Source organism: Astatotilapia calliptera, chromosome 7 (genome assembly GCF_964374335.1).
Source record: "Astatotilapia calliptera chromosome 7, fAstCal68.1, whole genome shotgun sequence".
In the NCBI taxonomy this organism is placed as follows: Eukaryota; Metazoa; Chordata; class Actinopteri; order Cichliformes; family Cichlidae; genus Astatotilapia; species Astatotilapia calliptera.
The window spans coordinates 34,330,412-34,558,112 of record NC_137428.1 but is presented as its reverse complement, the minus strand read 5'-3'; the positions used below and the strand labels follow the sequence as shown (position 1 = coordinate 34,558,112).

General features: G+C 39.8%; 11 protein-coding genes and 4 long non-coding RNA genes across 29 annotated transcripts; 1 reads left to right on the top strand and 14 right to left on the bottom strand.

The window, feature by feature from the left end:
- Window positions 1–2,205: 2,205 nt before the first annotated feature.
- On the bottom strand, window positions 2,206–10,304 carry LOC113026010 (glutamine synthetase-like). The gene is made up of 7 exons (XM_080304461.1): window positions 9,991–10,304; window positions 8,852–9,026; window positions 7,439–7,600; window positions 7,211–7,357; window positions 4,920–5,047; window positions 3,488–3,687; window positions 2,206–2,798 (listed from the first exon to the last, which is right to left on the bottom strand). The coding sequence occupies exons 2-7, from the start codon at window positions 9,018–9,020 to the stop codon at window positions 2,495–2,497; spliced, it is 1,110 nt and encodes a 369-aa protein (XP_080160587.1). The 5' UTR covers window positions 9,021–9,026; window positions 9,991–10,304; the 3' UTR covers window positions 2,206–2,494.
- A 16,622-nt stretch (window positions 10,305–26,926) lies between these two features.
- On the bottom strand, window positions 26,927–28,354 carry LOC145430083 (uncharacterized). Its single transcript, XR_013910491.1, has 2 exons — window positions 27,901–28,354; window positions 26,927–27,244 (listed from the first exon to the last, which is right to left on the bottom strand). It is a non-coding gene; the product is annotated as an uncharacterized LOC145430083 (long non-coding RNA).
- Window positions 28,355–33,039: 4,685 nt separating this feature from the next.
- Window positions 33,040–51,112, bottom strand: mamdc4 (MAM domain containing 4). 3 transcript variants are annotated; one of them, XM_026174367.2, is made up of 29 exons: window positions 48,892–51,112; window positions 47,756–47,848; window positions 46,949–47,110; window positions 46,689–46,814; window positions 46,250–46,483; window positions 45,998–46,123; window positions 44,624–44,779; window positions 44,372–44,475; window positions 43,677–43,832; window positions 42,379–42,469; window positions 42,150–42,263; window positions 41,653–41,745; window positions 41,421–41,558; window positions 41,191–41,330; window positions 40,520–40,628; window positions 40,301–40,405; window positions 39,714–39,848; window positions 39,470–39,597; window positions 38,562–38,778; window positions 38,330–38,467; window positions 38,133–38,260; window positions 36,466–36,556; window positions 35,724–35,882; window positions 35,497–35,622; window positions 35,287–35,408; window positions 35,068–35,173; window positions 34,573–34,742; window positions 34,366–34,441; window positions 33,040–33,936 (listed from the first exon to the last, which is right to left on the bottom strand). In XM_026174367.2, exons 1-28 carry the CDS (start codon window positions 48,941–48,943, stop codon window positions 34,373–34,375), a joined length of 3,588 nt encoding a protein of 1,195 aa, XP_026030152.2. In that variant the 5' UTR covers window positions 48,944–51,112; the 3' UTR covers window positions 33,040–33,936; window positions 34,366–34,372. The 3 variants fall into 3 exon arrangements, with proteins under 3 accessions (XP_026030152.2, XP_080160585.1, XP_080160586.1); XM_080304459.1 differs by having other exon boundaries at window positions 34,366–34,429; XM_080304460.1 differs by lacking the exon at window positions 34,366–34,441.
- Window positions 51,113–51,367: 255 nt separating this feature from the next.
- Window positions 51,368–55,560, bottom strand: phpt1 (phosphohistidine phosphatase 1). Its single transcript, XM_026174369.2, has 3 exons — window positions 55,159–55,560; window positions 51,839–51,966; window positions 51,368–51,707 (listed from the first exon to the last, which is right to left on the bottom strand). The coding sequence occupies exons 1-3, from the start codon at window positions 55,322–55,324 to the stop codon at window positions 51,615–51,617; spliced, it is 387 nt and encodes a 128-aa protein (XP_026030154.2). The 5' UTR covers window positions 55,325–55,560; the 3' UTR covers window positions 51,368–51,614.
- A 1,711-nt stretch (window positions 55,561–57,271) lies between these two features.
- entpd2b (ectonucleoside triphosphate diphosphohydrolase 2b) lies at window positions 57,272–68,345 on the bottom strand. Its single transcript, XM_026174366.2, has 9 exons — window positions 67,900–68,345; window positions 65,083–65,200; window positions 63,659–63,809; window positions 61,419–61,578; window positions 60,938–61,165; window positions 59,895–60,164; window positions 58,379–58,498; window positions 58,160–58,294; window positions 57,272–58,051 (listed from the first exon to the last, which is right to left on the bottom strand). The coding sequence occupies exons 1-9, from the start codon at window positions 68,011–68,013 to the stop codon at window positions 57,833–57,835; spliced, it is 1,515 nt and encodes a 504-aa protein (XP_026030151.2). The 5' UTR covers window positions 68,014–68,345; the 3' UTR covers window positions 57,272–57,832.
- A 10,346-nt stretch (window positions 68,346–78,691) lies between these two features.
- Window positions 78,692–116,718, bottom strand: grin1a (glutamate receptor, ionotropic, N-methyl D-aspartate 1a). 12 transcript variants are annotated; one of them, XM_080304451.1, is made up of 22 exons: window positions 115,521–116,718; window positions 110,032–110,166; window positions 108,736–108,912; window positions 103,813–103,875; window positions 102,957–103,054; window positions 101,744–101,865; window positions 100,578–100,752; window positions 99,544–99,688; window positions 97,973–98,059; window positions 97,479–97,623; window positions 97,024–97,154; window positions 94,592–94,756; window positions 93,050–93,168; window positions 92,592–92,704; window positions 91,073–91,221; window positions 90,786–90,943; window positions 90,072–90,233; window positions 89,636–89,745; window positions 89,123–89,268; window positions 84,736–84,762; window positions 83,866–83,976; window positions 78,692–80,574 (listed from the first exon to the last, which is right to left on the bottom strand). In XM_080304451.1, exons 1-22 carry the CDS (start codon window positions 115,767–115,769, stop codon window positions 80,506–80,508), a joined length of 2,856 nt encoding a protein of 951 aa, XP_080160577.1. In that variant the 5' UTR covers window positions 115,770–116,718; the 3' UTR covers window positions 78,692–80,505. The 12 variants fall into 12 exon arrangements, 11 of the variants coding, with proteins under 11 accessions (XP_080160577.1, XP_026030146.1, XP_080160578.1 ...); XM_026174361.2 differs by having other exon boundaries at window positions 97,024–97,151; window positions 97,488–97,623; XM_080304452.1 differs by lacking the exon at window positions 84,736–84,762.
- Window positions 116,719–123,522: 6,804 nt separating this feature from the next.
- Window positions 123,523–127,235, bottom strand: LOC113027427 (uncharacterized). Its single transcript, XR_003273051.2, has 6 exons — window positions 127,166–127,235; window positions 126,705–126,764; window positions 126,428–126,490; window positions 124,286–124,356; window positions 124,021–124,167; window positions 123,523–123,935 (listed from the first exon to the last, which is right to left on the bottom strand). It is a non-coding gene; the product is annotated as an uncharacterized LOC113027427 (long non-coding RNA).
- A 7,676-nt stretch (window positions 127,236–134,911) lies between these two features.
- LOC113026005 (cholesterol 7-desaturase nvd) lies at window positions 134,912–152,411 on the bottom strand. Of its 2 annotated transcripts, XM_026174355.2 has the most exons (7): window positions 151,367–152,411; window positions 146,306–146,494; window positions 142,994–143,172; window positions 140,609–140,734; window positions 140,372–140,491; window positions 139,417–139,593; window positions 134,912–137,489 (listed from the first exon to the last, which is right to left on the bottom strand). In XM_026174355.2, exons 1-7 carry the CDS (start codon window positions 151,770–151,772, stop codon window positions 137,328–137,330), a joined length of 1,359 nt encoding a protein of 452 aa, XP_026030140.2. In that variant the 5' UTR covers window positions 151,773–152,411; the 3' UTR covers window positions 134,912–137,327. The 2 variants fall into 2 exon arrangements, with proteins under 2 accessions (XP_026030140.2, XP_026030141.2); XM_026174356.2 differs by lacking the exons at window positions 134,912–137,489; window positions 139,417–139,593 and adding an exon at window positions 139,607–139,960.
- A 14,058-nt stretch (window positions 152,412–166,469) lies between these two features.
- On the top strand, window positions 166,470–169,209 carry LOC113037393 (uncharacterized). Its single transcript, XR_013910490.1, has 6 exons — window positions 166,470–166,886; window positions 167,701–167,939; window positions 168,037–168,148; window positions 168,464–168,552; window positions 168,667–168,827; window positions 168,991–169,209. It is a non-coding gene; the product is annotated as an uncharacterized LOC113037393 (long non-coding RNA).
- Window positions 169,210–171,854: 2,645 nt separating this feature from the next.
- On the bottom strand, window positions 171,855–179,439 carry LOC145430080 (endogenous retrovirus group K member 18 Pol protein). Its single transcript, XM_080304448.1, has one exon. It carries the CDS (start codon window positions 179,417–179,419, stop codon window positions 175,319–175,321), a length of 4,101 nt encoding a protein of 1,366 aa, XP_080160574.1. The 5' UTR covers window positions 179,420–179,439; the 3' UTR covers window positions 171,855–175,318.
- A 23-nt stretch (window positions 179,440–179,462) lies between these two features.
- LOC145430081 (uncharacterized) lies at window positions 179,463–183,298 on the bottom strand. The gene is made up of 2 exons (XM_080304449.1): window positions 182,866–183,298; window positions 179,463–182,735 (listed from the first exon to the last, which is right to left on the bottom strand). Exon 2 carries the CDS (start codon window positions 181,679–181,681, stop codon window positions 179,468–179,470), a length of 2,214 nt encoding a protein of 737 aa, XP_080160575.1. The 5' UTR covers window positions 181,682–182,735; window positions 182,866–183,298; the 3' UTR covers window positions 179,463–179,467.
- A 7,075-nt stretch (window positions 183,299–190,373) lies between these two features.
- Window positions 190,374–203,896, bottom strand: LOC113026004 (bile salt-activated lipase-like). The gene is made up of 11 exons (XM_026174354.2): window positions 203,756–203,896; window positions 203,483–203,630; window positions 203,136–203,255; window positions 200,730–200,927; window positions 200,489–200,619; window positions 192,190–192,297; window positions 191,958–192,072; window positions 191,573–191,759; window positions 191,246–191,449; window positions 190,766–190,975; window positions 190,374–190,642 (listed from the first exon to the last, which is right to left on the bottom strand). Exons 1-11 carry the CDS (start codon window positions 203,819–203,821, stop codon window positions 190,459–190,461), a joined length of 1,671 nt encoding a protein of 556 aa, XP_026030139.1. The 5' UTR covers window positions 203,822–203,896; the 3' UTR covers window positions 190,374–190,458.
- A 2,402-nt stretch (window positions 203,897–206,298) lies between these two features.
- LOC113026003 (bile salt-activated lipase-like) lies at window positions 206,299–209,598 on the bottom strand. The gene is made up of 11 exons (XM_026174353.1): window positions 209,440–209,598; window positions 209,023–209,170; window positions 208,667–208,786; window positions 208,401–208,598; window positions 208,161–208,291; window positions 207,954–208,061; window positions 207,716–207,830; window positions 207,388–207,574; window positions 207,041–207,244; window positions 206,696–206,905; window positions 206,299–206,582 (listed from the first exon to the last, which is right to left on the bottom strand). The coding sequence occupies exons 1-11, from the start codon at window positions 209,503–209,505 to the stop codon at window positions 206,399–206,401; spliced, it is 1,671 nt and encodes a 556-aa protein (XP_026030138.1). The 5' UTR covers window positions 209,506–209,598; the 3' UTR covers window positions 206,299–206,398.
- A 1,923-nt stretch (window positions 209,599–211,521) lies between these two features.
- On the bottom strand, window positions 211,522–220,417 carry gtf3c5 (general transcription factor IIIC, polypeptide 5). The gene is made up of 11 exons (XM_026174352.2): window positions 220,068–220,417; window positions 217,266–217,464; window positions 216,364–216,559; window positions 216,073–216,256; window positions 215,637–215,741; window positions 214,940–215,054; window positions 214,695–214,775; window positions 214,392–214,480; window positions 213,171–213,253; window positions 212,591–212,733; window positions 211,522–211,817 (listed from the first exon to the last, which is right to left on the bottom strand). Exons 1-11 carry the CDS (start codon window positions 220,263–220,265, stop codon window positions 211,627–211,629), a joined length of 1,584 nt encoding a protein of 527 aa, XP_026030137.2. The 5' UTR covers window positions 220,266–220,417; the 3' UTR covers window positions 211,522–211,626.
- Window positions 220,418–223,564: 3,147 nt separating this feature from the next.
- Window positions 223,565–224,509, bottom strand: LOC145430082 (uncharacterized). The gene is made up of 2 exons (XR_013910489.1): window positions 224,371–224,509; window positions 223,565–223,911 (listed from the first exon to the last, which is right to left on the bottom strand). It is a non-coding gene; the product is annotated as an uncharacterized LOC145430082 (long non-coding RNA).
- Window positions 224,510–227,701: the final 3,192 nt, after the last annotated feature.

Here is a 227,701-nt window from a genome sequence, read left to right as displayed (position 1 = left end):
CAAGAGGCTTAATGTGTTGCATTTACCACAACAGAAAAAATATCGTTCCTCTTCCTCTACAGTCATGCTTGTTGGGTTAATTGGTGAACTTAAATTGGTCAGAAGTGTGGATGTGAGAGTTCGTGGTTGTCTGTCTCTCTGTGTGAGTCTTGTGATAGATCTGTCGCCGCTATATCAAGCCTGTTACCTAACCTGACCTTACAGTTAATACACTTTTAAGAATGAAAATTAGGTTGAGCTTGTTGCTAGTTGGTCATTTAATGCCAGATTCATGCCTCAAATACCTCGAGAAATATACATATTTTCTAAATGAAATTATTTGCTGAGTTATTCACTTATGTATTTATTTATTTATATTTTTAAATTTGGCTGTTTTAATCCTCCATACACACAGGCTGGTTTTATGCTCAGTAAAAGAAAAGTGTTCCCATGACAACAGACAAAACACCATAGTTGCCAAGTTACTGCCTGTATCCATGGAAATCTGTTATGTGGTGGCATCTAATATAGTTCAAAGAATCTCATTGTTTCTTCTTCTTGTTCTCAGTTTCACCTTGTTTGTTTACTCATGTTGCAAAAACAGCTTGGATCGTGAATCATTTTGACGGTGCCAGGCCGCAAATGAGGCGATTGCATGTCTGTAAGTAACATGATAGGATGTTAACACCATATGTTAGGTACGCCCAGCATCACCTGAGATGGATCCATGTGGGTGTAACTCACCATGTGCCTGCAAAGATCGTGGTTCCCCCTATTTTGTGGTTAAATCCTTAAATATTTTAAAAACCACACCACTCTTATCCCTTTATAAAGAGCCAGCTAACAAGTCTCCGTAACACGTTGACCTCTGACTGGGTAAATTACAGGTTTTGATTTGCTGAATAAGATGCGGGTAATGAAAATTACTCCAATAGCTCCATCTGGTGGACAAGTGCAAAAAGCTTCAACATCTGGTTTATTATTTTAAGATTACTATTTTTCTGTGATTCTGCTAACACAGATCAGACTTATTGCCTTAACTATAGTGCTGTGCAAAGGTCTTGAAGGATCCCTCATTACTTTATATTTTGCTTGGAAAATTGGAGATATATCTTTCCTATAGGAGCAGTGATTTGTTCAATCATATGCAAACATAAATGGAAATACAACTCTCTTAGGCAAGATTTCTTGTAATTTCTTAAACCAGTCTTCAGGAATAGCTCTCCAGGCTTCTTGAAGCACTTTCTAAAGCTGTTTGTTGGAATATGGCTGCATTGTGTTTCATTTTCTGTTGAGATGATCCCACAGTGTATCAATAATGTTTAGGCCCAGGCTCTGGGGTGGCAGTTTTTTGCTTCAATTTTCATAAATCAAAATTTCACAGTACTGGCAGTAAAGTTTTATTTAGTGTTTACTTTGGGAAGTGTTTAATTGGCTATTGTAGTAAACAGAGGACGAGTGTCCCTGCATCTTTTTGCCTTTGTTAACTTGCTTGGTCTGATCCTGAAGCATGTCAGCTCCCCCACTGGAGATATGCTTGGCCTGTGATTTCACATGCAGCCAGGCAGTGTATATGCTTTGTCAGTTCCACTCGTCAGTGGAATGACAGAGGCTGTGCTCAACAAACCCGTCTTTATAGCAACCGGTCCCTTTCGCAGTAGCTTATCTACATGAAAACCACATAACACAACACATCGAGCAAAACTATCAAAGGCTTCTGGGTCCCACACCACTTATTTGTGGAGAGATCAGGTTGGCAGAATGTACTTTGGCTAGTTTGTAAGTGTTTGGAAGGAGGAACTGCTATTTCAGATTTGTATGGTTACCAAGATGGTTGCCCCAAGCCACCTTAAGTAGAGAGAAATCAGATGTCTTACCAGTGGTAAAGCAAGATAGGGCAAGCTTGGAGATCCCATATGAGCCCAAAAGTAGCAGCTGCATCACGTTGATACTTGAAATAGGTATGCTATCAGGATGAAGGAGTGGTATCTCTGGCAGTAAGTGGGTAAAGTGGCAGTACAGCCAGCCTGTTCCACTGGAGGCAAAACTGGATAAGAGTAAGGCAAAGCCAGACTGGATGATACATATGATGCCAGCTGAGGTTTAGGCACTCAGCAAGAGTGCTAACAACAAATTCACTAATATGTAAGGACATTTCTACAACAGTCATACCAATGACAAGTGAAGTATATGGAGACTTTCTGACATAAATAGATAAGAAGGCAATCATAGCACCATTATCTTTATTTCATTCCTCAGCGGTTACAGATGGAGCACAAGTTTAAAGTAGCAGTTATTAATAGTTTAGGGAGCATAGTGAGCAGTAATCGTTTGCAGCAGTATAGAGGCTCAGAGGAAAAACATACATCTACTTCCAGGCTTCTTCATCTTGTAGTGAATCCTTTTACTCCAGTTCAAGTTAACTCACAGACAGGTCTGTGTTGCTTTATACATTTTATATATATTAGCTATATTATACAAATTATATAATTTTAAAAAAGGCAGCACTTTTCTACTACTTGGCTCCTTTTTCTTCTTCCAATAGGCAGGTTATGGCGATGGCCTTCGTCACTGCATACGGGTCACAGTTTGCTGCGGGACGGCGGTCCTCAAAGTACCCTTTCTTCTCTTGCCCCACCTGCCGTGGGATGCGGATGCTGGCACCTCGATTGGCCACTCCAGCAGAGAAGTCGTGGATGCTGGAGGTTTCGTGGAGACCTGTGAGGCGCCTGATGTTGTCCTTGCCTTCATGAGGGTCGTACACACGAATGTGCTCAGGGTGCTTTTTCCCCAGCTTATCGATAGCCTTCTCAATGTACCTGCCATCAAAGAAACATGTATTTTTACTGAAGTTTCCATTTATTACTATGTTTGAGAAGGCAGTATGTTGAGCATCAGTGAACAGTTGTTTAAGCATGATTAGTAAAGATTAAGACAGCATCACTCTTTTCTTCATATTTGCTTCTAAGAGGACATTATTGTAATTTTTAAATACAGGTCTTGAGCAACAGTTTTCCAGGTTTTCTGAAGGTCTTTCAAAGTTTTGCTCTGGATATTGACTGCTTTTTAAAACCATTTTATAGTCAAGTCCTTGTATTTGATCGTTTTCAGAGAATGTTTTTTTTTGTTTTTTTGTTAAGCCACTGAAGACTTTTATCTATGAATCTCACTTAAGGGAATAACTTATTTACACTACAACTTAGGAAAGAACCAATTTAAAATTGTATCTTTGGGTAATTTGTTACTAGCAGTCAGTCACTTAAAAACACACATAATTTCTTCCCGTTTCTTGAATCAAATTTATTGCATACATAGAGTATCCAATAAAGTATCTGGTGAGGGGATATAGTGCTGCATTTTATTTAATTTAAAGAAATACTTAAAATAAAAAATAATAAGAAAATACAAGCTGTTTTTAAGCTTTTCAAATGTGCCACTGGTCCTCCTTTTTGTAGTACAATGAAGAGCTTTTGTATGTGTATCTTTTGAAAGTCTGGAGTTTACTTACTGCAGTCCTCCTTCTTCCCTCATCTCCTTGGTGCTGACATTTGTGTGGCAACCAGTCCCGTTCCAGTTGCCCTTCATGGGTTTGGGGTCCAGAGTTGCTACAACCCCGAAATCTTCACAGACACGGTGCAAAAGGAAACGTGAGACCCACAAATGGTCCCCCATCTCGATGCCCTCACAGGGGCCCACCTGGTATTCCCACTGAAGCCAGAGAAAAAGAAAGATGCAGAGACAAGAGGGAAATGTTCGAGGTGAAAACATTAACACTGTTAATAAATGATACGTTTAGCTAACTGCAATTTGATAGTTTTTTTTGACTGTTAGAAAACAAAGAAATTATAATGAGTAACATTTGCTAATGGCCTAGTATTTGCTTGGAAATCACTTGTGAATTATATTTATGTTTCATATTTATCTGTGTATTAAATTTCAGTTTTTTGAGCTCAGTGTTTTCTGCGTCATTGAGCTCATTTTCCTCTGAAGAATTTTGTTTTGTAATGTTGTTTTTTATATTTTTTTAGGTAGGTTGTTTTGAATGTTTTGGCTGCTGTACCAGAGTATTTCCCCAGGTTCTGGGATAAATAGCTTGTCTCATAAATATGTCATATGTTTGTAATATATAACAATATTTAGTCATCGTATTGTATCAAATTAACATTGTCTGAATTAACTGTAAAGTCATAACTAATGTTTGTATGTGGTCATTAAATACTGTTGAGCCATCCACTTTATTTGGACAGCTAATAAATTGTAAATAAAGTTGTAGCTGACTTTATAGTCACTATAACCTATACTTGTTTTAAATTGCATTTCAGTAGGGAGGTTGTGCTGTTTTGCCTTTTGTTACTTTCTCTTTTGCTATCATTTTATTTTCTGTTTTAAACTAGCTGGTTAAGTTCAGGAATTGTGGTTCAAGTTTGGGGTGAGACTGTTTTCTTTATTGTGTGGCATCACTGGACTGTAGCAGCGTGAGTATTTCATAGAAAGCCATGTTATGCGTGGTATGTTGGGGAGGTGTACCCATCTACCCATCTCAATGTCACAAAACTTATCTCGTCGACGCAAAAAGAAAAATGCAATGGAAACAAAAGAAATGTGATGCAACCTTTTCTGGGTGTTATAAAAACGAAACAAGAAGCTAAAAATCCAACTGGCAGAAATCCAAAGCAGGAGAACTAGAAGATAAGAATAGTTTTTAATTATTTCATGTTTTTCTGACTAAAACAACTCCGTGATGCCCTATAATGAAAAGGCTCATTGAGTAGTAATAAAAGATTTATTACTAACCAAAACTCAAGATCGCAGAAAAGTTAATGGCATAAAGAAACACAAAATACATTGTAACCAGTGATTAATAAATATTACATACATTTAATTAGCTATGTTTATTATAAAGTGCTACTGCCATGTATTGGAGTAGTACTTTCACTTACCTGAGATGGCATAACTTCAGCATTAGTACCGCAGATTTTGATCCCAGCATAGAGGCAGGCCTTGTAGTGGCACTCCACAATGTCCCTTCCATAAGCACTGTTGGCCCCCACCCCACAGTAGTAAGGACCTGAGGACACATGATGACACAAATGAAAAACCACAATATCAAGATACACTGTATGAAAACTGTACGACGGCTATAAACATTTAGGTTCTGAGCCTATAAAAAGTGCATTTGTGATGCTTGTTTTCAGACAAAAATTACAAACATTTACAATATGAAGTGTCTGAGAAATGATTTGTCTACTTCTTTTCTAACTTTACAGAAATCCTTTGTATAGCACTGACCACTGTGCTAACTTGAATAAAATAATGATAACATGTGGGAAAGAGAAGTGTGGTGCTCAGAGAATCTGAATGGATTTACAAGCTCCTTAAGAATGTGAAAGCCTTTGTTAAAGTTTAGAAACGTATCAGCTGTGCTAGTCTACTTTTGGTTTTGTTCCTTTTGTCTGATTTCATACCCTGTCATTCTTGGAAAGTGTCTGTTTTGTTTCTGAGAAATTCTGTCATTGATTGATTGATTGATTGATTGATTGATTGAATCTTTATTTTGAACATGTTGAAAAAGTATAAAAAAAAAAAATAGAATTAAAAGAGACAAATGAACAAAGCAAACAAAAGGAAAACGAGCAACCACAACTCCGAATAACGTCCATGTTCAAAAAGGAGCAGGAAGAAGCATAAGCTTATTTAATCCCACCCCTTTTCCACTATCTAGTATCAATAGACTACAGAAATACCTCCTTGTAATTACATTATATGTTATGTGTAATTTTTTTTTTTTTTTGTGCTGTGAGAAAATGAACCAGATCTGTGAATTTTAGAATTTTTGATTTTAAGAATAGTGGATTTGTATGATCTCTGTAACCAGTTTTATGGATTATCCTTATGGCCCTTTTTTGTAATATAAAGATTGATGATAGCGAACATTTGTAAGTATTGCCCCAAACCTCTGCACAGTAATTCAAATACGGTGCAATCAGGGAACAATAGAGAATGTGGAGTGATTTGTGGTCCAGAATGTGTTTTACTTTACTCAAGATTGAGACACTTCTTGAAATTTTGTTATGTATATGATTTATATGAGACTTCCAGTTTAATTTATCATCTATAATCACACCAAGAAACTTATGTTCAAGTACTCTTTCAATTTCCACACCATCTACATGAATCTGCACTTGTGCATTTCTAAGGGAATTCCCAAATAAGATAATTTTAGTTTTACTTAGATTTAGCGATAGTTTGTTCCTGTTAAACCATTTTTTAATTTTGCACATTTCTGAAGTAATTGTATCCAGCAGCTCCTTTAGATTCCCCCCAGAACAAAAAATATTTGTGTCATCTGCAAATAATACTAATTTTAATATATCAGATGCCTTACAAATATCATTTATATAAATAATAAATAATTTTGGACCCAGTACAGAGCCTTGTGGAACACCACAAGCAATGTCCAAGCATGATGAGGAATGGACACCCAGCTTCACAAATTGTTTCCGGTCACTTAAATAATTTTTCACCCATTGCAGTACAACCCCCCTAATCCCATACCGTTCCAGTTTATTAATTAATATGTCATGATTGATTGTGTCGAATGCTTTCTTGAGATCCAGAAATACTCCAGCTGCATACTGTTTCTGATCTATAGCATTCGTAATCTCCTCAATTGATTCGATTAATGCCAGAGATGTTGATCTTTTTGATCTGAATCCATATTGACTGTCAGAGAGTAATTTATATTTATCTAAGAATTTGTCTAATCGTTTATTAAACAGGTTTTCTAGGATTTTGGAGAATTGTGGTAGTAAAGAAACAGGCCTGTAATTTGTGAAGTGGCGTCTATCCCCGGTTTTATACAGCGGCACAACTTTAGCTATTTTCATTTTGTTTGGCACTTTTCCCGTCTGAAATGATAAGTTGCAAATATATGTTAGAGGTCCTACAATTCCTTCAATGACCTTCTTGACGATTTTCATGTCAATATCATTACAATCAGTGGATGTTTTATATTTACACATGTGTACAATGTCAATTGTACACATGTCCTCTGTCATTACCTCTGCTTCTCTGACTTTAAATGTAAATGTGTATCATTTTGTGGGATATTGCTTCACTCCACACTCTCCGTGACCCAGATAATAGCACAAGGATTTACCACAAGCTGGCAATGGGGTTGTCACTGCAGTATTTGTATAAAAAACAGTAAAAAAAATGACAGCTCGGTTACCTTGGGGTGCTGGGAATCCATTTGGAGGCCAGCTAAATGGATGTCCATCTGTTCCCAGAAGTGTGTACTCCTGTTCCATACCGAACCAAATATGGTGCTCTTTGACCTTTTCCATCACTTTGTTGCAACTTGCTCTGTGGTTAGTTTCTAAAATAAAAGTCAGAGCAGTCTATTATTATGATCTTAGACGATGTTAAGGGTAAAAAGCATGGACTGAAAAAAATGTACCAGCAGGTAAACGGTTGTACTTCAGGACCTCACAGAGAACCAGTTTATTGGGGTCAAGGTTGAATGGATCCCTGAACATGCAGACCGGGATGAGGTACATGTCACTGTTGGAGCCTTCGGCCTGGTAGGTGCTTGAGCCATCAAAGTTCCACTCAGGTATTTCTAAAAATAGAGACTTCTTATTACTCCTCTGATTAGGCGTCAGTGTTCACATTCTTTTTTAAAGTGAAACCTGATTAACTTGATAACTACGTTAATAGAGATGTCATGGAAAATTCCCATTCATACTATCTGCTTGGTGAGATCTGGCCCTGTTACTAAAAGTAGACACAAATAAATGTAACAGGACAATGGGGGAAAAAGACAAACATAAAAGAGCACAATTACAGTAAAATGTGCCAAAGTTCTCTGGTAGCGAAGACAAATTAAGAAAAGACAGCGAGCACACTAACTTCTCAAGCTTAGACACACCTGGAATATTCTATTTAATAATAAATCAGTTAGATTTCAGTGAGTTTCCACAGTGGATTTACTTCTTTCAGTTTATTTTTTTCATTTGAAAATGTTTAGCTTTTATTTAGTTCTTTTAAGTTTCTGTCATGGCTGTGTGAAGGCAGGAAGGAATCCCAAAAGCAGGACTCACAGAGGCAGACGTAAACTCAAAACACTCAGCTTTATTGCTGGATAACAACAGAACAGAAAACTAACTAAACTGAGAATACAAAACAAACTAAACAGGCAGGCGAGCTAGCAAAAGGAACACACAGTGTAAATTTAGCAGGGGAAGACGCAGATACTAAACAGGACTGAGAGGAAACAGCTGGGAGACATGGCTGACACTGATTACACAGACAAGACAGGGAGAGCACAAAACTGAACGCACTGACATAAGACATAGACCTTCAAAGTAAAACAGGAAGTACATGACAGACACAGAGATCCAGACTAGACAGTGAGCTTAACACACTCATGAGCAGACATAATAACATCAAGGACAGACGGAACACAGATACGTGGGACCAGGGCAGGCACAGAACAGAAACCTAACAAATGGCAAATCATAATGAAAGACATAACCAGAATAAACAAGAACATAACATATTATGAAGAAACAAAACACTGAGTCCTCAGACATGACAGTTTTAGTGTTACTTTCAGTTTTTTTAATTAATATTGTATGAATGGGCATGTGCCAGGTGCACCCCCATAATGTTTTGAAAGCAGTTGGCTCACAGTCTTGTAGACATTCAGAGTCTCAATAAACACGTCAATCAAAGCCTCATCGGGCAGGTTGTAATAACAAATTGAAAGGGTAGAAAAGCTGCCCTTCACTATAAAGCTAATTAAACATTAAGTTTTAGACTAAGTGCCTCTCACCCCAAAAGGTTAGAGCTTATTAAAAATGCCATTCACCTTCTATGCTTTGTGGTTCTGTGTCTAGAGTTCTCGTCTTGTTCCGAAGTGTCTCTCCAGTGCCATCAATCCAGATGTAGGTGACCTGGCATTTCTGTCCTTGAGGCAGGCTCATGTACTGCTGCCGCACAGTTTTGTTGAGATGAGAGCTGGATGACACTGATGCCATTTTCACCTTCAATTGCAAAAGTGGATAATTACAGTAACAGATGGCATTTTTTGACTTTATGGCACCTTCAATTTTCATGTTGTGCTTTTTTTTCTTCCCATAACAAACCTACAACTATAAGGTTTTTTCAAAGTTATTAAAATGAACCAGCGGCATTACTTCACTTGTCAAGTCTCACAAGATTAATTTTCCACATCTAGTTATAGTTCCACATGAGTTTGACACTCCTGATTTCTAGCAATCAGTTTCAGAATGTAAATATAGTGCTATAAGGTATTTAACCAGACACCAAGAAGATAAACATCCAGGGCTTGAAACACATTCACAGACAACCTCTGAGAAATAAAAGAAAACTTAAAGCATTTGAAAATAATATAACGTAATCAGTGATGCACATAAGCATATGGTATCTAACCCTAAACAGGAAATTGGACATTATTTCACTTATATGCTACTCATAAGTAGGTCAAACACATTTGAACTTTATCTAATGTATTACAGTTATAATTTGACTAAACTGACTTTTATATATATTTTTTAGGTTCTGTCAGTGCTGCATTCGTCAACAGATAAAGTTGTTGATGTAGAGTGAGTAGTCTTAACAATTTCATATACAAGTAGCTGCTTTGTTTTAATTTACCTTCATTCCTTTTGTTTCCCTACATTTATTTGTATGATGTTAATTACATTTATTGATGTTTTATTACATTCTTGTCTTGTAACTTTTAATCAAATATGTCTTAATAAAGTTTTTAGTAACTATTTGTGATAAAAAAAATGTTTCATTGTTATACTTTCAGATACTAACAGGGCAACTTTAAACATGAAGATTAAGAAAAAAGTAAGATCAATCTCTTCCCTTTTTTAGTTATATCTTAATATCTTAATAACTGGAAAACAGTGGCATACCATTCTCAAATTTAAATGAAGCAAATTAAACAAACAAAAACAAAGAATTATTTGAACTTACTCTTTTACAGTCGGTTCTTCAGGTGAAGAAGTGTCTAGCTTCCGAGTCAAGTTTGAGAATGAGGTGCCTAAACCTGTTTGTGGTATTTAGCCAGAACGCAAGCTAGGCTGCTGATGTCACCTGTTACGTCCTGACGTAATATGGCATTTAAATACTTTGTGTGGGGTTGTCCATGTAAGCAGCAAACACATACAAGAAAAAAAAACATACACTATAATGTTTTGATCAGTCCACAACAAATCCTGCAAGACTGTAAGCGCCTTCAGTACAATCTTTGACAGTATTCCTGCTTCTCTTCTATGGAGAAACAAACCAAATGGTAAACATATTACATTTATACTGTACACACCTCATGTACAAAGCACTGACCTATAAGATCCAAGTATGTGCCCCTATCCAGCCAAACGAAAACAGTGCACAGGTATAGCTCAGGGTATCACAAACTCCCATGGAAAACAGTAACAAACACCCACCTGATGAAAGGCCATCTGCTGATAGTGACTGACTGCTGTTTGCTGAGCTGAGGGTCTTGCAGCTCACTGAACACAATTAGAGACCAGAAGCTGCTGCTGGCTTCAGTTTCCGTCAGGTTGGCTGTTCTGAGATCAGGCAGAGGGGCAGAAATTCAGCAACTCTAACAGAAAAAGAATTAGTCACATGGGATCCATTGAGGATGTATTGAAGTGTGTGAGATGTAGATGCAGAACAGGCCAAGAGCATAAATAAGAAAAGAGATTGTAGGGCTCACCAGCCACAAGCAAGCAAATTGCTCAGTTGGCATTATTGTAAGACAACGTTTACTTTACTTGATATTGGGTCTGAAAAAGTAGCACTTGTCTCTGATATTTGATGACTACAGCAACCTATTGCTCTGATATTCTTCCTTGTATAGAGAAGACCACTTGTTACTGAAATACAAACAAAACCACATTTTAGAAAACAAAATACTGGTGGACACCAGTAGATGCACCTGTGGTATAAATATGAAAATCCTAGGTGATTTTCAGAAATTGACCTTAACCTTGAGGTTGAGGTTACAAAGTAAGTCTAAAGGAAATGCATTTTATAGATATGTCTTTTCAGTCAAATTAAAAACAAGTTTAAGGAGGGATTACCACATTGCCTTAATGAGACGATCTCATTACTGTGAGCCATCTGCCTTCACTGTGTTGTGTTTGTGTTGTAATATGTAGTGTGAACTGAAAAACATCATTAATACAACATTAATATCACCATATTAATGTAGCACAATAATTCTGATATAAACAAAACTAACCCCTCCCAAAACAAACAAACAAACAAAAACAAACAACTAGATTGCTAAATGGACTACTATGGATGGATTACTACAAGCCTCATTTGTTACGTCTGGCGCGGCAGACGTGTGGAGTTCGAGAGTAGGACCCAAGATGCAACTTTTGACGAGAGTGAGCTTTATTTTATAAGGTGGGTGAAAACAAACAGCAAGGCGAGAATAAAACCTAAACCAGAAAAACTAACAAAATAAACCTGAAACCAAAAACAGACATGCAGGGATACACAGAGCAAAAACATAAGCCGGCGAGCGATCACGCAGACAAACCAGCAAAGCGCACACAAAAACACAGGGCTTTAATACACACAGGGCAATCAGAGAATGGGAAACAGGAGGGGGACACGGCTGGCATTAATTGAACATAACAAGACAAGGGGAAGCGAAACTAGAAACACTGACAAAAGAAACAGACCTTCAAAATAAAACAGGAACTCACACATGCAAAGACACAGACTAAGAAACACGGACTTTACACAGAGGAATACACAGGCAGAAATGACTAAACACTAAACTGAGGAAGAACAGAACCGAAAACCAAAGAGCAAGAAAACCAGAACCAAAATACATCACAATAATAGAAAACACAAAACGCTGGGTCAAAAGACCCGAGATCATGACATCATTGCCTTCAAGCCTGTTTAACCTAATAGTCACACAGAAGCATCAGGGGTAACTCAGGGTTCAGTTTCTTGCACTAGTATGCTGCAAAGATTAGCTCTATCTCTCAAGCCACAGGAGAAGCATACCTACTAATCAATGAAACTTTATTGTTTAATGGGCATGTTGTTTATTTCTTGTCTAATAAGTTGAACCTATAACAAAGTGCTACAATATGTATTTTTTAAAACAAACTTATTGAGCTACTCAGTCCACCTTTAACGTATCTGTTTTGCCCTGTTGTGGCATGAGGAAACAAGTTCTCAATAACTGGAAATGAGTTCACGACAGTGCTGATATCTGTCACCGTCAACAATTTTTATTTCAGCACTCACTGACGAGGACTCTGTGCTAAACTGATATCCTCTCCATTCACAAGACGAATTCAGATCACCGCACTGTTCTCAAAAATGGCCATTTTCAGAAAAGCAATGCTGTCTTCAGCCCCTCAAGCAACTTATTACCTTTGCCAATAGGGTTACACCATCTTCTCAGTTTATCTGTTTGATTACTTAGAAGAGTTTCATTAAAATTTTAAAAGAGATTTTGTTTTACAAGTCTGCAATGATTGTGAGAAAGAAAGGTTTAGTCATAAGTGATTTTTTCTCTTTGCTTGTTACTGTATCTAACAAATAATAATAATAAATAAAACAGCTTAAGCAAAAATTATTTTTGATTTGTTTTTAAGCCAATTCAAACCATATTCTGTATTTGCTAATTTTGCTTCCTATTTGTATTGCCTTACTTTATTTATAAATATTTCTGTCATGCCAGAGATGGAGCTCTGGGGACGGCAGCATTAGTCTGTGAGTCAGTAGTGAAATACAGCATAAAATCTTAGATTAGTTACTCTTAATGTCTGTATGGTATACTCCTGGTACTCAGAGGATGAGTACTGCAGTGCCAGAGTCAGTTCAAAATATCTTGACAGACGTGAAAAACAAAAAACATTCCCATCAGCTTTCTCTATGTAAATGTCAGCATGTTTGAGATTGCTGCGAAGGTTGCAGCAGGTTTCTGTTTGTCTTCACCTTAAGACTCAAGTTCAGCCTGAGAGTCATGCACAAAAGGAAAGTAATAATCGCTACCTCGGTCAAATATGATAATCCCCAAAACGGGACATACAGGTTAGACATCTAGCTAGATACAAAATGTGACGCCACCTTAAAATAGACATGTTTTTTGGGTGAGTAATTTAGGCGTGTGCTCAAAACTCATCAGGCTGAGTGGATGTACACTTCACTGGTAACTGAACCACTGGAAATAATTGTTTATGATTAATGGATATAATCATGAATACGTCCACCAATCATTAAAGTTGAAGTTTACATCAGTCACAAGGGCGTATTTGGCATGGACGGAAGGGACACGCCCCCACCAATATCCAGCGATTATTGAATTGTCCCCACCAATAATTTGATCTATTCAAGTAAAGAAAATCAAACCCGATAGAAAGGGGAAAAAAACGATCTGTCAACGTCTCATTCACTCAGCGGTGCAGAAAGAGTTAAATTACGTCCTCTACTGGAGTCCTACCTCATGTGACAAATATGGCCAATGTGATTGGCTGTGCCTTTCAGGGAGCTGTGTTTAGTTTTAGCAGCGGCAAGCCTGCGCTGCAAGGAGGAGAGGAGGATGGCAGCAAAAAGGAAGATCCTGGATATAAGTATTTTTCAAAGAAACCTACAAGTCACTTAAAGCCAAATTAACTCATAAAATGTGTCCGTCACAATAACGTTACAGGCTATGCTAGGCTTTGGCCCACATCAGTCTAAAATCGTATGTAACCACGATTAACGTGTTTTGGAAATTAACTGCACAACAGGCAGCACTATTAGTTATCTCAGTCTCAGAGTAGCATTTCTAATTTTGATTGAAACTGTCAGAGAAAACGGCAGCTTTGAGCAAGTCAGGATATTAGTTTACAGAGGCTGTTAAAATTATATGTCTAACATTAAAATGTTGGTGACACAATAATTTAATCCTAATGGCACTGACATATTCATAGGTTAATTTTTGAGACAAAATGTCATGAGGTAGTCATGATTTTGCAAATATCCACCTTGTAGTGCAGTTTGCACAAATTGTTTTAAAAATGCACTCACCCTACAAACATTACTGATGAGTCAAGATCTGCACAAATTGACAGAAACACTGAAGCAGCTTATTGTCATGTATGTCCTATTTGTCAGGTGACAGAGGCAGCTCTGCCATGTTGTAGCTCAGACAGAGGTGAAGAGGCGAGGTCACAGGTGACTGACTGATGATTTAGTGCTATAGATTAACTAGTATTTATTATCATGACAGTTGTTAGGCTGCTGATGTAAATTGATTCATTAGTGTATATTTGACAAAGAATCTGAATTCCCATGTCTCACTTTTTATATGGCACGAATCAATGTGTTATTTTATCAGGTGGCAATATGTCCTAGTGCAGTCAGAGGGGAAGAGCCAGGGCCAAAGGTGAGGCACATCAAGCACAGAATAATAATTGTAATCTGAGGATAAAATGCATGTACTGAGGCTGAAAGAAGCTTCAGTGCTCTCAGAAGACTAAAAACATGGCTAAGGTCAACAATGACTCAAATGAGATTAAACAATGCTGCTGTATGTCCACCAGGAGAGACTGGACAGTATAGATGTAAAACAAATATGCCAGCAGTTTATCTCAGTTAACGAGAGGAGCAGGCATGTGTTTGGCTCCTTCACATAGTGGACATTGAGTTGTTGTGTGGGACACCAGTAGTCCATGTCTGTTGCTGTAACAGTAGTTCATGTTGAGAATAGAAAGTCTCAGCTCACTGATTTGATCGGGGCAATAGTGCCTAAACTGTTGCATAATTTTGCTGAGAGATCTTTTACTTTGTGGTCATCTTAGATGAGCAGTTTTATGGACAAAAACCAGCAGGTCATTCAGTGTTCCCTTAGTGCTAATGTATCAGAGATGTTGGTGTACTATAACTGAAGTAATGATGTTAAGTCCTTAAAGTCATATTCTTTTATTGTCATGACTGTATGTGAAGCTATTTTTATTTTTGTATGATACCTGATTTATATGGAATATGGCTGAAGTAAACTAAAGCCTAAAATACTTAGTCAGTCATTTGTTTAATAGTAACTTAACATTATATAATTCACATATAAAACTATGAATTGTGATTTTAAATTGTTTATAAGCACGTAGAATAGGATATGTAGGCAAGTATATTTCTCCTCTTTTTATTAAGAAGCAAAAACAAAAAGGAAAAAAAAAAGAAACCGGGCAGGGTTCGGTGGTTGAATCATCCGTCCCCACCAATGCCAAAACCAAATCTACGCCCTTGATCAGTCACCAATCAGACTTGCAGGAAAACTATCAGCTTTCAGGTTGTCACTTCACAATTATCGAAAAAATTAATGTTTACAATATTATTATGGAGATATTGAAAATTGTACAATTAATCTATAACTTAGTCTGAAACAATAAATGCACAGCAATATTGATATTTCACAAAAATCACAATTCTCATTGACATGCAGTTATTGTGACAACGATAAGGGAAGCGGCCTAATGTGTACATAGAAAATATTAAACTTAGGACCAGTGGCATGTCTAGAAAATTTTTGTTGGGGGGGCCACGTAGGGGCACAGATTTGGAGAAGGGTGGCAGATGTAATTGGCAGATAATGTTAAAAACAATTCTACCAACCGTTAACCATAATTCAATAACCCTATAAACCTAATAACCGAATGCGCTTTTAACTCTTATTAGAATGAGATTTTAACCACTACGGTGCAAAGTTTTTAGATACTGTGATGATAAAGAACAAGAGATACAATCAGTCAGTGTTTATTCAGCAGTCAAGGACATCAATATTTGCATAGTATTTTACTGACATGTAGTGCACATATGTTTTGGGCAAAAACATTTTTGTATATTAAAATACAAACATTTTTATCATACAATTAGCAAATTAGCCAATGCCAATGCAAAACCAATGCCTATTTAAAAAAAAGAAGATACTCTTCTCACAAACTGGTGTTTGATTTTGAAACAGGAAAAAAGTGGGGAAACAAATGAAAAGACTAACATTTGAATAAAACCTGAAAGCAAGTAAATACTTTCTATGCTGCCTTATGGTAAACTTTGGTAATATTGATGTATAAAGAACAACACTGGCTGATGATGAAATACAGTCAGCTGGCATGGTGACACTGCCAGTATTAACCTGCAGGGCTGGACTGGGACAGAAAATCAGGCATTTTCACTACAGACCGGCCCACCAGGTATTAAAGCCATAAAGCCTTTGAATGAAAACAAATGCTGTTGTGACAGTGATGTACACTGTCTTGTTGGTATATGTATGATTTCTATACATTTTACGTCAGATAAAAACTTTGTTCGCAAGATTCAGATAAGTATTTAATAAAAGCTAGATATTTTAAATGAGAATAAGAAAGAAAAGTATTTCTTTGTGCCCCCCTCTCCCTGTTAATGCCCTACCTGGCCCCCTGGCAAAACTTTGCTAGATCCGCCCCTGCACAGCTATCAGCTGTCAGCTACTTAAGGCAAGGCAAGGCAAGGCAAGTTTATTTGTATAGCACAATTCAACAACAAGGTGATTCAAAGTGCTTTACAGAGACATTAGAAACAAGAACAAATAAAAAGCATGATTTAAAATTGATTAAAACAAGCAAATAACCTAACTAACTAATTAACAAACAAACAAACAAACAAACAAAACAGTATATAAAATCAAAACAGATAAAATCAGAACAGTAGATAAAATCAGTAGTTAAATGTAAGTTTTGAAATTTAAGCTTAAAGTGTGGATTTGGTGCTTTATTCAAATGCAGCTGAGAACAGGTGAGTCTTCAACCTGGATTTAAATAAACTGAGTGTTTCAGCTGATCTGAGGCTTTCTGGGAGTTTGTTCCAGATATAAGGAGCATAAAAGCTGAATGCAGCTTCTCCGTGTCTGGTTCTGACTCTGGGAACTGATAAAAGACCGGATCCAGATGACCTGAGGGATCTGGATGGTTCATACTGGGTCAGGAGGTCATTGATGTATTTTGGTCCTAAACCATTCAGAGCTTTATAGGCCAGCATCAGAACTTTAAAGTCTATCCTCTGACGGATAGGCAGCCAGTGTAAGAACCTCAGAGCTGGACTGATGTGGTCCACTTTTTTGGTCTTAGTGAGGACTCGAGCAGCAGAGTTCTGAATGAGCTGTAGTTGTCTGACTGATTTTTTAGGTAGACCTGTAAAGATGCTGTTACAGTAATCAAGCCTACTAAAGATGAATGCATGGACTAGTTTTTCCAGGTCCTGTTGAGACATCAGATCTTTTATCCTTGATATATTCTTGAGGTGATAGTAAGCTGACTTTGTTATTGTCTTAATGTGTTTTTCTAAGTTTAGGTCTGCATCCATCACTACACCCAAATTTCTCGCCTGGTTTGTGGTTTTTAGATGTATAGATTGAAGTTCTCTGGTGACCTGTAATCGTTTTTCTTTGGCGCCAAAGACTATTACCTCAGTTTTGTTTTTGTTTAGCTGGAGAAAATTGTGGCACAACCAGTCATTGATTTCCTCAATGCATTTACCAAGAGCCTGTACAGGGCCTCGGTCTCCTGGTGACATTGTGATATATATTTGTGTGTCATCTGCATAGCTGTGATAGTTTATTTTGTTGTTGTTTATAATCTGTGCCAGTGGGAGCATGTAGATGTTAAACAGAAGGGGTCCCAAGATGGAACCTTGGGGAACTCCACATGTGATACTTGTCTGCTCAGATGTGAAGTTACCTATTGATACAAAGTATTTCCTGTTTTCTACGTATGTTTTGAACCAGTTTAGTACAGTTCCTGAAAGACCTGTCCAGTTCTCCAGTCGTTTGAGTAATATGTTGTGGTCAACTGTATCAAATGCTGCACTGAGATCCAGTAAAACTAGGACTGACATTTTTCCACTGTCTGTATTCAGACATATGTCATTAAACACTTTGGTCAGAGCGGTTTCAGTGCTGTGGTTCTGTCTAAAACCTGACTGGAAGGCATCGTAGCAATTATTCTGTTTTAAGAAGTAACCGAGCTGTTGAGAAACTGCTTTTTCAATGATCTTACTTAAAAACGGGAGATTTGAGATCGGCCTGTAATTGTTCATTTGTGTCTTGTCAAGATTGTCCTTTTTCAGTATAGGTTTGGTTACAGCAGTTTTTAGTGATTCTGGAAACACACCTGATAATAAAGAAAAGTTGACGATCTGTAACAGGTCTGACTCTAAAGTCTTTGAGACCTTTTTGAAAAAACTTGTTGGCAGGACATCTAAACAGCAGGAGGAGTTGTTCAGTTTACCTAAGATGTCCTCCAGGTCTTTGCTGTTAATAGGTTGAAACTGTTTCATGGTGTTTAAACAGTTTTTTGGTGGACACAGTACATATCCTGGATCTGCTGTTGATGTACCAATTGCTTGTCTAATTTTTTGGATTTTTTCAGTGAAGAATTTGGCAAAGTCATTGCAGGCCATGGTCGAATGAAGTTCAGCTGCCACTGACACAGGAGGGTTTGTTAGCCTGTCAACTGTAGAAAATAAGACCCGAGCATTATGGCTGTTTTTAGTGATGATGTCAGAGAAGTAGGACCTCCTTGCACTCCTCAGTTGTAAATTATAATTGTGAAGTTTCTCTTTATAAATGTCATAATGAACCTGGAGGTTTGTTTTTCTCCATCTGCGCTCAGCTTTCCTACACTCTCTTTTTTCTTTTTTCACCAGTGTGGAGTTTCTCCATGGAGACTTTTTCCTTCCAGAGATAACCTTCACCTTAATGGGAGCAATAGTGTCCATTACATTTAACATGTTAGCATTGAAGCTATTGACGAGCTCATTGACTGAACCTTTGGACAGGTCAGGTGTTAATGGGAAGACCTGGTTAAAAATTGCACTACTGTGTTCAGTTATACACCGTTTTGTGATCACTGTTGTTGATATATTTGTGTGGGCTGAGATTTTACTTTCAAAGAAAACACAGTAATGATCAGACAGGCCCACATCAGACACAGTAACCTTTGAAATGCTCAGGCCTTTGGAGATCAGTAGGTCAAGAGTGTGTCCTCTATTATGTGTGGCCTCTGTTACATGCTGAGTCAGCCCAAAGTTGCCCAGAGTGTTACTCAGGTCTTTAGTCCCTTTGTCCTGAGGGTTGTCCACATGAATGTTAAAATCCCCAGCAATAATTACACAGTCAAAATCAACACAGATCACAGACAGCAGTTCACTGAGGTCATTAAAAAAGTCTGTGCAGTATTTGGGAGGCCTGTAAACATTAAGAAACACAACTTTGGATGGGGCCTTCAGCTGTAAAGCCACATATTCAAAAGACTGAAAACTTCCAGGAGATAGCTGCTTACATTGAAATGATTCATTAAATAAGACAGCAACCCCTCCTCCTCTCCTGCTCGCCCTGACCTCACTGATAAAACTGTAGTTAGGAGGGGTCGTCTCGATGAGAACAGCTCCACTGTTACTTTGGTCCAACCAAGTTTCAGTTAAAAACATAAAATCAAGGCTGTGCTCAGTGATTAAATCATTAATTAAAAATGTTTTCCCAGCTAGAGATCTAATGTTTAATAAAGCCAACTTAAGTGTTTTAGAGGTATTACTTGTCCCCTCGTGTTTGGGAGCAGTCTGTGGCACACAAGGTATGTTTACTATATTTAAAGATCTTTTAGAGTGCAGCTCTCTGTGTTTTGACCAGGCCACATGTCTCCTGTCACCTAAAAGTACAGAAATTTTAAAACCTTCTAGTAAACAGGGTCCCATCTTCTCCTGGGAAAAGTCATCACTGCCATAATCCTCACAGCCCGGACCCTTCACACATCACGCATCAGACTGCGGAGACAGGGCATGAAGAGGAACTAAGGGGGGCGAGGCTGGGCAATGTGACTTCGATTGCTCTGTTGAGGGTGGGGCTCGATGGCGAACCTTTGGCCGCTCTGGTGGGGGGTTTATGGGGGACAAAAAGGGATTGGAACGGGGGGTAGATCTGAGCCCAGCATTGACCCGCTCCATCATCTCCTCAGTGAATTTCAGGTGTGGGGAGGAGGGAGAAAGGGAGGGGGAGGAGGGTGATGGCCTGTCAGGGGTTTGGGGGACTGGGGAAGGTCGTGGTCCCTTGTCCTGGTCGTTGGTGTTGTTGAGAGAGTTGGAGGCAAATAGGGACCCCTCTTCTTGCCTTAGATGTCTCTCCTTTCTGAGGCTCTTCCTCAGATGCCATGGATGTCTCTCCTTTCTGAGGCTCTTCCCGGGTGGGGGCAAATGGAGCTCCTCCTCAAGGTTTCTGCTGGGCTTTGTCTGTTCTTGGAGTACTGTTTGTTCCTCTTTATGAGATAACTCCTCGTTTATCTCAGCCTTGGCACCAAGCACGGATGGATGACGTATGGAATAAAACAAGTTGGAGGTGAACAGTTTCACCCCTGACTTGTTAAAATTAAATCCATTTGCTTTGAACAGATGCCTGCGTTCCCAAAAAATATTAAAGTTGTCGATAAAGTGCACTGAGTGGTCAGCACATGCTGATATAAGCCATTTATTCAGTGTAAACAACCTGCTGAATCTCTCGTCTCCTCCTCTGACCGGCGGTACAGGTCCACTGATGAATACAGCTGCATTCAGAGAGTTTACAGTATTTAATAATCCAGTAAAGTCCCGTTTCAGAACCTCCAACTGTTGTTTGGACACATCGTTTGACCCTGTATGCAGAACAATGTTTGTCACAGTTGGATATTCATCTGCAATTTGAAGAATTCTCTCCTTCAGGTTGTTGACCATATCGTTAGGAAAGCAGAGGACTTTAGTGTTCTTACCGCACATCCTTTGTACATCCTTTACGGCAGAGTCACCCACAATCAGAGTTTCAGGCCTAGCCTTTAGCTTTCCCTGTGGCCTTTCACTTTTCAACAGATTTTCAGACCTTATTTCGCTGCTTTTAGATGGATGGTTGTCCGATATAGATCCAGGGTCCTTTGATAGTGGAGCAAATCTGTTCTGCAGTTTCACATTCAGTTGTTTTGGAGGTTTGTTGTTAACCTTCCTATTCACGGTTGTCCAGTCCTGTTTCCTCCCGTATATAGGGGTAGAAGAGCTTCTCTGTCTCGTAGGAAGTGAAAGCCAGTCGGTTTCAGAGATTTCAGCTCGCTGTGCCCTGCCTGTGATACGTCCTCCCCCTTCCAGGAGACATGATTTATGTCTTGGTTTTGCACCAAGACAGTCTAAGGGGGGATTATCACTTGAGGATTTATAATAATGCACAGAGTCTACTTTCTTGGTCATGTTATCTGTGCTCCTTAGCTGTGTACTAGCTTGCTCATCGCCATTGTTTTGAATCAAAGGCAAGGTTGTTTCATTTCCACACAGTCCATTTACCTCCACGTTTACTTCTAAGCGATGAATTTTTGTCTCCAGTACTGCAATCTTCTGCAGGAGGCTGTGGTAGTCATCTGTGGAGAGGGAAGGCATCTTGTTGCTAGTTAGCCTAGCGGTTAGCACCTTTCCAGGCTATTGAGGCTGCTCGGTGCCCAGACGCTGTAATCAGGCTTCAGCTGTGTCTAGGCCACAGACACACAGAGCGCTGAGGACAAGGTAACCATAAAATGTTGCTGTTTCTGTTAAGAACACTCTAGTCCTAATGATCTACAAGTGTCCAGAAGTTATCGCAGGTAAGCTCACACGGAAAAAAGGGAAAAAATCAGCATAAAAATCAATAAAAATCAATATAAGAAGCAAAGCATTCAAGAGCAAAGAGATGAAGCGTCCACACTCACAAAGGGGAGGAGCTTCTTTAAAATGATATTGGTGTTATTTGTCTCTCAGCAACAGTTCATAACTTCCCTTCAACTTATCCATGTCACCTAAAAGGTAAACTTGTTTCTCCATCACCTGTTCAGCTCTGATGATTCAGTAAGGACATCTCCTGGATTCATCCTCATGTTTCCCTCTCACCACATATCCAAACCGATATCATGACCAGCAGCTTTTACAGCTGTGGCTCCAGCAAACATCAGCTGATACTAGAAATTAATATTAAATAAATTCTAACAACAGCTGATCAAGCTTAAATGTGCTGCTGTTGTTTAGCGCGACATCCGCTGGTTTCCTGTTTCTGGCGCAAAGTGGGCGATAAATAAACAAGAGAGAAAAGCCGATCAGCTGATCATTGATCAGTTTCATGATTGAAGTAGAAACAGAAGAGGGAGGGGGGGGGGGGGGGGTGAGAGAAGAGGCAGCTGTGCAGCGTAAAGACAGAATAACTCCAGCTTTGTGTCTTTTTCCATTCTAGCTAAAGTCCGGGTCAAACTGCGTCTCTTCTCAGCTTAATATTTTCTCTGAATGAGGGACCATTCCATTTTTAAGGAGCCGTTGGCAACTCTACTAACTAACCTTATGAATAAAATAAAGTTCACTATCAGTAACATCATAGCAACCGAACAGCTGTATAGAAACTTCGTCATGCTAGCTAGTACGCAGTACGAGTTATTGTAACTGGCTGTAAAAAGTCAGTACAACGAAAATAAACTCTACCTAAACTTGGTTTATATCTGACCCAGATAGACTGCAGGTCATAACTTCTTACCTGAAGTTCAGTTCACCTGACACTCGGACCGGCGGCTGCCTCGGGTCTCTCCTCCTCCTGCCTCCCTATGGGCTCAAAATGTGGTCATAAATATTTTGTACTTGTAAATCGGTTTTGTACTTGTAAAAAAGATTTGTATGTGTAAAAAAAATTTGTGTGTGTAAAAAAGATTTGTGTGTGTGTAAAAAAAATTTGTGTGTGTAAAAAAGATTTGTGTGTGTAAAAAAGATTTGTGCGTGCGTAAAAAAGATTTGTGTGTGTAAAAAAGATTTGTGTGTGTAAAAAAGATTTGTGCGTGTGTAAAAAAGATTTGTGTGTGTGTAAAAAAAGATTTGTGTGTGTGTAAAAAAGATTTGTGCGTGCGTAAAAAAGATTTGTGTGTGTGTAAAAAAAGATTTGTGCGTGCGTAAAAAAGATTTGTGTGTGCGTAAAAAAGATTTGTGCGTGCGTAAAAAAGATTTGTGCGTGTGTAAAAAAGATTTGTGTGTGTAAAAAAGATTTGTGTGTGTAAAAAAGATTTGTGTGTGTAAAAAAGATTTGTGCGTGCGTAAAAAAGATTTGTGTGTGTGTAAAAAAAATTTGTGTGTGTAAAAAAAGATTTGTGCGTGCGTAAAAAAGATTTGTGTGTGCGTAAAAAAAATTTGTGTGTGTGTAAAAAAAATTTGTGTGTGTGTAAAAAAGATTTGTGTGTGTGTAAAAAAAGATTTGTGTGTGTGTAAAAAAGATTTGTGTGTGCGTAAAAAAGATTTGTGTGTGTGTAAAAAAAGATTTGTGCGTGCGTAAAAAAAGATTTGTGCGTGCGTAAAAAAGATTTGTGTGTGCGTAAAAAAGATTTGTGTGTGTAAAAAAGATTTGTGCGTGCGTAAAAAAGATTTGTGTGTGTGTAAAAAAGATTTGTGCGTGCGTAAAAAAGATTTGTGTGTGTAAAAAAGATTTGTGTGTGTAAAAAAGATTTGTGCGTGCGTAAAAAAGATTTGTGTGTGTGTAAAAAAAATTTGTGTGTGTAAAAAAGATTTGCGCGTGCGTAAAAAAGATTTGTGTGTGTGTAAAAAAGATTTCTGCGTGCGTAAAAAAGATTTGTATGCGTAAAAAAGATTTGTGTGTGGACTTAGCAAAAAAAACCCTGCAAGCTGCAAGTACGAATTTTGACCCTATTTTTCTTCCTTTCATCTGATTGGTGAATGTCATGTCAATCACAAATGTAACAATCCAATCAGAGAACAGATGGGTTTGGCTGTCGGAGGGGCGCTTTTTTTGAACTGCAGGTCTTTGAAGGGAATAAATGCCCTTTTACATGCCAACCCAGCGTTTTCCTTCATCACCACGAAGGAAAACAGTCTGTGGTCGTCCGAGTTTGGTGATTTTTGTGTCACAGGACTACGTGTTTAATACAGGGACTTCCACAGCCTTTTCAACAGCGCTGCGGACCGCGGGGTGGGGGCGGGCAGTGTTTTGGAAATGACAGTCTTCATTACAAAGCTTTCTTCGTTATGAATTAGCATACATGTTTTTATTGAACATTTGAAGAACTAGCAAAAAAACCCAAACTCTTGTAGAGGACATAAAGTCAGAGATAGAAAAGACAAGGAGCAGGTGCATCTAGTACAGGTAGAGCTGCTGCAAAAACCCACAGAGCCCAGCAGCCAGCAACAAATTCTGGATCCTTTGGTTTTAGTTAGCAGTTAGCATTAGCAGCACATCCTGTGTCCGATGTGAAGGGACTTTTATGCTGCGCGCTGTGACTCACAGCAATGGTCCCGGGTCAGCCCTGACGTTGTGTTAAACTAATCCTAAAGTAATAATGTTATTTCTAACCACTGATATACCACAACTTTTTCCTTTCAACAGCTGCTGAAAGTTAGGGGACCTACCTGCTATCGGATATTTATATAGAGATTACCCTTCAAGGACCTGCAGTTCAAAAAAGCGCCCCTCCGACAGCCAAACCCATCTGTTCTCTGATTGGATTGTTTAATTTGTGATTGACATGACATTGACCAATCAGCTTAAAGGAAGAAAAATAGGGTCAAAATTCGTATTTGTAACTTGCAGGGTTTTTTTTGATCCACACACAAATCTTTTTTATTGTTTTATTGTTTTAGCCACCCCAGGTGCCACCTGGGGTGGCACCTGGGGTGGCCAGTCTGGTTGGGGGGTGGCCACCCCGCTAGACACGCCACTGCTTAGGACCTTCCTACTTATATTCATCTCTCCTTTTTGTTCCTAACATGTTTGATGTTTGACCTTTTTAGATACAAAACAATACTAAATAATGATTTAATAATTTGGGTAACAGTCTGCTGTGCTGTTGACCTTTGGCCAGTTAAGCCTAAAATCTGAAGAAATTCCCTCAGGATTCCCTGATGACTTATATACAAAAGTATACCATAATGCCTAAAAATACGTATATTTATTTATTTCTATTATTATGATTTCGTTATTCGCAGGCTATTACTTTAATTAACTATTCGTTAGTGTAACTAACTATTATTATTCCAGCATTTACTTTACCTTAAAGAATACAATAACATCATTCTTGAGTTTTTAGATTAGGAGTAAAAATTAGATTAGGAATGAAGTTTGATATTTAAAAAAATCTTTATTTATTGTCGAGTTTCAATATTCAAATATATAATTGAGAATTAAAATTGAACATAATGAAGCTCCGAGCATAAACATTATGATGTTATCTTGTTTTTGTCCAGTATTTGTTGAGCCCCATTAAACATAGACAACCAAAAACATTTTTAAGGCTGAACATGAAGCAAACTGCAGCCAACATGAACCCAAACAAACCAGGTAAACTCGTCAGGCCGTGAAAATGAAGATGAAGCCACCTGTACAGCCAGTCGTTTCCTTTAATGACAACACTCTACTTACAGACAGGTTGAGCTGATACTATTAAACTACACAAAAGAACTTTTGGGCTCAGACTCAAAGAACAAACTTGATGTGCAGCATTCGTTTGCATGGTTTTGTTCTTTGTTGTAGGAAAACTGCAGCTTTACAATTGGAGTACCAACCTTTCAGGAACCAGAGATGATGTGCAAAAGACAAAAACGCTACACCCTGTTTTTAAAAAGTGTCTTTCTATGGCTCAGCCACAGGTCTACAGTATATTAGCCAGATGTCATGTGTCTCGTGGTATTTCAGTGACACCTAACACTTACCAATCCCATCTCATGAATTTTGGCCATATCTCAATCACCAAACATCTGTAAATTATCCATAAGTAGCAACAGTAACAGTAGGCTCAAATGTGCCCACTTTCAGAAAGGTGTGGAGTTAGCTTTTAATGTGACATTATGAGTAAGTCCTTAATAAATAAGGTGTAGCCGCAAAATAATGACATCAATTTCAACAAAGGACACTAACTTAATGCTAAATAGCTGCCTAATAATTAAATTAACAAAAGGAAATAATGGAGCCAATGCTTTCAGGCTGAAATATCTCATTTAGGATTTGAATAAAATAAAATCTATCCTGTCTCCACAGTCAAACTGACATTATAGTTTGAAAGTCAAATCTTGACTTTAAATCAACACTCAGTTTATTCAACACTTTGCCATCTATAGTGCATTTATACTCTTTAACAAGCAGCAGCTTTGAATGCCTCTCAGGTAACACACATTTCATTTTATTTGACACACAGTGCACACAAACCTGAAATGGTTTGTCTTGTTTGAATTAAAATGAAAGTACCTTGACTTCACTGGAAACACTTATTGCACAGGATATGCAAGAACTAGATTTACTGCCTCCAACAACCAATAAAGTTGTTGTTTACATGGAGACTTTCCAGGGTAATAAGTTGTTCCCCAGATTTAAAGGAATAGCCTATAATACAAAATGACAATATTTTCCCTGTTTCTTAGGTGCTACAGCACATGGGTGCTGTATTCACTTTTTATGATATGGGTTAGAGTTTGGGGCTATAGACGAATTAATGTGTAACAGAACATAGAACACGTGGATCTGTGAAAATGATGCAACCAGTTACATCCATTTCTTTTCTGAGTTATATCTAATTACTAAATGATTCTTTGCAAGGTTACATTTACACTTTTACACTAAATCACTTTGTCTAAGGTAAGTTTACTTTTGTGCAGCTTTTAGTATAAAGATCATAGCTTCTTAGCCTTGATTTGGTATTTGACAGTACTGTAGGAGACAATTCATGCTTCAGGAAACTAGGAAAAATACACATTTAAACAGTTAATCTTACACACATAAAAATACAAATATTATAACCAAAACAAACAAACAAACAAAAATGGTATTCAAAGCACCTTGAAAGGCATAGCTCAAGTACAAATGAATGATAGAGGAAACTAATACTGGCAATACCTTAAGTTTGACCTTTAAATCTCTTAGCAGTTGGGACTTTTGCTTCTTGACTTGCATCAGAAAGACGCTGCCAGCTGCTCTTCCAAATGGTAAGACATGGTTGAAATGCCCAGTAAAATTAAAAGTGAGAAGCCCCAGATCAGGCTTGCGGGCCAGGTCACGCTCAGAAGTCCCTACTCTTCAATAAGTGTCCTTATATGTCAAACTTGTCTCTTTTCTTAGGCCTTTCTCACAATGCGGCCGCACTTCCTCAGGTCCCTCATTCCTCTATTTGTCCTGACCGATTGGATGCTTGCCCTCCAGGCTCCCTGACAAACACGAGCACTGAAAGGAAATACAGAGAGTTTGAATGGAAACCTCATTAAACTTAGACAATCCAAGAAAAACGGGTGTTGTGGGGCATCTACAACATGCCGCACAACACTTCAATTCTGTTCAGTTAAATTTTATATATACAACAACAGTTGCTTGAAGGCACTTAATTTTAAAAGATAAATGCTCTAATATTAAAAAGAAACAAAGAAAACCCCAATAATCATATGACCCACATGTGCAAGCATGTGATTGATTTAAGTAACAGATTTAAAAATATCATTAAAAACAAAGGGTTTTTTAATGATCTTGTATGTGTTTTTTTTTTATTGTGATTGATTGTCTATCTATTGCAGGTTCGAAATGGTGACAGAAATGTTCTTTCTGACCCAAAATGACTTTTCATCATTCGTTACAGATATGGTCGACAGATTACAGTCAACCAAGACTGGTGGTTGTGAATGTTTCACCAGCTGCTGTGTGTGTGAACATTTAACACATTATAGCTTTAGTTTGGTAAGTCATTTACAAGTTCTGCAAAACCTTTCTTTTCTCTGATCTCCCCCCGCCCCTCAACAGCCATTTACTAAAAACTATCAGAGGCTGCAGGTGGTTAACACTACTGATTGATTACCGCCATTCATACACTTAAACACACTCACACATACCTGGAACTCAGCAGAGGTCGGTCAGCTCGTTTGCGAGGCTTGGCGCTCTGTCTCCGGTACTGCATCCAGCCGCAGACCAGGTCGTGCGCGATCATCACGTACAGCAGGAAGATGAGCACGGCGGGATCCATTCAGCCGCCGTATGACACGCGGCTGGCGCGAATGAAGCCGGGGTAAACGAGAAGCGGGGACCGCACGAGGCTGCGGGTGTATGATCTTGTGCAGGATGGCAACTGAGAGATGGATGACTAAGATCCAGAAGGGGGCTGGTGCCCAAGTTGCCCTGTGCCCACTTTAGGCACTCAAATCGCAAGACACGAACGGCTACCGCAGTGGTCCCTCGGATTACATCCATGATAGCACAACATCCTCCAGAACCACCCCGAACATCCGAGTGAAGCGGTGGTTTCTGTGCGTCTCACGGGCAACATCTGAAAGCCGCGGTGACAACTGCAAAGAGGGGACCTCGGAGGATGTTGCCGTAGAGACGCGACCGTTGCTAAGGGCATGCTGTCGTCATCCCATCTGAACGAAGCATCTGCACCCAAGAACACATTATTGCTTAGGCTGTTATTTATCCTTTGACACACGGGTCATGCAGCAATTAAGTCTTTTTTTATTTTTATATGTTAGTAGTATATTATTCACCTTATATAAATATTTAAGCCACACAAGTATGTGTAATTTGCTTGCTTTCACTTCAACAGTAAGCAATCTGAATATAGAAACCATAAAATATTTGTTACTTTGAAATTAAATGAATGACGAGTCTCTGAAGTGCCACATTCTGTATCTTGTGCACAAAAAATATTTACCCCGTGAGAAGTTTTTATGTGGTGAGCACATTATAAGAACCCACCAGGTAATTACAGTGTACACAAAGGATTAAAAAAAATTATAAAAATTGGCAACTTGACCTCAGAGTAATTTCTGCAATAATTTTCAGCAAATAGGTTTTTATTTCAAACACCACATTAACAGTTTCATAATCTCCCACATAAAAGGGCTATACACTCCCTGGCCACTTTATTAGGTACACTTTGGGAGTATCATGTTGAACTCCCTTTTGCCTTTGTTCTTTATGGCATAGTTTCAACAAGGTTATGAAAACATTTCTGAGAGATTTGGGCCCATATTGACATTATGGCATCAACGGTTGTTGCAGATTTTTGGGCTGCACATAATGCAAAACCTCCCATTCTCCAACTGCTTTATTAGATTGAGATCTGATGTCTCTGGATACCATTTGAATACAGTAAACTCATTGTCATCTTCAAAAAAACAGAGATATTTTTAATTTTGTGACGTGGTGTGTTGTCCTGTGAATGCAGTCATCAAGTACACTGTGGTCATTAAGGCATGGACATGGTCAACAAGAATACTCAGGTTTTTAAACAATGCTCAGTTGATACTAAACTGCTCAAAGTGTGGAAGAATATATCTCCCACATCATGCTGAACCATTAATACAAGGCAGGTTGGATCCATGCTTTCACATGTTTACACCAAATTCTCACCCTACCATTCCAGTATTTCAGCAGACAGCTGAAGGTGTTCATATTATACAAATATTGATAAATGCACGATAAACTTTCTTGGCTTTCTGTACAAGCTAAATTATACTATGGCTTACTTGTATTTTTAAAGAAAGCAATACTGGTAAACACACCGCACTTTTTTATGCTCAGTTGCAGTATCCAGATGAAATACATAATCATGCTACACGATTCTCAACTAACCACAATTTAGTAACTCCTCGAGTTAAAAGTAACTTTTTGAAAAACTTACTGGAATAAGTTGCCTTGTGCAATTAGAGAATTGGCTTCTATTCATAATTTTAAAAATCACCTAAAAGCCTATTTAGGCAGTTTTTAATTTATTTGTAAATATTGTAAGAGGGTAATGTCACTTGTAATGGAAATTGTGTATTTTGTTTGAGTGTTTTTTATATTTTTTAATATTTACATGCTTATATTTTCAGAATTGTAAAACCTTATTGTGGATGTAAGAGCCAAATTATGTGGATATTTTGCATCCAACTCATTGTGTAACATTTTATTCGGTAGTATTTGACGGTTTGGGCCCCAGGAAGACCAGCAACCACTGTTGTGGAAGCTAATGGGGTTCCTTATAAATAAACAAATAAACAGCAAGACTCATCACTCAGGCAACATTTTTCCAATCTTTTGTTGTTCAATTTTGGTAAGCCCATGTAAACTGTAGCCTCTGTCTCCTGTCTTTAGCTGTCAGATGTGCCACCTGGTGTGATCTCCTGCCGCCGTAGCCCATCTGCCCTAAGGTTTGATGTGTTGTGTGTTCAGAGATGCTTTACTGCATACCTTGGTTGCCTTCCTATTAGCTTGAAGCAGTATGGTTATTTTCCTCTGACCCTTGACATTAACAACAGAATTTCACCAAGAGAATTCCCTTCTCTCTCTCTATGTATATATATATATATACACATATATATACATATACATATATATACGTATATATATATATATATATACTGTATATATATATATATATATATATATATATATATATATACTGTATATATATATATATATATATATATATATATATATATACTGTATATATATATATATATATATATATATATATATATATATACGTATATATATGTATATGTATATATATATATATATACAGTGGGGCAAAAAAGTATTTAGTCAGCCACCGATTGTGCAAGTTCCCCCACTTAAAATGATGACAGAGGTCAGTAATTTGCACCAGAGGTACACTTCAACTGTGAGAGACAGAATGTGAAAAAAAAATCCATGAATCCACATGGTAGGATTTGTAAAGAATTTATTCGTAAATCAGGGTGGAAAATAAGTATTTGGTCACCTCAAACAAGGAAAATCTCTGGCTCTCACAGACCTGTAACGTCTTCTGTAAGAAGCTTTTCTGTCCCCCACTCGTTACCTGTATGAATGGCACCTGTTTGAACTCATCATCTGTATAAAAGACACCTGTCCACAGCCTCAAACAGTCAGACTCCAAACTCCGCCATGGCCAAGACCAAAGAGCTTTCGAAGGACACCAGGAAAAGTATTGTAGACCTGCACCAGACTGGGAAGAGTGAATCTACAATAGGCAAGCAGCTTGGTGTGAAAAAATCAACTGTGGGAGCAATCATCAGAAAATGGAAGACATACAAGACCACTGATAATCTCCCTCGATCTGGGGCTCCACGCAAGATCTCATCCCGTGGGGTCAAAATGATCATGAGAACGGTGAGCAAAGATCCCAGAACCACACGGGGGGACCTGGTGAATGACCTGCAGAGAGCTGGGACCAAAGTAACAAAGGTCACCATCAGTAACACACTACAACGGCAGGGAATCAAATCCCGCAGTGCCAGACGTGTTCCGCTGCTGAAGCCAGTGCATGTCCAGGCCCGTCTGAAGTTTGCCAGAGAGCACATGGATGATACAGCAGAGGATTGGGAGAATGTCATGTGGTCAGATGAAACCAAAGTAGAACTTTTTGGTATAAACTCAACTCGTCGTGTTTGGAGGAAGAAGAATACTGAGTTGCATCCCAAGAACACCATACCTACTGTGAAGCATGGGGGTGGAAACATCATGCTATGGGGCTGTTTTTCTGCCAAGGGAACAGGACGACTGATCCGTGTTAAGGACAGAATGAATGGGGCCATGTATCGTGAGATTTTGAGCCAAAACCTCCTTCCATCAGTGAGAACTTTGAAGATGAAACGAGGCTGGGTCTTCCAACATGACAATGATCCAAAACACACCCCCCGGGCAACAAAGGAGTGGCTCCGTAAGAAGCATTTGAAAGTCCTGGAGTGGCCTAGCCAGTCTCCAGACCTCAACCCCATAGAAAATCTGTGGCGGGAGTTGAAAGTCCGTGTTGCTCGGCGACAGCCCCAAAACATCACTGCTCTCGAGAAGATCTGCATGGAGGAATGGGCCAAAATACCAGCTACTGTGTGTGCAAACCTGGTAAAGACCTATAGTAAACGTTTGACCTCTGTTATTGCCAACAAAGGTTATGTTACAAAGTATTGAGTTGTATTTTTGTTATTAACCAAATACTTATTTTCCACCCTGATTTATGAATAAATTCTTTACAAATCCTACCATGTGGATTCATGGATTTTTTTTTTCACATCCTGTCTCTCACAGTTGAAGTGTACCTCTGGTGCAAATTACTGACCTCTGTCATCATTTTAGGTGGGGGAACTTGCACAATCGGTGGCTGACTAAATACTTTTTTGCCCCACATGTATGTATGTACGTATATATATATATATATATATATATATATATATATATATATATATATATAACCATTATCTCTAAACCACTGAGATGCTTGTGTGGGAAAATCCTAGCAGATCAGCAGGAGGCCCATCTCGTACCAATGACCATGCAACATTCAAAGTCACTTAAATCACCTTTCTTCCTGATTGTGATGCTTGGTCTGGACTTCAGCAGGTTGCCATCTCCATACCTAAATGCCTCAAGTTGGTGCAGCGGCTGGCTGATAAGATTTTTGTGTCAACAAGCAGTTCAACAGGTGTACCAAACAAAGTGTATATCCATGCAGTTTCACTATTAATCAACACTGTTAGCTAACAACTTCACTGCTAGCTACTTTCACCTTTCTATTTCAAGTAATAAATATACTGTTATCAAAAATTGTGTTCATTAAAACTTGTATTTCAACTGTTACTCTGTTCGCTAACAATTCAGCTGCTAATATTTAGCTGCACATATCAAGGTAGACATTTTTGTTTTAGATATGTTTTACTCATAATTTTAGCTAGGTTTCACAGTCTTTTTCAGTTGTTTAGCAAGCTATTTCATTAGCTTCTACATACAACCTGCCAACAACTATTTACCTATACTTTTAGAAGCTAACAATGTTGTCAGTAAGCCGTACTTTTGGCTAGCTATTCAGATGACCGATTTACTCTTTTATATTTTCTACTGCTTATTGATTAATTTATAATTAACAGGTAATTCACTACTCAAATCTTTAAATAAATTATAGGTTTTTTTTTAATATGATTTCAGAAAAAATCTTTAGACCTACTTCCTGCATACACCAGAAGTACTATCTGGGATCAGAGAAAAAAACACTGGTCTTGCAGTAGTCATCATTATTTATTACCAGAGCTCAATCACAGCTTGTTTTAAAACAGAGTAAAATTAACCCTTCAGTACATCTAAAACATTGCATTACTCTAACAATCTTTACAAACACTAGCGCACCTCAGCGTCCACTTAAATGCAACTTTCTCAAGGCTATAACCTGCGTGTTTGCAGTCTTTTCTCTTTTGTCCACAACTTTCCTTCTTTTTGAACAACAAATTAAGAGTTTATGTCCCTAATATGAATTGGACTCCACTTACATATTGCAACTCAAGGGTTCTGATAAACTCTAATAGTTTCAAACTCCAGTGGCCCATTTATTCTGTTATAAACATGTAGTCTCTAGGCTGAAGCTGGGAAAAAAAAACTTATGAACAGACAAAGTTATATTACTTTTCCATATGCTGAGTATTTATTCCCACAACTAGCAAATTATTTTATCTAAAATAGGAGTGCCCATTTTAGAAGATAAAAAGGGGGCTTAAACTACTGAAATCTTTCTGCTGCTTGCACTTAAAATTAACTTATAACTGTTCGAGGTTTCTGAGACACCTAAAAGGATCTACTTACAGCCATTTCTGTCATTCATGGGCTGTGCCCAGTCTTGATTTAGAGAAAGTTCATTTTCATCCAAAACACATTAGACCTCCTTTTGTCTTCTTTCCATCCACAGCCAGAGTCACATCTGATCTGAGGTATCTTCACCAATTAGGCTTAGCTTGGTTGGTCAGTGTGTGAGCTATGCTTGCATATTGTGTGTGTGATGTATGGGTGACATAAGTAGTTCTCCTGCTGTGATATCACCTTTTTTCAACAAACCACCTTTGGGTGGCAGAACCTTTGTACCTTGAGTCTCATTCCACCTCCATTTCTCTGGTGTTACAAGAGACCTGCAAAAACATAAAAAGGTCAGACTGTTGTGAAGTGAAAATGTCAATTTTGGATAAACTGCTACATGAAAGATAACTTCTATTTTCCGTTATTTTGACCATTAATTTCATGATTTATTAACATATTTATGAAATTCAAACATGAAATAAAGAAGCCTATAAAAAAATTTTTTATGTTCATGTACAGCCTCTGAAGCCAAAACCCAGTGAATCAGCACTTTGGTAAGAAAATGTATGAATGAGAGATTTAACAGGTGGCGACAGATAGGACTTCAGCAGGTACCATGTTACTTTGTCTCTGGTGTTTAAGTGCTAGTTTATATGAAGTATTCTGGAGTTTATTTCTACCATCTGGTGGCAGAAAAGTCTATAAAGCTGCCTCTTATAGGGATTGGAAATCAAACAGCAAATGTCATATTAAATACTCACAGAGACATTATTGAAACCAGCTGCCATCTGGGTTTTGGGTCTGCGGAACTGTAACATGGTCCTGCTGAAGTGAACTCTAATTAATTACTAGTGATTAATTAAGACACATTAAGGTAAAAATCAGCATTTTTGATCATATGGGCAATGCTTTTGTGCTTTTGCTTTCTGACAAGTGTTCTTAAGGGTCTGAATGTCAGATTTACTCACTGTGAGGTCTGTGTCATAAGACTCATTAGTGAAACCAGCAACAAATGAGGAAGGTGATGTCTGTCGTGTTCGCAGGTAGAAAACCAGCAGGCCGACCAACGTGCCGATGAGCAGAAGGACCACAATCACAGACGCCGCGATCCCTCCTGCATTGTTTCGGTTTGGGGAGGCTGCAGCACAGATGGGAAACATTTAGTATTTGTCTCATTAATGTAGTGAAGCCAAACTTTACATTGTAGTTAGAAATTCAGTCAAATGGTTGAATGGTTAAAAAAAAGTGCTGAAAAACTGAATATTATTAAAAGCATATTAGTTCTAAATTCACTTTGTCAGTTAGGAAATTTTATTTTATTTAAAAAAAACCATCTTAGCAGTGACTGCTGCTTTTTAAATTTCTCAGCACTGAATCTGAGCATGCACATTGTGCAGAAACATTAAAAACCTCTAATACAGTCTGCAATAGTTTGAATAGAAATCTGGGAGTTCTGCTCATACGTTTTATTGGATCTGTGACTTTGTTAGCACAGTTGATCCCGATGGTGTATTCGATGTCATCCAGAGCTACCACACCTGCTGTACCTTTGACGCCTTCAAAAACAATCTGTTTACAGGAAAAGTAAGATGACAGCAGAGATTGCAGTAGGTCGTACATGCTTACATACAACAGCAAGTCACTAAGTGTATTCAGCCATTTGTTATAAAAGTGAGCCTGACCTGGTATTTCTCAGTAGATGTGATGTCGATGTCAAAACGTTTCCACAGTCCAACAAGTTCGGTCTCAGCCAGCGGGTTGAAACGACCTTCGGAGAGTCTCCATACTTTTAGCTGGCAGTCCGCTGAAGTCATTCATAAAAAAGGTTAAAAATATTTACAGGTAAATGCATTCAAAACTGACATAAATTGAATATGTTTTTTCTTTCTTACATGACTGGCTTTTATAGACCCAGAACTTCAGGCAGGTGCCCTTAGTAGGGGGCAGGTGAGGGCTCAGCAGTAGAGCGTTTTGACTCACTTCTGTCCGATTGCTGCTTGGAAAGAACAGGAAGTGACCTTGCAGAAAAGAAAAGAAGGGTGTTTTGAAAAAGAAGATAAGAAGTGTGACTTTGCAGCATCCGCCAGCTGTCTAGTTGTTTGTTTCTCTCTGGTTTTACCTTTTTCTGTGCCCAAAGTGTGGTCGTCAAGTGGGATTGGGTAGTGACGTTCCATCTCTGCACTCGTCAGCTCCCAGTCCAGTTTGTCTATGGTCATGTTCTGAGTGTTGCTCCAGCTGCACATGCCTCTCTCCATACTACACTTGGAACCTGGGGAATCTAACAAAATAAATATTACGCTATAATTGTGCAATATTGAGTAGGATAAAATATTATAGAGGAGGTAGTCATGTACTCGGAGTAGTTTTTGAAAACTAATATAAGGCCTTTATTTTAGTGGGTTAAAGACATAAAAATACACCAGTGCAAATTGGCTTACACCTTCTCTAGGTGGTACTGTAGGCAATTGTGGTTTCACTCACCGCAGGAGTGCAACACTAAGTGCATTATTTTCTTTGGCCTGTGGCCAGTGGTGAGTAAAAGACTTCTCTAGCCTTTAAGAGCATCATCCAGCCTCAGACTTAAAAAAAACCTGTTCTAACTCAGCATAGTGTAACCACATAGTACAGACACACTGAAGCCACAATTTTAAATATGCAGCACAAAATGGAAGACAAACAAAAATATGTCTAAAGAATGTAATATTTTTAAGTCATTTTTACTGTAGTCTTAAAGTCTTAGCGGGATCCTTGGTTAAAGCCCATGAGGAAAAGTATCTAGATACATAGAGCTGCGTGCTGCTTTTACTGCAGTCTTAAAATCTGTAGTGATTTCAATCTTGATGAGGCATGTCAGTACAAACCTTGATTTTCACAGGGATAATGTGAAAGAAAGATGTCATCGATTGCAATGCAAGTGTCTTTCCCTCCAGCTCCGACAACCTCAAATTCCAACTGCAGAAGAAAATTACCACAAAATAAGCTTTGAACAGCGGGCACAAAGTCCTTAGATCAAAAGCTACTGTGCAAAAGTCTTGAGGCACCACTCATTTCTTTGTTTTTTGCTATGAAAACCTGAAGTAGTTGCATGAAGATTCACTGTACAACACAAAAACACAATTTGTAGAATTCTAATTGAAAGCCATTATTTGATATGACCACCTTTATTCTTCCACACAGACCCTCAGTAATCTCTTTAAGTAGTTTTCAGGGATAGTTCTCCAGGCATCTTGAAGGAAATTAAAAGTTATTTCTTGGCTTTCTTGGATCTGCCTTCGTTTTTCTCCAAATTCTCTGTCAAAATGATCCCACATTGCTTCAGAAATGCTGAGGTCCTGGATTTAGGGAGGTTGAACCACGATTGATAGTGTTCCACTGTGTGTTTTTCTATCCAGATTGTCATTGTCACGGGTCTGTGACCCATCGTTTCTGTGTTTGGACTTTTGATTTTGGTTTATTTAATATTCTGAGGTTAAGATTCTGTTCCTTGTTTTGGTTATTATAGTTGTTAGCCTTCTGTTTAACATTTGTATTCTTAGGTCACCTTAGTTTTCTTATCTAGTCTTTACATTTCTGTTGTCAAGCCTCCCCTCTGTTCCATGCCCCATGTATAGTCATAATTCTGTAGTTATATATTTTCAATGTGTCTCTTGCTCTCTCTCTGTTTAGTCAGTCACGTCTCAGTGTTTGTTCCCCTGTCTTGCCAGTTAGATTATAATCCAGCCGTGTTCCCCAGGTGTTTCCTCTCTGCCCTGATTCCTTCATGTATATATATTGTCTGTGTCTTTTTGTGCTCCTTGTGATGATCTCCCTCTTGCTGTTTGCCCCCTTTGTTCAGTGCCTGCAGTGTATGTTTCTAGGAGAACCGGTCAGTTAAGTTACTTAGATTTAGTTATTTGTATTTTCCAGAAATAAAGCTGTTAAGTTCAGTCCTACATTTGGGTCCTAACCTGCCTGCCACACACAGCGTCATGACACAGATATGCTTTTACTGCATTGACAGTGTGTCTGGGATCATTAGCATGCTGAAAAATGAAGCTGTTGCCAATCAGATAATGATTTTTTTTCCCTATTAATTAAGTTCATAGCTCACAGATACACCTGCTGTAGATACTTATCTGGTTTCCTCAGATTTTTTAAGTGCATAGTGCACACCATGCCAAAGTTTTCAGCTAATGGCATTATGGGAATCACTTTGTTGGTGTAAAATGACTGTTTTATGCCTTTCAAACTGTGTTATGTGTGTTATGTGTTATTCAGCTAAAGAAAGTGGAACAAATGATGTGTCTAGAAATGCAAACTAAAATTGGTTCTTTGCTAATGGGATGACAGTGAGATGGCTCGAAATTTTTGCACAGTATAGAGAGAGCGGAGAGTGTGAGTGACTCAGGCAGACTGCTGAAAATTGAATTCACACATGTTCATATTTTTAGATAAATGAGTTTATTAAATGAGTAGTTTATTTTATGTGAAGGATAAATTAATCACATTAAAAGTGGCTTAAAAAGTCTGTATCTGCCTTCACACTTACCTGCCAGTCCTCAAGGGAGCTCGAAATGTTGCCATAGCCATGACGCCACACATCTCCTTGATTCAGGTTGTTTGTAAATAGCTTGACCCGCTCTCCCTTCACTGGCTTCATATACACTGTAAGAGAACCTATGGGACACACTCCATTAGTTTAACTTTATGTGTGTGTCTGTGTTTTCCTCTGTGAAGCTGGCCCACCTGGATTCACTCCTCCCATGTGATACCAGAAATTTAGACACTCAGTACGGGTAGTTCCTTGGCGAACAGATGAGGTGAGGACTGCAGTGCTACCTGAGGGAAGGATGCTTGCTCCAGTGTTAACAACCATGTAGAAACCTGGATAGAGACCATACAGCGCATGAACACAATTCTCAATTTCTCAGTCTCCTGCATGTATATTCTAATGTTAAACAGCAGGGGTGTTTCTCACCCTGTTCAGTCTCCAGGGTGTGATCAAATTTGGGCCCATTTGATGTGGATGTGTATCCGCTACGGTGGAGCCACTGATCTTTACTAGAGCTGGTGTACCCACACTGTTGGCCTTCAAAGGAACACATCCTTGGGTTGGTACAGGGACCCTCCAAGAATGCCACATCGTCAATGGCAATGAGTCCATCATAGCCAGAGCGAACGGCTTCAAACATCAGCTGTTGATGAATTGGAAGAGAAGGAAGATGTTATTAACTATTCCTATTAAAAAGCCAAGTTAATTAATGTGTACAGGGGATTTTAAAACAACAAATACTGGACAATGTCATTGACAGAAACTTGATATCTATGTTTCAGATGAAACATAAGCATAAATAAGCAGACAGAAGTAAATTAATAAAAACATGCACAAGCAACAAAAAATACAAACATAAGACAGAAAGCTGGCATAAGTGGGCATGGCATCATGGTAAAAATGATAAAGAAAAATTGTGGGTCGTTATACATATTTAAGATCTTTGGAGGTGAAGAGAGGTTCAGCTGTTAAAAAACTGACCAAAATAATTTCTGCACTTCACTTGTACTCAGTGATGAGTTAAAGGGAGATGTGGTCTTTATTCTTCATAAAAGCAAAAAGCGTCAGTGCTGCATTTTAAACCAGCGGCAGGCAGGATAGGTCTACCTGTGAAGGGCATCTACTCCCTTACAGCTGCAATGATGTTTTGTTTTACCACAAGTGGGCAAAGTTTCTCCAAAAACTCAAACCATTTGTTTAAAATCAGTTTCACTTTGTGTCAGCTGGGATAGGCTACAGTACCCATGACCCTCAGTTGGATAAGTGCTGAAGAAAAAAGGATGGATTTCCTTGTTTTAGTAATTTCACTGGTGCTGTGTGCAGTCATTACATACATGAAATTTTGAGATCTGGTGCGGTACTGGGCATTGTGCTTCATGCCAAACATTTCCACGAGCTCCACTGTGGGTCCACAGGACCATCTCAAAACCTTTGTTATCTATTAGCTTCACATTCAGAGTACCTGGAAGAAAATTATCAGAGATTTCTAGTTAAAGGTTTGTTTTTCTTTTTTTACTGAAGAAACAATCTTTCATTCTAAATTTACATATTAAATTCTTTTAGTCAAATTATCATCACCTGCATTTGGCCCATAGACTTTGTAGAAGAAGTAAAGGCAGTAATCTTTAGGACCCGGTGACTGTGGAAAGGAAATTAAGCGTCCAAACAAACCGTGCAGGTATGGACTCCTCATGTCCACGACAAGGCTTCTGCCTGAACATCAACAGACAGACAGGTCGGCATCAGACACTGACACAGTATAATACCAATGACATAATGCTTAGCAAAATTAGTATCTTCACTTTCAAACTTGTATTATATTTATGGCAACTATTCAAAAGAAATTACATTAAATTATTACAAAGTACTTTTACTGTGCTTTCCATCATTTATCGACAGGGACTGAAAGGAGTTTATAGCAAAGAAACATCTCTCAGCTTTGTGACAAGAATAACATCCTAAATGTCAGCTGAAAAAATCAATTAACAAGGACCAATCATTACTGACAGCAGTTAAGAGCATTACACCTGCACCAAACCACACTGAGGGTTTTCTAATAGAGAGAGTGAGTCTGTGGAAAGGATTTAAAAGTATGTACATCTGAGATGCTCCCTGATTAAACGCCTGTATAAAATGCTAGATTAATTTATTTGAAATGAGCTTACCAACACTGATAGTATGGTCCATCCCACTGAGCATTGTCCAGTCAAAGTTGTCGCTGCTGTCCTGATACCATCCACACAGTCCTTCTTCAAAGTTACATGACAATCCTGGGCAAACACACACAAAACTGGTTGGTTTAAGCAAGTGCTAGACAATTTACTGGAAAAACTTTAAACTGAGCATCATAAATTATGTAAATTATAAGTAGATATTAAAGTTACCTGTTGGAGACCATGGATAATAGTCAACATGACAGTCACTAAATTGGACATTTTTCACTTTAATCTTGGAGCACTGACAAAGTTTCTTAGCGTGAGCTTCAAAAGCAAGCTGGTGAAGATAAAACAAAGCGGTCTAATGAGTTAAATAATATTTTAACTGTTTCATTGTTTGATTTTGTGTTACAGAAAAACAAATAGCATAGCATTAGCTTAGTCAAGCCACAAAGTGAAACTCAACATCAATTGTGTCAGATCAGCTGATCTCAAATCCATGAGCAGATGGTTCAGCTTATACTTCCTCTGAATGTGCCATTGGCAGATTTCCTATAAAGTGTGTTGCTTAAACCTCCCAAAACTCTCTTTTCTTTTGACTATAGTTTTCAGACTGAAGTTAAAAATATAATAATATAGCTCATGTCATGTGTACTGTTAGAGCGATGGGCACTCATGTTAAACAAGGTAAATATTTTAAATAATGAGGTCATGTTTAATCTCGGGCTTTGTATGATGACCTCACTGAAAGCTGATATCATCAAAGTGGCACAGAAGCCCCACCCAGCTACTATTCAAATTTTCTGTTTATGAGAGTCAGCCAATGAGAAGAGGAGTTGTATCTCTTTAGTTGAGCAAAATGATAAATACCTGAGCAGCAAGACTAAAGTTAAGCTGACCTGGAATCGATTTTTCCTGAATCCAATGAGTATGTCAGCGTGTTGCCAATTCTCTGCCTCTGGTCCAGTCTTCCCATTAAACTCCCACAATTTAGGCCCCGTGCCCATTGAGCTGTCGATCACTCTGACGGACAGATCACCTGCAGCAGAAAGATGCAACCGGGGTTATTTACAGCATACCAAGTTTGTGTTCTGGAAAGAATAAAAAGATTTGCAGGGCAACAACTTACCAATATAACTGGGTTTCCCAGTTAGTGCATAATCAAAGCTCATGCTACAATTGGGACCAGTGGGGCCTAGGAGGGGGGTCCGTGTTTGGGCTTCAGTCAGCTGCTGGCCTGGAGCTTTGGCTACATACAGAAACTCCTCTGACAGATGAAAATAGACCCATGGGAATAAATTGTACTATGAAATTAGCACTAAACAAATAAATAAATGAATACCAGAAAGAGCTGTCTGTACCCTGGGCTGTGGAATTTTGATATAGTACCCAACCTTGACCCCCAAGACTGGTGTCAGTCCACCCAGAGCTGCCCTGAGAGTAAGAGAAATCACCTGCAGAAGAGGTTTTTGAAGAAACAGCAGTTAACAGCAGTGATTAAAAATGCAACCATAATCAGCAATAACCTTGTATATTACATGTTCCATGCATGAGACATTACTTGTAAAGTTTAGGAGCAACCAAAGCAATAAACACAACCTACTTAATTTATTTTTGAAAATTAGCAATGAAATTGTGTAAAATACAAGTTAATTATTTACCAGCAGACTCTTTTAAGTATATTAACCTTCTTCTTGAAATAAAATAGCTATTATTAATAGAGTTGGGTTAAGTTTAGGAACACCCTGCTGGAATCAGCATCACTTCATTTCATAAAATCAAAAGTCTTATAATAATTTAAAACTTTGCAGACCATTTTAAAAAAGTCAAACCGAATAAGCAGGATGAATACACTCACCACATTTAGCTTCATCCTCTGCTCCTTCACAGTCAATATGAAAATCACACAACTTATCCGGTTCAGCACATGGATTTTTAGGGGGACCAGGGAATGTTTCAACAGAAGTATTATCTATGGAAGAGATAATACTTCCATAGATGAGCAAGAGTCATTCAACGACACAAGATGTTTATACTTATTCCCTGCAGATGTTTTTTCTCAAAGTTAAGACAATTAAGAAGCTTACTGCTTGATAAGCGGCATTCGGGAGACAAAACAATGCTGTCAATCGCGATACCTCCATATGCAAAGTTTCTGATTGCTGCCATAATCAGGATCTATAGGGAGAAAATAATTCAAAAGAGCAGATTAGCTATTTTATATTTCAACTAAAATTCTCATCAGTTACACTATAAAAGAGGTAAAAAAACAAAAAAACAAAGCCCAACAACAACTAAATCGCTTATTTCCAAGCTGCTGGATTTTTGAATTTTGTGAGTACAAAAATACTAAATTACATTTAGTAGTCACGTAAACTCAAATTAAAAGAGATGTTTTCTTTTCTTTTATTCTTCATTTGTCGCATGTAAACTGTTCTTTTCTTTCTATTGAGTATTACATTCAGATCTCAAATGTTTTTTATTTTAAAGTCAGAAACTTTTGATTTTCGATTATTTATGCGCATGTAGAAGCTGTACGCTAGAGCTGAGAAGCTTTGGTTTAATGCGATCTATAAAATGTTGTTGTTTGCTTTTTAGGCGATGTTATATTCATTTTAAATGTTTACATTTAAATGTTATTTTTTAAATATATTATATTATGATATATTTCTTATATATATTAGTAGAACAATAATGAAAAAAAAAAAATATATATATATGGATTTGTGTGCATTAATTACATAGGTACATGGAGACCCAGTATTGCAGGGTCTTTACATTATGATATAAAGCGGCTTTTGGTATATTACATGGAATTGAACTGAACTGAATAATCACCATCATTTCCGTTAAAGTAAATTAAAGTATATGTGAAAAGGTAAAAATATTTTCCCTCATATTTTAATTATTTAAGCTTAAAGTTAAAATTTAACCACTGTTGCCTTCACAACATCAACTTCCCTCTGAACTATTTCATAATGTTCATGTATTAAGAATTTAAAGTTTTCTGTGTGGAAAAGTGTTTGATTAAACGATGACTCCCAGCTATCCTTAATTGGCTCACCAAAACACCAATCTCAGTATTAGCAGTAAACATTACATAGATTACTGTAGTGGCTTGGATGAATCATCTCTTATCAAATCATCGCACCTCCGAGCTACATGAATTTCTGTGGCCAGACTTAACTGATTCTGTAAACTTTACCTACTTACAAAAACCTAATTTTACTGATCTTTACCTTATGTAATAACTTCTTTGCTATTCAGGGTTTGTTTTTTTTAAGATTTGTAGTCGTAACCCATCAATATCCCTATTTTAGAGTTGGAATGGGTGAAGCCCAGCTTCCCTATTACGGTTATTAATTCACCTGTGAGAGGCACTTACCTGGAAAGTGACGTTGGTGACAATCTCCACCTCTGCCTTTACCCAGAGATCACCTAGAGAGCCACCTCTTTCCCACACTGGGTAGATATATTTATCTGCAACCAACACCGTCAAACCCCCCGACCTCGGCCCAAACTGGTGAGTGTACATCACCATCTACAACAGGCAGGTGCAGTAAACTCGTGAAATTAGGAATTGAATTCAAATTATTGTTAACAATTTTAATTTAAAGATGAGGGATGAAAAAATGCTTTTCTCTCCAGGAATTTAAGAAAGAAAGAAAGTGTACTTTATTGATCCCCGTGGGGAAATTACTCTCTGCATTTAACCCATTCACTCAGTGAAGCAGTGGGCAGCCATTGGGTGCCCGAGGAGCAGTGTGTAGGGACGGTACCTTGCTCAGGGGTACCTCAGGGTAGGCGTTCAGTGGATTCAAACCACCGACCTTCCGATCATGGGGCCACGACTCTACCTACTGAGCTATCCCTGCCCTCCTCCCCCCCCCCCCCCCCTTTTTTTTTAAAATAAGAAAGTATACTTTAAAAAAAACAATAACCCTTATGTGACTGTTAATTCAATTTGTGAATAACATTTTCCACATTTTTACCTTTTCAAAGCATTTGAATGTTTCAGACTACTGTGAAACAGTAAAAGTAAAAGCCGCTGAAGAACGAAGGCATCAGTTTTGGACTCACCTTACAAGGATGTGAACTGTTGGTGGGTTCAAGAGAGTGACTTTGGAAGGAGGCCCAGTCCCCTTTGAGACCCTCATCAGGGACCGTAACATAGAGAAAATGACCTGAAATAAAAACAATGACATAGTATTTTTTTAAATCTGCCTTTTATTTCTAATACAAAAGCATTTCAAATACTAGCAGTAAGGAGTAATAGGATAGCTTCAGTATCAAAAATACAAAAGGGTCTTCTGATTTGTCTGAATATCATACCTGATGCTGAGTTACTAGAATGATCTCTGCCTGGTCCTTTCAGAGGATCTGTGTTGGTGATCTGTGTCTGATTTGTCCTTACCCATTTCAATGATGAAATTGACCTTAGGTCCCAAATGCACAGGCCTTCCTCAAAGTCACAGGACTCATATTGAGCTGGGGACGCAACAAACAAAGACGGAACAAATAGTCATCATCATGAAGTGTACTGTCCATAAAAGATGGACATGGTCATCGTGGCAACTTTTTTAAAGCCTTAAACCTGGTTTATAAATATTATTTAAAAATACATACCGATCTTTGCCCAATACCTGTGTTGCCTCTCGATCACAAGCAACCTCCTTCAAGCAAACTCTGTTTTACAAAGTACTGAGTACAAAATCAGGTTTTTTGTTACTGGGAAACATGGCAGCCATTCCAGCCGCAGCACTTTGTTGGGAGTAATTTTGCTTAAAATATTAACATGAAGACAGTTTGGTCCTTACCAATAAAAAGCTCCTTTTGACAAAGATATTTAATGTAAGATGATTCATTCTGATTTCAGCATTTCTTACAAAAGCTAAAAGATGATATTGATATGAGTCGCTTCTACAGGAATGTTTATTCTGAGGCAACTGAGCAAAATACACAAGAACCGCTTTTCCACTGCCTTATATAATAACACATCTTCTTTTTGCAACCCAAGGCACTCATGATTATTTTAAATCGTACTGACAATGGATTTGGATTTGTTGTTCCTTGTCAGTTTTATTATTTTAACCACGTTTTATTATTCCTGTTGACAAAAGTCAGTCTGTCTTCCAATCTGAACTAAACCTGCCACACACTGTTGGAGACTGAGTTTGGAGTTTTAGCTTGATAACAATAAACAAAGAAGTGCCATAGAAAAAACAAATGCATCTTAGCAATATTTTCACACATGCTTGAAATTATAATTGTAATTACGTTTTAATTTGTATTAATTGCACAGGCCTATTACTCTATGTCACTTCTGCTAAAAGGGACAAAGGACCCTGTGCACAGGTGTCCTATTCAAGAGCAAAGAGCCGCGTGTCATTCACTGATGATATGATGATGACATTTTTGGTTAGGTCAGCTGATGGTTAGGACTACAAAAGTGGTTTTAGCACACTGATCAAAATACATGGTGGTGCTACACCACCATGTAAAATACGCTTGTACACACCGGCGCATCGACTGGGACTATAGCTGTGTCTGAACGTACTTCCAGTGACATTTGCAGACATTTTTTTAATTTGATTGAACTTTTGTGAACAATAAGTCTGTTTTCCCCACCAATTTTATTACTTTGTATTGTGACTAAAATATTCCTACATATTTATTATGGGATTCAGGTGAAATTAGATTTCTCACTGCAGTTGAGCTCATCAGATCCATCACCACAGTCATCGCTGCCATCACAGAGATGGCGCTCCTCCACACAGGCCTCGTTGTTACACTTCACCATCCCTGCTGAACAGTTTCCCCCGGGGACTGGTGCTGATGATCAAGAGAAAATAAAAAACTATCACTTATGAATCAGTTTACTGGAATTAATTGATTGTAAAACACTCTGCAAGGACTTGAAAAAAGGCAGGGACAAATGGGATCTTTTGAGGGGCTTACAGGGAAGAGCACAGTCTAGAAACTCCAGCTGGTCTATGGCCACATCTCCTCTTTGTCCCACTGACCGCAGCGAGTGAAGACGGATTTGAAAAGTTGAGGGAATCCGGCCCAGAAAGATGAGAGCTTCCCTCCAGGCACGAACACTGGAGGCCTCAGGACGCCAAACAACAGCCTCTTCACCACCTGGGTAGAGGACAGATGCCCACAAGGGCGTAGATCCCAGACCGGTGTTACCTACAGTAAAAAGTAAACATTAAAGTATTCATTAGCACGACAGCTGCAGGGGAAATACATTTTATCTTTAAAGATTGTTAAAGAAACATTGTACATTTTTAAAGGTAGGGCTTGTTATGACCAAAAACAGGACTAACAGAGAGAGACGGAGAGGAAAAAACCTGGTTATCTAAATATATGACATGCAGTTATTTGCCATCATTACCCGAGTCCCACAGGAAGTATCTGAGGCGAAGGCGACACGTTGTTGAAGACTGATTAATCTCTGGAGAGATTAAAACTGCAGTGTGGAGCAAGTCTTCATTCACTGCACTGATTCCCATGAACCAACCTTTGTAAAAAGACATATTGATTAGAACATTTTAAGATATTACCATTCCAGTTTAATGCAGGATGACTCTCTAAAATACTTGCAATAATACAGCTTTGACTATAAACATGACAATAAAAAAGACTGTACAATACCTATGGCTGTGCCGGTGGTGTAATCGGTGGACGGTCCACTGTCAGGCACTGTTTCCCCTCTCTGATGTCTCTCCCATTTGTATTGTGCACTGGGCGACGTGTCAGCCCATCCACACATTCCTTCATCCTCAAAGTCACACACAAACCCCTTTCCATTGTAGCCTTTCACAGGGGTGACAGAGCATTCAGTTGTTATAATACTGTGTATTACAGGAGAGGTCTTCCACTAAGAAAACTATTTACCCTACCATAATTTGGAGTAAAATTTTCCTGCTGTGTAGGTATAAAATCTAGAAATTGTGACCAAACCTTAGAAACCGCTAAGTTTTCCCGTAGCAAGCAGATGCCACAGATGCAAAATCAGGGTCTTTTAATTTTTATCTTAAATATGATGATTGTTTTATTTGAACATAAGTGACCAGCATCTCAAAATTAGTTAAAATTCCCCTTTCAGAATGTCAATAAAACACAGAAGCTTAATGAGACCATAATGATCATGTAACATGATCACATTGATATAGTCAAGTCAAATCTATGGGTGATGCTAATCATATAATCACATTTTATGCTTAAGGACAACAGATGGAAATTAGCCCTTGGCTATAATCTGGTATGTTTACATTCATGTAATTTTTTTTACATTTATGTTCAATATCATGCACTGTCCTAAATACAATAAATACAATATTCAGCATACTCAGCACTGAAGCATTTTCCAGTTTTTGAGACAAATCTGACAAGAAATGGCAAAAAAATAAAATAAAAATCCGATTATAGATGGGACTAAATTACATTTTTAAAACTTACCACAGCCTTGCTCATCACTCCAGTCTGGACAGTCTTGCACAAAGTTACATTTCCCCCCAGGAGCTTGACACGACTGAGCTGAAGAGCCAGCAGCTGGATAAGAATATGAAACACAAAATTCTTTTTTTTTTCTTTTGTCCTGTGAAATTACACTTGCTGATCAAGGGTGTATGAGATGGTCAAAAATCAGACCAATGATCACTATGGACTGCAAAAAATAACTGTAGCCTTTCCTATTAAAAGACAACAGGTTATTAGTAGAAGCCTTAACCTGTCAGAGCTGATGTAAATATGCAAATATCTTCCAGCCAAAGATTGAAAATACTCAAATATTTTCCATCTTTGCTTCTGGGTGTGTGACTCAGGCCCAAACTCTCTCATGACTCATGACTCAAAGGTTTACAACCCATCTAATGCCAACAGGCTCAAAGACCGCAGAGAGGTAATCAGGGTGACACCATCCACTGAAGGCATCTGTCCAACCAAACGTCTCTGACTAAGACTCAAGACTTTATGATTCAGTAACCTAATAGCTAGAAAATAGACAGGACACCAGACATTTGATTTTTGAGTCTGAATATCCCAGAAGACATCACATCATCATTTTGTTAGAAAATAAATCACACATGAAAGCTCACATTTTTAGTAAGGAGTTATTACCTGACATCAAAAATTACCTGAAATATTGAAGTCTTCTCTGGACTCTTAGAGTTGTGAAATACTCAAAACCCCATTGAGCATTTCTTTATCCTTTATATTTGTGATATTAAATATTAAGGTTAATTATATGTTCTGTCTCAACATGTCTGTTCTGTCTGTGGATCTTTAATTATCAGATGGAAAACAAATGCCAGGTTGCCTAAATTCCCAAAGATAGCAAAAACCTCCATAGCAACAACAGTTGTGCATCTGAGACTGAGATGAAAGAGAAAATCTTTCAACTGCTTGTGGCTTCTTTATCAAATACTAATTTTTTAGTTTTTTACTGACTGTGGCTTGATTAAAAAATCCAAAATCAACTGACTTGTCAAGACATTATTTCAATCTATGTGTAGCAGGGCTGCACAAGTTCAGTTTGGAATAGTTAGCACCATTATTGCTGCACATAATTAAAATCTAATTGAAGGTTTTCTTACCCCACTGCAGAGCCCACAGCAGAATGAGCGCTAAGCTCCTCACATGAAACATCTTCTTTTTCTCCCTTCTTGCACCACATCAACCTGCAGAGACTTTATTGTTGACTCTGACCTCTTCTCTGTGCATGAGAGATAACAGTTGGACTTTAAAATCACCCATCATGCAACAGCAGCCAACAATTATAAAATAATCTCCTACAAACGATGGCGGATGTCCGGACATTGCTCATTTACTTGGCGGATATAGAAATGCAGAGCAAAGCAGATGCAAAGTGCAGTTTACGGAAGCGATTTTAGCTTACCTCAGTCATGCTGCATAGGTATTTAAGACAGAAACATGGGCAGCATCCTGCTTTAAGTCACGCATGCATTACTCCAACATCATTACCTCAGTAGATTCATTTATCTTTGTCTTTATTAATAGGTGCAGTTTATAACACTGCATTCTAGAATCCATTGGTATTCAAAGGCGCTCACGGTTGACTCAGTGACAGGAGAGGTGCCCGGATCCTGTGGCTCTGAAACAAGCCCAAATCATCACCCCTCCACCACCATGCGTGGCAGTTGGTATAAGGCATTTGCCATTAGCCATGTTTGGTTTTCTTCAAATGTGGCACCGCACATTATGACCAAACATCTCTACTTTGGTTGAGTAAGGTCCTGAAGACTTGTGGTGTGTTTACGTGCAATTTTGCAAATATAAGATGTGCTGCCATGTTCTTTTAAGAGACCATGGCACGCCGGGGCAATCCTTCCAAAGAAACCATACATGTTCTTTTTACAGTTGTTACATTTAACATGTTAACTGAGGTCTGTAGAGTCTAAGTTGTAGCTGTTGGGTTTGTTTTATATTTCTCTGAGCGTTGCACGGTCTGACCTTGGGTCGAATTTACTGAGGTGCCCACTCTTGGGAAGAACGTGGCGCTGTGTTAACACTTGAAAGCTCCGACCGGGAAAATGCTAAATCTTCTTGGAAGAGATGCTCACACTTAGTGATGATCAATTAATCAATTGCATCAGATTAGGAGCACCTAGCTGCTACTTACCATGGAAGCCGTAAGGATACTTAGTCCTTCACAGAACTGCATTAGAGCCCTGTGAAAAATGTCTTTTTCTTTTTTTTTACATGACTGTCTATTTTAAATTAAACATTTGAATGCATTTTTAGCCACAGTTATCTTTACTGATTATTAATATGTATTTTCTAACACATGTTATACATTGTGAATTGTGTTTCAGGTACTGTTTGAACATATGTAGAATAAAAAATGTGTTGTCAGGTTTCTGTCCTGGCATAAATATGCTGTGGATCATATGCTGTATAGAAAAGTTATACATAGTTTCCAAATCTGAAAATGGAAGCCAGTGTGGAACAGCATTAAACCAGTATTGTTTGTTATGGCAGCAAGGGGCCACCTTGCTTTAGTTCACCTGCTTTATGAATGCAGTAAACCTATTCCTGATAAGTTTATGGCCTCAGTCACTAGTTTAAGTCTTATTCAGTGTTCATTTTGTAAACATTTTTTCCCCATAAAGCCATAAAGTATGACATGCTTAATTTACAAAACAAACAAACAAACAAACCCTCAATTCTGTTAGGTCATGGATTTAGAGAAATTTGCAGTTGATTGAGAACTGCCAACTGCCTGACCTCCCTACTGAGTCACTGAGCTCATCTCCACTGTGTTTGTGGTGTTGGCCCATTTTGAAGCATTTTAATGGAATAATCTGACTAATAATGTGTCTTTATGTGTGATACAACTTACCCAAGACGTTTGTTCTTCAGTTTTGTTGAGTGAAATTCTAGTATTTTATTAGTCTCTACAAGCACTAATTAGCATATATCTGATAATTAAAAAGCCAACAGATGGCAATAGCCTTGGTTGCAAACACTTCCAGGCTTATGGAAGTCTATGGGAAAATTGGCTTGTTAAATCTGACCTGACCTCACTGAATATGTTCCTGATGAACTTATGATCTCAGTCACTTATTTTCAGTTATATTGCTTAAAAAAATGCAAGTCATTTTGTAAACCTGTCAGAAATCGAGAGAAATACCTGTGCTACGCACACTGGGTAAATATCAGATGATATATCAGAATATTGGATTTTTGGGTATATATTATAAATATTGGATCCTATATGTCAGAATGTCAGAATCATTTCAGAATACTTCAGCACAATGGTAGTAATCAGGAGCATCAAGTTCATTTACTTTTATCTAGCAACTGTGCCCATTTTAATCAACAGTTTACAGCACGCTGGAATCTGGACCATAGCTGCTGTAAAAAGTAAGATAAGCAAAGAGATGGGGTGTTGTCATTTTTCTGCTCTGCAGGAAAGAGGCACATAATATAAGCACACATTTCACAATAAAACCCCACATCAAAACTTGTAAGATTTGCTTTGTAACTTAAATTTCCAAAGAAATTTATGAGGGATCATGACTCTAAAACGAGTCAGTGAAGGAGAGGCGGTAATCTGCAAAGCCAGCGCAGGCAGTCATTTATTTTAAATGTTTCCACATGACAAATTCATTAAATTATTAGCTACACTATGAAAAGCTGTTATGTTTTACACAAGGAAGGAAGGTGAAAACTTAAAGCTGTTGTATTAATAAAAAGAAAAATCCTAAATGTGTTTAGCCTGATAACGAAGGGTTACAAAAAAAATACATCAGTCCAGGGTTACAGGGAATTAAGTAGAAGCTGTTTAAAGTTTATTTCAGTAGCCTTCATTATCCCAGGTCACCTCATAGTCTGGATACCGAACCTTGAGTTTCTCAGTGGTCACTGCATGGTTTGCTCTTCCGAATCCCTGTGATCAAAAAAGACACATCAGTGTTTCATCAGAAAGATGAAATAACATTTGATTTAAACCACTAAAAAAACCCAAAAACCATCATTGTATTCATACTTTCTCAGTATTTACAGATCAGAATCACCCACCATGGAGTATCCGTAGACATGGATCTTCTTGGCCTGGGGGTCATGTTTGATTCTCCCTCCTCCTATACACTCACAGTCCAAGTGCCCGTCCCTTTCCAGCTCCTCTGCTACCTTCTCATAGATGTCAGCTGGGAAAAGGATGGATACAACTCAGAAACAAAGTTTTTGGAATATTTTCTACATCAAAGTATGAATTATTGCCTTAGAAAATATAGCTTGGTGACTTAGAGTTTGTAACTGGAGTTTTATTTATAATTTCAAATGCCTGCTTGGTATGTGGATGTGTCCATACAGTGTTCATTGAGTTTCATGAGGTTGGTCAGCTGTTAAATAAAATTGCATGTACTGTGCTTTCAGTGTTGTCCAGCAGAGAGCAGCACAGACCTGTCATTACTAAATGCAAAGCCATCAGTATTGCATTCATAAAGTCTGCGGTTATCCTGAAGGCTGCCTGTTATTATACAGTGTTTATAATATTTTGTGCCGCTCCATATTGTGTACCAATACTACATAATAAGCACCAACGGATTACATAAACATCCCTTCATTACAAAATTCCAAAGCCAAAATGAGGCAGTCGGTCAATGAGTGCACAGACATGTAAAATATACATTAGATGTAAAACAGTGTCTTTGCTTCCCCTATAGAACCAAGGAGCACAACAAGCTCGTCGTGCAGCTCATAGGGAGGAGAAAAGGTCAAAACTGTGAAAAAGTGAAAAGCTGAGCCTGAGGAGAAAGCGCAGGCACGGTGAGGCCTTAATGTATGGTCTGCACAGAGCTATCAACGACAGGCTGGAGGTGGTGATAATTCCTCCTCCACAATATAAAAGAGACAAAGCGGAGGAAAGGTGGAGGTTGGGTAGGGGATAGGGGCAGAGCCATGCATAAAGTCTACAGATCTTTTGACTGGTTGGGGAAATGTGGATTCTCTAGGCCGCACTTTATCTGTGGCATGAGGGATATTTGAGCATATTGTGGCCGTGTGCTTGAGCCACACAGAGATTCTTTGTTCATTTCTTAGTAATGTTTGCTTAATGTACTTACTAATAACTGGGTAATAGAAACAAAGTCTATACATTTTACTTTTTCCATTTAATATTTATATTATGAATTGTGTTGAATAGAAAGAAATCCATATAAATTATACATATTTATATTAGAATAGCAATTTAGAGTAGTAGTAGATAAGATATTACCCTGACAAAAAAAAGAAGTAAAAATGATGCTGCTGGCCAACAGGCTGACCTTAGAAACTGTGCTGAAACTTTGCCTTGTGTTGGCCAAAGACAAAGGAAAAGGAAAGGGAGAAGGCATGTTAGGAGGCAGCGAGACTGAAGGAAAATTAGGAGTGTGAAGGAGAGAGCAGGGACTTTAAGTGTAGAAACTGTCTGGTAAACAGAGAGCATTTATGAATGGGGGAAGATTAGTAGATATATTGTGTGTGCAGAAAAACAGCTGGAACGGAAGCGAGGCCAGAAGCATTGGAGGTGGATCGAGATAGTTCTACTATGGTGTAGATATGAAGTAAAATAGAGTAGAGGTAATCTTGACAAGAGTATATGAAGAATGTTGTGGAGGTGAAGACTGTCAGACAGGATTATGAGTTTGAAGCTGGAAATTGAAGGCGTGATTCTGACGGAGGGCGTGAGTGGATATTAAAGTAGACTTCAGTGGACATGCAGGAACAGAGGCGATAAGGTGTTAAGGAGAGAAATGTTGAACGATAGATGGTGGTGGATATGCAAAAAGGACTGGGATGGCTGTGGTAGACATTAAGAAGAGGGTGGAACACAGAGTGATGCTTTTTACTTTTTTTTACTACGTACAGCACTTTGGTCAACCTGTGTTGTTTTTAAATGTGCTTATAAATAAATTGATTGATTGATAGGATTGAGTGAAGTAGCAAAAAAAGAAAAAAGAAAAAAACAAAACTTAAAAAAAAAAAATAGGCGAGGCCTAGCTGGAAGCAGCTAAATTGAACATGTTAAGATTATTTTTGGCGTGATCAGGATGGGACAGGGATATAGGGGGTGTCCAAATTCATGGGCTGCATCCTCCTGAGGCCGCATGTGTAGACGGATTACGTCACAGCGATGCACCAAAGGCTGTCCAAATTCGTAGACTCCGAATGCAGCCGACAAATGCGTCCTCCTTTTAGTTTTAATATTACTCTTATTACTTCTACTTACTCGCTTTGGGGTTCTTAGGGAATAGAAAAGCGCTATACAAATACAGGCCATTTACTCTTTCTGGGTCACAAAATAAACTTTTAAGATATTTTCAGGTCCAGTTTGTCTGTTTTTTCCCTTTTAAAATATCTCACCTGTCTCTCTTGCATTTACTATACCCTGTTTTGCACTGACAAAAACTTATCTTTCCTTATGATGGATCAGAGTCATTGCTTCATTCTCTCTCTCTCTCTCACACACACACACTGATTTCAAAGTGAACATAAGTTCAGGGAAGAAATCATGTGCGCACACCTGTGGACACCTAGACACATCCTAATGTTGGTTATATGCGGAGGTAGAACAGGAAACTATGGGGAGGCAGATTCAAATTATTATGAAACTCAAAATAATTAATTTTTTAATGCACCACTTGAGAAATGACATGAAAATCTTTTACTTTAGACCAATCTCTGACCTCATCATCAATGGGCACAATTGTTAGAGTGCGTCTTGTGACAACAGTATAACTGTGTTTATATGAACTTATTTGGGTTCTCTCTTTTGCCAGTCCCATCTAGATGGGGTTAATTAAGCTGGTTATAAGTAATATTATTATTTGCAACATGGTCCCTCCCTTTATCATCTCATTTAGCAGGAGATACACTGGTCACTGTCCTTTCATGAAAGGACAGGGAATAATGCTGTCCTACAATTCAGAGCAATGCACTGTCCAATCATCATTAAAAACAAACAAAATATCTCACAAGTGATGCTGATCAAGCGTGTTAATTAACAGCATGCTATCCATGTTGTGCAATGACCTGCGGCCATGTTTTTAATGACAGGTTGTTAAAGCTTTGGATGAATTCTGACTATGGCCACAACAAAACAGCCACTGGGAGGGCAACTGTTTATGTCCATCGTTTACATACAGTCTGTAGTATGGCGAGGGTAGGAGGACAATCAAGAACAACACGGAGGTGGGAGACAGGTCCTCGAGATGAGTCAGTATTAGGACAGAAGCAAAGCTGGGTCATCTGTTTGTTTGTTTGTTTGATCTCGGGGGTACATCTCTGGTGCGTCCAGGTGCAGATGGAGGTGTATTTTACGCTTAAAACAGAGCGCTCTGAGCGTTGTCCTTACTCACCGTGGTACTCAGCCCAGCCGTATCCTCGGACTATATCCACCTCCGAGTCGTCCCCCTCCTCTCGGCTATGAACACGGATCAAGACGTACTTAAATACTCCGGAAGGGTCGATGTCTGCCTGCGGTATGTTGGCCATGAGAGCAGCCGCCTTCGTCTGTGTGCACATGTCTAAACTTCTCAAGGAGCACACTAGCAAAGCAAGCGTAACGCTCGGATTTTCCAAACAAGCTTCGTGTCTATGCGTAGAAACTAATACGGAAGTAACACATTTATATCTCTATATTGTAATCTGGACGGGAATGCAAAAGCTATAAATCATTGCAAAATAAAAGACATCATCTAGTTTCCTTCTAGCACCGCCATAATACAGCTAGCCGGCAAAATCAAGTTAACTTCCGGTATGACCCTTCGAAATAAATAATACTACGACTTACTATCGCCACCATTAATAATAATAATAAACATACAGATATTCCATACGTCTTATGATGTGTAATCTTTTCATTGTTTTATTTCTTGCTGTTCATGGAAAAGCTATGGAAGAAACTGTGAAAATTCCTTATTAGAAATGTTTTAAAACTTAATTTTATTCTGAAGGCAGTTCAAACATACCGGAAAAAAGAAATGCATTTTGGTATCTGCAGTCCAAATGAATATTTTAAAGGGCAATGACTTTTTTTCTACAGTCATTGATCAGAACAAAAAACATACAAAAATGCAGAGGGTTTAAATTTGGGGTAGAAAACATATCATGTGAAAGATAATGATATTATTTCATAATTCTAGTTATAAACAAATGTTATATCAAATATCAATATATATTTGTGGTCAAATGTTTACATACACTCATGAGCATGAATGTCATGTGATTTGGTGACCATAGAGTTCTTTACACTTCTTTTTTCCAGGGCGCAATGATTGCAAAGCGTATATCCTTAAGGACTTTAAAAAACAAGAATTGGTTGAGCTTATATTGCGATTCGTCGATTTTCTTAACAGGCTGTGGCGTGGCCTGGTCAAGCCAACTGGCACTGTAAAATCTACAGCGGCACTTATTAAAAGATCTGAGCCTATGAATCTATTTGAGTCTGTATACAAGTCCTGTTATGTTTTCATCGTTGCAATCTTGCTGTTCATGTTGGTGCCAAGTAGGGCTGCCACAAACGATTATTTTTGCAATTAGTTGACTAATCAGATTATGCATCCATTGGACGTAAAACGTACAGCTTATTGCACCAGCATGCATCTGCTCTTATATAACTATCATTAGCTTACAGCTTTAAGTGTTTAAGGTGTGTGCTAACTAAAAATAAAACAAGATGATAGTTTCGGTGAAGTTTAATAAACTCAGCCGTCTGCTCCTTGCTATCTAAAACATAACGGGACACCGGAGTATATTCTCGAGCACCTCACACTTCTGATAATCAGTTGTCTGCTTGATGTTTATTCAGCTGTGTAAAAACGATAACTTTAATCTCAGCCAAACCGATTTACTCAGGAACAAATAAAATACAAAAAAAAAAAAAAAAAAGCCAAACAATAACACTTTTAAGTTATCTAAGTGACTTATATATATTGTATATATATATAGTGAAAGACTGTGGTGAGTTTGAAAACTATTTGCCGGGAGTCCGGTGTTCTCACGGGCTCTAGTGAGCCTTGCCCCCGGCTGACTATCGAGCTGGTGGGTAACAGACGTCTCCAAAAACGTTGGAGCGCTTTTGAAAATATGTGGTGTCTTGATAAACTGAGCAGATATTTGAGGTTTATACAGCTACATTCTCGCCTGAAAATCTGTTAAACATTTATTTTGTGACCCAGAAAGAATAATAAGAGTAATATTAAGATGAACTAGCTGTCACCATTGTTGTAAACTAAGCAGGGCCGCATTATGAATTCTGGGACAGAGCTTCTTCTTCTTCTTCGGAGTTTAACGGCAGCTGGCATCCTTGTACATGCAGTGCTGCCATCTTCGGTTTCAGCCCTAGTGCCAAGTGAAGGGTGGATTTGACAGAGAAGCAAAGGACAACTGCTGCCCACCTACAGTAGGTCATTGGATAATATCTGTGGTCAAATGCCTTTCTGAGTCAAATAGCAGCAGATATTCACAAAATGCATTTAATATTTTATTCAGCATGACTTGAAACTTGCATCAAAAACTGGGTTCGCTGAGGTCAGAGTAAAGGAAGCCGAGGGCCATTTTCCAGTAGACTTCCAGTGTTTTTGAGTGAGTTGCCACCTGCTGGCCATTAAAAAAGATGCACTTTTAAGGCACTTTCACGTTGGCATTGTTTTTCAAACTAAAGTCAGAGTACTCACTGTCAGCTTTAAAGTAGTTTACATTCACAGCAAGTTAATGCAGTGGTTTCACTCATTTTATACATACCACTGAATTATAGGTTAAAGCAGCAAACTGTATAAACATGTTAAAGTCAAAACATTTTGTATATGTCATGTTAAAACTTTTGCAGTCAATGAACAAACCACAGTTTACATTTAGCACTAGTTAAAAATAAGTCAATTGGTGTAAAAAAAAATTCAAAAGCAAACTATGGTATTATATAACAGAGAATATGCTTAAATTAAAACTTAAATCTTGCTCCAAATCTTCCTTGTCGGGTCAGTGTTCAGAGCAAAATAAAAAACAAAACAAAAACCTGACATCATTTCTTAGCTAAATTGTGCTTTCACTGCCTCTTTTCTTATTCTGTCCATTATAAACTCTAAATAAGTAGAAGGAAAGCACTGCGGCAAGGAGCATGACAAAAAGAAAGATGAGGGATCCCCACACTCCTGGGGTCAGGGCCTTTCTCAGCTCCAGTTGCTCTGCTGGCAACAAATTGCTTAAACTCAGCATGTAGCCCAGAGCCCAACCCACCATGGTGTCAGCAACCTGCAGGGTCAGCAACATAATGATGTGAATATATTTGGATCAACTCCCATCCATTTGCAATGGAGCATTGACATGTTTTGTTTTTAACTGGAAAGAGATAATAATCACCTTCTTCTGGAAAGAAATGTGTGGGAATGTTGTGTCATTGAAGCCATATCCTCTCAACATGAGAGTATTGAGAAACACAGAGGCAGCACAGTAGTAATGCAAACGGGACTTTTGCTCTGGAGCGAGAAGCATCATCTGGAAAAATACAATAAATATTTTCACATGCTGCCAGAAACAGATGTTCTGGATAAGTAAAGCATGAATAGAAAAGGTGATTACTTGGGTGAAACTCATGCTGCACACTTTTTTGGTCACATCCTGTAGTTCCGAAGGAGAGCTAGCAGTTATGCCAGTGACTTGTTGAAGGAATGAGTGAACATAGAAGAAAGCAGAGAAAGCCTGAAAACAGAAAAGGGAAAAGAAAAAAGCTTGTATGTAAAAAGTGATACAGCTACAGCACAACAATCAAATAAAAGTTAGCCATGTTGAAAGGCAACCGTGTAAAGTTAACTATATTCAGCAACGTCAAGCAACTGCAGAGTTGATTGACCTCTGACACAGTAGGAAACGCAATAGAGGGTTACCCAGGCAACCGGAGCCTGGAATTAATACTAGTGGCCAACCATCAGGGTCATCCTGTGTGGATGGAACTTCAAGATATGTTTTGATTTATATGCACTTACCACCAGTACAGTTAAATGGTAGCTCACCCTGGATAGAATATAAATGCGTTCCACTCAAGATCGCGTTAGTGCGACATGCCTTCTCTTGAATAGAACTATGGGGTATCTAAAAAGGCAAAAGCCAAACACAAATGATGCCTTTGAAAAACTCAGCAGCAATGTCTCTTTGCAAAGATCAAAACCCCTTCAAAATGTGTAAGATTTGTGAGGAGGTCACATAGGAATCATTTTAGAAGACATCTCTACCATGATTGTTCACAAAATAATAAAACATTGTTTAGCAGCTCTAGGTTTGAAGCAAAAAAAAAAAAAAAAAAAAAAGGACCAATATAAATATAATTTTTTTTGTTTTGAAACAAGACTTGACGGCTCACTGGTAGAAGCTGGTCTGCTGGAGATAGTCCACTATTGTTTCCTTGGTTTATGCAGCGTTTCAGTCCAGGTGAGAGCGATAACACCAATCTGAGATTACATACCACCTCTATGTAGGCGGTTTCACCATTCTGATATTAGTCCTGCTATGGTGGCATGATCAGTAAATTTGACAACACACCTCTGTGATGTGCCAGTGTTCAGGATAAGAGCGATCTCCCACCCTGATATTCTGGGATCTGTTACTCACGAAACCTACAGCAGCATTCTTACACTGGAGTTTTCCAGATTTAGTTGTGGAGAGCTATGATGACTGCATCCTCCGTTGACATGTTTGCTTGATATGCAAATTGTTGTAGGTTGATCAGCGGGGAGGCCCGTCTTAATGTGAGAGAGGATGAGACTCAAAACATCTGGTGATGTTCGAGGTTAGAATGACTTGGCATGTAGGGCAGGTGTAATTTGATTACCAAACTACACCTGAGAAAAGGTGTCACTGTTCAGGAGGAAAGCAAATGTTAATATTCAACTACCCTTGATAAACAGACCTGTGCTTATGACAGCATGGACAGGAACAATCTTGAATGTATAGTGTGGTCTGCAATGATGTTACTTTCAGAAACAGTATAGCAGCTTTAAAACATTAAAGTTTTGTGAAAAGAAATCTGGGATTGTGGCGGCACCTTTGACATACAGGCTGAGCTTTAAGTTCAAGAAAGCATTTGTTCTGCTTCTCTTACCATGAAACCTCCGGTGACATTTGGTTGGAAGACTTTGTCAAATGAGCATTGGGAGAAGGGACAGCTGTTGAAGGAGAAGACTTCAGACACGTTACCCAGACAGTATTCATAGTGTCCGCTGCCATGTACTGTCACAGAAGCATGAGGGTCGTAGGAGCTGGGTTTGTACTTTACTGTACATGGAGAGTCGAGTATACTGCTGAGCTTCACCGTCCTGCTGTGGTCTGCAGGATAGCAGGGGTGAGTGACAGACTGAGGGTAACCCTGAGACTGAGGAAGAGGAAACATTGAGTACAATGATCTTATATACATTATACTGGTGATTTTATTGGAGAAGTTGACCTTAAAAATACATCAGTATAGTTAGATATGTTCCTCTCTACATAGCTGCATGTTTCTACCTTAACTTGCAGCTGACATTTACTGAATGGAGTTCCTAGTAACTCATTTTAATGTGCCAGTTTTAAAGCCACATACCTACACTTACGTTATTCTATTATAGGAGTGAACATTTCTGTGTTACAAAGCTAAAGTCTAATACTACGCATCATATTAGACTGAAGCCAGGGAGAACCTGAAGTGGCGATTTCAGAAAAAGAGTTTCAGAATCACTGGGCCTGTCCCCTTCTTCATCATTTATGTATTTGGCCGTCTGTGTTCGCATTATTACCCAAGTGGGTTTTTTTTTTTTTTTTTTTTAACACTGTGGTTAGAAGAATAACTAAGTGACATTCTCTAAATCTCAGCATTTTGCTGATTGGCTCCGCTGCAACATTCCTGGTGCTGCTTAGAAAGTCTGGCTCTGGCAGCAGCAACATCTCAGCTCTATTCTTTGCTCCCTGTAGTCATTCTGTGTTTTTGTGGCAAGATCTAACATTTGGTTAGGCCTAGTGACTGGTTCGGTTTGGGATGAATCTTGTTTTGGATAAATTGATTAGTTCATGTATAAAAGTAATTGATGTAAAATCCTGAAAAACAGTCATTTTGTGGACAGGATTTTTCTTTTGAGCTTTTCTTGTGATTTAAGTGTCACGTTACACTACCTTCATTATATGAGCCAGCAGTGTCATGAGGAACTGGTCCTTCCCATAGCACAGGAAGCTGTGTGTGTACAGAGTATACTCATGACCATAAAGGCGCAGCTTCATCAGATCGTCTTTGTTCTCAATTTTTTCCTGAGTAGAAAATGTTATCTGCGTGGACGCGCCACCCAGATCGAGAGCTCCCACTGTCGGTCTGCTGGGGCTGAACCAGTGCCCCTCAAAGCCATACTGCAAAGGAACAGTCACAAAAACCTGGCTTCATCCAATGTTTGCATCTCTGTTTTGGAAAAGTATTTACAAATTAAACTAATGCCTTACTGAATATATAAAGCCATTTTCAGAAAACTTGCAATACAAACGCTCTCATAATGTTATCAATTTGCTGGTGAAGTTTCACAGTGACAGCAATAACTGACTTCTAGTCTCCTCATAAATAGTATTGCAGATTCCTACTGATTTTCACATTTACACACTTGGATACCTTAATAAAGTTCTCTGAGAGATAGTTAACTGTGACCCATCCATATGCCCCCTCTTCTTTGCCACTCAGTATGGCTGCTCCCCGGTAGTCGAAAGGGTAGGACTGGATTTTTTGTCCCACTTCCTTCAGAATCTGAGTGGACAGCTCTGGACTAGATAAACTGAACAAGGAAAAACAAATAAAAACAAATATAATCAAGATTTTTAGTGATAAGACTTTCAGCAAATCATTAGGAAGAATGATGATCATGATGATAATTATGAACACTTCATTATTAAAAAACAAAAAAACAAAAAACCTTCTGCTGTAAGCTTCAGGCACAAGTTTTAAAACTGCAAATCAGGGGTGTCAAACATAAGGCCAGGGGAGCAGAAATGCCCACCAAAGATTTACATTTACTTAATTGCTTCATAACAGAAAAGGCAAAGAAGAAATTAAATAATAAAGTTACTAGAAGTACTATAGAACATTATGATTTTTTATTTATTTATTTTTAATCTGTTCATTACCTCTGCATGAGACAAATATGCAGACAGGAACTAAAGAACAGATTAAAGTCAAAACTAACATTTAAATTATATGAAATCTTTTCCAGATATTTTCCAAGCTATAAGTCATCCTTATGAGGTCTTTAGATCTCCCAGTAAATTTAAATTAAAGGATGATGATGATTATGATTATTATTATGATTATTATGATTATTATGATTATTATTAGAGTTTAGAATAAGCTGAAGTCAAGATTGTGTGTCACATTAAAGTTTAGTGTCAGTGCTACATGAAAAACATTTTAGTAAACATTCATGCTGATACTCGTCAGTAAAACCCACAAACAAAACAGCTCAAACTATAAAATGAGGTGGTGTATTTGTGTATGGAAATGCATTTGTGACAAAACAGCTTTTAAAACACATTTGCAAGAATCAAATGATTTACGCACGCATGCAAGTTAGACTGAGTGACTGTCCAGCTGTTTTCCGCTGCATATTTGATTGAGTTATGGTACACATACAAGGACAGGAGGCCTTCTTCCAGATGTTTAAATCCATACTTGATAGCTGCCTAAACCCAATCAGGCAGTTTTGCTGGCTGAACTGAAAATAAAAAGATGGATTCCTGTCTGCAGGCAACGTTAAGCCACTAAACCAAATATTTGAATACATTTAAACTCTTCTCGATAATGCTTTGCATTTTCAACACTCATACCTTCAATTTTATCTACATGTCTGAATGCCCCGTCACCATCCCCACTCAATGCTCTTAACTTTATAGACTTTGGTTTGACCCCATTGCTGCATGCCCTCCACCAGGCACAATAGAACTGGTACAAATGTAAAACATATCCTGCTCAGGATACTAGAGATCAACACATAAAACAACTTTACACTGTCCAATCAGTCTTCAGTGTGTGGATATTGAGGGGATCTACAGGTTTTGAGAGACCCTCAGATGTGTTTGTCTTTCCAATAAGAAATGCAGAGGGAGGAGAGGCTTAAGTGCTTGCAGGTGGCTACAAACACTTTTAAGGTAATTTCCTTATTTTAAAATAACATAACACAGCCAAATTATCCTGAAACATGTGACTTCAGCCCTATGAAATTTGCAATCACTGCTTATTCCTCGTGTTTATATTTTTTCATCCTCAGACCATTCAATGCAACAAGGGTTGCCGCTAAAATAATCTGGCTAAAACAGTCTTAAATGAAGGATTACATTTAAGCAGCTCTTTTACAGAAAACACGTTATGATGGTAAGAAATTTGCAAGAGAGAAACTGAATCTAGGGGAGACCATTTTTGGTGGATACCTCATTTTCTGAAGCAGGACCTCTTAGTCTATTATCCAGGAGTCAAACAGGGCTATTCACTGCATGCCAACACAACTGACAACAATTACACATTGTAGGTGGCAATATCATGAAGCTGGTTAGGTTTGTCCAGTGGAGTCATTACAACAAACAGTGCAACAGCTACTCTGAGAACTCTTAAACAACATTTAGCTTTTTTCACTTTTCTCTGATTTCTTCTGCACTGTAGAAACTTGCTATATTTGGCACAGAAATAATTATATTCCCAACACATTCATCTCCATGAGATTCATCTTGTTTAATGAATGTGTAAGCCGGTTAAAAAGGCCAGTATGGATTGCCATTTTAGCATTATTACAAGATTTACTTGGAACAGGATCAAAATTAAGGTGATGCATAACTAAAACACATGGAAACAAAACAGACACGACTTACTGCAGAAGCCTCATGCCGGCTGTGGCTCCCAGGTACACAGGTGTGAGCTGGTGCTTGTCTTTTGGGATGCTCTTCACTGCGTGATCCAGACATGCTTCTAAGCTTTGCCCTGCTGCTCCCGGTTGACCTGCATAACTTGCAATTCCTTCACCTGAGCAAATGATGAACATGTCGAACAAACAAAATCTGTTTGATAACATAATCAACTTGGTGTAATATTCACAAAAATCAGTGTTAGCAATTGTGACCCATATCCTTGTGGTGCTGCAATACAAAAGAATCCAACTACTATCCCAGCTTCCCAGCCAGCTGTATGAAAATCTGCTGAATTGTGTGTGAAATTTTAAAATATTAACGTTATCTAAAGTCACAGAATAAGTAATATTAAAGCAAGTTATCTGCATTAACTCAGAAAAAAAATGATTTGGGAAAAACACTTTATATTTAAATAAGAACGCATATTTCCTCCTCAAGACATCCATCTACAAATCCTTTCTTAGGATCATTTTATTATGAAACATGTCAGCATAAACACCGTGCTCATGAATGACAAGGGGGGAAAAGTTGTTTAACACAGGAATAAAAGCCTTTTACAGGGCAGGAGTGGCAAACCACAAAGCTCAACTCTGACTCGATCCTGACTGTTGCTAGGCAAACATTTGCTTTGACATCAGTGCAGTGATGCAATAAAAATGACTCATTCAGAAAAAACTCCATGCAGACTTTCCCACAACCAACTCATCATTAAGATTTCCACTATTTCTCAATTATCAACCAAGTATATAAATTACTATGTGGTGTAATGAGAGTACTCTTCCATTAGATGAAAGGTAAACTGCATGTATATTGTTATGAAATAATGTGATGAACTACACCTAATAGGTTTAACTTAAGAGTAGTTCACTTATAATGAATGTATAAAGTTATGTTGAAACTGGTTAGTCTTCTTTGTTAGCACAATAAAGGCTACTTCTCATTAGATCACTCAATACCGTGAATGAATCTTAGGCAGACTATTTCCTGCTGTGTGGGAAAGAACAGCTGCGGACAAAAAAAACAAAACAATATCCTGACCTCCTTCTCCCAAGGTTTGTGTGTAAAAATTGCGAAAGAAAGAAAGAAAGAAAGAAAGAAAGAAAGAAAGAAAGAAAGAAAGGGAACCCCCCCCCAAAATGCCTTCAATTTCATTGATGTTTTAATTACCATTCAAACTTTGAGCATCTATTGTCCATATGCTATACAACTTTTGCATATACATAACTTTTCCATTTGTCTAAACGAACTGCACCAACTTCAAATGAACGTATGTGTCAAACAAGTCTGCACGATTTCCTGCAAATATTTGTTGCTGTAAGCACCCTTTGTTTTTCAAGCAAATCTCTACCAATGTTTTTGGTGTGGGAAGTGCTACTTATGATACCTACCCTCAGCATGACATTTGCTATGCTGGGTGACCACGGCTGTGCCATTTTGCTTATTTGCTGGCCACTTGTATATGTATAAAGATGTGTGTGAGGATCCAGCATCCAGGACAATCCCATACTACAGAGAAGGGAAATTCAGGAGAAAAAGCAGTGAAAATACATTTTTTCCACCCTTTACAAAGATTTTTGTGGCAACCGCTTTGAAACAGACCTCAAGTTAATATAGCAGAGTAGCAAAAATGACTTTAAGGATCGTGGCGATGTGACCTTCACCATCTGGCTAGAAATGAGGTCAACTGGCAATCAAAAGAGCCTTATGGATTTTATATTGTACAAGATCACATGTTTGCTTTGAAAACAGTGATTCAACTACTAATCCAGCAGTATAAGATCTTTATAAAATAGGACTTTGATGTCCTAACATGTTTTCGTCTTCTTTTAGCTGCTTCCTTTAGGGGGTTGCCACATCTGCCTCCATCTCACCCCATCTGTAGCACCCTCCCCGGTCACACTAACTCTCTGCATGTCCTTCATCCATGAACTGCCTCTGATTTCTGCATCTGTTTTCCTACCTGGCAGCTCCTTTAAGTATCCTCTCTCTCCCCCTGCACATGTATAAAATATCTCAGTATCCATAATACATTTTTATTTTATTTTAAATCAGTTTTGTGTTTGTCTGTGGAGTCCTCTTAATGGAGTTGTGCAATGCAAATACTACATCAATCCACACTGCTTAAATAATACAAAGTTTTGGCCCTATGAGAAAAAAATGAACAAGTTCAAGGCTAATGAAAATCATTATTTTAAATGAGTCATTTCATCTAAAAATCAACATGGACCATCTGCTTGACCCTCTCCGAACAACAAACCAAAGTTTGGACACAGAATAATTTCTGTAAAAGTTTAGCTTCAGCTCTTAAATACTTTTATATATTAACTTAAAAGGCATCCTGTTGCCCCACTTTCAGGTTGTTTTATTTCACACTGAAATCTGAGGTAATGGTTGAAAATTAATGTCACACATACTATGAAAGATAAACCTGAATTTTAACTGGTTTTTAAATGAATCAGGAGCTGCAATTTGAGCTACACACTTCAACACAAAAACAAGAGTAAAAAACAAACAACAACAACAACAACAACAACAGGCCTGCACACAAAAAACGAGATGAGATAAAATGCTTACGTTTTTGTTTTTAAATACTTTTTTCAGCCAGTTTTTATTCTGGATTTGTATTTTTAGGGAAAATAAGAGATGAACAGAAAAAGTTGTAAAAATTTGCAGATTTCAAATGGAATGACCTGAGTGTAAAATCCATAAATTGAGGAGTAAGACTTTAATAGCATAAAGCATCAACTAAAATACATTTTAATCATTTTCCTTACTTTTAGTTAAATGCACTTCATACACTCCAGTTGTGCTGCCTGCCATATAAACTGCTGTGTTACAATTGTTTTTACTCTACTTGTTTGTGCAAGCCAAACAATTAGTATCTGCAGAAACAGAACTTCAGACATCATCTTATATGCCTGCATGTCACAAGACCAAGACCCATCACGGGTTACTTTAATGAAATGATCTTTGCGACGCATAAATGTTTCACAACTGCATACGTGGTATGACATTTCAATATATGGTTAGAGTGATTTGAAGACAAGCAAACAGCATCCCAGCTTTTTGGAAACGGAGTAATAAGAGGCTTAAGTATGAAATTCTGGAAAAAAAAAAAAAAAAGCCTATAATTTGTAATTCTAAGAAGCCAAAACAATGGAGTCAAATTATATTTGGAATTTTTTTTTTTTTTTTTTTTTTACAGTGTGGGTGCTACAAGTTATCCTGAACTTGTAACATTAACACAGATTCAGCTGTGCTTCATCATAATTTTAGGATCATGCTTTATGCTACAGTATATGCTCACAGCTGTTTGTAAAATGCTTTGTAGTATAGACATTTAAAGGAAAAGTTTATGCAGCCAGACAGATTTCAATTCTGAGCTCAGTTGCAGGTCTGCGTTGTGCTGCTGTGGATCAATAAATATCAAATCATTACATTACATTACAGCTTCAATGCCTTCTGAAAATAAAGGAATCTGGAGAGTGTGCTGAAATCTGCCCACCCGGGAACCCATGTGACCGACAATGCAAAGGGAAGGGACCACACGCGTCTCATATCAGTGCTGCAGGTGAACGGCAACAATGTACAGACATGTTCCTAATCACCCCTAATAATAATTCTTCATTACTGCTGTGCACTCGGCTGTGAGGAATCCCAACACATGGCAAACAAAACACGAGACGCTCTAATTGTCTGTTCAGTCCTTTCAACACACTGTTGCATTTGTCTCCTCGGAAAAAAAGTAGAAGAAAACCTTTGTGCTTGCTTTCTCAGACTGGATTCCCACGTTATTGCTGGGTGGAAGGGGAGCTACATTATAAAAGGGAACCATGGGATATTAAGCTGGTGACACAAAAATGAGGGATCAGCAGTAACAGAATTTGGTGTTGAATGGCTCTGCAGCAAGCCAGTTGCTACTGACACGGCCCTATTGGGCTAGAAAAATTAAGCATAATATAAAATGTAAATTCAAAATATGGGGCCATAATTAAACATAAAACAGAGCTTAATCCGGACAATAAACAAGAGTAGTCACTGGCTGTTACATCCAGGTATCAAGGCTAATGTCCTCGAATTCCCTGGTCCCACATTTAATTTTTTTTTAAATTTATTGAATTTATTTTTTTTTAATTTTTTTTTTAATGTACCACCTGTTTCACACCCTTCGCACAACACACTGACGCGCACCGATCCGACCTTACCCTGAGCTCAGGTTCCTCCTGAACATTCTCGGTGGAAATAGTAAGGAGGAGGATTCCGGCAAGTCCAAACACCAGCAGCGCGATCGGGACAAGGTGAGCAGACCGCTGAGCCATGAAGCGAAAGCGTGAAACGCAACTCCTCTCTGCGCCTGCAGGACACTCAAGCGCCTACCTACTGTAATAGCGTCCAACTGGGAGAAATGGCTGGCTGCCAGATAACCGGAGGAGTAGTTAAAAAACACTACAGAAGTGAGACATCCAGGAGAAAAGGAGTCTTTAGCTACCCAATCCGAACAGTGCATGCTGGATTTGTTTCCAGATCAGGCGGTGTGCCCATGTGTAAATCATTCGAATGATTTACTGATGATTAATTGAGAACACGCAACCCGGTATACGTCACACCAAGAGAGCAACAGCTACAAGTGCAAGCTTATAAGGAAGTATATTACGTAATATGTGAAAAGGTTAGTTATTGAAAAAAGTTATTTATGCGTTTTTTTTCCAATAAGGCATTTTATTCTTATCATAATAATAAAGCTGCAGTGTCAAACCTATGAAGTTTCCAAATGTATGTAAATTTGAAAAATGTTGCTTTTGTCTTAAGTTGCAGTCTGTTTTTAGTTTCGCCTCTCTGTGATTTATCAACATGAATTTGCAACATGAATATGTTTTGGTAAATATATCAGAAAAATAGCATGTCTGTCCAAATATATGTAGATAAAATTCACCTGTCTTAGTGTACAATCAAACATTTCTTCACTGCTGATAGAGCTCCAGATTTGCCTTTCACCAGATGTCAACCCAACTTAAAATCAGTGAGTAGTGCTTCGTACCACCACCAACAAAAGAACAAAAAAAGGAATACTGTGTGGAAGAATATTGGATCAAGAGACTGGGAGCTCGTTATCAAAGGAACGCAAAGTAAAGATATCTTAGTTTTCCCTTTGTCACCTGTATTTAGATCAGTGAATGCAAAACACCTTAGGTATCATGTCAGTCATGTGGATATTTGTCATAATGAAAAATGCAAAGTGGATGAGCCACTAATAAATCGGCAGCAACTGTGTGATACTCTGTCAAATGGTCCCAAATCTCTGAGGAATGTTTCTATGTTTCTACCTATGCAATCTATGAATTCCATTTCTAGAATTAAGCCATTCTGAAGGCAAAAAGGAGCCAACCCAGTACAAGCCAGGTGTACCTAATAAAGTGTCCTGTGAGTGTATATCGTCACAAAGAAGAAGTGGAGTGGAAGTTGTACTGTCTATTTTTATCTGCATTTATCACACTTTTAAACCTTCTCAAACGTCACTACGTCAGCATCTATTATATCCTGTCTCAATCCAAGAATCTGTATAACTCCACGATTTTGCCTCGATAGGTCTCTTATGTCTTTACCACCAGACAGATATCTTGACCGATCATGTTGACTCAAGGTGAGTCTCGCCGCTGCAGCTCAGCCAAAGGTCCACTGTAACGGTGGACCCAAGAAATACCAGCCGGAGCGACTTTTGACAGTGCAGAACTTTTTATTAAGCTCGGGGTTGTAGTGGACACATATACTCCGCGCTCTCTTTCTCTGCTGTCACGTCCGTCTCCGTCTGTCACTGCCAACACATAAAGAGACACAATCACTGTCAGATCCCAGCACACCTGTTCACCCCGCCCCTGCGCCGCCCCGGGAGCTCACTGCGTCACGCCTCCTCTGCAGCTGGCCAAGGACCACACCCACGCCACATCCACCTTACCAAAGCCAGATGTCAACACTTGCGCCTGCTGTAGCTCATATCAAATCTGGCTCAAGACACATATTTACCAGTTCCACAACTGCCATAAATGCCAAAATGAGCCCAGATTAGATGCAAATAAGTCCACTATATTCTTCATCTGCTACATTGCCTTGTGTCCTGTATTGTATTTTACTTGAGAAAGCAAAGTCAGACCTGAATTTAAATGCCAGCCAAGTCCTTTTCAATGTGCCTCTACTGAATGGGAATGGCTCCAAGGCTACTCGAACCATGGAAGGAAAAATGTTTTGCCATGGCCAGAGCTGCAAAGAATGGAGTGGCCTGCTGTTCATTTATATTCAGCAGTTAGCTTGGGTGGAGCTACTGACTAATTGCTGCTCAGGCACTTTATTGTTAATTCAACACAGAAAGGAAAACATATGATTCATAATTATTTAATCATGAATGGAACTGGGTGGTTTAAACTGACAGAAATCCTAGTTTCTGGACTGAAGAGCTGCAGAGCTGGTTGTTTTCAACTAGTATTTGCATTTGAATAGGTGCAGCCTTAAACCCGACTTGCAAATTGTTCTCTGCTGAATGATGTCTTTTCACCAGAGGCCTATACTTTGTTTGTACAAGTGCTTTTTTAAAGTCTATTTTTTGCTGAAATCCTTTTTTTTTTTTGACAAGCTCTAAATTTAGCAGAATACATAATGAGTTATTTTGAAAGAGTTTCTGAATATCATCTCTCCACATTATCACTCATAGCACAAATTGTTATTGCTGCATCATTCACTGTCAATATTCCATATGAGTTTATCTGTCTTCAGGAAGACGTGAGATGTAAATGGCACATGGAATAAATGCAGCACTTTAATGCATATAATGTATCACAAAGCTAAATCATTCCCTCCCTTCTAGTGACTTCACATCAATAGACATGGCACATTTATTGCCATTGTGACAAATAATAAAATACCATTATCTTTCCATTCCTTGCATAGCTGGCGATTTTTTGTTTTTATGGGCCGATGTTGGTTTTTTTTTGTTTTTTTTAGGAAGGGTATATATAATGAAAGGTGTTGGATTGGCCAATTGGTCATGATCGACTCTGGGCTGGACCAATTACAGCCGAGGAGGCTGGCTGCACCCTCCCCCTTCTTTAGCAATCACGTGATTTTCGCGCATTGCATGCCGGGAACTCGTGGCAAAACAATCCAAGTACCGCATCAAATGCAAACATTTGCAGCACCGCAAAACGTTCATTCTCCGGTTCCAATACCTTCTTTTTTTTTCTTTGCCGCACAAAAAAGGAATGTACAAAACAAAAGGAGAATAATGCCGGTCCGTACAAAGACAGACTCGACGAAAAGACAAAGAAAAGATACGAGGAAAAAATCAAAGGAGTGAAAGAGTGGACAAAAGACGTCAGCGTGCTGCCCAACTTTCACCACGCTCAGATTTATAATTATACGCTTCTTGGAGTGAGTGCATACACTCATGAACTTTAGTAACTTCAGGTCACTGCAACAAGCCCAGGTACAGTTTACCGATGGATGGGTACAGGACCTTGAAATGCACCGTGTAGAACGAAAGACTATTGTACATATCATAAGTTTACCAGGCTCACAAATCGTCTTCATAAATACACATTCATTAACAGTTTATTAATAGGACCTTTAAGCTCAACGGTAATTAATTAGTAGTGGAAATAATTTCTGGTAGTGTAACAGTGTTTATGTGGTATTATTCCACTTGCCACAAATATCAGTGTAATGGGGAAACAGCGCCCCCCTCTCAGTGTGGCTGGCTGCAGTAATCGCTGCCAGTCTGCCGTACGAGCCATACGAGAGGTGAGTTGTATTGTTCCGCACACAATATAGCTAAGTAGTACAGACACATAAAACATGCTTGATTAGCTGACGAGCACCGAGTGTAATAAGTGCTTAGTGGACACATGTCCAACACCAGTTTTATGTACTTTTCATTTGTTTATTAATGTGTGAAACTGTATGCTAAAGCTGAATGCTAATGAGATGTTCTGCCGCAGTGTGCTGTGCGGAGTGGTGTGTGGCGAGCCTGTGCACTGATAATACACCGTTGTTTCCATTCAGGTACATCATTTGTTGTTGCTGTTATTTTATTGTATATTAGAAATTGTAATATTGCTGCAGTAATCGCTGCCAGTCTGCCGTAGCCATACGAGAGTGTGCTGTGCGGAGTGGTGTATGGCGAGCCTGTGCACTGATAATACACCGTTGTTTCCATTCAGGAAATAAAGTGGCAACGATCGATCAGAGACTCCTTGTCTTTTTAAAAACACTACACAACGCAGAGTCGAGGAGTCTGTTTGGGCCGAACTGTTGCAGCGGGATGAAGCAGAAACCGGTTACAGTAGCATTACAGAAATGTAGCAGTGACAGTAATATTGTATGCTGTAATCGCAATGGACAATTAGTGATACAAAACAACTGTTTTATCCTGTGAATAAAAGTATATGTTTTTGTCAGTGTACCATGGTTATAACAGAAGTGAAACGCAATATTGTGTCAGAACAATTCACTATTTATGCACAATAAATAAAGGAGCATAGCGCAACAATTTCTGTTCAGCGCCAGACTTGCTTGTAACCTATATCACCAATTATGTTAAGAAAAATGACGTATTAACTACTACAAAACTCTGACCTTTGTGGGAATGCTTGGAACAGACTAACATGTGAGCTGGAGTGTTCTGAGACGTTATATTTGGTATATCCAGACCATCCATCGGCTCTTACTTCGGAAACATGGCTTAAAAAATTTCACTTCAACGACGTAATCCGATAAAAAAAAACGATCTCTTTACCCGTCGACTTCCTGTGGCTGTCATGCGACCGGCTATTGCAGTTAATAATAATACAACAGCTTCTTGCCATTTTTTGGGTTTCTTTTTATCGCTGTGTAACTGAGTTCAATTGAAAGCCTGCGTGCGCTAGTACCTCTTGCCACAAGTTCCCAGAATCCTTTGCGGTTTTATCCCTGAATGACGTCACATTTTCAATCTTTATCCTGGTGGGCCGGTCTCTAGTCAAAATGCCCGGGCCGATTTTTTGTCCCAGTCCAGCCTTGATTCCTTGCTTTCCCAACACATTCACAAATAGAGTGATTAAGCCGCTGGTAATAAATGTATGCCTGTCTAACGTCGATAATGAGCCAAGACCATCGAGGCCTAAATGACAGATATGAGAAAATGAACAGATATTGGTTTTCTTCCCTCAAAGGGTATGTAATCAGTTCTGTCCATTTGTCTCTCTGTCTGTTTGTTAGCAGTCTGGGACTCTGTTAAGTCTAATTGTTGAATCTTGTCATTATGTTATTAAATTTGTCCAGTCTTGGTTCAAGCAGTAGGATCAAGACATTCCTTTGATCCCGAACACCTCTCCAGCCACTCTGTGCTGGGGGAGGTTTTATTGCAGAAACATCCTATCTGAAAGATCTGTTTCTTGTGATGTTTCTTCCTGCTTTTATGACCCTTTTGGTCAGCAGGAGGTCACACACACATACACACACACACACACGTTCTTGCACATGCATATAGGTGCTTACTCATACATACACATACCCCTCTTGGTCTTTGTAATCAAGAGGGGTCTTACGAGGGGAGGTGCTTTTGCTGTGATGTGTATTGTAACAGTTTGTTAATAAATAGCTACGGGGACAGCTGCTCTTTTGAAGGACTTTGGGCTGGAGTCAGGTTAGGAGCGTGAGCTCCAAGAGCTGGTTCTTGAGCAAAGACTTCCCTTGCTAGCAAGTAAAAGATGTTTGTCTTGTTTTTGTCGTTAACGAGAATAAGTTTCTAAACTAGCGGGGCTTGTGGAAACACAGACCCAACAGACTCACAGTTTGTAAAATATTGTTTTCAAATTTTGTGTGTTGGTAGATACCAGTAACATCTCAAACTGATTTAATTTTGGTAGAAATCACGTCAAGGTCACACCAAATGTGCAACTCAGGAAAATTTTTACAATATTATTATTAATATTTTTATGGAATGTCTTCAAACTTCACAGCAATATACTAAACCTCAGGGGACGTGGGTACCTAGGTTGTCTAAGCGTTTGACCTTGACCTTCTTTGTAACCAGCAAAAGTTCGGAGATACTGGGAGAAGTCAGACTAGAGAAGGTAAAAAGAAAACAAAAACAGAAAAAGAGATTCACATGGTAACCTTAACCATGTATCAAGTTCCTGCTGAAGGAGGAGGTGGCAACAAAACGATATGACCAGGACATGTGACAAGTACCATCACCTTGTGTTTTACTATGTTTTTTTTTCTCTATATCACATACAGAGACTCTTTGACCCTCTGTATGTGATATTGGCCTATACAAGGTGGAAAAAGAATTAAAGTGAATAACAATAAGACATTGTGCTTCAAGTGACAGGAAGATACAATTTTTTCTTATTCAGCATTTGGTTACACTAAATGGCACTCTAAGGAGAGGATTTTAGACTTTTCAAAATCCTTTATAGTTCCCATGATATATCTGTTGTCAAAGCTTACCTGGGTCATTTCCAAGATTTCCTTATTTCACAACTCCAGGTTGTAGCATAGGTTGTACGACAAAACGTTATTAACCTCTGGGCCTAAGCATAAATAATCCAGATGGCGTGACTTTCCAGACATCTCCTTCTGGAGCCAGTTCTTTTCACACACATGACAGCAGGCCATAGCATGTTTTGTGCGTATAAGTCATTTCTTTCCAATTTTCTGGAAACTTAGGCTTGTTTTTGCATGCCCTGTTGTCTGTTTGCTTGAATCCTGTTACATACCTTAAGAGTTTTTGTCTCCCATAAACTAAAAGGTTATTGCTGTTCATCTAAACCTTGTGTCACAGGCCTTTTTCACAGCAGTCAGTATAATTTGCTGCAGTCGAAAAAGCACTAGTGTCGCCAATAATGACAACAATGGGTCTGTTCTATTCAGATGTCTCAGTAAAGCAGGGCAGTGTGACAGTGAGCCAGCACGAACAGCATCTGGAAGTCAGCTATCATTATTATTATGTATAACAAAATAATTACTACTTTAAGTACACTGAACAAAAATATAAACGCAACACTTTTGTTTTTGCTCCCATTTTTCATGAGCTGAACTTAAAGATCTGAAACATTTTCTACAAACACAAAGGACCCATTACTATCAAATACTGTTCACAAATCTGTCTAAATCTGTGTTAATGAGAACTTCAGGTTTGCCGAGATAATCCATCCTACCTCACAGGTGTGGCATGTCGAGGTGCTGATTAGACAGCATGAACATTGCACAGGTGTGCCTTAGACTGCCCACAATAAAAGGCCACTCTGAAATATGAGGTTTGATCACACAGCACAATGCTACAGATGTCACAGCTTTTGAGGGAGCATGCAATTGGCATGCTGACTGCAGGAATGTCTACCAGAACAGTTGCCTGTGAAATGAATGTTCATTTCTCTGCCATAAGCCATCTTCAAAGGCGTTTAAGAGAATTTGGCTGTACATCCAACCAGCCTCACAATTGCAGACCACATGTAACCACACCAGCCCAGGACCTCCACATCCAGCATGTTCACCTCCAGGATGGTCGACCAGGTGGAGGCCAGCCACCCAGACAGCTGCAGCAACAATCGGTTTGCATAAAAGAATTTCTGCAAAAACTGTCAGAAACCGTGTCAGGGAAGCTCATCTGCATGCTCGTGGTCCTCATCAGGGTCTAGACCTGACTGCAGTTCATCACTTTAACCAACTTGAGTGGACAAATGCTCACATTCAATGGCATCTGGCACGTTGGAGAAGTGTTCTGTTGACAGATGTTTTTACTGTTCAGGGCAGATGGCAGACAGCTTGTGTTGCGTCATGTGGATGAGCAGTTTGCTGACGTCAATGTTGTGGACTGAGTGGCCCATGGTGCCGGTGGGGTTATGGACAATGAACACGAGTGCATTTTATTGTTGGCATTTTGAATGCACAGAGATACCGTGTTGAGATCCTGAGGACCATGGTTGTGCGTTTTATTCATGACCATAACCTCCTGTTACAGCATGATAATATGGGCCTCCCCCATATTGCAAGGATCTGTACACAATTCCTTGGAAGCTGAAAACATCCCAGTTCTTGCATGGCCAGCATACTCACCAGACATGTCACCCATTGAGCATGTTTGGGACACTCGGCTCGGCGTATATGACAGCGTGTTCCACTTCCTGCCAATATTCAGCAACTTTGCACAAGTATTGAAGAGGAGTGGACCAACATTCCACTGCCCACAATCAACAACCTGATCAACTCTATGCCCATTGCACACCATTTGCCTCACACAGTGCAACACATCTATGTGTTGCACTGTGTGAGGCAAATGGTGGCCACAGCAGATACTGACTGGTTTTGCGGCATCTGTAGCATTGTGCTGTGTGATCAAGCTGCATATTTCAGAGTGGCCTTTTATTGTGGGCAGTCTAAGGCACACCTGTGCAATGTTCATGCTGTCTAATCAGCACCTCGACATGCCACACCTGTGAGGTAGGATGGATTATCTCGGCAAACCTGAAGTTCTCACTAACACAGATTTGTGAACAGTATTTGATAGTAATGGGTCCTTTGTGTTTGTAGAAAATGTTTCAGATCTTTCTTTAAGTTCAGCTCGTGAAAAATGGGAGCAAAAACAAAAGTGTTGCGTTTATATTTTTGTTCAGTGTAGATATATTCATTCCTCCTTCCATCCATCCAAAGACTTAGTTTTAGGGCTATGCAGGCTCTTTTAGATGTTTCTTTTTGGTAAAGTCTAATCTGCCTTCCTGTTCTTTAATGTAACTGTTGGGTTTCACCTTATTATAAATGCTTTTATATTCACATGAGGCATCTTTTGCTTGTAGCCCTTGACAAAAAAACTCCTACCTCCTTGAGTGTGTTCTTGACTTGGTTGATGTTTTGATGGTGTTTTTCTTAACCATCGGAAAAAATCGGTCATCATGCACTTAGGTTGTCTTCTGTGGTCGTTCAGGCCCCTCAGTGTTGCTGACGTGGCCAGTGTATCCAAAGTTTTTAAGAGTATATATATTATATATATATGATTTGGCAGATCTTAAAGGTTTTGGTCTGTCTTACAAGGCTATTTTGCTTTTTCAGCCTCACTTCCACTGACATTAATTTGGACCTTATATTTAAAATTACGCTGAAAAAGTATAAAATACAATTTCAACACTTTGTATGTATGTGTGAAATAATTGACTTACATACCTTTATAAAACTGCATGACTGCACTGCATATTAAAAGCAAACCTGCAAATGTCCTGAGCACAAATCCCAAAACATATTGTGTACATACAGTGGTCTCATCTCAGGACTTGAAATCTGCTTGTTGGTTGATGGCTGAGCATTATAACGACTCTGACAGACTGTCTGCTGTGATTAGGACAGAAAGTCAGTGCACCAAGACAAATATCTCACCTCCTGCTTCTGCAACATTTGCATTAATTAATAGTGACAGCTGAGATATGACCAAAGATGACGCTCATAATTAAATTTCAGATTACACTTAATGTGATTTTGATGTTAGCGCTATGCTTCATCCAAGAAAACAGTGGTATAATTACAGCTGCTGAAATGTCAAATTATTAACCCTTACATTAGGAAAGCTGCTGTGAAATACAAGTTTAAATCAGCTATTTTATATGAGTAACTCTACTGAGAGTTTTAGAGGAAAAGCTAAAAGCTGGTTTCATAACCCTTGTGGATATTTAACAAATTTAACAAATTTCCCACGTGTGGGACTAATAAAGGTTATCTTATCTTATTAACCAAAATAACTAAATATGTCAACTAACAGATGCAACTAAAACAAGTTGGCTAGCAGACTCCTTCTGAACTAATCGATAATGTTACTAATCATGCTAATATACTCACAGCAATACTGCTGTCATGTTGACCTGCGAATGAGATCCATGTTACAATGCAGAAATGTACTATGGTTAATATCTACAAAGATTTTATGGCTGTTTTTTGAGATATTTCAGTTGGGACCAAACTGAGAAGCAGCTGAGGAGAACATGTAAAAAGTACTTCAGACACACCTTTGCTTTGCATTATACTTTTATAACAATGAGTAAAAGCAGCAGACAACTATACAGTCTAAATGTAGACAACAGAAACAAAGCTATGGGGATTCACAAACTTTAACCTATATCACTAGACTTGGCTAGTTGGACAGGTGGCCTCAGGTTTGACTCTAGATCACTGTGGTATACAGAGGAGTTATTAGATTCTTGCAGTCATGTGCAAGAAGCTCAGATGGGTGTGTATGAAAAAGAAGCCCAAATCATCACCCCTCCACCACCGTGCTTGGCATTTAATATGAAGTGTGTGTGCTGATATGCTGTGTTTTGTTTACTGCAAATGTGGTTCTGTGCATTATGGCCAAACATTTCTACTGTAGTCTCATCTGTCTGGAGGACATAGTTCCAGGAATCTTGTGGATAGTTCAGATGGAACTGTGTGAACCTGGGTTATGCTACCATTTTAAAGTTGTTTAGTCTTTTTTCTACCTTTGCACTTGTGAATGTTAACATTTATCATACTAAATGAGACCTGTAGAGTCTGAGATGTAGCTCTTGGATGTTTTGCGGTTTCTCTGAGCATCGCACGGTCAGACCTTGAAGTGAATTTGTTGGGAGGCCCACTCCTGAGAAGACTGTAGTATTGTGTTTACACATCTGGATGCTTAAAACCATCAAATTGCCAAAACATCTGCGTTTATAGAACTGCCAAAATTTTCTGACAATCAGTTAATCAAGTGAATTTGATTAGCAGCATATGTCTCCTACTTTCACTCTTAATTTCTATGGCTGCAGTAATGATACACTAAGTTTTTCACAGACCTGCATGGAGTGGCTGTAGCCCTATTTGTACTTTTTTTGCTTGCCTTGATTATATGACATTGTGTAGATGTCATCAATTAACTGAAAGAATTACTTGACATTGACGAGAGAAATAGTTGTTAGTTGGAGCCCTATATTTAGCATATTAAAGCAAAGGATTCATTAGACATGACAATGTAAGTGTATTTTATTTACAGGTGTATAAACAACATGATTCAATGCAAGATCGTCACTGGAAAAGGTAAGAAAAACAAGTGAACCTTCCCTTAATGTTTGTGTGTGTGTGTGTGTGTGTGTGTGTGTGTGTGTGTGTGTGCGCGTATATGCATGTGTATATGTGTGTGTTGATGCATGCCTGTGTATCACACCTGTTTTGTGTTTGTGTAACTATAGTATAAGACATTCCCAGCTGCAGTCATTGTACGAGCTCATGAACCTCATCTACACAGAGCCAGACTCTATTTACATTTCATTCAACTTTAAGTGCTCCTCACGGCTCAGCTAACTGTACATGGCAACAGCACGCATCCAAACTAAAGCATTAATAATAACACATAAGCATGCACAGGTCTGAATGAGATCAGAAGCAACCTCTTTGCTCAAATTAAAATCATTTAATCCTATAAAGACTTTGTAGATCCTGCTCTGTTTTTTCTCAATAAAGCAAATTAAAAAGGAAACCGGTAAGATACTTTACAGTATGACTGTCGTTCTGTTTTGGGAATCGGTGTTTTGTTTAAATACAGTTTGGGGAGACTCCTCATCATAAAGTGCTATGCAGTGCCATACACCAGAAAGAATGTTACAGTTTTCTTCAGAGCAGTGGTTTCTCATCTCCAGAAATTGGGAAACGGCCTGTTTTTGCATCTAACCAAACCTGCACATGTGCTTGCAAGCTGAGCGAAGCTTTCAAATTCACTCGGCTTCCTTCGTGTAAAAGTTCTCCGGCGCTGCACAGGGGAGGAGGTTTTGCATGAAAGACCGAGTGCTGGTTGGGTGAAAAACCTGGCCCTTTGATGCAACCCCTTGGAGACTGGAAATGAGAAAGACTGCAGTGGCGGCGGCAGGAGAGAGGAAGAGAGAGGGCGTCCCAAAACAGCAGCATGGCTCACAGCCAACTGTCTCAAATATGGCTGAATATGAAAGACACCACTAGTATTTAACTAATTAAGTAGGATGTGATTTCTTATATCACCTGCATATGTCGTGCTATAAATAGTAGTAAAGCTAAATACTTCAAACTTGAATTGTTGTTAAAAATAGAAACACATGCAAATTTTGAGGTTAGTGCAAAATAAAAGTGGGGAAAGGTTCAATTTGTTCATCTCCAGAAGCTGATGTATACCCTTGCCCAAGCACACCCATGCCTTCATCATCTTCTCTGGTTGACATGGTTAGCCAACTGCCTTCTGTAGTGCCATTATTAGTGTGGATAAAAACACAGGTATGTCCTATTAAAAAATACTTGACCTCCATCGGAGCTTACAGACCATTTTGTATTGCAGTATATGTTGTTAAGAAATATTAAATATTGTGACTTCTAGGCCCTAAGTGGAAGTGAAATGTCCAGTACAATACTCGCAGCCAAACTGGTTCGTCCATAAACTTAGCCGAACTAACGTGGCTTGCTAAAAGCTATAAAGCTGCTTGGGAAATTGGAAAACATCAAACATTAAGTAAATGTGTGCAATTAAAGGGACAAAACAACGTTAAATAAGTTAGGTAATAATATACAGAAGGAAAAGATTGTATATGTCGGATGGGTTCTTCTGTGCATGCTCAGGGACCCTACGAACATTAAAGTCATTTCGTCTTTAAAAAAAAAAGATAAAAGAAAAAGAAAGGTGCAAGTTGAGTGTTTTCAGCCAGTTCCTCAGCAAGCAGTTTCCTCAAAAGCTCCGCTGGCAGGCGGTGAAATAAAAGCTTCGGTTTTGGCTTCCTCTCCTCCTCTCCTTGGGGAGTGAACCTCATTGTCGCCCTCTCCGTTTACACCACTGTGCTGACAGACGGGTCAGACAAGTTGAGTTGGCCCGTGACGTCAGTGGGTGGGTACTGCTGCAGAGGTGAAGAAAAACAGGGCGGAGGAAGAGAGACACATAACAGGGTGTCATTTCTTGACAAAATTTAGTGTCCCTTTTGTTGCCGATGTTGTTGTTGTCCTAGCATTGTCTAAATATTAATTTTAATTTAGGGAACAACTGTGTTCTGCAGAAGCTGGATGTTGCTCTAACCCCTCTCAGGCAGACTTTAATTTTGTGTCATTTTCTTTAAAGTCTGAATTTTTGTAGAACAGTTTGTGCCTGGGGTGGGCTAGTTTTGGAGCTGACGTAAGATCCCGAGAGTCTTGACAACAGCAGTCATTTATTTTTTTATTTTATTTTTTGCCTCAGCAACATGACTGGGTGATAACTTCCTGCCATGGATAAAATGGGCAGCTCATTTATCACCCCCACAGTCATCTGTGTGCATGCAGACAGGCAGCTTCTCTATATTTAGCTCAAGAGGAGAACATGAATTTTGGGCTGATTGCACAAGTGCTGCTGTGTCCGACTCTTACGTCCAATCCCTGCATCACTGTGCTTCTTTAAGAGCAGAATATGTTGAATTATAGGCTTCTACAATGCTGAGAGGGGAGGCAAGATCCCATATCCATGCATATGCTTCGTTTGAGTGGGTTGTTTTTAGTGCTTTTGGCAGCAGTAAGCCATTTTTTAAAATGTTATCTTTTACATAGAAACACAGAAATCCTACATTACAGAATCCGCTTTATACATCATAAATCGAGTTTGCAGAACATGTTGTTTTTGTAGAATTGCTTCATGTTTTGAAACACAGTGAGATTGGGTGGAGTAACTGCATTATGTCCTTTATAATTCAGCTAATTTCCAACATGCCAATCAAAATTCTGACTCACAGTGCTGTGTTGCAAAGCATGCAGGAAAGCATCTTTTCTTTTTACATTAAGCACATTACTACTGCACATTAATGACATTCAGAACCAAAACAGGGAAGGTGTACCCGTCTCATTTGTCACTTTTTTTGATTTAAGCACCTCTCGTTTTAAGCCGATAGAGCCGATACATTCAAGCATGTGAGTTTCAGAAGTTGGTATGATGCAACTAACATGCTGACAGATGTGGGGGCATCCAGACTGAATGGGAAAATTGTTGCTTTTTATTTTAAGGTAATAAATAGGAGTCAGAGTGGATGTCCCTCATCTCCTTGACCCGCAAGTTGCATCATCACATAGCTTACAGCCCCCATTTGGGTCTCCACATGTCTTGTACCTTGAGGGCCTGCTAACAGCGCACCCTACTGGGGTCAAGTGGACCAGCAAAAGAGAAACACTTCACTGACATCACAACCACAGTTAAAAGCTACTTATTCAGCACAACTAAGATGACGTTTTTTTGTTGGGGTTTTTTGTCATATATGGAACAGCTACAAAGAGTATTACTACTTCTACGGTTACTACATCTATGACAGTTAAAGTAATTAGCATGCTTGTAGAGGGAGAGAGGAGCAGTGTGGCATGTGGGTGAGGGACACTGACACTCAAGTCCATTGATATCCATTAATAGAAAAGAAGAACATTTATATAAAATCAAAAATAATGGTCAAAGACTGAAGATGGTAGGTCTTTCAGTTGGAGCATCTTTTGTAATTACACTAAATCCTGTTTCATTTTACACTTTGAGACATTTTCTTCCCCCAATAGGGCTCCCAAACCAGCATCCGAAACCTCATACAGACAAAGTGGCAGTGGCGATCCCGCTCTTCTTCTCATAAAATGAAAGAAATTCTATTGGAAAAACGCCGGGGAAGAGTAAAGGTGCTTGGCTTCATTGCTGAAACATCCGTTAAAAAAACAAAACAAAACAAAAAAACAACAACAGATAGTTAACAGAAGAGAAAGAAAGGAGAAACAGAAAATCAAATCGTAACTTTTTTAAAAATGTTGCAAGCTGTTATCTTTGCTGCCATAGGCTACATTTCTCCAGAGAAACACATTCAAAGCATAGTGTTAGTGCAAAAGGCTATGAAGGCTATCTCCACAAATTATTGCCATTCTTTTATAAAGCCCAGATTTGGTTAACAACCAGCTATGCCTGGCAGATCAGCTGGGCACAAATGACCGTGGGTCACCGGTTTTTCAGCGCGATCCAAGCTTGTGTAGTGCAATCTCCAAACCGCAATGAGCAGGGCCTTTCAACCGAACTGTGAAGGAATGCAGAAAACCTGACACTCTCATTGTACTGCAGCAAAGGAGTGATATAAAAAGAATCGGGGGGGGGGGGGGCAGTAGCTTGTATTTATTCTTGCATCACAACACAGTGAGAGTCTAAGGCTTCACAGAGTTTTTAGCACAATAAAAACAATATGTAAAACGTCGACTGTCTTCACGACCTGAAAATATACCCTGCAAAAGGCATGCACAGTTCGGACCACAAGGACACTGGAAATAAAACAAGAATTATGACAAACAAAATATGATAATGCAAAAAAGTAAATTGATTAATAGAAATCCATGAGTGGAATCCTGAAATAGACACACCGAAAAATATGACAACACATTAGTTTTCTTCTCGGGAGGGCTGGACGTCACCTTAAATTTTAAAAAAGGGTTTTGGGAATAAAAAAATGACAGAACACCAGCGCATGCTTTTCAAACCATAAGCAAACCAACAGCGGCTGAAACCCAAACAGAGGAAGTGCAGGATTGGTGCAAAGAAACAATGGATATACGAAGGATCAGGCAGTCAAAACGACAGGACATGAACAGAAACGTATAAACAGACACGCTCGCATACGGTACACTCACGCACACACGTACCACAGTGCCACCACCACCATCACCACCAAATACGGACAGAATCCACGTCCAAACCAGAGGCAGGGAGGAAGAGCAGCCCAAGACAAAACACCACTGGCAGACTGCTTGCTTTTGTCGCGCCCCTTCCTCCAGAAGACACTAATCCCATTAAATCCTTCCCCCCTTTTCCCCCAAATCCTGGACACTTGGGACGCTCCCTTTCCAAATTCAGAGCCCAGCTCCTGGCCTGGCCTGACCTGAGATCCTGCACTGATGCCCTCTATGCTGTAGAGGAACCATAAGAGCTAAATGGTAATGGTTGATCGATGGTGAAGGGACAGACACGTGGCAGAGGCCAGCGGAGCCGTGTGGAAATGAGTGAGTGGAACATGGGACTCTTTTGAGGTCAGATATGGGGATGGGGGCAGAGAGGACAGCGAAAGACAAAGAGATGGAAGCAGAGACAGAGGAGGAGAAGAGGAAAGAGAGGAAAGAATAAACAAGGGAAGGTGTCGCTTCTTCCGTCTCCTTACCGTGTCTTTGGAGGACCTACGTCTCTTGATGCTGGAGGCCAGGGTGGTACTGATGGACCTAAAAGAGGCTTTCTTTTTGGGGTCGGGCTCTGCTCTACCACTTTTCCTATCCTAAAATAAATATATGTAGAAACATTATTCATGTCCTATGGCTGGGGTGATAACCGTGGTTTCAGTCTCACCCGTTTTCTCTCTACCCACCACCACCAAAACCACTGCCACCCCAATAGATTACCTTATGTTTTTAATAGACTAATTACTGGGAGGGTCCTTGTGAAAAACACTACACCATTTGGAAATGTAAAAGAGGGAGAAAGAAGGGGATAAAGCTTGTTAGATGTGAGAGTGAACAAAGTCTGTTCAGCCTGATATGAGGGCATTTGTCTACATTTTATGCAACATAATCACACTTGGACTGCACAAGATGGCACAGTAGTCCTCTAGAAACACACTCAGTTGGCCCTAGAAATGCACTGGAATGAGTGATGACTAGTAAAGATGTCAGTGGGTGTGATACCTAGGTTTTAAACCATCTAAAATAGTCTACCCGTACACTCGCTATTGTGTGAGTGCACACACACTTTAAAGCTGCCACTTCTTTATCTCAGCACATGATTAATCTTCAATCTACTCTTACTCAGTAACACACAGGTAACATCTTCAAATGCGTACCTGTCAAAATAAAATAAAAACATAAAGAAAAAGAAGCACTATTAACCGTATTCTTACAACATGGTGAGCCAATTTGGTGCCCTCGCTCCCTCATACCATCAGAGTGCCCCACAGCTATTCTCAGCACAATTACTGGATGTCTGTGTGCAACAATAAAAAAAGAACTCATATTAAGAACTCATATTAAGGTATTCTTACATCCTGAGTCTCTACAGAGGAAGAGGGCTGCATAGGGGGAGAAAAGAAAAATAAAATAAATGTCCATCCACTTGGATTGTTATTACTTTAAAGAATATCCTTAAGCAAAAGCCAAGGGAACCAAAAATGGCAGATAAAAAAATCCCAAAACTAGCAAAGCAAACATTCACATCCAAAGCCAGGCAGGTATAAAAAGTTAAAAATAATAATAATAATAATAAAAAAGCTACAGTATTGGATGCATAGAAGGAAAACAACAGCGACATAAGTCAGTAATTAAAGCCCATTTAACGTCATTATACCTTTAAGGGGTATAATGGAAATTCACCCCACACACCAGGGAATGGGATGAGATGGAGAGCATAAAGGTAAAAATAAGAAGGAATGGTTGTCTACTAGAGCAACGAAAAAGCCTGTTTTCTACTGAAATTAAAGTGCAAAAACAAAAGTCAGTGTTTAAATGATAAATTCATAATTAACTGAGCAAATGAAAGCTAAAAGATGCTACTTCTAATAAAAAAAAAAGAGTATAGTATAAGTGGAGGATGACAGATTAGTAGCAGCAAGGGAGGCCCTTGGGGTGGGCGGGGCAGTGTGGTGTGAATTTCAACATGCCAAATCGTTTTATGGATGGAGGGAAGGAATAAAAGGGGGAACATAGATTAAGTAACACAAAACAAATAGCACGACAAATCAATCCTGGCCAGCACTGGCCCCGCAGTTCATCCTTTTTCATCAGGTCACATGACTAGGCTCTTTCAGGGCACATTTGTTCCACCATCACCCCGCCAACCAGCACTCTCTCAACCCCCTGATGACATAATATCAGGTGGCGAGCAGGTATTATCTCATGTGCAGGATAGATGAAAGCTGGCAGAAGAGTGATTGGTGCACGGCACCGTTCGATTTTAGTGCAAAAAATATCTTTTTCCTGTTGGAAGATGACATCTCGTGTTAGTAAATGGTTAAAGTCAGCGTGCGTATTGGTCTTGGTTCAGAAAAATCAATGCCCAAGTGACGTCAGGTGTTCGTTTAATCTTTACTTTCCCCTTTTCTTACACATGTTAGACTGCAGGAGTGAAGCCCGGCCATCCAGAGCCCTGATGAGGCGCTGCGTGTGCACAGTCCCGGCCATGCAGGGCATGCTGGACCATCAGATGAAGAGCGGCATGGGACTTGCACCGTGTACATCGGCTGCGTGTTTCCCGTTGGAAACAGATGTGAGCTGTCATAGTCCAGCATCATTATACAACATCACTGTTATCGTCACGCAGCAGACTTTCTGACGCTTTGTTTTCATCCCAAACTATCATCAGGTTCAATCTGGTTCAGACAGTGCACTTCTAAGTAACATCCGTTTGAAAAGACAGATGTAGAAGCCACATGTGTAGTCTCTTAGTAATGGAACACAATGTAACTTTTTTATAATATAAATGTTCACATTGTAGCTACATTGTCCACCTCTAAAAAAGAGAACAGAGAGAGTGGATCAGCAGCAGCCTTTCACTAACCCTAACCCTGCCCCAGTCCTAATGTAACTGACAGCTTTTATTAAAGATGAAGATGAGTTATTACTTACACACCCTACATAAATTATAGCAATCGTTGCACTCGAGTGGTCGCACCCTTAGGCGATTTATTCACAGTCAGCTATGGTAAAGTGACAGATAGATGACTGTGTAACACGTATACTTATTAATTGTGTTTGCTATTTAGGTTATTTCTTTATCGGTTTGGCTTAATTCTTTTCCCCTCCAACCAACATACTTTGAAAGGCACAACTACTTTTACTTTAAAGTCATACTGGTTCTGTTTATACTAAGATTTTCTTTCTATAAATTGAATAATGGAATAAGCGGACACTTCGGCCCATTACTATATATCATGCCTTTATTTAAAAGGGACAGTTAAGCCTTAATATCATTTAGGCACCATCGGCAACCAAATAAAAAGCTCTCACACACAAAAATGCATGTGCATTAGCTAAATTAGGTAAACGTAGGAAATGCCCCAGTAAACTAGCATTTCTCATTATAGAACTCAAAAAACTAAAAATAAATTTTACTCCAAAGACCCTTTACTCACTCATCATGTATGTTGCTACAGCTTTTAAAGTTTTACAATCCTGGGCAACCTACACACATGCACTTTTCTTTCTTAGTAAAAGTCTGCAAAACCAATGCCATGGTGGCGTGACACCTAATGAACTTCTTGTTTGAGAGCTTTTAGCTTTTAAAAATAACTGGGTGCAGAGATAATGCAAAGGTGGCAACTAGTGAGGATTTTACTTTGTGAACAGATTTACTCAGAAGTGCACTTTCTCTGAAGTTAAACCTCTGTTTGAAGGCATTTGGGTGCACAGTCCTGCACATTGCTTTGCATAATACAACCTGAGGCATTTAAAAGCACATAATAACAAAAAACACACATGGAAGCAGTCGAAACGATGCCAGTAATGGGTATCGAGGTTTTAGTGATTGCTGTACTAGAGAAGGAAGAGGCCACATAAACTGTGATCTTAGATTGAGTTTGTACCCTGGAAAACCAAGCTATCATTTTTAATTTCAGAAATTTAGATCACTGTGAGTAATCAAATCAGCGTACCTAAACAGTGTGAATAAGATCCTGAATAATTTTCATGCAAAGCAGATTTGATTAGCCTTACTTCATGGGTCCTCTCAGCGCTTCTTGCGTAAGGCGCCATTGTAATAGCTATAGTTAGAGCAATGTGTGTCTAGCAATTTTAGCTTTTGGGCCCAGAGTGATGGTGAATGAGCAAGATGAGCAAGCATGAGCCATCTTTGTTTAGTGATGCAGAGAAATTGGCATGATCATCACTGACATGGATATAAATTACATTAGTCTGCGGGCAGTTTAGTGTGTCCCTCTCCTTTCTCAGTGACGCCCCCCTGCATGCATTCATCTGCTGTATGCGCCTACATCTATATGTACAGCTATATGAGGACACATACGACAGTTACATACAGCTATCAGTTTGATGGTAGACACTTTTAGAAGGACATTGATTTGCTGACAGGCACTTGTGATAATTATACTGTACCTTCCTCCAGCCCTGCTGTCTCATTTCACTTGGTTCAAGAGAGACACAGCAGACAAACTGCCACAGCCACATCACAGACTCAGGCTGTGATTGGCCATCAAATGTGGAAACCCTGTACCTTCAAAGCAGCACTGATTGCATCAGAGTGCAGGGGAAATCATGTTCTTCACTGGCTGAGCAAAGGAACTTATCGCTTGATTATAGCTCAGATGGTCAGTTCATTCAAAAAAAACAAAAAACAAAAATGTTCATAGTGGTATCTGGCCATGAAAATGACTTTAAACTGCAAAGAAGTTCCATTTATTGTTTTTTTTTAATTACGTGAATGTTTCTGAAAACCCCTGAAAATGAATCTAAGTTAGCTGTATAGTTAGATACCACTAGAGCAGGTATGAAAATAAGGACTTATAAAATTATATTTGAGTGAACTGAGCCTTTAGATTGATGCCTGTTCAGGCAATGTTGCACGAAGCCTTTGCCATGCGAGATTTTAAGTTCTTGCTTGGTGTCTGCATCATGAACACTGCGGTGGATAAGGAGACACACTGTGCGCTGCAGCATTGCACATTTCACTTATGCTGACAATTGTGGAACGGTCACTGCCGTATGATTGTGCCAGGGCATTGATTTGACTCTTTATGCTCTATTTGTCTTATCAGCTTTTGGCTGCTGTTAGTTTTGCTGCCAGAGAGAAGGAAATCAATGGGGTCGCGAGCAAAATGCATCAACCTTAGAGTATTCATTGTCAATAATGTTTTTTCAATGTTTCTGGCAGGGAATTTGTTTTTTCTGCTGGATTTCCATGTACAAATCATATGACCTTATGAAGAATATAGCGCCACAGCAGCAGCTTAGAACTACTGGTTCATGCCATGGACGTGGGTAGTGGAGAGTTTTCATTTGGAGATTTATTGTGTGAGAGAATCTCTAATTATCTTATTGTTACGCCAAGAACGAGAGGTGACATGACGGTGGAAATGGCTCTACTACATACTAAAGAGGGAGTTCCAGCCACCGCTTGACTTCCAGAAGTCTCCTTACTATCCTGCAGGCACACACACAAGAGACACGGGTGCATTTGGCCTCAGGGAACTGTGTAAACCCACAGGGTGGCCACTCAGCATGCCTTACATTATATGTAGGCATCAGAGATCACTGTTTCTTGTATGGTGATCTGCTGGTTTGATCACTACTTAAAAAAACCCCAAAGTTCTCAGATGGGTTGAGAAACAGAAATCAACCCTCATTCGAGGGAGGTTTTTCTGGCTCTCTTCCACCCCAGTTTTGACCCTTCCACCTTCAGTGGATGCAGGGTATCAATCCTACCTGCAAGTTCTTCCTCCAGACATTGACGGCCGCAAAGGCCAGCTGCATCTGCTTCCTGCGGGCGTCTTTATGGCGCTTATAGGCAATTTCAATGAAGATGAGGAAGATCCCTGCTGCTATTCCTCCAGCCACCAGCATGAATACCCCTGTGAAGGAGGGACACATGAACAGAAACAGAGCAGACACAGGGATGCGTGAGTTTCCTGTCTACATCTCCCCCGCTCCCACTAAGCATGAACGCATGGTCTGACTGTCATGCTCAGTGGTCGCCCTCCTTTCTCAACCAGCTCCTACTGACGACGACTGCTGCAAACTACACAATATTAATAGAGAACCACAACCGCACGAAATCACAGGACAAGATACTGTACGGCACACTACCCACAGAGCACCACGCTGACACTAAAACAACGATTTTGTAAAGGTATTGGACAAAAAAGGGCTACAGTACCTTACCACTGCAGTTTTTGTCCAATCACTTTTAACGCTTTCTCTACGCCATAAGGACCATACCTGCCATGTTTTCAAAGGTGAGTGTGGCTGGGGCATTGCTCCTTGAGTCACACTCCTGGTATCTCACCCAGGTTTTATCTAGGTCTTCCATGAAGCCGTTCTCATGAGAACTGCAGGGGGTTGGGGGTAGTGGGGAGAGAGGTAACAGAGTTAATGAATGCCGCAAATGACCGAATGTTTGAGCCGCTTACTCCCAGCTAGCAACACAGATGAAGCACAGACAGCTGTACAGACACGTGTACTGACAAACAGTGATACACTTGACAAGAGACAACCAGACAAACAGGGCAGGAAAGGGGAGATACAAAGATGTGACATAAGGCAATGTATTGGATGGCTATAAAGGGTCAATATGTGACCATGAAATCATATTGATAAGAAAAAAAAAAAGAAAAAAAAAGGTCATACGAGTAATGCAGCTTCGGCTGGGACAGACCTGAGAATGGCCAGGGACACATTCTGTTTCCAGGGGCTGTCCTTGCGCATGCCTATGCCAAAGCCCGAACGGAAAAACAGCTCTCCCGTGGTCACCAGGTCGCACTTCTGCGAGGCTTCAAACTCCAGCACCGCAGAGTCCCAGATGAAAGCATGCAGCTTGCTGTGGGGGCAGGGGGAGGGAGGAGGAGGAGGAAGTGGGGAGGAAGGGGAAGGAGGGGAAGGAGGGGGTTACGGTGCAACAGTACAATGATTTACATACACATTTACGGCTCCCACCCTTCTCTCTCTCTCACACCACATCGTGTGTGTCAGTCAGCGTTTACCAGCAATCTCTACCGCTGCTTATGTCCCAAATGAAATCCAATGCCAGATGGGTGAGGGCGCGTCCCCCATTGGATTCCCCCAATCTCAAAGATGTTCGTCTGGGTACAACCTGAAAAAGGGGGCTCTTCGACTCAATGTTAGCTCAACCTCACACTGTTGTCAGTGCTGTTGACACGTCCACTCCTGCTGCTGTCCCTGGAAACCTGCCTTGGCTGGGCGATGGGCCTGAATCAGGGCGAATGTCGCAGTAAAGCCTACCACTTCCACCTGATCCGGAGGTCCATGTCCCTCCCCTAGAGTTAACTGGAATAGCCCTGGTCTACGTGCTTGATAGGTCGAACAGCCGGCCGACACGTACTCTGGTCGGCCCGGCCTGGCCGAGACTCACTTGTCACGCACGGCCTGGATAGCCTCGGCGGCACTCTCATAGTTGTGCTTCTCCATGTGGCGGTACATGGTGCTAAGCTCCACCTGCCGCCGGAAGTAGATATCCACTGAGCTTTGTTTCACTGTGGCGTAGATGAACTTGTCTGATGGGTTTCTCAGCTGCATAAAGAGACAAGGAAAAGCACAATCTGATGAACAATAAGTAAGAATAAAATCAATCAGTCTATATATTTGTTAATATGATTGAAAAAAGGTAATGTGTAGTAATAAGCTCCTTGTTTCACATACCCGTGGGTCATTGATACCGGTGATGCGCTCCTCAGGCCGGTCCAACACCAGGAAGGCAGCCAGATTGGCAGTATAGGAAGCCACAATGATCATGGCAAAACCAGCCCACACCATGCCCAGGATTCTCGCTGAGAAGCTACGTGGTGCACCTGTGTGGTGAGTCCAAGTTTTGAGTTTTCATCTCAGTAACTGTCAATTTCAGCTTATTTTTTCTGTCATATATACTGGATACTCGTATAGAATATGAAAAAAAAAATTAAATAACGTTTTTACACTATTAGTTCCAGATAGATTTTGTCTGATTTTGGATCTGTGTGATGGCAGTGAAGTGGATATTCCTAATATCAGCCAGAGCACTCTGCATTTTCCCATAATGATCTCACTAGGCGGGTGCGTCTTTGCTACTGTTTTCTGCTACATTTTTGTACACGATATAAACATATTTTAATAATATCCACACTCACCAATAAATCAGGAATTAAAAAAAGGATATGTGTCAATTAAATATTTTGCAGTAGTTTTACAATTTTAGCCCACAATCATCTCAAAAACTCTGGCTGTCATTCTTCTGGAGTGAGTGCTGTCAAATGCTGTAAGAAGCACTCATGTTGACGTGGATGTAAAACTTTGTGAAAGGATTCTCATATAAGTCGATGAGTCTGTGAACATAATTTCTGACTCATGACAGCGATACTGTGTCGAGTGGTTGAAGATATCCTGAACTTTTCAGTCAGTAAGTGCTTCTGATGTCGCTGCTGTTAGCCACTATTAGCCTCTGTTAGCTTTTGTTAGCTAGTGTAACTAAAACTTTCTTTGGAGGGGCTCTAACATTGCTGGACTCAAACACTTAGTGGATAAACTTAAATAACATGTGAGAATTTAATCAAACTGTTTCTTAGAGGGGAAGTGTGATTTTTAAAACACTTGAACCAAACATAAGCTGGCATAATATTAGCCAATAAGCAACAACTATTGTTTAGCTAGCTAAACAATAGTCGGGAGACAACAGGGTTGTGTGTCTAACCTGCTGACAATAAGCAATTAGAACAACATCGGGGACAGTATTTATTTCCACTGTATTCAAGATGGCGCAGCGACATGGTTTCTACAAACTGGCACCCAGTCCTATAGATTTTTAATGGTTTCATTTTAAGTTTATGAGGATAGATCAGTTTGTTTATGAGTACAAAATCTTAAAGAGAGGGCTCTCCTAAAGGGAGCCTTGCAAAAGTAGCTTTTTTATATACATATATAAAACTCATAAAATATCATGAAAAGGAAACACTTGACAGAAAATCAAATAAGATAACAAAACTGTTACAAGCTGTACCAGCTTTTCTTTTTTTTCTTTTTTCTTTGTCGTTTTCAAAGAAAAATATGACAGTAGCAGCTGGATATCTGGAGCCACACAGACACTTGATATCAATCCTTTTACAAATGCAAAACTGTTCAAAGACTAGAAGACATCATCCAGGAGCTCTGTGGGAAAGAGAAAATTCAACAACTGGGTATGACTCACCTTCTCCTATACCAGAGTTCAACAATACTCCCCAGGAGAACCACATGGCAGATGATAAGGTGAGGGCATCTTCTTCTTCTTCTTCACTATTTACTTTAAATCTCCCAAACGGGCTATGGGAAGAAATTGGGAGGGTTGCAGAAGATATAAAATGAGAAATGTCCAACAACTTGCTGAATGTGAAAAACCCAGTGATTCCCCAAAAAAGGGAGGAAAACTGAACATGAGTGGGCGAAGCAAGACAAAGTCCTCAGAAAGAAAACAGGGTGAAGACGGTGGCACAGAGCTGTGGGATGACTGGAACCAATCTTCACCTCTGTCTGCCTTGCTGTCCACATCGAGGGAAGATCTGCAGTGCTCAGGAGTCCATGTACACACACACACAAGCATGTACTTCACACACACAGTCGTTCATACACATATGGATACATGAATACACATACAGGCCCCCCTTGTACCTGAACCGGTCTAGTAGGTAAAGCATCACCGCCACCACATGCACCGAAAGACCCACCAGCAGCCACAGCGTGCTTTGGAACGGCTGCATAAACGAGTCCAGTGTACTGCGAGGAATTTCCTGAAAACAGATACAGGCAGTTGATTATCGATTGATAATGAATTCTTTTAGAATTTTATGGAACCATTGGTCTGGCTCATTGTCAGGTTTTACAGTCTTTTTACTGACAAAGACCCATGACCTTCCATATTGCACTGAAGTAGGATTCTAGCAAGAAAAAACTTATATGCTCATATGTTCTGTAACTGTGTGGTCTGTTAAATGTAAATTTTTTCAAAATGTACTATGGGTAAAAAAAATTTAGGTCTTTTTATGAGTAATGTGCAAAAGTCTTGAGCCATCCCTCATTTCTTTATATTCAGCTAGGAAAATGGGAAACATGTACAGATAAAAACAGAAGCAAAATCAGAAACTGTACAAATATTGTAAACTTCAAGTCAATATTTGCATGACTGCTTTGATAACTTTCTTGTACTTTCTTTAAGTAGTCTTCAGGAATAGTTCTTCAGGGTTATTGAAGGACATTCAACGCTTTTCTTTGGATGTTGGCTGCCTTTTGTTCTATTCTCTGTCAAAATGATCCTACACTGCTTCAGTGGATATGCTTTTGATGCATTGGCAGTGTGTTTGGGAAAATGAAGACACACTTTCGACATGCTAATGCATGATGAGTCAAAACCTGATGGTATTTTTCTGCATTCATAATTCGATTCCATCTTTGGCAAAATCCCCAACACCTCTGACTAAAATGCAGAGTGCAAAATGCAAGATCAAAAATAAAGGGTGTCTTTTACACAACAGTGCAGGTTATTATGCACTCACATACATCAAATAGGTTTAAACCTGGCAAATGAGATAAAATAAGTTTGACTGTTTCCATGCCTTTAACATTTTAACCAGTGTTATTTATATCTGAACACAGTTGTGTCTTTTTTACTGTTTCAGGCTCATTTCTGTGTCTGCGAAAATCTGCAAGGACAGAAAATGAGAACGCATTATCTTAACACTTGTTTGAGATGTGTAATCCATGGCTAATCCTTCCCAGATGGCATTCATTTCTTTCAAAGAAAGATGGTAGAGGCAATGGCTAACTGATACTGCATCACCTCATATTCCCTCTAGGTCTTTGTCCACTTAGAGATTTTAATAACCTATGGAAATTAAAGTTAACGGATCAAATCAATATTTTTCCAAACTGTCAGGGGTGATTTGATCTCCATCCACCACTTTAAATTGCAGCTACGTAGTTCTTTGTCGTGTTGTCATTAACCTGGTATACAAATAATATAGATGGTATCTTGAAACCACCTATACTACCTTTTTCTGCCACAGCTGAGCAAATTGTATTAAAATGTATCTCTCTTGAAGCCATACAATCTCTGTCTCTGCTTCATTATATTTTTACATAAATGAACAGATGCACAAGTAAGCAATAGATGCATCTCCCCTAGTCATAGGTCTAAGTACCAAATATCCTGCTTACCTTTTTAACGAGGATAGTGAGGCCTTGATATTTAAAGGGTTTGGAGAACTCGATGTACTGGGCTCGCTCATTGTTTATAGTCAGCGGAGCTACAATCATGTCAGCCAGGCCTCCCAGGAGCTCGCCCATCATGCCGTTCCACTCCTTCTTGTTACTGTTGTTGACCTGGAGTCCCAAAATGGAAGGAGTTGAGAAAGTTGAGAATCTGAATCAGCTTTAGCCCTGCTGTTGTCTAGACCACAGATTTGCTTCAGGATTTAAGGATTTGGGTTAAACCAAGTAAACGTCAAAAATATAGAACAGCGTGTTCTTGCTTTGCCTAAAGAACAGAGTTTCAGGTTTCAGAAGGTTGCAGGTTTTCAGTTCAGCGTATCTAGTTTCTTCTCTTTTTGCTTTCTTGCAGTTCTTACGGCTTCTGCGACATGTTACAGCCTCACGCTCCCGTTTTGGGAAGGACTCAATTTCAAGAGATCATCCTTGTTTAATATGTGACAAATAAGAATTAATGCTCTAAAAATAAACATGCAATGATACATGAAATCTGCACTGAACATACTAGAATGGTAATAGGAGGTGATTAAATCTGTTTTATGTCCTTTCTAATTCAGGTCACCTATATACAGTGGATTGTGCTCTTGAGATTTTGGGGCTAAAGACCCATTAGAAGGGTGAATATTTTCACAGGGACACCTGAAAATCTTTGCACCAATTTCTTTTGTCACAAAAATAATACGGACAGGCATGAAGGACATAATATGACTTTTGTGTTGGTATAAAATGTGTTGGCCATTTTTAGACTTCTTAATATTAGAGCATAATTTTACAATTCATAGCAATGCATTTCACTACAGTTATTAAAAGCTTAGGAATATGTTGTATGATTGACTATTGCCTTTAAAAACAATGTGCATTACAGTACATACTTAATGAACAAACATATGCTCAGAGAGATGCCTGAAAAAGGCAAGAAACTACTGTTTTACCAAGTGCTATGCACTGTAGTATACATTTATAATTGTTGTGATTCTCAAATGGTTTATTATTGTATATTTTGAGGCTCTGTTCTTCCAAATGATGCATGATTTGACTCAAAATGGTGTGATTCCATTCAAAATGTCCTCAGGCTATAAAGTGTTATTAGCACACTAATTTATTTCCTTGTTGAACTGAAAAAAAAGATTCCTAGATGGAAGTAAAATTGAGCGTCATTTACAAGCATTTAACAGGAACAAAAGAAGATGCCCTTGGGTTATAAAAATGTAATGATTACATTTTCTATTGCACATCAGAATTAATAGACACATAAGTCGCACCTCATGTAGGCCTGTAGTAGCTTCATCTTAAATAAGCCAGTGCAGTTTAATAGTAACGTTGCCGCTATTATTAAATAAGATAGCTTACATTTTTTTATATTATACAATAATATTTGCTGATAGCTCATTGTTAACATATTTCTATAGTATTGTAGTTGATGATTAGCAGATTCCCGGAAAAGTAATGCAATCTGTTGAGAATGTAAACAGAGAAACCAAAGACTGGACTGGTTACAAAGATAAGTCACAGGCTAGTTTCTGTGCACTCATGACGGTGTGCTGCTTGAGCAATACAAGGTTAGGTTATATATAGCTGATCCTAGCAGGGCATGTGTCCTATTTTATCTGCACAAAACCCAACTCTTTCCCAGGAGGGGTTCATAAAAAATGAACAAACCTTGCCAAAACAACAACCACAAAAAAAAATCTTCAGCACACAAGTGGTGGTATGTACAGTTTGTATGTGTTCCATTTTCATGGATCACAGAACAGATTTGGCAGCAGTGCAGTAAAAACACAATCTGGCAACAAGACAGCTACGACTCATATATAAGTGATCTGATCCAAAGATGGCAATCAATAAGAAAAAAAAGCAGCTGGAAAGCTGAAGGATGTGCAGCAGAAGGCTGGATCGCAGTAAAACAGCTGGACTCGAGTCAAAAATAAACATGATTAAATTTAAATGGCACTCTACTCCCTTTGTCTTCTGAATTATTTAGAAGACAGGACAGACAATGTGAGTCAAGTTCTCTGAGCCTGTGAAGTAAGTGTGACTCATAAAAAACGATTAACAAAAGCATTAAACGCCATCCAAAAAGACAAATACTCAAAACCATATTGAACCTGGTGACCTTGGAAGTGCTTGGTGGCTTGCAGGCCACTCTGCAACTGGTAGGCAACTACTCATCGGTAGTTGACAACTGGAAATTTGTATAATTTTGCTGCCTTGAGCTAATGATCTCCTTTTTAGATCTGAGTGATTTTTAAACACATTCATGTGGAACTACAGGAAAGTCCCAAAATAAAGGCATGCCACCAGATTTAAATGACTGCAGATGGAAAATATATTCTTCTTGTGAGCCAAAATACACCAACCATGGATCTTAATGTGAAACTCACCCGCTCCTGAGTTCCAAATTTTCCATCAGCCACCAGATGCACCTCATAGGTGAAGTTCATGGTCATAGCCAGCTTTATCAGGAGGTCAATACAAAATCCATAACAACACTGGGGTACGATTGGGCGTCCTGTAACGAAAACAGCAACATTTGGAAGTTATGCACAACCTGGTGGAAACTGGTTCATTTGTTGTTGGTTTCTTTTTGTTTTTGCTTTTTTGAATCCAAAGGCGGCGCATGTAGACTGCACAGAATGCATGACACACTGATACACTGCAGACAACCTCACACAGCCTCATTGCACACAGACCAGGTGTGTGCCAGCATCCCAACAATCACTCAGTCTGAATGGCTACATGCATACATATATAGATACCTGCTGCATATATATGTATGCATCTCCGGTGGATGTTTGGCGGGTGCGCTAGAAGCACAGTGATAATGTAAACGTCCCTGATGTGTTACCTGGGATGGTCTCATTGGGCCCAGTGCAGATAACCTTTTTAATTAAGACTCCATTTAATGTCATTTCCTCCTTGCAAGTACCGTCAGGCAGAGTGGGTTTCACATACACAAATGGCTCCTGGTGTATTGTCACTATCTACAACAGACGGGACAGAAAGCTGTTTATCACGGAGTTGGAGATGCATCTGCTTTAGGAGAAAAACATACATTACACATCACCAAAACATATAGATGTGCAAGGATGGACAGGTGAAAGTAAAAATAATAAACAAGGATACAGATGAGCTTCTCTCGAGGCCTAAGACAGAAGTGAAGAGATAAAAGTCACAGCAAATATGTCAGTTCTGCTTTAAGAACACAGATTAGCTTCCCTGCAAGAGAGAGATGTTAGCACACTGTCCAACACGAGTATTTCGGCTCAGGTCCGCAGTCTATCCGTGTAGACATGAGTGCCACATTGCAGCAGCAAAGTGAAGGTGTCTTACTTTTAGTCGAGTGGACATCTGGAAGCCCTGTGGTTTCTCAGTCTCTCCTCCGGGCCAGATAATCTTCCGCTGATTGTTCATTACCACCTGTAGCGATGCCACACACACATATACAGTATTATAGGTGAGTGCTGACAGAAGGCCTGCTGCTGCTGAGGCTTCAGCACTGTGGGTGAGCATCACTAATGAGTCAGCTTTACATAACCACAGCTCAGCAGTTTATTTATTGCATCAACCTCTGACTTTTGTATGATACAGGGTTTCATGAAATTATTACTTTTCCACCTGTCGCCAAATAACTGAAGAGCTTAGAAGAGCTGATCCTTGCAGCCTTTATCGGCTGCCTGGCTGAGTTGAATATCCACCATTAGCTAAAATAGAGTGGGATGGAAACAAGGCTTATAAAACAGCTTCCATTTTACAGAAGGGTTGGATTAGCGGTAATGGGAAGTAAGTCACATGCTACACCTTAGTCTACTTGCTACAAACTGCAGGGATTTTCAAAGAACAAGCATTAAAATTAGAATCAGAAACTGAATTTGTTACATTTAGTACACTCTGATTGGGCTTGGATTTGATTAAAACTGCACAACAGCTCTATTCTGGTGATATTAGTGAGGCTGGCACTCTCGCAGATGGATACATCGTTAGTGGACCAGAGCAGGATGGTGGTTTGGTGGTTAGCACCATTGACTCACAGCATGAAGGTCCTGAGCTTGAATGTGCCGCCTAGTGCCTTTCTAAATGGAGATTGTTCTCTATGGGTACTTGGCTTCTTCCTATAGTCCAGAGACATCCATGTTCGGTTAATTGACAACTCTAATATTGCCAAAAATGTGAATGGTTGCCTGTCTCTCTGTGTTAGCCCTGCAATAGACTGGTAACCTGCCTGTTGCCTGTGACAGCTGGTGTAGGCTCCTGCTCACCCGTGAACCCGAACTGGATCAGTGGAAGATTGAAGAGTACATTTAGAGCCAAAACAAGGGCTGTGTTTGTTTAGTTTCCTCACTAAAGTTTAATAAAATGTACTTAAACCTTTATTTTCATGGTGAGTAAATGAGCAGCCAGCGCTAAAAAATGTACTTGGAAGTTTATTGTGTGCTTTGCAAAATGGTAAATGAGTGAAATATTTCCTCTTTATCGGTTTCTGTTGCATACTTGGGGTTCATGATTGGTTGTATTTCCCATTTCATGCAATGCAAGCAGGATTGAAAAAAAGAAAGACTGATTTTATAATCTTGCCACTTTCTCTTCTTGCCCTCATTGCATCCAGGAGTTCTGAATGACATTTGTGCTACATTTACCAATATTGTCATCATATGATGAGTAAAAGAATCTGAAATATCCCTCTAATAGAAAAGAGCATTTGTTGAACTGCCTTTTTTATGCAAAGGCTCACAGATATGCGGAGTAGATGTACATTACCTGGTATGTGGTATAGATAGAAAACTGACTCCCACCCACCCACAATAAATAAAAAACAGATGATTCTGTATGTGGGCAAGACAAAATCCACACATGGTTTGTGAGTATAAAACAGGGAATGGACATCTGTAGGTGCCTTTGTGTACCTGCGTCCCATTGTATATGCCAACTTGGATGAGTCTGGACTTCTGATAGTTCAGTATACTGTAGTGGGCGTATTTTCTATCTCCGTCGTCATTGAACTCCACACGCCCTGTGAGACCCTCGGGATATTTAGATGACATCAGCACCCTGTGGCAAGCACATGAAAACTGTTATCTGTGTGAATCAGTGCAAATGTGCCCATGTAAGGCCATTGTGCGTCATCTCATGTTAGTGTAACAGTGTATTTTATTGTAAATTGCTCAGTGTAGGGCTCTTAATTCAGTGCACGAAGCAAAAAATAAATAAAATTGATTCACCACATCTCTTGTTAACGAAAGGCAGAGCTGTGGTTGCTGAGTGCTGACAATACTTGCTGTTGCATTTGTTTGGAAGCAGCGCTTTATATTTTGTTATGCTGCCTCGAAGCTGCTCTAAGTGGGTCAGCTGAAACTCACTGGCTTCGTTTGGAAATAACAAATACAAGGTTTATGGTACATTCAGGAAAACCTGATAAATCTGATGAATCTGTTAAAACTGTCAACAATGGGGGGGAAATGACTGCAATGCAGCATACAACTTATTTATATTGCAGGCCTGTTTCAGTAATTAAACCTGAGCATGTCTAATATGTTTTTGCCCTTTATCACAATAATGGAAATTCTAACATATCTTAATTTTCCAATTATTTTTAATTGAGACATTTTTTATATGACATTTTCTGTCATATGTCTACACTGTTGTAATAATAGCTGCTCATATTAAAGATTTCTAATGAAGAAGCCACAGTATTTATGATTAAAACCTATTTAGTTTAAAAAAAAGTTTTTTTTTAACTAAATAGGTTTGTATGGTATCCTAAAAGCCCCACCACCTGCTGTTCAAACCTTTTGTTTACAAAGGGAAAGCCAATCAGTTGTAATTTGCTTTAGATGGAAGTGGTAGAGGAGCCGAAACATTTGGGCCATATATTGTATAAGATTAAAAAAAGGATTATTTTAAAACCATGAAACATGCAAAGCTTCTGTGCCAAGCTTACCGTTTAAAAAGGGGTCCTGTTTTCCAAATGTTAGTGTTGCCCACACATCCCCTTGGAGGCTCTGTGATATTCTCCTTCTCAAATAGCTCCTGTATGGACTGAGCTACCACAGCCACTGCGTCATTGATGTGGGCAGACTCATTCTTCCCGTTGATGAGCTGGAGGCCGATTAGACCTGAGAGCATTCCAACAACATAAAGATAATCACCTTCCTGAGCAAGGCACACTCTCTCAGGAGCCTTTTGCAATGCGCAAAGTGGAAAAAAACTTATAGGGCCTCCAGTTTAAACATCCTGAAAAAAGGTCAGACATCAGCTGCTTGATCCAGCTCTGATCCACTGGGAGGGGTAAGTTCAATAAGAGTGTCTCATAAAAGACAGCAGAAATAAGTGGATCATTTTTCTGATGTTGTCACCGATGACCTTTTCGCAGCATGTGCAAGGAGTCCCTTGAAGTTGGATTTATATTTTTCAGCCCTTCTGGCAAAAGTTTGAGGACTCAGCACAGGCACACATATTATTTGTGTTCTCGCTAAACAAAAATACCACCAGGCCTACTTTTAAACCAAGCAACAATCCAACTTCAGCTAAGTTTTCTGATTGCAACCAGGTCCATCAGTCTTGCAGGCTCCTAAAAGAAGCTGCAGTGCAGGTGGAAGAGACTGGACACGGACAGGACAACAAATGCTCTGCGGGGATTGCTTGTGTTTGAGTGCCTGGGGGAGAAACGGTCGACATTTGTGACCAGAAAGTGATAAAATACCGTGACCTGTGAGACATGTGCAAAAATATCCACGAATACATACAAAAAGACTGTTGTGGCTTACCATTCTATCAGTTATCTGTTGCAAAACTCTCCCTTTATAATTCATTAGAGACCAGGATGTTAATATGGCAGATTAGCACAGTGAATTTAGCCTTGGATGAGCCAGGATACACACACATTTAAAGTAAAAACTGAGTGTACACACCACATTTAAACCTTTAAACAAAGAATGCTTAAACGTTTAAATGCTCAACACGAAACAAGCAGTAATACAAATAATCATGTAATAAACCCATCGATAAATGGTTAATCTTTCTAATCCTGTGTGTGTTATGCTCGGCCTCTTAGTAAAGCCGAGGTAAACTGGTGCATTCCCAGTGATCTAAGCTGGATGAACGTACCGTCTGGCGCCTCACTCAGGGCTTTACCCGACATCTCACGCTCGCCCACCAGCCACACGTAGCCGGAGCCCGTCATGTTGAGGAAACGGGCAGCCCTGTACACTGCGGCAGCGTCCTCCTCACTGGAATTTGTTAAAATTAAATCAATAAAAGACAATTGATTGTTTTAACCAGCAGATGATGCTGATCTGATATGCGAGTCTGTCGAGGCTTTCAAGTAACCAAAACAGGAGCAGTGACATGAATCACAAAAAATACTAAACAAAATCCAACCTGACGGCTTTTCCGAGCATTAGAAACAAAGTCAGCCATGATGATATAAAAGATTATTAATTTAAAGTTTTGACACTCATGGATTTTTAATTAAAAACTTTTCATTAAAAATAGATCATCGTGAGTTTATCATTTCAGTTTTTTGTCATTTTCGAGGGGATATTTACGTCTTTATTTGATAGAATAGTGAAGAGTTAGAGAGGAAAATGGTGAAAGCAAAAGACCTGGAGTCACACTTGAAACCATGGTCACCTGTTCAACCACGTGAGCTAAACTGGTATCCCAGATTTTTTCAGAAATCATCATATCATCCCGGGCAGCCAATTATGAAAGCTAAAAAAGGCCCCAAAACACACAACTCTGTACTGCAGAGAATCCTCTGCTTTATATTCTTAAAATCCCCAAAACATAATTTCATATAAGGGAGACACGTTTATCATAAAGTTGCTAAACACACAAGATCTTTACATATTTGTAACTTGATGACAAAAAACCCTAAGGCTGACTTTACCCACATTTTAATTTAAAAGAAAAAACCCACTCATATTTTAGATATTGCATTCACTTTTACAATATTTACTTCAAGCTATATTATTCTTATACTGAGTGAAATGACAAAAACTGATGTCAGGCTTTGGACACATTGATGCCCTGTGTCAGAATCCATCACTATCAATCGTGTATGATTACTTACATCAAAAAGAAATCTAAGTGTATATTCTATTCATAGACACATTTCTATGAAAATACAATACATTTGAATTATTTTCCTCTGAAATGCAGAAATGTAAGTACAAGTAAATACAAAGCTCAATATAGAGCTGCAGGACTTCTACAACTTTCCATATTAGTGCAGCCGAAACCTTTGAAGCACTCTCCAGAAGGTCTATAAATATATGTATGTTATTTATTTTAAAAATAAATAAATAAAACACCTCACCTGGCGGACAGGATGATGACTCGGGCCTCCAGCTCTTTCGCCTCCAGCAGCAGAGCAGTTAAGTTAGTCTCCTGGCTGAACTGGAGGACTTTCTCTGCCTGTGATTGGGGCATAAGGAAGGTCAAGCCAGCTACTTTCCCCTACCTCAGACACCATGCTGCCTCTTTACCTTGTTGGTTTGAGCTTGGCCGATTTTGTTTGAAAACGAGAGACAGAGATATAAAAAGGAAAGCGATCCAGGGGAACCGGCTGAACTAAAAAAATAAAAAAAGCTTGAAGGGAAAAAAAACTTTTGCATTTGTTCGCATGCAAACTGAGGGTTATCAAGGCTCCAAAGAAGGACGTGCATGTGTTAGGTAGGGGGAAAGAAGAAGGTCAATGCAACCAGTAACTAAAAACAGGTGAAGGGGGGTGAGAGGGACGTTTTCCCCCAACAAAAAAACTGCTGAAAACTGGGGAAGTGCTACAGAACAGGAGGAAGTAGCATCTGGGAAACGGTTTTGTCCCACACTACCGGTTCTCCACAAAGGAATGGAGTTGCAAACTTTTTTTGTGTGTGTGAGTGTGTGTGTTCTGAGTACATGCATTCCTTTACTGAAGGAAAAAATGAAAAATGATAAAAGCGAGGCGCTGGCCACTGATTTTTTTTTTTATGTTAAAAAATTATAGATTTTTTTTCACAACAAAATCATTCTTCATTTAAATCATAGGGAAATGTCTCAAAGTAAAAATTAAAGAAAACACGTGCTACCAAGAGAGGGACATTTCTGGGTCGGCTGGTGACTGGTTTGGTCTGGTTTCTAGTTGCTACGTTTGGAAAGTTGGTGGGCGGCGTGCATTGACCATGCAAATATACCTTAGGTCCTCGCTTGTTGTCATAGGACAGTTGGTCGAGGTTTTCATAGTTCCTTTTTTTATTCTGATGAGTAATGTGCACAGAGAAAATATGCAGACACAGAAAAATATTATAAACAGTTGAAAATGGAGGGCAGTAAAGCATTCCAACAAATCTCCACTTTTCTGCTTCAAATTGGGATCTTTAACAGTGGGGCTTGCAAAAACATCAGAGATGACCACTTGCAATCATGCTGAGATTATGTCCTCTTATTAAAAACAGATATTAAGTATATACAGCATTTACATGTACTGTGCATGTGATGCATCAATTATTAGTGATAATCCAGCCGCATAGGCAAACATAAGTGTCAAGGAGAGTGATCAGATTTCCAGCACGCCTTAAAAATCAGCTCTATGTGATCACTTTTTTGGCCTCTTAACAAAAACACAAAGAGCTCATTAAATTTTTCGCAGTATGGCGCACTTGCAAAAGAAACTGCTACTCCACAAAACCATCTGCTCATTCAACATCATCTTCAGAAGCTCGTTCTATACTTAGCATCCTCAGACACAATCATTAAAAGCTTGGCTGCAGTTTGCAAGCAGTAACAGCAGTAATTCAACATCAACTGCTAACACGCAGTCATTTTTTACCCCGTAAAAATCCAGCAAATCCGGAAAACTTCTGTCCCAACTTGGCACTATACAGACTAATTCTCGGCAGTCTTTGAGGGTGACTGTCTAAACTGGGAATGTTAGAAAAATAAAAATATAGCACTCAATAAAAGTGTCTGACTTTGTAGCAAGCTCTTGTTTTCAAAATTTATTGCACAAAGGAAACAAAGGTTTCCCACAGAGCTGAATCAGAGTTAATAAAGTGTGAGTGGTGGTGCTGTAGGGCAGGTCCAGAAAGCTCTTGGTCTACAAATTAAGTAATAAATCTTCACAAAAAACATTCACATTCCATCTGCAGCATTTTGTTTTTTGTGGCATTTTCAGCTTGATTGACACCTAAAGCATGTAGCACAGTACTAACAAAAATAATGTGTTGTGAAAGCGAGACAGAGCAATCCGATAGGGGATTCCTATGCACGTTTAATTACATTCAGGCTATCTAACACTTGAGGTGTCACCATTTCAGACTCTGGTCCTGTTCTGTATCCTGCGAGAGGAGCCACTTGGGAGTCCAGGCTGAGTTTAGAAGCCATTTTGCAGTAAAATAGCAAACTGCGTGTTTCTGCATCACAGGGTTTCTTTCACAGCTGCCTGGATTCAGAGCTCACACCTCAGTGCACTCTGGTCCGCACTCCCCCGTTTGCAAAGTTCAGGCTGACTGTGCATCAATGCACTATTCAGCAAACTGACAACAGATGCTGCCTAGTAAATCTTTTATTCACATAAACAAACAAACAAACAAATGTTAAACACCTCTGTGTGGATGCTGTTGTGTTCCAAAAGAATAAAAAGCCCATAAAAAAATTATCATATATGATATAGATATGAGAACTGTTGGATGCTAATGGGAGAATAAGAACAAAAAACAAAGGAAAAGAATGTTTCTATTTTATAAAAACAACACATAGATGTTTCTCCAGCCACTTCATTGCATAGACCTGTTCAACAGCAAATATTTACCCAGCCAGTCATCAAGAAACTCCATTTAGGCATCTAAACATGGTCAAGATGACCCACTGAAGTTCAAACTGAGCATCAGAACGAGGAAGAAATGAGTGTTTCAGAAACTGCTGACCTACTGAGATTTTACCGCCCAACCATTTCTAACAAAGAGCAAATATCCAGTGAGCAGCAGTTTTCTGGGGGCTTATGCCTTTTTAATGTCTGAGGTCAGAGAGGAATGGCCAGACTGCTTCAAGCTAATAAGAAGGAAACAGTAACTCAAACAATCGCTTATTACAACCAAGCTATACAGACGAGCATCAAGAAAGCGAATCAAATGTGTTGCCTGGTCTGGAGTCTCGATTTCTGCTGCTACATTCAGGTGGTAGGGTCTGAATTTGGCATAAAGAACATGGAAGCATGGATCCATCCTGCCTTGTGTCAAAGGCTCAGACTGACAGTGGTGGTATAATGATTTGGGCATATTTCCAACACCTTGTTGAATCTATGTCATGAAGAATTTAGGCAGTTCTGAAGAACAAAAGGGGTTCAAACCATTACTAGTAAGTTGTTCCTTATAAAAAACTCAAAGGAGCTGCCTGCAACAATCAGCATCAAGGTGAATTGTGGTATTCACTGGCCACTTTGTTAGGTTCTATGTGATAAAGTGGCCAGTGAGTGTATATAAATTGTATTTTTGCAAAAGGATCTTCTACCTAATATTTGGAATATCTGGAATTATCATCAGTGGTGACAGATCACTAAATTTATTTCAAAGTAATGTTTCAAAAGTGTCCCAGAAACCTTACGGTAATGGTGTTTGATCTTCAGCTCCTGGCAGTGGCATTTCTCTCTGTATCCTATCAACTATAAAGGCAAAAATCGAGTTGGAAATTTATCATAAACTGAGAATTTTTTGCATCTAATTCAAGTAGAAACCCTCTCTGAAGCCTTCCAGAAAAAAAGGACTTTGTCTTTATCCCCTGAGTTTTTCTGAGCACTCTATTTTTGTATCTGCAGCCAGGCATTAATATTTCACTTTGTGTTGGCCACATTTGCTCTCTGGCTAAGTCCACTGTGTCCAGCGCCTTTTCACTGGTGGTGACAGCCCCCCTGTGACTGTGTGACCTCGCTAAAGACTTACCACGGAGCTAAAAATACTCCATCTTGCCTGTCACTGAGTTTATGCAGCACAACAAGGTGATTAGCAAGAGCAACATTTCTCAGTTTTAATTAGAGCGTGGTCTACCTGAGACAAAATGAAATCCTTCAGCATCACCTAAAGCATTTGGAGATATGACATCCAGACAAATCTATAAAGAAAAAGCTGGTTTGGTAGTGAAAAAGATTTTTTTATCATGATTATTTTGTTAAGTGACACACGGGATGTCAGAGCCGAGGGGAAAGTGAGCTGAGCAGCTGCTCTCTGACATTTCTTTTCTTGTCATTTAAGAGTATGAAGGTTACACTCCCGGATTTTGTCACACTGCCAAGCGTAAAACCCCAACTGTCCTGTCAGCTGGGGACCAAGTTTTGATTCTTCTTTTGTGACATTTTATGAAAATCATGTTGCATTTTAAGATATTAAGGCTTCTGTTGTTTAATATTTTCTCAGCATAGCCAGAACTACATCAGCGTGCCTTTTAAAGCTTTCCAACTTCTCCACATGCGTGTGGCTCTAAGCCTCTTGCATATTTCTTCCTATTTAATGCTTCATTTAAGAAAGAAAAGCTGCAGTAATTTAGTGGAAGAGCTGGAATCTGTAGTGTTGAGAAAATGTTAGTCCAGATTAACCATTTGTTCACGGCTATTTTCAGCTATGGATTAACAGGCATTACCCAGTAGTGTATAGATGAGTGTATGTTGGACTGACTCAAAACAAACTATAGAGGATTTGCTCGTGGTAATGAAGGATGATGCCAGTGTGACAGCAGGATTCGTTAATTTTTTATGGTTTATCGACAGCAGCTGAGCGCTACGGCACAGCTGAAAGACATACATCAGCCTTTGGATATGGCGAAAACAGTCATTAGCAGTATACAGGACTTGTCTTATGCTGCTCTGCACTGGTTTCAGTGTAATTATCTCTGCATGTTTTTGGAAAGATTCTCAAACAAATCCTTCTCAGGGCCCAGAAACTCTCAAACTGGCACTGCAGTGAGGACTAAATATATTCATAATTACCGGTAGAGGCTCTCATCAGCAGAGAGAGTCGCTGCCACTTCGCTCAGCTTTATGGGACTGAATGAGCTGAATGCACAGATGGGTTCATTCTGAGATCCAAACGAAGACTGCACTTGCACAGGCTTTTAATATACAAATTTATCTTTTCCAGTGCAGGATGTGAGTCACATCTCCACCATCTGACTGTCACTGGTTATGGTTCAAAGTGCGCAGCTGCAGTTTCACAATCGAGAGTGTTTTTTTTCCGATTGGTGTCTGACGCCGATCCCGGTCGCTTCATTTAAGCAGCTTTGCTTTAACCGTAGCTGCCTTCTGCAAAATTGCCTCGGGTGTGTGTCATACCCAGTGTCTCTTCATCTTCTGATTTAATTAAGTCTCCGAATCAGGACTCATTTCACTCTGCCACACAATTACAGCAAAAGAGCCCCAGAGAGGGACAAGCAACGCAGAGTACAAAGAGAAAATGCATCGCAACGTGATTTCATCTTATTAAATGGATGAAATAGATGCAGTTGTTTTGTTTTTTTCTTCATCTTTCTAGCCATCTAACTCTCTTTGCCCCAAAGGGCACACATCATCACAGTCTCAAGTCTGTTTTGGCTCAAAGATCAGCATTTCACTGACCCATATACACAGCCCAGAGCAATACTTAAAATGGAAGCATCAGCGCTAAAAAGAAAAAAATAAATCCTCTTATCTTCCAAACATGAAGTAGCAGGTTGCAATAAAGGAAAGCCCTCTGTGTGCAGTAACAAAGCCTGCAAAGAAACACCTGACTCCAGTGAAACAGTTAAATCTGTGATGGTTTGCAAAGCCCCATGTTAAATTCCACTATTTGGCTCCCAATGTGGAAAGACACTGGATAATTTGGACTATGGAGAAAAGCAAAGTGAAGATGAGCAAATAAACATACAAACTTTTGTAAGATTAGACCACATTAAACGCTGGTAATGTCTCTAGGAATGTTAGCCAATGTTTACACAATGGTGAGAAAGAGATGTGGCCACACAACAGAAAGGAAAACAGTCACATACATAGAAGACCTTTGAGGTTTAAAAGCCTTAAACACTCGCACGCTCATGCTCATACACTCGAGGGGACGGGGGAGGAGGCTAGGAGGCCGGGAGCCAGAGCATCTCACCTTTGTTTCTCTTTCCTCCAAGAGGGTCTCGAGCCTCTTTTGAGCAGCCCGGCCCTCGTGGTCGTCGCTCACTATCAGGATGATGTGGTTCCAGTTGAACTCGCGCATTAGGTCAAACCACACGTGCGCCTGGTGAGAGTAGGGAGGGACTGTCCGCAGAAAGGACAGGTGGATACTCTGAGGAGCATTGAGCAGAAAATAAGGTGATCAGCAAAGATGCATGATTAGTTTTTTAAAATCTGTTTGTTATCAAGTGGAAATAATATTAAATCATATTCTGACAACATGATAATTATCCCGTGTGCACAAGATAAAAAAAAATGTATCATGTAGAACTACATAACAGCTAAATTTCCAATGGTCTCATTGATTGCAACATAAGACTGTAAGTATACACAGTGTACCCAAAAGTAATCCAGTATGCAGTGGACATGCGCTGCATCCCCAAAATTCTCCTCTTTTGAAGAATATCAATAAAGGAAGTAATTAGCCACTTGGGAAAAAGAGGATCTCTGAGACTGAGTGGAGTCTGAAGTTACTACTATGTTCTGGCTGAGAGTCCAGAGTCTGCACCAGGAGTTTTAAACAAATAAATACTTTTTTTTAAAAGTAGGGGCACAAATAAAAGTGAAGAGCCTTAGCCATCAAAATAAAGACTTGAATGCAAAAACAGGATTATTTGAAGATGCTGCAAGTCTCTACATCTGGATAGCTTTAATTGAGTGTCCACATACTTTTGGTGATCTGGGATATGGTTTTGTATGCTGTTCATTTTAGCTGCTCAATCTGTTCTAGACAAATCATGCACCACATATTTAAGATGTTTTGTGGCAGTGAACAAAAGCAAACACAATGGATAAATATCATGTACAACAATATGGAATCCCTTTCCTTGATCTTCCTTCCTCACATCTCCCCCAGGCCTATCTAAATCTCTGAATTGAATGCCTCTCATTTCCCTTATTTTGGGAGATTATGGACTGTGTCACTTTAAACACTCAATTCATGTCTTTGGCATTTATGTGATTGCTTTAGTTTCATTTTGGTTGCTTGTGCTTCTTAAAAACACAAGTCAGGTCGGAGGCATTATTAATGATGCTCTTTCAAATTTCAGCTGGAAACCCATTTAATCACAGCTCCCCTAATGGACACTGATGGGACGTTTAATCTAGGAAGCCTCTGAAGATGCCCCAGGGGAGCTTCTTATTCCTCCACTCTGTGTTCACGCTCTTCCTGTTTTTCCTGTTTCCCTCTTTCTCTCTGTCTCCTTTTACATCTCTCACATCCATCACTCACCTTGTCTGAGTAGATGGACATGCGGGTGGTGAGCCCCACCACAGGGATGCGGTAGAAGCCTGCCGTGTAAGAGACAGGCGTCGGGGTTAGGTGGTCATTGGACTGGGGAGGGTGACTCACCAGGATAGCATAGACCTGCAGAGATACAGAAGAAGGACCCTTTGTCATTTTGACACTGCCATTAAGATAAAATGTTAAGACCACTCATCCTACTCCGATAGATGTTGGGGGCAGCAGTTCCTATCTTTGTTTCTTTCTTTAGAAGCTGTATATTAAAGATGGAAGTAGCTTTCAGGTCCGAAAAGTGAAGACACACCAGGTGTCTTAAATTTCCAATCTTTTAATGGCCAAGAGGGAGTGATGCTTCCTGTTGTACAAAGAAGCCAAGCTAAATATGTCTCAATGAAAAAATTATTTAAAACATGGTTCCAGGTAACCCTTTATGGCTGGTCAGAGTGGACAGCATCCGTTTTGCGCAGCTATTTTTAAAGCCTGGTAGAATTGCAACCTCATAAGCCATAAGCTAGCACAATAATTTTTTTTGCATATAAAACCTTAGGAGTTGTACTTATATCTTATACACTCATCTTGTCCCCGGTCACGGTTTCCTTCCACATATGGCTTTACAAAAATTGCATAAAAAGCACTTGCAGCAATACAAACATTATATTCCAGAAACACACTTTGCCGATCCAATCAGCTGTTTATAGCACTTCCTACGTTGGAATAGAGGTCAGAGCTGTCACAGAACTATCGCATGTCTGCCCGAAACCGGAAGTGACGTAATTTTTGTGGAAAATGTAGTTTTTGTCTTATATGGCATTTACAAAGATATGCTGGTGTTTTTAAAATTCCTGTTTGAGTTTATGCCTTTCTTATAGTTTCTGGGATGCTTAGAACTCAAATTACACTGTTGGAAATAGTATATTTTGATGCAAATGATGTTTGTTTTTTGCAAATTTGCATTACAATATTTATTTTCATTTTTCCTGCAGTATATAAAAATGGGTGTATCTCAAAAATAAAACTATGAAGACACTCAAAATAAATTTCCTGTGGTTGAAAACTATTTTGTGCAACTTTTTTGCATTTACAGTTTTGAGGGATATCCCTCTGAAATGTCTCTAACTAGAAATATGTGTTAAAATTTTTCTTTTATAGTTTATTGCATTTTTTTTTTTTTGCTTTTTTGTGTCGTTGCTATGGACTTAATGCATAAATATTATTAACATTTGGGATATAATGGTTGTATTGATGTATAGTAACTTGAAATACTCCCAAAAATGTCACTAAAGCATGTAAAAATATAAAGATAAGCTCTGGCAGACTTGGTTCTAGGTTAGGTCTTAAAGGGTTTAAAAAACAAGGATAACGTATGATACGTTTTATCATGTGATTGGTAAGTGTCTTTCCTTTTTGCGTGCAGTATCCATCAGCTTCATGATGAACTTCATCTTTTCACTAACAAATGCCAGAAGTCACAATGGTTTTATTCACCTTTTTATACAGTAAAAGTGAATCGGTGCATCTGGGAGAAAAGACTATTTTACAGTTTGTTATAAAAAATATTTTGGTCTTTGCCTTTAGAGATACCAAAATCTTTAGGATAGGGGGTTGAGTCGCAATATTTAATAAGAGACCTGTTCAAATTACATTAAGGCTTAAAGTTACATACTTGTGGCACAAAATACCAATACTTAGGCTTGAAAAAAAAATCAATAGTTGATGTCCAGGTGGCGTCATCCATCTTTGATATACAGTCTATTTTTACAGACCCTTAAAGACACAGTGTCCTCCAAAATCAAACACACACATCTTCTCCCAGGTCTTGTTTAGATGTGAGTTGCCCAGCCTCTGGGTCTGGGTCTGCCTTCTCTTGAGCATAATGGCGCCAACCACCTAAAGAAAGCAGGTGGAAGCCACTGATGACATCAAAAGTGTGAGCCTTTCAGCATGCAAGAGATGCAGTCCTTCTTTTGCATAGTAATGCAGTTGACAGTGTAGTTCAGTGAAAAGAAAAAAGCTCCAACATTCAAACTTTTTTTGAGTAACTGGGTCATAGTTTTTAGAAAGAGGCCAGTTTTCAAATTTAGTTTTTGTCACTTTAAGCAGCTCCACACAAGTGTTTTCAGTTTGTGGCTTTGTGTGTGTGTGTGTGTGTGTGTGTGTGTGTGTGTGTGTGTGTGTGTGTTACTGAATAGGAAAAAGTGTATGTCTCCATCCTTGTGCAATTTGATGTGCAGTTTCCCTTTAAGACTAGATTAAAATGCAGGAATTGTGTTAAAGTCTTTTCATTTCAGTTTTTATTTGGAATTAATCACTGATCACAAACTGATTGCTTCACAGAATCTAGGACATTGGAGGCCAGTGAGCATATATAGCCCTGGGGAAGCTGTCCACTAGACAGAGCCAGCAATTAAGCCTTGGCGGCAACATCAGGGTTTTTATTTATTTATTTTTTTTTTAGTGTTAAGGTTCAAAATTGAGGAGGGAGAGTACAAACCACCCATGGTCCAGAAGCTCTTGGTCCAACAATGATTTTAATGAACACACGTGTGGGAAGACACTCTGTACGCAGACAGCCAGTAGTCCTCGACTTAATCAAAGCATGAACAGATATTTTATAGCATCAGGGTTTGATTTACTGACGCCCCTTCATGCGTCACAGATACATTTTATACATAGATCAGAAGATCATCTTCTATTTTCATGGCTGGTACTTTCCGTTCTTGTCTTAAAGTGAATTGTTCCTCTTTCTTGCCGAGACAACAAGGACGGTTCCTCTTTTACCGAGACATGACTAATCTCTCCTCTAAATAAATCTAACTCATGTGTGTGTGTCACGACCTCACATGCTCTTTCTCAATTCACCTGTTGCACTTCTGACCTTTCACCAGACCAGAGGCTCACTGAGACTATATGTATGTCTTCTACTAAATAAATGTTTTAACCAAGAACTTCTACTAAAACCTTAATATGAAATGACCTGATATAAGTGTTTTGTAAGCATGTATTGCAATTCCTTCTATGGCTCCAAGTCACTTGCACAATAGATTGTCCGGACATCGCGCCGAACAAAGCTTCCAACCCCCAATTAATTGACCGAGCTCCAACTCTTTAATAAGCACAGATATGCATTGTGTATAAAATAGTTATAACTGCATCTGAAATACAAGGTCAACATAATAACTGTATGCATAACATCTTAAGGCCTTTCTTAAAGCTATCTGTTACATTGTTAAAGCCTCGTCTTAGCCTGCTGCTCAAAATAACTTTCACTTCTGCAAAACTCTCCAAGCCTGTTTCCTGTCCTGTTACTTTTAGCCTTTCTGAAAGACACACACTGTTCAACCCCTGAATGCAATATAAACTCCAGATTATATTATTAATGCAATGGTAATAATGATGATTATTTAACAATAGCAGTAAAATAATTTCCCTGCTCCACACTAGCTTGAATGAAACTTCTGTGTGCCTAACATACAATATACTCATTATTCATTCAGTGAACCTTGAATCTAGACATAAATTGTAGCCAGGGGCAACCACATCTATAACAAAAAATAGAGAGAAGCAAAAAAACAAAAAAGAAACTTCTCCTTGAGATGATGCTCACTGTGTGGGCTGGCAGACTAATATTAATTTGTGCTGTCTTATTCCTGCAAAAAGTGAGCCCAAGCTGACCAACTACTCAAGTAAAAGGATGAATTTATGTGAGAATCGATTTGAGAAATGCCCCGGAGATGTGGATGAAGGGGAATAAAGTTGGCATGGCTGTGCGGGAATGGATTATTGGATATGAGGAGTCCGTATGGTTGGGTCAAAAATGAGGTCTATCTTCCAAGGACTGCTCCCAGGCATCTACTCTTCCATCTGCCACAGTCTTCCCTCCTCTGTGACTGCTAGCACCTACTGATCTCATCAGATTACACCTTCGATAGACTTTCTGTCCAATTCAAGTGTGATTTAGTCTCATTCACAAGAGGTGTGTGTGTGTGTGTGTGTGTGTGTGTGTGTGTGTGTGTGTGTGTGTGTGTGTGTGTGTGTGTGTGTGTGTGTGTGTGTGTGTGTGACTATTGCTCTTCATACACATTCACATTGTGAGGATGTGTATGGTGAACAAGTGTGAACCTGAAATTTTTAACATAATGCGGTCTTTTAAGGGGCTAGGCAGGTAGTTAAGGTAAACAATATCCCCAATAAATCACTGTAAATCAGTTTAATGTCCCTTAAGTTCACGGGGGACACAGAGAACATTGTTGGTGTTGTCTTTAGAATCTCGTGTGGGTGGATTGTACACTCTTACTTTGTATGACAGAGACAGAATATGATGGTTTTATTCCTACAAGCCTGTGTCTCTTAGACTCGTTGTATTAAGCAGAGGACCAGGGACATGAAAGCAACACTGAAGCTGTGGGTGTTTTTTTTCTTTTTTTTTTATAAAGCTTAATTATGTGTGTGGGAGAAAGAAGAGTGAGAGCAAGAGGGACTTCACGCCTCAACATGCTGTGACATAATGTTGGCGCTTTTTAAAAGCTGTGTTGAGCATCACCACGAGAGGATGGTCGGTGCATTTGTCAGCATGCTTCAACTCTCAAAGGCACACACTCTCTAATCATGTATTACTTATGACATATGTTTTGCTGGCTACATCTGCAGCACAAATGGCGTGAATCTCCAAGATAATTCACATTTCAGGTCATTCTTAACATGCGCCTCCTCCTAGTATACCTTACAAAGACAGTTTCTCATGCCACCCATGCTTCGGATCACTATCAGAGGAACTGAGGTCATTATCCACCAAACATACTAAACTGTTACCTCAAACCATTCCAGCCTCCTTTTTCCAAAATGTTCACTCATCATGCAACACGCACGGTCAGAGCCAAGCCATTAATCACAAATTACATATTGCACATTTTCACTCCTGACTGGTTCCTTTGCAGTTGAGTTGTTCTGCAGCTGGGTGTCCTATAAAGTACAATTGCCCTCTCATCCGAGTTATTGCCCCAAACCACAGCCTATTTTTGGATTTCTGGAAAACAGATGGAGCTGTAGAGGGATCAGTGTATTATACAAAGTGAACTAAAATGTGAGTTAAAGTGTGGAATAGTGCCAAATGGAACAACAGAAGGCCAGCATAATATGTAGTCTAACTTCCTGCCCCTACATTAACATGTTCCTGCTTGATAGATATTCTGCAGCTGAAGATCTAATAAAATAGTCTGTCTAGGTTTAATTCAGAATTTGAGACTAATAAGCTAGTTATGACAACCAATCCCTTCAACGGTGCAAAGGTGAAAAAACAAAGATGCTTCTGAAATGTAAGCAATTTCACCGAAAGCACAAACTTTCTCTGTTAAGAAGCAGTCCCTCAAAGACACCCGGATGCAACTATCTTTAGGTAGGTGGACTTGGCATTTAGCTCGTGGCAAATATACTAAAAGATATGAATAAGGCAACTAGAGCCCATTGGCAGTAAACTGTACCTGACTGGAGATGAGGTCCTCGCAGACGGAGAGAGCCATCTGGATCGCGTTGGATTTATGCGTTACGGAGATGGCGGTCAGCTTGAATTTGTCCCTGCCATAGACTTGGTTGGCCTGGGTCACGGCATCTTTGAAGACCTGCTCGTATCTCTTCTGGCTCAGGACGGCCCCGATGTTCACGATCTTCGGCTCGCAGCCGGCCCGCGCGCAGGAGCACGAGAAGAGCACCGCCAGCAGAAACAGACGCATCGTGTGGACCACCAAACAGCACAGCGCAGCCCGGTCGCTTTTCTCCCCGGTGGCGGGTCGGCTCGACCAGCTTCTGGACAGCTCAGCCAGTTGAATGCGCGACTGCAGGCACAATCCAGGTGGGCGGTGATAGCGAGGGAGGGAGGCCAAAAAAGGAAGAGGAAGACTTTGTCCAAAAAAAGGTGGTTTGGTTATATGCAATGCGGAGGAATGTGCATGATCATGTTAGAGACAGGCTGTCAACCGGGGACATCTAACCCGCATTGTCCACCTTCTTTGCTCTCCTTTGAGGAGCTGCAAAACCTTCTAGTGGCAGCCACAAAGACTTAAACCATAGCCCACGCTTTTACGGCTTCCTCTCCGGGGCGAGTATCGCTCTCTCCAGCCTCTGTTCCCGTGCGCTTTCTCCGAACTCAGCACCGATGCGTGGCGCGCTGGTTGCTCCGGGCTGAGCGGCTGCTGCTGCTGCTGCTGTCCTTGGTCCTGACAGCTGTGCATGCGCGCCTGTGGTGCGCGCTCCCGCTGTATCGGTTCCCTGCTCCGGAGTTTTGCGCGTTGGCGTGCTGTGCTGCTGCTGCTGCTTCAGCTACTAATGATGCCGGCGAAGAAGCTAATCCTATGAAAAATACATGTAATCACTTGTTAAAAACACACTCGATCATCATGTTTGTCATAACAGGACACGAAAGGCAGGAGCAGTATGAATGGGCTGCAAAAAAAAATTATATTAGCGTTGTGGGCTTTGCTGGTGCATAAAATTTGAAATGGTCAGAAGGGAGGAGGGAAGGCGTTTGTCTTTTTAGTATAACAGTAGTCATGCCCCCCCGGAACTGGAACTGGAAAGAGAGCCTGATTTCTCATACTGCTCTCTCTCGTAAACTGGACCGACCTCCGTGAGCAGCTCATTAATCACACAGGATGTCGGCATCATCAGTCATAGCCCGTCACTCTTCTGCAGAAGATGACTCGCCTGTCTTGTTTCTCTAATTTTTGTACGTGTGTGTGTGTGTGTGAGAGAGAGAGAGAGAGAGAGAGAGAGAGAAGTGTGTTTGTAAAGGATAGTGTGTGTGTGTGTGTGTGTGTGTGTGAGAGAGAGAGAGAGAAGTGTGTTTGTAAAGGATAGAGTGTGTGTGTGTGTGTGTGTGTGCGTGTGTGTGTGTGCAGAGGCGAAGTAAAAGAAACATACTGTAGATATTGTGGATGTTGCATTATATCTGACCCCTCTGTTGATGAAACTGTTTGCTTCCCTGCAGCTGAAGACACGAGCAGAATCAACCTCCTGGTTACCTAGGAAACTGGCTTTTACAACACACACGCACACGCGCTTGCACACAGCGGAGAGCTTCACACAGAGGAAATGTTCTCTCAATTTTTTTTTAATGGAAAGCAGTGAGACAATGAGTTTATTCATCACTGCAGGAAACGTCAAAATATCTTTCTGTAACAAAACGGTCATTAACACCAAAATGAAAAGAAAAAGATTAAAAAGAGGACATTTAATCGGAAGGATTCAAATGGTCAAACATCAGTTTATCATTTTATTTTTAATATCATAATAAGCTGGATACTATTTCAATATTTCCCCTGAGAGTACATGCGTTTATTCCCGGTATTAACAATTCCTACGTAGGAAAAAAAAAAGGTGTTTTGAAATGAGGCCAGTGTTTGAACAGTGCTCCGAATTCTAAATCACTGAAACACTGTGGTGTCTCTCTGCTCGCAGTGAGCTGATAAATTAATCACAAGGCTGAAAGAAATCAACATTCATCAGCTGCAGGCTGTTCTCCTTCCAAAGTGAGCTCCTCTCAAGTATGATCTGACTGTTTTCTTTATAACTTTAACAATGTGCACTGACAAAGGGGATATTAGGCATGACGGTTCAATTTCGCAGGAAACCTGACACATGTTTACCAGTAGTTCTAATAAAAAACGAATGGAGAAAGGTGTTGCATGAATTTAACTTTGTGTAGGTTGTATTACAAACCTACACAAAGTTAATTTAAAAAGAGATTGTGTGTCTCACTACTGCGCTTGTGTGTTGTTCTGTTGGTGTACTTTTAGTCTAACAGTGGGTCTTGTAGGACTCTATTTTCTAAATCTAGATAAATAATTTAGCATTTCTTTTTCAATCGTTGTTTTTAAATCAGGAAATTAGGTTCTGCGTCCTGATCTAGACAGAATCAGGCATTTAACTCAGTTTTATTTTTGTTGTGTCACCGAACTGGACCAAAGGTTTGCCACCCTCTACCAAGAAGGTGACTCTATTGTAACTGGAGCACACTGGATGCCACAACCAAAGTAGACCGAGTGAGCAGTACTGCCTAGCAAGTGAAGCCTGCGACCACAATCTGAAAGAGCAAGTACTGGAGAAAGTGTCCAGATTCCAGCCCGCGCTCCCAGGACAGCCAGCTAATCAACAAATTTAGCATCCAGTTGACTGGGACTTTGCTGCACTAATGAGAAGCCTCTGTCTCCATTGAAGAACACTGGAGGCAATTTAACTAGACCAGGCTCCTCAATGTAACCTGCCACCCCACTGGCTGTCACCCTGGCTCCACAAGAGATGCCACGGTCTTGGTTTCTCCATGGTCTTGTGCACCATCTCACAGTCCATCCACAGCCAGGTCCTTCCATGACACCACAGCTGATCCTCACCTTGATTCTTGCTCCATCCTGCTTCACGGCCGTGGTTATATGAGACCCTGTTGCCTGGAATATCGGGATGAAGATACCTGAGTTCTGGAATTAGACAGCGAAATTCCGGGGACTATATGGGACCACGCTAAGTTGAAGTATGTTGTAGTCCATGTCGGATCAAATGGAGTCTCTGAACTACCGCACTTTCATCTCAGACACAATTCCTACTCTCTACTGCAGGGTGGGTCATTTCAGTTGCTTGCTGAGCTTAGTCAGTCTGTTGCAACTACAAGATGACTTTTATAGCCAACTTTAACTTGTTCTGAGAGCTTGGAGGGCTTATCAGAGTGATGGTCTGCACCCTAATAGAGCAGGTTCTTGTATGTTGTCAGCATATATATGCTGCACCTTTCTCTGGGTGCTCAACCATAACAATCTCTGATCAAGCTTCTCTCACTCGGGATACTGGTCTATTCACAGAACACGCTTATGAAACTAGCAACACAAAGCTCCCTATTTAGATTTGGGAGACAGGTGTCCTCCTTACTTTTCGAATTAGACTTAAAACGTTTCTTTTCTATAAGATTTATGAGATTTAGGAGTGATGGATTTATCAGACCATGCCCCATTGTACCTGGAAGTAGTGCTTGGATACGAAAGAAGAGTTACATCCTGGAGATTAAATACAAGTATTCTAAGCACGATGAAAGAACAAATTAGTCAAGATATAATAGATTATATAGCGGAAAATAATAATGAAGAAGTTTCCCCAAGTATTCTATGGGACGCCCTAAAAGCAGTGATAAGAGGAAAACTCATAGGTTACAGCGCTAATTTAAAAAAGAAGAGAAATGAGCATTTAAGAAAACTCCAGACACAACTACAATATCTTGAAGATGCCCATAAAATAAGCGCAGTTACAAACTTACAAGTAGAAATACAAAAGAAGAAAAATGAAATCGATGAAATTTTTTCAAGTGAAATACAAAAAAATATGGTTTTTTTTAAAACAAAGATACTATGAGGTAGGAGGCAAATCCGCTAAATTACTGGCTTATAAATTAAAAAAACAACAATTAGAAAATACAATATATAAAATAAAGGACCCTCAAACAAATAACATTGTGTATAAACTTGAAGATATACAGTCAGCCTTCCTAAAATTCTACAAAGAACTATATACACAACCTAGAGTGGATATTAAAGGTATGATATCTTTTTTAGATTCATTCGACTTACCAAAGTTGAATGAAAAACAGAATATAACCCTAATCAAGGACATATCTGAATTTGAAATTAAAAAAGCTATTACAAAATTGAAACCGAATAAATGCCCAGGCCCAGATGGATTCCCATCAGACTGGTATAAAGAAATGAAAGAGGTACTGATTCCTTTGATGAGAACATCATTCAACTATATTTTAAAGACGGGAGTAATTCCCCCATCTTGGAATGAGGCTTCTATCTCTATAATAGCTAAAGAAGGAAAGGACAGGCTTGACTGTGGAAATTACCGCCCCATTAGTGTTCTTAACCAGGACTTTAAGATATTTACATACATTCTTGCCAAAAGAATTGAAAATATTCTTGTTCAGATAATTAGTTTGGATCAGACTGGTTTTATTAAGCAGAGACAAACGCAAGATAATGTTCGCCGAACACTACACGTTATTGATTATGTTAGGAAAAATAAAATTCAGATGGTCCTTATGAGCTTAGATGCAGAAAAGGCCTTCGATCGGGTTAATTGGGAATTTTTATACAAAGTCATGGATAAATTCGGATTCCATCAATCGTTTATCAGGATTATACAAGCATTATATAAATCACCAAAGGCAAGAATCAAAGTTAACGGGGCGCTTTCAAATGTTTTTAACCTACAGAGAGGGACACGTCAGGGTTGTCCTCTAAGCCCCTCACTCTTTGCTCTCTTCATAGAGGCCCTGAGTCAAAGTGTAATACAAAGCAATACTATTACTGGAGTCAAGATTAGGGGTCGAGAGCATAAGATTTCCTTGTTTGCTGACGATATTTTGATTTATTTGACAAATCCAAACACTACTTTCCCCAAGCTATTGTCACTTCTGGAGATCTTTAGTTCAATATCAGGTTATAAACTAAATATATCGAAGACTCAGATATTAACTTTTAACTATGAGCCCAATTATGAAATTAAGGCTAAAGCCAATTTGAAATGGGAAACGGAGCAGATGAAGTATCTTGGAGTAAATATTACTAAAGATCTGTCTAAGATATACAATGCAAACTTTAATCCTTTAAGTTATAAAATAAATGAGGATATTAAAAGATGGAATTTATTACCATTTTTAAATTTTGAATCACGTATAGATACAGTTAAAATGAATATCTTGCCCAGGATGCTCTACCTATTCCAAACACTCCCTGTAGAAATAACTGACAAACAATTTCGGGAATGGGACAAAATAATCTCTAGGTTTATATGGCAGGGGAAAAAACCACGGATTAAGTACCAAACTATTCAGTTGGCTAAAGACAAAGGAGGGTTGGGGTTCCCATGTTTGAAAGACTATTATATTTCTGCTCAATTGAGGACATTAGTGTGTTGGTGTAATGTAGATTATCAAGCGAGATGGAAAGAACTAGAAACAGTGACCTTAAAAGATTCTCCAATTCAGGCAATTCTAGGGGATGTGACACTTATTAAAAAACAAATTCATCAAGGAAACCAATGGATTAACCTACCTTTAAAACTCTGGTTACAATTTCTTAATAAGAATGATTGGATTGAAGAGGTTAGGATTTTAAGATGGTGCGCTTTTGACAGTGATTTTTTACCTAATGAATTAGACGTAAGATATAAAAAATGGTCTGGACAAGGTTTAACGGCATATTGTATGTTTTACGATAAGGGAATTCTTAGGGACTTCCAATCAATAAAAGATCAATACCAGTTAAGTAAAACGGACTTTTTTAGGTTCTTACAAATTAGGCATCATCTATATAATTTTATACCTAAGAGAACAGATCTTTTTTCTTTACCTGTTCTGAGTATATTTGTCAAGGCTTATCAGGCTGACACAGGCCTTAAGGTGATTTCAAGATTGTACAAGGGTATACAAGAGGTTAAGAAGTGGAATACTACCTACATCAAAAAAAAATGGGAAAATGAAACAAATATAGCAATATCAGATAACATTTGGTATGAGCAGTGCGCTTTTCAGTGGAGAATTTCTAGTTCTAATACATGGAGATGTTACGGTTGGAAGAGTATCTGTAGGTTTTTTATTACCCCTGCACAAAGTAAACATTATTTTAATCACTCTAATTGCTGGAGAAATTGTGGGGCCCAAGGAGTAAAACATTTTCATCTGTTCTGGTCTTGCCCAAGGATCAACATTTTTTGGGTATTGATCCACTCTGAGTTGCAGATTATTTTTGGTATGCAGCTTCCCTTTAATTGGGACGAACTTTTGTTTGGATATTTATACTCAGTAAATGTAGATAAAATGTCTAAGCAGTTGTATGGTATCCTGAGTTTGGCTGCCCGTAAAATTATTACCAAGAAATGGCTTAGTGTGAAAATTCCATCACTGGGTGATTGGCATGAGACTGTACATGGGATGTTTAAAATGGAAAGAATTACCTTCATTAAAAGACTCCAGTTTGATATATTTAGTGAAATTTGGGGTAAATGGAAACACTACATCCGGTTAAGGAGACCCGATCTTGTTTGAATCTCTGTAACTATATATGCTACATTTCTGAATCGTTATGTGTTTATATGTATATGTTAGTATGTATGAGACTATAAGTGAACACATATGTAAGTAGGTATGTGTATGTATGCTTAAGAATATGGGTGTGTGAGTGAATATGTGTGTGCGAGTACATACACACTAGAGGGTACACCCGTCTGTTTTTCTTATTTTTATTTATTTATTTATTTATTTTTTTTATTATTTACGTCTGTTCTTGATTATATGTTTATTTTGGATTATTTGTGTTTATATAGGTTGTTTAATAAAAAGAGAATAACAAAAAAAAAAAGATTTATAGTAAGGGCTGGATCAGGCAACCCTGAATCATCCTTTAGTTATGCAGCAGTGGACCTTTGAGTGTTGGGGTTTTCTCCAGAACACCATAGGCTATTTGCCTTACTGTAGAAAAGAGCTTAAGGCAACTGTTGTTGTGATTTAGTGCTACATAAAAAAAATCTGAATTGAATTGAAAATGCCCATATACACCAAGAATGTGACCATGCACCATTACATTAAAGCCATTATTAGAGATTTCCCATCATCCTACCTGAACATCCCTGAGGCACGGAGACATATTCATTGGTCCTCTGGGAGTCTGATAATCAATTGTAGGGTAAAAGCCAAGCTGCCAGCCGCTGTCTGTCCCTAGAGTGTGCAGGTGTCCCTGTTTACATGGATTTGTCCTGCATATTTGTCCCTTGCCCATCCCCCATCCCACAAACTGAGGCAGTGTCCCGCATTTTGATTGGTTCAAGTTTGGAAAACTTGCATCTGCTGTAAAGACACTTTACTTTTATCCAATGGCTGCTAAGAAAGCAGAGAAGACTGTCAACATCACTCACATTTAGGTTAGAGTAGAGTATGACCAACGGGGGACATTGTGAGTCACCACAAAGTCAAAGGCTTTGCGCATTTGACAGGAAAATGTTGAAGACTACTACAAAGAAAAGGAAATGCAGCTACAATAAAGAGAGGGAAATACTCCATACAAGGTAAGGCTGTGGAAGGAAGTTCCTAGAGTTTTTGTCTTTATTATCATCATTTTTGCTGTGGCATGGGGAAGAATATTAGACAAGTTCTTTGCATTTATGTGTCCTAGATTTAGTTTTTTGGGATCTGATTGCCCATCCTCGCTTCCAAGCTGCACACAGTGAATGCTAATGTAGATTTTTACCACAAAATTAGACCCAGCACTTGCAATACCACACACTGTGTTGCAGAGTTGAAACAGCTGTGTGCTGTAGCTGCAGGCTTCATGCTGCTAGTGCCATAAGAGAGAATGATTTAGTCTGCTTTAATTAGGGAAGATAAGTGGACAGATATCAGCTGAACAACAGAAGGCAAAGGGCAATAAGTCACAACATCGTCTGCTCTAATTTTCTTTAACTTCTTTAATTCTACTGATGGTTTCGGGTTGTTAAAAAAAACTAGTTTAATGGTTACAGTAGTCGGCTTACATACACTGGCTTACATAAACATTATACGACACAAAATTCTCCACGGTTCTGGCCCAGCAAGGGGTCACTCATGTCATGGTATTGATTGCAGAGGATTCATAACTCCACTGGGCCCTAGAGAGAGTGGTTTACCCTTCAAATGTAATTTGTTTTGTGGACTATGGAGGATGTTGGACTCAAAGTGGGTGACTCAGGTTTATTTACAGCAAGATGAACAGAAACAAAAGGCAAACATGAGGGTTTCCAGTTAGTGACGGTTCAAGTCCTTCACTAACTCTTTACACAACAGATTGTCTCTCTGAAATGCTTTCTCAGGAACATACCAGGATTTTCTGCACAGAGGAAGAAAACAGGCAAGTGTAAGTCACCGTCAAAAACAGAGCAAAAATACGGACATGGGGAACTAACATCACTAACGGTCTTAATCAGTGATCAGGCGACAACTGAATGTCTTCCCTCAGCTTAAGTATCAGCAGCACAATGAGACGATGACAAATGGATGTTCTCATCATCTCCGGGTGAACAGGACCGAAGGATGGAAGGAAGCCAAGAGGAATCCCACCCCTGAAACACAAAAGCGTTGTTAGCTGCTCACTCACTTAAATGCATTCACACAGAGAGTGGAAGAGAGGAAAAGAGCAACAAGAGAAGAGTTTGACAGAAAGATTAGTCTAACCCAGACCTTCCCAAAGTGTGGGGGGCGCAGAACCGTTGCAGGGGGGGCCCGGCATGGACACTGCTAGCACGGGGCGCCTACACAAAGGCAAAGCAGGAGATGAAGCATAGCAGAATATGTTTCCAAACCAACTTCATTCTAAGCCAAAGACTAGAAAATATGGTGGAACAAATCTTCCCTTTGGCTTCACCTGCACAAGTGCCAAGGTAGGTCTCCCCTGCAGAATTGGTTTTCCCTTCGTCAGGAGCATCGCTGGGCTCTTCAAATCACGGACAAACAGTATCCCACATTCTTGATTTTTAGTTCACAAACACTTGTTGTAACGACTAACTACTCCTGACATATTGGAGATGTTAGCTCTTTATACAGTAAAGTTACAGCGGGATACAAATAACATCAGTAATAATTTATTTGCCACGATTTGTTCCCCCTGTCTAAATCACAGACAAACAGTATCCCACAGTTGTTTATGTTTTTACACCCATTTTGCACAGAGAGGCATTTTTTGAAAAATTTCTTGATAGCAATGTTGAATATTATTACACAGGAAAAAACAACTACATGTAAAATAATCACACAGTGACGCCTCTGCCTTTCTAAATGGAGGGACAGTAACTGCGTGTTTATATGTAAGAGTGTAAAACCTGCAGATAGAGACAAAATACTGTTAATCTGACTATCTGTCATTCTGCAATTCATGTCATGTAAACAATAACGTGGCGCACAGCTGACGTGAAAAAGGCACATACCTTTGACGTTGCGTGACGAACTCTGTATTCCTCGTCCACACGTAAAAGCAAAAAAGGAGTTTTAAAAAATCTCAGTTTTCGGTGATTCGAAACGCCGTTTACGTGTGGACGAAACCAGGGGCGATTATAGGATCAGAACTTTGGGGGTGCTGAGCACCCAGAGAGCTGCCCAGCCATGCAAGATAAACCTGTCTCTGTCAGTCCCTGCATCCTTAAAGGTTGTCCCAAGTTCTCTCTGACTGTTTCCTTGGTGCATTTAAACCCCTGTTCCTCCCTGTCCTCATCGTCTGTTGTCTTCATCTCCGTTATCAGTCATCATAATTTTACCATTTCTGTGCAAGTCTGCAAATTTCTTTATTAAATCATAAGATTCTTAAATTCATCAAGTCTCTCTGTGCCTGGGTCCTCATCTTAATACATGACATTACTGTTTTGTACATTTTACACAATTTAATCCCCACATTTGTGAAAGAAAAGCAAAACACTTTTTTGAAAAGTCTGTAACAAAACCATCAAATCTGATCAATGTTATTTAAATGCTGCAAAAGAAGAATGGATTGGAATAGAAAAAATCCTAACCTTAATTACTGGGGGAGAATAATGAATGATGCTCATAGTGAGTAAAAAGTAAACTGAGTGCATTTTTTGGACAGAGATTCACTTTTAATGTGTATGTATAATATAATACAGATACATAAAAATAAACTCCCAAAACAGAATAAATTATTACAAATAAATTATTACAAAATATTAATAAAACTATAAAAATGGAGGCAACTTAGCCTGTGGTAGAATGTATACAATGTATGAAAAAATCTTTATTGTAGATACTAATTTTACTAATTTAATAATAATAATTTTGTGTTGTAAGATTTATGAGTTTTATGCTTTCATAGTGGTACTTAGGAGAGCTTGACATTTTCTCAGGTGGTATCACACTGAAACACTGATAAGGTAAGTGTGTGTGTGCTTTTGGAAAACATTTAAAGCTGCAGTACAGAATCTTTGAAACAAGCTTAAAACATTTTTAGAATATAAACAGAGAACTCTGCTTCTCTTTACAGCTCCTCACGTACGTACTGCGGCAGTCATACAGACAAGTGGACGGTCCAAAAGTTGGCCTACCTATTACTGGCTGAGGTTTTAGTAGAGTTGTGGCTGAACCACATAAAAATATATCATTGATTTTAATCTCCCCAATCAATTATAATGTTATGTTGGAATGTTGTTAAAGAGGGTCAAAAATGTTTCAACCCAGTTTGTTTTGCAGATTCTGTATAGCAGCTTTAATATAGGGAGAACACAACTTCCAGATTGTGTGAGTAAAATCAGGTTTTTTCTCTTTGTCAGTTTAATAGTTTCTGTTGTGCCTGTCACTGTTCCCTGTCTGTTTCCTTACCTGGTTCTTCCTGACCTTGTACTTTGTCCTCACGTTCCCCTCTTTCCTCGCTCCCTCTTTGGACTGACAATCATACACAAATAGATTGTATTCAATTAGATGAAAAATTACATTAATATGAAAAAAATTCTATTAAGATCGCTAACAAAAAGTCCTCTCAGTGTACTTTCAACCAAAAGGCAAATAACCACATGAACATCTAATAAAAGATATAAACATTGAAACACTGATCCAACATTATTCTTGATTGACGGATCATTTGATCTTACACTTTTACCTGAATGTGACTCCTTTTTTTGAAAAAACTTCCTTATATCCATTATGGACCTGGCTGTCTCTACACACAAACACACACACACACACACACACACACACACACACACACACACAACAGGAGTTATAAGGTTAAGGGGCATTCAGTCAGTTAGCTAGTTAGTATCCATTTCAAACAGGACAGTGGTAACCAACAGTAGGCTGCGGACAAGTTTTAGATTTTAAATAGGCTGTATACATTTCAATGGGAGCAACAGGACGGTCAAATGTCGCTGAATTTACTACAGAGCAGGACGGATTGTAGGGTAGCAAACATTGTCGGAAAACATGTTTTCAACACTGCAGGTTACCTGGTGTAATGTTTTTCAGCTAAAAAGAAACATGGTCTGACTCCTACCTAACTATATAAAGAGTAACTGAAGGTTAAATGCAGCTAATATGTCCTGTTTTAAGCCAGGCACTTACACTTCCGCTCTGCTGCGTCTAAGCCACCATCGCTCTGGCAGCAAGAGGCTAGAGCCAGAGTAGGGGAGAGGCGAGCTGGAACAAACCATTTTGGGAGGGGAGGGGGGGGGGTATCTATACTTTTGTTGTTAAAATCTTATGTCTCAAACAAGTACAGTACTGTATGCTTTTTATATTTTTAGTAGTGTGTCACACAAACAGCAAATATTGTCAAAAAAAGTAAGAAATCTTTGGGGGTGCATTGATTAATTTTGGCTGAAGCACCCCCCAAAATGGCTAAAATCGCCCCTGGACTAAACAGCTGCGTTTTCAGAAATACCGGTGTAGGTGCGGACATAGCGTAAAAGAGTTAGTAGTTTATTTTCTTACTACCTGCAGATTACTTGTATTTGCTTAATTGTTTACTAAATGTTTGAGGTGTGAAATGAGCAAAATATGGGTGTGTGTTGTTGGAGGATGAATTTGTGCGTGCGTGTGTGTGCGTACGCGCGCGAGGGGGGGGGGGGGGGGGGCGCGAACATTTTTCTTGTAAAACAAAGGGGGGCCCAGCGAAAAAAGTTTGGGAACCACTGGTCTAACCCTTGGGGGTGTTTTTTGTTTGTTTGTTGATTAGCTAACGTCCCGTGATGTTAAACATCGGCGGCAGGAGGACGGGATCCTTTATAGACTGAGATGGTGTAAGTCAACATTTTGGTCTCTTTGCATTTCTCTAGCCCAGTTTGACTTTAAAATCCTTCTACTGCGCAAAGTCTTGAATGATGAGACCTCATCATGTCTTAGAGTCATCATAGCAAATAGCAGGCAGAGCCTTCAGGTATCATGTCTCCTTCTGTGGAACCAGCATCCAGTTTGGGTTCAGGAGAAAGACCCTCTCTGCTTTTAAGATTAGACTTGAGCTTGTTTATGCTGCTACAGGCTCGGGCTGCTGGGTGACTTTCCATGATACACCGAGCATTTCTTCTCTACTCCCACGTTTTAGTGCGTATGCATTTATCTGCCACTATTGCATGTCATTCAATTCTATCTGCTCTCTCCTGCAGTTTGCATTTTTACCAGTCTGTTGCTCGTGGTCAGCCTGTGTGCTGTCCCTTTTTTTCCTTTTCCTTTTCCCCTCACCCACCAACCACAGCAGATGGCTGCCCCTCCCAGAGCCAGAGGTCTGTGCCTGTGCTTGCTTGTAGAGAATTGACTGATCCTTGGGGTTTTCTCTCTAATATTGTTTGTTGGTTTTTAAAATAAGTTTAAAGGGCGGTATGTATCAAGGTCCATATAAATACCATGACCCAAGGATTCACAGTAGCCTTTTTAATGACATGATTAGTGTTACAATCTTTACCTGTTAGTGGTTTTATTGTTGTGGATGATAGGTGTATGTACACCCACATAAGTCTTTACACTGCTGTACACACAAAGCAGTACTCTGAACGAATTTGAAACATGTTTCTTCATCACACTATTCCCAGTTGCTATTCAGTTCACACAACTTTCATAACAACATTAATCTTTAAAGAACAGGAGCTCAATGTATATATGTTTTATAAAATATAGGATGTTTTTCAAATTAAAATCCTTTGGGTTTCCCAAAATCCAAAAATCTTTAGTTATTACTGAACAGTGACACATTTTTAACAAAAATAGTGGCAAAAAAAAATAATAACCACAAAAAAATGACTGGAGGCAGAGGAAGGAAACATCCCCATAGGTAACAAATCAATACCGTAGCTCCAAAGGGAGAAATCTTTTTGTAGTCATAAACCTTTCAAGAAAAGAGAATTACTATGAATTATTGACAGACTAGTGTGTTAGAGTCCAGGATTTTTGGTACATAGTGTCCCTCTGGAGCTCAGCCTGGACAGATCCATTTTCAGACATCGTTTTCCAAATTGAGGCGAGTAAACAAAAAGCCTGACCGCATACTGCTTTCAGTGTGTCTGCCACATATTTAAGAGCAAATGATCAAAGCACTGACAATTGAAAGAAACAATAACGTTGAACAAAACATCTAATGATTATTCTTCCAGTCTTGGTGTTGCTGCCACAGCCAGTTACTGTTAATCTCACCACTTATTGTACGGCCCTGATGGCATGAAGGCCTCTTATTAGATGAACCCTCCTGTGTCTCTTTTCCAGCCCACTCATCCACAATGCTAACACATCAATAAAGCCGGACAAGTCTGCTCTGCAGCAATTATATAACAAGTTGTTTTGTGTGTTGCTGGAGCAGCTCAACACAGTTTCATAAAGACTCCCCAGCTCAGCGAGGCCATTGCAAGAAGTGCATGCAGCCGAGCACACAAAGAGCATCACAGGCGTTTAAACATAGTATGAAGCTTTCCTCACATATGTGAAAATCCACGTGGAAGTGTACGCACATGTACACACTCCCCGAGTTCACACTTTAAGCCACCCACCCACACAGATGTAACACAGACCCATACAACACCAACACTGTCCTCTGCACTGTGAGGAAAGGATATTTTGTGCGTATATGGGTGTGTGTATGTGTCTGTTTTAAAGCCAGAATGAAACAAAAATGCTTATCATTAAAATCACACGAATACACGAAAGGAGTTACAGGAGGACAACTACTGCTAAATAAATAAATAAATATTTAATTAGATGCAACAAATATAACAGTAAAATAAATTAGGCATCAATTAAAATAAAATGTGACATATGTTGATATCCCTTATTCATTTTTATTTTTCATTAAATGTTCTACTTATTTACCTTCCCACTTCATTTTCATTTATGTATGAGAGTAAAATACAAAGTGAATATGCAAAGTAAAATACTCTGCAAAGGTCTTGAGTCACCTCTTATTTCTGTATATTTTGCAAGTAAAATGGGAAATAGGTGCAGCAGCTTATTGAAACGTGCAAATGTACATGGAAATACAGTTTACAAGGGAAAGACACAGGTTGTACAATTCTAACAAGTTCGAAAATACATTGAAGGACATTCAAAGCTCTTCTCTGGGTATTGGCTGCCTTGTCAGGACACTGCTTCAAAAATGTCGAGCTCCAGCCACTGGGGAGGCCAATCCATGACCAATTCAGTGATCCGAGTTTGGGATCATTGTCATGTTGAAAAATGAAGCTGTTGCCAATCTGACACTTTCTAGATGGTATTTCATGGTGTTGCATTCATATAGTAACTGCATCAATTTGACAAGGTCACCAGCACCGCAGGCTGAACTGCTGCCCCAAAGTGTGACATAGCCTCTTCTATTTTTTATTTTTTACAGATTGCTGCAGATAAAACTATCAGAATAAGCGACATACAGAGAAATAGAGGAAGGAACTGAGGGAAATAAAATTTAATTTAGGGAGCTGAAGCTAAATAAAAGTCAAGAAATTGAAAACTAACACTAGGACAGTAAACAGTCTAAACAAGAATCTACAACTCCATTTAATCAGAACCCTCATTGTACTAGAATAAGAATGAAAACATGAGCCAAAATGCAAGACTACAAAACAAAATCTGGAAAACCATGACATGAAAGGAGAAATGAAAGACTTAACAGCATCACAAGAACTCAACATTTCTACAAAGATAGCAAAATCTGAACCCACAATTCAACCAAGCAAATAGGCTATATGAATCAACACTTAAAATAACAGAAAACCCAGTCAAAATCTCAAACTCAATAATACAACAAAGAACTAAAAATGACACCAAATCCAGGACCATCTTCAGCCACTTACAGCCGCGCTTATGAGAATAAAACCTTTCTTGCTATAGTGTCATCTATACTCGCGTTATATCTTCAAAGTGCTTTTAAATGACAAATCTCTCATTTATGAAACCCATAAAGAGGAAATGAAGCGGAAGACAGAAACCGATGTCGCACTTGAACTCCTACATGCTTTAGCGCATGACTCCGTGTGGCAGTGTTTCACGAGAGCATTTTTCAGAACACATTTGCTCTGACGTGAACATGTCGAAGCTGAATGCTGCGAAGAACCATAAATGAGAAGTGATGGAGCAGCATTTTGCAGAACACAATTGTCTGTAGAAGTTGGACGCTTTTAATATGGCGCCCACATTATCTGATTGAAGCGAGACGTGAAATAGGTCCTGCTCTGATGTTTCTTTGATATAAACAGAGCCAGTGAGGCCTTTGAAATGGGTCGCCTAAATGAGTCATCTGCAGATGGATGCTTGCCTATCTGATGCGTTTCTCATGTAGTGTGAAGTCCTTGCATAAATTATAGATGTGTGAGCCCACTCGGTGCTCGCTCGCTTGTCCTGATGCCGAGCTGAAGCATTGATGCTGCAGAGAACACAGAGACTCTTACGAATTTTAGATTCCAGCTCTGCTCCTAACATGCTGCAAAGCCCTGTGTGAGGGCTCAGAGTTGGATCGATATGGATCAATGTTTTTGTTACACATTAGAGAGGCCTGCTTGCTCCAAATTTGTGATTCTAAAACGGAGACAGTCCACCAAGTCAGGAGAGAATCGGGATAAGGAAAACAAGCATTCATGTTATTACAGACTCAAGAGAAGAAAGAGATATGCTATTTCATGTAAATTATAAGGAAAAACACATCAATCAAGGGAAAACTTTATTACATGATAATACATTTTGAAGCAGGTGACACTATCTGTCAAGCTATCCATTGTGGTAAAGCCCTTATGATTAAAAGGAGTAGCCGAAAGTAGCTTTTTATAACATTTGACATCATTTGAGAACTGTATTTTGGCTGACACCCAAAGAGGATAGCAATTTGTAATCATGGCCAAATCTTATTGATGTGCCACCCACCTAAAAATTACTGCATAACAAGTATCTTCCCACATGACAAGGACTCCTTTCAACCTCCTGCAGCCCAGCCAAATACTGCATGCACAAATCTGAAATAGCCAGTGCTTACTGGTTTGTGAGTCCTGTTTTGAAACCTTGAGCTGAGCATTTAAGCTCTTATAATTTAGTTTTTTTCTGTTTTGTAAGAGGGGAATCTGACTGAAAAACAGCACAATTACATGCTTGATCACATTGTAGCTCCAAAACATAACCTACATTTAATTTACTTTATACGGTACCATAATTTTGAAAATGAAATTCGTGCTGTATTAATTAAGACTTGAAGCTAGAAACTGAATTCATAACCTAAAATGATCATTTTTCAATAAAATCACACATTTATTCAGCAGAAGGGACAATTTTCCATAAACATCTATAAACTGCTTTCCTTTTTGCAACCAAAGGAATCACTTTGCCATTGCCTTTATGATTTAGAGGGAACATCAAGCTTTTATACACAGTTTATGAGCCAATCACACTGTAAAAACGTCTTTAAAATGTCGAGCAACATTTTGAGGAATATGACAGAGTGGTGACAAAGATCCTAAAGCACTGGTCCTGCTTCTGGGGCAGAACATGTTTTTCTTCAACTGGTCCCATGTGGGAACTCACAGGACTCAAAAATTGTCCAGCTTCTACACATTTCATTACATCAGTGCCCATGAATATGAGGCAGACAAAGTGCTTAAAGTGTACAGAATAAAGCACTTTATGAATCTATGATCGAATGAGGCTTGTAGTCTAGATTACTTTGAGTGGTGACCGTAGAAAAGCTCCATTTAACTGCCAGTCCAGTCCATTACAGCACACCCCCAGATGCCCTCTGTCCATGTTTCAGTGGGTCAAAGCCATTTCAGGAGGCAGCCTGACATTTTCCACTGTTTGAAATGTTATGAAAAAATACCAGGTAATGGAAACTGTGAAAGTCAGGACACGATAGGGAAGATAAAAAAAATGTTAGGATAAAAGTACAAAGTTTAAAAAAAAACAAAGTTGGGTGGACAAACTTTTGCACATCACAACTGATGTTTGAAACACCGACTTCTGCAAGGTTTTATTTTGTTTTTTAACAGTTCACTTGAAAAATCAAGATAATACACACATTTTCCACAGATACATAGAAACAAATCTTTGAGTGCAAGTACATCTACTACAAAGCATAATAATAAAAAGAAAAGAAAAACAGGCTTAAATTGTAGGGACAGGTTTCCTTCATGTGCAGTTGGAAAGGAGATCAAGCTGGGTTTTTTGTTGCTAATAATATGCAGCAGTAACAGCACAGAACATCCTAGATGTTGTAATGAGAAATAGGTCAATATGAGACCCAGAAAGATAAGATAGGAGTTTTGATTCAAAGTCAAACCTCTGTTATCTGTAGCACCAAATCCTGCAAAGCTGTGTCACTCTTCAAAGAAAACAAGAGTCAGGAGGTTGACAAGCTGACAGCAGATTGGATGCTTTCAGTTTTAGAGATATTTTAAATGTGGCGTAAGATGAACTATTACAGTGGTAAAACGTAATTCTTCATGCAGACCTCCAGTTGACATTATTTAGGAGTCAAGTGAACTTGTGCCATCTATAAATTGGAAATCTATTTAGAATAAAGAGCTGTGCACCATGAATTTGAAGACAATAAGTGAGGTTTATCAATCAACAGGAACAGGTGACATCTGAAATCTGGAGAAGAAAAGATAAATGTCCATGCTCCCTCGTTAATGTGGGAAAAGCCAGAGGAATATATTTCAAATGTCAATCAAAGCGCATGAGAAATATCTCACTGCCAGGTCACACTTAGAACTCATTCATCTAAAATATGGACAGCATTTTAAGTGGGAGGACCATGTACAGAAAACAGCCCAGCATTACCAGTAGGAGGAGCAGGAAGCACAGGAAGTACCTGGCTCTCAGTACTTCAACCAGACAGGAATGGTTACAGCAGTATCCGCATATATTTCTGCATGTGTCAGCCTCCAGCTGCCTCTCCAGAGTGAAACAACATAACAGTGGTGCTGGCGCAGGCTGAAGTTCAGGACCTGAACTGATGCTGAGGGCCGGTCCGGGTTCATATGTGCCGTGACTGTAAGACTCCTCCTGAAGTCTCCAAATCTCCCACTCAGGGAAAGGGGTGGTCTGTCGACAGAAGGGGCACTGAAGCCGGCTGGTGTCCTTGGCCCGGCTCATGATGGCATCTGTACAGCGGTGACATATTTTGTGGTTGCAGTTGAGTAAGGTGACACTGTGATCGCCGCGCGAGTCGAACAGCTCGCTGCAGATGGGGCACTCGTGCCGACTGCTGTCACTGCACAAACTCCTGACACTTTCACTGCAGCCTGGCTGATCCCTGCCAGCCAATTCCAGCTCTTGTGGAACAGATGTCTTTTGGTCAGTCCCATCTGTCGCTGTTTGTGCGCCTGCTTTGTGATTCTTGTCACTGCTGTCCTGATGTTTGTACCCAAGCAGAGGCTTTATCACTGAGTCGCTTACATCTTCTGTTTTTTCTCCGTTGGATTTGTATACTTCTCTGAAATAAGCTTCCTCTGTAGATGACTGTTGATCTTCTTCCAGTGTAATAACACCTTCCTCCTCAGTGTCAAACACTTTTGCTTCAGCCATCCTTCATTAATAAGATTTTAATACAGGCAACACAGCTCTAGCACAAAGTCGACTATGGCAAGTCTACTTTCTTCCTGCACTAAGCGGGCCAATTACTGATGTAATGCTTTAGTATAAGGAGAGCAACACAGTTTTCCCACCTCTAACTGAGATAAGAAAAGTACATTCGCAGATAAGGAGTGCTAAGAAATAATGTGCACCTCAGAGAAGTGCCACTGGCCAAGAAGAACAGTGAACATTTCAGCATTATGCTCAATTTAACATACTAACATATTCACTGCAACTGAAAGCTTTTGCCGGTTCACAAATGCATGAGTAAGCACATTAGAGCATAAGGGACAGATTTATTCTTCATATTTATACAAACATCACATCTGCAGATTAGACAGGCACAAAGCACATGTTAAAACTGAGAAGGTAGGAAGCAGTTTATCTGATATTTTAACAACTATTGTGCTTTAACATTGCTGCTTGTTTGCTTTGAAATGTGTCTTCTCTCATCTAATGCAATCCAACAGAAATTAAAAGTGCAGAAAGCCACATCGGCAAATGCAATAAGACATTATTATAACCTTTATACAGTTAAACACCATAGTGTGTAGTAAAGACTCCTCACAGTACTGCAGTCATCAGTGATTACATTGGGAACATATGCCCAGATTAATTAAACACCCAAGTGTAATATTCTATATAATATAATAATAATAATATAATATAAGTATAAATATTAGCATTCTATGTATTAGAGCTATCTGCTTTCACAATCTTAAAAAATATCCTAAATTTAATTGAGCATCAGTGTCTTATCACATTAAAACAAATGTGCAGCAGCAAGCATTTGTGACAGTGCATTATAAATTGCAATTATCAAATCACACCGATATGATCACTTCATCATTTGCAATGCATTATATATATGAACAATTATTTTCTTAAAAAAAAACAATGAATATTTCAATGCCTGCTATAATCATGATTTGCATATCAACAAAGAATCACATGAGCACATGTAGGTGGAAAAGGTCAGAGCTGCTTGCAGAGCTCCATTTCACCTCCGTGTGTTTGTCTAACAGCTGTTTGTTGTCCTCTTCTCTCTCACTGAAAAAAATGACTGCATGCTAACTGTCCAGGAATAAACAACAAGCAGCAGTTCTGGCACGAGCATTTAGTAGGTGTAAGGTTTTCTCAGATGTTTATGGGAACCAAGTCATCATATGAATGACATAATATTTCACAAAACTGGAGTCATAAAGAATCATTTGTAGCCATACAACCAACAAGCAGATGATGACATGGGTCCTACTAAGCAGGACAAGCAGTACCTTGGAAAACTGTGCAAATATGTAGCCAGAGCAAGTAGTGTTGTTTTGAAGGGAAATAGCACACAGACCAAAAACTGATTTGTTTTCAAGCAGCAGCTTCCAAGACAAAGAAATGTAGAACAAAATGTAAAAACCTGCAATTCTGAGCTCCAAAAATAAATAGATTCCCATAGACATTGAAGCTAAAATGCCTGGATTTATGACACATACTTTTGGCCTGTTGCTAAATTTTATTTTGGTCTCTATCAAATATTCATCTTAATGACAACTGTATGGAGGGTGCAAATATTTTTGTTCTGAGGCTTAATGTTATGCGAACACAGGTGACCATAACTGCTAGATGTCTACCTGGCTTCACCTTAGCTAATTCGAGTCATCTCATCGAACCTCTGATAGTTCAGTTTAATGCTAATGCTAGCAAGGTTGGTTAGCAAGTTGCTTCTATGGACAACACAGGTGTAATGCACACACCTTAAAGTGCTACAAAATAAAGGCAGAAACCTTTTTTTTTTTTTTTAAATCAGGCTGTAAACAAGGTTTCAACACAGGAGTCTGTAGGGATTGAATTATGTTTGGAGCCAGCCTCAAGTGGCCACTAGAGGTATTGCAGTTGTTGACACATTGCATTGCCTTCGTCTCCAACTTCAGAGGCTTCCTCTTGGTTGAAAAATAAAATAAAATAAAATAAGACTTAAAAATTGTTACATGGTCCTTTTAAGTTGTCGTGTCACACCACTGAAACAAAGAGACTGTTGTCAGCTGGCTGCTGAGTAACCTGAGAAATCATTTAAAAAACAAACACGCCTGCTCTTACACCTGCAGGTCAAACACAGCCAAGGTTGAGTACACATTAAAGATGTAAATTTACAGTGTGAGGCATAAGAGCATAACAGGGGAGAAGAAGTAATAACTGCATTCTGAGGCAGAAGAAGGAAGCCTTTCCTATGATCTCAAACTACAGGCAGACTAAAAAACAACAAAACAGAGAAAGTCCCTTAGTCAAGAGCAAATATTGGGATATCTATGTATATGTTTCACAGTTTATGTTATAGATAGTTGGCCTGATGCAGAGTAAAACAGTTTTGACAATCAAACAGTCAATAGGGGATTTCTGGTGTCAGGGTATTGGTTGTTTAGATGTTTGTGAAATCTCAGTGGCACTTCAGGCATTTTATAAGGCTGGAAAGTAAAATTACACACATCAAAAATACCCCAAAAAGAGGTCTTTAACAAGACAAGGTTTGAGTCCTTTACAAAAAAATGCATATCTAAATTGCTTAAACTTGCCAGGCTTCTTGGCTCCCCTTTTCATCAGCAACAAATACAAATGATTGGTGAACGCCTTCGTCCAAAGCGTCAGATTAATGTACTCTGACCTGATAATCTCTGCTTAAATCTCCTCTTGTGGTTCGGGGAGGTCAAAAGTCCAACTTGTCACGCTGGTACTGCAGCCGTGGGCTGTTCTCACTGTAGAACTGACTGAACCAGCGCCTGTGTTTTTGGATGGCTGAATCTTCCTTTACAAGAAGAGGCTTGGAGACATACTTCTTATTGTTCCAGATCATCACATCACGCTCAAACTGAAGACAAAACAAAAACAAGAGAGAGTCACGGGACAGCACTAAATATCAAACATAATTATAAGATTTTTATACAGTAAAAGTTTTAAGCCTACTTCAAACATTTTTATTTTTAACAATATCCAACTTGTCCTTGATGATAATGAAGCAGCCCAGCTGAATACAATTTGTAAAGGAACAGATTTTCACTGAAGTATAACAAGAATTAAATAATGAAAACTATACTGGTGTCTTTTTGCATTAAATTACAATACTTTATCAGCAGGGGTTTCTTTGTGAAGTGCTGCTCATTAAATGTCACTCCATAGTAACTCCGTCAGCTGCTGACATTTCAGTGAGAACGCCCTTCCACTGCTGTCAATACCAAGTGGAGAAAAAAAAATTTAATCTAAAAACATAAGCTTGGAACATGAAACTGTGCAATCATCTTCCTTTATCTTGTGTTTGTTTTTAATTAAACTATGTATCTAGCTAATCAAAGTATTTTGTCTGAATATTTTTAGAAAATCTTAATGGAGGACAAGTCTAGACATTTTAAGAACCAGACAACTTTTCCCAAAGTATTTTGAGCCTACTATTATTTCTTGTTAAAGTGCAACTATGTGTCTTTATCACCAAGCTAATTATCAGGTTTAATGAGGATTATTCACACCTTATCCGTGACTGTGGTGTTACTTCTCGTGATAATGTGGAGGCTGAATTTAATCAAAGGCAGAGTGGGAGGTTAATGTGCACAGTGATCTCTCCAAGTTAGAGCAGCACTGGGGTATATCTCACTAATAAATAGCAATAAATTGCAGTTTTGATATATGAAATGAAAGATAAACAACAAAAGTTTAAATGTGATGGAACAAACCAGTGAATAATAGCCCACCCATTGACTAAAAGATGGGGGGGAAACCCTTGTTTGAACAAACTATGGGTGTTAGATGAGAGTAAGTGGGGCATGCAAGGCAAGCAGTGCTTGCCAAGTGAAATCTAGAAAATGGACAATAAAAGTGAACTAAAAGGAAAGCGATCTCTCACCTTACAATTTAGTATTTGGTCCTATAAAGAATCGTTCCTTGTTTGCATCCATCCTGTAAGTTACTGCCATCTTTTGGCCAAAAGTACCTACTGTCTCTGGAAGCTCAACTTAAATATAGTTTCTGTCATTTTCACAGGGGGATTTGTAACCCAGTATCAAAGACTGCAGCTGGGGAAGCTGAGATAGGAGCTGCATTTCACTGATGTGAGATCAGTTATTAGTTCTTATACATTATTATACACATGTCCACACACATGTGAAAACAAGAGGGAACATTTGCTACTAAGCAATCAAAGTGCAGGTAAGTTGTCTCTTATCACTTTGGCTAACATGTGTGACGTAGAGGAAAGTTGAAGATATTAAGGCTCAGTGCAGCAAGATATAGAAGATAATAAAAGTCATCCAGGACAAAATCATTAAAAATCCTATATGTTTTAATCAGCTCCAATCTGTCATGTTAGTGGAACAGTGTTGGATCTGTTTTGTTTTGTGTCTATTTTGGGGGAGGGGATCATCTTCTTTGCTTGCCTTTCAGCAAAAGCCATTATATGATACTGCCTTAAACTTAGTGAGTTAGAGCAGTTCATCTACTATTTGTAAGGTTGGTGGTTGAATCCCTGGTTGCTCCAGTCTGCCTGCCAAAGTAAAATGCTAAAACCTATGTTATTCCTGATGTGTTCATTGGAGTATGAATGTAAGATAGAAAGAACTTTGACATAGAAACAAGTGCTTGTGTTAAAGGGCAAATGAGCCTCAATGAGTTCTCAAGTACAACACAAAAGTGCCATATAAGAGCCAATCCATTTATCAGATAGATAGATAAGGGTCAAATGATGGAAGCATAAATTATATGTAAACAAGCCTGTGTTATAGTTATCATAAAAGATAATGGTACTGCACCTGAATGCACTCCACTTTGAGGATGAACTTGGGCACCACAGGTGGGATATTAGACTGATAGAAAATGGTGTGAGTGACACACTGCAACAGAGGCTCCACAGGAGTCACACAATGCATGATTACACCCCGGCCCAAGAAAGTTTGGTCAAACAGCAGAAATACTATTCCTGGGCCAACCTGAAAGATAAACATGTAATATTAGCACAATTTAAAGTTTTCAACTTTTCCTGATAAGCATATCTATACACTTAGGGTTCATTCATTTAGTCAGATTCACTAGCAGTTACTGTAGTAAAAATGTATTTTGCATCATTTAACATCAAGCCTTATTTCCAGATAATTAAATGCCAAAAAAGCATCAGTCTGTTCATGAGAAATTAATGCTTGAAAAACACATTTACATGCATGGTTAAGCTCAATAATGCCTGCCTCTCATATTATATTGCTGCCGATCTCCCACTGCTGGCCACAGTAAACATATCCTGCTTCCAACATTTGTGTTGCGTGTAAATGATCCAGCTCCCTCTGCAGCCTTGTGGTTAACCTAGGGAAATTAGTGGTTTCAGGCTACACTTGCATATCATTTTTTTACTCACGCAGCAAGGCAAAAAGTCACACTGTGCTGTGTTTTTTGCTTAAGCAAAAACGACCATTTTTCTCAGGCTGATCAGGCCAGTGATGTTCGACATTAGAGATTACAGGAAGCTTTGTCAAACCCGGTTTTGTTACAATGCCGACAGCAAACTGTACTGTTACTGCACTGTGAAACATAATGTTTATTGTTGAAATGTACTTCTCATCCAATTTAAAAGGACGCTTACAGATCTAGCATGATTTATTTTGGTTATATCTAGTTTGAATAAAATTTATAGACAAGACCAGTGATTTGTGCCAGTTTAATGTACAATCAATCATAGGGAATTGTTTAAAAAATGGCATTCCTGGTGTACTGTACCTGTCTCGCCACAACAGAAACATCCAGAAGAGGCCAGTGGCATCCAAACACTCTAAGTGCATGTTTCACAAACATCTGAGAACAATGCTTGTTAGGCTCTGACTCTGGTTTCCAGTCAACCTTCAAGACACACAGTGAAAAACAGTGTCAAAATCAAAAGTTGCAGGTATAACAGCGAACATATTCACCTTAGTGGATAACGGGAACATCAAATTTAGTTTAGTGTTTCCAGTTTACCTTCCAGTCATGTTGCACAAATTCCCAGATTTTGCTATTGGTGTAACGTAGATCTGCTCCACTGAGCATGCTTGGAGTGTGAAGGTGCGACAAGTGAGCTATGTCCGCTGCATTTTCTGGAATCTCCTACACAGAAGAGAAGACAACTAGTTATTAGCAAAAAAAATAAAATGCTAGCATGTGGTATATTGTTTCTGTCTGTTGATTTCTAAGATACATGTAAAGTCCCTTAAATATATTCAAAGATTGCAAGAAAGAACATGTATTGACTATACTGCATGAAATGCATAAATGCCTTGCTGTCATGTTTTGGCTGTGTGCAGGCAAGAGAAGGACCCAAATGCAAAACTCACTGAGACAAAAATGAACTCAAAACACTGCTTTATTGCAGGCTTGGAAAGGAAACAAAGAACAAATAGAAATTGAGAAAACTACAACTAAATCATACATGAAAACACAGGGCGACTAACACAGCTATGATGGAGTACGTAACACTGACAAAACACAGGGCTTAAATAATGAGCCACAGGAGGAGAGCACAGCTGGGAGTAATTACGCAGGATGAGACAAGGGAAGCAAAACTAGAAACATTAACATAGGACAGACTGTAAAAGTAAAAAAGGAAACACACTGACTGTCTCAAAACATGTAAACTTAGCCGACTGTGGAGACAGAACAACGGCTGTGTCCCAATTCAGGGTCTGCACGCTTGAAGTACGCATTTTAAGTGTGATTACGTCACCGCCACGCAATGACGGCTGTCCCAATTCGAAGTGTACTTCAAATGCATACTTCAAATGCGCCGTCGATTTCCCCAAATATCAAGTGTGGTCCGGTGCACGCTTCGTGGTCCCATATATCCCACAATTCATAGCGCGGCGGTGGGTGTGGATAATTTTGCCGCAAAATACGGCAGAAGGGAGCGGCCTAAGAGTGAACTGTCAATAGTAAGTACTCAATATGACGTCACTTATTTATGTGCGAATGTTTAATAACGAAGAACATTAAAACATTGCTGTTGCCCACATGTCGGCAAAGTTATGTGACATTAGTGATGTTTGTACTTTCAGCCTCTACATATATATATATATATATATATATATATATATATATATATATATATATATATATATATATATATATATATATATCTCATAATAATGTGACAATACTATAATATTGGTCATATTATATTTACATTACCACAGTGAGATGACTTTAGTCTCATGAACAACAAGAGCTAATTGTTATTTACTAACTACTCTTGAACTGACTGTTCAGTACAGAAATGAAGCCCAACAATCATGTTTTACAGTCCCGTGGTCTCAGCCTCAGATACTCAACTAATCAAAGTTATGTCATGACAAAAATGAATCACCAACAAAACATTTTTTCTCCTTCATTTATGTCATACTATCTTGCGTTTCTTGCGGTTAGTATCATGGTTGCTAGGCAACCTGAACAGCGCAACGAAGGCCAGACCGTCCCATTTCACAAGCCTCTCACTTCCGCACTACTCGTACTTATAGTACGCACTGTACGTAGTACGCGTAGTGCGCGTACTTCAAGCGTGCAGACCCTGAATTGGGACACAGCCATAGAGACGTGAAACATGGGACAGAAAGGCACAGTAGACATAATGACGCCACAGGGAAAGAGTAAAACAAAACACAGAAGCACAGGACCTCTTTCAAAATAAAATAGGAAACAATGAAACATGACATGACTACATGAACTTAACAACATAAGAAACAGACGTGAAACACATAAAGGATAAGGGAGACTTAACACAAGGGTTGAAACCACAAGGGGAATATAATAAGCAAATGAACATAGAAAACCTAATGAGCTTAAACATACACTATAAACATCAAAATGAACTAAAACCCAAAACGCTGGGTCATAAGACCCAGGATCGTGACACCTTAGTATACTCTAGAGATATCTTAGTATTAGCACAAGTGTTGTTTTAGGGAGATGAAAAGCTTGTAGCTTTGCTTCTGATCAGAACCAATCTGAATAAATATCAACAATGCATGGTTCATTGCAGTGTGTGAGGAGTGACCATGAAAAGGAAACTGATGCTAAATTGAAGGTAACTGATGTACAGATGGATATAGAAACACTACCCTAAAGACAGTGTACACTACTGACATACAAATCATTAGAAGATAGATTAGTTTTTTGTCACAACATACATTTTATTTATAGAGTGACTTGGAATTCCTTATGGAAGCTTGCTTCTGCCACTGAAAAACATTATGTCATTATATTTTTAATATCTTTATATCTTTTTGTCACCTATCTCTAATAGGTGACAAACAGAGAAGATACAAGAGAAGATACAAGTTTCCATACATTTCCACTCAGATGTATGAACCATACCTGTATATGAGCATTAATAAAATGCTCAGTTCTCCCCCGATAGACCCACTCATCATTTGTGATCTCCGGCTGCTCAGGGACGATCCACTGAGGTCCTTCTCCATCACAGTGAAACCAAACCAAGATTTGCTTGTTGACCTCACAGCTGGGCCAGCTGCGCACGCTGGCAAAATCAGGCACTGATGGACAAATGAAACCCCAGACTAAATCACAACCCCTTTAACCCTCTACTGCATGACTTTTTAATTTTGGGGGAAAAAAATATTTCTCCCTATTTTGGGGGAGCTTTAGGATCCCTAATAATATATCAATCATAAAATTTGACACCCTGCCCCCCCCTAAACAGATATTAGTTTGTTGCTTCAAGGCAACACTGTGCAACAAAGGTAGTAAAATGCCAAGTTATTCTATAATAAGTTGTATTAGTACAACAAGGATGAACACATAAATAAACAATGTAAACATTTCACAAAACAATAAAACACCAAAATACATCCAACATTTGACCCTAACCCCATGCACGTGCGCGCGCGCACACACGTTGTGTTTCCATCACTTTTGGGGACGTTACATTAACTTACATTAATTTCCTGGACACTTATCCTGACTCTACCCATCACAAGTCCCTGCCTGAACCTTACCCTAACCCTGACTCAAGCCTTCACCCTAAAATTGAATGATTTACCTTGCAATTTGTCCCCATAAAGTAGGCGAGACCTCACAATATGAGTGTGTAAACAAATTTGTGTCCCCACAACAATAAGTAATACGTGACCACACACACTGACACCCACACAGCAATATTGGTATGGCAGGGATCAGGCCCACACAATATGCTTACACAGGACCCGAGGGAAGCTCGGAAAGCTAAGCAGAAGTTATTTGGAGAGGAGTGGACTGCCGTTGGTTGAAAAGAGAGGTAAAAAAAAAAAACTTAAGTGGTGTGGAAACATTATGGCTTCGCGGAGTCAGACGTGGATCAAGTAGACACAGTGTGTAAACTTTGCTATGGTGTCGTAGCTGCACCACAGAGCAACACTGCAAAGTTCACATTTTTCATTTATTTCTTATATTGCAAACATTTGCGCTGTTATCAGTATTTGCACACTATTTTATATTATTTTTTAAAGTCATTATTCAATACATTGTTATTGTTAAACCTTTAACCCTTTAAGACCTACCATAGAACCAAGTTCGCCAGAGCTTATATTATATTTTTACATGCTGTGGAGCCATTTTTGGGAGCATTTCAAGTTGCTATACATCAATACAACCATTATAGCCCAACCTTTAATAATATGTCTGCATTAGGTGCATAGTAATTACATAAATTGCAAAAAAGTGCAATAAACTACAAAAAAATTGAAAATCGTTTTTGTTTTTTTAACATATATTTCTAGTTAGAGAAATTTAAGAGGCTTATCCCTCAAAACTGTAAATACAAAAAAGTTACACAAACTAGTTTCCCACCACAGGAAATTTATTTTGAGTGTCTTCATAGTTTTATTTTTGAAATACACCAATTTTTATATACTGCAGGAAAAACGAAAATAAATATTATAGTGCAAATTTGCAAAATAACAGCATATGCATCAAAATAAACTATTTCCAGCAGTGCAATATGAGTCCTAAGCATCCCAGAAACGACACAGAAAGTCATAAAGTCAAACATAACTTTTTAAAACACATAACAAGTAAAACACAAGCTCATAAGGTCCCGATCGTAAAAAACTACATTTCCGCAAAATGACGTCACTTCCGGTTTCGGGCAGGTCATGCGGTCATGTGATAGTTCGCGCTGATGGACGTAGGAAGTGTTACAAACAGCTGATGGATCGGCGAAGCGTGTTTCTGGAATATCATGTTTTTGTTGCTGCAAGTGATTTTTATGCAGTTTTTGCAAAGCTATATGTGGAAGGAAACCGTGACCTAGGACAAGCTGATGGCATAAGATGTAAGTACAACTCCTCCAGTTTCATATGCAAAAAAAATTATTGCGCTAGCTTACGTGGTTGCAGAGCTACCGGGATTTAAAAGTAGTTACGCAAAACAGAGCGTGCCCGCTCCGATCGGCTGTAAAGGGTTAAAGCCGGTCAGAGCAGCATGCTCATTTTGTGTAACTATTTTTAAATCCCTGTAGAACCTGAACGCTAAGCTAGCACAATAAATTTTTTTCCATATGAAACCAGAGGAGTTGTACGTACTTCTTATGCCATCAGCTTGTCCTCGGTCACGGTTTCCTTCCACATATAGCTTTGCAAAAATTGCATAAAAAGAGCTTGCAGGAACAAAAACATAATATTCCAGAAACACGCTTTGACGATCCGATCATGAACTTCCCACATTGAACAAGACGCCAACGCGAACTATCGCAAGTGACGTCGTTTTTGCGGAAAATGTAGTTTTTTACTTGTAGGCCTTAGAACTCGAATTGCACTGCTGGAAATAGTTTATTTTGATGCACATGCACATTCTTTGCAAATTTGCATCATAGGATTGTTTTTTTGTTTTTCCTGCAGTATATAAAAATTGCTGTATCTCCAAAAATAAAACTATGAAGACACTCAAAATAAATTTCCTGTTGTTGTAAACTATTTTTTGCAACTTTTTTGTATTTAAAGTTTTGAGGGATAAACCTCTTAAATTTCTCCAAGTAGAAATATATGTAAAAACAAAAACGATTTTCAATTTTTTTGTAGTTTATTGCACTTTTTTGCAATTAATGTAGTTACTATGGACTTAATGCATACACATTTTTAAAATATGGGCTATAACAGTTGTATTGATGTATAGCAACTTGAAATGCTCCCACAAATGGCACTACAGCATGTAAAAAAATAATATAAGCTCTGGCGGACGAAATAAATATCGTCAAATAATCGTGATCTCAATTTCAGTGAAAATAATCGTGATTATCATTTTTGCCATAATCGAGCAGCCCTACACCCATGTCAGTTAACATCTGACCAATAACATCCAATAACCAATAATCATAACCAATCCAATCCAATAACTAATAACTGACCAATAACATCTGACCCTGGTCTGTTTACTTCTAAGTTTATATAATATTTTAAGCCATTGGCTAAGCATATTCATGCACATCTGAAGATTAAACTGCCATCAGTTTCAGATTTGGACCTAATATTTATGAAGGCTTTAAATGTCTTCTCATTACAAATCGCAATGAAATGTTCAGTAACTTGCTTTCTTTATGTAGGTTTTCTAAAATAGTGATTTTTGTTTCTTAGCGAGCATATTATCCAAACATTCAAGGTTACTTAGAACTGTGACATAACAATATTATAATACCTTTTTCTGCATAGGGAATCTTCACACATACACCATTATCCCCCTGAAACTGCCATCCATGAAATGGACACTCGATGCAGTTCCCAAACACCCGTCCACCCACAGCAAGGTTGGCACCCAGGTGAGGGCAGTAGGCATCCACCACATAGGCCTTTCCATCGTGGCCCCGAAACACTGCCACCTGCTCACCTATGATTATAAGCAGAGAAAGGTTTTAATACTGGGTTTGTGAACTGTCACTAATGGGCCATAGTGGATAACAGTACTGTGCAAACTGTAGTTTTTGTACAGTTTTATCCAAACCAGACCAGTGTTTGCATATTTATTGTACAGTTCAAGAGAAAGGAAAAACAAACGTGCATTCTTTGCAGCATATTCCCTTTTCCCCGCTTCTTAGTATGTTCCTTAGTGCCCTACTTGGAGCAATATAGCTAATTATAGACAGCACTTATTAACGAAGAAACACACAAATTTTCCAAGAAACAACCCAACCCATACACAGAATTAGTAATTATTATGCCAGATTTTACATTTTATAATGCACAACTTTGTGTTTCTTAAATTATTCCATTAACAATTAATGCCACCCATAGAAGATTTGTATGATCTTTGAAATGATTCTGATGAGCTTTATTTTGTTTGTTGAAACAAAATCAAATGCAGTTGCATCAGAATTACTGCGGCACAAAATTTTAAATGGAACGGTGCACACCTATTATGGTCAAATGGCGTTCCTAGTGGAGGTCTTCTTGGAAAGTGCTTCCTGTGGTGCATGTCTAAATTGACACAAGATCAGAAGATCTCTTCCTACTGTCTTTGCTGGATTTTTAGCTGAGCTTTCGATCTGTCGTGCTCAGACAGCACTCAGGTTGGTGCAAGCTGAGCAACTGTAGTATAGAGTGACAGCTGAGCAAGCTCTACTAGTGATTAGTCAGGGTACTAAAAGAATCTGAGACACCAAATAATCCAGATGAAGGGTGACACAGCACTGCACTGCTGCCCCCAGACTGTTGGGAGAGCAGAATTTAACGACACTACAGAGAACTGCACGGTGGAAAAGACACACTCAGCAGAATTTAATATGTGAATGCATTACTGCAGAGAAAAGTTAGGAGGGAGACACAGCAGGATGCAGATCCTGAATGGGTGCCAATCTTTTTTTGGGTCAAAAGAATTTGGGGGAGTAAAATGTCAGGGGCTACAGGGAGAACTGAACCTAGAAGATATAGTGAGGAAGAAAGCGGAAAAGAGAAGTTAGAAAAATAAAATATATCCAGTGTGAATTATGGGTAGAGAAATGTGTATGTTATCTAGAGAAAAACAATCTGTATGCTTCTTATTATGTTTTCCAACATGCTGACACACCCTGGTGGGTTTCTGGCAACTTCTCAAATTGGCAACCACTGCTCTGCATCACACTTGCAGTGTGTAGGAGGTCTAATAACCTGCCACACTTGTACTCACAGTAAGATTCCCAACGTGTAGAAAAACCAATCAGTCAACATGCATCTACTTGAGAAAACTTTTAGCTACAAAACCTTTCAATTGCTTATCTTTTTTTAGCATATATACTTTCCAAATTCTCTTCAAAGCCTCTTTCACTCGTTACCTCCAGCTTTTTGATATCTTTATGTTTGCAAACCTTGCAACCTTGCAATTGCTTCTTTTTCTTATGTTATAGACATGAAAAAAAAAAGTGTTTTTGTTTTTTAAAGATGATTTAAATGTACCAGATAGTGTTGGTTGTTGTTGTTTGTTTTTCGAAATAAAGGCACCCAGTTAATCAAATGAAATGAAATATTTTCAAAATAAACCTCAAGGCAGCTTTAGGGAATCAGCATATCTGAAGCTATAGTTATATCATTCAAATATCAAAATATGGAGCTCCTTATGACATGTGAGCTTTCAATGTGTGTTTTCAAAACAAAATTTTTTCAAAATACTGTTTTTAAAAATATTGCCTTTTTTTACTATACTATACAGTTTAAAATGTTTTATTTTTATTTTCAACTGTCATGATTGTTTTCATGTATTTTCCAGTGAAACATAAAAGTTCATTCCCTTTTTTGAAGGAATGCCATTCAACTCAGTTATTTTCGTTTTGTTTTTGTGCAACAACTTTTTCAAATTTGTGCTTTACCTGGATTAATTCTAATGATCTTTTTAGCAATGCAATGCATTTAAGTTGGTTCAGCAAATTGACTTGGGATTTAAGTATTCTAGCAATACAAGCTAATGCGATGGAAATGCATCTTGTAGTTTGTAACGTGATTCTCTGTTATGGACAGGGTTAAAAAATAATTGCACAGTCACAACGTGTTTGATCATTTCTGATATTGGTGTTATGGTATCCCTTTTAGTTACTAGTCCCATAAACATATACAGAGTGCCAGTCATAGAAACTATGATGTCAGTTCACTTTTGGGTGCAGTTCAACTAGAGGCGACACTCTCTTCTGATAAAACATGTTTACAAAGGATAAATATAACAGATGTAAGGGGATTACTTAAATCACAGCAGACAGCATTGGAATGTATAAAATGTCTGTGGTGGTTGATATCAGGTGGTGTTTCAAATTGGCGTGAAATGAAAATAGTAGCTGCTATAACGTGGCTTTGTTATGGTGCTGATTTTTTTTTTTTACTTTCTAGTTTCTAGAGGGAGAAATAAATCTGAATCTCATTTAAATATGAGATTCCAGCTTTATTCCTCCCTCTTTGTTTCCTAGCTTCATTGTTTTCTTGGCCTTAGTGTGTTTCCACGTTTAGGTTTCAAGTTGTTGTAGTTTTCAGTTTCCTTTGTACTCTGTGTTTTGCATTTGTTCAATCCTGCCATCAGCCTTTAATAAATAGCTTTCTTTTGTTCATCTCAGTCCGCCTGCCTTCACACTCACGCAGGCCTGGGACATACCTAGCCCTTGAGCACGGTGTATTTCTACAATGCCAAACCCTCATACAAATCTAAAAATGCAATGATCTAGTAAATGAGTCGTTCTATAAATACAGAACGAACAAACAAATGAAAAGGTCTCCACGAACATTAATGAAGATTGCATTAATAAACTACAGCTCCACCTTGATGTGAAGACCAGTAGATTGCTTTGCTAACTCTGATTGTAAGATCCAATAAAATGTATACTGACGTGAAAGGTTGTATTTGGTGAAGTCAGTTGGTGGAGACTTTTGTAGCACAACAGCCTAACTCAACTGTTGTTCGATGATGTTTGCTTTTCCTTTATGAAGGGTGTTGCAGACAGGGCAGGAACACAGGATTACAGTATGTTGCTAACTTGTGTAACTCACTTAAAGAGCAATTGATGAAAAGATGACTGTTATTTACAACTGTGAGCTGAATCCACAAGAGCAAGTCTCACTTTTTACCGGTGGATATCTTTTCCAGGTGTGAAATCCTCTCATACACTGTTTGTTTGTCATTTACTGAAAGCTATGTGACAGAAACCTAAAAAGCCCGACAGGCTCTTTGAAACCCTTTTGAACTCAAACTCAAAGAAACTCTCTGAAGAGATCAAACAGTCCCACCACATATCAACATGAGAAGCACAAATCTGTAAGTGAAACACAACAGCGGTTGAATCAATACACATAAACTTTAGGCCATCAGTGATGAGACCGTCTTGTTGTTGATCACAGAAAAACCTGATGCAGGAGATCAAAGGGGTCAGCTAGTGCTCACACATCAAACCTTATCATTAAAGACAGATCTTAATAATAAAATGTGATGTAATAATAAACAAGTGTTGGATTAGAAAAAGAATAAACACTAGATATTCAAATGAAGAGTTCTTGCAAGTTACCAGAATGATAAAAAACAATTATAAAACAAACCTAAGGCTCTAGAAAATGTGCATTCATTAAAGTTTTCTTCTCTAATTCTCTAATCAAGAAAATTATTAACGCATTAATTAATGAAGAAACTAGCTCTTATTTCAAAGCACTAATGTTGCCGTGAAGTAATTAACATCAGTAATGGCAACACTGTGTCTCCAAGGCGCCTTCAAACCAAACATGCAGGTGAAGCTTGAACCTTTGTGTAAAAGAAAAAATGTTACTAAGCACCATAATGCACAACCGTTTTCTTAACAAAGGCCTGGCCAACGTGTTGAAATGCTTTTACATTCCCTGAATTCCAAAAATATTGTAATGTGAGCTTGTTTCGTCTGTCTTGGCAACAGTCCTACCTGGATGAGATAGCAAACATCTGGGTTGCTGGAAAGGTGGCAAACAACTAAAAGGTCTGACAATAATGTTACTTGCTGTGCTTCAATAAGTATCACACTTATTCTTTTACACACCTGGAAATGAAAGTTTAAATAATTCTGTGTCGGGCACTTGTAACACTTACCTGACTGCTTGAAAAGAAATTCAGCTTATCCCTCATGATGGGGGCAAACTGAATTTGGTGCATTTATACTTTACCCCATACTGTACCCCACACTTTCACCATGCACCCAGAAAACAACCAGCAATTTGTTTACTCATTCAAAAATGCAGTTTTGACAAAAATAACTAACCATTAACAACTATCCATTATTAAAATTATGTCAGCCATAAATTATGTGGAAAAGCCCTGCAGATGGAATTTCTGATATTGTTGAAAGGCATGCATAGCCGAATAAACACCTGTAAAAATAAGCCTACATATAAGCCTACAAAGCTCAGTCTAATCACTCAATCAAACTTTGAGTTAAACTTTAACAGTCACGAAGGGTCATTACATCATTGTCCAATTTCCAAAGTCCAAAGTAAGCTGCTAGCACACATTTAATATCCCCCAAACTTTTATTGAACACATATATAGCCTAATTTTAAGTTTACAGCTTTAAATGACTCTTTAACTTGCTGCAACTCTGTTAATAAACACGTTGTCTAGTCAGCCTGCCCGTATACCAGCATCTGATTTATTTATTTTTTGCTAATTACAACTGCTGGTGCTTTTTGTTTCTTTTACTTAGCATTTGCACACCATATACTGTAACGTAACTGTGTTTCTTCTGTTATTCCCTGTTAAGAGCAGTGATCCAACCACCACTATGCATCGTACCTAGAATAGACACACTTTTGACCTCGCCCCTCTGCAGCATGTGTGAGTCCAGGACTCGGTACCAGCCGTTTGGGTAAACCGGTGGGAGCTCCCCGATTTTCCTCCTGCGCCTGGCGTCGTTGGCTGCCTGCGCTTTGGTGCGACCGTCCTCCTCGACGTATCCCACGTCTTCGGGCGACCTGAGCAGTTCCAGAGGACTGAAGAGCTGCCGGTACAGCCAGCCTATAGCGAAGAAAAGAACACCGACGGAGAAGCAAAAGAAGGCCCGGGCTGGGGCACCGCGTAAGCCCATTTCGCTCCATATCGGGTACCAGCTGCCCACAGAGCCCAGCGGATCTCCACCTTGTGTGATAAGCATTGCACCCACTCCCAGCCCGATGACGGCAGCTGCCTTCGCGTTGGACATGTCTGAGTCTCTAACTTGCAGACTGTCACGGTCACTTTATAACGAACACCGGGCACTTTGGACACAGACCAACATTTTTTTTAAGCCACACCCGGGCCGACTACAGTGTACATAAACGCAGAAGTGGGATGGCCATTTCATAGTGAAATCGACTTTCTCTCTTGAGGACTAATGTTTAACATTAAATCCTTCAATCCTTTTTTATGTTTGGCGTGTAGATGAGAAAATTACACACACACACACACACGAACACATATACATATATGTACATATATATGTATGTTTCATGACTACAAGACAAGAGACAAAGTATCTCCCCCTCTGTTATGTAAATTGATGTGTGCCAGTGTATGAGTGTATTATAATTAACATTAAATATGTTTTTATTAATAATAATTTATTTATACTTAAATGTTATATTGGCAGGATTCTACAATGTTATCTGAAACATGATTAGACTCGTGTGCTGTAAACGCCCTCTAGTGGCCTTTGTAATAAGAATCATGTCAAAAGTCAAGTTAACCCTCTGAGTGAGGCGTCACTGGTGATGAGACCCAACGCTACAAACAATCTTAACAGTAGTTAAGTTCTAGTTTGAAGAAAAGCTTTTTGAAAAAAGAATAAACTGAAATAGTTTATGATGCATGCAATTTAGAACAATTATTTTTCACGTTCTCTCATTGCCAAGACTTGGGGAAAATAATTTAAAGATGATCATCTATGATAAAGATTTTAGATTTAATCAAAATATCACTGATCTGATCCTATAGTTAAAACTAACTACAAGAAAACAAATTATATTATATGTGACAACTTAGATCTTGTTAGTATTGGTTGGTGGGCCTTTGTTCCTACTCAGTCCTCACAGATTCCCATCTAATATACGAAATGACATAGCATATTTGGGAGCCTTGACAATACAAATTTCCAGAGGTGGGACCAAGTCATTGTTTTGCAAGTCTCAAGTAAGTCTCAAGTCTTTATCCTCAAGTCACAAGTCAAGTCTCAAGTAAAGTCAAGCAAGTCAGAGTCAAGTCGTAAGTCAAGACAGACAACTTTCAAGTCAAGTCCCAAGTCCGAAACTTTGAATTTCAAGTCCTTTCAAGTCTTTTTTGTAAAAACAATGTTGCAGTTATATGTTAGGTGTAAATAATAGACCATGTGTTCTCTCTTTTTTTTAAAAATCTGTATTTATCTCATCACCTGATGAAACAAGTAACTTACAAAATATGCACAAACAAATTCTGAAATTGCACCTTGTACAGGTCAATTAAACTTTGCTGGAAGAACAGTCTTCCTCTAAATTACAAATTCACAGAACAAACATTCAGTGAAAAATGCAAAAGCAGAAGCAGATTTCCTTATGTACAAAACAATGAACCATCGCAGTAAATTTAGTGCAGTGTGATTAGCTTGTCCTCTCTCTCTCATCTAATATATATATATATATATATATATATATATATATATATGAACAATGAACAAGAATGTGCAAGAATGTGCACTTTAACTATTTCAGTTAACTATTAACTATTCTGCATTGCATTTCCAAAAGACCGAATTGGCCAAAAGTCTGTCAGTCATTTGTGCACGATGAGGCCGTAGAATGATGCCACCATAGCTGAAAACTCGCTCCACAGGAGCACTACATGCAGGTACTACCAAAACTCTGGTGGCCACATGAAACAGAGAAGGAAGAGTCTGCATGTTCATTGCCCAGAACAAGAGGGCGTTCTGTCCATCAGCAATATCCAGGTAGTGACTTAGCTGTAGAGCTGGACTCTTCCCCACATCCTTCTTCTGCCTCTTACAGTAAGCAGCAAAGAGTCCTCCATCTTCACAGGCCTCTTGGTGTTCCTCACCAGGAGTGACAGGTTGCTCTGACTTTGCAGGATCTGCCGCATCTTGCAGGATCAGATCTGGCAAAACAAATTAACAACAGCAAAAGAGCCTTTATTACAATTTTAGACAAAAAAATACAGAAAAAATATAAACTATATTCAATCTTTACCTTTAACTTTCTGTGTCATCTCTGTCTTTATGTCACACTGCCCAACACATGGTGTTCCACCCACAACAGAGAAAATGCTGGATCCAAAGCAGCTGCTTTAAGGTACACTGGATCTGAAAAGGGGGCAGTGATCCCATCTTCTGCTCTAGCCATTCGCACATTGATAAAGATTCCAAGAAATCTTTTGTTCAAAGATGCTTGAAGGCTCCTGACCAGACCTTTCAGGAAACGGACTTGAGGCTTCACTTTCTCAAGGTGGTGATTGAGGGACAGCACGGATGGAACAACAGCACTAATCGTGACTATTTTCTCACCTTGTGTCAAATCTGTTGCTTCTCCAAAAGGCTTCAAGATGTCCACCATCTCCTTCAACAGGTTCCACTCTCGTGTTGTGAATAATAACTCCTTGTGCCCAGCCATTTCAAGAACAGCACAGAGTTTTAGATGTTCACATTGGATAACTGCCTTCACTTGTCTCCGTGTTGAATTCCATCTTGTGATTACAGCTGCAGGGATCGCTTTCTGTTCACCAAATTCAGCTTCAAACACATCTTTGAATGTTGTGCTTGTGTGCAGTAGAGAGCTGAGCTTAGATAACTTTGAAAGTGAAGGAGATGCCACTTTGGTCTCTGACAAACCATCTTTCACCACCAGCTGAAGTGTGTGCGCAAAACACTGCAGGCGCTGTGTCTTTGCCATAGCAGCACCTACTGTTTCCTGATCTTTCAAGGTTAAGTCATGCCAGAGCTCTGGGTCGTCAAGATGATCACCATCATCATCATGTTCCTCACCTTGCTCAGTGGGGAAGCACACAGTGAATGCTGGTTGAAATTCAAAGGGGCAGGTTGCAACCAATAATCAAGTCACTTAATAATGCATTCGTGATAGCTTTCTGCTGTGGATGAGTCATGCTGTACTGTCCGGCACAAGTGTCCATAAACTGTGATATGAAAGGCTGTTAAGGTTCATTTGTGATCCTCTTTTTCATCTGGTATTCTTCAAATCTGATGGAGGTAAGCATATTGACTATGTGCACGTTAGCATATGCTACTTCCGGTGTGGAAACTCCTGTGGGGAGCTTTGTTTCCGGTGTCCTATTTGCGCCCTGTTTACGGTCCAAAACAAGTTAAGCAAATGAATGAATCAAGTGGCGATTTACATTTCTATAGATGTCTTGGGCATTTACCCAATATATCTGTAAATGATGTTCATCGACTTGTCGATATTTTTCCCCCGCGCCTCAGAGAAAAAGAGAAAAGGGATTCAAATGTTATATTTCTCAGCTGTCCCTCGTTTATCGCGGGTGTTATGTTCTAGAAATAACCAGGGATAGGTGAAATCAAGTAGCCAATTTTATTTTTTGACGGTGCAAAACGTTTCGTGGACATCGTGGACATACAGTACTGCACTTCAGAGTCACACCGCTAGCGATCGATGCAGCGATTCTGTACAGTACAGGAGAGACGTCACGGAGGAGATCGTCTGCAGCGATCAGGACGCAGGAAACAATGTGACGTAAAAAAAAAATAAGCATGCAAACTTGCACTAAAAAATCCGTGAAACAGCGAGGTGAAAGGTGAACCGCGTTATTAGCGAGGGACCGCTGTAATTTTGAAGGTAAGTCACAACATACCCTTCGTACATACTAATGTATAGAAACCCTTACCAGCAATCATTCATTTTTTGTGTGGCTTTTTTCACGGTTTGTTAACATGCTGTGTAGGTGTGTACTTGACTAGCTGATCTCGACATAATGGGAGAAACATCTGGTTTGACTATTCTTCACCTGTAGTTTGAATGCTGCCTGTTTAAATCATAATAACTGACACTATACAGAGATGTGCTTCTGAATGTGGATGATGTGTCTTCTGCTGCAGTAATGCAGTTCTGCTTGTGTTGAGTGATGTAAACAACTGATCGATCTAAATGCTTTAAATGTCAAAATTGATCATTAGATTTTTTATGACACAACAGTGGTGAGTGTTCCCACCTTCTGGTCTTTGTAACTTAACGCAATCTTTACGTTTTCGAGTTTTGGACATGATTTTGGAATATATCTTCGCAGTAGCGATTGACCGCAAAGTAAAGCTACCGGAAATGCACAACCCCACATCCGGTCTCAAACCAGTAAGTTAGCATTTTCTCGTGCACATAGTCAATTAGACTCATGTCAGAAATTCCATTTCAGCCATTCATGAATTGCATTTGACTTTAAGTGTGCGTGTGTGTGGGGGGGTGGGGGGAGATATGTGTGTATTCACATCATTTATGTTAATGAGAGTGCGGGGAGTGAGTTGGAGGGTGGGGTGGGCTGCTTTTAACTATGTAAAGCACTTTGTGCTACATTTTTTGTATGAAAAGTGCTTTATAAATAAAGACTGATTGATTGATTGATTGATTGATTGATTGATTGATTAAGTTGATCCTAATAATAATAAATAACTATTAACACTTAAACCCTCATAGTTTTCAGACAATAAAAATATAAATAAAAAATATATAAACAATATTTATTAAAACACTTTTCTCAAAACTCTGCATACAGTTCTAATAAGCAATGTTTAGCATCCCTGTTAAGAATAACTGACCTTTGCAAATAAACAACAGCTAATAACATAAGATCAAAGTATTTTATTTCATGTATTGACATAAATGACAGAAGAAAAAGGCCATATATAGCAGGACTACTCAATTACACACTAAGGTGGGCCAGATTTTCTAACCAAAAAAAATTTTCCCTGGCTCAGACTTGCAAAAGTTAAACACGACCATACACTAATTGAAAATTAAACAGTGATTTTGAATTGTGATGTGATGGTAAAATAAATATTTGTCAGTCTAAACTGGGTCAAATCTACGGGGTTAATGATGGGGAGGAGACGGAGAGAAACTCTCTTCCCTGAGTACAGCTACAGAACCCACTTTCTGAAACGGACCCTGCTCACCAATTCTGAGCTAACAAGTTGCATATTATTCTTGGATGCGCTTGTAGGACCGGATTTAAAATAGCATGACAAACATATCATACCTGTTAAAGCCAAACAGTATCATCAACGTAGCCCGGAGAACATTTGCTAATAAGATGAAGTTAGCTAAGTCGCTATCTCATCGTAGCAAAAAAAGGCAGCACCTACCGTTCTTTATGCAACTTCAAATGTCGGACAAAGTTGGAAGTTGTTCCATCTCCGTCTGTAATTCTCTTCTTGCATGTTTTGCATGTTGCATTTCGTTTTTTGTTGACTACTTCGTAGTTTATGTAGCCAAAAGAAATTACTCTTGGGAGCATTTTTGGCTCGAGCGTTTTTGTTTTTGTAAATCTGGTTAATTTGATTGGCTGTGCTACAGCTCGCGCTCACATACATACGGAGTGTGGTAAGAATGAATGAATAAAGTGAATTAATGGTCCACACTTTTTATATAATATGTATGTTAAATTTTAGATTTGGGTAAAATATCAAGTCTTTTCAAGTACAGGTTCAAGTCCAATTCAAGTCCCAAGTCACTGGTGTAAAAGTCCAAGTCAAGTCACAAGTCTTACAACCTTTTTTCAAGTAAAGTCATAAAATTAATGACTCGAGTCTGACTCGAGTCCAAGTCATGTGACTCGAGTCTACACCTCCGCAAATTTCCGTACAATCAGATATCAAGTATATACAAATGTCGTGACCCTGACGTTGCCAGTACTAGTTATTCTGAAGATGTGATATTCTGTGATGCAGTTTGCCTCGCCACTAGAGGGCGCGGTCGTTTTTGTGAGTAATGTTCTGTTGGGATGTGAAATGTGTTCATGGAGGCAGTGTGAATCAGTGTGAATTTGCAGAAATTATGCTTAGGGGCAGTGGATGTGGTTTCTTTCAGAGTGTGTGTACACAAGATTGGTGAGTTACATTAAATCTCCTGTTTTAGAAGGATAGTTTGTCAATTTTATTGCTCTTGTTATTTTCTGTTCACTCATTTTACCTAGTGGGAGATATAGCTAAGCTAAGTTATGGCTAAGCTAAGTTTTAGTTTGAGTCATACTTGCCAACCTTGAGACCTCAGAATTAGGGAGCCATTCAAAACGGCTGTTGGGGGGGGGGGGGAGTAGTATACATATACATATATATACCAAAAACTTGAATTTTACATTTTTTATTTATTGGATAAAGTAAGTTAAATGTCACCGTTATTATTGTCCAGCCGGAAACAGCGGGGCTGCCCAAATTCAGAAGCTGCATCCACCTGAGCACCTGGCCTTCGCGGTCTAAGTGGGCCGGGTCCTCCGAAAGCCGGGTAGGTCGGAAGCGAGCAACTGTGAAATCCAGTCTTTAAGAGTTCCTGGGATCATTTTGTGGCTTTTGCATTTGTCAAATCCAAGCCATTTGCACTGTGTTGAATGGAATATAGCCAAATTTTCTAAAAAAAAAAAAGTTTTTTTTTTAAAATTTCAGTCTGATTTCCTTAAATTAGCTTCAGTGGCTAAGCTACAGAAACACATCCTCTATTGTTCCTAGTGGTCGATTTGTGCCCCATTGAAAACCATTATAAACGCTGTTTTTCATTGCATGATTATTTTAACTAAAGTTAATGCAGTCCTGTAAGTGACGGTGACACTTTGGAGCCCGGGCTTGTAATGTTTTTATATGTCCACCAGGTGGCGCCATTGTTTCACATTTAGCGCCTGCTGGAAAATCCCACATTTACAGCAAATTTTCTTTCTGCTCAAATGATGAGCGTGGGTCACTATCAATGTGTGTGTGTTAAAAAAAATAAAGGTGTGTCTAATCTCAGAATAAAAGAGTGTGCGTCTAATTTCAAACTTTTTTTCTCCTTTGAAGTCCACACTGCAATACAAACAAATCAAATATAACACTAAAACCCAAAGCCAAATTAGACTTTATTTTGTCTGCAAGCTCAGGTTGTTTATGCAGCTGCACTAAAGCCGTGGTTATAAGAATGAGCAGAAGCGCGGGAGTAGTCATTTTCACAATGGCAAGACACTGCAACACAGAGGAAGCTTTGAAAATGATCCTGGACCCCGAGGATAGCTCCTCATCATCCGCCGAGGATTCTGGGGATGACGCGGAGATTTCATCGGAGGAGGAAACGGAGGAGCTGGAGTCAGGTTCCGACTCATGTGGAGCAGAGTCGTCTGAAAATGAGAGCGGAGAGACGGAGGAAGCACCAGCAGTGTGGATTGCAAAAAACGGAATAAAGTGGTCTCCTACACACGCCGAGACGCTCCGCTATGTTCCAGCAGCCACGGGACACACCGGACCTACTCATTATGCCACCGCTCGTATCAGTGACCCACAATCCAGCTTTTCACTGTTTGTTACCGATGAAATTATGCTGCATATTGCGTCAATGACCAATCTCCAAGGGAGACGCACAATCGCATACTGGAGAGATGTGGACACAGACGAACTGCGCGCTTATGTGGGACTACTGATTCTTGCCGGTGTTTACCGTTCCAAAAATGAATCTATGCTCAGTCTCTGGAGTGAGAAATCCGGGCAGATGGTTTTTCGCGCTACCATGTCCCAGAAAAGATTTCATCAAATCAGCAGGGCTCTGCGATTTGATGATAAACTTTCCAGACCAAGACGCCGTGGTAATAAATTTGCTCCATTTCGTAAAATCTGGGATATGTGGACCCACCGCCTCGAGATGATGTTCTGCCCAGACCAGGACATTTGAACTTGTTCCGTTCAAAGGGAGGTGCGGTTTCAGGCAGTATATGCCCAAAAAGCCAGCGAAGTATGGTCTGAAAATATGGGCAGTCTGCGACGTCATACGCCTGGAGACTGCAGCTCTGCACAGGCAAAGCTGCTGGGGAACGCGCTGAGGTCAACCAGGGGATGCGGGTCGTTCTGGAACTGACAGAGGGGCTCCAGGGACAAGTCATCACATGTGACAACTTTTTCACTTCCTTTCCTCTGTCAGAATAGCTGCTCAGGAGAAAAATGACCCTGGTTGGCACCATTAGAAAAAACAAACCCGAGTTTCCGCCACAGCTGCTCCAGACAAGGCAGAGAGAGGTGTTTTCCTCCATTTTCGCCTTTGCCATGACGCACACGGTGGTGAGCACAAAACACCGCACTCCAGGCGTAAGTGGTGACCCAAAGAGAAAGCCCCAAATAATAAAGGATTATAACAAATCCAAGGGAGGTGTCGACAAACTTGATCAGGTAGGTGTCATTACGCATCAGTTGCGCACGAATTTATTCATTCTTGCTCATATATTCTTGTGTAAAATATACGTAGGCTTAATGTTTTTTTGTTTTTTTTTTAATTAGGTGGTTGGCACCTACTCGTGTAGTAGGCAAACGAGTCTGTGGCCATTGGCCCTTTTCCACCATGTCATTGACGTCTCGCTTTACTACAACGGTTACGTCTTGTGGACCGCAGTTGACCCAGCCTGGCAGCAGGGCAAATCATACAGGAGGAGGTTGTATATCGAGAAGGTTGGAGAAACGTTAGTTAAACCGCAGATGGCGAAGAGAGAGCGTCTTCCCCGCCCATCACACCTAGCAGAGTTACTCAAACATGCGCAGGGTGCTGCTTCTGCAGGCCCCTCTGCAGCCATCAAATCGAAGGGCAGGAGGCAATGCGAATTTTGCACAGAAAACAGAAGAGTTGTCACCACCTGCTGCAAATGTGGAAAGGGCGCATGCAAGGACCACAGCCTGACCATCTGCAAAAACTGTTCCACCTGAGCAGGACTACCCGCCCCACCACCACCACACTCCCATCTCTCACTCTTTCTCACATCTCATATCTCTCATACCTTTCCCCATTCCAAACAGTATATGTTCATTGTTCTAAAGTTCTAAAATAAATGATTTCTGGTTCAAAGTGATGTTGTATTTTTATTTTCATATTTTATTCTAGAACACAACAATGTAACGCGCATTTAGTGGTAATACGCAATAAGTAAATAATAAGTGGTAATAAGCAGTTAGCATAAGCAAATGTGAAAACATGATTACCGTTATATTACATTTACTGTGCTCCTAGAAAAAAACAGTACTTGGTTAGAATAATGGTTGGTGCCAATCTTTGGACCATCTAAAGGCCTAATTATAATAACAATCGAATATTACTTCAAATCTATTTTATGGAAAATATTTAGGTTTTTTGTTTTTTTCGGCTAAAAAACCAATGTGCTCATGTAACGAAACTGGGATTTAAAGGGTTAAATCCCCCGAAATATAATTAAAACTTTATATGAATATTTGAGGGAGAAGTAGTTTTAAAAGGCTGACTAATTTAAAGTGGGAAAAAATATGAATATATAATATTTTTATAGCACTTTTTGGGGCGTGGCCGTTTTGTGGCCTTAGGAACACAAAAGGGTGCATTTTTTGAAATGTGCTCCTGCAAAAAAAAAAAAAAAAGTGGATCAAAATGAATGTTGGTGCCAATCTTTGGACCATTTTAAGGCCTAATTATAATAACACTCGAATATTACTTCAAATGTATTTTATGGAAAATATTTACGTTTTTTTCAGCTAAAAAACCAGTGTGCTCATGTAACGAAACTGGGATTTAAAGGGTTAAAACCTCCGAAATATAATTACAACTTTATATGAATATTTCAGGGAGAAGTAGTTTTAAAAGACTGACTAATTTAAAGTGGAAAAAAATATGAATATATAATATTTTTATAGCACTTTTTGGGGCGTGGCCGTTTTGTGGCCTTATAGAATCCGGTTGTTAAGTGATGACGTGACAAATCCTACTTCCGGGCCTAAAGTAATCTGCGTTTAATATGGCTTTTGTGTTGTTAACATGTTTAATGTTTTGTATTTTCTTCTATTTAATCTCAAAAAGCTCCTAAAACAGTCAGTGATCACTGTTGTCCTCCCTCTGCTTTTATTACCGCTAATCATTTATTTAAGCTCAGTTTTTAAAACCTTAGGATGTAATTACAGCCCAGTCCATGCAGCAGTATATGAATGACTAACCTCGTATTGTGGATGGATTATCTCAGTTGTTCTCCTGGCTGAAGTTTGGTCCTTTTACAGCATCCTGCCATGCGATTACATTTGTTCCTGACCACCGAGAACACTCACGTTAACTTTTATCGAGTGGGAAAAAAGTTAGCTTGTTTATATTATGCTAACATAGCTGTGTCGCTAGCGGTCACATAGCACATCATTATATACCAGCTAGCCAAACTTCAGTAACCCTACAAACGTCACTGCTGTTTAGTTTTCTGTCTTCATTTATGCTGGAAGTGATAACAGAGCTGTACGTTTTAATTTGTTTCCAAAACCCCGCAGTCAGGACATGCTATATTGTATTTAGATAGAAGCTAGCGAGCTAACTCCCTGCTAACTTCTAACTCCGTTAAATGTCATAAATTCCGTTTTCATGGATGCCTGGATGCTAAACTCAATTGTTACACCTGGTAGAGCAGAACGCTGATCATTTTATTAAAGATGAAAGACTTTAGACAGTTTTTCAACTCTCAGTAATGCCATAGTGATCGTTTGATATATGGACCTGCAGCGGAGTTTAGGCCCAGACACGGCTAGTGATGTCAGACTTAACCGGATACGAAAGGGTGCATTTTTTGAAATGTGCTCCTGCAAAAAAAAAAATAAAAGTGGATCAAAATGAATGTTAGTGCCAATCTTTGGACCATCTTAAGGCCTAATTATAATAACACTCAAATATTACTTCAAATGTATTTTATGGAAAATATTTACGCTTTTTTCAGCTAAAAAACCAGTGCGCTCATGTAACGAAACTGGGATTTAAAGGGTTAAAACCTCCGAAATATAATTAAACTTTATATGAATATTTCAGGGAGAAGTAGTTTTAAAAGACTGACTAATTTAAAGTGGAAAAAAATATGAATATATAATATTTTTATAGCACAAACGTGGCTGTTTTGTGGCCTTATGCTGGGCTTACACTGTGCGATTTATGGCCCATTTTGAGACGATTTTTGAGTCGTTTTGGCGATCGGCCCGATTTTGGCCTTCATCGTGCATCGTGTAGTATACGTGGGGTAACGAGAAGCGATTAACACCTCACGACCAGGTCCTGATCCCTCGCGACCGTTGTGAGGGTGTCACCGCAGCTTCTCACACTGCGCACACGCAAACAAAAATGTCAGCGAAAAAGACGGCGCAGCACGGCAGTGCAGCGTGTGATCTGGACACAAGCGATGGAGGCACAACTTGTAGAACTATGGCAAGCTCATCCGAGCCTTTTCGATGTGGCTTCACAAAATTATCACGACCACAACAACCGTGAAAATAGTTGGATCTACACTGCTGCTCAATCACAGCTGCCTGATCAATGTTTTTCATTAGCAATTTAGCAAAGTTGATGGTGGTGGTGTGCGTGTCTGTGTGAGTGAAAGACAGAAAGGGAGAGCGAGCGACAGAATTTCTGTTGTAACCTTCATTTTATGGACGCACAGTGTGAGCACTCAGGTCGCATCAGGCCGTATAGTGTGAGACCCTGCATCGTGACCTACGAACTTCCAACCCCTGCAAGTCAATCGTACAGTTTGAGCAGAAGCTGAATAACACGACTGAAAAAATCGCACAGTGTAAGCCCAGCATTAGGAACATGAAAGGGTGCATTTTTTAAGGAACAACCAGGGGTTAAGTCTGATGTCATTAGCCGTGTCTGGGCCCAAACTCTGCTGCAGGTCCCAAAGTCACTCGATCACTGCGGCATCACTGAGAGTTAAAAACTGTTTAAATCCTTTCATCTGTAATAAAATGATCCGCGTTGCTGCTCTACCAGGTGTAACTAGTAAGTTTAACATCTAGGCATCCATGAAAGCCGAATTTATGACATTTAACGGAGTTAGAAGTTAGCAGTATGTTAGCTTGCTAGTTTCCATCTAAATATAACATACCATGTTCTTACTGAGGGATTTCTGAAACAAATTGGTAAAGGGTAAATGGCCTGTATTTATATAGCGCATCACTGAGAGTTAAAAACTGTCTAAATCCTTTCATCTGTAATAAAATGATCCGCGTTGCTGCTCTACCAGGTGTAACTAGTAAGTTTAACATCTAGGCATCCATGAAAGCTGAATTTATGAAATTTAACGGAGTTAGAAGTTAGCAGTAAGTTAGCTTGCTAGTTTCCATCTAAATATAACATACCATGTTCTTACTGAGGGATTTCTGAAACAAATTGGTAAATGATAAATGGCCTGTATTTATATAGCGCTTCACTAGTCCCTAAGGACCCCAAATCGCTTTACATATCCAGTCATCCACCCATTCACCCACACATTCACACAAATTAAGACGTACAGCTCTACTATCACTTCCAACATAAATGAAGACAGAAAACTAAACAGCAGTGATGTTTGTAGGGTTACTGAAGTCGGGCTAGCTGGTATGTAATGATGTGCTACTTGATCGCTAGCGACATAGCTATGTTAGCATAATATAAACAGTGAAGCTGGATGATGAACGCTAACTTTTTTCCACTCAATAAAAGTTAACGTGATTCCCGAAGGTTCAGGGCAAATGCAATCGCATGGCAGGATGCTGTAAACAGGCTGAACTTCATAATGACTGAAACTAGCACCACTGAAGGAACAATCAGTGTTGCCAACTCCTCAGTAAGGAAAATTGCTATTGGTTGTCCTAAAAGTCACTAGAAGTCACTAAATGACGTCATTGCCTAATTTGCATAATTGGTCATGCTAATGTGATTTAATCTAACCTACGTTGTTGAAGAGAGAAATAACATAGTGGAAGAGACAAGAAGTGAGTAAAAACATTGTAAATGCATTTAGAATTTATTTAGAACTATAAATTAAATTTCTTTTAGCAATTATTGTTTTTTAATGTCACAATTCCAACCCTGCTCCTTTACCCGGGCTTGGACAGGCATAAGTGACCCGAAATTGGCACTCTGGTGGAGTTACTGTGTGTGTGTGTTTATAAGTAGTAGTGGTGTGCGGATCGATCCTGAAATATCGATTCCTCCGATACCAATCATTTATGTTCTAGAATCGATTCTCACATTAAAATATCGATATTTTAGTAATTTAGGGTTAATTTGTAGTTTATCATTAACAGCAACACAGTGGAAAGAAACTGTAACATTCGGATTGTCTACATTCAAAGGAACTACTTCCTCTTCCGCCTTTCATAGTCATGTGTGAAATACGGCTGTATAAATGTCTGGCCGCCCCCTGGCGCACACTCACAACAATGGCTGAGCGTAATTGTGCGGACGTATTTTACCTCCACAAACAGCTGAGACGTGGTTTGCTATACATGTGGCAAAAAAAGTGCTCCAAGAGTGAGGTGTTGTGGCCATACTAGGGAGACATTCAAAAGGGCTGCTTGGGGGGGGGGCATTTCTGTACCTTTTACAGGGTTTATTTATCGGATAAAATATGTTAAATATCACCGTTATTATTGGCCGGCCCGGAAACAGCGGGGGTGTCCAAATTCAGAGGCTGCTTCCACCTGAGGACCCGCCCTTCGCGGTCTAAAGAAAGCCGGGTAGTACGTCACAGGCTCCATTGGTGGAGTGAAACTCTGCTGTCTGCTCCTTGCAATCTAAAATATAACCGGACACTGGCGTAAACTCTTCTGTTTAATTAGTTTTCTGTTTGATGTTTATTCGGCTGTGTGAAAACCCTGGAGGAACCCACCCGATGGATTAATAAAGTTAAATTTAATTTAATCTAATCTAATAATTTTAATCTCAGCCAAACTGATTTGCTCACGAACAAATAAAACACTGAAAAAGCCAAACAATAACATTTTTAAGTTATCAAAGTGACTTATATATCATGTTTAACCCGAGTAGCGAAAGCCCGTGGGGGATTGAAAACGATGTGTCAGTTGGCTCAGATATTTGAAGTTTACACAGCTACATTCTGTGTAAATATGTTAAAAGGTTTTTTGCGACCCAGAAAGAGAAATAAGAGTAATATTAAAACTAAGTAGCTGCCACCGTTGTTGGAAACTGGAATTGGCTGGGCCGCGCTATGAATTCTGCGATATGGTTTTTCAATGTTGTTGTCCGGGTGGAAAATCGGGAAAATTTCGGGAGAATGGTGGCTCCAGGAGATTTTTGGGAGGGGCACTGAAATTCGGTATTCTCCCGGAAAAATCGCGAGGGTTGGCATGTATGGTTGTGGCAACATCACTAACCTTGTCAAACACCTCAGAGTAAATCATATCACAGAATATGACAAGCGTATGTTGAGGCGAACTGAAGAAGAAGAGAGGGACAGGTGCTGCTAGGGCGAGACAGACGTCTCTCACGGAGTCCTTTAGTGCTGCAGGCAGGCAAGGTGTTCAGATAGCCACAACTTCAGTTTTTTTATTTATATATGATGAACTCTGCATTAAGTGATAAGAACAAGTAATCTGATGTCCTGCAATCATTATGATGCTATAATTTGAGATACAATAAATAAAATACGTTTTTGTACAAAGTATCGGTATCGGATCAGTATCGTCGATACCACCCTGAAAATTACTTGGTATCAGATCGGAAAGGAAATCAGTGGTATCACACATCACTAATAAGTAGTTTTAAACCTTGTGATCCACAAAACAGCATCACAGTAAAAGAAGAACTGACTGCGTTACAGTCAGTGCGGAGCAGCGGCTTCACTCATACGCACTTTAATTTGCAGTTTGGACGCATAGGTGTGAACGTCTCGTGCCCTGATAGCAGCTGGGGGAGGACTACCCAGATAGCAAGGAGACATTGAACAGATGTTGATTTTCCATCTGAACCATCAGAATCGTCAGGATTGAAATGTCAACACAAAACCAATGTTGAAACAACATTGAAATACTGATGAAACCTTACACTGACATTGAAATAACATTGATTCACTGTTGTTCTGTCATCGTTGATTGTTGATCTATTTATAGTTGACAAGGTGACAACAATCACGTTGAAAAACCATCGATTTATGGTTGAGCGGGAAATTAAAGCTGCTACCACTTGGACTATTCCGCAGCACCCCTATCACATTGGTACATCCCTCCAGGTAACCATTGTCTTGTACAGTAGAGCGGGACATTAGATTTACTCTCAGCGGAATTGACCGGAGAAGGCATCAGTTCATGCACTGCACTGGCCTGCACCACGATTAGTATAAGGTAAGAATGAATGACTTTTGTTCTATTCGTTATTTCCACGGTTGCATTTGAATAACAGTAAAAAAAAACAAAAAACTTGTTAATGTAAAGTTTCGGATAAAATGTGGGAGCCCGAAATTGTGTCTACTTTCATCTTACAATCCGGCAACAAATAAATTGCACTGCAAACAAAGTCTATCAACAAAGAAAACATTTTCGTTTCATACTTTTCCGTTATATTCCCTTACAAAGCTAGCTTTAACGCTTCGAGGGTTCCTTTGTTCTTGCCGTCGCCTCGGCGCTTGACCCAGACTTTCGCTCTGTAGTTGCTTTTTAGCATAGTACTACAAAAAAACTGTAAATCTGTGATATATGATTGATAAACGTAAAGGTAACTGTATAAATGTGTTCAATGACTTTGTTACTTTTAATGATTGGTGAGCACCCGCTTCGATTCGCACTCAATTCAAACTTTACGTTGCACGCTCACCTAACTTGCGTTTGCACCTTTTGTCCACACGTAAACTGCGTTTAGCATTTACGTGTGGACGAGGAAGACGGAGAAAACGCAGCGTCAAAGGTGTGCGCCTATTTTGACGCCACACTGTGCGCCATGTTTTTGTCTCGGTGCCATGAATTCCTACAATGGCAGACTTAGACAAAATACTGTTAATTTTATTATCTTCAGTGTTTAAATGCTTACATATACGGGTTTGCTTGTAATTGTTGCCTATATACATTTTAAGCTATTATTTATTATTTAGTTCAATCAATAGATCAAGTTTTGTAGTGACTATGAAATATATTGTAATTATCTGTTTCCTGTTTATCCTAGACAGGGCAAAAAAGGACTCCAAATTAAAAAAAAGATAAAAATGAAAGACTGGTGCATTGTGCAGTTTAGCACTGGTGGTACAGAAATAGTCCCTAGATCATGGATAAATGGGGAGAAATTGTCATGGCCTCCATATCCTCCGTGAGACACATTCAGGATCCACGACGCAGTAAAGAGGAGAGTTCATCCTGGTGCAACATGGCTCACCTATGCACCAGTCCGACTTCTAATAAGCCATGGTGGGTATCATCTGGATTGGTATTGTATAAATGTAACAATAACAAGTTTTTCGTGTCCTAATTTATGTCTGGCCATACATTGTGTTTGTACTTCCAGACACATTTCACGAAGCAGAACGCAGTCTTCAGAAATATCTAAGTGAACACTGTGATACGTCTGACCTTCAGTCCGAAGCTGAAACTCAGACCAGTCATAAAAGAAAGCACAAGTAAAACTTTTTTTATTTCACAAACATATCTTTGATTGCTAAGAATTTATGATCTTGTCTTTTATACATATCTGTGGTGCTTGCATACTGCAATATCACCACATAATATAGTCCAAAAAGTGGAAGCTTGTAAACTTTTTATAAATGCAAAGCCGTGTACACTTGTGCACTTCAAAAATCCCTTGTATACTGTACCTTCTTGCACATCTCCGTTTCCTGTGTGTGTTGTTATAAATCAAACTGTAACTTTAGGAAAAAATATTCCAAAAGCACATTTGTAATTACTTATGACCGTTTTCAACTTTTTTTCTTTAGACCAAATCCCCTGTACACATATAGTGACTCAGAGGATGAGCAGCCCACAAAAAAATGGTTTCCCCAGGCGCCTCGAGTGAAAATACCAGGTAATAAAATACTGTCTAGTGTCTTTGTACATATCTGTGTGTGACACAAGGAAACGTTTGACAAGTTGTCTGTATTGTTAAATACTTAAAAAAAATTTTATCTTTTTCTGTCAGACCTGACGAGAGCTGTTAACGAACTCCGTGAGGAGGTCAGAGCCATCCGCAATGAATCGGTAGATGCTGGGGTACTGCCTCTGGATTTGCCCTTGCACAACATTGAGGAGCTAAACAATGCAGAGCCAGCTCTTCAATCACAAGAGGCAAATAAGGCAATGGTAAGTATATAAAGGTTATGTACACTTTGTAACTATAAATTGTAATGGCTGTCAGATGTGATTTAAATACATAACAACGGCCTGTTGGTTAAACACACAAGCACTTGCATACACATTTAAGACATGAGACACGCTAATTCCATCTCTTAAAATGTGTCTATAGGTGAGACGCTTTGCCTTGATTGGAGCCTGACGCAGCAGTTAGGGGCAAACTCTATGTCCGAGTTTGTCTTTGCACAAGCAGTGCAGAAATGGCTCCGATACGCCCCAGATCGTTTGGGTGGGTGCAGGACGCACATCATGCAAAAAAATTACAAACTTCTGTGAATCATATAAACGTAAATAGGAAACTGTCTTTTAATAAAGTATTTAGCAAACGAAACATGCCTATTGACCTTTTTTTGTTTATTTTTTTTCTCTCTTACATCACATGCAATGCTTTCTTATTTTAGGATATTAATATTGACATGATACATTGTGAGACATTTGGTTTTTTTTTTATAAAGGGTGTCCAATTTAAGGAATAAGTACAATTATGTGTTTAGGTGGTTGAAGTATTGATGGAAACATGCAGTAGTTTAGTATTGGTTAAAATACCTATAAAGAGAGGTAGATTTCCAGTCATGATTTAACTGTTGTTTTAATAAAAAGCAACTGTGCGAAAGAGGTGGAAAATCAACACCATAGCTCAACAGTGTTTCAATATCAGAATCTGACATTGTTTCAATGTCAGCAGTATTAGAAAATATAACGTTGAATCAACGTCAGGTTTCAACATTGATTCAACATCAAAACCTGACGTTGTTTCAACGTTAAAAAAGGGTGCAAGAGTGACGTTAGGTCAACGTCACACTTCAACGTTGATTCAATGACACAGCCTGATATTGACTCAACATTGTTTCAATGTTTCCTTGCTATCTGGGTATCCTCCGTCCGTGAGCGCTTTGGCACTGGCGAGGTGCCCACGGCAGCACCACAGCTTATTTAGCGTAAAAGCGATAAGCATTTCACGTCAAAACGTCGTCATAAATAAGTCTCCAATAACACCAGAAAATGTCGCCAGATTTGTTGCTAGTCGCTTTTTAGAAAAAAAGTCGCTAAAGGGGTCTGAAAACTCGCTAAATATAGGCAACACTGGGAACAATGGGCTGGGAGCAGTAGCGGAGCTGGGGTGGGGGGGTGGCTTACTGGGCTTAAGCCCGGGTTGTTTTTTCAGAAGCCTGGCGTCTTTTGGAGTGTAATTTTTTCATAGTTAGATGCCTGGCTGACAACTGTATAAAACAAAAACTACACACAATATTGTAGTGCACACTGTGGGAATTTACGGCTGTGCGTAAATCCCCCCTAATATTGGTATGATCCGAGCTCAGACACTAAACGACTGAGCGAGGGGGCGGGGGGAGCTGCTGCCTGCGAGTTTGCTGTTGGAGAAGTGGAGACAGGCAGACAGAGGAAAACTGAAGTTCGACCAGGTACCAAAGCAAATCATTCATACTGTACAAATAATGTAAATATGACGGTGTATCACGAAAGATTGATATCAAACTGATCACTTGACCCATATTACGTTACTTGTTCAAGTGAATCAACAAATGGCGAAATGAAAAGCCGATCAACAACAATGCTGCTTCTTTAGAGAGTCTTAGCTTACGTGTGTTTATTTCATATTTTCAGTTGTTACCCTCCACGGCTAAATAAATCAGTTTCAGTAATGTACTGATATACAAGAATGGACATAAGGAGCTTCTTTCAAAGAAAAAACTCTGGTAGATGTTATTTTCTATATTATGCTTCGTATGTTGTTCAGTATATTTCTATGCAAAACAAGAGGAATTTCAATACACAGCAGTATATTCACAGTTTAAACCAGATATTTACGTACACTTTATGGAAAACACAAGAACATTTTTTTACTGTACAACATCAATTTAGAGCAGGGGTAGGCAACCTTTCTGATGGTGAGTGCCATTTAAATTTTCCTCAGAGGTCAGTGTGCCATATGATTGCATTAGCAATAAATTTAATAACGCTCTATATTAGCACTTACACACTATATAGAACTACTTTATAGAATTATATTTGTTCGAAGATGTTATCAGCGAATAGTTATCAGCTATTTTGAAACAAAAAGACACTTTTTATCCATAACAGCAAATGAATTGTACAACAGAAAATACAAATGCTATTTATGGTCTCCTCCCAAGAATGATAAGAAAAATAAACTGGGCCAATATGGCATGTCTGTTAATACAGAGACACACATGTTAATGTGATCTCTGGTCTCCCACTCAGAGACACAGGTCTCCGAGTGTCCAGCATTCAGACCTGAGGACACTCATGTGAGAGAAAATCTGCTCACACAGATATGTAGAGCCAAATACTGTCAATAAGGCCTCTGCAATGTTCTGAAGACAGTTAAACTTGTCAGGTAGTGATGTCCAGCAGGTGAAAATGAAAGCTCCATGAACACGCACAGCTGTGGATTCTAGCTGCTTCGATGTTGCATTAACTGGCATTAACCCAGCCAGTTAATGCGAGACAAACCCAGCTGCTCATTAAAGCTTTCTGGTTTGATCAGAAAATAAAACATTGGTCCATACACCTGAAAGTCCCAAAAATGCATTGTGTCTCGAGTCTACGGATGTATCCGTGTATTTCCGTGGTGCTGATGCTGTGCTGAGCGGAAAGCTCCTGAAGCTTTGAAGTGTCAGAATGTGGAAAACTAGCAACGTCCCTCTCACCAGTAGGCTAAGTTATTTTTAGCCAATTACAAGTTGAATCTGGTAGTTGGGGTTGTTAGTTAAGATACCGTCATTAAGAAGAGGCACAACTAATGTGTCTATGCGAGCTGATTTGCGATGTGATGCACCTTCTGAAGGATATAAAAAAAACAACAACAGCAATAGAATAATATTAAACACAAAGTGAACCCGTCTTCCTTCATTAAATAGGTTCTTTTAGATGTTAAGGAGGAATTGACTTAACCAGGCTGGCGGAGAATGAAGACAACCGGACACCTGCAGCAGATGGGGGAATCAGTGAACTTTTATTGAGACAGAGACAACCTCTCAAACAGCTCACATCAGGAGATTCCTCATATTTTCTGTGAGGATGGGTATATATTCTCTAAAACCTAAGGAGGGGGTTGTGAGGAAAGTGCTGCATTAGCAGAAAAACAACTCCATAAAAGGAAAGCGGCCTTGAGTGTTCTAGTCTCTTCGCTTGCAGATATCTTTCGCCTGCAGGATGAGGCGATCGCTTCTTATCGCTCTCAAGGCCAAAGTCGTGAGCACACAGTTGCACAGTAACTTTAAAGCTGTGAGCACATTTTTATTACACAGTTGCACAGTAACTTTAAAGCTGAACAATATTTAAAGCTGAATAATGTTTGATCAGATTATATTTTCTTCAAATCCCCCTTTTGACCCATCTTAAATGGGTCAACACACAAAAATAAGTAACATTCAAAGGAACACAGAGACGTGTCGAAGCCTGGCTCGAAAAACTCCTCGGGTCTTATCATTTGTATTTATCTGTCATTGCAGATGAGGAGAAAAGAGTCCAGGCACCACCCTGCCCAGGGGTCGGCTGCAAGCAGTCTCGGTTCCCGATGAAAGCAGTAACAGCTGTCCTGCACACACGGATACAACGAGTTAGTGCAACCAGGGTAGTGACACAAAATTAACAGTTCCTGTAACTCAGCAACCAAAAAGCATAAGTAATGATAAAAATGTGGAGAGTACAGAGTATACTATAATAATGAGAGATATAAACGTGAAAATGTGAAAGAATAAATCAACTGTAAAATAAACTCAGAACGGTAACTGCTAAGGACATTCAAAAGTGAATATGGTAAAATGTGAGGAATGGGTGTGGAATAAAACAATTCATATCCATTTGTGGGAGTACATATTCGCTCAGGCTTAAGTCCGGAGACCCTGAGAACATCGCTTAACCCTCACAACCCGACCAGACACAGTTCAACCAGATATATCCTTCAATAGGAATTGGGTGAGGGAAACAATTAATAACAAACCTAATACAAAACACCACAGAGAAACAACCATTCTAGAAGCATTTAAACAAGAGAAAGACGATAATGTTCGTCACCCTCACGATCAGAGTTTTCATCATCCGTTGGCGAGGAGGTGGGAAGTTGACTAGCCAATAAAGGCATCTGCCGGGCGAGATCCTTATCCTCAGGAGTGAAAGCTGTAACAATCAGTCTCTGGAAGAGGGATCGAATGCATGGAATACAACAGCAACCGCAGGTGACTAGGATAGCAACAAAAACTGAGATGGAAACTAGGATGGAAGCTACAAGGGCCTTATATTTGCCAAACATGTTAAGCCAAGAGTCCCACATGGCAGTATCAACGCCCGAGTGTTCCTTCATTTTAACAGTAAGAGCTGTGAGACCAGTAATAGCTTTAGTGAGGGAACCATCAGGAGCTGTGTTATTGGGGATATAGGTACAGCACTCCTGACCAAAAAGGCTGCAGACTCCGCCTTTTTCTGCGAGGAGAAAATCCGTTGCGACCCTGTTTTGGAAAGCCATTAGGGAAGTGGCAGATAACTGTGCATGCACAGCTTCAAAACCATCTCGAGTGTAATTAGCCAACAGTTGCACATTAAAGTGAATGTAGTTAATTCTGTCTACATTCGCATTTATTTCAACCATCCAAAGTATCGAGGCCCATCCTGCTTTAACCTGGTCTCGCAGTTTATATTCATCGGGGACCCCACGGGGTATACCTACAGCATCAATATAGGTTGGATTATGAGCTGAACCTGGGATTAGAGAACGTTTAGAGCGGCGTTCAGAGGAGGATGGGAGGCTAACTTCGTGTACTTCTATAGAGAGATCCACTGGAGTGACTAAAACAGGTAAAATAAGAGTTATGAGAGCGCAAAGACCTGACGCATCCCGAGGGAAACCATCATATAACTTGTTATTGCCACACCACCACCACAAATCAGCCCTAGCCGTAGGTCGGAAGTTTGGTTTCATAACAGTCATCTCAGTGCACCAAGAAGAGTTCAAGCTACCTAGTTTTACTGCATTGCCAGACAGGTTAATACAAGTGAAATTGTTCACAGCTACATCTGAAGAAAAGAAAGGTGGTTTATTAGAGACTGAGCGTTGAGTTTTAGGAAAGTGATTTTCCAGATATGAGCAATGACCTCGTTTTGTATTGTTCATAAGATGCAGGAGGCATGCACTATTGACTGGCGCCGGTACAACTCGTAAAGTGGGGCGGGCTCCCATACATACTATGCAGTCGGAAGCCGTCGTGTCAGCAGCTTGTTCAGCTAGTAGTAACCAGTTGTTTGTTGCTCCAGAAATACCGGTTAGAATTTGGAAGAGGTCATCTTTAGACATTTTATTTGTGTCTACAATGCGTATTCGGCCATTTCTCCCCCCGTTTGTATATGTCACCGGAGGGCCATTAAAGGTGGGATTATCATCTTTAACTACAGAGCTTGGAACTGCAGCAACGCTAGGGCATATTTCCATTTGCCAATACAGGGCGGTGCGATCAGTCCAAGGGGCAATTATAAATTGTTGACAGGAGGTCAAGGCCAGATCCTTTAGGGTAAAAATTAAGCCTGAAAGATCCGGTTTTTTTGCTATTCTGAGCATATTTTGGTTTCTCCAGTGCAAAGCCTGACCCCTAGAGTACTTTGACCAATCCAGGTCCGTTTCTGACACTAAACTGGACCACTTCCACTGATGCCAACCTCCCAGGGTTATATACCACACTGAGGAGGAGAGATGTACTGCCAGGTTAAAAAGATCCCCCCCTTGGTCTTTGGTGACGGGAGTGACTGGGAAGCTAGCGAAATCTATTTCAACTACCCAACTTTTATTGTTGGGGACACAAAGAGTAATCATTCTAGTCGTGCTTGGGGTACAGGAGGTAACCGTGTCTCGTTTCTTTCTAACTGGATCGGGCGTGGGCAAAACTGGAGAGGAAGTGGTGGGCAAGACCCTAGGGGCTACATTTGTCAGATTGGAACTTTCAGAAAGGGGCGAAGCTTTTGAACTTGAAGGTGTCAGAAGTGTCGGGGGCCCTTCACAGATCAGGATTATGCCAATGGGAATGAGACCCAGGGCCAGGAAGGAAACAAAGACGCAACATCTTTGCCTGCCTGTCATTTCAGGGGGAAAGGGCCAAGACATGTTTACTTAGCTTGGATGTCGTCCAATAGAGGATGATGGGGCAGAGAAAGGTGGTCCAGTTCCCCCCACCTCGCCAAGGGCGTGTTCTAGGAGTTAAAGAGCAACAAAAAGTATCAGTGACACAACTTTAAATGAGCTTTCAGCGGTTAAAACTATTGCAATGTAAAATGTAAATCTTAAAAACTCAAGCCAATATAAAAGCAAAGTCATAAAAGATGTTAAAAATAAAAAAATAAAAATGTTTAGTTCAGTGTGAAGAACACCCCCTTTTGTAACCAGCCGGCTTGTAGGTTGAGCTTTGGCTCCCTCAAGTGGTTGGTGATGCTGTTGCAGCCCCTTCTGACAGGTCCTTCTGCACCTCTCTCAAGGTTCTTCCTGGTTCGGTGGCAGCAGCGCACTGTGTGTAATGAAACCAGGTGTCACCTTTACCTTCGAGCCTGACAGCGTGGGAGGTCCGCTCTGTTATGCGGTAAGGGCCTGTCCAGCGAGGCTCAGCCCACTTTCTCTTTGTGACTTTCAGGAGGACGTAGTCCATTCCAGGTGTAGCCGCCTCTTTCAGCTCTTGCTGGTTTCTTTCAGCGACCTGTGAGGAATACTGGGCAACAAAACTGCGGAGCATGTTATAATATGTCCTCGGATCGAGGTCTGAATCAGCTTCATCCGACATTAACAGGCGAGAGGAGGGGCCAGGAAAAGGCCTGCCATGCTCCAACTCAAATGGAGTGTAACCAGAGGTTTGATTTACTGAGCATCTTATGGACATTAATGCAAGAGGCAATGCTTTAACCCAATCTAATTTGGTCTGTGCACAGATTTTAGCCAATTTAGTTTTTAGAGTTTGATTCATCCTTTCCACTTTCCCCTGGGACTGGGGGTGGTAAACTGAGCCAAACTTATGTTTCAAACCTAATGCGGCTTCAACCCTCTGCAGATCGTGGTTCCTGAAATGTGAACCATTGTCCGACCTTATGACCTCGGGAAACCCATGCTGTGGTATATAATGATTAATCAGACACTTCACCACAGTTCTACTGTTTTCACTTGCTGTCGGCCAGGCTTCTGGCCAACCTGAAAATGCATCCACAGCCACCAGCAGGTACCTGTAACTACCTACTCTGTCCACCATGTCTGTGTAATCAATGATTATTTCTTTCCCTGGGCAAAGTGGGATGGGGAAGTACCCTGCTATTGGCTTGAAGGCGGGCTTGATTCCAAATTGGTTGCACTCCTTACAGGTTTTAACCATGTATTTTGTCATGTCTTTTAAATAAGGGTGCCACCAGACGGCTAAATTTCTCATCATTTGTGCAGGTCCCACATGCCCCACTCCATGTGCCTCTTCCATTGCTGTCTGTCTGACCCCTGGCGGTAGAATGGGCCTTCCATCTGGGCCACGCCAGACGTCTGTGTTTGTGGCCCCTCTTGTTACCCATAATGATTTTTCCTGGGGGCTGGCTTTGTCCTGTAACTCTCTGATTGTGGCTAGGCCTAGTTGTATGGGTGGTCTTTCTGGAGGGGGTGTGGCTTCTGGGTCCATTACCATGATCAGGGAGGGTAAGTAACCAGCTGTCTGCTTAGCTACTAAGTCGGCCTGTTTGTTACCTAATGCCACTAAATCCAATCCGGCACTGTGTCCTTTGCATTTTACCACTGCCACCTTAACAGGTAACAACAGTGCTTCCGCTAATTCCCTCATTTCCATCTCATGTTTAATAGGCTTTCCGCTGGCTGTCAAAAAACCAGCTCTTAGCCACTGCTTGAGCTCCACATGCACTGCTCCCACAGCATAAGCTGAATCACTGTATATATTCACTTTCTGTCCCTTTCCCATCCTTAAGGCTTCAATCACCGCTCTCAGTTCAGCTCTCTGTGCAGACTGTTGTCCTGTCAACTGCTCTGCCTTCACTGTTTTCCATCTCATGTCTGTCTGTTCCACTATTGCCCATGCAGCCTTCAACATTCCACTTTCAGTTCTGAAACAACATCCATCTGTGAACCAATCTTTTTCTGCATCCATTAGAGGTTCTGCCTGCAAATCTGGCCTGATTTTCTCCTGTACCTGCACAACCTCTTCACACATATGTGGTTCCCCCGATCCCATGTGATCAGCCATGTTTATGCCTTCATGTGAGTAGGTGATGTGTGGTGCTTCCAAAATGGTACTGAGGCGTCTCTGCCTGAGTGACGTGAGTGTGAAGGCCTGTGAAGAGACGTAGGCCACCACACTGTGTGATGTCAAAATTTTTAGTGGGTGGTTCATCACTATGTGTGCTGTTTTCTGAATGATTTTTGCAAGTCCAGAAACGTGTTGTGTGCACGGTGGGTGGCGTTTTTCAGTGTTGTCAAGCATTACGCTTACATATGTCAACACTTTTCTCTCTCCCCCTTTTTTCTGGAACAGGATACCATTAATATGGGTTCCAGTTCCAGAAACATCAAGATGAAAAGGCAAAGCATAATCTGGCACAGCAAGGTCAGAGGCGACAGAAAGCTGTTGTTTTAACTTTATAAACGCCTGTTCTGTTTCTGTAGTCCATGAGAGGGGAGCAGAGAGGTTTCTCATGCCTTGTTCATTTACCAAAGCGCGCAAAGGGGAAGTAAGGCCAACATAGTCTGGGACATAGGTCCTGCTGTAACCAGTCAGGCCCAAAAATGACAACATGTCTTTTACAGTTAGAGGTTTTGGATGGTGCAAAATGGAGTTCCTGTGTTCTGGGGACAAGGAAATACCGGACTGTGAGACCATGCGGCCTAGAAAAGAAACCTGTTTTCTTGCAATCTGTAGTTTGGTTTTGCTCACTTTAAAACCTGTGTTGGCCAGGTGTTGAAGTACCACTCTGGTGGCCTCCAAACAGATGTCAGCCGTGGGGGCAGACAGCAAAATGTCATCCACATATTGTATTAACATACAGTCAGATGGTAGTGGGCAGGTTTGTAAAAGTTCTTTCAAACACTGATTAAACAGTCCTGGGGAGAGGGCAAATCCCTGTGGTAAGCGAGTGTAACGCCATTGTCGGCCTCTAAATGTAAATGAGAAAATGTCACGCAGTGACTCACGAAGTGGGAGGCAGAAAAAGGCATTAGCCAAGTCAATGCAGGTGAACCAGGCATGAGATGGTGGGAGGTTGGTCAAGGCAACATAAGGATTAGGCACAGGCAAAGTAGGAGTGCCAAGTAAGGCATTAATCCTTCTCAAATCATGTGCCATTCTGAACTTCCCCGTGCCTTTTTTCTCAACGGGTAGGATGGGCGTGTTCCACTTAGAGCAGGAGGGCTCCAGGACACCGGCAGTGACCAAACCAGAAATTGTTTCTGCAATCCCAGCCTCAGCCTCCGGTTTGTGTGGGTACTGAGGCTGCCACAAAGGGGTAGCAGATGACAGTTGAAAAGAGACTGGCTCCACATCAACTAAACCTACATCTGTGGGTCCAAGGGACCACAAACAATCTGGAAGAGAGTCGAGTAAAGGCGCAGCATCACAGTGGTCTGTGTGTTCTCTGCCATGTGACCCGCTGACCACTCTATGTTGCAGTGTTGAGGAATTAAAGCAATCATTTAAAATTTGGTATGTGTTGGTAGATGGAGAAAACAAAACCTGTGGGAGTTTTGTAGGTGTCCAGTCAGTGGCCGCAAGGGAACGTTTAACCATTCCACCCAGCTCCTTAGCCTGGTGTCCAGGATGTAAGGCCAGTGACACATGGGGAGCTGCCTCATCAGACATCATGTACCACTGTAATTGATCTGTTGTAAAAGTAACCGCTGCTGCCACTCCCTCCGGTGCCGCAAAAATGCATGACATGTTCAAAGACCAAGCCCGCCCCTCACACTGCTCTTGGAACATGTGCTGGTACCAGGTGGTGTCATGCCTGTCATAAAACAGTGTAACATGAGGTGGGTCAGGGGGAGGGACATAAGGATGCAGGAGTGAGAGCCACGGCCGCCATTGCTGAAAAGCAGTCCAAACTCCTGGTTCAGCAGGTGTTTCAACTTCCAATAATGCCCAGTAGATGTCAGCAGAGTCCGCTAAACAGGAGGAGGGTTGCAGCAGAAACTGACCACCTCCCTCTGGCCCATTAGAACAGGGAAGCACAACACCAGTAGGGAGAGTCACAGTTAGGCCTTGTGAAGAGCAGAGTATTGTGGCTCCTAATTTAATCAACAAGTCTCTTCCCAGTAAATTCACAGGCGCCTGTTTTGAACAAACATAGCTGTGTAACAAAGTCTGATCTCCAACCGTTGTGGGGAGAGGCACGGTGTAAGGCAGAGTTTTAGGTTCCCCAGATATGCCCACCACTGTAATCACTGTGTCAGTAAGTCTTTCACGAGCAACATCCTTAATGGTGGAGTACGTAGCTCCAGTGTCCACTAAAAAGCTGCTTCTTCTTTTATCTACAGTTATGGACAGCATAGGGTCCGCCGTTGTCCCTTCACCGTCCTGGGCAGTCTGTGGGGTGTCCTATAGCTGGGGACCACCCTCGTAGTACTCCCACCCCATCACAGGCATCTGTGGGGCCGGGGGCACTTCAACTAAAGCACCACGAGGTCCACCTCTGTGGCCAGGATGCTGATAGGGCCCACCACGGGCTCCCCTGCCTCTTCCAGCAGCCGGGTTCAAAGGGCACGCTTTAGCCCAGTGTCCAGGTTGTCCACACCGGAAACAAACATACATCTGGCCTCCCCTACCACCTCCCATCTGACCTCTTCCCCTGAAACCACCTCTGTTTCCTCCAAATGGGGAACCTCTCTGCCCATAAGGGGCCGGTGAGTGATAAGCACCATACTGGGGGGGCTGTGGATCAGCTGGCCACGGGTTCGGATACAAATCAGGGGCAACTGGACCAGGAGGGGGAGCCGCAGCGGCCACAAGCTGCTTTTTAGGCTTGTCACCTTTTCCACCCAGGTCGTTTTTCGCTTTCTGCAGCTGAACCTTCAACAGTTGCAACTGTAAATCTTCGACGCTCTCCGCTTTATCATCAGACTTAATCTGCACTTTGTTAAGATTAAAAATCAAATGTTTCTTCCAGATTGCAAAGTCACAGTCCTGCAAATCAGGATTATCCTCCATTTTCTGGCTTACTGACTCCGGAATGCCCCTCAGCACCGCCCTTCTAAACCACATGCTCTGTGAACAAGTCCTACTGGGGTGATGACCTGTATGGTTCACCCAGTCTTCAACAGCCTGATTTAGATAATGGGTGGGATTTTGCTTTTCCTCCCATTTAAATTTCTGTAAGGTGCCTTGATTTTTGGGTGGGAATTGTTTGCGCAGGGCCGGTCCAATAAACCTCAAGGCCTGCATTAGTGGCACCTCGTTCTCATGCGTGGTAGTACCCGCATTTTGTTCCAGATCCGCTGCCTGAGATCGGGATGTGCACCTAGTTATAATAGCTCTAAAATCTCCCAGTGCGAGGTCCTGTCCAGCTGTGTATTTATCCAAACCAGCTAACCAGGCATTCCCTCCCTCCATTATGTCAGGGAGTTTGTCCACTAGGGCCTGGACATCTCCGAATGAATAAGGTTGATACACTGGTCTACGTTGCGCTTTAGTCTGGACCAGGGGAAACATGCCTGGAGGCTGAGGCACAGGGCCCTTAGATCTAGTCTGATATCCTAAACTGTGAGGGGTAGAGGGGGGTGTATTGTTAAGGTCACTGAGTTCATCATCAGTATCCTCAGTTTTTCCCCCGCCTGGTGGGGTAGCAGTGTCAGCAAAAACGTGGGCTAAACTCATCTGTGTTTCCGGATCCTGACGGCCCACCAAAGACATGTTAACTGTGACATTTGGTGAAGTGCCAGGCTCAGTTTTTGCAGTAGCGGTCAGATCTCCTTTAACAGCGACGGGAGTGCTGGCAAATGGGTTGGACCGGGAAAGAGGGGCTGACGCAACACGATTATTCACCTGGACCACTGACCTACGTTCATTTAAGCAGCTGCGTAATGCTGCTTCTAGATCAGTTAATTGTTGTTCAGTGGGTTCCTGTCTGTTCATTCGAACCGCAAATGGTGCGCTCGCAAATGGGTCAGTTAGGCCCTCAGATCCGGTTCCAGAACAATGGGAGATGGAAGAGGGGGCTCTACTACTAGCTGAGGGTGTCGCCGACAGAGAGGAGCTTCCTGGGCAAAAATGCTTGGTATCTATGGGAGTTGGAGCTACGGGCGGTTCTTCTCCAATAGTCATTATTCCACCAGAGATATTAAGTACCGGATATATGCCTGCCGAGGGAGGAGTCTGGACTGAGGCAGAATAGGGAGGTGGCTGAGACCTATTTTTCTTCATGTGTGGTTTTGCAGTTTCCCATAAACACACCCAGTGATTAAATTTAGCTTTGCGGCCTGCGTGCTTATCTGCTTCCTTTCTGTGTCTCACCCCGCTTATCACACCTGCACCTGCTGCTGCTGAGTTGGCTTCTTCCTCTTTCTCTTTTGCCTGCATAGCCTTATTCTGCCAAATTATTCCCCAATTACCACTACTCCCCTCATTCTTTCCCTTTTCTTTCATTAACCTTTCAGCTGTTTTCCTCAATGACTCTTTCTGCTTTTTTGCTTCTTTAGGCTGGTGTGTGGAGTTGATGACTGTCTCAACACATGTTAATTGTTCTCCCAATGTGCTAAGAATAACACCGGGACCCCAACCATCATCATTAGTTTGTCGATCTAATTCTCCATCCATTTTACTGTCAATGGAGGAGTGTTCTTTTATTGATTTTAAAGGAGAATTTGGGCCAGCTGGGTTTCTGCCTCTGTTAGGCACTAATCAGCTGGGGCGCTGCTTTAAAGGTGAGTCAGCACTGAAATATCCCTTCAGGTGTTACCAAGCTTCTACCAAACCGGAGTCTGGCGGGTAACCTTGCCTAGAGCTTCCTGATAGGGGTGCTAGTTGGTTGTCACCTTGTTCACACGTCTCATTCACACTTCATACATTACCTGCAGTCACTCATTACCCTCCTTATGTATGTAATAAATGTGTAAAAAAAATTCTATGTGTGGTGTATTATTTTAACCAAAAGAGGAACCTAGTTCCTTTAATTGTGTAATCTGTGAACACGGAGAACCAAACTGTCCTGCCCAGTGTTCCACAGCAAGCATTCAGCGTGTATTTATGTGTGTCCAATATCAAACAGAACATCAAAACATTTAAAACACTAAAATCATCGGGGTTTTAAGAAGAGATCCGTTTTCTCCTATTGATCAAAGGGACCTCTCCTTTTGGACTCCAACCAGTACTTCTCTTTTTTAAGTTTTAGAGGATCTTTTCTAATAAAGTCCTCTGGGCCTTCCTAACCCTTCTGTAGTTTAGAGAATATTACTAAAAAATATTCTCAAGGCCTTTAACCTTTTAATTTGTTTAGAAAGGCGTTACTAATAAACCCTTTCAAGGTCCCAGACCTGCTGAGGTATTTATCCGACACCGGAGAGCGACCCGTCGGCCGCAACCGTGGTCAGACCTCAGTTCACTCTTATCTTTATTCACTTATTCACTTATTTCTTATTCACTTATCTCTTATTCACTTGTCTGATTCTCAGCAAGCCTTAAGTAAGCCAGACAATTTTGGTTATGAATTACTAGGAGTTTGGACACTAAGTATTTTTATAATGTTCAATATAGCAGAAATAAAAGGTCTGCTTACCTTGTTTTTGTGTGCACACAGCTTTTGTCCAAACTCCGTTCACTCAGACCACGGCTGATGTCCTCCCCCCCGTTCCAGTTTGGCCTGGAGCGGATCCTGTTCCGTGACGCCAATTGAAGGATATAAAAAAAACAACAACAGCAATAGAATAATATTAAACACAAAGTGAACCCGTCTTCCTTCATTAAATAGGTTCTTTTAGATGTTAAGGAGGAATTGACTTAACCAGGCTGGCGGAGAATGAAGACAACCGGACACCTGCAGCAGATGGGGGAATCAGTGAACTTTTATTGAGACAGAGACAACCTCTCAAACAGCTCACATCAGGAGATTCCTCATATTTTCTGTGAGGATGGGTATATATTCTCTAAAACCTAAGGAGGGGGTTGTGAGGAAAGTGCTGCATTAGCAGAAAAACAACTCCATAAAAGGAAAGCGGCCTTGAGTGTTCTAGTCTCTTCGCTTGCAGATATCTTTCGCCTGCAGGATGAGGCGATCGCTTCTTATCGCTCTCAAGGCCAAAGTCGTGAGCACACAGTTGCACAGTAACTTTAAAGCTGTGAGCACATTTTTATTACACAGTTGCACAGTAACTTTAAAGCTGAACAATATTTAAAGCTGAATAATGTTTGATCAGATTATATTTTCTTCACTTCTCAGATTAATTCAGTGCATGTCGTGCCCAGGGCTGGACTGGGACAAAAAAACAGCCCGGGCTGTATTTCTTTGTGCCCCCCTTTCCCTGTTAATGCCGCCACCCCACCTGGCCCCCTGGCAAAACTTTGCTAGACCCACCCCTGCACAGTTACCAGCTGTCAGCTACTTAGAAAATGATATTGGTGTTATTTGTCTCTCAGCAACAGTTCATAACTTCCCTTCAACTCATTCATGTCACCTAAAAGGTAAACCTGTTTCTCCATCACCTGTTCAGCTCTGATGGTTCAGTAAGGACATCTCCTGGTTTCATCTTCATGTTTCCCTCTCACCACATATCCAAACCGATATCATGACCAGCAGCTTTTACAGCTGTGGCTCCAGCAAACATCAGCTGATACTAGAAATTAATATTAAATAAATTCTAACAACAGCTGATCAAGCTTAAACGTGCTGCTGTTGTTTAGCGTGACATCCAGCAATTTCCTCTTTCTGGCGCAAAGTGAGCGATAAACAAACAAGAGAGAAAAGCTGATCAGCTGATCATTGATCAATTTCATGATTAAAGTAGCAACAGGAGAGAATGGGAGGAGAAGAGGCAGCTGTGCAGCAAAGACAAAGAATAACTCCACCTTTGTGTCTTTTTTCATTGTAGCTGAAATCCGGGACAAACTGCGTCCCCTCTCAGCTCAACATGAAACGCACAATAATTTCTCTGAATGCGGGACGATTCCGTCTTTTTACGGGGCGGTTGGCAACTCTACTAACTAACCTTATGAATAAAACAAAGTTCACTATCAGTAACATAGTAGCACCCACCCAGCTGTATAGAAACTCCGTCATGCTAGCTAGTACGCAGTACGAGTTATTGTAACTGGCTGTAAAAAGTCAGCACAACGAAAATAAACTCCACCTAAACTTGGTTTATATCTGACCCAGATAGACTGCAGGCCATAACTTCTTACCTGAAGTTCAGTTCACCTGACACTCGGACCGCCCCGCCTCGGGTCTCTCCTCCTCCTGCCTCCAATCTCCCTCATCCAAGTGCTGGCCTCCACCACTTGTTAATTTTACTGAATCTGTGGAAGCTCCGCGATGCCACTACCAAACAACTGAGTTATTTTTACACACCGGCCAGCATCTGGCCAATCCAACACCTTTCATTGTTTATACCGTTACAAAAAATATATAAAAATCATCGGGCCACCGAGCAAATGCCCGGTATGCCCGATGGCCAGTCCAGCTATGGCCGTGCCATCAGTTAACCCTTTGCGTGCCAACTATGGCACGCGTGCCCAGGGTTGCCGACCCCTGATTTAGAGTAAACTTGTTTTGTTTTGGATAAATAAATATTGAAATATCTTTTGAATTAGTTAAATGTCAGAATAAAGAGAGACAGAGCTGTCTATTTTTTATCACTTTCATCAAATGTAGGAGTACATATACACCAAGTTTGTTGTTAATTAATAAGAAACTCCAGACGATTCCATTCTGAGCTGAAGAAGCTTCTGATAGGTTAGTAGAGTCCATGTGAGTAAACTGGTGGCACACCTGTGGATGCATATAAGGCAAAACACAGCCTGTTTCTATGACATGGGAAAATCAAGAGATGTCAACCAAAACACCAGGAAAAGAATTGTGGACCTCCATAAGTGTGGCTCAATTTTGAATACAATTTGGTGCCATGTGCAATTAAGAAATACAGATAGTTTCTCTCTTTACTCTTAAAGTTAACAATTATGTTTTTTTTATATTTATCAACCTAAAAACCTGTTTTCAACTGTATATTTGATGATGTTGGTGTTTGGCTTGATTGTCAGCACAAAGAGGGAGAGAGAGAGGAACAGAGAGGGAGATGGAGAATGAGGACAAAACAGAAATGGAACAAGAGCAGGTGAAACAGACATGTAAGTAAATATGGTTTGTTTCCTGAGCGCAGAGCTGCTGGTGCTTGTTTCCCTACAGAGCACTTTATAGGCAAACCCACTTTATCAGCGGCTGATATTCAGTCACTGGCACATAGCTTTGAACCCTCTGCTGAGTTTTAGCTCTCAGTTGAGTTTAAACAGGTTTTAAGCCTTCAAGGCGTGATTGTAGATGCCGTACAGGTGAGTATTTCTCACCTGCAGTGGCATTGCAGGCCACGCCCCGTCACAAGCATTTTCTATTTAATTGACTATGTGCACGTTAGCATATGCTACTTCTGGTGCGGAAACTCCTGTGGGGAGCTTTGTTTCCGGTGTCCTATTCACGCCCTGTTTACGGTCCAAAACAAGTTAAGCAAATGAATGAATCAAACAGCGATTTACATTTCTATAGATGTCTTAGGCATTTACCCAATATATCCGTAAATGATGTTCATCGACTTGTCAATATTTTTTCCCCGTAGCCAATTTTATTTTTTGACGGTGCAAAACGTTTGGTGGACATCGTGGACATACAGTACTGCACTTCAGAGTCACACCGCTAGCGATCGATGCAGCGATTCTGTACTGTACAGGAGAGACGTCATGGAGGAGATCGTCTGCAGCGATCAGGATGCGGGACACAATGTGATGTAAAAAGAAGTAAGCATGCAAACTTGCACTAAAAAACTGCAAAACAGCGAGGTGAAAGGTGAACCGCGTTATTAGCGAGGGACCGCTGTAATTTTTAAGGTAAGTCACAACATACCCTTCGTAAATACTAATGTATAGAAACCGTTACCAGCAATCATTCATTTTTTGTGTGGCTTTTTTCACGGTTTGTTAACATGCTGTGTAGGTGTGTACTTGACTAGCTGATCTCGACATAATGGGAGAAACATCTGGTTTGACTGTTCTTCACCTGTAGTTTGAATGCTGAACATTTGCCTGTTTAAATCATAAGAACTGTCACTATACAGAGATGTGCTTCTGAATGTGGATGATGTGTCTTCTGCATGCAGTAATGCAGTTCTGCTTGTGTTGAGTGATGTAAACAACTGATCGATCTAAACGCTTTATACATCAAAATTGATCATTAGATTTTTTATGACACAACAGTGGTGAGTGTTCCCACCTTCTGGTCTTTGTAACTTAACACGACCTTTCCATTTTTCGAGTTTTGGACATGATTTAGAAGTTAGCATTTTCTCGTGCACAGGGTCAATTATAAACTTTGTCTAAATTATGTCCTGGGTTTTAACTATTTAATAATAAAAAGGAAACACAAAAAACACTGAAGGTCATGAAAATTAATTGAGATTTAGCAATTCAAGAACACACCCACCTTATTTATTGAAAAGTATTGGTATTGGTATCGGCGATACAGGTCCGTATTTACTTGGTATCGGCTCAATACCAAAATATGCAGTATCGCACACCACTACGGAGCATTACGGCTATTGTAGTCAGGAACCTCGCGGAGTAATCTGGGTCCAAAACTCCGTCTGTTTCAGGTCCCAAAGTCAAACGAACACTGCAGCATCACTGAGAGTTAAAAACCATCTAAATTCTTTCACCTTTAATAAAATGATCAGCGTTGCTGCTTTACCAGGTGTGACAATTAAGTTTAACAGGCCAGGGATCCATGAAAACAGAATTTATTAAATTTAATGGAGTTAGAAGTTAACAAGAAGTTAGCTTGCTAGTTTCTTTTTTATTTAATGCAAAATTATATTTTGTTTTAATTTACTTTCAAATTCTTCAGTTGCTGAATGGGCTGCATAGTTTTCAAAATTGCATAGTTCAGAATAGCTATAATTGTACCAGATGGTTGCATTCAGTTAAGTTGGACTAGACTGTAATACAAACCGTTCAAGTTTGTCAACAATAAAACTGACTGAAATGAGAGAAAGACTGAGTGCGAGAATTTGATATTAGATAAAATGAATATTGATAAAGTTTACCTTTATGTACAGACTCTGAATATCGCAAAATATTTTTAAAAATTGCAATAATATCGTATCGTGCGTTAAGTATTGTGATAATATAGTATCGTGGGATGTATGGTGATTCCCACCTCTACTAAACAGTAAAGCTGGAGGATGAACGCTAACTTTTTTCCAAGTTCCAAGGGTTCCCAATAGTTAGGGACAAATGCAGTTGCATGGTAAGATGCTGTAAACGGACCAAACTTCAGTTGGGAGAACAACTGAGATAATCCATCCACAATACGAGGTTAGTCATTAATACACTGCAACAACATGGGAATAGAGCAGCTGCAAGAGAATTCAACATTAATGAATCAATAGTACGGAAGTGGAGGAAGCAAGAAGAATGAATTGAGTAAAGTTTGACTTATCTGACTGTTTTGTTTCGCTTAATGCACCTTATAATCTGGTGTGCCTTGTGGTACAAAAAATACGGTACGCATTACCATTTTTTTTTGTTGTTGTTTTCCTGTCATGCCTGTTTCATTCATTCTGGAAGTACCGTATCCACTAGGTCACTGACTCTGGGAGAGACCAATAGTTATCAGTAGTGTAGGAGAGAAAGGGACAGGTAAAACACAGAATAGTATATTTTACCAATTATGTAACTGTTATACCTAAAAGAAAAAAAAATCTTTGTTTTGATAATGTGGTTTCAAGATCTAATATTTGTGATAGAGATGGACCGATCCGATATTACGTATCGGTATCGGTCCGATACTGACCTAAATTACTGGATCGGATATCAGAGAGAAATAAAAAATGTAATCCGATCCGAAGTGTCACAAAATCACCTCACAAACCGCGCTACTTGGCGTAACCCAGCTCGGCGCATCGGAGCAGTATGTGTCACGTGATAGAGCGGCTGTTGTCTGCGAGACCTGTCGGTGGTCTGTTGGAGTATTTGGAGCTTCGCTACACGCTACATACACGCGGCATTTCATCTCGGCGAAAACTATCCCAGAGAAGTAAAACAAGTGTGTAAGTTCATCCCTGAATGTTTGCATAGTATTTCCACGTTAAGCTTAATAACTGATAACTGATATATTGAGCCCCAGCTGGACTGGCCATCGGAGTTCTGTATTGAGGTGAAAAGGAAGCGATTTGTCCCGTACTTCAGCTAGAATTAAAAAATAGACATTTTTGTCTTTGCTGCGCAGTTGCATCTACTTCTCTCATTCACTCCCCCTTCCTCTCCTGTTATTACTTCAAGCATGAAACTGATCAATGATCAGCTGATCGGCTTTTCTGCCACAAGTCCCGTCTTTCTTGTTTGTTTATCACCCACTTTGCGCTAGAAAGAGGAGACCAGCGGATAAACAGCAGCGCGTTTAAGCATGATAAGCTGTTGTTAGAATGTATTTAATATTACTTTCTAGTATCAGCTGAGGTTTGCTGGAGCCACAGCTGTAAAAGCTGCTGGTCATGATATCTGTTTGGACATCTGGTGAGAGGGAAACATGAAGATGAAACCAGGAGATGTCCTTACTGAATCATCACAGCTGAACAGGTGATGGAGAAACAGGTTTTCCTTTTAGGTGACATGGATAAGTTATGAAGTTATGAACTGTTTCTGAGAGACAAATAACACCAGGATCCTTTTCTACGTAGCTGTCGGCTGGTAACTGTGCAGGGGCCAGGTTGGGCATTAACAGGGAAAGGGGGGCACAAAGAAATATTTTTCTTTGTTATGTCATTTAAAAACTTTGAATAAATAATTATCTGAATTTTACAACAAAAGTGGCCATCTGATTAAATGTATAGAAATCCATTATTGTATATAGTAACTAATAAGTCTAATATACATCCTAGTAAGCTATAGTACTTTATCCTTTGGGAAGGTACCATCTGTGCAGTCTGCAGTTCTGTTGAAGAAAGATGTTGAGTCTATTTAATTATTGTAGAAAAATAATTGATTTCTGTGCATTTGTTTTACACTTGCATTAAATTAAAGTTGATTACATCGATTAAGGGAGCGAGCGCAAATGCAAAAACTGAGCGAGAGGGGCTGCTATTGTGTGTATGGATAATAGCAAACACTGAAATACATGTTTTGCACACAGCAACGAGTTTTGTTCACTCAAATTTAGCTTTTCTTCACTCAAAATAAATTTCTCCTCAAAATGCAACACGTGCACCTGCAAATGTTTTTTACATGCGCTCAGAATAATGGCACAAAAATAACGCCATACACCCCTAGTTTTAATGGTTTGGGGCATAGTGGGAAGTATATTACATGTACTTCCTAACTGTCTGTCTAACACTGTCATTTGTGGAAAAGCCCAATGAACCTCTTGACATCAACTATGAAACAATTTGTTTTTTGGTGAATGGATCATGAAGTAGTTTGTTGGCGCAGTTATAAATTACATTTACATATAGGACAAAAGAGTGCAAGATAAGTATACCACTAGAAATTTGGACTTGAGTAATGTTGTCAATTACTTTGCTGAGTGCAAAGCCAGAAAGATGACATTCAGATTCAACAATAGTTTGTTTTTTGGAAGGACTGATGTATGTAGGATATATCGAGAAGCTGGTCCATTAGAAATAGTTATTGAATGAGGAATTCTATTCATTAGTGTGCTGGTTTGGTACAGTGACCACAGTGAAGACCTGTAGTTAATGGACTTCACCCAACTTCCGTTTGAGATTGCTGTTCATGGCACTGGAATGATACAGTTAATACTGTTGATTATTCCTGTAATTTTTGCATTTACACAGTGTGTGTCTGTGTGAGAGAGAGACAGAGTGAGATAGTGTGTATACTCGGGTACAAGTTGGTGGGAACGATAACCACTGTTTTTGTCTGCTAGAGTGGTTTTTTCACTGCATATTCTGCACCAAAACTCTGTGCGTTCATCATTTGTTTGAAGCCAGCTCACCTCCTGCAACCCCTTTTCCGAGAATACTTTTTGCAGTTCGGACTCCTTCTGACATTTCTTTGGAGGTGGAAGAACACCAAAGTAATTACGTAAAGGAGCTTGCTTCTTGGACATCTTTAAGAGTTCTAAACAAATGTTTGTCCTCCTCCAGAAAATCTTATGTACGCAAACGCGTGTTGCAACTTCTTATCTGGTGCGCGTCTTTTATTTTGACAGAAAATGCACACCTGCGGACCACTTATGTGCACCCCTGGTCATATTGTAAATCCAAACACATGATCATATAAACCCAACAGATTAGTATTTTTGTCTGCTATCCATTTATTTTTTTATGAGCTAGTGATGCAATACTTGTCTACACATATCCACAGGTGACAGCACATGATGCTTATTCTGAAACAACTGTGGGAAGGCTGGGCAGGATCCTGGTCCAGAAATTCACGTAAGGCATCCTCATTTTCTGTTGCACGTAGTTGTTGTCCATATCAGAATGGATCTCCAGGAACTTTGGTGCACTTCTGGTGAACGTTGGCCAGTTAACAGGCACGCTTGAGCCTCCGTTGTTGGGATCTCTGTGGACATAAAAAGAAAAAAGTAAAACATAAATACAGCAGCTTAATTTATATTTCAATACTTGGTTTAGTTGTTTGGTTTCTGTGATACTCTGACAATCGTTTGTGTCTGCAGAATTATACCCAGTTTTGGCAAAGTTGGTCCAGTAGGAGATCATGGCGCCGGAGACACGGCGATGGCTTGGCCAGTATCCAAGTGGTGTGGTAAAGGGCTTTCCAAACACGTACTGCAGGTCGTCAGCGTGGTCAGCTCCCATCCAGCTTGGGTAGGGTGTGATAAGACCACCCATACGGTTGGGCTCAGAGAAGAGGTAGGAGTAGGTGCGCCCAGTTCTTTAATGAGAAAAAACATTGATGTGACAATAACTACACAACTGACAAAAACTATTTGACTTTCATTTCTGTAATTATTTATATGAATGAAATGTTTGTTTGTTTTTTGTTTTTTTTTGGCCTGTCCCGTTTGGCTCTTTTGCCCTCAGAATTGTTGTCTAAAGGCAAAGAAAGATGCCCAACGGATTTACTTTATATGAATGAAATTTTACTGAGACCACTATTATCTCATTAAACTGTGACATCTGTATTGCAAGATAATATTCTCACGTGGCATGGTCAGCATGTAGATAAAGGGCAGCCTGTGTAGGAACCAGGAAGATGTAGTCCGTTCCTACTCCCACAATGGTTTTCTTGATGGTCTCCTGGCTGGGATTGCTTCCCCAGTTTGAAGTATAGGTGGAGTAGGCATTGTTCAGACCAACCGTGCCCTTCTCCTTTGTGTACGCTCCCAAGAGCCTCCTCACATCGTCACTGAAATCCGAAAGTGAGGATTAAGGTCTGATAAAACACCTTACTGTCACCTAAGGTTTGATATAGTGTTACATCCATGTTGGCATTGTTATTGTTTCAACTGATCAAATGGCTCAAACTCACATAGGGGTGCTAATTAGATCTGAGTTGATTGACGGAACATCTAAAGCAGTGAAAATATGCCCGTCCATGTCATTGACTCCAGCAATGTAATCAATTTCAGCTGCATTGTGGAACAAGTGGGAAGGATCTTCTGGCAAGAAGTCCCCATCAATCACAGGAGACAGGATCAGGTTGAAGACAATGGGGTCTGAGAAATGCAGACAATTAGAACATGTACTATATGCAGAACAAACTTTGTTTTATATATACTGTGTTAGCCAGCATATAGTTTAAACTGTTGGATTTGCTTGTATCCCATTGAACTTTGTGAGCAATCTTGTCAGAAAAGCTTTCATCGTGTCTAAAATGAGAATGTAAAGTAGGCTGTGTGGAATGTAATCCTTACTATCGGGTGAACCGGACAAACTGATAGTGCCTGCCAGTGTTAGGGCTCCAGGATCAGCCATCTTCAAACAGGCAGCCATTCTGTTATCAGTTGGGCAGTTGACCTTCTGAGCAACCTGCAGAGTCGGTGTAAATTAATAATTATGTGCTATTGTTAAAGCTGTTTACACAGATTTTGTATTCCTATTATTTGTTCCGAAAGAGTGATTATATCCAGAGAAGCTGCTATGTACCTCCTCAGCGAACTTGCGAGGGTTCTTGTTGATTCCCCAGGGGCAAAGTGCCACTCCACTCTGGGAGATGGCTCTCCTGATGATGCCTTTATTGTGGGGAGTGAGAGTCTGTGGGTGGAAGGTTAGGAAGAATACTTAGTCTGATCTTGTTCAACAACTTTATGGTTTCCAGTGCAAATAGCAAGCCAACAATTGTAACCACTGTAGCAGATGGGTGAGAACCAGGTCTAGGTCTGCTGTAAGTGTCACCTCAACATAAATTACTAAATTTGATCTGTTGACTGTGATGTTGCTGTACTGCTTACAGTGTTTTTATTTTAGCAAACAGTTTGTGCAGGAATTCGCTTCTTCAGTTCCTTGCAAACTAAGTTGCCAGTGTGAGTTTATAGCTCAAAACTCTATAATCTTGTCCAAATATGGTCACTGGTTCGAACAACCAAGGATTTTGATATATGTGTGTATAGTGTCGAGGAGGGAAATTATTTTACTGCTATTGTTAAATAATTGTTATTGCATTAATAATATAATTTGCAGCATGGATATTGCACTCCAAGGTTTAAACAGTGTCTCTTTCAGAAAGACTGAGTTGCAGGCTGACAGGAAGTTGTATGCAGAAGTGAAAGCAGGAAGTTATTTTGAGCCGCAGGCTAAGACGAGGCTTTAACAATATAACAGATAGCTTTATCATTTTATATTAAGGTTTTAGTAGAGGTTCTTGATTAAAACATTTATTTAGTAGAAGACATACACATAGTCTCAGTGAGCTTCTGGTCTGGTAAAAGGTCAGAAGTGCAACAGGTGAATTGAGAAAGAGCATGTGAGGTCAACACACACACACACACACACTTTAAATAAACTAAACTCTTATAACATCACTCATGCCTCTCTCAAATTAAAAACACTTTCAAAGTTTAAAACGTCCTACTTTACATCACCCAAGAAATACCTCTCACACCTTTATTCATCATGTCAAAGCTTCTAGTCACCGCATTCACACTTAAACTGTGACTAGAGTTGAAGAATATAACTCAAAACACAATTTCCTAAGAGTATTTTAGACATGCTTGTCATAATCAAAAAAGCAAGTAAAAAACAAACAAACAAAAAATTGAAACCTCCATTAATTCTCACCGCACACACAAGAAATTGAAAAATAAAACCCACCAGCAGCTAATGCTGGAGAACAGTTACTACTGAAAGTCATGTGTTAGTCTTAAGTATATACAGTGCACTCAATATATTTATATATCTACATCCAAACTCAATCAATTACTATACATCCACTACGGCAACTCAAAACTTTATTTATAGTCCTTTGCTAAACATAAATGGCATTTTAAACACACACTCTACAATGTTTGCAGCAGTATTTGTAAAACCAACTGTGGCTTAAACAGTTCACTGCTTACTCATTTGCATTTTCACTCACACACACACCTCCAAAAATAGCAGCAGGCAGTCAGTGCATTACTGACTCGACACACAAAGATCTCTCACACCAAATTTTCTTATTCTATATTACAACGACGTCTTATATTTACAGCCACTGTCAGATCTGTCAGCTTTAGCGCCTAACCAATTTAGACAAATTTAAAATAACCGCCCACCAATTAACCAGTATCAAGACTTTAACTGTTTCTGGCCTCATTTCTAAAATCCCTAACTCAATTTAAAAGCGTCAACCAACCCAAACTTTGCCTGAAGCTCTATTTTTGGCATTTCACAGCCAAGGCTTACCTCGAAGTGTTAAGTTAAAGTTACACGCCCGAAGACCAACTTCTCCTGTCCAAAAAAGCGCAGATACCGTTGCAAACGGTAAGGAGACTCTAACTCCTAGCTTAATTCCGGGATGCCCTGTACCCCACAGCTAAACCACACTGAACTAACCCTCTTCGCCGAGAGGTCAATGTCGCGCGTCCACGACAAGGAGGGAGCGTAACCTCCGGGCTCTGCGCTTCCTAGCAGACTCGAACTGCCGTTCTAGAATAATTTATAGTATTTTGAAACAACAATCAACACCCGAAACAAGTGTATAACTGAAGTAGGTGCAACCTAGTGGTCAAATGGAGACTCCAACTCACAAAATGACCGCTCAGGTCCACTCTTATGACCAAATTTGGACTCTAACCAACACAATAACCAATTCCCTACCAAACTACTTGAGACTCTAACTCAATTTCTTTGGGACTTCAACCCATTATTTAAACTTTTCTTATCAGACTCTTAACTACTTTCATTTCTTCTTAGCAGAACTCTAACTGCTTCAACTCATGAGATTTTCATCAAAATCAAAACAGACATCCACCAGTAACTTCAGTGAGTAGACTTAAATTTTATCATGTCCAATTTGGCACACTTTGGAAATAATTCAACAGGTAGTGCCTTACCTTTTGGATAAGCCGGCTTATGCCCACTCACTTAGACCACTGGAACTCATGTCTGCCCGTCAGACCACCCAAGACCACCAAATTTCTCCATCTAAACCTCCAACTCACCCTCCTCAATAACCGGACGAAGCCCCCAAATGTTAAGATTCAATATTGAGGAAGGGTACAAGAGGTGATCGAAGAATAACCACACCGATCCGGCCGGGTGAAGTCAAACGATGATTTTAATGAATACACGCGTGGGAAGACACTCTGTACGCAGACAGCCAGTAGTCTTCAACTTAATCAAAGCATGAACAGATATTTTATAGCATCAGGGTTTGTTTACTGACGCCCCTTCATACGTCACAGACACATTTTATACATAGATCAGATCAACATCATCATGACTTTTCACCCAGAAAATCATCTCCTATTTTCATGGCTTGGTACTTTCCGTTCTTATCTTAAAATGAATTGTTCCTCTTTCTTGTCGAGACAACAAGAAACGGTTCCTCTTTTACCGAGACAATTTTGTAGTTACAGCCAAACATAACTAACCTCTTCCTCTAAATAAATCTAATTTAAAGTGTGTGTGTGTGTGTGTGTTGACCTCACATGCTCTTTCTCAATTCACCTGTTGCACTTCTGACCTTTTACCAGACCAGAAGCTCACTGAGACTATGTGTATGTCTTCTACTAAATAAATGTTTTAATCAAGAACCTCTACTAAAACCTTAATATAAAATGATAAAGCTATCTGTTATATTGTTAAAGCCTCGTCTTAGCCTGCGGCTCAAAATAACTTCCTGCTTTCACTTCTGCATACAACTTCCTGTCAGCCTGCAACTCAGTCTTTCTGAAAGAGACACTGTTTAAACCTTGGAGTGCAATATCCATGCTGCAAATTATATTATTAATGCAATAACAATTATTTAACAATAGCAGTAAAATAATTTCCCTCCTCGACAGGATTATGAAATCATTGTGTGAATGATGCTACATTTTAGGTCAAAAGTTAGTAGAATTACAGAGGGTTTGTAGATTGTAAATACAAAATAAGTTTGATTAGCCTGGAGAAACAGCAAAGCAGTTTGAGCTGCTCTGAGCAGCTGCGGGCGGTGTGTGTGTAACAGGAAATGGTGTGGGTGACAGGAAGTTTGCATGCTCATATAAGGTGATGTGTGAACAGGGGAAGTCTGAGAGAGAAGTGTGTGCGTAGGCAAAATGCAGAGTGTGTGCGTGAAATAAGGGAGTATTGTTTTTTACATCAAGGTTTAGTAGAACTAAAGTAGAACGTCACAAACAAACAAAAGAAAATAAAATGAAGAGAGAAAATAATGTGGTTCCCTGACCGGGAGAGAAAATAACTGACAATTACATTAATGAATAGAAAACACACATACACAAAGTGCCATATGTGAAATTATTCTAGGAAGGAGTCAGAATTGAGATAGCTTATTATAGAGATAGTTTAACATAAGATGCAATGAAGGAAGCAGCTTACATTCCTTTAATTCCCAGAGCCAGTGTGTTCCCTCCCCTGCCCACTTGGGCCCCGTATCAGGCGAGTATGGAAGGCTGGATAGCCCATGACGGGTAAGATCCCACCTCGAAACCCTGGGACAACCTAAGGCAGGCACAGTCACGAATACTCTCGGACCTGACGGGTAAGACCGCTGGGCTAGGGTGGAGGTGGAAAGTGGCAAGTGGAGCCCTACCTTCTGGCTGAGGACAAGGAATGCTGCTATTTAAGGTAGGAAATCAGAATTTGGGTTAGTAAAGTTGGGGAGGAGAAAATTGACTGTTTAAAGGCAAAATTATGAAGGAGTCTGACACACTGTAAAAGCACCATATGCAAATTCACACACACAAATAGGAAATGCATTAAACTTATAAAGACAAGACAAGCTCATGGAGTTTAATGCATAGACACTGATTAAACCTGGCTAAGAACACAAACATAGGCAATGAAGAACAGCTTGCTATTTTGTATGAATGATACAAGGGTGTGAATGCTTAATAAAATACATTTGAGTTTGTAATTGAGGAATAGAATAAGCCATATGACAAAGGGAGTTATGAAAACGAAAAAGGGATTAAAGTAGTTTTAAAAAAGAGTGACTTAGGAGTGCTCTCGTACTGAGTGATCAACACTAGTGATCACTGTTGGAAGAAATAAAATGATTTAATGAGTTGGGAATGTTTAAACATATGTTTCTGTTGTTACAGCTTCTTGAGAGATGATTCAGTATGCAAATTAGCTGGAGTGTGTGGTGACGAAAGAACTTCCTGAGTGTGTGTGTGACTGTGACTTTCAGGAAGAGGAAGCATAGCAGAGACGAGAAGTGCAGATTGGGGTAGGGAATTTATAGTTTAGTGATTATATGATGTCGTAAGGGGTCTTATGCTGAATTTAAGAGTATAAGGGGGTGATTTTTGTTTGCAAATTGTGTGGTTTTAATGAGACTTTTGGTGTATTGAGGAGGTGAAATTATGTGGTGGCAAGATTTGTGTGTTTAAGGTTGTTGTGGTGATGGGTTGATTCTGTCAGGTAGGTTGTTGTTGTTGTTTTGTTTTTAATAGAGGGAGTTTTAGGAAACATGGACATGTCTAAAAAAATTGGGCCCATTATTTTGTAACAGTGCACTTAAAGAAAACCTGTCAGGTGATTTTGTTTTGTTTTTATGAGCTAACAATCAGCTCTATTTTTCATTTCTGTTTTAAGCAGGCCTGCAACAGTGAATAACGGCGCTGAAAATTCTCGGGGAGAGCAAATATAAGGGGGCTTTCCAGATTACAATTGGCTGAGGAGAGCTACCTGGGGACTATTCAGGTCGTAAGTCCCTGTAAAAAGGATTTTATGCGAGTCAATCCAGTCCAAAAGTATAAAGAAATATTTTCCTATGGAAAATAAAAAATGACGGAGCTCATTTTGCTGAGGGTGGAGTATCTGATCATGCGGGAGGCTCCACTATCAGCAAATACATGGTGTGACTGCATGTGAGTGAATGTGTGACTGGATGAAGGTGAGGATGAATAAATGTGGATAAACAATTTGCTTTTACCAGAAAAATTTTTGTTTTGTTGACTGGGGTTAGATTATGGGATTATAGTATATTGTTGGGAGAATGCCAAATGCTAAAGGGGAAATATTTTTTGATGTAACTCAGTTATCATTGTTTGAAGAAGCACATGACTGATAACTGTTCTGTTTTAAGTTTATTTTTATGACATAGATTGGATCATGAGTGGGGAAACTGAGCATTTTTAAGTTTTGTATAGTATCTTGACACATGAAATGTATCAAGATAAAGGGGGGTTTAGGGTTTAATAATTTAATTGTTTAATAATTTAGGATCATTTTAGGACCTTTTGGGTTTTTGATCATTTGGATATGGTAAAACTGAAACTGTTATTTTTAAGTTAAGGTTAAAGGATTAAAAGTGAACTTGTCACGGTTTGCGAGGCAAGCCGTGTGGAGTTGTAGAAAAGGACCCAAAAGGCGGCAGCTCTGGTGCAGGTGAATATTTATTTACAACGGTGGGCACAAAACAGCACTGGTGGAAAAACAACCTAAACTGGGTAAGCTAATAACACAAATCAGAAACGAGGATGCAGGGAGGTCCGGGGAAATACACACAGAGAACACAGGGAGATTACACACAGGTGGGGAACACAGGTGACACTGATAAACATAACGAGACAGGGCAGGAGTGAACACAACATTACGCATACTGACGAGAGACTGTCAAAGTAAAACAGGAAGTACACAGAGGTTCAGACAGGAGGAGAGAAAGCACGGGGAGAACACAGACATAACAGGCTGGGGGAAACATGGAATAAACACAAAGAGAGACGAGAGCTCATAAATACACAGAGGGGCACAAGGGGGTAAGAGTCACAAAGGAAAAACACTTAGGGAACACCACAATAGGACACCTCAGAAAACCTGGCCTAAATAAGGAGCGAAAATACAAGGAACCAAGAATACTGGGCCAACATGGCCCAGGACCATGAATCCTGTTTAGAAGATACAATGCCGGTTTTTCAAAGTTGTGAATAAATCTTAGAGGGAAAATTAGTGAGGGTTGAAGGGGTAGAACAGGTTTGATTTTTTGATCTTTAGAAGAAGTGGTTATAATGTAGGCTTACACATACAGATATTACATAGGAGGTATTTTTAGGATAAAAGGGGGAGCTTATAAATAGAAATGATTTTTATACATATTGCATTTTGTGCTTTTAAAGGAGTTGTGGCTCAAATTTGTCTCTGGAGGGTCACGAGCCTTTGGCTAGCGCTATGATTAGCCAATCTACTGTGAGGATAATATGAGTTCATGAAGGATTGCACACGCTTACAGACACAGAGTTAAGAAACACACATGACAGTATTGATTCCAGGCAAAAGGCCTTAAATTCATTTAGCTTTTAACTGAACTTAAAGAAGGACCAAAGAGGAAGGAAAGCATATGTTTTGGTTAAGTCTGATACATTAGAATTAGAAGGTATTGTTACATTAAAAGGAGCAAAATGAAATAAAAAGGCTATACCGAAACAGGTGATAACATAGGAAATGTGAGGTTTTAAAATGAAGTTAGTGTTAACACATAGGAGTTGTTTCAAGGCAGCATTTAGCTATGATGAAATGTATACAGGAGTAATTGCTTATATGCTTGAACTTAATTGATTAAAGTGGTTGTCTTCTTTTGGAGTAGATTAACTTGCAGCAGCGACACCTTGTGCACAGGATGTTGATGATCAGATAAGGGAAAATAGAGCGAGCAACCGGACGTGAAACCAGCGCTTAAAAGGATTTTAAAGTGATGAGTAACGTTGAAGAGTATACATAAATATAAGTCAATAAGTTAAGAAGATAATTAGGATCATGCTTTTGATTAAAGAGTCCCAGATAGGATAAGTTAGGGAGATGCAAGAAAAGGTGTTTTGTTTCCTTTGCAGAAGATCTCGGCGACCACAGGAGGGGCGAGGATCCTGGAGATCTCGAGGTTCGAGACCACCAGAGAAGGGTCTGCGTGAGGACACAATGTATTGTGACCTCTGGTGTTCCAGAGGTCAAAAGGGGGAGTGTCGAGGAGGGAAATTATTTTACTGCTATTGTTAAATAATTGTTATTGCATTAATAATATAATTTGCAGCATGGATATTGCACTCCAAGGTTTAAACAGTGTCTCTTTCAGAAAGACTGAGTTGCAGGCTGACAGGAAGTTGTATGCAGAAGTGAAAGCAGGAAGTTATTTTGAGCCGCAGGCTAAGACGAGGCTTTAACAATATAACAGATAGCTTTATCATTTTATATTAAGGTTTTAGTAGAGGTTCTTGATTAAAACATTTATTTAGTAGAAGACATACACATAGTCTCAGTGAGCTTCTGGTCTGGTAAAAGGTCAGAAGTGCAACAGGTGAATTGAGAAAGAGCATGTGAGGTCAACACACACACACACACACACTTTAAATTAGATTTATTTAGAGGAAGAGGTTAGTTATGTTTGGCTGTAACTACAAAATTGTCTCGGTAAAAGAGGAACCGTTTCTTGTTGTCTCGACAAGAAAGAGGAACAATTCATTTTAAGATAAGAACGGAAAGTACCAAGCCATGAAAATAGGAGATGATTTTCTGGGTGAAAAGTCATGATGATGTTGATCTGATCTATGTATAAAATGTGTCTGTGACGTATGAAGGGGCGTCAGTAAACAAACCCTGATGCTATAAAATATCTGTTCATGCTTTGATTAAGTTGAAGACTACTGGCTGTCTGCGTACAGAGTGTCTTCCCACGCGTGTATTCATTAAAATCATCGTTTGACTTCACCCGGCCGGATCGGTGTGGTTATTCTTCGATCACCTCTTGTACCCTTCCTCAATATTGAATCTTAACATTATATACATATCTGTGGAAATGTATTTTCACCTGGAAGCTAACACTAGCTCCACCTGCAGATTCCCCAAAGATGGTGATGTTGCCAGGGTCGCCTCCAAATGAGCGGATGTTTCTGTGTACCCAAGCAATGGCAGCCTGCTGATCCCACAAACCGTAGTTTCCTGAGGATCAAATATATTTCAGCTCATGAGAAGAATCACTGCTTTAATGGAAGTATTTTTTAAATGGCAACCTAGCATGTACCAGGCTCTGTAAAGTGTGTGTAACTTACCAGGCAAGCCAGAGTCTCCACTGCTCAGGAAGCCCAGTGTTCCCACACGGTACCCCACCGTCACTACAATAACATTCCCTCTGTCTGCAATCTCCTGTCCGCTGTACAGGTAATTATCCAGGAAGTTCGCACCCATGGAGCCTCCAACCAGGAAGCCTCCTCCATAGATCCAAACCATGACAGGGAGACCGGCAGATACTAGAGGACAAAGTTAGTGAAATTTAGTCTTTGTCTAATTTACATTAAAAAATAAACAAATAACCTAGGGCTGCGCAAGTTAATGCGTTATTATCACATCAACGCATTCATTGATTAATAACGACAATTATTTTATTTTGAAGGTCCATGCTAACTGCCTCAGAACATAAAAAGCCACGGGTCACAGGAGGGATGGGATGTTGATCTGTGCAGGCTTGAAATGGGTGACATTATGCATCTCAACCAATGAGATCATTTATGGTGGGCTTGATAGTACTGCAGGGCAGAGTTGATAGAACTAAAGTTATTTGTAAGAGCTGCAAAGTTGAGTTTTCTTATCATCGGAGTACAGTGGTCTCTCGCTATAACGCGGTTCACCTTTTGCAGCCTCGCTGTTTCACAGATTTTTTTTTGTCTGTGTGCAATTTTGCATCCTTTTTTCCCCCTGCGCATTGTATTCTGCGTTCTCATTGACTGTAGACCATTGTCAATCAATCTCATGCCGTGTCTCCTGTACAGTACAGAATGTGTTCAGCTTGTCAAATTAACATAAATCTTTGATCGCTAGCACTATGACTCTTACGTGCTGTACTGTATGTTTGTAGGTTATCTCCCCAACAAACACAACAGTGTCAACGAAACCTTTTTCAAAGGCACCTGTGGTAGCACCCAAAAGGCAGAGGAAGATGCTAACCACCGCACAAAAAGTTGGACTTCTGGATATGCTGAAGGAAGGTATAAGTTACTGTATTTTTTGGACCATAAGGCACACCAGATTATAAGGCGCATTAAACAGGGTTTGATCTTTGGTTTCATTCTATAATACTGGATTTATTTTTCTACGAAGGTTTGAACTTTGAGAGTGTTTAAACAAGAGAGAAAAGTGTGAAAATGTTCATGTCTGTCTGAGAAAAGTGTCTAAAGCGTGTAGTGAGGGGTTTTACAGCCTTAACACATCTATAATAACTGTAAAAAATAAAGCTGACTACTTCATGGATTTCACCTATCGCTGGTTATTTTTAGAGCGTAACTTGCACGATAAACGAGGGACCACTGCACTTCAAGTCTGAAGTATCACTTAAATGCATTACACGCTATTGATGCCAGCAAAACACCCACTCAAACAAACAGTGGCAGGAGGATCGACAGACTACATTGGATGCAGCTTGTAGGAGAAGTATAGTTAAACAAAACGGGAGAAGCTAACAATCGCCATAACAAAGTGGCTAGCTACAAACTGCAAGTCAATTATTATCGTGGAAGATGTCGGTCTGATGAGCCTCCCTCAAGACACACCAGAATTCACAAGCTGTACAAAAAGGAGAGCACTATGAAAGCAACTGTGTCATTATGTGCACTAGCTGTTGCTCCCTCTGGAATCTAGTGGATGTCACTAGGTAACCATAATTACCTGAGAGTTGCAGTACATTATATTGATGAACAGTGGGAGCTGCGTTTGCATGCTCTGACTGCAGCGAAAACAGAAGAGAGTGGCAAAGAGTAAGAAAATTTCAATTTAGAGGAATAGATAAATGCAGTAAATTTTGTCAACTCAATCTAGATTAGTGAAGGTGGGTTTTGGGGCGGGGGGGGGGGGGGATTCTCATTCTCCACCAGAAATCAAGAATAAACAGACTTCACAGAATAAAAGTCCTTTGACAGTAAATGATCTTGAACATCTCCCTGACAACAGAAAATGTTTCTGGTGGTACCTGAAAAAAATCAACATATTTATAAATGTTAACTTGCTGTTGATCAAAAGGTGCCTGTTATAAAGTTATGCTCGTGATTCTTTGTTGGATCTGATTAGATTCATGTTTATGTTGAGATCGACAAGAAGTGTTTTAACTGCTACTGTGTTAAGGAAATAGTGCTGTTAAAAAGCACCTTATTTCTTTAAAGGCGTTGCTAACTGATAGCAACGTTGCTAACTCATATAGCACATCCGCTATATGAGATGTGCACTTCTCATATAGCACATCCGCTATATGAGATGTGCACTTCTCATATAGCAGTGCTATGGGTGCCGGTTTAGCTCAGTGGGTGAGCAGGTGTATGGCTGGAGAGCAGTGGGCCTGGGTTTGAGTCCGACCTGCGGCCTTTTCCTGCGTGTTCTCGCAGAGAATCATGCAATTCATGCGATCACAATTTAAAAAATTTCATCATTGCCCAGCACTAAAATAAACTTTTGTGCATTTCTGTTTTTACCTGAGCTGCCATGAGGAACCCAGATGTTAAGGTACAGGCAGTCTGTACTGCCGATGGTGTCAGTCATCACAAGGTTCAACTGAAGGCATCTGGGCTTGTAGTCTGTGGCCTGTAGAATACCTGACCAGAAACACATTAAAAGAGTTAAATATTACATTTGAAAAATTATCAGGATACATGTGTATGTTACTTCACACAGCGCAGGTCTTAGCTTGCCTACCTTTGCAAGTAGTAGAAGTAATTTTCTATTGACTGATTAAAGTTAACCGGAGACATGCAGAAAAGGCTGCTGAGAGTTTCAGAGATAACAGCTAAAGACTGATGAGAAACTTAATCAGTCTACCTACCATCCCAACCACGGTGAGGCCTTGGTTTCTCAAATGTTCCAGGAGCATCAGCAAAGGGAATCCCCAAGAAGATATCCATGGATCGGCCTGATCCCAGACTCTTCGATTTTCCCTCAACCTTCCCTCCCTCGGTCTGCACCACACCAAGCTAAAGAGATAAAGCACAATGAGATAAAAAAAATGTTGATACGTTTGTAGCTAAATAGTCTTTGCACAACAAGATGACAAAAAATCCTGTAAACATGAAAAATACACATTTTGTGTAACACTTACAGAGGCCGCAGAGGCCGTCTCTAGAAACAAAGCAACAGCAATCAAAATCCCCAGCGTCAGCATCATGAGTAACTGGCAGAATGGCACCGATTGTCACCCTGACTTTTATAAAGCGGACTCCTCCCCTGGACAACATCTGACCTGTGTGAAGTTCGTGGGCCTGCTTTTCTCACAGTTACATAATATTTAACCACCTTGTGTACATTACACCTTCCCAAATACTTCCCGTGTATCATATCATTATATCATTAATTTCCATATTTTCGAGAAGGAAAATAAGTTGTTTTAGACTCAGTGAGCAGAGAGACAAATTTAGCCAAATGTTCATGTAAGTTGCCTAATGTGTAAGAATGACCACAGGTCAGGATGTATTTTGAAATATTTCACGCAGACAAATAATGACAGTCTGATTCTGGACATGCAAAGAAGGCTACTAGTAGTATGTTTGGCATCTCGTTTTTTAATTTAATGAATTACTTCAAAAATAGAGAGCTGGTTCAAAAAAACACACAAACAAAACAGACAGAGATTGTGTTACAGTCCTGACCAGAGCCTTCGTAAGACATGCAAGTGATTAATCTTTCACGTGTGACTTGTGAGTTTTCCCCCACTATTTATCAGGAAACCATCCTCTATTGAGTTTACACAGCTGTCAGACTGTGCACAGAGTCACACTCCTCTAGCCAATCTGAAAAGTTAACCATTATGTTTTGAATGCTTCAAAACTAAACTGTAAATACCTTTATTGTAGCCTACAATTAATAACTATTTCTACTATAAAGTGCAAATTTGCTGAGTCAGCGTTATCTCTTATGTGCTTTTCCACGGCTACTGATTTTATCTGTGACATAATCTATACACCTATGGGGTCCATGCATATACAGCAACAGTGTCTGCATGTGCATGACACTCACCTGCCACATATCTAGTCAGCCAATCACATGACAGCAACTATTGCGTTTAGGAATGTAAGCATGGTCCAGATGACCTGCTGACCCCCAAATGGCAAAGAAAAGCAATTTAAGTGACTTTGAATATGACTTGGTTGTTGATGCTATCCTATTTCAGAAACTGCTGATCTACTGGGAGTTTCCCTCACAATCATCTCTAGGGTTCAAAGGCATGGTCTGAAAATGAGAAAATGACCAGTGAGCAGCAGTTCTCTGGGTGAAAAATGCCTTGTTGATGTCAAACATCAGAGGAGTTGACTTTTAGGTTTGTTAGGTATGAAGCTATCATTAGCTTGCTAGCCCTGGCATCTCCACATATATATATTTAGAGCTTCAGGTGTAAATTCAAATAGATCAAATAAAACTAAGACAACCATATTTGTCTCTGCTATGCTAATTTTTAATGAACTATCACTGATACTGATACTTTTAGATCAACATGTCTGCACATGTCCACAGTGGACAGCACATGCTCCTTCTTCAGAGCCCACTGTGGGAAGGCTGAAGCCCTCGGTCTGCACCAGCTAAAGAGATAAAGCACAATGAGACTAATATACATAACGTATCCTGATGTTTTTTCAAATGTAATATTCAACTCTTTTAATGTGTGTTTCTGGTCGAGTATTCTACAGGCCAAAGACTACAAGCCCAGGTCATCTCAAATTGGTTTCCAATTGAGTCCAATGTGCTTAAATGGCCTCCACAAAAACAAAACCTAAATCCAGTTGAGCACCTTTGGGATGTGCTAGAATAAGAGATGTGCATCATGCATTCGATGCTAATATTGCCGGCGCTGGAGGAGAAAATAAAATCCTACTAGCTGACACATTTCTTACACAAGTCAAATCGCTGTCTCCCTTCGTGACATAATAACAGGTGAATTATCTTTTAAGGATGAGGTGGCCAAATTTGCTGAGTGAGATACCCATTATGAATGTGGGCATTGGGAGGTGACATGATCGGTATCTGGGACCACAAAATCACTAAACACAGAAAAAAAGGAACCATTTCACTTTTTAAGAAGAGAAAAATATGAGGAACCGTAGAAAATTTAACCCAGTGTTAAAGCACTCTGAGCTGTATTGTCTCTTGTCCTGTCCTTGTTTATCTTACATAGATATAGTTAGTATTAGGGCCTTTTTATCTTTTTCATTTTATTTAAATTTTGTGAGTTATTATTATTTGTAATTTCTAGTTTTATATCTGTTGCAGATATATTTTGATATTCTTATAAATGCACCATGGGCGGCTTTGGGTGAAATGGCATTTCGATTCGCTGTATACTGTGTATATTGTTGTATTAACAACATGAATTGAATTGAATTGAACTGGCCTTTGAGCTAAGGGTGCTTAAACTAACTTTGCAAGGTATGAAGCTATCATTAGCTTGCTAGCCCTTTTGTCTCCACATATTTAGAGCTTCAGGTGCAAATTCAAAAGTCATCTTTATTTAGCACATTTAAAGCACATCAAGTGTCTGCCAAAGTGCTGAACAGAGGGATAATATAATCAAAAAGAAAGAATTAAAATAGATATGATGAAAACATTATAGAAACCCCTGATAGTTGATCAAATAAAACTAAGACAACCATATTTTCTCTAATATGTTTATTTTTCATGAACTAGCACTGATACTGATACTTTATTTAGATCTACATGTCTGCACATGTCCACAGTGAATAGTACATGCCCTTTATTCAGAGGTGACTGTGGGAAGGCTGGGCAGGATGCTGGTCCAGAAATGCACATAACGCAGCCTCATTTCCTGCCTTATGTAATTCTGGTTCATGTCAGAATTGATCTCCAGGAACTTTTCACCACTTCTGGTGAATGTTGGCCAGGTAGCAGGCACGGCTGAATCTCCCTTGTTAGGATCTCTGTTGATCAGAGAAATTGAAAACATCACTGATGTGTTTTTAATTTGTATTACAATAAGTGATTCAGTTGTTTGATTTCTTTGACGCAAAAATCTGTGTCTGCAGAATTATACCCAGTTTTGGCAAAGTTGGTCCAGTAGGAGATCAAATAGTCAGAGACACGGCGATGGCTTGGCCAGTATACAAGTGGTGAGCTGAAGGGCTTTCCAAACACGTACTGCAGGTCGTCAGCGTGGTCAGCTCCCATCCAGCTTGGGTAGGGCAATAAAGGACCGCCCAGAAGGTTGGGCTCAGAGAAGAGGTAGGAGTAGGTGCGACCAGTTCTTTGATGAGACAAAAAGAACAGGAAAATTAATGTGATGATAACTCCACCACTGCTAAAAAAAATATGTATTTTTATTTCGTAAGTAATTAATTAGATAAACTGTGACATCTGTATTTCAAGTTCACATTCTCACGTGGCATGGTCAGCATGAAGATAAAGGGCAGCCTGTGTAGGAACCAGGAAAATGTAGTCTGTTTCAATATCAACAATGGTTTTCTTGATGGTATCCCAGGTGGGAAAACTTCCCCAATTTGAGGTATACGTGGAGTAGGCATTGTTCAGGCCAGACTCACCCTTCTCCTTTGTCAAGGCAGCCAAAAGCCTCCTCACATCATTACTGCAATCAGAAAGAGAGAACTGATAAAATTCCTTACTGCCACCAAATCATGGTTTACCGTTTTGCGATGTGTAAGTTGTTTGAAATTGTTTCATGATGCAATTCCAAATCACTCCAAAGCTGATCAAAGCACTCAAACTCACGTAGGGGTGACAACCAGATCAAGGTTGACTGATGGAACATCAAAATTGGTGAACATATGCCCGTCCATGTTGTTGACTCCAGCAATGTAGTCAATTTCAGCTGCATTGTGGAACAAGTTGGAAGGATCGTCCGGCAAGAAATCACCATCGATCACAGGGGCTATCTCCAGGTTCAACACAAGGGGCTCTAAGATATGCACACAATCAGAAATCATTATATATATGCCAGAAATTGTGCAATAATTAGTATGAATATAATTTGGTGGGTAATTTAAGCAGAACTGTTTTCATCACGTATAAATTAGGTTTTGTGGAACGTAGTCCTTACGATCAGGTGAACTGAGCAAATTCACAGTTCCCGCCTTTGTTAGGGTCCCAGGATCAGTCATCTTCAGACAGGAAGCCATTCTGTTATCAGTTGGGCAGTTGACCTTCCGAGCAACCTGCAGAGTGGGTGCAAATTATCTGTAATTACCCCCATGTTTTATGCATGTTTCTATTATTATTTCCTTATTTGATCAAAAAAAAAAAGAAAAGTGGTTATATGTAAAGAAGCTGCTATGTACCTCCTCAGCAAACCTACGAGGGTCTCTGTTGAGTGCCCAGGGGCAAAGTGCCACCCCACTCTGGGAGATGGCTCTCCTGATGATCCCTTTATTGTGGGGAGTGAGAGTCTGTAGGTGGAATGTCAGGAGAAATACATATTTCACTATCTGCTTTGAAATGAGTTCCACCTATGGATAGATGGTCAGAAAAAGAACAAATACTCTTACCTGGAAGCTAACACTAACTCCACCTGCAGATTCTCCAAAGACGGTGATGTTGTCAGGGTCGCCTCCAAATGAGCGGATGTTTCTGTGCACCCAGGCGATGGCGGCCTGCTGATCCCACAAACCGTAGTTTCCTGAGGATTAAATATAATCAAGTTTGTAGAAAGAATCACTATTTAAATGGAAGTATTTCTGTATTGGCAGTCCAGCATGTACCAGGTTCTGTAAGATGTGTGTACCTACCAGGTAAATCAGAATCTCCAGTGCTCATGAAGCCCATAGGTCCCACACGGTACCCAAGTGTCACTACAATAACATTCCCTCTGTCTGCTATCTCCTTTCCATAGTACATGTAGTTATCAAGGTAGTAAGGCCCCATGGAGCCTCCAATCATGAAGCCTCCTCCGTAGATCCAAACCATGACAGGGAGACCAGAAGATACTAGAAGGATGAAGACAGTTAGCACTGGTCTAATTTAATATATAAACATTTTTGGCTTCTGTCTTTACCTGAGCTGCCATGAGGAACCCAAATGTTAAGGTACAGACAGTCCTCACTGCCTACGTAGCTATTCTGGAAGAAGTTCAGCTGAAGGCACTCGTCTCTGTACTGTGTGGCCTTTAGAACACCTGACCAGAAACACACATTAAAAGAGTAGTGTGTTATCATTTAAGATTACCATGAAGCATCAAGTATGTTATTATTACATATTTCTTCACACAGAGCTGGCCTTAGCGAATACTTATTTCACTTTGCAAGCAGAAGATGAAACATATTTAAAAGGAAATGAGCAGAAAAAGCTTCTGTGAGTTTCAAACATAATTGTTAAAGAGGTCAAATCTAGTGAAAAATGCTGTCCACCCACCTCCCCAACCAGGGTGACGCTTTGGTTTCTCAAACCTTCCAGGAATGTCAGCAAAGGGAATTCCCTTGAAGATGTCCATGGAACGGGATAATCCAAGACTAATTGTTTCACCCTCAACCATCCCTCCCTCAGTTTGCACCACGCCAAGCTACAGAGATTAAGGCAATAAATGGACTAAATATGTGAGCCATAAAAAAAGATGGATGTTTGGGTTTTTTACCACACTGATTAAATTGAGCACAATATGTTTCAATTTGAACACTTAGTGTAACAAAATTACACATGTTGTAATCACGCAGTCACAGCTGAATTATCAGTGCACAACCGAACTTGAAACATATTCTGCACAGTGAAACCTTTAGAGATATCCAAAAGAAAGTCTGTAAACATGAAAAATACATTTTATGTGATACTTACAGAGGCTGCAGAGGCCGTCTCCAGAAAAACAGCAACAGCAAACAAAATCCCCAGCTTCAGCATCATGATCAAGCTGTCAGAATTTCCCTGATTGTCAGCCAGACTTTTATAAAGGAACCAACATTGCACAACATCTGACCAACGTGGAGTCCGTGGCCCCTGGTTTTCTCACTGTTGAATAATATTTAACCACCTTGTATACACTACATCTTCCCCCAAACTTCCCCACATTTAACTAGAAAACCAAAATCGACTAAAAAGAATGGTTAATGGTAGTTATCATGAGACATCTCTTTTAATGTCTGCTCTAATAAGTAGGTAAGCTATTTATAATTATTTATAAATATACAATAAAATTACAAATGATAAACAAGGAGCACAAATACTTTTATTCTTAGTCAACAGAAAAACTAATTCCGATACATACTCGTGAAAATTAGCTGGAGTTAACTGGTGTTATTAAAATCTTTCTTGGGGAAAAAAAAGAAAAATAGTCTCTTTTTATTTTATGTTCTGCACTTCTTCTATTTGCAGGTTTTCTCTACATCTAAAGAATATCTGGAGGTGCAGATGCCACCAATATTGTGTTTGGCTTGTATTTAGTTTAAATACTTCAAAAACTTCAAAAACAGTCAGTGTATTAAAAAAGGAATACCATGACACAATATATATCTGTTTTTCCTTACTTATCATCTGATAAGGAAAAGTGGGCAGGAGAATTGCAAAGGAAAAGACAAGGCGTATGCTGAGAATCAGAACAGCCTTACACTAGTATCTCCTTAACAGGGTGAAAACTATACAGAAGATAGACTACAAAACATGCATGTGACTTTACCATAACGTGTTCAACCCCCCTTTTTTTCAGTGTTGGTCGTATAAACAAGAACAGCCAAATATTCCTTAATTTCAAAGGTTAAAATTTTAAAAAAGAAGGAACATTCAGGGCCACATGAACTGACAGCAGCAGCACCACAAAACCAGCTTTTGACATTGGAAAGCTGCTGGATTTACTAGAACGCCACAGTGTCAGTTTTATGACTGAAAGTTGTGAACAGAGATGTTTTGGTGGCTGGTCTCATGCATATGTATTTGTAAGAGTTTCACTTTCAGGACAAGAATTAACGTGATTGTGATATTTGCTGCTAAAAGAGTTTATTTCTAGGAGCGGGAGATGAAGTCATCAGGACCAGGTCCTAAACGGCACTTTGCTTGGATGGCTGAAAGCCGCGCGCGTGGTGCCAAAACGTTCGCCCTAAAACTCTTCACTTATTCCTCAGGCTGAGTGTCTAGACACAAGCCCCACTCACTCTCCGTCAGAAACACTGGGAGTTTCACTGGGACAAAAATGAACTGAATTGAGCTTTTTTTCTTGGCATTGCGCACCCAGCGAGCTGCTTTTCTCTGCTGAATCTGTAACAAATAGGAGTGTCAGCCTTCTCACATTTATCTGAATTGCCAGCAGAAGTGTCAGCAGTGTCTTTGACTACAGCTTAAGAGAAACTGCTTTTTGGGGCTCCTCTATTTACCCAAAATGCCTGAACATATTTAGAAAAAAAAAGAGATCCACAAAAACAGTACAAGTACAGGACCAAAGTTCATGTTGTTCTTCAGTGTTTTGCAGTTCATAGTTCAAATTGAACACTCTAAATATTTTATTCATGTACTTTCTGAGTGCCTTGTTCAGTAAAAACAAACAAACAAAAAAAACTTAAAACAGGAGACTGGAACAGTGTTGTTTGGTTTGAATCTCAATTTTGGGCCTTACGGTCGAAAATTCAAAATTCAATTTGTAGTCGTTTGTTGCAAATTTTAAGTAATTACCCGTTTATTAGTTACTTTGCTATCTTTTTTTTAAATCTTTAATTTAATACGCCTAAAGGAGGAAGACCACAACAACAGGACATGGCATCCGGCGATTTTTAATGTTGGTTATGAATGTTATTTGGTCAGAAAAACTGAACCTTTATTTGTGTCCATGGTGAACTCCAGTTATACTGTAACTAACAAAAATGTCAATTTAAACGCAAACACAAACGGTTTCTCTACATTAACAGCAAAGGGAACACAACTATTACACAAACCTTTCAAAAGAACATAATTTCTTTATTTACACGGTCACATTTTTAAAGAAACTGATGACACAACATATTAACAGTCAAATTTATGTCAACACGTGGTTTTATTGTGTTACATGTAATCTAAAATTTCGGTCTCCATCTCATTTTCACTTCCTTCAGATGGCTGAAATTCATCTTCCTCATCCTCCTCTTCATCCTCCCTATTCTCATACTCCCCCACTTCATCTTCCTCCTCCTCTGCATAAACATCTTTTACGCTTTGGCCTTTACGTCTTCGTCTTTTGGGTAATTCCGGCAGCACTGAAGGACAAACAGAACAAAAAGCCAAAACCAAAAAGTAAAAAGTGGGTGCCAGGTGGTCTTGTTCATGACTCATTTACTTCAAATACTGAAAATAGTCACTGTTAAGTTTTGTCTATGAGTTTTGGTTTGTCATGATAATCCATAATCAGTGCTTCAAAATGTTAGTGCACAAACAAACAGGTTTATTTTTAGGGTAGCATGTTAGCATTTTTCTATTAGAACAACGCAGGGCATCAATGTTTCTGCAGGAATTGTGACTCCAATCATGGAACCAAAAACATAAAAAGTTGACCTACTATCAAAGAAAACATTAATGGATAACAAGAGCTGCTAAAACCAATTTTGCTCGAAACATGGATGTTTTTTTTTTAAAGATTTATTGTTGGCATTTTGCAGATATTGGATAGTGACAGAAAGAGAAAGGTGCCCAGCAAAGGTGCCTGGGCTGCAATCTCAGTTGGACCACCGGTTGACTAACGTTAATATCTGAACATAGTTCAGTCCATCCAGTTGTTGTTCACACTCTTTTACTTAAAACTAGACTATGTAACTGGAGTAGCTGCTGGTCATAAGTAGGCTTAGAGGGAAAAAACTTTGCAGCTAATGAATAGAGAAGAGCAAAGAAAACTATCAGGTGAGAAACTAAACTAAAAGCAGGGCATGATTTGGAGTAAAAGTAAAACAAGTTCTGGGTGCACACTGTGTCAAGTTAACATACTCTAATGATCAAGGCGGTTACACAGTAATAAGCGTCACAACTTTTTCCTTACCTGGCTTCTGCGCTCTGATCACCGCCTTGATCATGGCTGAGATCATGTCCCTCAGCTTGTCTGTGGTGCCAACGACACACCAGCCGTCACGCTCGTCACAGTGCTGCTCGTTTCCGTTGTTCTGCTCGATCTCCTTTTGGATGCTGCAAAATGGCAAACGCTTACATTAGTCATTCTAATGGAACCACGACATATTTGATAAATCCACCAGATAATTAAAATGCTACACTGGATACTTTAAAATAATAAAATCTTTTTCATTGTTGCTCCTGTTATGTATTCATAAAAAATAATTTCACAGAATCGTACATTCATGTTTTCCTCCCTATTAACATTAGCACATCTTGCTATCTTCTCTTATCCCACCAAAAACAGAAACAGCCAGCACTTCGGAGTATACAAAATATATCTGAAAAGCAGTTAAATCTACTCTTTGAGAATCTTTAGATAACAACATTTTTAGGAGTTAGGTGAAAGGACCTGTGGAAAACCCAGACATCAGTTTGATCAACTTTATTTAGATGAAAAATGATGACAGATGCGAGTAGATATGACCGTTATGAACATTACTGTGTATTACCTTTCCACATCCAAATCACAGACCTGGTAAAACATTTGTCTGTGAGGAGGCAGCATGCCCTCTCTGAAAATGTAGGATGATTCCTGTGGAGATGAAACAGAGGACACAGACAGCTTCTCCATTACTTTTTTTGCAAGACAGCTTGCATTTAAACTGTCATTAAATGCCTTTGTAGCTTCAGGCATTTTCACTATCATGCTATAGAAATGTCAATGTGTTCAAAAAAAGAAAAAAAAAAAGATTTCAATAAATGAACAGAATATACAGCACTGGGCTAAAGTTTTGATCCACCCCTCATTTCCTTTTGAGTGTCATCTGTAAAACACGGTGGCGTCTCTGTCATTATTTGGGGCTGCATTTCAGCCAGTGGTGTCTTGTCAAAACTGACTGAATTATAAACACAGAAATGCGTGTTTAGATTTTAATCCAACATGCAGTGGGATCTGGAAAGTATCCAACTGACAGCAGTTCGGTTTTCAGCATGATCCCCGACCCACTTCCAAACAGTAAAAGATAGAAAATCATGTCATGGATTGGCCTCCCCAGAGCTGTTTCAGTCTTTAAATGCTGTATGTATTTCAAGCGAAATGTAAAGAAATAAGGCATGGCTTCAGACTCAAGACCTTTGCACAATACTGTAAACTCTGGCCATACAATCATGAAATTCATCCCATCATATATTCTTTTTTAAGCATGCTTCTAGAAGAATACTCAGGGTCCCATGAAGAAGGAGAGCTTTAATTCAAGTTGGGTTCAATTTAGTTCTATTTACAAAGCCCCAGTTTACAACAATGGTCACCTTACAGTGCTTTATATTCTAAAGACACAAAAATAGAGAGAATTTCAAAATGAAAAATCCCCTCCCCATCCTGCAAGAGGTTTGTTTAACAGGAAGACACGGCAGAAAAACTAGGTTCAAGGCTCTGACTGGATGGGGAAAAATATAACGGAAAATATGAACATATAAAAAACAATTAACAAGCAGCACCAAACACAACTTCTGAGAGAGCAAACAAAACCTACTGACTATCAACAGAGGCTTATAAAAACACGAGGAGTAAAATGAGGGGAATGAAGGAGAAGTACATCATGGGAAGCGTACCTCATCAAGCCTAAATATAAGTGTTATCAAAAATGTTTTTTTAAAGCCTGATATTGTAACTATAGAAGGTGTGTGTGCTTAAAACATCTGGCATGTTTGCTCTGATAATGGTCACTGACCTTCAGCTGGTATGTGACTGGAGCTGGATCTCGACTGCTGCTGGGACCCTCCTGAGTGGGAAGATCCATCACACTAGCTGGCTGGGGTGCTGGGGAAAAAAGGACAGCACAACACTGAATAGAGCAATGACTTCATTTACTAACTTAGTAACAAGGTTACTTTTAAAACACTTGAGTCTTGACAATTCATACACTGCACTCACCGCTCTCCCTTTTGTGTGAATATATGTGCAAATCAGAGGCTCTGATAGGCTCACAAATAATATTTGTGTGCATTATCCTCCATACTTCTAAAACACTTACCCGACTTGTTTAATGTGTTTGGCAGACTGTAGTTCAGGGAGCTTCTCTTGGCTTTTATTGGTATGTTGGATAGCAAGTAGCCTAAAAATGGGAACAAATGAAATCAAAAATGCTCATCATAACAAACTAGCTGATTTTGCAAAATGACTAAATTGCTCAAGTTTGTTTTTTGCCCTTTTGAAACACAAACGCTGATGTTAAATGTAGAAAAAGTTTCAACAGAAACGGAGAAATCCTGCTCTCACCGTGCTTGGAGCTACAACGGATCCTGAAATCCAGCATCTGATATTTTTTGGCCTCTGGGGTCTTTCGGGGATCGTAGCCGAGCTTCACCCACAGGCTTCTCCACGGCCCTGTCACCTACATACAAAAAGTCTACCTATGTTAATCTCTTTTTACAGGAAATGAGAGACTGCACAAGTCTCTCATCCAGCAGATGGACATAACAATATCAACAAAAGCATGTAATCTAGTAATCTTTATTACTTTTGAGCATTTATTTTTTAGGACTTGTGGCATTTTAGGCTTTGACTTGATTCAATGTTGTATAGTAAATGGATATTACTTATTCAGTGTCATATTAAATAAGTCATAGCCTTAAACCAATGGCTAAACTTTTAGCCAAATAGGGAAATGTAAAGTAAACTATTATAGCTAAATTACCTCTAAGCTTAAATTCACCCTACAAATATAAATTCTGCTTATTGCTATGCAGTAAATTAAATATTAATAGGTTAAATTTGTCTTTTTAAGTATTTCATTCACTACACAGTTGTATAAGTGTACATTCTTATTCATGACAATATCACTGGTATTTGATTAAAATGGAAGCAAACACAGACATTTCTAAGATTTTAGGGCAGACTGAGTAAGTACAGCAGATTTTTTTAATTAAAATTTCAATATTTCAAAACACCTGAGTGAAGTCGTTGATAACCTCACCATGTAGTAGGCATAGAAGGGCAGCAGCAGCTTCAGTTTATCAGGGTGGAGGTTGATGTTGGCTTTGACTGCGTTCCGTGACCAGATGGGCCGGCTCTCAAACATCTAGGTGCAAAGTATTTTGAGATTAGATAATAACCAAACATGATGGAAAGCAATATTTATGTAACATTATATAAAAGATAGCCTTGTAACATTTTGCTATTTTGGAGAGAAAACTGCTGATTATTGTTGGTTGACCTGCGCTTCTGAAATCAGGTGATGGAAAACGAACAAAAATACCAGTAGATGCAGATTGTGAGCCAAAAAACACAACAAGACAGAGTTTTCAAAGTGTCCGAGCAGATGTAAATACAGCTGTGCAATCTCCCCTCAGTTCCTGCGCTTATCAACTAGTGACCCTTGCAATCAGAGTGTGGCTGAGTGCTGGACACACCTTTTTCAGCTGCTCTTCAGCCTTCTTGTCACACTCATTCATGCAGATTCGCTTCCAGGTCACTTTAGCTGCCTCGAGGCACTCTGCAGGCACGACGGGATCAGTGAAGCTGACAAAAATGGCGTTGTGGGGCCGGCCAGCGCGATTTAAACCAATGAAATTCTTACTGTCACCTGGCATTTGGCTACAAACGCAAAAAAGAGGTGAAATATTATAGGTATCACCCTGAAACTAAAGATCGATAAAGGCTTCCCAATATTGCTGTTTGGGGGTTTACAGTGGTTTACTAACTTTAGATGGACGTCAGGCCGATAGAAATAATCCACGGGACTGTCGAGGCGTGAGAAGATGGGTGGGGGGAGAAAGTAAGGCATGGGCTGCTCAAAGAACTCTTGACTCTCGGGTTTGCGGAGGATGATTTTGTCATACAAAGACGTATGTTTTCCACCTTCTGAATGCACAGCGAGGCACTGGAAGTCTGCCAGCCCTGCAAACGGCAAACATCAGAACAAACATTGTCACTTGCATTATTTGTACTTTTTCTGATACGCTGTCATCTTCTGTCTGAGATCAAACCACCCTGTGACAGAAAGCATTGCCATGCTGGAATTTAAGACAAAGGGATTGAGTGCATGGACATTTTTCGCTTTCAGAAGTGTGGCATGCCAGAAACCACTGCCTAAAACAAGTTAATATGATGTTTGGTAAGATCATGGGAGGGTCCCCGTGTCAAGACAATATATAATATAATTCCCACAGATGTGACCCCCCATTACTGAATTTCATTGAAAGAAAAAAAAAAGAAATTCTGCGCCCAATAAATTGCACCGATAATCTTCATATTTCATCTCCTTGTTTCATGTGCTGGCATTTGATGTCTGAAGCAATCTTCCTAAGTTGTCTAAAACAAAAAGTAAATAAATAAATCTGCCATTTGGCCACTGGAGGGCACTGTAGTAAACATGTACAGCATCAGTCAAACTGGATTTCCTTTGATTGTTTAAATTCTCACTTTTAACATGATCAAGATGCCACATCGGTAAGATCATCATGACTAAATTACGTATAAACTGTATGAGGAACGAATAAATATTAGAGATTCTTAAAAAAGTGAAACCAAACATTGAAAGAGGACCAAAGGCGAACAAAATTAACACTTTATTATGCTACAGGTGGATAACTGAGAGACACACCCGTGAATTTGTATGTGGTTCCAATGACTCCGAGCATGTCCATGTGGATTTCAGCATCCTTGGGGTCATTTTTTCGCGCCCGCCGTCGCACTCTGAGGAGGAGGTTGCCTGATGAGACGCGGTTTCCGTACAGTGAGTGACAGAAAGGGTCTTGGGGCCGGTAACGCAGCTCGAGACGCTTGCTGGGGTTGGAATAGGTCTGTGGGATTAATGGGAAATAAAGGGTACAGGTATTAACCACAAAAGTGAGAAAGATTTGAGTATCAGTTAATTACCCACAAAAAAAAAACAATTTAACATGCAAAATAGACAATACATTTTAAATAAAACAGCTCTCCCCTCCAATCCCACAAAGCTACAACCAAGGGCAGGAACGTATGTTTCATATGTTTTATGAAATATTTAAACTTCAAAGAAATTTAAATACCAACTTGTTATTTGTGTATCTCAGTGGAGCACAGCATTCAAATTTCTCTGTTTCAACCTATGGGAGCCAGTGCACCTGGCTGTAATTAAGCCAGGTTGCAGGAGAGGGCGCTCATGAGAAAGTCTTCAAAGGATTGGAGCTAAAGAAGGTAAAAGGCAAAATAATTCTAATAATTTGTGCTAATTGTTTGGGTAACAATTTACGAATGGCCTTCCTCCCTTCGTGACAGCTTTTTTATCTGGAAGGTTAAAAATGTTAAAATGTTGTTGTTATAATCATAAAGATGGAAAAAACAACTGGTGTTACAGTTTATTGCCTTTCCACTGTGATCCTAGGTTCTGGTGGTCATGAATGAGCTTTTCCTCATTCAGCAGATGTAGATTAGATTAGAGATTAGATGAAACTTTATTAATCCCTCGGGTGGGTTCCTCCGGAAAATTCAGTTTCCAGTAGCAAAGCACCGAAAGAAGTTGCAAGTTACAGATACATTAAGGGGAATGAGAGTAAGGATATAAGCATAAATACACCATATATACACATATATAGATACAGAATATACAATATGGATAAACAGGATTGCTCATTTGAGTGAGTATATTGCACAGTGATTATTGCACAGTCAAATATAAGAATAAAAACAAAACAAAAACCAAATATTGCAAATATTGCACAGTGTAGAAAAGCCCCTACAACTCAGTTGTTCCCCCCTCCTTTGTCCTCCTGTTTCTCCTCCCTCTCCCCTCCAGTGAGGAGTTAAACAGTCTGATGGCGTGTGGGACAAAGGAGTTTTTAAGTCTGTTGGTTTTTGACTTTGGGAGAAGCAGCCTGTCGCTGAATAGGCTCCTCTGATTGTTTACGACCGTGTGCAGAGGATGCCCGGCATTGTTCATAATGTCCATCAGTTTCTTTAATGTCCTTTTCTCTGCCACTGTCACCAGAGTGTCCAGCTTCATGCCGACCACAGAGCTAGCCTTCCTGATTAGTTTCTCCAGCCTGGATGAGTCCTTCTTTGCTGTGCTGCTCCCCCAGCACACCACAGCATAGAAAAGTACTCCAGCAACCACCGACTGGTAAAACATCCTCAGGAGCTTCCTGCAGATGTTGAAAGACCTCAGCCTCCTGAGGAAGTACAGTCGGCTTTGGCCTTTTTTATACAGGTGCTGCGTGTTGCATGTACTGAATGAGGAAAAGCTCAGACACATTGTTGCAATGAATCTTTTTTTCTTCTTAAAATATCTCAGGCTGCCCTTCATCTGTTTTGTTAATGGTTCAGTCATTAAGGCATCAAACTCATTTAACAGGGAATAATACCTTCTGATGACTGGCAAATTTTAGTGGAGTTGAAAAATAGGATTTTTTATTTTTTACTTAGGCTCATGTTTTATATGCATACACATATACTCACTGGTCGTGTTCAACTGCTCATCTAATCAGCCAATCACATGGCAGCAACTCAAACAGTAATTCAAACAACTGCTCATTACAACCATGTTTTGCAGAAGAGCATCAATGAATGCAAAACGCATCGAACTCTGAAGCAAATGAGCTATGGGAGCAGAAGACCACACCTGATGCCACTACTATCATCTAAGAACAGGAAATTGAGGTTATGGTTCACACATTGTCACAGAAATTGAACAACAGATGACTGGAAAACTGTCTCCGGCAAGATTCTGATGTGACGGTCCATGTCACAAAGCTCAAAGATCATCTAAAATTGGTTTCACTGCACTGAAATGGGCTCTACAGTAAGCAGAAGTCAATCCAAAAGAGCAGCTTTGCATGTGGTGCAACAGGAGATTTGCATCATGAATGTGACGCTGACAAATCTGCAACAGTGTGATGCTATCATACCAATATGGACCAAAATCTCTGAGGACTATATCCAGCAGCGTGTTTAATGTATGGCACAAACTATTAAAGCAGTTCTGAAGGTAAAAGGGGGTCCAACCATGTACTATCAAGGTGTAGATGGTTCATTACATGTGAAAATGTGGAGGTTTTCAGGACACACGTTTACGTCTTTACATTTAATATAGAAAGAGTAAATTATAGGGAGGTGTGGCCAGCTTGATTTTAAACTGGAACTGTATAGGAGACCCAGCCCTAAAATGCGTTTTACAGCGCTGATCCAAAGCCTGAAAAGATCCCGGTTTTCCTCACAGACCACTTGAATTACAAAATGCTGAAAGACTGTAACTGATATAGTTTAAAACACCAAGTAAATAAAGCGATACATCAAATAAAGCGATGTATTTAAGTTACAATGTTTAAAAAAAATGAAAATATATTTTCTATGCGCTCATTAGCCGACACAATGGTTTTCAAAATAAAAGCCCGAGACTGATCTGTGTCCCAGCTTACTTTCCGCTTACTTTTGTTACTTTTTGTTCACCACCCAAAGTGGCCAGCATCCTGTCCACGCTGCTGAAGACCCCCGGATACTCCACACACACCAACTTCTTGTCCTGGAGCTCCACGGTGGACGAGCTTCCCGGGACATCCTCGTGTTCGGCGGGAAACGTCAGCTCTTTGAGAGTAAAATCCAGCTTCGCGTCCCTCATATCCGCCATACTGACTCCTTAGCTGACTAAAAATTAAGAGTAATGTAATGAACCAACTACTTTAGCCAAAAAGAACACGAAAGAAAACACATCTAACTCCTGCACCAACAGCCGTACGAGCATGTGTTCAAGTCCAAAATAACTCCGGGCGGAAACATTTCAGCACGCATGACGTTCCGGTAGCCTTTCAAAATCAGGACTCAAGACTCAAGAAGTTTATTGTCATTTTGTATGGTGTAACCCAGGCAAAAACGAAATAGTGTTTCTCGCCAGCATCTACAGTGCAATAAACAATACAGTTTAAAAAAGAATAAGCTTAAAAAGGCAGTAATAAATTGCAACAATGGGTATGGATAAATGACATAAAATCTAAGTTATAAAACAAACTCAAGTCACATTCATTTGGGTAGGTAGAAGCAGTCCTTTCACAGAAAGGGATGGTTAAATTAGGTAGTCTGTGTGTCTGTGTGCATGCGTGCGGGGGCATTACAGTCCCTTTGTGGACCTCATAGTGTAGCTGTGTGAATAGCTGAGTGGGTGGGGAGGGGGCACAGTCTGTTTATCAGTCTCACAGCTTGTGCAAAGAACCCTTCCAGCATCCTGGTGGTTCTGCAGCTGATGCTCCTGTACCTCTTGTCAGACGGCAGGAGGTAGAACAGGCTATGCGAGGGGTGGTGGGGGTCTCTGATGATGGAGATAGCTCTGCATATGCAGTGCTGTTTGTAGATCTCCTCCAGAGACGAGAGAGGGACACCAACAATCCTCCTGGTAGTCTTAACAATCCTATTGAGTTGACACTTCCCATAGGACTTGCAATTGTCAAACCAATATGTAAAACTTTGTGTTAGGATGTTTTCAATGGTGTGAGGTGAAGTGTGGAGAATCCTGCTTTTCTGAGTCTCCTGAGGGAGTAGAGACGCTTTGTGCTTTTTTGATAACTGCTGCAGTGTTAATGGAAAAGGACGGGTCATCAGCTAGGTGTACACCCAGGAACTTAACACTGCTGACCCTCTCGACAGCAGCACCATCTATGATGAGGTCTGTGTGGTGATCTCTGCCAGACTTTATGAAATCGATCACCATCTTCTTTGTTTTGTCCACATTGATGGTGAGCTTGTGGGATCTACACCACACTTCCAGCTGCTCCATTTCCATTCTATAGGCAGACTCGTCATTGTCAGTGATGAGACCAACCACAGTTGTGTTGTCTGCAGACTTCACAATGTTTGTTGTGATTTATAAGTACACACCACTGTGAATTTATAAGTACACAGTGGTGTGTACTTATAAATTCATTTTAAACAACTTAAAATCCCATAACAACACTATAAATACAAGCTTTTTTCAGCCTTTTTTTTTTTTTTGCCTGTCCCGTTTGACTCTTTTGCCATCAGAATTGTTGTCTAAAGGCAAAGAAAGATGCCCAACGGATTTACTTTACCAAATTGACCATCCCAGCCTTTCCATAATGGTCCATTTGATTCACCTTTTATTGTTTATTTTATTTTCACTTGCTGAATACGGGACAGACTTGACTGGGGGAAAGAAGGGAAGAAAGAAAGAGGGAAAGAGAGACAGCTGAGAAGAGGGACGGGGGAGAAGGGCAAAAAACAAAAACCAACAGAATGGGCAGAAAAAAAAATAAAAAAAATGCATCTATCACCTGGGTCACCTGTTGAGAAAGAAAAAAAGAAAACAAGCAGAAGAGAACAAGAGTAATAGAATAAGCAACATCACAATGATATATGGGAATATGACAGTAAATACTAAATATTAAACATTATTGTGCAGCACATAAGATCAACAGAACACAGTGTGCTTTGAGGTAGGAGCCAAAAAGGGTGTAGTTTGTGGGTGTGATCACCCGTGTGTACACCTGTGAGCATGGACGCGCTTGTTTTTAAAAGGTTCCTTCATGTAATAATCTGCTAGAGGGTGTGGGGGGGCCACTGCCCCGTCCTCCAGGGCATCAAGCAGGTATGGAGGAGATCAAAACTCCAGACATCCAGAGGCCCCCAGAACACAAGAGACCAAGGAAGACCAACAGAGGGGCAGCTGCGCCACTGTCCCAGAGAGAGCTGAGGAGAGTCCCAGATGAAGGCTCACTCAGCAGCTGCGGAGCAGAAGCCAGGGGGAGTTGCAGTGACACGCCCGTGAGTGTGAGTAATGTGAATGTCTAAGTTGTAGGATAAAATTGAGGCAGAGGCAGCCAGAAGGGGACAGAGGGGGGGGGGGGGGGTAGCCTCCTCTGCACCCTGGTGACATACCCCTACTCCAAGGTCCTGCATGTGTGGGTGGTTGTGGTGGAGCGGGAAGAGGGAGGCAGCTGGAGATGGGGAGGGAAGGAAGGGAGGGGCAAGTGACCCCTCCCTGGGGCCAGCTCCCCCGCTGACCCCAGTAGGCACCCCCATACTCCGCGACCCGCCCGGGAAAGGGGCCCAGGCCCATCCAGACCGGGGCCCAGTGCAGCAGCGCCGCCCGGCCCCACAGAGCCCGGGACAGTCCGCCCAACCCCACCAGAGAAAACTGCACCCACCCCACCATCCACTCCTCTTCCAGACTACATAAGACAATAAACACCCAGGCTGAGATCTTCCTCCACCTCTCCTGTATCTCCCCCTCCTGCAGAGAGAGTTCCTGAAGAGAAGAAAGATGTGACAACCTCCCCCACCAGTTGAAGAGCCCCCCAGGTGGCTCGACGCACCGGCGGCACCCTGCGCCAGGGATGGGCCCCCATGCACCCACAACCCCGGCAGCACACCAACCAGGACCCAAGCCCCCGAGGCCCGGCCAGGGCCCCAGCCCAGAGACGGAGCACCCCCAGAACCTCACGCCCATCCCGGACCCACCCAGGGGCAGCCAGGCTACCAGGTCAGTAACCCATGTCCGTCAGCACAGACCCTCCCCTAGCCCCGCTGCACGCAGCCACGAGGAAACAGTCACCTGAGAGCCAACAGAGCCCCTAATTGGACATGACCGCTACCCCGGGTTGAGCCCCCCAAGAAAGATTCCTCCGGGGAACCCCCCGACGCCCTAAGCCTGTCCCTACCCCCACACCAATCACAACAGTGAAGGCGGGACCAAACTATGACCCCCCCACCCCCACTAGGTGATGAAGCTGATCAAAGGAGCCCAGAGCAATTGATCTGATGTGGTGGCAGAGGCTGTATCAAGACTAATGTAATTGTAACGCTAAGTTATTAAAGGACTAGTTTATGTCAATGGATGAATTTACTGACTGACGCGCAGAAGAAATAGTTCTTTATGGAGCCTAGATGGTGTGAATGATGAGACCAAAAACTGCAATGTCTTGTACCAAAAATATATTGAATAAATAGGGGAAAGGGGAAATGGAACAAAATAATTAACACAACACACAATGTAAATGTCCACAATTAAATAATAAATCAATGCTGTGATTTTTCTGTGCAAGAGTCCTTTTGCTAAGAGTCCCTTTTTTTTTTTTTTGGTCCTTTTCTTTTTAAAGTTCACTTTTAAGGTATTCCTCCTTAGGGTCCAGCTTCATACAATGGGAAATATGTCCGTAATCCAAAGACGGCTAAGTGGGGGAAAAGAGGGGAAAACAAAGAATGGTCCCACCGGCTCGCCACTTCAATATGAAGAAGATCAATTCAAAGGGGAAAAAAAACCTGACCTGTAGGTCAGAAAAATGTCCATTAGCACATCAAGTTCGATTCAGTGTACCGGTAAACAAATATATTCTTCTGCAAGTCTAGGTAACAATGCAAATCATAAATCATCATCAATCAATGTACAACAGTTAAATCATTAATCATCTTGGCTACGTAGCTTAATCTATACATTCCAGTAGCGTTCGCTACAAACAATACAAAAACAACAATAAAGAAAAACCACTGTCTAACAGACAGCATAGCCGAATTCAAGGCAACACATAACAATAATCATTCAATCGCACTTTGTTTCAAAGTAAGCCCATAAAAATGCTTAAGTAAACAGAAGTGTTCAAAAACAGCGGTTTTTGAACCGAAGTTCTGCTCGCGGTGGGAACGCCGCCGCACAGTCATTTTTTAATCGCGAAAACGATCGGCTGGTTACTGACAACCAAAGGTTGTAAGATATTAAGGACACTTACCGCTGAGTTTAAAGTTTAAAGATGAATTGAGGAGAGAAAACGCTTTGTTTTCCAATACCGCTCTAAATGCCATAAGCTCACAGCCACAGCAGGAGTCGAACCCGGAAGTATCCCTCCACAGCCGGTTTTCAGAGTTGCCGCGACGTGAAAGGAGCCAATCAGAAGAGGGACCTCAAATCAGCTGACGTGGGTCATGTGACAGGCAGTAGTTGATATGGGTTACATAATCTAATAGATAATTTCTATATTGGTTAGAATTAAGATTGTTTTTATTTTTCCAGTTCATGAGGACTGTTTTCTTGGCTATGCATAGGGCAGTGAAAACCATATGGGCTATATTCTTTTCTGAAGTGACATTATCTAAGCTGCCCAACAAACACACTAAGGGGGAAGTTGGAATGTTACATTTCAGACACTTTGATAAGTCTTCACATATCTCGCGCCAAAACTTCTGAACTGGTGGACAGAACCAAAGAGCGTGGATATAATTGTCCGGTGAATTGGTTTGGCAGTGTGAGCAGTTGTTGGTAGACGTAAAGCCCATCTTGAACATCCGATGACCTGTATAGTGCACTCTATGTAATATTTTGTATTGAATTAATTGAAGACTGGGATTTCTGATTAGATGAAAGGTTTTTAAGCAAATCTGAGACCAGAAGTTTAGGTCTAAGTTAACTGATAAATCCGCTTCCCATTTTGCAATAGGAAGTGATTTAGAAAACATTCTGTATATTTTGGATAGTAATTTGGGGGTTTTAAGAGTAAGAAATTGAACCACACTTGGTGGTGTTTGTAGTTCAACTTGACCCGGTTTAAATTTCTTTTTTACTATGGATTTAATTGGTTGATATTCTAAAAATCTTTTCTTGTTGATCCCATATTGTGTAACTAGTCCGTCAAATGAAATAAATTCTGTTCCTTCTAGTATATGTTCTAAATATTTGATTCCTTTGCCACTCCAATCTGAAAAGTTTATCATATTATTGTTTTGTAATATGTCAGGGTTGTTCCAGATAGTGTACCCAACGACTGTCTAATGTGACGCCGTATGTACTTTAATTCTTGCTTTTCTCACAAAACATGACAAAAGAATGTCATGTTTTGTGAGAAACAAATACAACTTTCTTTTTTTCAGAGTTTTCCATCTTTCTTTTTCGCTTTCTTTGTTAAAATACATTTATATGTTTTGGTAGAATATAGTACTTTACATCACAGTAAAAACAAAGTACAAAAGGCAGCCAGAATGGAGCAATGCTTCAGGCTCCCGAGAGCTGGATTCACTCATGTATTTTGGTTCCCCTTTAGTTTAGCATTAATAATTGGTCTCTGTATGTTATACATAATATACTATACATACTATAGACTATATGTCATGTTTCGGCTGTGTGGCAGGCAGGAGAGGACCCAAACGCAAACTCACAGAGACAAAAGTTAAACTCAAAAAACACAGCTTTATTGCTGGCGTGGAGTGGGACACGAAAAACAATACAAAATAAACTAAACTGGGAAAACTAAAGCACAAGGAGCCACAGGGAAAAATCACACAGCTATGATGGAGACTACGACACTGACAAAGAGAAACACAGGGCTTAAATACACAGAGGGATAACGAGGGAATGAGACACAGAAGGAGGGCACAGCTGGGAGAAATCAGGACTGGACGAGACAGAGACGCAAAACTAGAAACACTCACATGAGGCATGGACCTTCAAAGTAAAACAGGAAGTATCACACAGAGACGCGAACTAGACACAGTGGAGACAGCAACTAAGAAACAGAGACAAACCATAAGGCAGAGGTCTAAGAACCAAAATACACAGAGGGAAATACTCAGCTTTGAACACAAGAGACTAGACTAGAGGGAGTAACAAAAGACCAACCATGAGAACATAATGCACAATGCAGGGTGACAGAAAACAAGAAACTCAAACATGCAAAGACACACAATAAACAGAACAGAGGGGGCACAGAGAGACATGAAGGGCAGGGGAGACTTAACATGGGTTGAAACACAAGGGGGAACTAATAAGCAAATGAACATAGGAGGCCTAATGAGCTAAACATACTATAAACATCAAAATGAACTAGAACTCAAAACACTGGGTCCTAAGACCCAGGATCGTGACACTATATATATGCTGTTAACATGTAATATGTTTTTTGGTTTATCCCTTATTGGGGATTTTTTTTTTAAATATTTCCTTTTCATTCACTGTGCAGAAAGAATAATACTAGAAAATACTTGACTGTAGGTTCTTATGCTCACTTTATTTTTTTATAGGTACTGTTAAAAAAATGCACCTTCCTGTACAACTTTTAGCCTCATGATGGTGATGTGCAGATCTTCTTGGTTGCTTTAACATAATGTAAAGTCTATGTATTTTTAAATTGTATTAAACGCTGGGCACTTATGCAGTCACTAAATGTATCTTTGATTTGACTGAGAGATTCACTGCCGTCACTGTCTTTCTGTCCCGTACCCCACAAACTGCACACTGTTGAGACTGCTTTCTACTCCGAGGGGATGACAGTATTTGCTGACTTATATAGGCATATATATATATAAATATCTGCTGTGACACTCTGTTTACATAGATTCTTGTTTTTCTTCTTTTTGTCATACCTTTAGGGGAGTCAATGTTTTTTAAGACTTTTCATAGGATCATCTTACTTTTACTTTTTCCTATAATGTTCATTTGTGATAAAGCACAAGATGATTTATTTTTCCAATTTGGTAAATTACTTTGTGACATTTTAGTTAAATATTTTTACTTTAAAGAATAAAATAGAAGAGGTGAATGCAGGCTACAGAAAGTCACCGAGAGCTACCATGACAGAGAGAGCACAGGGAAAGGTCAGCTACTGGAAGACACAGAGATAAAACTGATTACGACTTCTTCCTGTAGTTCTGAGGTTTCTTTCACAGTGGACTTTTTTTTTTACCTGGCAGAAGAGATAAAGTACAACTCCATTAGCCCATTATGATATGCAGTTTGAAATGTGCAAAAACTAAGTGATTATAAATTATGGTTGCATAACAGGGAAGAAAACATTTGTCCCAGAAAAATTTACATTCATCTGACACCTGTTACACATCTTGTTAATAGCAGCTGGATCCTTTTTGCCTAATCTTGCTCCTAACTCTAATCCTGTTCCATCCCCAAGGTGCACTTTTGGCTTAAGATCTGGTGACTGTGGAAGCCATTTTAATGTTTAGGAAACCAGTTTGCAAATGATTTGATTTTTGATTTTTACAATCTTCTATGGTCTGGTTTTGGTGAGCTCGTGCAAACTGTAGCTTCAGATTCCTTCTTAGCTGACAGGAGTGACA

Coding starts and splice junctions, on each gene's coding strand:
- LOC113026003 (XM_026174353.1), bottom strand. CDS start 209,505: ATGATGCTGAAGCTGGGGATTTTGTTTGCTGTTGCTGTTTTTCTGGAG. Junction 208,787..209,022: donor GCGTCACCCTGGTTGGGGAG/GTGGGTGGACAG, acceptor GTTTCTGGTCAG/GTGTTCTAAAGGCCACACAG. Junction 207,245..207,387: donor GATCTGGTTGTCACCCCTAC/GTGAGTTTGAGT, acceptor TTCTGATTGCAG/TAATGATGTGAGGAGGCTTT.
- phpt1 (XM_026174369.2), bottom strand. CDS start 55,324: ATGTGCACACAGACGAAGGCGGCTGCTCTCATGGCCAACATACCGCAG. Junction 51,967..55,158: donor CGGCTGGGCTGAGTACCACG/GTGAGTAAGGAC, acceptor TCCTTTTCCCAG/CTGACATCTATGAGAAGGTA. Junction 51,708..51,838: donor ATGTCTACGGATACTCCATG/GTGGGTGATTCT, acceptor TTTTGATCACAG/GGATTCGGAAGAGCAAACCA.
- grin1a (XM_080304451.1), bottom strand. CDS start 115,769: ATGCGTCTGTTTCTGCTGGCGGTGCTCTTCTCGTGCTCCTGCGCGCGG. Junction 91,222..92,591: donor GAACTCTGGTATAGGAGAAG/GTGAGTCATACC, acceptor CTCACCACACAG/GTGCACCACGTAGCTTCTCA. Junction 90,234..90,785: donor ATCCAGGCCGTGCGTGACAA/GTGAGTCTCGGC, acceptor CTGCCCCCACAG/CAAGCTGCATGCTTTCATCT.
- LOC145430080 (XM_080304448.1), bottom strand. CDS start 179,419: ATGCTGTCCATAACTGTAGATAAAAGAAGAAGCAGCTTTTTAGTGGAC.
- LOC113026010 (XM_080304461.1), bottom strand. CDS start 9,020: ATGGCATCAGTGTCATCCAGCTCTCATCTCAACAAAACTGTGCGGCAG. Junction 7,601..8,851: donor AGAACCACAAAGCATAGAAG/GTGAATGGCATT, acceptor CTCTATTTTTAG/AAATACCTGAGTGGAACTTT. Junction 2,799..3,487: donor AGGGAAGAAGGAGGACTGCA/GTAAGTAAACTC, acceptor CTTTGATGGCAG/GTACATTGAGAAGGCTATCG.
- LOC113026005 (XM_026174355.2), bottom strand. CDS start 151,772: ATGTCCAACGCGAAGGCAGCTGCCGTCATCGGGCTGGGAGTGGGTGCA. Junction 146,495..151,366: donor CAAAAGTGTGTCTATTCTAG/GTACGATGCATA, acceptor TTATAATCATAG/GTGAGCAGGTGGCAGTGTTT. Junction 140,492..140,608: donor TTGTGCAACATGACTGGAAG/GTAAACTGGAAA, acceptor TGTGTCTTGAAG/GTTGACTGGAAACCAGAGTC.
- LOC145430081 (XM_080304449.1), bottom strand. CDS start 181,681: ATGGATGGAGAATTAGATCGACAAACTAATGATGATGGTTGGGGTCCC.
- LOC113026004 (XM_026174354.2), bottom strand. CDS start 203,821: ATGATGCTGACGCTGGGGATTTTGATTGCTGTTGCTTTGTTTCTAGAG. Junction 203,631..203,755: donor AGACGGCCTCTGCGGCCTCT/GTAAGTGTTACA, acceptor TTATCTCTTTAG/CTTGGTGTGGTGCAGACCGA. Junction 191,760..191,957: donor TTTGTCCGGTTCACCCGATA/GTAAGGATTACA, acceptor TGCATTTCTCAG/ACCCCATTGTCTTCAACCTG.
- gtf3c5 (XM_026174352.2), bottom strand. CDS start 220,265: ATGGCGGATATGAGGGACGCGAAGCTGGATTTTACTCTCAAAGAGCTG. Junction 216,257..216,363: donor CGGCCTGACGTCCATCTAAA/GTTAGTAAACCA, acceptor TTGCGTTTGTAG/CCAAATGCCAGGTGACAGTA. Junction 215,742..216,072: donor CTGAAGAGCAGCTGAAAAAG/GTGTGTCCAGCA, acceptor CTTTGCACCTAG/ATGTTTGAGAGCCGGCCCAT.
- entpd2b (XM_026174366.2), bottom strand. CDS start 68,013: ATGGCTCAGCGGTCTGCTCACCTTGTCCCGATCGCGCTGCTGGTGTTT. Junction 63,810..65,082: donor TAGCAAATGTCATGCTGAGG/GTAGGTATCATA, acceptor TCATTTGCTCAG/GTGAAGGAATTGCAAGTTAT. Junction 58,499..59,894: donor ATGTCACCGGAGGTTTCATG/GTAAGAGAAGCA, acceptor TTCTGTTTTCAG/GCTTTCTCTGCTTTCTTCTA.
- mamdc4 (XM_026174367.2), bottom strand. CDS start 48,943: ATGTTTCATGTGAGGAGCTTAGCGCTCATTCTGCTGTGGGCTCTGCAG. Junction 46,484..46,688: donor ATACTTCCTGTGGGACTCGG/GTAATGATGGCA, acceptor TTTTTACTGTAG/GTAACACCGGTCTGGGATCT. Junction 35,623..35,723: donor CACTTTGGGCACAGAAAAAG/GTAAAACCAGAG, acceptor CTTTTCTGCAAG/GTCACTTCCTGTTCTTTCCA.